General features: G+C 36.7%; 2 protein-coding genes across 5 annotated transcripts in view; one reads left to right on the top strand and one right to left on the bottom strand.

The window, feature by feature from the left end:
• The window catches only part of l(3)mbt (lethal (3) malignant brain tumor), a 195801-nt gene extending 159977 nt beyond the window's left edge, over window positions 1-35824 (top strand). Inside the window, exons 13-18 of the mRNA XM_090372140.1 lie at window positions 2990-3089; window positions 7779-7946; window positions 10435-10590; window positions 24466-24509; window positions 30923-31164; window positions 35471-35824. Coding sequence (XP_090228266.1) covers window positions 2990-3089; window positions 7779-7946; window positions 10435-10590; window positions 24466-24509; window positions 30923-31164; window positions 35471-35599 — 839 coding nt within the window. The 3' untranslated portion in view covers window positions 35600-35824. The remainder of the gene's footprint in view (window positions 1-2989; window positions 3090-7778; window positions 7947-10434; window positions 10591-24465; window positions 24510-30922; window positions 31165-35470) is intronic.
• Window positions 35825-60702: 24878 nt separating this feature from the next.
• Window positions 60703-288082, bottom strand: stmA (Protein EFR3 homolog stmA). Of its 4 annotated transcripts, none has more exons than XM_090371261.1 (19): window positions 287955-288082; window positions 212595-212671; window positions 212176-212303; window positions 203292-203442; window positions 191112-191233; window positions 190885-191022; window positions 173752-173886; window positions 161482-161560; window positions 151529-151700; window positions 140255-140383; window positions 131314-131453; window positions 114720-114892; window positions 109703-109937; window positions 101569-101697; window positions 97911-98109; window positions 83146-83166; window positions 82703-82791; window positions 77102-77260; window positions 60703-61072 (listed from the first exon to the last, which is right to left on the bottom strand). In XM_090371261.1, exons 1-19 carry the CDS (start codon window positions 287959-287961, stop codon window positions 60899-60901), a joined length of 2457 nt encoding a protein of 818 aa, XP_090227387.1. In that variant the 5' UTR covers window positions 287962-288082; the 3' UTR covers window positions 60703-60898. The 4 variants fall into 4 exon arrangements, with proteins under 4 accessions (XP_090227387.1, XP_090227386.1, XP_090227384.1 ...); XM_090371260.1 differs by having other exon boundaries at window positions 212595-212689; window positions 287955-288077; XM_090371258.1 differs by lacking the exon at window positions 287955-288082 and adding an exon at window positions 247547-248069.
• Window positions 288083-288358: the final 276 nt, after the last annotated feature.

The raw sequence follows: 288358 nt of genomic DNA, 5'->3' as shown, positions 1-288358 counted from the left end.
CCTTACATTTTCTTATCCAGAAAATTTTGCTATCCGGAAGAGGTCTGACTTTAATTATTCTGGATAACTGACACTCTTCTGTATTTACTTATATGTATCTAGATATGTTTCAAGTGATGTTGAGTAGGATGAGTTGGCCACCATGTAAACTCTGTGGAACACCTTTTAACATTAATCCATGAAGAGCAATAGATATTTATAATTACTCTGTCTCCTACTACTTCACCATTCCTTTAACCATAATATGAATTTACCTCTGATGTTATTTTCCTTCAGTTTATTATCAGTGGTGCAGTCCTACTTTCCATAAACTCTGTTTATGAGGAGCATGAATTCTAAACCATTGTCATGTTAAACTCCTCATACAGTATTACTTGTTGGAAGTCCTTCCCCTTCTATTTTTTTGCATTTTTTCTTATTAATTGTTTTTCTAGCTTTTTTTTTTTTTGACTACTACCAGTGTCTTTTCTATAAACTGTTCAATAGGGTGCATGAATTTCTTACTATTGTCACTCAGCTCTCTCTATAAAATGCTCTTGTTGGAAGTCTTTCTTCCCTTTCCTCTCTTTTTGTTACGTTGATTTGTGTTTCACTCACAGTAATTTTTTTTCCTACTTACTTTTGTTTTGTACTTAACAATGATTTATTTTGCTTTAATTTTTATTTTTTTTTTGTTTTTATTATAGTATTTTTTGTTTGGACCCATTAATAGTAATTATCTTGTGTTGAAAATTATTTATTATTTATTTTACTTTTTTGAGCTTCCCACACATTTACTCACCCCCTGCTCCCCCAACTTCCTACCATAATATGAGATGATTAAATACAGGGCATTTCAAAAGTGATGGTCAATAATTTAAAGGTGAACTTAAAGGTGTAATTTAAAGGTGAACTACAATATGCAAAAAAAGCCTAGTAAACATAGGCCCTTAAGTGAATCGTTTTCGAGATATTGCACATTTCTAGTTGGGATCCACCACTGACAAGGTGAACTGTACAGAGTTGGGATCCACTACTGCTATGTTTGTTTAGGTTAGGTTAGGATATGCTCATTCTGTCCCTTTCCCCCTCTCTCAATGCTCTGAGAGCATACTAATACTTGTCAAAGGATAGTCAACATGGAAAGAGGTTACAGCAACGAAGAGTATGCGGACATGCATTTCATGTATGGTAAAGCCAACGGCAGTGTACTCAAGGCTGCATGTTTGTACCAAGAAGCATTTCCCCGCCGAAGGCAGCCCAACAGGTGCACATTTATCAAGGTACATCAACGCCTTAGAGAACATGGGCACTTTGCACATGGAGTATGAGCAGGTAGGCTCAGAAGCATAGCACCTGATGTTGAGGAAAGGGTATTAGAAAGAATAGAACAAAATCCAGGAATTTTGACAAGGAGGGTTGCTCTGCAAGAGCGTGTACTGAGTCATAGCAGTGTGTGGCGAATTTTACATCGCCAATTACCATACCCCTACTATATCCAGCGTGTACAAGGTCTCAGCAATACAGATTATCCTCCCAGAGTGCTCCCATAGTCAGTGGCGGATCTTAACAGAAAATGTGCATTATCTCCAAAACGGTTCATTTGCTGCCCAATGTTCACTGGGACTTTTTTGTTTATTTTAGTTTGTACTTTTCACCTTTAAATTATTGATCATCATTAAAAAAATCATATTAGCATTGATAATATATATATATATATATAAGATTTCTAGCAATATTTTAGATTTTAGAGATATTTCAAATACAGTAGTCAAATCAAGTGAAATTTGCGTACTTTACCATAATTCATTTGCAGTCATGGAGAAATTTTCAACTCTCACTGAAGAACTGAGGATGAGTATTCACCACCGATGATATGTGATTAAACAGTTCAACTCAGAGACAAATACTATTGATGACAGTATTTGTCTCTAAGTGGAGCTATAAGGTTAAGTACTTGGCCCTCACTGTTCATTGAGAGCGGAGAGTCTCTCCATTATCAAAATCAAAGGCTGGTAAAGCATATGAATTTTATTTTTAAAATTCATATGCTTTGCCTGGTAAAATTATTAATAATTTTTATATTGTACTTGCCAACCTTTGTAAATTTTTCTTAAGATTTACAAAAACAAGTCTGTCTTACAGTTTTACAAGATGTTCAGCTTTTTTTTCTTTTCTTTTTTTTTTTAATAAATTAGAGTATAAACTGATTGAGTGGGTAGCAGAAGCTACTGCCACAGTCATTACCAAAATATGAGTGGCAATAGGTTCTGTTGCTAAAACTCAGTTGATTTGGTGATAAAAATATATTGTGCTATAGAAAAAAACAAAAAACAAAAAAAAAACTACTGTTGGCTTCTTGAAAAGACAGGATGTGCATTTCTTCATATTTTCTTAATATTTATTAATTATATTTTTAAATTACTTAACCCATTTCTTTACAGCACTAAAAAAAAAAAAAAAGTCACAAAGGCAATACAGTATAATTGACTTAACAGAATGAAAAAAATAGTTAAGTACTTTTAAAACATATACACGAAGAAGAATTTAAAACGTGTTTAATGAATTTCATAATATATAACATGTAATTTTCTGCATTTGTGGCATGCATTAATTAAATGTATTATTATTAATTTGGAAGAAATATTCTACGATACTGTTTTGTTAATATTCTGGCCAAAGAGTGGATCTGAATAAAAGTTTTTGAAATTCCAATTTCTAAGACTTTTATTTAGAAATTACAATTTCTAAGAGTTGGCAGGTGTGTTTGACTATAAACATAATTTAAGCAGTGCAGTGGAGGTGAGTTTACTACTTCATTGTTTTCAGCCACCAATAGCAGCACTCAATTAACAGTAGACTGTACATTAATTGATATTGGTCAAAATCTCATCACATGCACCTGTGACCATAATTTTGACATAAACAGATGTGTAACCTCTGTAAAGTGAATTTAATTGTAGTTTTAGAAAACTTGTGTTTAATTTAAAACTAGTCTACTTATTTTTAGATTTGTCAAGTTTGGCAACTTTGTCACAAGGAGGATGCCCAACTCCAGGATGTAAGGGTATTGGACATATCAAAGGCCCCAAGTACACAACCCACCACAGGTAGTAGATTTATTTTTTTTATAAAGTGAATTAATATTTTGATCATTCGACTACTTTCCTATTTTTTACAAGAAAGAATATGAAAGCAGTTTAATGTAGTGAATGTGTAACCAAATGATTCGAATGGTATGGGAAAGCCATATTATTTGTAGCTTTGCCATACGTTGATTGCTTATTTTCCAGTTAAGTTACTGCAAGAGACTGTTTGCCAGATTCTGGGAAAATTTTGGTTATATGTGGTTTACACTTAAGTTATATTTCATGGGTCAATTGTTAACTGAATTCATCCTTGCTTGGAAATTGTTGGATGTGCACCCAGGGGCACATTGCCTACCTTTGTAGGCCTGGAAGTGATTGTCCTTCAGTCAGTTTCTTTGGTAGTTTCTTTTGCCAGGTAAGCTCACTTGTCAATTAAAATGTCTGAATAATGTTAAAATGTGTGATATTAGATTTGATATGTAGGAAGAATGCTGTCAATGAATATCACTGATGGAAAAGATGTAAATTACTGAAGCAAATTAATTATTATCTGCCATAGAATTCTTTATCATTTTGTGTAAAATTAAAATCTGTAAATGGCCATTCCAATAGGAAAATGCAGAATCACAGTGATGACAAATTATGAACATCCAAGGAGCCATCCAGTAAACATAATGAAAAGGCATTTCGATTTCTTTACATATTTAACTTTTATTCCTGTATGCAGTGCCGTTGGTCAAAATTTGAAACACGGTATCTAGCAAATAAGCAGAGTGTCTAAGCACACAGTGTTAAGAGAGCACCTTTCATTACAAATGGAGTTTTTGAGTGTGTTAATTTATACTGCAAACTCTGCAATTAGACATCTTGATTTCTTGGCATGGGCTTAAACTTGGCAGAATCAATGAGCAGTCGATGTGTATGAAATATATTATTTTATATAAAATATGTTGTAGTACTGACACAGCACTAAAATATATTTGCGAGAACTGGATCCTCTTTTCCAATATTTCCATAATCTCACCATCATAGATATATTTGAGATGTAATCCCTGCAAGTGGAGAGGTCCTGTTATATTTTTTTCCGCAGGTAACCTCTCCATTTGAACTCCAATCTTTATTTAATTTATGTTTACCTTTGGGTTGCAGAGTTTTAGTCATTACTATTGATGTCCAGCTGTGTATAGCCATTACATACATATTATATGTAGAAACATATTTTCACATCTAATGATGCTGTGACACAGGCAGCGAACTTAGAGAATTTAAGAGTGATGTGTTCCAAGGAATCTACACACACACACTCTCTCTCTCTCTCTCTCTCTCTCTCTCTCTCGCATGCACGCACGCACATGCAGGCGCACACATGCACCTTTATGATTATATTTACAAAGAAGAAATAAAAAAAAAAAAAAAAAAATTTAAAAAAAATTACATCCCGAGTGCTTCACTCCTGAAGATATGCTGTGTTATTAGGGTTTTGGTATGGGTTGTATTTCCTGCCTGACATGGTTGAATCATCATAAAGTACAAAGTTATAGGACTTTTTCTTTTGTGCATATCTTGTGCACTACAAGCAGCATTGCAAACTGTCATGGCCAGAAGTTCACTGATCCCATCCTTCAACCTAGTTGCAGGTCTTTCTCTGCTCCCCTTCACCTTAATTTTTCCTTCCATTATATTCTTCAACAGAAAGTTTTCTCTCCTTGCTATGTGTCCAAAAAATTTGAGTTTTCTTCTGTTGATGCTTGAAGAAGAATTTTAGGCACTGCCAGTTTTATTCAGTGCCCACTCATTTGTTCTTCAATCAAGTTAAGAAACACACAATATTCTCCCATAACACCACATTTCAAATGCCTCAATTTTCTTCCTGTCAACTCTTTTCAGATTCCATCCCTAACATCCATAAGTGGCAACCAGAAAAATTAATGAATCAATGATTCACAATTTTGAATTGTGAATTAATGAATCAATGATCCATAATTTTGTCTTCAGGGACAGATCTTGATATCTCCATAATTTCGTCAGTTCAGTCAGCAATGTTTTAGCAATTGTTTCTTGTCTTTTTATATCATTTAATGGTATTATATGGAGATTAATAATTAAATTTCAAAAGGATAAAAAAACGCAGACCCTATGTATATATGCAAATTAAATGGTTTATTAATTGTTAACCAGAATTTAATAGAAGTGTAAAAGAGGAGTTCCTAAAAACAGGCACATTCAGTTAAATAAATAAATTGCAGTCAACATCAATGTTTTGGATCCATTTTGAGATTTCATTTTTAAGACTGGTTTACCCCCCCTTCTCCCCTTTTATTGCTGAAATGTCTTACAGAAAATGAGGGCTCATTGTCATTTCCAAATTATCGGAACAGAAGGATATCCTCCATCTCTATTGGTCATCCTAACCATACTTCTATCCAATTATCCATTTAGTAAGTGATAACTGTGTGGATTTTATTCACTTTCTATAAACACATGGCAACTATTTATTATGACATATTTGAGAGGTAGAAGTAAGAGGCACCACTCAATTTAGCGTTGACGTATTGTGTGCACAGGCACTCAAAGCCAAATTTCTCAGAACAATTCATTAGTAGCAGATCTTTTCGTTGCTTATGATTGTATTAAAAAAGGTTATATTTTTCATCCCTATCAGTTGACCCTATATATTTGTCTTTTGCTTTCCAGAAGCATTTAATCTTCAATGAATCTATTTTGATGATTATCTTGTAAAATTTTTAAATAGGGGAGACTGGAGTAATTTGTGAAAAGGGCAGTTGTAACATTTCTAATTTCTCCCCTACTTTACTTGCTGTAATAGCAATTGAAATAGAGGAGAAATAAAGATCTATTATGAAGATAAAGGATTTTAATATAATGGTAACCGTTATGTTGCCCTTATATTAAAAAATGTGTTGAATTTGTTCTTCTTTTAAAATTTGTTCCAGCATAGCCAAGCGATCAGAGACAAGGAATCTGAACCAGGGAGTGGACCATGGTTCAAGCCTGCTAAATATTGGTATTCCTTTTCAAAACAATTAATGTAAATACTTCTGGCTCTTATAAACAAGAACATGTTTTTTTTAATTTGGTAGTTTAAATTGGCTTTATTTTGTTGCTTTAACATGACTAAGTATTTTGTGAGCATTGTTGTGTAACATTGCAAAGAGGTACATTAACAACACATTACAATTGGCTGGCTCCAGCTATGTCTGTATTATATAGGCTGATGCCATTATAGAATTTTATCATGTTTTGAGAGAAAACTTTGAAAGATTCAGAAACACGTTCTTGATCAGAGAGAGAGAGAGAGAGAAGCAAAAGAAAATTGAAGAGTTTTGTGCTATCAGAGGAAGAATTAATAACTTTGTGAAGTTGTAGAGCTTGTACAAAGAGTTGTCACTCAATATTGATAGATGGAAGCACAGACATAAAATTGTTTAGATGTAATATAAATAGACAAGGGCTTACCTTGTGGGATGCCTGTGATATAGTAAATAGAATCTAATCCTCACTTTCAGTGATCTAAGTGGATGTTTAGAAAGAATCAATAAATGAAAACTTATATCATTGAAAGCTTAATGAATGGAATCAAATGCATGAGATATAGTGAAGAATAAAGAATCTACTTTTACTTTTATCAAAATTGGTATGTTTAAAGTGGACAAATTTGGAGAGAGTGGGTTCTAAGAAAATATGGAAAGAATATTAAAATTTAAGAAAAAAATTAATTTGGTTTGTAGAGGAATCACATGGATTATTAATTATAAATATAATGCAATTAAATACGACACTTTTCTGCATGACAGAATTATAATTTATTAGAAAAGTAAAGTGCGAAAAAATTTGTTTGCAAAATTCCTAACTGAAATAAACTAGTATGGTGATGATTCCAAATTTGTCTATGGGATTGTGTCTTTAGGCTAGGAAAGGATTCTTCATTGATTGTTAATATCTTATCAGGACATCTGTTGGCATTTGGCTGGATAACAGTCAATGACTGAAAAACTAGACTCTTTCAGAGTTCAAGTGCTGATGCTCCTTGAAAATGTGGTGCTTGTAAGTTTCCTGTCTTAAATTTTTCTTTTTCTAGGCAAGTGGCTCTCATGCTTTGATGGTTATGGGAAGAGGGTGCATCTCCTTGGGTGGGGAGTCATGCACTTGCACTAATTTGCTTTTTCTTCTTCCATTTTCTTTTGAATTGGGAATTTTAGTATACATGTAGTGTATTAAACCTTTAGTATACAAGTAGTGTATTACACCCAACAGGGTGAAATAAAAAACATTACCTATTGTATTTTATTTCACTTATTTTGTGGGGAAGAAGAAGAGCCTTAAATTTTGCTGTGTCATATAATAGCAGTGGAAACTGATTAAAGCTTATTGGAGTCTGATGAACTCTTGAGTTTCCTTGCTGGCGGGTCATTTGACTCCTTACTGATGTCTGACATTTGGCAGGCTGATAGAAGGTGACAGTGAGGAAAGTCCTGGCTCTCTGCTTTTTTGTGAAACTATTTTAACTGATAGAAAATACCATTGCACTGAGGCAGTTACATCACTAGGTCCCATATGGACAAAACGTCTGGTTCAGTGGATACTCCATTATTTCTGAAGTTCATTAAATTGAGGTCTGTTAAAGTTAATTTGGCGCTCCATGAATGCAAAGTAAGCAACTTTTCCATTTTCCCCCCTCCTCTCTCTTAGTGCATTTGGTTGTCCTTATTCAGAAGTCAATATGAACAAAGAAACAACCTTACAAGACAGATTAGGACTCTCCCGGAGTGGCAATGGTAATTCAAGTGGAACGGGAAGCGAGTCTTCAGACATTGGCAGAAGGTATGCTGAACCTGGCGGGACAGTTGAAGGTCTCAGGTATGTGCAAGATTTTGCTATTTAACATAGTATTCTATTGAATTAATTACAGTAATTTTTAGTTTTACTGCTTGTTGAGCAAGTCAGCTTATTTCCTTTTTTTTTTTTGTTTTTTTTTTTAACTTTTTTGATTCTTAAAGTTTATAGAGAAATCAATCAGTCATGCATAATTGCAAGTGATAAAAACAATTATCTCAAAATCTATTGTTACTTGACAGTGTATTTGTATTCAGAAAGTTTTAATTCTTTACTCATAGGAGGTGGAGCCATATCAGAGCAGATCCACAGCTTCTTTTAATTGTTGGCATGCCAGGTTAAATTAAGTATTCAGACGATTGAATCACACACATTTTTGTAATGAAGAGCACGAAGCCTGGTTGGTTACTTCCTGTTACAGCTTTCTGAATATCCTTAATTCGTGCCACATTTTTTGCACCCACTTCAGTTAATGCATGCATGTTTGTTGCTTGGTGTGATTCAAGATTTGTATGCAGCATCCTTAACTCAGCATCCTCAACTCTTAACTGAGTAGTAGCAGTTTAATTCTTCTGACCACCTTTAAGGAGTTCTGCTTCTTTCTGTAACTTTTGTAGGTCAAATATACTATGCAGAATGCACACTAGGATTCAGCTGGGTTTTATCCAGTGTACTTTTTGTCTCAAGGAAGTTCTTGATAATGGTATCAACAAACAAGCATGAATTGTTTAAGTAGACCTACCAGTAATCAGGCTGGTTGGTTACTTCCTGTTACAGCTTTCTGAATATCCTTAATTCGTGCCACATTTTGTGCACTCACTTCAGTTAATGCATGCATGTTTGTTGCTTGGTGTGATTCAAGATTTGTATGCAGCATCCTGGCCACAATAACCCAAGCTATTGAGCTCTCTATAAACTGTTCTCATACTTCCATTCAACTCTTAACTGAGTAATAGCAGTTTAATTCTTTTAGTTCTTTCTGTAACTTTTGTAGGTCAGTTATACCACGCACAACATAAGTCTGAGGAATGCACACTAGGATTCAGCTGGGTTTTATCCAGTGTACATTTTGTCTCAAGGAAGTTCTTGATAATGGTATCAACAAACAAGCATGAATTGTTTAAGTAGACCTACCAGTAATCAGGAGGCCATAATAAGGCATCCGTAGCCGAGTGGGCAGTAGCACACGCTCTTTGAGTAGACCGGGGTTCAAGCCCTTGACTGCTGAATACGGTCAATCTGCCAATCCGCACTGGACCAGCGTGGCAGATTATGGTCCATTTCCCTCAACACGAATTGTTGAGGAGGCTTCCATCCTGCAGTGGGTTGATAATGGCTGCACTTTACTTTTTTTTTTTTCTTTCTTTTTTTTTTTTTTTTTACCAGTAATCAAGCTAGGGAAATCATATTTAATGTTTACACCATCTGGGGAAAAAGAAACCATTAATGAACAAAGAATTGCTTATTCTTTTTGAGAATTCAAAATTATCAAAGAATGAGAATTTATTGTTGATCAAAGAATTGCTGTAGGCATGTCATTTATGATGATTAATACTATGATGCCTATTAAGAAAAACAATAGTAATTTTACCATAGATAGCACATTCATTATACCAGGAAAGAAATGTTGACATGAAGCTGTTCTAACTAATCTAGATTTTGATTTGTCTGTAAGACAAATCAAAATCATAATCTCATGGAGACATTCGGTATTTAACAGTCACAGAAATACTGAAGAGATTAAATTATACAATTCAGTTTAGTGGTAATGCATTGTATCTTTGTCATGTTTTACAGATCAACTGAACCATCATTATATAACAATTGATAATTATAAGTTTTTTTTTTTTCTGAAAGACTGGAAGTGCTGCTTTTTATTATTGCCATTTATGTGATTTTAAAGACCAATCAAGGAATTTTGTACATGTTGATGAGACTTGGTTCAAAGAAAAACATGGAAAATTTAAACAGTTGGATGATGATTTAGTGTAAGTCTATGCAGTAGAAAATACTGATAAAGATAGGCCATCATCTGATTTTGCTACATGCAGGAAGTGAAGGATTTATACCAAATCCAAATGCAGAAAAGGAAAAAAAAAAAGATGAGAAGAATGCACCTTTTAAACTTACTGATGTAAAATGGATCCACTGTGTCCATTAATTGTTGATATTATTGAACTGTTTTGTACTGGGAACTGATGTCTTTGTCAAAAAATGAGTTGAACCACTTATAAAAATTACATTTATATAAGTGGTTCAACTTATATAAATGTAATTTTTCCATTTACATTTCATTACAGCCCCAAGGAATAGAGGAATTTCTAATTTTGGCTAGTGCAGCATAAGCCGCAGGCTTCCTTGTACCTTATGGCTAATAATAATAATAATAATAAGTTTATTGTAACCCCTTTATGTAGCCAGTATACCAGCCAGTTAACAACGGGAAATATATTTAAATGAAAAAGACATGATTTATATGTCTTTTTGTGATTTAGGCTATTGTTTTCCATAGGAGATGTCCTACTCTTGGTTGTGATGGATCCGGCCATGTTAAAGGAAAGTATTCCGTCCATCACAGAGTTTCTGGGTGTCCTCTAGCTCAAGGAGCTGCAGATTCCAGCAATGGAGATGAAAGTCCTTCTAGCAAAACATCTTTAAAACGAAAAAAGTAAGCCATTGTGTTATAACTTGTTAGCATTGAAATACTTTTCTTAACATATTTCTGTTTGCACATTATTTAACTGTGCTTGTTGCAGTAATTTTCCTATAGTTATTAATATGTGCAATGCACATTGTGAAAAGCAAAGTAACCGATATTATAATAATTATACAGAATGGCCCTGGTTATGTGAAGTAGCATATTATTCATGGGATAAGCTCAGGCATTGCAAATGCAAAAAAATGTGGAGCAGAAAAAATACTGTTTCATTATCAATTGTTTACTAATTTTTCATAATATTTACCAATTTTTCATGTTCTTACTGTTTGAAGTACAGGTGACCCTCATTTAACGCTGATAATTCGTTCTGGAAAAACAGAGTGCTAAGTGAATCCGCGCTAAGCGAGCGCCGCATTCCCATAAGGTAACACATGTATTTGTGAGTTGCGGTCGGTGCCATAGGATATTTACTAATCAATAATAAATGGTAGTGAAAAGATGCACAAATGTTGGTCAAAATATTTAATATTCAAATATTTGCACATAAAATATTCTGCATTACATACGTATATGTGGTAACTACTTACATATCAAAATTAAACTTAAAATTCCAATTAAAATCATGAATTTAATTGATAAATTTAATCGTGAAAAATGTGTCGATTTTGGGTTGAACTTTGTTCAACCCAAGTTGCGTTACCACCCAACAATAAAGTCAACTGATCCTTCGCCGCTTTGAAACCTGGCATGTTTTTTTCTTCTTTCAATATGAAACTTCTTTTAGGCATTCGTTTCCACAAAAGTCCTGCTTCATCTATGTTAAAAACTTGTTGAGAAGTATAACACATAATATCCCTCTTCAATAATTTTAACAAGTTCTTTTTTGAACTTGTTAAATCGGCTCCTTGATCTGCACTTGCGGCTTCTCCCTGGATTTTAAATCCATTCAACCAGCTCTTACTAGTTTTAAATGGTTCCACATTTTTTTTTTTTTTTAGGTGAGTTTTCTTCAAATCATTATATTGGCTAATCTCTCTCTCTCTCTCTCTCTCTCTCTTTTATAATATTTAACTTAACTAAATTCTGCACTGGATATTATTTTTAATAAAATTAGTTAGTCTTTCCATTTCAATCCTAATAGCCGGCCTAGCCCTAGTTGCTTGCAATGGATATTGCAAGCAACTAGGGCTAGGCCGGCTATCTTTCCCACTGCTAAAATTAATTCTTTATTTTGTTTTATAATTGTTCTTACAGTTAAACTTGCAAGTCCTAAATTATGGCACACATCTGCTTGTCTTTGACCGGAATCAATTCGCTTCAAAATGTCTAATTTAATTTTCAAATTCAGTCTTTTTCTTACATTTATAGTCTCCGTACTGCGTCCAGACGCTGTTGCTTTTACATTCTTATCGGCCATTATTTATTAACTCTTCGAAAATGTAACTGTGTTGGTTGCATTAATTATGATACAATGTTCAGGTAAACTGTTCGTTACGCACGATGGCTAATACTGTACTGAGTTATGACTATACTTCGGATAAATGCATATAACACAAATATTACAAGCAATATACTTGATAATTTTTTAAAATGTTGATCTTGGAACTACGTAACAAGTCACTGTACTGCAATTAAATTAGTGTGCGAGAAAATTTCACTGAGCGTGGGAAAATTTCTCAAGTTGGCGTGGGAAACATTTGTTTTGCTATTCATTTTCAAGCTATCGACTCCATCAAATGAAACGATTTCGTTAAATATGCCAAAAATCTGTAAATGAGTGTTATAGTGATCTGTGACAGCGTTATAGTCAGATACGGGTTATAATATATGAACAGCGTTATAGCGAATCAGTGTAAAGCAAACCGCGTTATAACGGGGGCCTCCTGTACAAACTTTATTCACTTCAATAGGAACCCAAACTAAAAAGAGTATACCCTTTATTCAGCTGTATTTAGCTGTCCACTCTCAATTTATAAAATTGAATTCTGCCATCTTGTGACAGTCACTATACATTCAGGGTATAGTTTTATGCAATTTAAATAATCAAAGCGATCTACAATCACGTTATCTATCCAGTTGTGGCCCCTATACTTAGAAAAATAATAAATCACCCTCACTATCTAAGCAGGGGCAGAAATGGAGAGGAAATCAAAAATTTATAGAATATATGTGTATATGGTAGGTACAAAATTGGATATATAATTACTAGGCACTGCAAAATTAAGCATCTAAATTAAAATGAACATCTAATTCATAATACTGGATAAGGAGAACAGAAATATATATGCATCATATACATTTTGTTCAGTTAATCATCATATGATTGAATGCACTTGTTACACCATTCTAAAAGTTTCTGAAAAGAGCCAGTGAAAGAATCCAAAGAGAAGATGTTCAGTTTGGCAGTTGCATTTTTCTTTATATTGTCAACATCCTGAAATCTGTTTCCTTTGAGGGCACCTTGGAAAAGAGGAAGTCTGCTGGTGCTAGATCAGGAGAGTAGGGTGGATGTTTGTTTCATCAGAATTGTCTTCAAAACAAGTGTGGAATGGGTGGGGGCATTGTCATGAAACCAGAACCAGCTCCTTTTCTTGAAATTGCAGCCTCAACCCAGGAAATGCAGCACATAGACCTTACCATTGACTCCCCCCCCCCGGTACAAATTCCTTGTAAATAATGTTTGTCGAAAAATGTGATCAGTATTGTCTTGATATCCTGAACTTCTGTAAACGAATAAGGAGACAATTTGTCAAATTCTGCATGAAGATGTAGGGAAAAGGAAGATGATGGACCTTGGTGATGATCAAGTGTATTGTTGCTAGAGATGAGTGTTGCATGTCCTGATGCACTTTGTCTCTGCATTGTACTGAAACACCCAACACTCATCTCTAGCAATAATACATTTGAGGAAATTAGGATTGTCTTGACAAGTCTGGTTAAACTCTTTGTATGATGATACTTTTCATGCAAAGACTTCAACCTTCTGCTTGTCTGTGAGGTTGTGCAGCACAAATTTTGCACAGACTTTCCTTTTCCTTAAATATTCTTCAGAATTTGATGACTTGCCGTCTTATTCATATCTGACTCATCAGCCGTCATTCTGTGAGTTAAACAATGATCTTTTGCCACAGTTTTTCAAACATTTGCAATTCTAATTGATGGATGCCGACTTCTCGGAGCATTGCAAGCATCCTCACATCTGTTTTTGAACCACATATACCAATAAACACATTGGTATGACATAATGTTTCATCGCCATAAATAGTTTTTAACATTTCATATGTTTCTGTTGCAGAATTTCCCAGTTGAAAGCAAAATTTGATATTTGTTTGTTGCTCCATTGCAAAATCATGACACAGAACATTAATGCTACTAATGAAACTGGTTGTTACTTGCAACCTGTCAGCCTACTACATAATCTCTATACTACCATCTGTTGGAGGAAGTTTGAACTATAAAATACCACTTCCATTAGTTTCAAACTCATTGAACATGGCTAACAGCAAAATGACAATTATACACTTATGCAAATTGGATGATCTTGTAAAGCCCTTCACAGCCATCAGGTGAGGGGATGTTTATATAACCTAATTAGTTTTGGAATATTTTCAGAGGCTTAGAGAGAATGGGCTATGTCTATTTATTTGATGTTTATGTTTATATTTCAGCTCTTCATCTAGCAGTTTTTATTTTAATTAGTTTTTCACCCTGGTTTTCATTTGATGGCATTATTTTTTAATATATATATTCTATAAATTTTATAATTCCCTTTTAGAATTTTTGCTTCTGTTTAAAAAGTGAGTGAATGAGTGATTTATTATTTATTTTATTCTTCCTCTTCCAGTTCCAGATGTTGACAGAGCATAGAGGTTGCAGATGTCTGAAGTATTCATTTCACTTCATTAAAATGCTATTGGATTCAGTAGTCACCAGTGATCCAGCAGTTTTACTCCTGAGGAGATAAGATGCTGCCAGTTGTCTTTTTCTATTTTTCTTTCTTTGCTTTCAACAGTGACTTAATCAGATTCTGTATGAGAGCATTTGGAACCTCTTAGATTTGTAGAAAGCCATGAATTATATCTTTCTATTTTTCATATATTTTTATACAGTTGACCCTTGAACAACACTGGTTTGAACTGTACGGGTTCACTTATACATGAGGCGCCTCCGTAGCCAGGTGGGAAGGAGCAGTAGTGCGTAGCACACGCTTCTTGATTAGACTGGGGTTCGAGCCCGTCACCACCAAATACGGAGGGTGCGGAAAGATCAGGGAATGACCACCGCATATCCCGGAGCAATATGGCCTTAGTTGCTAATGCTCCTAAAAACCAAATAACAACAACAACATCACTTATACATGGATTTTTTTCAATAAATATATCGGAAATTTTTTGGAGATTTATGACAATTTGAAAAAACTTGCAGATGAACCATGTAGCCTATATATATATATATATATATATATATATATATACATATACATATATATATCTTTGTATATAATAGCTTAATTTTTGATGTTTGCACATGAGGCGATGTATGCATAAACTGAAGAGAAGAAAAAAGCAAAAAAGTATAAAAAATCATATTAAGTAAATAGTACGAGATGAATTAACAACCTAATAATTGTATCCTGTTTTAAAAATGAGTAGCCTACAGCTAGTATATTATAAAAAGTTAAAATTTATCAAAACTTATACAAACACTTGCAGACCGACCATACATGGCACCATTCACAGTCGAAACAAACGTAAAGATGCAGTATTAAATCATAACATTTACTGTAGTACATACTGTACTACTGTAATAATTTCATAGCCACCTTCTATTGCTATTGCGGTGAGCTCAAGTGTTGCGAGCATCTGCCAGGGGCAAAGGTTGATGACGTTGTAGAGCGAATATCATCTTTTAAGGGCACAAAAGGTGATATAGTTGTACACGTTGGCACTAATAATATTAAGAGTAGGAGACAGGCAGAATTACTTAACAAGTACAGGTCACTGTTGAACAAAAGCCGAGAATTAGGGTTGAATTTGAAAGTGTCTGCAATTCTGCCCAGACACGATAGGAGGGAGTATATGATGAGAGCCTTGTCGATCAATTCAGCCCTGGAAAGATTGTGCAAGGCTCAAGGGGTAGAATTTTTTTCAGCCTGGTCTGTACTTGTTAACAGGAGAGATTGCTTCTACAGGGATGGGATACACTTAAATAGAAAGGGTGTAAGAATATTTGCTGATGCTATCGAGGCAGTGTTAGGTGGGTCGGAAAACTGCTAGCTTGGGGGGAGAAAAAGACCAATAGATTGACAGTAGCCACTGGCAGAGGTGAAAGAGATTCTGCACTGCTTCTATTAGAATGAGCAGAAGTCTGAAAAACAAGATGCATGGTATTTCAGAGACTGCTGGGAGCCATTGCGGTACAAGTAAACACATGGGTTGTGTTAGTAGCTAAGAATAGAAACAGGTGCAGGTATACTTGCGTGTACACCAATGCTAGGAGTTTAGTAAATAAATTTGATGAATTTGAGGTATTGCTCAAAACATCGAAGGCAGATATTGTTGGGATATCAGAGACGTGGTGTCACACAGATATAAGGGATGCGGAACTGCAATTTGGGGAGTACAATGTCTACAGAAAGGATAGACAGGATAGGAAGGGGGGAGGTGTTATGCTATTAGTTAAGAAACACATAAAAACCAAGGAAGTGAAGCCAGTCGACATCGCTGGACAGTGCAGTGTGGAGTCAGTTTGGTGTGACATAAACATTGGGAGATCAAAATTGAGAGTAGGAGTGTGCTATAGGCCTAATGACTGATGAGTATAATAAGGAACTGTACAGGGAAATAGAGTGGGCCAGTAAATCAGGGTGTCTTATAATGGGAGTTTTTAATTTCCCAGATATTGACTGGAATTTGGGGGCTGGTTACTCACACACTAGCAGGGTTTTTGTGGACTTATTGGATGATTGTTTTCTACATCAGCATGTTCGGGAGGCAACTAGAGGGAGTAATACTCTTGATTTGATTATCAGCAGTGATTCTTCATGCATTAAGAATCTGCAGATAAATGAACCACTAGGTGGCAGTGATCACAGTGTGCTGAAGTGGGATTTACTCAAAGAGGTAACTACCATTAGGGGTAAAGGGAAGGGTTATTGCTTCCGTAAAGGCGACTACGATGGACTGAGACAGTATTTAAATTCTATACAGTGGGACCAACTGATGATGTTACCAACAGCAAATTCAAAATGGGAAGCATTCAAAGAACTTATCTTGGAAGCTACTAGGCTTTACATACCAACTAAGAAATATTGTTCAAGGTTTAGGCCAAAATGGATGTCAGATGAACTAATGAGGCATATGGCAGAGAAGAAAAATGCATGGGATACATACAAATTAACACATGACACAGAAGCCTATGATAGATACAAGTTGATATGCAACCAAGTTACAAAGGAGGTTAGGCGGGCGAAGGCAGATTACGAGAAATCCTTGGCAAGGGATGCAAAGAAAAACAGCAAAGAGTTCTTTACTTATGTAAACTGTAGAAGGAAGGGGATGAATCAGATTGGTCCACTTGATATTGATGGGTCAAGTGTTGATGATCCTGCTCAGGTAGCTAACAAACTAAATGAATATTTTGCATCGACATTCACACATGAGGAGTTATTCAGCGAGGGGAATGCCAGAGGTGTATTCAACTCTAGCAGTAAGCTACAGAATCTTGAAATAACTGGGAGTAAAGTGGAGGAGAAACTGTTGAAGATAAACACAAGAAAGGCACCCGGGGTGGATGGGATCTATCCAGTTATATTAAAGGAGGCAGCAAAGGAAGTAAGCAAACCCTTAGCCATAATTATGAGAGCTTCCTTGGACTCAGGGGAGGTACCCATAGACTGGAAATGTGCAAATATGACCCCAATTCACAAAGGAGGATCAAAGGCTGACACAAGTAATTATAGACCTGTGAGCTTAACTTCTGTTCCAGGAAAATTAATGGAGGCACTGGTTAAAGAAGCACTGCAGGATCATTTAGACAAGACTTCAGTTATAGCTCAGACACAGCATGGTTTTGTTAACGGGAAGTCTTGCCTGACCAACTTGATTGGATACTATGATGCAGTCACAAAAGAACTGGATGCAGGGAATAACTTTGATATTATATACTTGGATCTTAGAAAGGCTTTTGATACTGTTGCACATGGAAGACTGCTACACAAATAGGAGCAGTGTGACATTGGAGGCAAATTGCTGCTATGGATAAAGGGGTGGTTGAGGGGGAGAAGACAGAGAGTGGTAATCAATGGACACTGCTCATCGTGGACTGATGTTATTAGTGGAGTCCCTCAGGGCTCAGTGTTGGGTCCATTATTGTTTTCTGTATTTATAAATGATATTGATGATGGCATATCGGGCTTAATGTCCAAGTTTGCAGACGATACAAAGGTTGGCAGGGTTGTCAAGGACACTACTGACACTATGCTGCTGCAACAGGATCTGGAAAGGTTGAGCAGATGGGCTGAGAGGTGGCAAATGAAGTTTAACATTGACAAATGTAAAGTACTACACATGGGAAACAGCAACCCCAGAGCAACGTATCAACTCTGTGGTACAATACTGACAGTGGTAGAGAATGAAAGGGACTTGGGGGTGGTTGTGCAGGCAGATATGAAGTTCTCTGAGCAGTGCAGATGGGCTGCAAGAGTAGCTCATGGAGTATTGTCAATGATATACAGGAATTTTTCCAGCAGGGATAAGGAGGTGATTATTCCATTGTATAAGGCAATGGTCAGGCCACACCTAGAGTACTGTATACAGGTCTGGAGGCCTCATTTCAAGAAGGATGTAGAGCTGCTGGAATGAGTACAGACAAGGGAAACAAGATTAGTGAATGGAACAAAGGGGTGCTCTTACGAAGAAAGGCTTAAGTTTTGCAAATTACAGTGTCTGGAGACTAGGCACCAGCGAGGTGATCTGATAGAGGTGTATAAAGCCTTGAATGGTTTAAGCATGCTCAATGCTGATGGGATTCTTCCTCTAGCTCAGAAAAATCACCTGAGAGGGCATAAATTCAAATTGAGGAAAGACAGATGTAGGATAGACGTGCGGAAATTTGCCTTTAGCCAGCGGGTGGTTGGTTGGTGGAACAGACTTCCATCCCTTGTGGTGGAGGTTGATAGCCTAAATAAGTTTAAGGCTCAGCTGGACAGGTATTTTGAACGAACAGAGGGGTGAAGTGGAAGTGGTTTTTTTTTTTTTTTTTTTTTGCTGATGCTGCATAAGCTTGCTTTCTTGCATCAAATGCCTCTACTAATGCTAATGCTAATCTGCTTAAAACACCGTGTGATGCTAATCATCTTTGCATGAGCAGTTCATCTCTCCAGTAAATTGCGTATTGCAGTAAAAAGTGATCTCTTGTGGTTCTCACGTATTTTTCATCGTGTTTACTGGAATACCGTAAACCTTGAATAACACCATGGGACCCATGTGAAGTGCCACTAGTGATGCTGGAAGTGCTCTCAAGAAGCAGAGAAAAGTCATGACATTACAAGGAAAAGTTGAATTGCTTGATATGTACCGTAGATTGAGGTCTGTAGCTGAGGTTGCCCGCCATTTCAAGATAAATGAATCCAGCGTAAGGACCATTGTAAAAAAAGAAAAGGAAATTCATGACACTGTCGCTGCAGCTACACCAGCAGGCGCAAAAACCCTGCACTTTTATGAAATACCTTTTTTTATCTCCTATTGAAAATCCAGCTTTTATGTGGGTGCAGGTTTGCTATAAGAAAGGCATACCTATAGACTCTAATATGATTCGAGAAAAAGTGAAGTCATTATATGACAACTTAAAGCAAAAGGAAGGTAAAGGATCTAAAGCTGGAGAATTTAATGCCAGCAAAGGATGGTTTGATAATTTTAGAAAGAAGTTTGGCTAAAAAAATGTCAAGATAACAGGAGAAGCAGCTTCTGCTGACTAAAAAGGCAGCAGACGAGTTCCCAGACACTTTTTTTTTTTTTTTTTTGTTAGTTGTTGGCGCATCGGCTTCTATGGCCGTAATGCACCTCCCAAAGTTTTTCAATTTACTCTGATCCAAGCCCGAGGCGGGATTCGAACCCACGACCTTTGGGTTGCCAGGCAGGCACTTTACCCACCCGGCTAGCCCGGTCGGCCCAGACGCCATTAAGAAAATCATTGAGGAGAAAGGATATCTGCCTGAATAGGTTTTTAATGCAGCCAAAAGTGTCCTATTCTGGAAAAAAATGCCACAAAGGACATTTATTAGTAAGGAAGAGAAGCAAGCACCAGGATTTAAGGCAGGAAGAGATAGACTAACTCTACTGGTTTGGTAAAATGCAGTCTGGTTTATGATCAGGACTGCCCTTATCTATAAAGCTATAACTCCCAAGCCTTGAAGGGAAAAGATAAACACAAGCTGCCAGTCTTTTGGTTGAACAACAAGAAAGCCTGGTCAACGAGAACCCTTTTTCTGGATTGGTTCCATTGATGCTTTGTCTCTAAAGTCAGGAAGTACTTTGCCAGTAAGGGACTGCCTTTTAAAGTTATTTTTATATTGGACAATGCCCCTGGCCACCCAGAACCCCACGAGTTCAACACTGAAAGTTCTGAAGTGGTCTATTTGCTCCCAAACACAACATCTCTAATTCAGCCTCTAGATCAGGGGATCATAAGGACCTCTAAGGTGCATTACACATGGTACTCTATGGAAAGGATTGTCAACGCCATGGAAGAGAACCCCGATAGAGAGAACATCATGAAAGTCTGGAAGGATTACACTATTGAAGATGTCATCGTTGTTATAGAAAAGGCCACGAAAGCCGTCAAGCCTGAAACAATAAATTCCTGCTGTAGAAAACTGTCCGGATGTTGTGCATGACTTACGACAGAGCCATTCAAGGAAATCATGAAAGAGATTGTGGATATGGCAAAAAAAAGGTGGGGGGGGTGAAGGGTTTCAAGATATGGATTTTGGAGAAATTCAAGAGCTAATAGACACCATACCAAGGGAATTAACATAAGACGACTTGATGGTGATGAGTGCTTCCGAACCAGTGCCAGAAAACAAATTGTTAGACAGTCTGGCAGAAGGGTTGTGATTATTGAAGACTACTTTTGACTTTTACGACATGGACCCTTCTATGATATAGGCACTGAAACTAAAACAAATTGTGGAAGAACGATTGATACCGTATAGAAACATTTTTGGAGAAATGAAAAAACAAAAGACAGACAGACGGAAATTACAATGTATTTCCGCAAAGCTACACCGAGTGTGCCTACCTCTCCTGCCTCCCCTTCCACCTCCTCTGTCTCTGCCACCCCTGAGACAGCAAGACCAACCCTTCCTCAGTCTACCCAACATGAAGATGAGGAGGATAAAGACCTTTAAGATCTTTATGATGATCCACTTCCACTTAATGAATAGTAAATAATCATCATGCCATAGAGTTAATAAACTTATCTGTTGTATATGTCTTCGTATGAAAATCTAATAACTGTACGGCAAGAACTGTGAGAGACGTTTTTGTGTCATCATCGCCTAAGTATTCATCGTGTAGAACATCGTGTGCAAGACTTGTATGGAAGTGGATAGCCTATCCTTACATAGGCATAAGGCGAATGATATTTAATATAAAATTAATAATGTGTTAGTTTTCTTACTGTTTTATAACTTTGCTTTCAAAGAATTACATTACCTTACTGTATGCCTCTTTCTCTCGTAATTGGAGAAACTGCATATCAGCCTATCATCACAGTTAAGTGGTTTTTTTAAAAATGTAACAATGTTTCCGATACTGTATTATGAATATGACTGTAATACTGTATAGCAGGGGTGGCCAGCAAGTCGATTGCGGATTTAATTTTGGTCGATTACAAAAAATTTTAAATATACAGTCATCCCTCGATTTGTGCACCTTGTGCAATGAAATTTTTGAGATGGTAGATCGCAGCACCTTTTGAAGGAAAAAAGTATATCGCATCACAAATTAAGTTGGCCACTCCTGGTGTATAGGCTAGGCTACTGTGAAGCAATTGTATCGATTACACTAGGCTACCATAAAGCAATCATATTGCTGCTTCTTCATTATCAATGCACGAATTGTTATACCTGTAAATAAATATGAATTTCTTTTTCACATTATCTTTTCATTTTTGATGTCTAGTTTTAGTAATGTGTATAACATCTACAGTGTTTTGTATTATATAAGACAATATTGATGTAGGTACTGACAAACAGACTATTCATCTTGTAAACAGATGACGTAAACTTACAGTAGAGTACTGTAAATGTGTTTTCTCTTCTTTATGATTTTCTTAATAACATTTTCTTTTCTCTAGCTTACTTTATTGTACGAATACAGTATATAATACATATAACATACAAAATATGTGTTAAACGACTGTTTATGTTATCGATAAGGCTTCCGGTCAACAGTAGGCTATTAGTAGTTAAGTTTTAGCATTAGTAGAAGCATATGGTGCAAGAAAGCAAGCTTATGCAGCATCAGCCAAAAAAAAAAAAAAAAAAAATCCTCCCATTTCATCCTTCCATTTGTTCCAAATGCCCGTCCAGCTCAGCCTTAAATTTATTTAGGCTATCAACTTCCACAACAAAAGATGGAAGTCTTCCACCAATCAACTACTTGCTGGCTAAAGGCAAATTTCCGCACATCTATTCTACAACTGTCTTTCCTCAATTTGAATCTGTGCCCCCTCAGGTTCTTAATCTGAGCAAGAGGAAGAATCCCATCAGCATTCAGCTTGCTCAACCCATTCAAGGCCTTATACACCTCAATCAGATCACTTCGCAGGTGCCTACTCTCGAGGTGCTGCAATTTGCAGAACTTAAGCCTTTCTTTGGTAAGAGCACCTCTTTGTTCCCCTCACCAATCTTGTTGCCCTTCTTTGTACTCGTTCTAGCAACTCTACATTCTTCCTAAAATGAGGCCTACAGACCTGTACACAGTATTCTAGGTGTGGCCTGACCATTGCCTTGTATAATGGGATAATCACCTCCCTGTCCCTGCTAGCAAAATTCCTATATATCATTGACAAGACTGTGTGACCTGCCCTGGCAGCCCATCTGCACTGCTCAGCGACCTTCATATTTGACTGCACAATTACCCCCCCCCAGGTATTTTTCTCTTTCCACTTCCCTGAGTGTAGTACCACACAGTTGGTACGTTTCTCTTCAGTTATTGCTACCCATATGCAGTACTTTGCATTTGTCAATGTTAAACTTCAGTTGCCACTTCTTGCCCATTTGCCCAACTTATCTAGATCCAGTTGGAGTAGCATACTGTCTTTACTGTCGCTAACAACCCTGCTAACCTTTGTATCATCTGCAAACTTAGACATTAAACCTGATATACCTTCATCAATATTATTGATAAATATACAAAACAACAATTGGCCCAACACCAAACCCTGGGAAACTCCACTAATAACATTTGTCCATGAAGTGGACAAATGTTATTAGTGGAGTTTTTGGGGAGTCAAAATATATATATGGATTTTTGACTGTGCAGGGATCGGCACCTCTAAACCCTGCATTGTTTAAGGGTCAACTCTATATTTATATTTTATTTTTATTATAATAGTGGTTTTTATGTTCCCATCTTAATTGTTCATTTATTTTTTTTATATGTTTCCGAACTATACACTGTGTAATAGATTCTTAAAGAAAATGACCTTATGCGCAGTAACCTTGAATTTATAAAAATATTCATACAAATATTTTGACTTCATGTAGAGCAAAAAATATAATAATATAAATTTTTTATCTATTACATAACATAATATTAATTTGTTTCTGATTTTTTTTTTTTTTTTTTTTTTTAATGGTGCAAACATCAACTAATGCTTAACTAAAATTATTGCAACATATGTAGGCTGTTTGAAAAGTAAGGTAACGATTTTTTGGGAGAAACCATGTCATTTTCATTAGTGAAAATGTTGCATGAATAAAGGCACATTTGCAATGTTTCTATTTTCTTGTTACAGGGTGCTGTACACTTTTGTTGACATTAGGTGACTAAACCAAAATAAGGACAAATAAAAAAGTGCATGCAATTATTAGGGAAGTCAAACTAACATGGACCCCCAGTGCAAAGTGTATGTGGTTCCCCCCCTTGTTTTTTATATGTTTTGAGTGTGCTTACATGTAAATATGAAGGTTAAAAAGCAGCAATTCAATTCCAGCATATACCAATTCTATAAGATAAAAAATTAATAAAATAAAACATTTGTTTAGTGTGTAAAGTTTTTGCCAATTCCTAAAGATGAAGTTAATTACTTAAAAATTGTAATATTAAGGTCTCAGCCTGGTCCCCCTTGAAGAATTGAAGGAACTAAAATGAGACATGCACAGTCCTATTTTAGCCTTTCTTCTAGGGATAGGGGTGTCCAGCCAAGATCTTAATATTATATTTTAAGTAATTAAATTTTAAAAGCATTTTATGACAGAAGTATGACTCTGTACATGAATCTGACAGGTGACTGTGTCAAAAAAGTAACGCACTAATCTGTCTTCATATTAGAAGGTTCTTTGATTAAATGTCTTTTCACAAAAAGATCTGTTACTTTAGTTTCCTTACTTTCCAAACAGCCTTTGAACTAATCAAAGCAAATATTTTTCATTTATTTGCTATCCTTTTACATCTCCATCAAACCTTCTTTCAAAGAATTCAGTGCATATTGCCTTATTGCATTATCTAATATTCTCATCATGTTACAGAATAATATTTATATTTTTATGATCCCTATATGTTTTTTTTTTTTTTAGATATTTAATACGCTCTTTATATTTCTTTTTTCTAATGTAAATTGTTATTGCAATTAAATACATTTTTTTTTTCTCTCTAGAACCAGGGTTCCTACTGATTATGGAAAGCTTGCTAGAATGGAAGGTAAGATAGTATATGTATATCAAAGAGGAATTAATTCATGTTGCTTTTGCTGAATAAGATAATGTTAGATAAAATTACAGGCTGACCTCGATTAATGCAATTAATTTGTCCAGCGAGCACATCTGCAAAACAGAAACTCCTTAATCAAATATAATAATCAATAGGAAAAATTATAATTGGTCCTTGACTTTCAGGAATGTCCATAAAGAATTTTAAAAATACCTTTTAAATAACTTTTTAACTGTAACTGTATACCATATAAAAGATAATGAAAATAATTATAGAATTAAATTTATATTAAATTATGTATTATTAAAAAATATATATTAAATAAAAATATATCAAAACTACATTTAAAAATTAGGATTTTTAAATGCAGTCTGTAAGTGACTTTATTAGCGGGAGACAAACAAGTAACATGTCTTCTTCCGATGGCTGATAGAACACACTGAGGCGGGCATTGGGCAAACGCTTATTTATTGCCCGTCTGATGCACGGTAAGCTTAGTGATTCAGATTCAGGTCTGAATATGATTCAGATCTTTTACAACTATCACATAAAAAATATCACGTTAACTGGAAATTTGCATTGTGTAAAGTGAAAAGTGGTATAATTTTTTCAAATAGTGGTAACTAAAAAACACGAAATTCATATATATATATATATATATATATAGTAGAAGTAAATTGCAATACCTGCATTATATTGCAGTACCTGAAAACTACTGAAAAAAAAAAAAAGACAAATTAAAAATGTCAGGACGAATTAATGCCATCATGTTAGATTAAACATTACATACTCCTGCTAATATAAGTACCACGTTTCTATATTTATATTTTAACTATATAGCATAATATTAGTACGTGACCATGGCCTAAAAAGGAAACCAAATATCCACCATAACTAGCGAAGCCATACTTAATCCAAAATTAATAACACATCAAGTGTATCATGATGCCGTTACTGCACAAGGCTTACATTGAAAGGCACGTCAACTTGGGCTAGCGCCTCTGAACAGAAATAGATGGCATATATTGAGAGGCCCAAGTTGACGTGCCTTTCAGTGTAAGCCTTGTGCAGTAACGGCATCATCATACTCTTGATTTGTTATTATTTTAATTTTGGATTAAGTGTGGAGAATCATGGTACTTATATATATAGGAAAATAAAACCTGGTTAATTTGAAGTTCAAGAGACTAAAATACATTTATTTAAATTTAAACAGGTTCAAAGTATCTGTGCAAGATAAAAATAATGTTAATATTGATCAACATTAATTTTTTAAGTCAGATACTATAACAGAATTACCTGTCTTTAACAATAGTACAGAATTTTTGCAGTTTTTTTACAACATTAAAGTTTTGGAAACATTTCCTTACTTTTAAACATGATAAGGTTTAAAAGTAAGGAAAGCACATGGATCTGATAGTACCTTGTTATACTGAAAGAAGCACTATATTATAACAGATAACGGTCTGAAGCACCAAACCCATATCTCTAATAATGAGGAGATTTTTAACTCTAAAACTCAAATGAAGCTCTCTAAAGATTGGGAATTTCCAAATATCTATTTCATGCACAAAGGGATTGACCTGAAAGTCTGATTTCTGCGGCAGGAAAAATTATGGAATCTGTGTTTAAGGATCCAGTCCAGGGCCATCTTGATGTTATAAGAAGGGAAGATTTGTTCAAGAAAGATCTTGTCTTATCAATTTGACCAGTGCCAGTAAATGCCACATTCTGCATCTGAGTCACATTAATTCCAAAAAAAAAAAAAAAAAAAAAAATCAACTTGAAAGAAAAGGGTACTTAATTGTTCTTGTAGTAGGGTAATATGACATCAGTGACTAATGTCATATTACTCTGTGTATACTGTCTGTAAATTGAATGTGTTCTGTGATTGACTTTCTGTTTGCTCTATGGTAGGGCGGATTTTCGATTTGTACAGAGTGAACAGCTGTTTGGAAGAAAAGTAATGCTGAGAGCGAAAGAGAAAACCAAGTTTTTTAGATGCAGAGGAAGCAATATTTGTAATTTGCTTGTGCCAAGGGAGATTAGAAGTCAGGGTAATCCCCAAAAGAGAGATATCATCTTGCCTAGAAATCGGAGTGCCACCAAAGATAAGCATAGAAGCAGAAGAATCCTTTTTGCGAGATATAAGATAAGACTGAGTTTTAGAAGGATTGAATTCAACTAAGTTGTCATTGCCCCACTGGGGAATTACCTGGAGATCAGCATCTAAGGAATTGGTAGCAGATATTCGAGAAGTTGAAGCTGATTGAGCTGAGCAAGGTTTCTCAAAATGTAAAGTGGAATGCAATGTGCTATCATCGGCACAACTATGGATAGGATTTCCAGTCAATGGAAGAAGGTCATTATATACAAGAGAAAAAGAGTGGGGGAAGAACTGAACCTTTGGGGACACCAGCATTAGTGGAGAAGTTAGAAGACAGAGAGCCATCTATCATCACCCTAAGTGAGTGATCAGAGAAAGAGAGAAAACAGGATAACCCATTACAAAAAAAAATGTGGCAAACCATAAGATGGAAGCTTGTTTAGAAGACCTTTGTGCCAAACACGATTGAAAGCCTTTGACACATCAACAGAGCAACTTGCTTGTGTTTCACCTAACTTTTCCATTGAATTTGTCCATAAATGGGTAACAAAAGCCAGAATTTCACCAGTGGATCGACACTGACGGAATCCATACTGGCGATCGTTGATCAGATGGAAGGTTTCTAGGTAGTTTAAGAGGTGGCAGTTAATTGATTTCTCCATTATTTTGAAAGAGTAGAAGTAATTGCAATGGAACGATAATTGGGTGGGAGGTATTTGTCACCTTTTTTAGGAACTGGCTGGATATGAGCATATTTCCAAGAGAATGAAAAACACCTTTGGAATAAGAAAGTGAAAAAAGGCGGCAAAGAACAGGAGTAAGTTCAGGAGCTTAGGATTAGAGAACAAGTGGAGCAATACCATCAGGACCTGGAGCTTTCTGAGCATCAAGATTCATAAAAATCCTTCTGACATCCTTTTTACGGAAGACTACAGGAGGCATTGAATAGAGCATGTTGGGAATGGAGGGAGGTGTTTTACCAAGATCATTAATACATGAGTTGGAAGAAAAATGGGATGCTAGCAGGTCAGCTTTATCCTCTGTCAAAACAAAATGGACCATCTGGTTTTGACAAGAGGTGGGAGCAGAGATGCTGCAGCCAATTGCTTTGGCAAGGGATGCTCTACCATTAGGGCGAGAAGCAAGTTTTCTACTCTTAGCCTGTTCAAAATCTAGTTTGGACTGATTAATAACTGCTTTACAATTGTTGTGAGCTTTGGCGTAGGAAGAAAATGAAACTGAAGATTGGAAACAAACCAATTACGATATGCAACGTTCTTTTCTTGAAAAGCCTTAGCACATTTATTGAAAAATCAAAGTTGAGATATAGGGCGAGATTTTGAAGTGGGGTGTGGAATAAAGGATTCCATTCCTACAAGAATAATTTCACTGACATGATCTGAGCAAACGTTGATATCAGAAGTATTGAAACAGTAATCTGACCAAGAAAAATAAGAAAAGAAATCTCGCAGGTCATCCCATTTTGCATCCTTGTAATGCCAAACAACATGAGGTTGGGAATAGCCATGAGATAAAGGCTCCATTGGAGAGGAGACAATCATCAAGTTGTGATCTGAAGGGTTGTTTGTGAGAAAAATCAAGCATGTTGGCTGTATGGTTAGGATTATCCGGTATTCTGGTAGGTAAATGAACAATCTGTGCGAGGTCATTAGAAATTGCAAAATCCTCAGCATCTCGACCAGCTTGGTCAGTGTGACTAGAAAACGGAAGCCAGTTGGAGTTGTGAACGTTAAAAATCACCAAGGAAAATTAATTCACTGTTAGGAAGTTGGACTGGAGAAAGTCCACTTGCAAAGAGAGGAAGTCAAAGAGCGCCAAGTGATTAGTGGAGTTGGGAGAAAGGTAGAGACAACAAATGAATTTGACAGAATGAGGTAGAGAGATTTTAAGCCAGAGAAGATCAAAAAGAGGAGATTCCAAATTACCAAGTCTCTGACAGGGAATATCAGAATGGACATATGTACAAGTACCACCTTTGAGGTGAAAAGAATCATACAGCGAATAATTTGGGCAACTGAGATGAGCAGTAGTTGAATCAACCGATAACTGAGATTTTTATCAGAAAAAGTACATGGGGTTTGGCAGACTGCAAGTGGAAACGGACATCATTGAGATTAGAACTGAGACCACGTATATTTGTGAAATGAACTAGGAAATGTTTGGGAGGTTTAGATCTTTTCGCAGATAAGCTTACTCTATTAGTTTGACAATTCATGGTGTATTCAATAGTAAGAAAAAGTGTGTGTGGGGGGGGGGGACATGCTATATGATGTAATGAAATTTTTGGATATGGCATACACATGGTAAGAATATACCCAGATCCTTGACATAATGTGGCCTCAACAATGCTTCCCTCCCGCATACACACTACTCGGACTCACTATCTGGCAGAGTAGAAGTTGCAAGATTATACACTAGCTGATCTGGAAGCCTCCTAGAGAGTTACCAATATGTTCGATGCAGTGTACTAACTAGTGGCCGGCCTGCGAACACCGTTTTAGTGCTCTACCCTCGAAATGTAAGGAAGATTGGATCTTGCCATGGTGTCCATCATAACCTTAAAAGTCATCAGTTATACTGCATGATGGAAGATGGAAAAGATTGGACGGGTTGACCAGAACTTAGCTCTGGAGACTAAACATGAATTCCACCACTTCAAGCCTCCAATAAGCAAAATGGTGATATTACACCAGTTGATGAGAGTCATCTGCCACCTAGTGTTGCCTGGTAATACGGGTGGCATTTCTCCATGTGGTGTGGGCACCACACCTTGATCCCTGGTCACGTTATTTCACACCTGGATGGTCACCCACAGTGTGCATGGGAGTTATACCCAGGATTGCTAACATTCCCACCATTGTGAAGGTGCAAGCAGAGGATTTGGCTGTCACAGACTATTCGGACTTCACCGAAATTGGGTCCACTTGACTTGAGTGTCACCCGAATATCAGTTCCATCAGGGTTTTAAACTCCCAGGTAGCAAGTACAGCTTCTCTGGCATATCTGAGAGAATGTCCGCAACAACCTTAACAACACTAAAATAAATCTAACAAATATTTTTATTATAATAGAATTCAGTGTTGGTGATGCAACATTTTTTAAATGAGTGCTGCGCTATTCTTTCTGGGATTAGCTTTCAATCTGTTGATACCCATTCTGCCAATTTTGATGCTGGCCCTTGCTTAATTTTTCTGGAAGGTGTCAGCCGAAGGTTATCAGTCAACAGCCAGGATTCATATTCCTTTCTCAAGTAATCCTTAAAAATTATTTTCTCTATTCCCGTGGGGCTTGACAATTTCTCCGGGTTTCAATTACATGCCTTGTCGAGTGATGGGTAATCCTTTTGTGTGTATCTCCATTACAGTATGTATCACAGCTTCATCGACTTGTGGAAATCTTCCTTTCTTAGGTCCTGTAAAGCACTTGGTTGTTGCTTTGCACTAATATATGGAATTGCGATCATTTCTTCAACGACGAACATTTACTTCACTAATGTAAAAATTTGACCTGCAGCTCTATTTCCATGTTCTTTTGCATACGCAATAACTTTTTGTTTCAATGCAGCTTCGTAGTGCAGTCTTTTTGACAACATTTTAATGTGCAATAAGGGATCAAAATTAATCATTTCTTGATTAGACTGGGGTTCGAGCCGTGCCCACCAAATACAGAGGATGCGGAAAGGTCAGGGAATGACCACAGTATATCCCCGGAGCAATATGGCCGTAGTTGCTAATGCTCCTAAAACCCAAACAACAACATCAAAATTAATGAAGTACAGTAACTCCATTTCTTATGTACTTTCGAAGATACAAACAAAACTTCCATTTTTTCACTGAGTAAACTCCACTATAATGAAATAATGGTGGCTTCACATTTCGAAAGCACGTGAAATCACCCATGCCACTTTATTCTCTAGTGGAATTGGAGAATGCGATAACGGTCAAACTTGGAGGCGGGGTTTCCACATAAAAACAAAACGTGGTGCCGTGTGCAAAGCACGGGAAAATTAAAAAAAAAAAAAAAACTGCGATTGTAAGTTGCCATTGATTCTAAGATGCACCCTGTTTTTAGAGAGGTTTATAAGGGGTTAAAAAGTGCATCTTAGAATAGAAGAAATACGGTAATATAATTTTCTGATATTTCATAATTTCAAACCACAAAAATTATTAACAGTTGAGATATTTAGTTTTTACTTTCAACATATCAGTTTTATACTTGAATTGGGATATTAACATTGCTATGAAATTTATGATTTAATATACTTTGCAACTTTCAGATAAAGATGATAAGTCTTTCATTAGTCTTCAAGAAAGTGTACATAAGTCAGTATTTGAAGTGCCTCCTATTCTTAATCCTTCACGTGAAATGCCTCTCTGTTGGGAATATCATTCTAAACTTCTTCCTGGAGTTGCTCAAATTACAGGTACCATGGTCAGCAAGTGGTCTGTTGATGAGGTAGCAGATTTCATATGCACACTGCCAGGTTGCTATGATCATGCAAAAGTGTTTAGAGAAGAGGTGAGTTTTAAAAGAGAAATTAACATTTCACATTTAATATGTTGAATTTTCTTTTTACTATGATATTTGAAATTTTATTTTAACATTGTAACTCAGCACAAGCAATTTCCTCCACCCTATGTTTGTACTTTGTCACTTTTTTCAGACTTTGGAAGCATAAGTTCATGTAGCACTGAAAATCTAGTAAACCTTTACCTCAAAACTCTGTTAAGTTCTGAGGTTAACTGCCATTATTACTTTACCTGTAGTTCAGGAGGATTTATTCCCAGTTCACAAAGTGGGATCAAAGGGTGACAAGTAATTACAGACCAGTTAGTTTAACTTCTGTTCCAGGTAAAATAATGGAGTCACTGGTTAAATATGCATTGCAGGATCATCTAGACAAGACTGCAGCAATAATTCAGACACAGCATGGGTTTGTTAAGGGAAAGTCTTGTCTGACAAATTTGATTGGATATTATGATGTGGTTACAAAGGAACTAGATGCAAAAAATAATTTTGATATCATATATTTGGATTTCAGGAAAGCTTTTGACACTGTTGTGCATGGAAGACTACTGTACAAATTGGAGCAGAATGGTATTAAAGGTAAGTTGCTACAATGGATAAAAGGATGGTTGAGTGGGAGAAGACAGAGGGTGGTAATCAGTGGGTGCTGCTCTTCGTGGACTAATGTTATTAGTGGAGTCCCACAGGGTTCAGTGTTGGATCCACTGTTGTTTTGTATATTTATCAATGATATCGATGAAGGTATATCAGACTTATTGTCAAAGTTTGCAGATGTTACAAAGGTTGGCAGGGTCGTTAATGACAGTGTGCTCCTGCAACAGGATCTAGAAAATTTGGGAAGATGGGCTGAGAAGTGGCAACTGAAGTTTAACCTTGACAAATGCAAAGTACTGCATATGAGTAGAAGTAACCCCAGAGGAACGTATCAACTATGTGGTACTACACTTAGGGCGGTAGAAAATGAAAAAGACCTGGGAGCAATTGTGCAGTCAGATGTGAAGTTTTCTGAGCAATGCAGACAGGCTGCAAGAGCAGGTCATGGGGTTTTGTCAATGATATACAGGAATTTTGCTAGCAGGGGAAAAGGAAGTGATTGTCCCTCTGTATAAGTCAGTGGTCAGGCCATGCCTTAAGTACTGGAGGCCTCATTTTAGGAAGGATGTAGGGTTGCTTGAGCGTGTACAGAGAAGGGCAACAACATTGGTGAGGGGAATGAAGGGATCCTCTTACCAAGAGAGGCTTAAGTTCTGGAAATTGCAGGGGCTGGAGACTAGGCACCTGCGAGGTGATCTGATTGAGGTGTATAAGGCCTTGAATGGGTTGAGCATGCTGAATTCTGATGGGATTCTTCCACTTGTTCAGATTACGAACCTAAGGGAAATAAATTCAAATTGAGGAGAGAGCTGTAGAATAGATGTGCGGAAATTTGCCTTTAGCCAGCGGGTGGTTAATTGCTGGAACAAACTTCCATCTATTGCAGAAGTTGATAGGTTAAATAAATTTAAGGAGGAACTGGGCAAACATTTAGAGGGAATGGTTGTGTGGATTTTTTTTTTTTTTTTTTGGCTGATGCTACATAAGCTCATAACACTTGCTTTCTTGCATCACATTCCACTATTACTATTACTTTTCATGAAACTTTGCTCCTGCTGCATACCTGTTAGCTTAATCAAGAGAAGATTAGGTGTTGAAACCTTAGCAACATTCTGCTCTTTTGCATTGTGTACAAAAGGCCTGGGTTTGAATCTTATCAAGATGAAAGGAATTTTTATGAGCCCTTTTCACACTATTATCAAGTTAGGACAAAGGTTGCATAGTTTTATGAATGAACTCCATGTTTCATTTTCATTTCCTGTGAATACAATTGCACAGACATAATACAAAATAAAATTATCACAGAAAGCAGCGTGCCAGTTGAAATTTTAGGTGGTTTAAATCCTGCTGGATTTAAACTGCCTAGTAAATGCAATGGTCTTAATGCTCACAGCAAGACAGCTTCAGTAATAAAGGTGTATTTGTGAGGCTGTATTTCACTTCCTGCATTGAAATAATTTGAAAACAGTTCTATATTCACAGCTTTGGAGATATTTTAGCCCCTCTGGTGGTGTTGGCCAAAATTTGGCTGTCAAAACTTGGGTTTATGCTCGTCTTAGAGGACACTGTTATCTATCAGCCTGAGTTAATAGTTTCTTTTTGAACAAATGGCCTCACCAGTTAAAGTGATTCTACCATTTTCTTATTAAGGCTATGTCATGACATCTAATTTCAAGACTGCTAGTCTGTTATCATTTGACTTGTTCTTACTGGAAAATTGTATACAACTCTGTGGTTTTCAAATATGGAAATTGAAGAACTTCACTTTTCCATAAATTTCCTTAGTATTTCACTACTTTTAAAAATGATGGTTAATTATTTAAAATGGTTAATCATTTATTTAAAAGGTGAGACACTGCTGAGATAGCTTGTTTTTGGACTTATTGTATCATCAGATTGCAGGATGTCTTGTGACAATTTCTTGGCAGAACAGTAGTGAATTTATAAATGGGCAGAGCTTATTTTCTTAAAATTTGGTATGATATACTTTAAAGACACTGATGTTATACTTTAAATCAGTGGTGGCCAACCTTTTACATACCATGCGCCAATTTTTTCACATACAAGTTCAGATGCGCCATACAACTCAAGCACCTTTTCTACCTTTCTTACGTTCATGGTTGGAGTTGGAAAATAGGGATAGGGGTAGGATCTGCTTCACTTAGGGGAGGAAAAAGAATAACTCAAACACTCAACTAAATTAAATAATGTACGCCAGTTCAAAAGACACATGTTTATTGGAGCACCAATCTACAATAGTGAGAGATGATCTCTTGGACGAGAGGGCGACCGCTGTCTTGGAACCTGCCGATGGTGCTACAGCTGCTGGAGAGTCTCGTTTGGTGAAGATAGCTCTGTACCACAGTTGCTGGATGTGATGAGAGAGAGAGAGAGAGAGAGAGAGAGATGAGGTTGGAACTTCGGAGTCATCTCTTCTCTCCGCTCGCTAGAAGGGGTCCAGGCATATCCTTAATAACCTTTTTAATAAAAGTATGTTTATGACATAATTAACATTTTTAAATGATTTTAATTATTGTATGTAAAGCAATTTCTATTACATTACTTACTATTAATGAGACTTGAGTCTGTTTGGATTTTGCTAGTCTTTCAATGTTTGGTGTTAAATTTGTAGTAGGTGGGGAAAGCTCCCCCCCACACACACACTATTTCTTGAGTTGGCAAAACGCGATTTGGAAATGCGATTGATGGAAATTTCTCGTAGATGAAAATACCTCAAATTTATCATTTCATTGTTTAATTTTAACTTGAAAGACTTCTGACAAAGGATCTATTTGTATATTCTCAGTCCCCTGAAAAAGTCACGTATTGCATTTATTTTCCCACTTGTGCATAGAGCCGGAGGCAACAGCCATACAAAAGTATGGACGACTAGGTGCTCGATATATTTTCATAGCCATAGATCACTTACGGTTAAAATTCATTTTTTTGGAGACTATTTAATTTATTTCTTTTGCTAAATTGAGGGAATTGACATGTTTATGTGCGTGTAAGTGAAAGAAGGTGGTGAGTGTCTTAAGCCATATGCGGAAGGACCTGAAATGAAAGGAAATAGAACCAAAGAATCGGCAATATGGGCTTTGGATACTTGAGAAATTTTATGATGAAATGCACCACGTTCGGCACATGTGCCATAGGTTGGCCACCTCTGCTTTAAATCAACATTAGTGACATTCTGTTTTGATTGGCTTTTCAAGCTATTTCCTGTTTGATCTGCTACTGCAAGAATATCACAAAGAGTGAAGTTGTTTGTTGTGAGCTCCCATGTAGAATGGTTCAAAGTTAGAACCTTGTATAAAATAGCTAATCTTGTTTTACAATTTTGCTTACATTTTCCATTATAAAAACTTATAAAAAAATTTATAAAGTTACCTGTTAGGCTGAAAATCTCTGTAAATTTTTTATTAATTGAGAATGATGTAGGAAAGTTGAACAATCAGTGGACATTTTTCAGAAATGTGTGCCTGTTGTCAGCTATCCATAAATGTATTATTTTTTCCAAGTATTTTTTTTTTTTTTTTTAGAAAAAGCGCTTAATAAAAGCATTCTTTTTCACTATTTCTTTCTTTTACAATTCTGATTTCATATTTTCCAAATAATAATATTAATAAAAAAAATATATATTATTTAACCAAATTTTAATATTTGAAAAGAAATTATATTTTTTCTTTATTTCTTTTTTCAGCAAATAGATGGAGAAGCATTCCTGTTAATGAACCAAACTGATATAGTTAGAATTCTTAATGTGAAATTAGGACCAGCCCTGAAAATATACAATAGTATCCTAATGTTTCGAAGGACTCTGGATAGTTAACGTACAATACCGGAGTTATATCAGCTAGTCTTGTCTCATCTCATCTCTCATCCACACTTATACAAAGAATACACACACTCGTGCATACATATTGGAGTGTTCAGGGGGTGTTTGCTCATCATACTGTGATTCCTTACCATGTTGAATTTCATCGTTGCATATCTCTTTATGAAGTGTTTATGAAAGAAGTAGTTTAATCTTGTGTCTGTTGATGAAACCAGTGTGAACCTTCATTTTGTGACTGCGTCGCAAAATGTTAAGCTTGTGTGACTTTTTGGCATTAATGAAAGAGTATTGGGATGTGAAGATGATAATTCTAAGATTAGCCTTGTTGAAGGATTGATTCCAGTTTTGTTAATATTATTATTATTATGGACATGTACAGAAATGCCATATATGCAGAACATTGGCATTTATGTAAAGACTGGAATTTTTGTCAAAATACTTCACTCTAATCTTACTAAATTATTTTACTTTTCTTTTCTTTGCTTAGAGATGATATTATTGTAAATAAGTAGTTATACATTTCAGCCTTTTTTTTAACATTCTGATATCAGATATGCAAATTTCAATTCAGATGAACAGAAATTTGTGGTAAAATAAATTGGTATAGCGTAAACATTTGAGTTTGACACATCTCAAAGTAAAACTTTGCACCTAAATATAGTGTGGTAAAAATGGACAGAAATTCCTCTGTAATAAGAATGTACAGTAAAACCTGTACAGCAAGTTCTCCTATAAATTCTGACACTGTTGTCTTAGAATTTTAATGTAAAGATATTTTCTGAGAGATATTATACCATTTTTTGTAATGAGCCTAGTTGTTGCATATTGTTATATGAAATTAATGGTGTTTATGATGGAGACACTTCTAATGTATAGCTTATTTAGACTAGTATGAATTTTTTTCTTCTTAGATCCGAAATAGTTTGGTTTAAACCAAAATTGTGGTTTTTATAAATATTATTTTAGATTCCAAAAATTTTAGAACTACTGTTAGATCCCGGGCTCTCTTTAAATCCAATAATTACTTTTTAGTTAATTCTAGTTCAGACTGTCGTGCCTTCAGTGTGTTTCTGTGAGTCAGTGGAGAAAAAGGAACGTGCTTTGCTTCACCCAACATATATTGACACTTTTCAAAGTCATTTTTATTTGCAGGGTAACAGATTAAAAATTATTCATGACATAGATTAACAGTCCATTGCCTTTAAACTCTCTGGCAACTATGTGCGTGTGTGTCTGGAAACTAGAGAATTCCAAGTGGAGTTTTCTAGTGCACCACTGTGTGGTAGTTAATAGCTACCTCCTGTTGTTAAACTCTCATGTGCCATTTTTCTCAAGCTTGTGGCATGAAAGAAGTGTCATCAGCCTTCATTTTGTAAGTAATTGTTTCAGTAAATTTGTTTTATTAAAACTGGTAATCTTATTTGTGATGGTTTCCAAACACGCACAGGTTTTTTTAATGAAATGTTTTTATACATAGCTGAATGCTATCTGGAATACAGGCAGTTCCTGCTTTACAAGTTTTTGCTTTATGAGTTCCCAGGTTTAAGAGTTCTTTTTTTTTTTCAAGTATCAACAAAATCGAAAATATGAACATTAATTGCAATAAATAAAAACTAAACATTCATAAATACGACATTTCAAACCATTTTATATAGCGTGTAGCTATATAATACAGTACTAGTGTGTGTGTGTGTGTGTGTGTGCGCGCATTTGTTTGTTCTGGCAGAGATAAGGAGGGAGGTCCAAGAATTTTGGAAAGAATTTCATATTTTAGATGCAATCAAATAACAAAACAAGCATGGGGCAAAATTATAGAAAAGAACATGAAGCATGTTTGGAATAAACTCTGTCATCAGTTTGGGGCAAAATTGGGGCAAAACAAGCATGGGGCAAAATTATAGAAAAGAACATGAAGCATGTTTGGAATAAACTCTGTCATCAGTTTATTGATAACATTGAAGGATTTCAAGAACCAGCAGAGGTTGTACAAAATGAAACAGAAGCAGTTGTAAATGTTGCTAACCGATTGCAGCTTGAGATTTCTACAAGTGATGTCACTGATCTGCTTCAAGTACACAATGGAGAGCACACAAATGAAGACCCCCACTGAAATCACAAAATGGGAAGAAGCTGAGGAAGAAGGTTTAACAGCTGAAACTCCTGTATGTTCCTTCACTCTCAAGGGGCTTGGCAAAGCATTCCAACACAGAAAAAGAAATTGAGATTTTGAATTGCAAAATTCAAATTTCGAGCACACTAGAAAAGTAACTACAGATTTATCGTGAAATTTATAAACAAAAGGAAAGACTGTCTTGGAAATAAACAACTATTGAAGCATTTCCGAAGGAGACTCCTTGTGCTAACAACAACCTAACAGTTCTGAGCCAACGAGCGATGAATCATGAACAAGTGATGAACCATCAACAAGCATGCGTTTAGTCGATGATGATGAAGATTAAACATTCTTTAACATTTGTATGACATAAATAATTACTTTATTATTATTCACAACTTACACACTAAATAAATCATTGTTGAGAATGTAACCCGTTTTTGCACATTGTCTATGGCAAATAAATTCCCGCTTTACAAGCACACACTAGGAATGAATTAACTTGTAAAGTTGGGAACTACCTGTATATCAAGCATATTTGAAATCAATTACAAATATAATATTTAAAGAGGAATGTATATATTAGGAGAAAAAAAAAGTTTGTGCCAGAGTATAATCAGTTTTTTTTTTTTTTTTTTTTGTGTGTGTTTGTGTTTATAGATTTCTCCTCACCTAATTCTTTTTCATTAAATAAATATCTAATGTGTGAGTAAAAGAACATAGCCCAAAGTCAACGTGGAGCACAGTAGCACATGGTTTTGAGTTGTCCATAGTTCGAACCCATGTGGCTGCTAAATACAATTAATGATTGTATTCTTGTCACAATGATTAGCTGTTATGTAGTTGTGGCAGAGAATGGATTTTTTTTTTTTTTTTATGTGAAAACATCTATAGCAGCACCTAACAATGGAATGTAACGAAAATGCGAGACGAAAAAAGAAATCATTGACACATATTTGTATTGTTGCAATTTTACTTCCTGCAGCAGTAACTGCAGGAAGTATGATTGTGATGCCATAATATTCAACAAATGGCTACAATCATACTTCCTATCGGCTTGGATTTCATTAACCTCTTCCAAGCCAAGGATGTGATGTCATTTGTTTTTATAGATTATCTAGCATTAGTGATATACAATTTTTGATGTGAAAACATCTTTGGCGGCACCTACTAAATTTTTTTGTACAGAAGTAAAATCAATTGGTAACAAAAATGCAAGACAGAAATGGTGCAAATGATGTCACACCCTAAACTCAGTCACTAATGTTGATTTGGTAAAGTAGTGGTTGTGAGCATAAAATGTTACATTGTTTATACTAAATATTTCTGACTGAAAAAAATGCAAGACAGAAATGACGCAAATGATGTCACACCCTAAACTCAGTCACTAATGTTGATTTGGTAAAGTAGTGGTTGTGAGCATAAAATGTTATATCGTTTATAAATATTTCTGACTGAAGTAAAACCGATTGGTAATGAAAATGTGGGATGGAAATGACATCACTTCCTAATTGATGCTAACTCAGTCACTAATGTTGATTCAATAGAGTAAGCAGAGAGAGTGAACATAAAACATTACATCATTCATAATTTTGGTTCTGGCTGTTTGATTTTAAAAATCTACAGTTTTGATTTTCGTCAAAGATGTTTTCACATAAAATAAAACATCTTTCATGCATACAGAGTACACGTGCAGTTTTTTTTGTTATGTGGAGTATTAATAACTTATGTAAAAAATCGAAAGGAGACAAGACTATTTTTCCATGTGAAAAAAGTTTAGTTGATTTTGTGTAAAACTATAAAGAATGCAATACCCCATGTCTAGTACAATAATTTGCTAAACATATTGTTATAGGCTGTATTTCTGAACCATCAGACCTGAAATTGGAGATTACCAGATCAACTATTTATGACTTCACACTACCAGGTTAGAAATTAATTAATGATGATAGAAATTAATTAACAATCAGGGGATTTTCTGGAGCTTTGATGAGAGTATCATACACTGACTGGGGACTTTCAAGGAAAACTTTGCAACTCTATTATAATGCAGTCTTTCTCTTTATGGTAACTTATGCTCTGATGCATGGGTAGGAATTATTCAGATACAAAAAAAACTTGCCTCGCTTCAGAGAACTATGTTATTATCTATGTTAAGAATGTGTTATGAGGATTTGCTTCTTTTGAGAATGTGCAGAACTTTCTATGGTGGTCTGCAGGTTATATCTGGCCAAATGCCTCTAGATCTTTGTGGCTTACAGGGGTCTTTGTTACTGCATCAAAATGAGAATACCTACTGACTTTTTTGGGCATAATGTTGAATTTACAGATGGACGTTAAAAAGAATGATCTCGTTGCTGGAATGAATGTGTGAACATTTGGCAGACCCATTGGGATACTACTACTACTACCAGGTTGGTGACTATTAATATGAAGCAAAATTGTTGGTTTTCTCTTGACATGTACTTGTCTAACATCATAATGGGGCATCCTTTAACCAGAAACTTTTTCAGTTCAGACTTTCAAGAACTGACATAGCTGTGGAGAAAGCAAGTGCTGTAAGCACTTATTGTATCATTGTCCTTTATGTGATGACTTTAGGGAGGAATTAAGATCCTCAATAAACAGATTTTCACTGAAGACAATGAATATTTACTTATTCAGGATGCCAATATCGGTCTTTGCAGACCTTTGCCAGGAACATTTTCCAGTGTAGACATGCTTTTCTGACCAACACAAATGACACTGGTATAAGTAATGAGGTGTAATAAAGTTACTTTGTATCTTAAGCTTTAATTGGATTTTATCCCTTGTAAATAACTGTATATTTCATGATTTTATCTTACCATTTGTACCCGTGCACTTAATTCGGCTGCTGGGTTAGGTATATAATGTAGGTGTTATGGTTGTGGAATTGATGGCTGGGTTCACATTTTGTATTTAGGGTTGGATACACTGTTTAAATCAAATTTAACTTTGATTGCAGCACTCATTTTGTTAGTGGATTTTGAGTAGTCATATATCTATTTGTATCTGCTTGTAAATAACAATGTGAATAATGTTAAATTTAAAGAAGTTGTTGTTAAAACCATTTTAAGGTTTAAAAAGTTAACTTTAAATTGAACAGTTAATAGTACATTGTAATTTTGTCCTCTGTTTTGGGGGATTAAGTATCGGCTGCTGATAACTGTCATTGTTACTGCTAAATGTGGAGATTTCTTTGTTAAATAATTTCATTTATTTATTTATTTGTGAAACAAGGCGGAGTTAAACTAACATTCTAGATGCTTCCCCATCCTAAAACATACTTGCCAAGTTAGAAAACTGAAAGGGTTTTCAACTAACAGACAAAAAGGGATTATCTCTGGAAATATTATGTCCTACTAATGAGAACTGTGAATACATGCTACATCAATGCAAGCAACCTTCACTCATAGAACTGTTGCAGCAGTTCTCTAATGAGACACCGTCTTGAGTTATACCAACTTTGCTGCAGCAACTATAGTTAACAACTAAAAAAAAAATTTTAACTTACAAAATATTACAGCGTGTTACACTAAAATGTGATATTATAAACCACTATAATAAAAAAATATGTACTTGATAAAGCAATTATTAATATTGTTTTGTTGAGTATCATGGAGTTTTATTGAATCCAATTTTAAATATAGAAGTATAACACAGAATGGGAATCGATATTCACAGTATACCGATTATCATAACTTTTGGACTGCAATAATTTACTGTTCCGAGCTACAATACACAACTGCAAAATATACTCCAATATATTTTTGTAGTAAAATATAACACTGTTTATGGCAAGTTTATATTTCTTATAATTCTGGAAAATGCTTGCTTACACCAGCAGAGATTGGTCCAAGCTCACACAAGAATTTCAATTTTGCCCTATCTCTTGAAATAAACCTCCCAATATCTATGAGCAACCTGTTCAATAAATCATTGACAGGCAACTGCCTTGCTGTCTCTTTGCACTGCATGGAGAACTTCACGTCTGTCTGCACCATAACTTCCAAATCCTCTTCCTTCTATGTTGTTTTTAATACAATCCCTCAGTGTTATTTTGGGGTTGCTAATTCACAAATGCAAAACCTTTCATCTTCCAGTATTAAAACATACAAGGGTTTGAAAAATAATGGAAACTTCTAATATGAAAGTAGTAGTTTTTTTTTTTTTGATGGCTGTTTGATGTATTTATGAACATGCAGCGACAATTTTATTTTTGTTTCTTGCACATAATACTGTGACGGAAAGAGATGATAAAAGCTGTTATTTAGAGGTGATACAAAAAGGTACATGAAAGACCTGCCTACAGCGCTTGGAAGTGGGGAAAAAAGGTATTGAAATGTAGCAAGCCATATACAGTCGACTTTCCTATTACGAATTCGATAAATCCGGCGAAAAATTTCGTTATAGAGAAATTTTGTTATACAGAGAATATCTTTTTTATTAGAAATTGTTATCTAATTAGAAAATGAATCTACATTTATTTTTAATGTATTTTATTTCAAAAACATACTTATTTAAATTACGTTTACACAATTTTTGCCAGTAAATATGACAAATTTAAAAAATCTTTAATTTTTGTTTGCACAGTACAATTAAAAAAATTCTGATTCTCAAAGAAAACCTCACATTTGTTGAGAGCATTAAAAACATTATCAGGAACATTTTCACAAAACTGTAGACCCATATGAACCGTTTTAAAAGCGTTAATCATTTCTTCACGAGTTGGCCTTTCTACGGGTTATTCTGATGCGTCTCTTCAGCGTCATCGTTAATTTCTTTGTGATCATGGTCGCATCTAACACTGTTCAGCAGTATTTCATCTTCATCTGGATGTTCTGCTGTGATCTACATAAACATAACTATCCATTGTTATTTCATTTTCGATGTTTCCGGACGACTCTAATAAGGTCCAAAAGTTTTTCAGTTGCGAAAGGGGCAGTTCATCTTGTTTGTCCAGTCGTTGTTTGACTTCTGTATTCAATGTGAATCCCGCTTTCGAAAAACAATTTTGAATAGTGTATTCAGTGACATCGTTTGTCCAAACTTTTGCCAGTTCAGAGAAACAATCTCTAAGGTTAATTGTAACCTCCAAGTTTTTTTCTGATAACGCATTGACAATCTTCGTCATTATTCTCTTTTGATAATGAAATTTAAAATTTTTAATAATGCCTTGGTCCGCTGGCTAGAGTTTTGACGTTACGTTTGGTGGTAAAAACAACTTTGCACTTTTAAGTTTGGCAGAAATATTGGCAGGATGTGCCGGACAGTTGTCAGTTTTTAAACCTGGATGTTCCAAATGTCATTACACAGGCATACGCTGATGATCTGATTATGATGCTTCAAGCAGACAGCAGGGCTCCACTGGAGGCCATAGGCAATCATGCCACACAGATGCTACAGGATTGGGCCAAGAGGAATCTTCTAACAATCTCAACCGAAAAAACAAACTCAATACTCCTCAGGGGTGCCCTTGACCCTGGTAGACCTCCACTAATCAAAATAAATGGAGCGACCATCAAACTCAAACAGGAACTAAAATACTTAGGAATAACACTAGACCGAAACTTGAACTTCACATCTCATCTCTGTTATCGCAGAACGAAAACAAGAAGGCTCTCGGCCCTGATAACCAAAATCACCAGGAGGGACTGGGGACTAAAGAGGGCCCTCTCTCTTCTATACAAAGCCCTCTTCATCCCTATCGTGCAGGTGCCTGGTATCAGAAAGCAAACACAGCAGTCAACACGAAAAAGCTGGAGTCGATCCACCGATCCATACTTTTGACAACTAGAGCCTGCTGCACGGTGAGCACCCATGCGCTCCAGGTTCTGGCAGGCTTCATTCCCTTGGACCTGGAGATTGTGGGCTGCTACACCAACATTCGAAAGGAAGAACCACAACTTATCTAGGTTACACAACAGATCCACAAAAAAGCAAATCCTCAGAAAATAAGAGGTTAACGGAACACCCACAATCTATCTGGCAAAATAGATGGAATCTTACCACAAAAGGGCAAGTCACCAAAAAATTTATACCCGATGTCAGCAGGGTATATCCTATTTCCCCGTCCTGGTTTTCCCCTGGCTTGCACACCACCGTCCTTCTTACGGGACATGGCTCCTTCAGAGAAAAACGCCACGAGCTGGGAATCTCTGACAACCCGAGCTGTAACTGCGGTCAGGAGGAAACATGGGAACATCTTATCCATGACTGTGACAACTACGAGGACCTCAGATGTCAGCTATATACACGCATCAACTCCTTGCTAAAAAACCGATGAAATAATATTGCAAGAAGATAATTACCGGGCTTTCACTGTCTTTGCCCGCGAACTCTTTGAAAGACAAAGATCCCTGCCACATATCACTAACCTATGAAAGACTGCGAAACTCTGAACTAGTGACCTCCTGAGGTAGATACAACACATGAGCGTGACGAACTGGACCTGGTTAGTTAGTTAGTTATTTGGTTTTTAGGAGCATTAGCAACTAAGGCCATATTGCTCCGGGATATGCGGTGGTCATTCCCTGACCTTTCCACATCCTCTGTATTTGGTGGTGACAGGCTCGAACCCCGGTCTAATCAAGAAGCATGTGCTATGCACTGCTGCTCCTTCCCACCTGGCTACGGAGGCGCCAAACTGGACCTGACTTCTGGACTTGGACCACCACTGAACCAATGCAAAGACGAAGATTGCAACTTGGACTCGGACCTTGAAGATTACATCTTATGATGCCATACAGTGCCCTGGCTCTGTCTAGCCTGCTTTTTACTCCTCTTTCCCTAGCAAGGGGGGAGGGGACGGCCTGCTGTCTCCTCCCCCTCCTGCCACCCTTCTTTGTCCTCTGGTGGGGCATGAGCATGCCCCACTATTTCAACAGGGGTCATCTTCCCTATAGACCCCTTACTTCCAATTTCCAACCCCCCAGTCTTCCACCTCCCCTCCCATCTCTTTACAACAGCGCTTGCCCCACATTTACGAATTTAAAACACCAAAATTCATGCCCGACCCATTAGGAAATATTATTACCTCCAGCGCTTATCCCGTATAGCCCCTCTAAGTTGCGTATTATGTACCATCTGTGCCCAAAAGAAAAGAAGAATTATTATTTTAATGATTTTTTTATTTAATTATTATTATTATTTTTTTTTAGGTCCTAGCCACTGAAATCTCAGGACAATAGGTGGTAGGACCTGCCAGAGCAAACTATAAGGGAACACCTGGCTGGCCTCCATGTGGCGGAGTATGAGTATGTAAACGACAGGTCCCATCTGGGGCCTGGCGGCTAACAAGCCAGAGGAACAAGGGGCACAACATATTACACAATATATGATCCACACACTTTTAAACCTCTGGCCTTGACAGCGTACTGTCCTCGATACAAAGAACATATGCGGAGATGGGGTAAATCCCTGGTGCCGTTAGACCCAAAAAAAATATACTCTGTCAGTTACCAACACGATTTTCTTTTGTTATATGCTTGTCTAGTTTTGATATCCATTCTTCAAAAATAGCACTTGTCATCCATGCTTTTTTATTAAAAGGTGTAGTCAACTTCCAAAGATTTTGTGCCTCTAAAACATCTTGGATTTTTTGATATTCCGAAGACTAAAAGTCTTAATTTTTCACTTTCTGTCATATTTGCTCCAACTAGTAGAGTGATTCTTTCTTTGCTTTCCGCCAAAACATTTATCATCCTTAAAAGCAAGTGTTCTATTCAGTAAACATTTAATGTTCCTCCAACCGTTACAATCTTCTTCACTTACATTAACATTTTTTCCACAAATAACCTTTTCCAGAATTCTGAGGCTCTTCTTAAATTTATCTAGCCACCCAGTGCTCGCATTAAATTCCGTATGTCCAAGGGACTGTGCAAATTTCAGAGCTTGTTGCTTAATTATTAGGCCCAATATTGGGATATTCTTTTCACGTATCATTTGCACTCATTTTAGAACAGCTTTATCAACATCTTCGTATATACACAACTTAATTTGCTTCTTGTCTGCTCCTCCTTCAATTTCATTTAAAATTGATTCTCGATTTTTTTAAAATCGTAGATAAACTTGCTTGCAGATATGCCATATTTCTCCGCAACATCTTTTTTCATAAAACCCTGGTCAATATCGAAACAATCTTTGCTTTATCATTAAATACTTAAACACTTTCTCTTCGACATTGTTTTCGCAATTTTAAAAATTACTGGACTGCAGCTCTTGCCAATACATACATCGCAAACTTTGCTGCGCTGGCCATATAGTGAATTGTTAGTACAGGTACTGCGTACCAGGGCTCCCACTCACAAATTTTAAAAAAACTTAGATTGCAACTTAAATAAACCCAAAAAAAAACCTAGTTTTCATCATATAGTATAGCAACACAAATAAGATAAAACTTACCATGCAAAAATATCTTTTATTTAATTGTAATCAGAATTTTCATCCCATTCAGTTCCCTCCACATTTATTTTTTGAAGTTCTTTCATTTTTTTCAAACATTCTTCGTATCTTTTATGACAAGTTCCTTGTATGACTTCTTTTACCAATTCTGATTTAGGTTTCCATGTATAGCAATTTTGATTACATCTATTTATCACCTGTTTTGCCATTAGTCGATTTTTCACAGTTTCTGGTTTAAGGGAGTTTGTGGCTTTTGTTTTTATATGGTTTACTTGGGAGAAGATTCTACTCTTGCCGAAGAGTGAGGTAAAATAGCCAGACTGGTCATAAAGTAAGATAAAATCTCATATTTAGAATTATTAAAGCCGTCTTTTACATTATGTATCAGATACCATAACTCAGGGATGGTTTTGTAAGAGAAATCTAAATCTTGATTTAAACGAAATGATCTCCATTCATCATCTAGAAGATCTAGTTTGTCTTCAGAAACAAGGTGAGGGAACTGCATTGCTAAATGGAAAATGGAGGATGGCGAATTGGCACGATCATGTATCACTGCTGGGTCAAGAACATTGAGACTGGCGATAATTCCATCATCATTTAGAGGAAATCTTTTTCTGATTTCCATACAAAGTTCAACAAGAAATTTTAAGCAATCATTTTTAAACCTGCTTTCACTGTCACCAAGTGGTGTTGAATTTAATAAGGCCATACAACAGCCTCCCAAATATATTTTATTCAGAGGCTTATTATTTATTGTATTGCTTGGATCAATTTCAACCAGCTTGCACGAAGTAATGACTTCTTCTTTTATGAAAAAACTAAGAATATTTTTATACTCAATTGAAACCATTGAATGAAGTAAGTGCAATCTGAAATGCTCAGATTGAAATTCAATATTCAGGCAGTTTATTTTCTCCAGTACATATCCTAAAAACAACAACATATGCTTAGTTCCTTTGGTGATCATAGTATTGTAAATATTTCCTGCACCATCGATTTTGTCAATTTTTGATTGAGACTGAAAATAAAGAACTAACGCATCCCACTGCTCAATAATAATTTTTATTACATTGCCATGGGATAACCAACGTGTTTGTGCTAATTTGGGAATTTTATGCTTAGCAGTATCTACAACATCTTGAATCATTTTGAACTCGTTTAATCTTTTACTACTACGGGAAAAATAACAAGAGATATCTTTTATAAATATTTCTAGATATGATGGCAGTACCTTGACTGAATGACTAGCACATAATGCAAAAGAATGGCAAACACATGCCATTATAAATACTGATGGTACATACTTTTTTAGCAATGACTGGAACCCACTCTTAGTACCCATCATAGTGGCACAATTATCACTTCCAGAGCCAACGAGATTACTTATTTGAATGTTTTTTTCTATGAAAAGATCTTTTACAGCTTGATAAAGCCCTTCTGAAGTACCATTTTCGACACAGTGTCAAGTAACACATCTACAACATCAAGTTTTTGAATATCAAAATATCTAACAAACAACAGCTAGAACTTGTGATAAAGATAAATCTGTATTTTCATCTATTATCATTGAAAACTTGTTGTTTCTGCATATGTTAGAAATGTATATATTTTCATGATAGGCTATGCCATCTTGTATAAGATAAGAGACTTTAGTCGCCTTCATCTGAACTTGTTTTGAAATATTGCTATCATGAAATGCTTTCTTACATGCTTCTATAAGGTGATCACATTGCGCAAATGGAATATTATGCTCTGAAATGAGTGCAGCAATTGTTAACTCTGCCTTTGCTACTTCTTCATTCTCCGTAGGTTTACGTTTTGTGAAGAACGTGTCTAACATTGAACTTGTCTTAGCAATATCTGCACTTTTTTTTTTTTTTTAACTGTATTTTTATGCACTAGTAACATTGATTTATTGGCATTCTTTAATTTCATTTCACAACAAATACAGTAAGACGCACCTTTTTCATTACTGTCTTCTTTCAACCAATCTTTAATTCCGGATCTTCTAACCATTCATTTCTAAAATTTTGAGTATACCACCGTTTACTCATCTTTCTCTGTGGGGAACAAGTTTCAGACATTGTGGGCAATTTGTGGGTATGGCTAATTAGCAATTATCTTATTTAAAATGTTCTATAAAATAAAAAATAAATCACTAATCCATTAACATAAAATAGAAATAGTCACTACAATTTAAATTTATTATATCACTGTATGTAGTACACGCATAAATGTAAAAATCACACCAAATAATGCAATAATACCACAAACGATCACGAAAGACTGTGCAGTAAAGACCGCCTTCCGCCTGCTCAATAGGCTGTGCATACATGTTAGTAACACGATCATGTATGAACATGTAAGCGTAATTTCATAGTGTAGAACCCTGCGAAAACTTTGAAATCCTTTTACATTTGTAGTATTTTGTACAAGCACTTGAGATATTACAAATTATGATCAGTATTGTTAGAATATAAAATTAAGAAAATTGTAAACTGTTATTAAATGTATTAAATTTTATTGTATTTACAAGAAATAAAAATAAATTTTGACTTAAAATTAAAAATTACCGAAAAAAACCCAGATAATGAGATATTTTTGTGAAAAAAAACTATCAACCCAGATGACAATCAAAAAACCCAGATCTGGGTGGAAAAACCCAGGAGTGGGAGCCCTGCTGCGTACTCAATGACGTTCCCTTGCCAATTCAACAGTATCACTCCCTTTGAAGAAATATATGACTTTGTGAATTTCTTTTATTCCGCTTTCATTCATATATACACGAAAGAAAATTTGATTAATGTAAAAAAAAAAAAAATTACAATAGCATATAGCCTATGTGATTGATGACGAAGGGGAAAAAAAAAAAAAAAAAATCACGAAAACCATCCACTGGGGGTCCAGTTAGACGAGAATGGACATATCAAATAATGATTGACATGAAGGTCACGTGGTACAGTTGAGGTGAGAAGTGAATGTCAGTAGGCGTTACTAAAACCAGACTATGGTAGCATGCTAAAGGTTTACCGCAGCGAATTTCGCTTTCCCCTGAGCCAACATCTACCCAATTTATTGTAAAGTTTACGACCACTTTTAAGAAATCCCATTTGGTTTAATAACTGTAACAAAAATGATTAATGTAACTACGTGCATCAACGGCCACAAGTGTTCACTCAAAGGATGATTATTTAATTCCAGATGCTAATGCGAAATTTCGGAGGGAAGGAGGCAGTATATTTGAGCGGCTCTTCATCAGTAAATGCTTGAAAATCTTCAAAAATGCTTTTACTAATTTTTTTAAAAATTTGTTATAGAGAGACTAACACTTCGTTATATGGGGTTAATTTTACACGTAATTTCATTTCAAGGTGCAATGTTTCGCAAAAAAATTCGTAATATAGAGAAATTCGTTAAATATAAGTTCGTAATAGAGAGTTCCACAGTATATATGTGGCTGTTATTCTGCCAGTATGCTGCTAAATTTTAATACAATTCTTGATTATTTGGACCTAGCTATACTTACAGATGACAAACAGAAAGATAGTTTTTGTTAATTATTGATTGGATATATTGAATGGTGCTGGTCCTCATCAATGGTTGGCAGGGTTGTCAAGGACACTACTGACACTATGCTGCTGCAACAGGATCTGGAAAGGTTGAGCAGATGGGCTGAGAGGTGGCAAATGAAGTTTAACATTCACAAATGTAAAGTACTACACATGGGAAACAGCAACCCCAGAGCAACGTATCAACTCTGTGGTACTACACTGACAGTGGTAGAGAATGAAAGGGACTTGGGAGTGGTTGTGCAGGCAGATATGAAGTTCTCTGAGCAGTGCAGACGGCCTGCAAGAGTAGCTCATGGAGTATTGTCAATGATATACAGAAATTTTTCCAGCAGGGATAAGGAGGTGATTATTCCATTGTATAAGGCAATGGTCAGGCCACACCTAGAGTACTGTATACAGGTCTGGAAGCCTCATTTCAAGAAGGATGTAGAGCTGCTGGAACGAGTACAGAGAAGGGCAACAAGATTAGTGAATGGAACAAAGGGGTGCTATTACAAAGAAAGGCTTAAGTTTTGCAAATTACAGTGTCTGGAGACTAGGCACCAGCGAGGTGATCTGATAGAGGTGTATAAAGCCTTGAATGGTTTAAGCATGCTCAATGCTGATAGGATTCTTCCTCTAGCTCAGAAAAATCACCTGAGAGGGCATAAATTCAAATTGAGGAAAGACAGATGTAGGATAGATGTGCGGAAATTTGCCTTTAGCCAGCGGGTGGTTGGTTGGTGGAACAGACTTCCATCCCTTGTGGTGGAGGTTGATAGCCTAAATAAGTTTAAGGCTCAGCTGGACAGGTATTTTGAACGAACAGAGGGGTGAAGTGGAAGTGGGTTTTTTTTTTTTTTTTTTTTTTGGCTGATGCTGCATAAGCTTGCTTTCTTGCATCAAATGCCTCTACTAATGCTAAATGCTAATGCCATTTAATGTATCCTATTATCAATAATTGGCATCGTCATTATTATTTTACTTTATTAATATATTATTAATCATTTATTTATTTATAGGGTATAATGCATAACACCTGCTCTGGCTATCTTAGCCTTTATTTCTTTTGGCCTCATGGCTCACTTTAATACTTTTATTATAAATCCTTGACTTACATCTATTCTTTTGGCTTAATGACTCATACTGAAGGCTTTCAATCCTTTGGCCTAATGCAGTGGTTTTCGACCTTTTTTTTAAAAACGGCATCCCTAAGTATTTTATTTTGTAGCACCCCTACTCAATTTTCTGACTGTTAGATCTGATTCTCTGCGTGTGTGTGTGATATTAAAACACTATGTTATATGATAGTTATTACAATAATATAACTACGAACAAAATTACAATTAAAAATACAAATTATATATATAATAATTTTGTTCTTTATATAGAGGTACTAAATGAACATATAGATCACCACAAAATTAAAAAGATACCGTACACATTTTTATAATGAAATAAATATATAAATAAAAAAAAAAGTTTAAGTAACTTAAACCCCAAATTACGTGGCCCCCCTAGAATGTTGTTGCTGCACCCCAGTTGAAAACCACTGGCCTAATGGCTCACCACGAATACTTTTAATTTACTATATTGTACTTTATACACTTTTTTCAACATCCTTATCTTACATACTGATGTAATTATTTATATATACACTTCCATATGATACTCTCCAGAAATTAAAACGAAAAACTTACATTAGAGTAACAAATAATTAAAAATCAATTAAACACAATAAAACTCAATTTAACACAATTAAAAATAGGAAAATTAATTAAAAGAATTTAACGAAAAAATTGCAAAACGATTTTCCTTTCTGAAGCTGACAACAAATTCCAGTCAATCTCTGGGAAATTAAAATCCCCAATTTTAAGACACTGATTTACTGGCCCACTATTTCTTTGCACAATGTATTGAGCAGTACAGCTGTGGTTCATACTATCTAATTAATTTTTTAAACTCTTATTGACTATTTCATTAACTTCATTTCTCTCCAGATATAACCTATTGATACACACAATTATGGGGGATTTTTTGAACAGCTTGGTGCAAAATTACATTAAATTAACACTAAGATACTCAGTCCAAAGTTGCCATATTTTGTTTCTAAAATGTTGCCTTCAAAACAACATCGTTCCAAAGTTTGCTAGGGTCAATTTAAATCAAAAAAATTTGGGCATAAAACAACTAGCACTTGCCACATTGCATAATATCGTTAAACTTGCCCTAAAATCTCGATATACTAATAAACAAAAAACTTCCTAACCTTTCCCAGGTTAGGAAGCTTCGCGATAAATTAAAAAATTATCTACATCCTAACGATTGGTCTGTATTGAAGACCTCCATAGATTTGCAATGGGAAGCACAGGCCACAGATATAAAAAAAACACACGTTAACAAATTAAAATTACAAACATTATCAGGAGGGTTAAGACACGTTCATATGAATTCTAACACATTGTCACGGGCTTGCAACCAAGTGCATACAAGTTGGGTGACAACCCCCCCCCCCACATACATACGTGCTACCACAGAATACGTCAGCTAGTTCGCGAATACCCCCTCGCCCAGCATTCAATGAACCGACATACCAACAGGTTACAAATCTTCACTCTTATAAGCTATCACAGAACCAGATTTCACTTTTGGCTTATATTGAGGTAAACTATTATTTTACAAATATTGATATCAACGTAGAACATATTGAGCAGTACAGCTCTGGTTCATACTATCTAAGGCCTTAGCTATGCAAATTTGCATTGCTGTTATTAAAATAGAACTAAAAGTAAAAAAAAAAAAAAAAAAAAAAACATTTATGATTCATTATGAATATTATCCACAAGATAGTTTATACACTCAATAGTTTATAAATATTATCAATGCTGTGGGAAAACCTGTTAATAGGAGCTTAACAGTTATTGCTGGCTGCAGCCCAGTGAACTTTTTCTAGTCATGATTTAACAGTCATCAGGATCAAAACTATTCACTGGTGGTCATTCATTGAGATAAACATCAGCCTAGGTGCAGTTTTCAAATGCATTGAATTTTGTGTAGAAGAGATAATATTCATCTTGCTAAATGCTTACCCACATTCTGCTGTTGATAGTATTAAAGTGTTTATTGCAGCTTTCAGTGGCTTCAGATCATTTGGTATGTTATTAAATAATACAAGTTCTTAGAACCCAGAGGCTGAATTACTTTCACAGACTTTGAATACCTTGGAAAGCTCTTGAACTTGCTTGTCTCCAAAACAGGGATTGCACTCTTTGTTGGGCCATTTAGAATTATCAAAAATTTACAAACTTGATTAGTTCATTGTATTTAGCTGTTTTCTCATTTATCCATTTCATTTGAAGATGAAATGGGTGAAGCTTCTGTTGTAAACATTCGATTATTTTTATCACTCAATTTCAGAAAACATTGCTGTTAATTAATTTCAGGTACTTTCCCATGCTCTAACTTAACTCCACAGAATTCCAGTTTTCTATGTGCATCTTGTGCTGCTTCATAAAATTCACCTGAAATATTCACCTGGAACTTTAAGTCAATAAGATGATGAGCTTCTGGTAATGTCTATCTTGTGAATTTTTTGAAAGATGTTCAATCCTTAATGCCACGTTAAGAACAAATTTTGTATTGTTTAATTTTTTCTAAGTCCTGTGTATTAAGATCAATCTGTTTTTTATACACTCCATGTTTTGTGAAAGTTTGTTCAGAGCTTTACAATTATTTTAAATGGCTTTTATAGACCTTGCACTTGAAGATACCATCAAGAATGTCCTGTTGAGCTTAGAGTAACACCTAATTCTTGTGCAACAGGTTGAAGTTCAACTTTGTTTTCTGGAGGTGCCCTGAATAACCCCAGAGGTTCACATTTGTTAACTATCAATCTATGGGCTTGGCACACCCAGGGTCCTGAGCTGGATATCACCATTCTACTTCTCTCTCTCAGGACAACTCAGAATTTTTTTTTTTTGGCTGGTGTAGCATAAGCTTCAGGCTTCCTTGCACCATATGGCTAATAATAATAATATGACAAAGTTCGTCAAAAAATGTTTTCATATGACAAACTGCTGAAATTTCATGCACATCAGCAGATAATTCCAATCGATGATTGCTGCAATGCCAAAGTATGTCAGGAAACTGGTCTGAAATTTTTTTTTTTTTAGCTATCTATCCCAGCATGTTTACCAAGCATATTTGAAGCTCCACTGCAGGTAAATGATGAGAAATTTCTCATCAAAAAATATTTTCAAATCCATGTGTATGAAGAATATTCAGAAATGTTTACAATAGTGTCAGGATCCATTTTCTAAATACTATGACAGAAAAGAATTACTTGCACCTGGATTGAGGCAATGTTTTACTTGCAGGCATACAACTAATGCAATTCTTTTGCTAACAGTGGTAGATTCATCAATTAAAAAAAAAAAGTCTGGTCTGCTTTTATATCATTGTCCAGAATATATTTCACCAGTTCCTTGCACATTTCACTTGCAATGTGACGTATATCTGTATAGGAATGACAAGATTGTAAATGATTGATTAAACATGGAGGAGGATTAATAATGGTTTGGTTCTTTGTATTCTTTAGGCCCTATCATCACCCAGAATGGGTGAATTACTGCCGCTAATTACTTTAGTATTCTAACCATTAGCAACCTGAAGATCAATTAATGCTGATAAATAAAAACAAGTTTCTTATTAATGTGATAGGGTGTTCTTAAAACTTTGCATGTTGTTTCATTTTGTTTTGACTCCAATGTAGGATCAAATTTTCTGTAGATTTTTTTTTTTTTGCTAAGGTGTTTTGCAAGCTTTTAAATGAGCAGTTGATAGTTTATGGCTTGAAAGTTTTTTCCTCTTTGATTGTTGTAAAATTCTTCTTTGTCTTGCCATACTCCTTAATTGTACCGATAACACTCTCTCTCTCGATGTTAAGTCTTGTGGTGTCATTGGTCCTAGTTTTTGTACAGATTTGCATACAGTACATCCTAGGCCATTTTTAGTAATTTTCAATCAAATATACACTTTTAATTTTTCATACCATTGACACCTCAGAGGTGACTTGATTGAAGTTTATAAGGCTCTGATAGGGATTAGTAAAGTGGAGGTGGAATTCCAGAACTAGAGGTCATGAATTTAAATTACAACGCTTTAGGTTTAGATTAGATTGTAGGAAGTTTTCTTTTAGCCAGTGAGTTGTTGATAGCTGGCATAAGTTGCTCTTGCAGGTAATTGAGGCTAACAGTTTGAATAAATTCAAAGTTCAGTTGGACACTTACTTGTGTGAGGAGGGAAGCATATTGTGTTTTCTTATCTACTTGGCTGTGGTTTTTTTTTTTTTTTTTAAGTGCAGCAAAAGCCTGTGGCTTCCTTGCACTACATGATTACAACGCAAGAGGGAACATGAATCCAAATCGAGGAAGGATGGTTGCAGGATAGATGGGGAGAAGTTTGATTTCAGCCATTGGGTGGTTGATTGCTGGCACAAACTTCCATCTATTGTTGTGAAAGTGGGTATTTTAATAAATTCAAGAAAAAAACTAGACATTATTGGAGGGGATGGATAGGTGATAACAGAATTTTTATTTTTTCGCTGATGCTTTATTTTTTATTATTATTATTTTTTTTATTTGGCTTGCATCATTTGCCACTATTAATACTAACTAGAACTGACACCTGTTTGGCCCCCACATCCTTTTGAGAATGGCCATTAATTACACTTTGCCACCTTTTCTTCTGTAGTTTCTCATAATCCATTCTGTGAAGAATATGCATATGACTGAAGAGTTATGGATTCTTTCAATCTGGTGGAAAGGTTTAAATATTAGTATTAATATTCAAACTAGGGGTAGTTTGAAGGAGTAGGGTATTTCACGTGGCACAAGCAATGCTGCACAATCCAAAAATAATAAAGCACTTATGGAGGAAGCCCCTCAATAAAATCAAGGTTTCTGTAATGTGTGACTTGAGAACAATACTGGAATGTTGTAGTAGGCCAACACAAAATCCAACTGAAAAATGGAACACAGAAACCAATAAAAATGTGATTACACAGGTTGTTTTTAAATTACACTGAAAAATTAAAAAAGTGGCTCAATACACCAAAAAAAAGTAAAATATTTCTTGTAAACACTGTGTATGGAGGTGTGGGTTTGAATCCTGTCAGAAACTGGATTCTTAAAGGTCTATAACTGGGGCTGTAGTTATCCAATCTCAGGTGGAAGGAGTAGAGTATTTCACATGTTATTCTTGATTTTTAACCTTCACAAGATGAAAATCGGTTGGTTAAACACACACTTGAACATAATAAGTGACAAGTGGTATCAACTGAAATACCATGAATCGGAGAGGCAATGTGAAATTGGCCACGGAGACTGGCTTTACAAGTTGCATGAAGAATGCAAAATGTTTTATAGTTCTTTTTACTTATAGAACTACCCCTATAATTTTGTCAGTATAGTTTAGAACTGCCTCATATATTAATTTATATATTCATTTTTGGACAATGTTTATCGCATTGCAATACTATGACCCTTCATGGCCAATAATCAGGGGTTTTTGGGTATGTGGTCTCCTATAAGGGGCTCACATCTGGTGAGTATGGGCTTGGCACACCCAGGGTCCTGAGCTGGATATCATTATTCTTCTCTTTATTGGTGATTCCCTTCTACTCTCTCTCTCTCTCTCTCTCTCTCTCTCTCTCTCTCTCTCTCTCTCAGGGTAACTCAGGAATTTTTTTTGGCTGGTGCAGCATAAGCCTCAGGCTTCCTTGTACCATGTGACTAAGTAGCAGTAGTAATATGGTAATTATGGAGTATAAACAGGGAAAAAATGTACTTAAATCCACCAATATGATTACCATAATCATCACAACAAAAAAATGTCAAACTGCTATATCTAATTTTATCCTTGAGAATTTTTGGTGCTTCACCTTGAATGGGCTAAGCACACCTAAGTACTCAAATAGTTCACATGGGTTTGTCATGTATTATGTCTGGAGAGGAATCAGTTTGGTGCTCTTGTGCAACATGGCCTGCAGTACTGCATTTCCACTCCTTTGATGCACTAGTGGCCAAGGGCAAGTAACCACCCTCAAGCCTAGACTTCTTGTAGGGAGCCCAAAAAGGACCTGCATGTAAAAGTGGCATTGGTAAAGCTGTTTCCCTAGGGTAAGTACTGGCTCTTGATTCCCTTACTAGTGCTTCAATTTTAATAAAAGTACAGTCATCATTCTTTCACCAGGAAGGAACTAAGAAATTTAAGATACACTATTCTAAAAACATAACTGAAACACAGAGATGAAATTCTTAGTTCACTTTAAAGTCAACTTAATGTTTCAAAGCCCGCCAACTAATTTTACCTGGCAATGAAAATTAAATGAAAAGAATTATAAAATCATGCTTCTATAATTGGATATTTACTGTAACCTGTTTCAAGATATAATTGAATAATACTAAATCTCAGCCAGGCAAATTTCATCTGCTGATTAGTCTGTGCAGCTCTGAAAATGGTTAACTGCTGCACCGATTGAATATGTTGTCAATTGATGTATTCCTTACATAATCTTGAAAGCTTTTGTTCTTCTGCACAGCAAAGGAATAATGCCACACAATTAAGATAACTGAATTTTTAATTCAGAAAAGCAAATTACAGTGCATGTTATTTATGTAGTGCATTAGTATCTAAAACCATATTATGTGTGCACAAGCTGATTTGCATGTAGTGCATACTGAAACCCAGAATAACTTGGAGAAAATTCATATTGAGCAGATAATAATAAAAAAAAAAAAATAAAAAAAAAAAAAAGAGTATGAGAGATGAATTTTTTGTGTTTCATAGATAAAACAAGAGCTTTTGAGAGAGTAAAAATAAAAGATGTAATAGAAATCTTAATGGAGGGTTGAGCAAAAACAGTTACCTGTTTTAAAAATGGCAGTATTTCATAGTGGCAACAATTGTGTGTGTGTGTCTGTGGTGGGGGCTATGGTTTATATCCTGGAACACTTTTTTTTGTTAGTTGTTGGCGCATCGGCTTCTGTGGCCATAATGCACCTGCACCTCCCGAAGTTTTTGCATTTTACTCTGATCCAAGCCCGAGGCGGGATTCAAACCCGCGACCTTCGGGTTGCCAGGCAAGCACTTTACCCACCTGGGTAGTCAGTAAAAATGAAGCAGTGGTTGAATAAATGCTGCATATTTACCATTGAAACATTTTAAAAAATCAGGTGACTGTTGTGAGTAATTAATGTGAACTTAGAGACCACTTCATCAGAAGAAATGGGTAGTGTTTCGAGTCGTAAGTTTGGATTTACAAATTTAGAACATCACCTGTAACAGATATGAAAACTTCTGGGTCAAAGCATACAGCACGTATTCCAGAAAACATTGAAAGAATCAAAGCTATGAAATTAAATGGTATGTAAATAAACAGAATTTTAGATATTGGACAGTCAAATATCCACTTAAACTTCATGAACAACCACTTCACAGCCAAAAAAAGTTACCATTTTGTAAGGTGTTTTCAGTATTGTAGGTTCATACTTTTATGAAAATACTAATGGTTCTGCTGGCACGCAGCCCTACACATAAGCGTGCCCCAAGAATTTTTAAAGAGGATCTTCACCAAAAAGGAGTCAATTTATGAAACGTCTGGTTTCAACAGGACAGTGCTACGGCACATACTGCAAGAATTTCAATGGACACTTGAAAGGAAATGTTTCCAAATCACATTATATCTCATTTTGTTAACATAAATTGGCCCCCACTATCACCAGATTTATCTGTTTGCAATTTCTTTTTATGCAGTTTCTTAATGTCTACAGTCCATGTAAACCAGGAGTCCCCCAGTTTGGTTTTGGGCCCACCATTGTTTTGTATATTTATCAATGATATTGATTTTCCATCCAGATATGATTCAGGATGGAAAATCATTTTTCAAAATTAATGTTAATTTTTTAAATTAATTTGTTGAATTTTTAATTCATTTTTTACTGTAATCATTTGTTTTAATTCTACATATATTGGGGTAAATTTCTCTTATTCTTCTACAAATAAAATTATAGTATGCTTTAATTTATGAAGTTTTGTATAGAACATGCCATATTGTGACAGTTTGTTTCTGAAGATTTTCTTCCTTTCTTCAGTGGAAAGTAATAAAACCACAGTCACAGCTTTTTTTTTTTTCTTCTCTGTGGTGACTCCAAACACAAAAGATTATGGAATATGTTCTTATACTTTAAATGGGTTCAGAAATTAAAAGGAACTTTTTGATACTGTACTTTAATTTTTCGAACTTACCAGACACTTGACTTAACCAAAACTTTTTTTATCGTCATTTCCAATGAAATGAACTGGTTAAATATTTTGTGTGCATGTATGTACCTTTTACTACAATTACATCCATTTTATTCAAGCAAGGCAGTCATATGTTCTCCAACACTGATGACTAATTTTTCTCAACTATTTTCAGGCCTGAATTGCAATCTCATCTTCAAAAAATTAATGATCCAAGGAATGTGCACTGCCATGCTGCTGATCAAAATGTCTTACTTCCACCATATTTATGTTAATATTATATATAATCGCTGTATTATATATAATATTAGCGCAATAATGATTATTTATTACCAACATATAAATAATCATTATTGCGCTTGGAAAATTTTCTAAAGTTGTATTTAGCAAATTTGGAAAGTTAGAGATTTGTTAATATATGAATATTAATGAATCTGTAACTAGGAATAATATAACTAACATATTAATAACACTTCTGTTGTGACATTTTACCCATTATCATATTTCATAAAATAAAATTAGTTCCTCACAATGGTAGGTGTTAGTAACAAAGAATGAATTACAACAGTTTATTTATTTATTTATTATTATTCTTCTGGCCCTTATTGATTGCTGTGCATACACCACTCACACAGTAATGTGTATATGACAAGAGCTGAACCCATAATCGTACATTTTTCAAAACTGTCACTTGTTCTTTATTCATTATCAGCACATGACACTTCAAAATCACAGTCTCAACAGTTTTACTGTTTTCATTACATAATTAACATAGAAGATTGTCATGTTTTATAAATTTAAAAGCACAAGTTATAATTTATTCTTTTAACACATATTTATAAGCCTCTCATAAAAAAAATCCATAAACTGTACATTTTTGTATGTAAAATAAAGATTTTATATTTGATTGCACATCAGAACACAATGGAACTGGACCCTATACCAATATTTCTCCTTCTGTGAACCACAGCAATGATATATTTACACACCCAACAAACTCTGCTACTGACACTTAGCCAGTTCGGAATAACCAACCTAGAAATATCAAATTCATATTTTCTAACTGACAAAATACTATGCTATGTCAAGAAAAATACCAACTCAGTAACATAACAATAAAATACTTACATCAAATACTGACTACGATATGTGACCTTCTAAGACATTTCAGGTACTTACAACACTTTGCAGTTATTGCAGTAAGGTAAAAGGGCACTTTCTTTTTGCTTAATACTCTTTAGAAGCTAGAATTCCAACTCTGAGGGAAAAACACACACACAGAGCTACTGTTGCACAATGAAGATTGTGAATAAAGATTCAAGTAACCGACTCATAAACAGCACGGCCCTAATTACTGATGTTAAGGGGAAACTAACTCCATCTTAACCTTTCCTTGTCTTAGCAATATAATTAGCCATTTCTCTGCTCCTTTGATTCCCAAGTTCAAATTAGGAGAGGAACCAAACAGCCAACAAATAAAGCGAAACTCTATAAATATACAGCTGCTAGAGAAAATAAGTTAATAAATAGACTTTTAAACTTAATTATCTATGCATTATTCACAGCATGTGGCCAGCAAGGTATTTACATATATATGCTGGCAGTGGTTAGGTGATAAGATTTTGTTTTTCATAGCGGTAAATATACCAAGTACTGCATTTAAAAAAAAAAAAAAAAAAAAAAAAAATCAAAGAGTTGGAGTAGAAAACAATGCAATATTATTCTCCTAGAACAATTTCAGTACCAGCTAAAGCAGACAAATGAAACAGTACCTTCTTGCTTGCCTTTAGCTACACACAGTGAAAATATTTCATTAGGTAAAATCACATCTATTCTAAAGTGCAAGACTTATCAAATTGCCATCACTGACACAGAAAATAGAGCTAAATTCTCCAGTGATTAAAAGACAAAGAGATCAGGAAACTGAATAGCATATACAGGAGGTGCAGGAGTGGCCTGTCGGTGACATTCTTCTCGGGCTGCTGGATGAGGTGAATTTGGGCGGCTTGAAATGTCTACTGCTGATGGAAGTTTTCCAAATATTTCATTTAACTTGTTCTGAAGATCTACAGTCTGCATAAAAAGAGATTACAGAAATCAAATAAATAATATCATTGTGCAGTTAAGTACAATTTTCTTTTTTTAAATTAAGGATCACTTCCCCCTCCCCACCAAAGAAAGATTTGAAAGAATGACAAAACATACTTATTGAAAAAATATCTTAAGTCACGTCTTAAGTCCCTAAATGCAAAATTTTACTTACACTTTTCATCTGGAAATCTTTCTTGGTTGTGGAGTTGTTTTGAATAACTCAGCTAAGCCCAAGAAGTAACATCACATCATGATTAACAAAAAACAAAAACACACCCTTCTTTGATCTCAGGAAACAATACACCTGGTCGTCGACTTACGACCTATATGACTTACGACCGGCCGCACTTACGACCACAAAAAAAAAAAATAATAATAAATTAATTAATCGATGACGGGAGGCCTGAAGACAGCACCAGGCACATACACCCAGTCACTCTCTCTCACATACACCCAGTCGCTTTCAAGTATCTGTTGCGTGTGGTGTATTAATTAAAATTCTACTGAAATACGCATAAAATGTTTAGTAAAAGGAAAATGACTTCATCTACATATACGCCAGCTAAAAAGTCAAGGAAAACTATTGATTTAGAGTGTAAAATGAAAATTATCCAGCAGTATGAAGGCGGAAAGAAAGTGAATACGATAGCATGTGACTTGAAGTTATCACATTCCACGGTATTGACGATACTTAAGGACAAAGAAAGAATTCGGGAAGCTGTGAAAGGTTCTGCACTTATTAAGTCTACAATTTTAACCAAACAACGACAGGAACCCATCCATGAAATGGAGAAATTGTTGTTTATGTGGATGGAAGATTTAATACAAAAAAAATACACCCATGAGCCTTCACACAGTGCAAGCAAAGGCTAGAAGTTTGTTTCAGTTTAAAATCACGCGCCGGAGACGATTACACAGAAGATTTTCAGGCTAGTACTGGGTGGTTTAAGCGTTTTTAAAAAAAGATTTTCTTTGCATAATGTCTCTATAAATAAACATTTCCTACCTCAACCCAAGAACATGGCCCTGACGATGCACAACCCAGCACAAGCAAAGATTGAAAATTGATTTTGTAAATTTCATTTGTATTAATTTTTACATTAATTTTAGATTGTATTTTTGTGTTTACAGTACATTATGTACAATATAATTATAGATTGTAGTTTTGTTTTTTTATAAACAGTATGAATAATAAACCAATTAAAATGTAGAGAACGTTTGAATTTAACCTCATAGAGAGAGAGAGAGATAGCCTAGGCGTAGAAACGAAGGTATATTCAGTATCGCTAAGTAAAAGATAAAAACATTACTGTATTTAAAATGAAAAATAAAAGATTATAAAAATAAATCATAAAGATGATAAAAAGATTAGAAAGGTTAAAAAATACTGTTAATAAATATATGGCCGACATACGACCAGATCGACTTATGACCTGTCAGTCAGAACGGAAGTCGGTCGTAAGTCGACGACCAACTGTAGTATTATTTTTTAAACATGGACAACAACACTGCAATCTGAAAAATCTGTTTCTCAGGAAACAATGTTGAAAACCATTGAAGGGTAGTGTCAGGCAAAATATTAAGAGTGTACAGGTAGTTCCCAACTTTGAATTAATTCGTTCCTAGCACACGCTCGTAAAGCAAAAACTCAAAGTGGGAATTTATTTCCCATAGATGTAATTGTTCAAAACTGGGGTTACGTTCACAACAATAAAATCTGACCATAGTAATATTAAATAAAGGTCAACAAAACAATAGTTTATGCATAAACAATGAGTTATTTATTCAAAGAAATGAAAACACAGCCTTTAAAATCAAGCAAATTATAATAATAAAGAAATTATTTATGTCATACAAATGTTAAAGAATCTTTATTCTTCATCATTATCAACTAAATGCACACTCATTGCTGGTTTGGCACTCAGTTTGTTGGAAGCACAAGGAGTCGTCATCTTCAGAAATGCTTCAAGTCGTTTTGTTCTCAAGACAGTCTTCTCATTTTTTTTTTTAAATTTCATGATAGCATGCATAAGCATTTTTTAAATCTGTAGCAACTTTTCTAGTGCTCTTGAAATTTGAATCTTGTGACTCAAAAATCTCAATTGCTTTTTCTGTGTTGAAAAACTTCATCAAGCCCCTTGAGAGTGAAGGAATGAACAGGAGTTTCAGCTGTTAAATCATCTTCCTCAGCTCCTTCACATTTTTCCATTTCAAGGAGGTCTTTTATTTGTGAGCCCTCCATTGTATGCTTGAAGCAGACCAGTGATGTCAGTTGTAGAAACCTTAATCTGCAATCGGTTAGCAATATTAACAACCACTTCTGTTTAATTTTGTATGATCTCTGCTGGTTCTTGAAATCCTTAAAATTATCAACAAACTGAGGAAGAGTTTATTCACAACACCCTTCAAATTTATTCCCCTTAATAAGTCAGATAAATTTGAAATAAGACAAGACAGCAAAATAAAGAGCAACACAACCACTGTAATGTCAGCAAGGTAATTGCTTTATGTTATGTGAGCCAATGAGACTCTCTCATTGGCTCACATAACATAAAGCTACACGTATGGTTTGAAATGCCGTATTTATGAATGTTTAGCATTTATTTATTGCAATTAATGTTCACATTTGATTTTGTTGGTACTTGATACTTAAAAAAAAAAAAAAAAAAAAAAAAAAAAAAACTCGGGGAAATCGTAAAGTGGGAACTGCCCACAGAGAACGTCAAATTCTGTTGCCGATGACATTAACAAAAGTTTGAAAAGGCAGTCAAATTACAAGCGATAACATGAATATTTATTTTTTAAAAATATATACTGATAGTTATTTTTAAATTTATATTTTTGTTATATTGGCAAAAAACAAAAAAAAAACAAAACAGACTGTGATATGTCATGGAGAGAAGCAAGGTGCATAATACATTATGGCATTTGTTGTGAGGAGACCTTGAACCTTTCTCAGTAGTGTCAACTTATGTTGAAACAGAGTATTAATACCTTGCAAATCACAGAACTACTCTGATTATATAGCGATATATTAGACAATGTCACAGGATTAGCTACGTCATGTAGCTGTCATTTTATAATTAAGGTATTACAATTATAATTAATGTATTATACCAAGTCATAGTAGGAACATCACTATCAGGTACGATGGTAATGCTACCCATAAGACAGGACATAATATGCTAATGGCGATGAATGTACTTTTCCAGTGATCATAAGTTGTCCCCATCCCTGTAAATATTGCACATCACTGCAACAAAACTTAAAATGTAGGGCAGTCACAGATCCCCCCCCCCCGACTCTTCTCTCACATTTCATATTTGTATGAAATGTTAGGGAGTAGTGCTGTGCTGTGAACATGAAGAGCCTCATCCAACAGTATTCTCTCTCTCCCTAACGGAATTGATGATATGTAAGCAGCCCCAAGATCAGCACAATGACCCTTCTTCCAAATGTGTCCAAAAAAGTCCACCTTTGAATGTCTTAACTTTTTTTTTTTTTAACCTTTTCTTGATGTCAATGTAGCTTGCTAAACAGTCTGAATGTTGTATTTCCATAGAACCATGGAATAAAATAATATGCAAGCTATGCTGACATTGGAAAAAAAGTGTCCTATGCACCCCTACCCCATAGCTTCTTCAAATATTAATTCGGGAAATCACATGCATTAAAACAATTGTGTTGAAAATTATTTCAAGACAATTGCTATAATGAACTTAATGAAAGAAAATTATTTATATAAGCGAGGAGGTCATTTTCATGACCTTGGGGATCATTTGAATACATCATTACAAAAATCTCTTCTGAGTACCAATTAAATATGGTGGACTGGGGATATACTGTGGATTCTTCAAACTCTTCCATAATCAAAAATGCCATGTCTACATTAATGTTATATGCAGTGGTTGTACAGATTAATATGACAATGAAAATCAATCTTTCTGGATTATCAAGCTATCAAATGCCTCCATGCCATTGTATTTTCAGTTGCCTCTTTAGCCATAGTTAAAGAATTAAAAAAGGAGGGACTTGCTCTTTTCCCATTATCAAAAACAGAAAAACCATTCTCCAATTTTCTATAACACTTGCTAAACACCACTGATCTGCCTCCCTCTTGGTCTATTCCTGTACATATTCCACTGTGCCATCGCCTTCCAGGAGGTTGACTGCCAAGGATCTTCACTCTTCTTGGCCAATCTTTGTAGTTGAACCTGGTCCATTCTTTCAAGTTCCCCATCCATAATAGTCTCAGGCATCCACTATTGCCTTCTTTTCCATAATTCTCTTTAATGTGTTTATCCGTGTATATTTTGCCATTTACATCTTTGTTACTTAATTTCGTCAATATTTTTAGCATTAATTTCTCCATCCATAAAGTCTCAGGCATCTACTATTTCCTTCTTTTCCATTAGGTGTCCCATTTGTTTTTTTTTTTTTTTTTGTTAGTTGTTGGCGCATCAGCTTCTATGGCCATATTGCACCTCCCAAAGTTTTTGCATTTTACTGTGATCCAAGCCCGAGGCGGGAATCGAACCTGCGACCTTTGGGTTGCCAGGCAGGCACTTTACCTACCTGGCTAGCCCGGTCGGCCTAGGTCTCCCATGTACATTATTTTCTTTCTCTTTAATGTGGTTATCTGTGTATATTTTGCCATTTACATCTTTGTTACTTAATTTTGCCGATATTTTCAGCATTAATTTTATTTTTGTGCATTTCTGCTCCATATGACAACACAAACCAAGCATTTATTAATCCTAAGCCTGCTTTTTTATATCAAGGTCTTGGAATGTTAACAAAATTTTTTCACTTTGTTAAATGCATGTTTTGCCATAGCAATTCTTTTTATTTCTGCTTGACTTCTTCCATCGCTGGTTACTGCAATTTTAATCGTTAGTGGATTATGGGCTGAATTAATGTCTGTTCCTGGTAGTGTCTTTGCCTGTATGTAGTGATGGGCAAAATCAAAATAACCAATTATGAAATAGAAGAGGAAAAAAAAAAAAAAAAAAAAAACAGTAGAGGGATTTGAACTAATGTTACCAAAATTTTTTCACATTATTAAATGCATGTTTTGCCATAGCAATTCTTTTTATTTCTGCTTCACTTCTTCCATCGCTGGTTACTGCAATTTTAATCGTTAGTGGATTATGTTCTGAATTAATGTCTGCTCCTGGTAGTGTCTTTGCCTGTATGTAATGATGGGCAAAATCAAAATAACCAATTATAAAATAGAAGAGGGGAAAAAAAAAAAAAAAAAAAAACCAGTAGAGGGATTTGAACTAATGTTATCAAAACTAAAGTTGAAGTCCTGCATTGTCCTATGCTAATCTCTCTCTCTATCTAGTAATCAGCTAATTTTTCTTTTGCTTCAACTGAATTTGTTGAACTGACATTCTACACCTCCTGCTTTACTAATTTTTATTGTTTAGCCCCAAGTATATAGTCTTCCATCTTCATAAAGACTGTTCCTTGATACACAAAATTAATAACTTCTTCCAATTTCTTGTCTTTCCCAACTTTCAATTTTTATTTAACTTTTTATATCTATTTCACTAAACTCTGTCAGCAAGTTTCATTCTTTTATTAAATTGTCCACGAGAATTACAGTAATCTCTTTAAAATCTAGTACCCATGGGAATTGAGAGGTGTCAGATTTTTCAATTTTCCAGATTTTAGAGAGGTACAAGTGGTTAAACGGTTTTGGAAAAGAACATTTCAACGAATATGAAGCACTAACAAATGAACTTATTTACATCTGTAAACATTTATAATGACTTAAAGGTAGAGCTAATGAGTAAAACTGTATAATAGTTTAATTTGTTAAATGTAAACAAATGACAATAAACACAGTCACAGCAAATTGTCACAAATTGCACTGTTAATTTTAAATGCATGCCTTAATGCAGTATCAGAAAATATCAATGAATGTATTTCAGAGGGAAAAAATACTTTCACACTGGAGGATAACAAATTAACTTCTTCTTAAGGAAGTATTATAACTAGGTATATGCATTCTTTATCAATTTACATGACATTTTAATTTTAATAATGTACTATAGAGAAATTTCAATCAATGGAAAAATTCAATCAGTTTCTCACACATAATAATAAAGATGGCAAAGTTTTGGTTTTGCTGCCAATATAACTGACAAGTTATATTTACAAATATAACAGGTAGCTGACAAGGTGTATGACTAGTTAATAATGGCAGTAAAAGAAAACCTTGGTTGTATGGAATTAAGTCTTATTTTCATGCATGTGTGTGTCAGTAAGTCACTTTATCGAGGAGATTATTCACATATTTTAAGCAAACATTTTTTTAGCTGTGTACACAGGCATTTTTTATCTCTGTGCTCTCAGCTATTCTGAAGTGAACAGCTGCCCACTGGCTCATACAAGCAATGTACAACAGCAATTAAGTTGCAGTTTATAGATTAAGCACTGAAATGAAAGATAGCTGTAAAAGAAATCACTTTTTTTTTTTTTTTTTTTTTTGCATGGATTATTAAAGAAAAACACAATCATTAATATGATTTTCAGATTGTGTTCTTAATATTTCCGAATTGTGACACCCCCCCCCCCCCGCTGCCTTGGTAAAATATGCTAGATTTTAAAGAATTCCATACTTTAGTTTCATGTGTATGGTTCCCATGAATTATATGAAAAAATTGTTACTGAAGGATTTGAGGAAGAGACCCTTCGCAAGCTAAGCCTGCGGGGAACCAACAAATGGATGATCCAATACCCAGCCCCCTCTTCTTGTGATGTAATCTGTTAGCAGGGAACCAAAAATGTGCTCATTTATTCTACTCAATGAATAGGGGAGGTGCTGGAGCAAACAATGTGCAAATTCATTCTACTCAACGAATGGGGAGGTGCTGGAGGACTGTGGTTCAGGCCCATGGCTACACTGTAATGTTTTATATTCTCTCTCTCTCTCTCTCTGCCTGCCCCCCCCTCCAAGAATGCATCCACCGCAGCAGTGACATTGTTGTTATTGGGAAGTTGAAATTGGATTGCTAGCCTGTAATTTTTCAAATAAGGAAGTAAGTGAAAGTCCATTCGTGCTAAATCTGGTGAATATGGGGAATGGGCCAAGATTTCAAAGCCACACTCATGCCATGCAGCTATGGCAATGATAGATTTATAAGCAAGTGAATTGTCCTGATGGAACAGGAAGGAGGAATCAATTTAGTTTTTCTTGCAGGGGTAGAAGAGCAATGTTTCCATTGTTTGGACTGCTCCTTTGTCTCTGGCTGAAAGTGATGGACCCATGCCTCAAACATGGTCACAAACCTTGCAAGGAAATTTGCTGGATCTGCATGAAAACAACACAAATGTTCACTTGACTTGACAATGCTTGTGCATTTTTGATCTGCTGTCAACAATTTTGGGACCCACTGTGCTAACACCTTTTCATAGCAAGAACGTCTATTATTATTATTATGTGGTACACACATTCAAATGATATGTCCAAGACACTGGCAATGTACCAAACTGTCAATCATCACCAGATCATGCACACTGCCAACAACTTCTGGAGTGATGAATGTTGCTTGGTCTTCCACAGTGTGGGTCATCTTTCAGGCTCTCCCTCCCTTGTTTAAATTTTGCTGCCCCACTTCTTTATCATGGAATAGGAAGGGGCATTCTCTTGAATGTTGTAACCATATTCTCATGAATTGGCTTTGACATTAGTCCCTATTTCCCAAATATTGGATGACTGCACAATGACTGATTTTGTCCATCTTTCCTCATTCACACAACTTTGACTTCAGGATCTGTAATTAAAAAAAGATATTACTGACACTGCATGAAACTTGGTGGGTTACTATTAGACTGCTGTACAAATTGGAGTAGTATGGCATTAAGGACAAGTTTCTGAAATGGACAAAGGGATGGTTGAGTGGGAGACAGCAGAGAGTGGTAATAAATGGACACTACTCTATGTGGACTAATAAAATTAGTCCACATAGAGTAGTGCCCAATAGTAGTAGAGTCCCCCAGGGTTCGGTGCTGGGCCTATTGTTGTTTTGTGTATTTATCAATGATATCGATGAAGGTATATCAAGCTTAATGTCCAAGTTTGCGGATGATACAAAGGTTGGCAGGGTTGTTAATGACAGTAAAGACAGTATGCTACTGCAACAGGATCTAGAAAAGTTAGGCAGATGGGCTGAGAAGTGGCAACTGAAGTTGAACATTGACAAATGCAAAGTACTGTATATGGGGAGCAGTAACCAAAGAGAAACATACCAATTGTGTGGTACTCAGCAAGGTGGAGAATGAAAAAGACCTGGGTGTGTGCAGTCAAATATGAAGTTCTCTGAGCAGTGCAGATGGGCTGCCAGAACAGGTCATGGAGTTTTGTCAATGATATATATAGGAATTTTGCTAGCAGAGACAAGGAGGTGATTATCCCTTTGTATTAGGCAATGGTTGGGCCACACCTTGAATACTGCATACAGGTCTGGAGGCCTGATTTTAGGAAGGATGTAGAGTTGCTAGAACAAGTATAGAGAAGGGCAACAAGATTGGTGAGAGGAACAAAAGGGTCCTCTCACCAAGAGAGGCTTAAGTTCTGCAAATTGCAGTGGCTGGAGACTAGGCACCTGCGAGGTGATCTGATTGAGGTGTATAAGGCCTTGAATGGTTTGAGCAGGCTCAATGCTGATGGGATACTTCTGCTTGCTGAGATTAAGAACCTGAGGGGGCAAAGATTCAAATTCAGGAAAGACAGTTGTAGATAAGATGTGCAGAAGTTTGCCTTTAGCCAGCGGGTAGTTGATTGCTGGAACAGACTTCCACCTGTTGTTGTGGAGGTCAACAACTTCAATAAGGTTAAGGCAGAACTAGACAAACATTTGGAACAAATTGATAGGTGAAATGGGAAGGGTTTTTTTTTTTTTTTTGCTGACGCTTTAAGCTTGCTTTCTTGCATCATATGCCTCAACTAATGCTAATGCTAAGTGTTATATATTATGTACAGAAATTTTCAACACCTTACACTATCCTTTCATACTCAGGCATGAACTTTTCAAACTGCTCCTTGTACAATGCTGTTATATTAAAAGAAATCCTGCCATACTTCTACATACACACAGAGTGTTTCAAAAGATATTCAAAAAAATCTGGTATATATTCCTGATTCCAATTCAGAACAGTTACAGAGCTATGGGTGTTTTAATTTTTGAATATGGCTATGCAGTTTTGAAGAGTAAAAAATAATAAGCAGACACGTATATTAAGAAATATTTTACTAGCATGTCTTCGTATTCTTATTTTTTAATTATTTTTTTACCATTAAACTCTAAAGCCACTTTTTAAATTTTACCTGGCCATAGTTCCATAAATATTCAGAATCAGATATGAGAGAGAGAGACCATTTATTTTTCAAGAAACTAAATAGCATTAGTAGAGGCATATGATGCAAGAAAGCAAGCTTATTCAGCATCAGCCAAAAAAAAAAAAAAAAAAACAACCACTACTCCCATTTCACCCCTCAATTCGTTCGAAATACCTGTCCAGCTGAGCCTTAAATTTGTTTAGGCTATCAACTTCAACAACAAGCGATGGAAGTCTATTCCACAAACCAACTGCCCGCTGGCTAAAGGCGAATTTCCGCACATCTATCCGACATCCGTCCTTCCTCAATTTGAATTTATGCCCTCTCAGGTGATTATTCTGAGCAAGAGGAAGAATCCCATCGGCATTGAGCATGCTCAAGCCATTCAAAGCCTTGTACACCTCTATCAGATCACCTCGGCGATGCCTAGTCTCCAGGCTTCTCCAAATACAAAATGTAAAAGGCAATTACAACCCTGGAGAGTATACTAGTGATAATCACAAAAAAAAATATACTGTATACTGTACAACATTGCATATATTTATTGTAAATATCTGTTCCTTTTTAATTTTATTTTATATATTAGCATTAGCAAATGCACATGATGCAAGAAAGCAAGCTTATATAGCATCAGCCAAAAAAAAAAAAAAAAAAAAAAAAACACACAACCCCTATTTCACCCATCCACTAGCTCCAAACGTTTGTCAAGTTCTGCCTTGAATCTATTTAAGCTATCAACTTCTACAATGACAAATGGAAGTTTGTTCCACCAATCAATGACCCGCTGGCTAAAGACAAACACACATCTATCGTACAACCGTCTTTCCTCAATTTAAATTTATGCCCTCTCAGGCGATTATTCTGAGCAAGAGGAAGAATCCCATCCACATTGAGCATGCTCAAACTATTCAAGGCTTTATACACCTCAATCAGATCACCTCGCAGGTGCCTAGTCTCCGGATACTGTAGGTTGCAAAACTTAAGCCTTTATTCGTAAGAGCAACCCTTTGTTCCACTCACTAATCTTGTTGCCCTTCTCCATACTCGTTCCAACAGCTCTACATCCTTCTTAAAATGAGGCCCCCAGACCTGTATACAGTACTCAAGGTGTGGTCTGACCATTGCCTTATACAAGGGAATAATCACCTCCTTATTCCTGCTAACAAAATTCCTGTATATCATTGACAAGACACCATGAGCTACTCTTGCAGACCGTCTGCATTGCTCAGAAAACTTCATATCTGGCTGCACAATTATCCCCAGGTCCTTTTCATTCCCTACCACTGTCAATGTGGTACCACAGAGTTGATATGTTACTCTGGGATTACTGCTTCCCATATGTAGTACTTTACATTTGTCAATGTTAAACTTCATTTGCCACCTCTCAGCCCATGTGCTCAACTTTTCTAGATCATGTTGCAGCAGTGTACTGTCATTAGTGTCATTAACAACCCTGCCAACCTTCGTATCGTCTGCAAACCTGGACATTAAATCTGATATACCATCATCAATATCATTTATAAATACAGAAAAGAACAATGGACCCAACACTAAGTGGACGAAGTGGACATTAATAACATTAGTCCACGAAGAGTAGTGTCCATTGATTACCACTCTGTCTTCTCCCATTCAACCATCCCTTTATCCATAGCAGCAGTCTTCCATGTGCAACAGTATCAAAGGCTTTTCTAAGATCCAAATATATGATATCAAAGTTATTCTTTGCATCCAGTTCCATTGTGATTACATCATAGTATCCAATCAAATTAGTCAGACAAGACTTCCCCTTATCTTGAAACAGGCCTATGGGGCTGGGAATTTCCATACTATAATAATTAATGATAGACACCAGCCAGGAATTAAACTAAAAATTTACTATACAATGAAATATGATGCAAATAAAATAAAACACTGATTAAATTATAGTTAAAATATAGTTAAAAACAATAGAATTAATTAAAATAAACTAGGTTAAAAGCGATAAAACAATACAATCTGGAGCTTTCGGACTTTCGGAGCTTTCTGGAGCTTACCACTCTGTCTTCTCCCATTCAACCATCCCTTTATCCATAGCAGCAGTCTTCCATGTGCAACAGTATCAAAGGCTTTTCTAAGATCCAAATTATGTGGGGGAAACGGGCCGACGTTTAAAGGACCGTCTGGGGGAACACACGACCGCTATCAAGACTGCTAACTATGCGAGGTCTGCTGTGGCAGAGCATTTCTGGGAAAAGCAGCATCGGATCTCCCCTGAAGACGCGGTCATTACCGACCGCGCCCATGGATTTTGGGAACGCAAGTGGCTCGAGAGCTTGCGAATCGGTTCATCCAGTCACAATACTATTAATAGGGACAGGGGGATCCGTTTACACCCCCTGTTTGAGGCAGTTGTCCTCAGAAGGGATGACCGTTTCTGTTTGACACGCTCCCGAGCCACTTCCATTTCCGATACGCGCATGGAGAATGTAGATCATGTGTCTGATGATCACGTGCATGAGTGCCATGGACCGGCTACTTAAGGATGTGTTTTAGCACTGGTAGTATGCTGTTGAAGAAGGAGACGGCAGTTCTCCGAAAGCTCCAGATTGTATTGTTTTATCGCTTTTAACCTAGTTTATTTTAATTAATTTTATTGTTTTTAACTATATTTTAACTATAATTTAATCAGTGTTTTATTTTATTTGCATCATATTTCATTGTATAGTAAATTTTTAGTTTAATTCCTGGCTGGTGTCTATCATTAATTATTATAGTAAGACTTCCCCTTAACAAACCCATGCTGTGTCCGAGCTATAACTGAAGCCTTGTCTAGATGATCCTGCAATGCTTCTTTAACCAGTGCCTCCATTAATTTCCCTGGAGCAGAAGTTAAAACTAATAGGCCTGTAATTACCTGTGTCTCCCTTTGATCCTCCTTTGTGGATTAGGATCACATTTGCACATCTCCAGTCCATGGGTACCTCCCCTGAGTCCAGGGAAGCTTTCATAATTATGACTAAGGGTTTGCTTACTTCCTTTGCCGCCGCCTTTAATATAACTGGATAGATTCTATCCACCCCAGGTGCCTTTCTTGTGTTTATTTTCAACAATTTCTCCTCTACTGTACTCTCAGTTATTACAAGATTATCTAGCTTACTGCCAGAGTTGAATACACCTCTGGATATATATATATATATATATATATCTTGATGATTATATATAATCATCAAGAATAATGCAATAGAGAAGTTATATGCTATAGGGGGGGGGGGAAGAAAAATTAAGAATTACATTAGATAAGATTAGATAAGACTGAATTACAATAAAATGAATTATGGATCAGGGTCACTGCTAACGCAAAAGTACCCTACAGCCATAATGTATATATAAAATATTATTAGTATAAAATACAGTAAGTAGATGTTTATGCATAGAAATAAACTAATGAAAATACTGTGTACCCTGGGAGCGATATACGTTGTGAACGAAGGGGGGAAGAAAGGAACCCGGGAAAAAAATAATTTTTATTTTTTCCGGTTCCTTTCTTCCCCCCTTCGTTCACAACGTATATCGCTCCCAGGGTACACCGTATTTTCATTAGTTTATTTCTATGCATAAACATCTACTTACTGTATTTTATACTAATAATATTTTATATATATAAAATATTGAAAAAAAAATAGGATTTTATCATATTACTGAACGACTAAGCAAGCAAGAAAAGTATTAGATTATTAAACTGGCTTATGGATCTGGGGCACTATTAGTTATCGTAGAAATACCCAGCAACCATAATGAAATATAGACAAATGTTTATTTTCAGTGTATTGGGTAGGGGTGCTGATCTGTCAATTGTAATTACCATGGAAAAATTGAGAAAGCCAGCAAAGTAAAAGCAGATAACCTGAAATTAAAATTAGATTAGCATAAAAATAATAATGATAATAACAATGGTACCTAAAGTAGAGGGTCCTAGGGTTTTAACTACTACTTCAAAAGTTCAGCAGCCAAAACCGTAGAAGCCACCGCAATAAGCAGGGTCTCTGTTTCTGTTATGATGTATACGTTTCGCACATATACATCATAAGCCGAATCGACAAAGACCAAAAGGAAGGAATAAAATTCAAACATAAATAAAAATAAATATATAAGTATAAAATAGAGCTAAAAAGCTAAAATAATGTCAATTAAATGTAGTTAAAGGAAAAATGAAAGAAAGTTTGAATTCAAAAAGAATGTAAAATAGTACGAAATTTAAACAACATAACTTTAGATAACGGGATAAAGTCTGGTTAATGCCAACTTACTGTTTGCTTAGACCAGAATTGAAGTTAGCTATGTGTGGTGATTACATAGGAACATCGCAGACCCAAAGAAGAAAGCTGATAGTTCTCTCTACAGTATATTTATATCATTTGAAGTTACCCCGAATGAGGGGGGGGAGAAGAAGGTGTGAAATCGTCAAAGTGTGCCGACCCCCGTGTGGCGGGGAAATAAGCAATTAAACAAATGAGGCAAAGTGTCAGCATAGGGAGAATCAACGACTAACAAGTTAGCGTAGAAAAGACACTAACTTTAAGAAAAAAGGAGAGTCAGCAGGGAAATAGCATCTTGATATTGCTTTCGGCCAGCCTAATCACGCATGAGAAACAAGTTGTTATTAAGGAGAGTAGAAAGCAATTGGAAGAAGGGGAAATATAGTTGTTCGGGGTTGCTAAACCTGTTTCATAGTTGGTCACTGGATGGAAGACTGGACAAATGCCTCATGTGTTTAAGTCAATATTGGTATTGTTATTGAAGAAATGTAAAAAGAAGAAAAAACTGAAATACAAATAACGATGTCAACAAAATTTGTTAAAATTTCATACTATATTTTGCCTTCTTTTTGAATTCAAACCTTCATTAATTTTTCCTTTAACTAGATTTAATTGGCATTATTTTAGCTTTTTAGCTATATTTTATACTTATATATTTATTTTTTATTTATGTTTGAATTTTATTCCTTCTTTTTGGTCTCTGTCGGGTTGGCTATGATGTATATGCTTCGCACATATACATTATAACAGAGACCCTGCTTATTGCAATGGCTTCTACGGTTTTGGCTGCAGACCCTTTGAAGTAGTTAAAAGCCCTAGGTATGGTATTGTTGTTTAAGGGCACAAGGGCAGCTGAGGCCAAAATGTGCCAAAAAGCTTTAGGACCCACTAGGCCTCCGTAGCCAAGTGGGCAGGAGCGGGAGTGCAGTAGCACACGCTCTTTGAATAGACCGGGTTCAAGCCCCTGACTGCTGAATACGGTCGATCTGCCAACCCGCACTGGACCAGCGTGGCAGATTATGGTCCATTTCCCTCAGCATGAATTGTTGAGGAGGCTTCCACCCTGCAGTGGGTTGATAATGGCTGCACTTTACTTTACTTTAGATACCATCATTGTTATTATTATTATTATTTTTATGTTAATCTAATTTAATCTCAGGTTATCTGCTTTTACCTTGCTGACTTTCTCAATTTTTCAATGGTAATTACAATTGACAGGGCAGTACCGCTACCCAATACACTGAAAATAAACCGATATATATATTTTCATACACTATCCTACCAAAAATCTTGGGGATACATAGTTATTTAAAGAAATTAATAGTATATTGGCTCATCACTGGTCATGACTGCTTCAATGTTTTGTGGAAGACTTTCTACTAATTTCCGGTTGAAATCTTGTGGTACTATACTCCACTCTTCCTTTTAAAACCTTTCTGAGGCACCAATAAAGAGGACCACCTTCAAATTTTGCAAATTCTTCATTCCAATTCATTTCAAAGATATGAAACTGGGAGAGGCTCTGTGCTGTGCAGCATTTTGATGTTATTCTCTTCAAATCATGCATTCAGTTTTTGCTTTATGACATGACTGCTCTACCGGAAGGTGAAGGGCAGTTTATATAAAAATGCCAAAATGCAGAGTTCATGCATTGAGACTACCAGAACCACAAGAAATATTATGGACAATGATGCCTACTTTTCCTTGACCATATAGCTGGGACAACACACATGTAGTATATGTAGAGCATGTAGAGCAACTCTCTTCTCCACAGGACAATTTCCATTTGTCTGCAGTCTGTGTTTAGTGCTCACTGTACCATGCCAACTGACTGAGCATCTGTCTCTGATATTAACTTATGAGTGAGCTGCATCTCTCCCTTAAAAATCCATGGAATGCAACAGTCTGCATATCATGGAAACATTTACCTAGAATCTGATGAATTAAGGTAATCCACTGCCTCAAAGCTTTGTGTATACTCATTGTTAAAGGTTCAGTATGTTTAAAATGATTTTTTTTTTTTTTTTTTGATTTGGTAGTTGTTGGCGCATCGGCTTCTGTGGCCATATTGCACCTCCCAAGGTTTTTGCAGTACTTTGATCCAAGCCCGAGGCGGGAATCGAACCCGCGACCTTTGGGTTGCCGGGCAGGTACTTTACCCACTCGGCTAGCCCGGTCGGCATGTTTAAAATGACCACATAATTTACTGTTTTTATCAGAGAGGTATCCCATGATTTTCAGTAGGATAGTGCAAGTTCCTCCCAAAAGAAAATTTATGAAATCAAAAATTACCAACTAACATAATTTTATATTTATCTTTTAGTAGTAGTTAATATTGAAAAAAAAAAAAAAAGAAAAAGATATTACCTGTTGTTCTGATTTAGCCACTAGATCTTCAAATGCTGCTGTTCTAAATCGCTCTACTATTTGAAGCCGTCGTTCTTCTTCTGCTTCTCTTTGGGCACCAGGTGGTTCTGCCATCATTTTCCGCAGTGACTCAACAGTAATTTCTTCTTCAGGATGCCTCTATGGATAAAGTTAAACAGTGAGCATTCCACGGTAGTTATTTTTTATTTTGTTAATGCAAATTACCTGTTGTGTATGCTATGGATTAATCTGTGGTGTCACGTATTGGTTAACATATCTTTCTGTTTCGGATTATAATAGTAGAATGTAGTGGATATGTGAAAAAATAGTCAGGTAAGAATAGAAAATTAGGCAGTTCAATGGGTAATTATTATAGTTTTAGATTATGGGTCTGATTTTTTTCAGACAACCTATAGCATCATGAATCGTCATTGTTCTGCTATTCCATGGGTCGACATATGAAGCCTCACCACCATACCCTGTCCATGTACTCCTCTCCATTGTTGATTTCATTCCAGTTTCCTCCTCTCTTAATGACATCAGTCTTTATCATGTCCTGCCACCTCATTCTTGGTCTCCCCCTTGGTCTTTTGTCCCTTAATTGTAAATCAAACATTCTTCTTGGCAAATGCCTCTCATTCATCCTCTGACATGTCAAAATCATTTCAAACGGGACCTTTCAATCCTATTCGGGAGTTTTTCAACCTGAATTCTCTCCCTAATTATATCATTTCTGATTTTGTTGTCTTGTCTTTCTGGCTATGCTCCTCACAAATCTCATTTCTGCCCCCTGCATTCTGCTTTCATCCTTTTTCCTCATAGTCCAAGTTTTAGAAGCATATGTCACAACTGGTACGTAACAGGCCTGATATATCACCTTCTTACACTTCAGTGGTATGTTCCTGTTCCAGATCAGATCTCTTGTCAGCCTATAGAAATTCCCGCCCACTTGTATCCTTCTACTTATTTCTTCATTTATCGCACCAGTCTTTGTAATGGTGCTTCCTAGATACTTGAAGTTGTTAACCATTTTTAGCTCTTTCTCTACCATTGTAATGTATCCTTCAGGCTTGCCACTCCTCTTTAGAACCATCACTTCACTCTTCTCCTGACTGAAAACCAGTCCAAATTCATTGGACTGGTTTTCAGTCAGGAAATTCCATACTAGCCCACATATCAACTTGACGCTGCACTTGTTCCCTGCTCTCTCCCCATATGCAGAGGTCGTCTGCGAAGAGCATGACTTTCATCTGGTCTTGTCCAAGTTGTTCCGCCACTCTACATTGCACATCATTCATGACAGCTATAAATAGTAGTGGTGACAGGATGCCTCCTTGCCTCAAACCAGATGTTATTTCGAAACTCTCTATCAACCCCATCACTGTTCTTGCTTTGGTGTACATATTCTCAATTTTCTCCACAAGATGTTCCTCTATCCCAAAGTTTCTTTAAATCTCCCACACTTTCTCTCTCTTCACGGCATCAAATGCTTTATGTCCAAAAATGCCATCCATAATTCTTTGTATTCATAAGACTTTTCCATCAGTTGCTTGATGCAGAAAAGCCAGGCCTAAAGCCATACCTACTTTAGCCTTAGCCATCCTACTTTCAAATGTTCCTCTTATCTTCCACTCTAATTCTCTCGTACAGCTTACTCACATGTGATTATTATTAGCTATATGGTGCAAGAAAGCCTGAGGCTTATGCTGCACCAGCCAAAAAAATTTCCTGAGTTACCCTGAGAGAGAGAGAGAGAGAGAGAGAGAGAGAGAGAGAGAGAGAGAGAGAGAGAGAGAGAGAGAGAGAGAGAGAGAGAAGTAGAAAGGAATTAGCATTAGTAGAGGCATACAATGCAAGAAAGCAAGCTTATACAGCATCAGCCAAAAAAAAAAAAAAAAAACTCCCATTTCACCCTCCATTCATTCCAAATGCCTATCCAGCTCAGCCTTAAATTTATTTAGGCTATTTAGCTTCCACAACAAAAGATGGAAGCCTGTACCACCAATCAACTACTTGCTGGCTAAAGGCAAATTTCTGCTCATCTATTCTACAACTATCTTTCCTCAATTTGAAACTGTGCCCCCTCAGTCTGAGTAAGAGGAAGAATCCCATCAGCATCAATCAAAAGAATCACCAAGAAAGAGTAGAATGATGATATCCAGTTCAGGACCCTGGGTGTGCCAAGCCCATACTCACCAGATATGAGCCCCCGATGTCATTGTGATGCCTCTATAATTGGAACACTTCTTCCTGCTTCCCTTCTTGAACAACGGGATGGTCAAACCTTCTTTCCAGTCCTTCGGCACCTGTCTCCCATCCCAGATCTTGCAGAACAGTCTATGTCCACACTCCCTGCCTTGCCTGTAGCCTTCAGCATCTTTCCATTTAAGCCATCTATACCAGCAGATTTACCTGCCTTGATGTATTTCCATGCCTGCACTAGTTGTCAGACAACCTATATACACTGTAAAATTATTAGATCTGAAAATTTTGTGCATCACATTTAATTTTCATCTTTTTGTAAGAAGTAGATTCATAGGATCTTTTCTACAAGATCCTTTGGTAGCACACACACAGTCACACTATAAAGCGTAAGCACCTACTGTCTTCACCCATATCCATCTATCTGCATGCAAAAACTTTATTCCCAGCAGACAGATTTATTGAGCCATTTCAAATTTCATTAAAATTAGTCATATAGAAATCCAGCAATTATTACTTTTTTTCATACAATTTGTATGTAGAATAGAAATTCACAGATTAAAAATGTTTTAATACAGTACTGTCAGCTTTAGACAGTCTGTGCTTCACATGTACTTTTATGTAAGATTCGTGAATGTAGTGTCACTTGATTTATCGGGCTAATTTTGCATTAGCCAGAAAAATAAAATAAAATTTGCCACCCTAAATGCTGAATACTGATAAGCATTAACCAATTATAAAACAATATCGAAAAATATTTTGGCGCCCTCTTGAACTGCAGCCCACAAGCAACGTTTACCTCACCTATCCCACTCGCAGTGGCCGTGTGTCAGAACGTAGTTAGTTCACGATTATCGCTTGTGGCGGGAGGTTACTGCTTGTGCATTCCACTTGATTTTCTAAATTTATTTATATAATGAATAGTGAAGAGTATTTTTCTGTTCCTTTCTTTTAGATCAAGCGCTAATTTATCAAAAAAAAAAAAAAATGCTTTTTGGCATACACAAGATAACTCGGGATAGCCCAAATGGGTTAATTACTCCCATGTATTTTCTACTAAAAAATTTATAAAAAAACAAAAAACTATACAACGAGTATTCGCATGATGCATACTTTTAATCTGTAAAATAAAAAAAGTCGATCCGTTATGACACATTTTCAGGAAAAAAAAAAAATGTTCCGGGAAGGGGTTAAAGAGCTTATTAAGCTCTTTCTCTCGCTTAATTATTATAACTTTGCTGATCTCACCAGTAATTTTTCTTCTTGAAAGAGTCTCTGGACTTTTCAAGAAGAACAATGTCTTTCTTTAGGTACAATCTCCATACCTGAACACAGTATTCCAGGATCTGGAAAGGTTAAGCAGATGGGCTGAGAGATGGCAAATGAAGTTTAACATTGACAAATGTAAAGTACTACATATGGGAAACAGCAACCCCAGAGCAACATATCAACTCTGTGGTACTACACTGACAGTGGTAGAGAATGAAAGGGACCTGGGGGTGATTGTGCAGGCAGATATGAAATTCTCTGAGCAGTGCAGACGGGCTGCAAGAGTAGCTCATGGTGTATTGTCAATGATATATAGGAATTTTTCTAGCAGGGATAAGGAGGTGATTATTCCCTTGTATAAGGCAATGGTCAGGCTACACCTAGAGTACTGTATACAGGTCTGGAGGCCTCATTTCAAGAAGGATGTAGAGCTGCTGGAACGAGTACAGATAAGGGCAACAAGATTAGTGAATGGAACAAAGGGGTGCTCTTACGAAGAAAGGCTTAAGTTTTGCAAATTACAGTGTCTGGAGACTAGGCACCAGCGAGGTGATCTGATAGAGGTGTATAAAGCCTTGAATGGTTTGAGCATGCTCAATGCTGATGGGATTCTTCCTCTCGCTCAGAATAATCACCTGAGAGGGCATAAATTCAAATTGAGGAAAGACAGATGTAGGACAGACGTGCGGAAATTTGCCTTTAGCCAGCGGGTGGTTGGTTGGTGGAACAGACTTCCATCCCTTGTCGTTGAAGTTGATAGCCTAAATAAGTTTAAGGCTCAGCTGGACAGGTATTTTGAACGAACAGAGTTGTGAAGTGGAAGTGGTTTTTTTTTTTTTTTTTTTTTTTTTATTTGGCTGATGCTGCATAAGCTTGATTTCTTGCATCAAATGCCTCTACTAATGCTAATGCGTGGTCTAACAATAGACTTATACAATGGGATTATGATGTCCGTATCTCTACTAGCAATTGTTCGATCATTGATAGGACACCAAGGGCCTTTCCTTGCAACCTGTCTACAATGCTCAGAGAACTTAAAGTCTGACCGTATTGTAACACCCAAGTCCCTTTCCTCTATTATTGGCATAGTCCAATTCTGCAAGTGTATAAGCTAATTCTAAGTGGGTGGTGCCTATAATTTGTGTGTCAGCTATCTTATTTCAAGATGGCAGATCAAAATAAAAACCCCATCCTTTCAGGGTGCCAGAGCCCTACCCTTCACATGTTCTATGAATGTGATAGCAAAAAGAAACTAGCAGCAAACTCTTCTTTAACAACAAGTCATAAATCCTCACTGGGGCATTACTTCTCTGCATGGATGTTATCTTTTTAACCTTGACTTCTCTGACTCAGTCCTGTGTACACTTGACCACACAAAAAATATTTCACCGTTATCAAATGAAGCACTATAATGTACTTGAGAAGTAGACATGCTCATGTAATCAGACATTTCTTGTGCATGGGGGGGGGGGAAAGACTGAAGCTAACAACTTTGGGGAATACAAAGGTCAGCTGGATAGATACCCATGTGAGGAGGGAGTCAAATAATTATTTTTATTTATTTTTTGGCCAGTGCAGCAAAAGTCCAAGGCATCCGTGCACCATATAGCTAATACTAATACTGAAATAATGCAGTCAAGGAAAAACACTAATTAAATCAGATCTAATTAAGTTTGAGTACACTTTATCATATTAAGCAGAAAATTACAGATTTCATGCGAATTCACAACAATTTTTGTGAAAAGTTGTTTTCACAATTTTATCTCTCAATCATATTGATGATAAGATTCAACACAAACCCCGAAACAACACCTCTTTATAAGCAGATTATGGTCAGTAAAGTTTACTTACATGAAATCATTAACTTTAACATAATAGTCAACTCAAACTTAATTTCCCCATGTCTACACAATTTCTTAATAAACAACAATGTAATACCTTTTTTGCAATTCTTCAAATAAGTATTTCTTTTTTTATTTGATTCTTCAAGGTCAAAAGTTACTGTGCATCATAATCTTTACACTTGAATGAAAGAGTAGAATTGACCATTAAGGTTCATTCTACTTCTTCAGTTGAGTGTGCAAACAGTCTAGACCAAAAATAATAACTTCTCTAAAACATAATGCTCACCCTAGTAACACCAGGTGATGAAGATACACTATCAACTTCCATGCTAATTGAGTTCAAGTCACTAATACTTCTATTTACAGTAACTTCTCCTAATTGGGGAAAAAGAAAAAAAAAACTGATTAGAATGCAAAGCTCGTCAATAGGTAACAGAGATTTTGAAGTAAAAATGTGTAATATCTTCATGCTGAAGGATAGATAAACACAGTATTAACAGCAGAACATGCATCCTCTTGCTATAGGGAAAAGTTTGCATTATAAAATTAGATATTTAAAATAAATTGCAAGATATTGAATATAATTCTGTTAATTGTAATTCAGTTCCTGTTTATGTATATGTGAAACGTAAATTATAATAAAAATGGATGAAAAACCTGTTAAAACACTATTGAAAAGGAAGGAAAATTGTCTGAACCTGACAAGAATAATTTTTTGAAAGTACTAACCTTCTTTCCAGTGATGATGTACTGAAAATAGATTTAAAAAAATAAATAAATAAAATAAATAAATATGATACAGATGTTTGGAATGTATGTATACACAGACACACCACAATACAACATTCATATTGATGAATAACTTGCATATTTTACAACTTAACATCTAAGAATTCGCAAGTTCAAAATAGCCAACTGGCCTTGACCAATTCTGCCTATCACTGACTTCTTATAGTCAACATTTTCTGCTAGTAGTTCCTAAGTAAGTGAAACTGTGTACTTGTTCTATTGTTTGTCATAGATTTGATGGATATTTTCCTGGTTTCAAAAATTTTCACAATCTTGGCTTTGTTGAAGTTCATGCATATGTCTTATTTTATGTATGTTGACTTAGGATATTTAGGGCTTTTTACAATTTAGTCAAGTTTTCTGCCAAAACTTGTTGAAGTTCATGCATATGTCTTATTTTATGTATGTTGACTTAGGATATTTAGGGCTTTTTACAATTTAGTCAAGTTTTCTGCCAAAACTATCACGTCATGTGCATATTTAGGTTGGTCCAATTGGTTGTTATTCCAGGCAGACCTCTATTCCTTTTTTTACAATATTTAGTAGGAAGATGTTGAAAAGTAAGGGAAAGAGAGGGCAGCCCTGCACTACAGCTTTCATGATAGGGATTTTATCATATTTGATATTCCTTGGCTTTACTGCTGCATTAATTCTATAGAATTCAGTTAGAAAGTCTAGCATGGCGGTGTTAATACCATTATCTGCTAAGGTCTTTATTAAATTATTTCCATTTTCAGATAATCAACGGCTATCATCACTGTCTATGAAGCAGCAATACATGTATTTGTTTCTATCCAAAACTAGGTCTTCCAACTTTAGGAGCATGAGGACTGCATTAGTTGCACCTTGCTATTCTGAAGTCCCTTCCCCCATTACTGCATCATATCATTTCTTTAACCTGTTTTGTAGAATTATAGCTATTCTGTAAGCACAGCTGAGGTAGACAGATTTGGAGTCTGAGCACAGTTGTCGATCTGCTTTCTTACAGATGGGGATAAGGATTTTCTCCATTCATCTGGTATCTCATTTTTCTAGGATGAGGTTGAAAAGCTGGACGAGAAAGTTGATTATCTGACACCATCCTGTTTCCAGAGTTCTATAGGTATTGCATATATGCCAAAGGGGTCTTATTGTTCATCTAGTATACTGCTATGAGAGTTTCATCTCTGTAGATTTTGAGTAGTTCTGTCCCAATCATGTCTTGTCCCAGTGGGGGACAGACAGTAGTCTATGAACAGTTGAAGGTAAAGTGTGCTGTCCAAGATGGTTATTGCATGGAGAGTAAAGGTTCAAGAGGTTTCTTTTTTTTTTTTTTTGTATGAAACCCCCAAAACATGATATAGTATTTAGTGCTGTGCATGGGTTGAAAGTTCAGAAGATAAAAGATGATATTTGTTGACATTAGACTTGAACTTCTATTGACTGAAATTTTCAGGAAATATGTATGAAGGATGATGGTTCCAGAAAATGGAAGTTGAAGGAATAAATGAGGAAGAAGAAAGTTTGTTCTTTGAGTTTGAAGTTGGACAGTAAATGGATGTTGGCTGGTGGCGGCACGTGTTCGGACAGTTTTGAAAGAGAGAGCGGGAATTATAGAAGCCAATTCAGAAGAACAATGCTCATGGAAGTATCTATAGAAAAGGCATGCAGCAGAAACAGAACATCTATGAGACAGAGTGGAGACACTCTGTTAGAGATGAGTCACTAATTAATCTAACTGCTCTCTTTTGAATAAAACTAGAAGTCTGAGAGAGGTTTTGGCAGTGCCACCCCAGATGTGGGAACAAATTCTATGGTAGGGTGGATTTGCAATTTGTACAGAGTGAACAACTATTTGGAAGAAAAATAATGCTCAGACTGAAAGAGAAAACCAGTTTTTTAGATGCTGAGGAGGCAATATTTGTAATGTTCTTATGCCCAGAGAGATTAGAAGTCAGAGTAATCCCAAACAGAAATATATGATCTTGCCTATAAATCAGTGTCATCGAGGATAAACATAGACCTGGGGTTGGCAACCATTTTTGATCTAATTAAAAAAAAAAAAAAAGAAAAAAAAAAAGAGAATCCAAAGAACCGCACCTCAGTTGAAGCTGGGAGGAGGGAGAAGAGGGGTGGGGGTTTAAGAAATGGAATAGAGTGGGAAGGTGTTTTATTAAAAAAATATTTTGAAATATTATTTATTAATACTGAAAAAATGTAACAAACATCTAATTAGGTACGAATTAATGTGACTTTTGCTGCTCAACTTCTTGAGTGAGTCTCTCAACATCAGGCGAGTATGCTGTAATTTTCATCTTTAAACATACTGAGATACTCGCATTGTTCAGACGGTTTCTTGATTTATTTTTAATATTCATGTTTGAAAATTGAAAATACTTGCCTGCAGAAATTCATTGAACCAAAAACTGAGAGAAGTCCAAATGCAAATATTGTAAAATTTTATATACGTGTCCAGCTACTCCATGCATCGAACACAGTCTGGTCTTGCTTTTTCAACTCATCTATCGTTGTCCATTTGTGCAGAATTGCAAGGGCACCTTTTACCTCTCCAAATCCTTATATTTCAGTTTTAAGGCATTTTAGTTTTGCATCTACATGTCCTCGATTTTTTTCCATTTCAAATTGTGCTTTGTGTTGGTTAAAAGTTAAAGAGTCACAGTTACATGCTCAAAGAGCCACACACGCCTCACGAGTCACAGGTTGCTGACCCCTGGCATAGACCTTGATATTTTTTGCAAGATAAAAGATAGGTTTGAGTTTTAGAAGGATTTAAGTCAAATAAATTATCTTTGCCCCACTGGAGAATTACCTGGAAATCAACAATTAAGAAATTCATAGAGGATATTCGAGAAGTTGAAGCTGTCTGTGCAGGGCAAAGTTTTTCAAATGGGAAGGTGGAATGCAATGTGCTATCATCAGCAAAACTATGGACAGGATTTAATGTCGATGGAAGGTCATTAACATACAAGAGGAAAACAGGAAAAGAGTGGGGGGGACAGAGAGAGAGAGAGAGAGAGAGAGAGAGAGAGAGCTGAACACCAGCATTAGTGGAGAAGTTAGAAGAGTGCCATCTACCATCACCACAGTGATCAGTCAGAAAGAAAACTGGATACCCAATTATAAATAACAGTTAGCAAACCATAAGATGGAAGCTTTAGAAGGTCTTTATGCACACATGATCAAATGAAGCCTTTGAAATGTCAATAGCAACTGCTACAATTTCACCTTTTCCACTGAATTTGTCCATAGATGGGTAACATAAGCCAATATCACCAGTGGATCAACACTGACAGAATCCATACTGGCGATTGTTGATCAGATTGCAGGTTTCTAGATAGTTTAAGAGAATAACAAAGTGAAAAAAAAAAAAATCTGACACAGAACAAAGTGTTTCAGCACAGGTTTTGAAAAAAAATGGAGAAATATCATCAGGATTTGGAGCTTTTCTAGCATCAAGATTGATCAAAATCCTTCTATCTTTTTGATGGAAGACCACGGGAGGCATTAAATGGAGTGTACTGGGAATGGTGGGAGGTGGTTTACCAAGATCATCAATACACGAGTTGGAAGAAAAACAAGATGTTAGCAGGTCAGCTCTAACTTTGGCTGAAATTGCAATAGAACCATCTGGTTTTGACAGAGATGGGAACAGAGATGAGCAAAAGAAGCAGCCAATGGCCTTGGCAAGAGACCAGAATGGTCAGCTATCATTTGGACAAGAAGCAAGTTTACTACTCTTAGCCTGTTCAAAATCTAGTTAGGACTGATTAATAACTGCTTTACAACTTTTGAGAGCTTTGGTGTAGGCAGAACTTGAACCCGGAGATTTCGAAACAAGCCAATTACGATGTACAACATTCTTCTCTCTCTCTTTTTTTTTTTTTTTTAGGAGCATTAGCAACTAAGGCCATGTTGCTCCGGTGCGGTGGTCATTCCCTGACCTTTCCGCATGCTCCATATTTGGTGGTGACGGGCTCGAACCCCCGATCTAATCAAGAAGCTTGTGCTACGCACTGCTGCTCCTTCCCACCTGGCTACGGAGGCGCCTACATTCTTCTCTTGAAGAGCCTTTGCACATTCATTGGAATACCAACATTTAGATAAAGGACAAGATTTTAAAGAGTGGGGAATAAGGATTCCATCCTTACAATAATAATTCCATTGACACGATCTCAGCAAACGTTGACATCAGAAGATTTGAAAAAGTAATCCGACATAGGAAAAGAAATCATGCAGATCATCCCATTTTGCATTCTTGTAATGCCAAACAACACAAGGATGAGAATTGCCACAAGAGAAACGCTCCAGTGGAGAAGAGACAATCACCAAGTTGTGATCTGAAGTGCCCCACTCAGCGCAACCATGTAGTGAAGGATTGTTGTAAGAAAAAGATCAAGCGTGTTGGCTGCATAGTTAGTATTATCTGGTATTCTGGTAGGTAAATGAACAATCTGTGCAAAGTCTTTAGTAAATGCAAAAACCTCAGCATCTCGATTAGCTGGGTATGTGTGACTAGAAAATGGAAGCCAGCTGGAGTTGTGAACATTAAAATCATCAAGAGAAAATCACTGCACTGTTAGGAGAGTTGGACTGAAGAATGTCAAGCTTAAAGAGAGGAAGTCAGAATTCCAAATGTTTGGTGGAGTTGGGAGAACAACAGAGGCAACAAATGAATTTGGCAGAATGTGGTAGAGAGATTTTAAGTGAGAGAAGATCAAGGAGATTCCAAATTACTAAACTTCTGACAGAGAATATCAGAATGGGCATATGCACAAGTACCACTTTTGATGCAAAAACAATCATACAGTGAATAATTCAGTCAACTGAGATGAGCAGTGGTTGAATCAACCAATAACTGGGATTCTCCCAGAAAAAGTACATAGGGTTTGGCAGAGTGTACGTGGAAATGGACATCACTGAGATTAGAACTGAAACCACATATCTAAAATGTTGAAGTGTTTGGGAGGTTTAGATCTTTTTGCAGATAAGTTTCTTCTATTATTTTGACAATTCATTAATGTATTTAGAAGTGAGAAAAGGTGGCGAGGACATGCTGTATGAAGTAATGAAATTTTTGAATACAGTGTAAACATGGTAAGAATATACCAGCTCATTGACATAAGGTACCCTCAACAATGCCCTCCATATACACACTACTCAGACCCTCTCCATTCACTATATGGCAGAGTAGAGGCAGCGAGATTATACACTAGTCGATCTGGAAGCCTCCTAGAAAGTTACCAATAGGTTTGGTTCAGTGGAGTATCTAATGTCCACCTGCAAACACCGTTCTAGAGCTGTACCCTCAAAATGTAAAGAAGATTGGATCTTGCCATGATGTCTGCCATAACCTCAAAAGACATCAATCATATCGCATGATGGAAGAGATGGGGGGGGGGGTGCTGAAGCTTTGCTCTGGAGACTAAATATAGGTTCTACCACTTCAAGCCTCCAATAAGCAAAGTGGTGGCATTTTACTGGTTGATGAGCACCATCTACCACCCAGTATTTGACTGGTAACAGAGAGGGGTATGGTGTGGACATCACAACTTGACCCCTGTTTACATTGGTTCACACCTGGGTGGTCACCACCAAGTATACTAGGTGCCATATTTCAGGACTTTGCATTTGGGAGTTACACCCAGGGTTATTAATGGTCTCACCACCATGAAGGTGCAAGCAGAGGATTTTGACTGTCACTGACTGACCAGACTTTGCCAAAATTAAGTCTGCTTGACTCTAGTGTCACCTGAATATCATTTCCATTGGCTTTTTAGACTCAAGTAGCAAGCACAGTTTGGCATATGTGAGAGAATGCCTGCGACAGCCTCGAGGATGAAGGTTGTAGCAGTGGTCAGCCTCATTCCATTTGTCTATCTTTTTATCCAGCCAGGTTTTGAACTGTTTATATCCTTTCCTGTTTACTGCTGAGCTCACTTGCTAGATATTCTTGGCTTTTTCTTTTCCTCCCATATTTCCATGCATCATATTTCCATTCATTGTTTATCCTTTCTTTAAACCCTAATAAATATATTTTTTGGCTCTTTCCTCTAATGCTCCTCCCCCACCCATCAGACCAGAGTGCTCACTGAATGTATCAAGGAGAGGTTAAATCTTTTTTCGATTTCCTCCACCTATCTCTTTTTTGCAGATCACCATTCTGAGATATCTGCATCAATTAGCTTTCCTCTCTCTCTTTGTCCTCCTAAGGCTCTTGAACTTGAATTTGATCTTAGAGGGGGAGTAATTCAGTCTTGGTCCACTTTTGTTTAGGATTTTTGTCATTGAGACTGGAGGTGCCCAGATGTATTTGTATTTGCGTTGAGGCTCATGGTAGAAAAGTGTGTCTGTTGTTTCTGTAGAAGTTGATAAAGTCAAAGAGAAGAGAAGTTGAAGAGAAGTTGATAAAGTCTTCTCCTTTCCCCTTTCATTCCTTCTTCCTTTTCTGAATTTATAAATCATGTCTTCTGAATCTGTGAAGAACCTTCCTATTTTCATACTGAAGTTCCCCACGATTATTAGAAAGTCTGTTGTTTGATGCATTTAGTTCTTAGAGTTGACTCAAGCGTTTAGGGCATAAGCCTCAAGCTATGAAGGAGTCTAGACTATGTATAAATATAGTGCAAATGCATCAGGAATACATAGCTATATCTGAATAAATCAGATTATTAATAAAACGGCATCGTTTTAATTTATATCTCATATTGTGAATACCTTCACAACGAGTTGCCATGATATTGCACTACTTCGAATAAGTAACGCTTCACCTAAGGAGAAGACTAATGTTACTTATTCTCAGATGGATACCACCACCCAGACGGCACCGTTTCAGGGCTATTTGGCCCTTCTTCGGTGGGTGGGTAGGTACCCGAGTGATGCAATGATGGCAAAACAGTTATGAAGTATAACTCCACAGTATGAGAGATGCCTGATGGTGTATCATATATTTAGACTCAAGCGTTTAGGGCATAAGCCTCAAGCTATGAAGGAGTCTAGACTATGTATAAATATAGTGCAAATGCATCAGGAATACATAGCTATATCTGAATAAATCAGATTATTAATAAAACGGCATCGTTTTAATTTATATCTCATATTGTGAATACCTTCACAACGAGTTGCCATGATATTGCACTACTTCGAATAAGTAACGCTTCACCTAAGGAGAAGACTAATGTTACTTATTCTCAGATGGATACCACCACCCAGACGGCACCGTTTCAGGGCTATTTGGCCCTTCTTCGGTGGGTGGGTAGGTACCCGAGTGATGCAATGATGGCAAAACAGTTATGAAGTATAACTCCACAGTATGAGAGATGCCTGATGGTGTATCATATATTTAGACTCAAGCGTTTAGGGCATAAGCCTCAAGCTATGAAGGAGTCTAGACTATGTATAAATATAGTGCAAATGCATCAGGAATACATAGCTATATCTGAATAAATCAGATTATTAATAAAACGGCATCGTTTTAATTTATATCTCATATTGTGAATACCTTCACAACGAGTTGCCATGATATTGCACTACTTCGAATAAGTAACGCTTCACCTAAGGAGAAGACTAATGTTACTTATTCTCAGATGGATACCACCACCCAGACGGCACCGTTTCAGGGCTATTTGGCCCTTAGGTGAAGCGTTACTTATTCGAAGTAGTGCAATATCATGGCAACTCGTTGTGAAGGTATTCACAATATGAGATATAAATTAAAACGATGCCGTTTTATTAATAATCTGATTTATTCAGATATAGCTATGTATTCCTGATGCATTTGCACTATATTTATACATTCTTAGAGTTGTTTATAGAAGAGGTTATTTTCCTCATCTTAGTGGCATTGGTCTGGTGCATAGATCTGAATTATCTTTATCATTGGTTTCTGTTCTTGGGTTTGCAGTCTTATAGACATTATCGTTGGGGAGACTAGCTTACTAGGTTGGCAGGGTTGCTAATGACAGTAATGGCAGTGTGCTACTGCAACAGGATCTAGATAATTTGGGCAGATGGGCTAAGAAGTGGCAACTGAAGTTTAACCTTGACAAATGCAAATACTGCATATGGGTAGAAGTAACCCCAGAGAAACGTACCAACTGTGTGGTACTACATATAAGGTGGTAGAAAATGAAAAAGACCTGGGAGTAATTGTGCAGTCAGATATGAAGTTTTTCTGAGCAATGAAGAAAGGCTGCCAGGGCAGGTCATGGGGTTTTGTCAATGATATATAGGAATTTTGCTAGCAGGGAAAAGGAGGTGATTATCCCTCTGTATAAGGCAATGGTCGGGCCACGCCTTGAGTACTGCGTACAGGTCTGGAGGCCTCATTTTAGGAAGGATGTAGATTTACTTGAGCGTGTACAGAGAAGGGCAACAAGATTGGTGAGGGGAATGAAGGGATCCTCTTACCAAGAGAGGCTTAAGTTCTGCAAATTGCAGTGGCTGGAGACTAAGCACCTGCGCGGTGATCTGATTGAGGTGTATAAGGCCTTGAATGGGTTGAGCACGCTGAATTCTGATGGGATCCTTCCACTTGTTCAGATTACGAACCTAAGGGGGCATAAATTCAAATTAAGAAAAGACAGATGTAGATTAGATGTGCGGAAATTTGCCTTTAGCCAGCGGGTGGTTAATTGCTGGAACAAACTTCCATCTGTCATTGTGGAAGTTGATAGGTTGAATAAATTTAAGGAGGAACTGGACAGGCATTTGGAGGGAATGGTGTGATTTTTTTTTTTTTTTTTTTTTGGCTGATGCTGCATAAGCTCATACACTTGCTTTCTTGCATCAAATGCCACTGCTATTACTACTTCAGTTATGACATCAACCCAGTTCTTTTTTTATGACTAGTGCTGGTCCTTCTCTGTATTAGGTGTTTTTTCTACTGGAAAAGTAGTTGCTCCTTTGATGTCTAGTAACTCTTATTGATCCATTGTATTTTGGCCAATCCCACTATATTCCAATCAAAGGTGTTAAGCTCTTTTCCAAGAGCTTTACTTTATCCATTTTTAAAGGGTTCCGATGTTAATGATGGAAACGTTGATGTTTTTGGTTTTTTTTGTCTTAAGTCAAATCCAACCACTTTACAATGGTTCAACCTGATTCATCTCTTCCCCCATGCTGCTAATGTGGCATCAATAGCAAAGATCTTTGCAAAATATCCACTCAACTCTACCTCTATTTAGCTGAATTTGTAATTTATTTATTTATTTTGAATGCACTGAGTACAAAGGTGCATGCACAAAGTTTACAAAAATGAAATAACATTTATAGGTTGTAATTAATCAAAGTAAGTAACTGTAATTAGTCAATAATTAATGATCTCCAAGATAAATAGTAAATATGGATGACTAAATAATAAGAATTAACAGATACTAATACAAAAAATAAGAATTGAACTAGTCCAAGGCATCTAATGCCTCATTGGTACAATTATGCAGAGCAGTGATTCCTCCAGGGAGGCCCTGCCAGGAAGTGCAGCCAGATAATATATGTGAAGCATCTTCTACAGTTCCACAAGCACAGAGGGGAGAATCCCTAAAGCCTCATCTATGTTCTGATTTGGCACAAGTAACACAATCTCTTCTGAAGTGGTTTATTTTCTTCCATAAATCTTTGAGAAGGTCAAATTCTGCTACAGTTTTTGTCCACTCTGTCAATAAGATGGGAGTTGGGGATCTGATTAGAATTAAGATCCCATTCTTGCTGCCAAGCAAGATGGGTTGGGGTATCCAGTTCAAATAGTGAAGGATCATTCCAGATCAGGTGCCTGCTGTTCAGTCGTTGTGGAGGTGCATTCCAAATGTCATCATGCAGAGCTACCTCTGCATGATGACATCTGGATGATTATACACAGGTGATATAATTTGCAATTATACCACCTCTCTTACTCATGTGGCCTAGCAAATATTCTCTGTTTTTATGCATTCATATTTTATTCACTCTGTTTTTATGCATTTTTTTTTCTGTTCTTAGTTCTCTTTTCCGGAGATTATTCATACTTAGCTTTTGCAAGTCTTATATTATATACCTTTTATAGTTATCATGCAGAGCAGTGTTATGGCATTAGCCTCTTGTGATTCAATTTAGCATATTTCTTTTGTTCACATTGGCATCTTTTTCCAGTTCTTTTTAACTGAAACAAATATGTTTGTGGCATTCAGGATAAATCCCCAGAACACTAACTATTAATACATTAGTCCCAAATGGCGCATACTTATAGTAATAGCTCAGTTTAACAAAGCTCAAGAAATACACAAGTCCACTGTAATCCCCTTGATGCAATTAAAGAACTGGCCTTTTCTTATGACCACCACAAAATTTTTTTTTGCTCCTATCTATTTTATGAAACTCTCCACCATTTGCTTTTGAAATGTCATATTTTTGATACTACGTGGATTCTTGAAGAGAATTAGGTCAATGATATTTTTTCTCTTGTGCTTTCTCTAACATGCTGAAATAAATAACAGTCACCTCGATTATTTAAGTAACTTTTGATGATTCTCATATTCATCTAGATAACGGTTAAGTAACTTTAATTAAAAACAATACATTTTTTTGCTTATTTTTCTGCATGAAAATAACTGTGTTTCAAAGCAAAATGATTGAATCATCTCTGTATTAAAACAAATTAAAACAAGTAAAAATATAATTATACAGTTATATTGAAAAGTTATAGCTGTAACCAAATCTGTACGAATCTTGTTACAACCAAATTGAATTTTTTATAATTACTGTTATGCAGTTGTAAAATAACTGTTTTTTAGAGTTTATGCATACTCTCAACCATGCACTTCTTTTTGCTTATTAAAAATAAAAATTTGTGCTGTTTGACTAATGCACTTTTGATTAAAGCAACAAACTTGACTATATTCCAATGCAAGTAAATTTAGCATGGATTGAAAAGAATTACTAACTTTTCATGAAAAGGGAATAATTTATCAAAAACAAGCATGTGATGAACTGCCTGAGGATTTACTAAGCTTATTTCTACATTTTTGAAGAAAATCATTAGTTTTACCCTTGCCTACGGCAAAACACAATACTTCTCATATAATCAGGAATATACAGGATATTTATTTTAAAAGTAAACCTAAAAATGGTCAAAGGTAGATACAATTTATTATCAGAATAATTAACAAATAAACAATGTCGGCAATGTCTTCCATCGTTAGCAATACATAAATTCAATTCCATTCATTCTTATAGCAAAATGAGCTGAACCAAGTGATATATCTTTTGAATGCTGATTTTCCACAGTGAGTTATTTGGAGACTGCAAAACTATTTCTCTAATGTTTGTCTAAAGTGTCATCTTTAAGAACATTCCTTTAATGTTCCTATTTCTTACTGATCCACAACTCATGAAATTTCTTTATTATCTTGAAAAGTTCAGCTTTGTATGGATGGTTGTTGTTGTTTTTTGGTGCAAGGGCTACTTAGGCCATATTGCACCTATCACCGTTATGAATGTTACATATGCATGGTGATTATGATGGCACTACTCAAAAACGATCATATAATTCTATCTTTTTCGTAAAATGAAAGAACTCCAGAAATTAGCATCATTACCTATGATGTGATATGTGGCAGAGTGTCAAAGGTTCTTTAAGGCTTGGCAGAGAGTTAAAAGAGACTTGGCGGGCAGTGGTGTATAAAGTACACTCAATAAGAATATGCTTCATTGTGAGTGGACAGTTGCACTGTGTGCACTGTGGAGGATCGTTACCTGTGAGGAGATAAAGGTGGGTAAGATGACTGTGGCCAATTCGCGCTCTGGTTAAGATTACTTCCTCCCTCCTGTTTATATGGAAGCTGGAGGTCCATGGTTGCTGTTCAGGTTTTATTTGGCGGAGTTTATTGTGCGTTTGGGCTTGCCATTGAATTCTCCATTGTTCTTTACACATTCTTCGAATGTTACTTTTGTAGTCAAGATATGGAACGTAATACTGTGATAATTCTCTGTTGGATGGATGTTTAGCAGCATAGTCCGCACATTCATTTCCTGGTATCCCAGCATGGCCTGGGATCCAGCAGAAAATGGCCACTCGTTGGAGTTCTTGAAGATGCATCAGTTTGGATTTTATGAGCTTTATTAAAAGATGTGTTTGAGAAGAATTGTTCTGTAAAGCTATAATCGCACTCTGGGAGTCCGTATATATCATGCTTTTATGGATGGACAGATGGAGGATATTTTCTACTGCAAGTTTGATGGCATATAATTCAGCTGTATAGCTGATGCATTCATTGGGAAGTGATACGGAGAAGGTTTTATGAGGGAAAACGGCCGATGCACCCACTCCACTCTCAGATTTTGATCCATCAGTGTATATTTTTGAAAAATGCAGATAATTTTGTGTGTGGGCAATATGGAGTTGTTGTATATTAACATTTGCAAGGGAGTGTTTTCCCCAGTTTAAAAAATAACTGTCACAGAGTGGTTTAATAGACGTCCATGGGGGATCCGTACTACTTAAATCTTGAAAAACTTTATCAGGATGTATATTCCAAGTTTCCGATAGTGTTTGAGCTCTGAGAGCAAAAGGCTGAATTGCCCTAGGTTTATTTCTATACAATTTTGTGAACTTTGGATCATTAAGTATCGGCCTAATGGGATGAGTAGGTAGACTTTGGATTTTAGTTGTATAGTTAAGAAGTAACATCTTTCTCCTAAGGCTTAGAGGAAGTTCATGAGTATCAATATAAAGACTTTGAATTGGTGAAGTTCTATAAGCACCTATAGAAATCCTCAGGGCAGAGTGTTGAATTGGTGCAAGTCGTGCTAACACGCTCTCCCTAGCAGAATCATACACTGGGGCACCGTAGTCAAGGCGAGATCTGATTAGGGCTCTATACAAATGAAGTAACGTGTACCGATCTGCACCCCCATGATGTAGAAGAAATGACCCTGAGTATGTTCATTTTTTTCTGGCAAGACGTCTTTAGATGTTTAACGTGCTCTATGAAGTTCAACTTACTATCGAAAGTCAGACCAAGCAGACGAATGCTGTTCACAACTGAGATAGGCTGGTTTGTTAAGTGTATCTCTGGATCTGGATGCATCTTCCGTTTGTTACAGAAGTGAACTACTTTAGATTTTGAACAAGACAGTTGATGTCCATTCTGTCATCCATAACTGAATATTATTAATTGAAATTTGGAGCTGCCGCTCAATGAAGGTCATGTTTAGAGAACTGCAAGAAAAAGTGAGATCATTGGCATAGAGGTATGAATTCACAGTGCTGGGCATATTTTTAGTCATGTGATTTATTCTTATTGCGAATGAGGTGGCACTGAGCACAGAGCCTTGTGGGACCCCTTCTTCTTGTATATATGTTTGGGAGAGAACTTGTCGGTATCGGACTTGAAAGGATCTGTGCTGAAGGAAATTCAATATGAAATATTGTAAGTGGCCTCTCAGATCAAGGGAATGCAGATCTCTCAGGATACCAAAACGCCATGTGGTGTCGAAGGCTTTTTCTACATCAAATGAACTTCGAATGAATGCATTCCTGATGTTTGTTTCCGCTTTGACCACGAGATCCAGGGCTGATCGATTTTTCCTGAAACCAAGTAAGTCGACGGTGAATTATTTTTTCCAGGGTTTTACTTAACAGCTGGTGAGAGAAATAGGTCTATAGTTTTCAGGAATGGAATGATCTTTTCCTGGTTTGGGAATTGCTATTATATAGGAGTGATGCGACTGAAAAACGTGAGCAGTGAAGAGACTGATTCTTTATCTAAGTGTTGGAGCATTATGTAGTATATTCCGTCAGGGCCTGCAGCACTGTGTTTTGAAGTAGATATGGCTTCTTGAAGTTCAAGCATTGTAAGCGGCTGATTATAGGGTAAAGAACATTTACTCGTAGGTCTGAAGTTCAGTTTGGACTTTTCAGCTAATACTTTGATCTTCTGGAATGATAGATCATATGCTGTTGAGGCAGATAACTGTGAGAAAACAGTCCCTAGGGCATTCACTATATCTGTAGGAGAAGAGAGATCCTGCCCATTCCAGTTGAGAAGTGGGGAGGATAATGGGGGAACTTTGCCATTTAGTTGTTTTATTTTACGTCATATTATTCTTGAATCAGTATTTTTATTAATCGAGCTCGCAAATCGAATCCAAGATTCTCTTTTAGCTTTCTTCCTAATGTGACGGGCCTTGGCTCTGAGTCTCTTGTAGTTTATAAGATTGGCAGTGGTGGGGTGTATGGACGGTTAGTGCTAGGGACTTTTTCAACAAATTTTTATTGACGATCACTGTTAAGACTGTTTCCAAGTAAGATTCCATTGAAAAAACAGAACAAATGCAGTTCGATAGTATACAGCATGAGCCAGTAATGACAAGTGACTTCAAACATGAATTGTGACAAATTCAACACTTGAAATGCAAAACTGTCACTTACTCCAATTACATAACATCCTCCACTAGTGCCTTCAATACAATTACATCAAAGATCACTACTTTTTAGAACTTAATGTGTATCTGTCCTCTGCATAACAAACAACTTATTAATGAAGTCAAGCATATATATATAAAAACCCATAAAAATAATAATTTTAATGATTTACTTTACTGATTTCTTTATAATTTTTTATGTATCAATAATGATACTGATATGGCATGAATATATGTTTTTGTGTGTATTTGTCCCATGAGTTGTGACAGATTAAATTTTTTTAAAAAAAATTAAGACTATAAATTCTAACCTGTTGTTCCTAAATGCCGAGGTATATATGGTGTAAGCAAACGAGAAGTATCTTGCCCACTACTACGCAATGCTTCAGCCACAACTCCCTTATCAAACAGCAAGTCTTCAGTTATGTCAGAAGGAGAAGTAACAGCACCTGATTTTAGCTGCCCTTCAGGTAAAAGGTAGGGTGTTTTACCTCTTCGTGCTTTAATAACCTATATATAGGAAGGAAAAATAATTGTTACAAAAAAATATATATATTCTGATTCATAAAAATTAATATCACAGCAAGAACTGAAAAGTAAGACAATAATTAATTTATAATTAAACTTCTTGCTTGGACCAGTATCCTGAAGAAATTTTTATACCCACTACTATTTTTTGTCTGTTTTCAGACAAAAAATAGATTCCATATAAAAAAAATAATTTTTACATGGAAAAATGAAGTTTCTTATCTCGATTAAAATGTGACTTTCTAATATCTGTTTATAATTTTTTCACCAAATAAAAGGGAGAAAACTTGAGGTTGTTCATTAAGTTTTATGAGATCACACTACCACCATACAGGTTCATCATGTAGATCAGTATGTGTTTTGTGTATACATTGTTTTCAGAAAAAATTTAAATCAGTGCACATGTTTCTAGCGACTCTTCTGCATTAAGCATATTGTAAAGGGCTATGTAAGTACAGTGTAAAGTTGTTCTGCAAATCATATTAGAATTCACATATCACAAAATTTGTAGTCCAATGTTAACATGTCCAGTAGTATCATATCAACTTGTAAATTCTCTGAATTCTCTCAATTGAAATTGAATAGGAAATTTTGTCTATATTCTCCTATGTCGTGGATATAAATAGGAGGGAAAAAAATACATATCCCAATTCTAAATACCTTATGATATTCAAGCTGTAGGTTTTTTCATTCCAAATAATTCTTACAATAGCCACCAATGTTGTCATGTCATAATGAGGAAATAAATTTGTTTTTTGGGCAGGGAATCTTTAATATTTAATGAATTTCAGTCATACTTTCTTCATAGGGACAATATTAAATTATTGCTGTAGATCCAAGTTTCAGACATATCATTTTTTTACTATTTTATACCCACTGTACTTTTTCTTCAAGAATCCCTAAATCTGGTTAAACATTATAACAATGACTGATTAATTTATACAATGATCTTTTCATTTGCCAAAATTTTTTAATCAAATTATTATTTTAGTTTTATTCATCATTCTGAAATTGATAAGTGCCTAAATATAACATTAAGGACAGGGGACAAATTAGACACTTTTACTAAAAAGTGATACCTCGGCTACAGCCAATGACAATAAAGGAGCCTGAATCTAACTGTAGGGCAAGCCTGTTTTTCGTTTGGGGAAAGGGAGGCTCCAGATCTAAACCCAAAAAAGGGAAGTTAGTATGGATAATCTCTTTTCCCATTACTTGCATAAGTGTTCATGTCCTAGTTAGAACACCCAGCCATTCTCCATCCTCAAATTTGTGGGTCAGTATGCCAATGATTTTGTCATATGTGGCCACTGGGTGAGGGAGGCCTGAATGAAAACTTCTTACAAACAAAACAACATGGACGATAATGTTAAATTGATCACTGGGAACACACACACACACACACACACACACACACACACACACAAGTTAACAACTTAACAACCATTTTCAAGAAATCTATTAATATGCTATCAGTGTTGAATTAAATCCTTCCATTAAATAAGGGGTTTAATGACATGGGTCTCTGAGACCCGAGAGCAAGTATCCTAACAATTTAAGAAAACAGAAACTCGACCTTGTAAAAACCATTCTCATTCATAATCAACATCCTATGTAATTTGTTGGTAAAATAACAGTATGCATCACTGATAACTTTAGCAATGGCAGTTTCCTCAGATGAGCCCAATTTTATTTTCCCTCCCCACTACTTGGTAATAGATAACACTGTTACGCGTCCCTGGGTGGTGGAGATATACAAAAAGACAATACCAATGTTTACTTCAGGCAACCAAAATCAAACACCTTCTGAAGTCTTAGGGTCCTCCCTCCTCCCCAATGACAGATGTTTACGAACTGGATTGTAGCTGGAAAACATTATGTAGGACAAACGCATCACAAGTTAAAAAAAAAAAGACAGAGAAGCATATAAACCATGCTAGAACAATGAAACCTCCAAAACATATGGCTTTAATATATTCAATCCCAAAAGACTTGGATTTCAATCCATTTATATGTGATTACATCACATACAAATGGATTTCAATAAAACAGTTGACAAGAAAATAGGCGGTTTAAAATCACTCAGCAATGTTCACTATTCCTTCTAGTACCAGCTGGGAGCTCCAGTGCACATTAACACCCCACACAATGCAATGCAAATAGAGGACATTGTCATCCTCTCCCTTCTCTTCTAGATGCTTTGCATAATTTATCAGATTATCAAAATGATTCATGTTAGATTGGCACAAAATTCTGTCCCTCCTCTAAAACCATTAAAAAAATCATCTTAAAAAGTTTGTTTTTCCAATAGATAATTTTTTTTTAATGTATAAGGGGTCCTCATCATTATCTGAGGATAACTGATTCAGAAAATTCCACTTAAAATAGCGACCAAATTTTTGTAATGTGTATTATGCACTTGTACATAGTAAAAAAAATGGATTGAAGGAACTGAAAAATGAGGCCATTATTTTATTTGACTTTTTTTATTATAATATGTTGAACAATGTAAAGTTAAGTAAAGTTTATTGAGGCTACACTATTTTTAAGTTTTACAATGTTGATTACTTGTTCTCCACTTCTTTTACGATGTATAACTTCTAATTTAACATCTAAACCATAACTTTTGGTTTAGATGTTAAACCTCTAAACCAAATCTTTTGGGTAGTCTTTTTTTTCGTGATGTTTTTATCATTAACACTTTGCTTTGAATGCATGGTTAATAAAAATAAGAAAACTATGAATTCACTTAATGTAAAAATTATCAAAAATATCAGAAATCATCTACTATAAGCAACAGTAAACGAGAAACTGACTGTAGATAGGGGAATTGAGTCAACAGGACACTCGCAGGAAGAGTGGGACAAAAATAGTCAAGCGTGTAGTGTGGTACTTCAATGTTAATCAAAATAAAGTAAATAGATACTATTATATTTTTTATGTTTTCGTAATAATGTACATATTATTTGCAATTCTGTAACTGTGGGAACTCTGATAATAAATACTCTGTTACTGGGGACCCCTCCCCCCAGGTAAACAAAAAGAAAAAAAATTTCATTGTCTTTATTCCCTGCTGTTCTATTTATATATTACAGCCATCTAACATAACTCTACTGTAATTTTAATTACAAATTGATTCTCTCACTGTATTTATATATCTGTCATTATTAATCTTTTTAATTAGTAGTTTCTTATTTTAATTGGTTTTTACAGTGCTCAGTTTTATTTTTTCTCTTTAATAACATGAAAAAAAAATCAGTTTAAATTTCCACAATGGACCCACCACACACTATCTTCATTTTTAAATAATGAAGTAAGTCCATTTTTTTAAATCACACAAGATATTCTTTTCCTACATAATTAAGAGGTAATAAGTATAAGAGTTAATACAATTGGCCTATCTATAATATAAGAATTATATTTAAGAATGACCAATCTTACCTGATCAATATGTGCACAAAAAGCAGGAATAGCTGTGAGGTGACCAACAAGATGGATAAATCCTGCAACTAGTGAATGCACAGATGCACGATGTTCACTAGAACATATTCCTTGGGTACCAGGAAGCTCCTGCAAAATATCAAATGAAAAATTAGAGGTACGAACTTATAAATGGATAATGGATCTAATAAAAGTACAGAATTATAAAAGTAATAAAGAGAAGTGAAAAGAACTTAAACAAAACTTAAAAGTAATAAATAGTAATTTAAAAGCTTTTAAATTACTAGTAAAATATCAAATGAAAAATTAGATTGCCAAACTGCATGAAATATCACTATATTATGGAAAAACCTACCACAGCGACATAACCATTAATGTGAAGCAAAACAAACTAAATATTGAGCTTCCAATATTAAGTCTGTAATATGGAAAGGCTCCAATGGTCATGGATTCACTGCATTTCGAATGTTAAACAAATCAAATTAAACAAACAGTCCTTGAGGCTGTCACAGACATCCTCTCAGGGATGTCAAACTGGACTTACCAACTGGGAGTCTAAAATGCTGATGGATTCTGATACTCATGTCTATTTGACCAAAGTTCAGCAAAATCCAGTCAGTCTCGACAGCCGAATCCTCTACTTGTACCTTCACGATGGTGCTTGTTTGTTTGTTATTTGGTTTTTAGGGGCACTAGCAACTAAGGCCATATTACTCCGGGATATGCAGTGGTCATTCCCTGACCTTTCCGTATCCTCCGTATTTGGTGGTGACGGGCCCGAACCCCGGTCTAATCAAGAAGCGTGTGCTACGCACTGCTGCTCCTTCCCACCTGGCTACGGAGGCGCCCACGATGGTGCGACTGTCACTAACCATGGGTATATAACCACCATGTGCAAGTCCTGAAATACAGCACCTAGTATACTGGAGCTGGCCGCCCAGGTACGAACCAAAGTAGCAGGGAATGAGGGGTGGTGCTGACACCACACAGAGGAATGCCACCCCTCTGCTTATTGGAGGCTTGAAGTGGTGGAACCAGTGTTTAGTCTCCAGTTCTAAAACAGTGTTCACACACCAGCTGCTAGATAGTCCATTGGACCAAACCTATTGGTAACTCTCTAGGAGGCTTCCAGATCAGCTAGTGTATAATCTTTCTGTCTTTACTCTTCCAGATAGTGACTGGAAGGAGTCCAAGTAGTGTGTATGCAGGGGGCATACACACTACTTGGAACTCTTTGACATTGTCCAGACCACATCATGTCAAGGAGCTGGATATATTCTTGCTGTGTGTGTGTGTCATATCCAAAAATTTCATTACTTCGCAATGCATGTCCTCTCCACCTTTCATAAAAGATGTCCATTTCCATGTGCAGTCTACCAAACCTTACATACCTTTTCTGACAGACTCCCAATTATTGGTTGATTTAAACACTGCTTATTTCAGTTGTTCTAATTATTCGCTATGATTCATTCGCTTTGTATTTGTGCATATATCTGCTCTGATATTCCCTCTTAGAGGTGTCTCCTCTTTTTGATCTTCTCTGGCTTAAAATCTTTCTACCACATTCTGTCAATTTCGTTTGTTGCCTCTATCATTCTCCAAGTCCAATAATCACTTGGAACCCTGACTTCCTCTCTTTGAAACTTGAATAATTTTCCTTAGTGATTTTAGAGTTCACAACTCCAGCTGGTTTCTGTTTTCTAGTCACAGGAACCAGCTGGTCAAGATGACCTTGTGCAGACTGTTCATTTCCCTACCAGAATACCAGATTAAGTATTTGGTACTAACTACATAGCCAACATGCTTGATCTTTTTCTTACAACAACCCTTCACTACACAGTTGAGCTGAGTGGTCCTCTAGGAACTTCAGATCACAACTTTGTGGTTGTGGAGCTTTTCTCTTGTGGCAGTTCTCAACTTTGTGTTATTTGGCATTAAAAGAATGCAAAATGAGATGATCTGCGTGATTTCTTTCCCTTGGTCAAATTACTGTTTTTGCTGAGATTTAGTCAATGAAATTATTTTGGTAGGGATGGAATCCTTTATTCCACACCCCTCCTTAAAATCTTGTCCTTTATCTAAACGTTGGTTTTCCAATGAATGCACAGAGGCTCTTCAAGAGAAGAATGTTGCATATCGTAATTGGCTTGTTTCAAAATCTCCGGGTTTGTGTTCTGCCCACACCAAAACTCTCAACAATTGTAAAGCAGTTATTAATCAGTCCTAATTAGATTTTAAACAGGCTAAGAGTAGTATACTTGCTTCTTGTCCAAATGATAGCTGACCATTCAGGTCTCTTGCCAAGACCATTGGCTGCTTCTTTTGCTCATCTCTGTTCCCATCTCTGTCAAAATCAGATGGTTCTATTGCAATTTCAGCCAAAGTTAGAGCTGACCTGCTAACATCTTGTTTTTTTTTCCAACTCGTGTATTGATGATATTGGTAGACCACCTCCCACCATTCCAAGTACACTCCAATCAATGCCTCCTGTGGTCTTCCATCTAAAAAGATGTCAGAAGGATTTTGATCAATCTTGATGCTACAAAAGATCCAAGTCCTGATGGTATTTCTCCACTTGTTCTCAAAACCTGTGCTCCTGAAACTTACTCCTGTTCTTTGCCGCCTTTTTTTCACTTCCTTATTCCAAAGGTGTTTTTACTTCTGCTTGGAAATTTGCTCATATCCAGCCAGTTCCTAAAAAGGGTGACAAATGCCTCTCATCCAATTATTGTCCCATTGCACTTCTACTCTTTCTAAAGCAATGGAGAAATTCATTAACTGCCAACTCACATTGCCTAGAAACCTTCAAAATTAGTTGATCAATGATAATCAGTATGGATTCAATCAGTGTCAATTTACTGGTGATATACTGGCTTATGTTACTCATCTATGGACAAATTCAATGAAAAAGTTTGGTGAAACTCAAGAAGTCATTCTTGACATTTCAAACGCTTTTGATCATGTTTGGTGTAAAGGTCTTCTAAATAAGCTTCCATCTTATGGTTTGCTAGCTGTTTTTTGTAATTGGGTATTCAGTTTTCTCTCTGAATGCACACTGCAGGTGATGGGAGATGGCTTTCTGTCTTCTAACTTCTCCAATGCAGAAATTTCCTAAGATTCAGTTCTTTATTCCACTCTTTTTCTCTTGTATATTAATGACCTTTTCCATTGACTAGAAATCCTATGCCACTGTAGTAGTAGTAGTGGCATGTGATGCAAGAAAGCAAGTGTATGAGCTTATGCAGCATCAGCCAAAAAAAAAAAAAAAAAACACACCATTCCCTCCAAATGTCTGTCCAGTTCCTCCTTAAATTTATTCAACCTATCAACTTCCACAATGACAGATGGAAGTTTGTTCCAGCAATTAACCACCCACTGGCTAAAGGCAAATTTCCGCACATCTAATCTACATCTGTCTTTTCTTAATTTGAATTTATGCCCCCTTAGGTTCGTAATCTGAACAAGTGGAAGGATCCCATCAGAATTCAGCGTGCTCAACCCATTCAAGGCCTTATACACCTCAATCAGATCACCGCGCAGGTGCTTAGTCTCCAGCCACTGCAATTTGCAGAACTTAAGCCTCTCTTGGTAAGAGGATCCCTTCATTCCCCTCACCAATCTTGTTGCCCTTCTCTGTACACGCTCAAGTAAATCTACATCCTTCCTAAAATGAGGCCTCCAGACCTGTACGCAATACTCAAGGCATGGCCTGACCATTGCCTTATACAGAGGGATAATCTGTATAGGCAAAATTCCTATATATCATTGACAAAACCCCATGTTCTGCCCTGGCACCTGTCTGCATTGCTCAGAAAACTTCATATCTGCATGCACAATTACTCCCAGGTCTTTTTCATTTTCTACCACCATATATTAAACGTACCACACAGTTGGTACGTTTCTCTGGGGTTACTTCTACCCATATGCAGTACTTTGCATTTGTCAAGGTTAAACTTCAGTTGCCACTTCTTAGCCCATCTGCCCAAATTATCTAGGTCCTGTTGCAGTAGCACACTGCCATTACTGTAATTAACAACCCTGCCAACCTTTGTATCATCTGCAAACTTCGACATTAAGCCTGATATACCTTCATCAATATCATTGATAAATATACAAAACAACAGTGGACCTAACACCGAACCCTGTGGGACTCCACTAATAACATTAGTCCACGAAGAGCAGCACCCATTGATTACCACCCTCTGTCTTCTCCCACTTAACCATCCTTTTATCCATTGTAGCAACTTACCCTTAATACCATTTTGCTCCAATTTGTACAGTAGTCTTCCATGCGCAACAGTGTCAAAAGCTTTCCTGAAATCCAAATATATGATATCAAAATTATTTTTTGCAACCAGTTCCTTTGTAACCACATCATAATATCCTATCAAATTTGTAAGACAAGACTTTCCCTTAACAAACCCACGCTGTGTCTGAATTATTGCTGCAGTCTTGTCTAGATGATCCTGCAATGCATCTTTAACCAGTGACTCCATTATTTTACCCGGAACAGAAGTTAAACTAACTGGTCTGTAATTACTCGTGTCACCCTTCGATCCCTGTTGCAGTAGTACTCTGTTGACCTGTACTAATAGTAGTAGTAGTAGTGGCATGTGATGCAAGAAAGCATGTGTATGAGCTTATGCAGCATCAGCCAAAAAAAAAAAAAAAAAAAACACATCATTCCCTCCAAATGCCTGTCCAGTTCCTCCTTAAATTTATTCAACCTATCAACTTCCACAATGACAGATGGAAGTTTGTTCCAGCAATTTACCACCCACTGGCTAAAGGCAAATTTCCGCACATCTATTCATTGATAGATGTGCGGAAATCTATTCATTGATAGATGTGAATTGGGGATACATTTGCACATCTCCAGTCCGTGGGAACCTTCCCTGAATCCAAGGATGCTCTCATAATTATGGCTAAGGGTTTGCTTAGTTGCTTTGCCGCCTCCTTTAATATAACTGAATAGATCCCATCCACCCCAGGTGCTTTTCTGTTTAACTTCAACTTCAACAATTTCTCCTCCACTTTGCTCTCAGTTATTACAAAATCATTAAGTATCCTGCTACAATTTGATAACCTTCTGCCATTTTCAAACCTTAATAATTCCTCATGTGTGAATGTAGATGCAAAATACTCATTCAGTTTGTTTGCTCTCTGAGCAGGATCATCAACAGTCAAACCACTGATGTCAAGTGGACCAATCAGATTCATTCCCTTCCTTTTAGAGTTTATATAAGTAAAGAAATCCTTGCTGTTCTTCTTAGCATCTTTTGCCAAGGATTTCTCGTAACCTGCCTTCGTCTGCCTAACCTCCTTTGTGACCTGATTACAGACTAGCTTATATCTGCCATAGGCTTCTGAGTCGCTTGATAATTTATATGCATCCCATGCATTTTTCTTCTCTGTTACGAGTCTCATTAGTTCATTAGATAATCATTTTGGCCTAAACTTTGAACAATATTTCTTAATAAGTATGAAACTTTTAGTAGCATCCACAATTAATTCCTTGAATGCTTCCCACTCAGAATTTACTGTTGGTAACATCGTCAGTTTATTCCACTGTACAGAATTTAAAAACTTTCTGAGACCACTGTACTCACCTTTACGGAAGCAAAAACCCTTTCCTTTACAACTGATGGTAATTATATCGTTAAGTAAATCCCACATCAGTACACTGTGATCACTGCCACCTAGTGGTTCCTTTATCTGCAAATTCTTAATACACGAATGATCACTGTTTTGCTGATAATAGTAGTACATTGCATTCCACCTTCCAGTTTGAGAAACCTTGCCCCTACACAAACTGCTTCAACTTCTTAAATATCCACTCTCAATTCTTTAAATACTGATCTCCAGTGGGGAAAAGATAACTTAGATTTCAATCCTTCTAAAACTCAGTCCTGTCTTATATCTCACAAAAGGGATTCTTTTTGCTCGTATGCTCATCTCAACAATACTTAGATTTCTAGACAAGATCACATAATGCGATTAGGGATTACCTTAACTTCTAATCTCTCTCGACACAAGCACATTGAAAATATTGCTTCCTCTGCATCTGATAAACTGGGTTTTATCTTTCAAGCTTGGCTTTACTTATCTTTCAAATAGTTGTTCACTCTGTACAAATCGTATATGCACCCTATGGAATATTGTTCACACATCTTGGGCAGTGCCCCCAAAATTGCTCTCAGGCTTCTAGATTCCATTCAAAAGAGAGTAGTTATGTTAAGTAATGACATCTCCAACAGATGTCTCTCTCCTCTCTGTCTCAGACATTCTATAGAAAAGGCATGTAACAGAAATAGAATCCATGGACACTGTCCTTATAATTCCTGCTCTTTTCCAAACCAGTCCAAACATGTGGCACAACCAGTCAGCATCCTTTTACTGTCCAACTTCAATCTCATAGAACCAACTCTTCTTCTTCTTCTTCTTCTTCCTCCTCATTTGATTGGATTGATTGGAATTTGTGGGTTGATCACTCACACACTAACAAGGCTTTTGTGGATTTATTGGATGATTGTTTTCTACATCAGCTTGTTCAGGAGGCAACTAGAGGGAGTAATATACTTGATTTGATTATCAGTAGTGATTCTTCATGCATTAAGAATCTGCAGGTAAAGGAACCACTAGGTGGCAGTTATCACAATGTATTGAAGTGGGATTTACTCAAAGAGTAAATAACCATCAGGGGTAAAGGGAAGGGTTATTGTTTTCGTAAAGGTGACTACGATGGTCTGAGACAGTATTTAAATTCTATACAGTGGGACCAACTGATGACGTTACCAACAGCAAATTCAAAATGGGAAGCATTCAAAGAACTTATCTTGGAAGCTACTAGGCTTTACATATCAACTAAGAAATATTGTTCAAGGTTTAGGCCTAAATGGATGTCAGATGAACTAATGAGACACATGGCAGAGAAAAAAAAGCATGGGATACATAAAAATTAATGGACCCACACTGAATGGAACAAAGGGTTGCTCTTACGAAGAAAGGCTTAAGTTTTGCAAATTACAGTGTCTGGAGACCAGGCACTGGCGAGGTGATCTGATAGAGGTGTATAAAGCCTTGAATGGTTTGAGCATGCTCAATGCTGAAGGGATTCTTCCTCTTGCTCAGAATAATCACCTGAGAGGGCATAAATTCAAATTGAGGAAAGACAGATGTAGGATAGATGTGCGGAAATTTGCCTTTAGCCAGTGGGTATTTGGTTAGTGGAACAGACTTCCATCCCTTGTTGTGGAGGTTGATAGCCTAAATAAATTTAAAGCTCAGCTGGACAGGTTTTTCGAACGAACAGAGGGGTGAAGTGGAAGTTTTTTTTTTTTTTTTTTGGCTGATGCTGCATAAGCTTGCTTTCTTGCATCATATGCCTCTACTAATGCTAATGCTAATTTATTCCTTCAATTTCCATTCCCTGGAACAACTTCCCGTTACATGTATTTCCTGAAAATTGCAATCTACAGAAATTCAAGTCTAATGTCGATAAGTATCTTCTTTCAACTTTCAATCCAAGCACAGTACCCAGTACTATAGGTTCTAATACTTCTCATGCTTAGGGTTTCATAAAAAAAAAAAAAAAATCAACATCTTGACAATTAGATCAGTGAGCCAAAACAACAGTTTTCATAACAGTGGCCCTTGTGCAGTCAGAAATTAACATATAGCAAATGAAAGTACTCACAATGCAAAACCATATATACCTCAATACTCTGAATGGCTGCTTTCTTACTCTAAAATCACAGTGAATGTTATTGGATCAATGTTACCATTTCAACTGTTTAAAAGATGGAATTTATTATCTCTCTAATTTGAGACTTTTAAGGAGCGAATAGATTAGGCTTCATAATCAAAACATAAAAAAGTGTAAAAACTGTCTGTTATGGACTTTGGTTGAGTATAAGGTTCACCCACTCCAACACCAATATTTAAAATAACTGAAAACATGAGCACAGAGGTTTATTGATCTGGCATTATCCTAGCTTACAATTATGATGTAGCAGTATCAAATTAATTTTCTGATTTTTCCAATGCTGGTATGAGTGAATCAGACAAATTACAAACTTAACTATTATGTAAACACTATTATAATAAATAGAAAATTCAGTTTAAAAGGGCAAACCTGTATAGCAAAAATGATGCGCAACAAATCAATCATTGCTTCATTGTCACTTCCCAACTCTACACATAAAAGTGCTAGAGTAGTATAGAGAGCTTCAAAATTTTCTTGAGTATTATTAGGTAGTTGGACATTATCATAAATATGTAGTAACATCTCTGGTCCATTCTTCTTAAAGAACATCGTATCTTGGCGAGAACATTTCTCAACATTTAGCTGTGGTAATGGAGCATCAATGCTAAAAGAAACAAATAAGTAATTTGTTGGCTAGTGTTGTACGACTGGTAAGAATATAATAATATACACAGTAGTTGACCATAGTTGACAGTTAAATTTATGTGAAAACTTTTATACATAACTCCCAGGTAAATAACAAAACTGAAATTAAGTTAGAGATTAAAATTAAAAGGTAGTTCGAAACCAAACAGTCTGATTTTTTTTTTTTTAACATCCTTATTTGGTTCCTTCTGTTAATGATGTTGAGCTTCACTTGTGTCTGGCCGTTATTATCATATCTTTATGTCCGATATCAAAGGTCAGACATGAGTGGATCATCACCACAATCAGAAGGAATGACAGAAGGATGCAGCAAAAATTAATTTTTTGACTCCCCTTTTATCACTTTTGTTAGCAACGAGCTGAAAGAAAGCTCACAATATAAGACATCTCCTCCGACGTTAAATCCTTAGCCATCACATGGTGCCATTTTCTATATTACAGTAAAACTATGTTAATCTGAAGTTCAATGAGCAAATGTGCCTATTTTGATTTAAACAGGTTCAAAATATTTGTTCAAGTACAAATAGGTTGGCATTAATTAATCAGGAGAAATTGTCAGATACCCTATTAATTAACACTGTGCAGAATTTTTGTAATTCTAATTTAAAATACTAATAATCTTTAGTTTCATTGATTTAGTCGATATGAAAAACATAACAAATGTGCCGTAGAGAAACTTAATAAATTTCATGCACGTGATTAACAAGACTGCTAAAGTTTCATTTGTGTTGCCATTACTAGTAACACATTTCAATATGTATAGTAGAGTAGAGAGAGGGAAACACAGAGAGAAAAAGTGAGTGAGAGTATCCATGTCTCAGGATATTATTTGCTGTTTAATACTTATAATCCATGAGAGAGAGAGAGAGAGAGAGAGAGAGAGAGAGAGAGAGAGAGAGAGAGAGAGAAATAACATTACCGTTATCACTTTCTGTTAGCTTTGTAACTAAGCATGAACTGCTCTTGCTAAGTACATTATGCAAGCTGGTGACCAGCTTGACATGACATCATGTCAACAGCAGAGAATGTTAAGACTGAATAAACATGGCAGCCAAACAAATAAGTCTGATCACAATTGCAAACTTTCACCTTCACTGTGTGGAATTAAATCTGATTTTTTTTTTGTGTTCACAATAAGTCACTATATAAAATATTATTCATAGAAGTTGCTTAAAAGGAAAATATGAGGGTGATCATTCAATTTGGGACTGGTGCAAGATTTTTTTTGTTTACTGTCTGAACTGTCCATACAAAGGTTGGCAGGGTTGTTAAGGACAATACTGATGCTATGCTGCTGTAACACGATCTGGAAAGGTTGAGCAGATGGACTGAGAGGTGGCAAATGAAGTTTAACATTGACAAATGTAAAGTACTACATATGGGAAACAGTAACCCCAGATCAACGTATCAACTCTGTGGTACTACGCTGACAGTGGTAGAGAATGAAAAGGACCTGGGGGTAATTGTGCAGGCAGATATGAAGTTCTCTGAGCAGTGCAGACGAGCTGCAAGAGTAGCTCATGGTGTCTTGTCAATGATATACAGGAATTTTTCTAGCAGGGATAGGGATGTGATTATTCCCTTGTATAAGGCATTGGTCAGGCCACACCTTGAGTACTGTATACAGGTCTGGAGGCCTCATTTCAAGAAGGATATAGAGCTGCTGGAAGAGTACAGAGAAGGGCAACAAGATTAGTGAATGGAACAAAGGGTTGCTCTTACGAAGAAAGGCTTAAGTTTTGCAAATTACAGAGTCTGGAGACTAGTCACCGGCGAGGTGATCTGATAGAGGTGTATAAGGCTTTGAATGGCTTGAGCATGCTCAATGCTGATGGGATTCTTCCTCTTGCTCGAATAATCACCTGAGAGGGCATAAATTCAAATTGAGGAAGGACGGATGTCGGATAGATGTGCGGAAATTTGCCTTTAGCCAGCGGGCAGTTGGTTTGTGGAATCGACTTCCATTACTTGTTGTTGAAGTTGATAGCCTAAACAAATTTAAGGCTCAGCCGGACAGGTATTTCGAACGAACGGAGGGGTGAAATGGGAGTAGTGGTTGTGCTTTTTTTTTTTTTTTTTTTTTTTTTTGGCTGATGCTGAATAAGCTTGCTTTCTTGCATCATATGCCTCTACTAATGCTAACTTTCCATAACTGCCCCTAGAGGTGCTCTCCTGATCACTACTGAGCAGACTCTGTGTGCACATGCCAATACTTGTCAAGCTGATGTTCTGTGAAGAGTTTTTTAGTCACGTGTCACTGACGATCATTTTGAAGTAGTATGGTGAACTTAGACTGAAGAGCAATATGTGATTCACTATTGTGTCAGACAGGGTTTAAATGCAGTGGAAACAGTTAAAGATATGAATGACGTATATGGTATTGAGTGTCTTTGTAGAATGGCCATATTTAAATGGCACAAGTGATACAATGAAGGCTGTGAGTCTGTTGCATGATGACCCAAGAGCTGGTCAGCCCAACAACTCCTGAGCAAATCGCAAAAGCCCAAGAAATGTTGGATGAAGATAGGCGAATTACCCTTTGTGAATTAGCTGCTAGAATGTCCATTTTATACATTAGTGCTCACAATATTGTGAAAAAAACCTTAAAATGTTGCGAATCTGTTAATTGTAATCATTTTGCTGCTGATGAGTGCAATGAGCTGTAAAAATCTGCAGAGAAACATGGCAGGAAAAATGCACATCTCACTTTTGCATGTAAAATATTTCCAATTGAAAATAAAGTTAACACTCAAAAGTATTTTCACAATGCCACAAAACAATTTTATTTTAGGAAATATTTTAATAATGGCCCCCAACAAACAGGATCAAAATTTAAAATGTAGGTATCTCTTATACTACTGGTAAAATGACACATCAACTTGCTGTTTCTGATGTGGCTGCAAAAACGAATACAGCAAGGAAGGGACAACTGCAGGAATTTGCATAAGAGATAGAAGTATAGCATAGCAGATGTGGCAGAAGCTTTGATAGCAGATAGAATTCAGTTATATTTAGTAATTTAGACATTTACTGAACATAGTGACACCTTCAGTAAATAAAAAGAAATGTCATTATTAAATTAGCACACCAATCTATAAAATTACATGAAAAAAAAAAAAAAAAAATTGCTAGCCAACTTTAATTTGAGAGACAAAAACGTAGGGATGCTAGTAACTCTCCCTAATGAACATATAACGGGAAACTAATTTGCTATTATGTTTAGCACATTACATATTAGTATTACTTTTGTTCGTTATTATAATAATAATAATAAACATCGCCAAGGAGCCTGGAGTGTCCGATGACACATATCGATGATGCCACCTGGCCTCAGAAACAATCTAATACATCACCACGGGATGAAAGGTTATCACCCAGACTGAGTACACTCATAGGCATGACCAGGTAGCCAAGATAATACATCAGAAGCTAGCAAGGAAATACCAGGCTCTCTCTCTCTCTCACTAGTTTAAATTCTGCTGCCGAATTCTTTAACCATGGAACATGAGGGCATCCTCTTCATAAATACCCTCATGAATTGCCTTTGGCATCAGTTAGTTTTTTCTCAAATGTTGGATCACTGCACGGTGATTGATTTTGTTTATCTTTCCTTATTCACATAACTTTGTTGACTTTAGGACCTGTAATTAAAAAACAGATGTTATTGAAACTGCATGAAACTTGATGAGTTACTATTTGAAGTGTTATATGTTAAGTAGAAATTCTGAACACTGTTCAAAATTTCTGCTTGAAATTTTGAACACCTTTCAAACTCAGGCCACAAACTTTCACTGAAAACACTGTTTTCTTATATTGCAAATCCAATGTTGAATTCAGCTTGATCTGGAAGGCATCAATATACTAAAACTCACAAAGTTACCGAAAAAAATCTGGGAACTGTTCAAAGAAACAGAACTTGTTTGCATGTGTCGTTGGCATCAATCATTGTACAGTTTATATCATTTTCATGTAAACAATTAAAAAAAGGAAACTGGGAAATTTTATTACATCCTGTCAAGAGTATGGAACTCAGTCCTTCAAATTTTGATTTGTTTCCAAAATTGAAGTGGAGGGTTTGGCACAAAGAGGTGACAGTCTGAGGAACAAAGTCTGAATAATGGGTGTAATCTATTATAGAAAAAATTCATTTTCTTGAAAAGTGTTATTATTCATCTCAAATGTCATCTTTTCTACTAAAGATATTTTCTACTAAGTAGTAGAAATAAGTTTACAGTGCATTTCTGTGGGTGTGCTATATTTTGCATGCAAAAACTGGATGACACTGTATTTTCTAGTCTATATCTGTAATGATATCACATACAATAAACAGATGTGGAATACACTACCAGCTGTTAAGGAACATACTATTACTTGCTTATCATATGAGGAAATTGATATTTTCTGCTGCATACCACCCGCTTCCCATTAAGTCTGTTAGTATCTTATATCTGGATTTTCATTGTACAATTAAGTACAATCAATTTTTCAATTAAGTACAATTTATAATTAATATTTGCATTCACAGGAAAACATTCATTTTGATTAATAAAATATTTTCCAAGAAAATCTTTAATACTGTGTGTGGGTTGTTGGCATCAAATGTTTACCCCTATCATAATTTGAAATGCAAAGCATAAAACACTAATGTAATGAGAATATTCACAATACAATCAAAGGATCAATTTATATTAATTGAACGTGAAAATTATCATTAAAAAAGGATCATTATAATGAAAATTACCATGGTTTCATGAGCTTATTCAGATTGTTGTGGCGATCCAGCAGAGTATGAAGGATTTGCTGAACAAATAAACGTACAGAAGGATCTGGAGCAAGTGACATCTGCAGCAAGGGATGAAGAAAAGCTGAAGGAAATGCCTGTGCTAGTTGAACAGTACGGTATTTGGTGCCTACCTGCAAAGTCGCAAAATATTTTCATAAAATTTAAAGAACAAATGCAAGGAAAACAAAATTAGCATATTATACCTAAAAGCATGGAAGTGAAAGGATTTTTATTAAAAAAGAAAATTACATTCAAAACTGGACCAATAAACGTCAGGAAAACAAAAATCTTTTAGTCTGAAAAACCATTCACATAACAATAGTAATAGCCATATAGTGCAAAGAAGCCACAGGATTATGTGCCACTGACAAAAAAAAAAAAAAAAAAAAAAAGGGGGGGGGGAAGTAGATAAGAAATATAAATCATTTGCTTTCCTCTTTACATAGGGGGGCTATCCAGTTGACCTTTGAATTTATTAAAACTGTCAGCCTCAACTACCTGCGAAGGCAACCTATTCCAGCAATCAACAACTTGCTCGCCAAAAGAAAACTTCCGACAATTTAGCCCAAACTTTCTCACCTATAATTTGAATTTATTACCATTAGTAGTGGCATATCATGCAAGAAACCAAGCTTATACAGTATCAACGAGAGAAAAAAAAAATAATAATTCCAGTTTCACCTATCCATTCTTTCCAATATTTTTAGTTCTTCCTTGAATTTATTTCAGCTATCAACTTCAACAACAAATGGAAGTTTATTCCATTTGTTACTGAAGTTGAAATTGCTTGCTGCCTTTAGCCAGCAAGCAATCAACTACTTGCTGGCTAAAGGCAAACTTCCACACATCTCTTCTGCAACAATCCTTCCTAAACTTGAATTTATAGACCCTCATGTGCATAACCTGTGCAAGAGGAAGAATCTTATCGGCACTGAGCTTGCTAAAATCATTCAAAGCCTTAAAACACCTCAATCAGATCACCCTGCAAGTGCCTAGTCTCCAGACACTGCAATTTGCACAACCAAAATTTGTTCCCATCATCAATCTCGTTGCCCTTCTCTGTATTTGTTCCAGCAACTTTACATCCTTCATAAAATGAGGCCTCCAGACCTGTATGCAGCACTCAAGATCTGGCTTGACAATTTCCTCGTACAATGGTATAATCAATTCCTTATCCCTGCTAGCAAATTTCCTGTATATCATTGACAAAACTCCATCAGCTCTCCTGGCAGTCTGTCTGCACTGTAAAGAGAACTTCATATCTGACTGCACAATTAACACCAGCTCTTTTTCATTTTCCACTATACTGAATGTAGTACCACATAGTTGGTACATTACTCAAGGGTTACTTATACCAATATGCAGCACTTTGCATTTGTTGATGTTAAACTTCAGTTGCCATTCCTCAGCCCATCTGCCTAACTTTCTAAATCTTGCTATAGTAGCATACCGTCTTTACTGTCATTAACAACCTTACCAACCTTTGTATCATCTGCAAACTTGGACATTAAGCCTGAAATGCCTTCATCAATATCATTAATATACAAAACAACAATAGGCCCAACACTGAACCATGGGGGACTTCACTAATATCATTAATCCTGAAGAGTAGTGTTCACTGATTACTGCTCTCTGTTTTCTCCCACTCAATCCCTTTATCCACAGCAACAATTTGCCTTTAATGCCACACTGCTCCAATTTTGTACAGCAGTCTTATGTGCAACTGTATCAAAAGCTTATCTAATCACAGTATATGATATCAAAATTATTTTTTGCATCCAGTTCCTTTGTGACCACATGGTGGTATCCAATCAAACTGGCCAGGAAAGATTTCCCATTAACAAACCCATGCTGTGTCTGAAGTACAACTGCAGTCTTGTCTAGATGATCTTGCATTACTTCTTTAACAGGTTACTCCATTATTTTCCTGGAACAGAAATTAAATAGGTTTGCAATTCCTTGTGTCACTCTTTGATCGGCTTTACTGAATTATGGATACATTCGCATATCTCCAGTCTGCGGGGATTTCCCCTGAATCCAAGGTTGCTCTCATAATTCTGGCTAAGGGTTTGCTTACTTCCTTCACTGCCTACTGTAATTTAATTGGATACATCCCATCCACCCTATGTGCCTTTATGTTTAACTGCAACAAATTTTCTTCCACTTTCCTCTCACTTATTACAGAATCATTTATCTTTCTGTTAGAGCTTGATAAACTTCTGTCTTCCACTTCCCCAAAAAATTTTTCATTGGCATTAGTAGAGGCATATGATGCAAGAAAGCAAGCATCAAAAAAAAAAAAAAAAAAAAAAACCTCCCATTTCACCCCTCCGTTCTTTCAAAATACTTGTCCAGCTGAGCCTTAAATTTATTTAGGCTAACAACTTCCACAACAAGGGACGGAGATCTGTTCCACCAACCAACTACCTGCTGGCTAAAGGCAAATTTCCGCACATCTATCCTACATCTGTCTTTCCTCAATCTGAATTTATGCCCTCTCAGGTGATTATTCTGAGCAAGAGGAAGAATTCCATCGGCATTGAGCATGCTCAAACCATTCAATGCTTTATACACGTCTATCAGATCACCTCGCCGGTGACTAGTCTCCAGACACTGTAATTTGCAAAACTGAAGCCTTTCTTCGTAAGAGCAACCCTTTGTTCCATTCACTAATCTTGTTGCCCTTCTCTGTACTCTTCCAGCAGCTCTACATCCTTCTCGAAATGAGGCCTCCAGTCCTGTATACAGTATTCAAGGTGTGGCCTGACCATTGTCCTATACAAAGGAATAATCACCTCCTTATCCCTGCAAAAAAAATTCCTGTATATCATTGACAAGACACCATGAGCTACTCTTGCATCCTGCCTGCACTGCTCAGAAAACTTCATATCTGCCTGCCCAATTACCCCCAGGTCCTTTTCATTCTCTACCACTGTCAGTGTAGTCCCACAGATTTGATACATTGCTCTGGGATAACTGCTTTCCATATGTAGTACTTTCATTTGCCAATGTTAAACTTCATTTCCCACCACTCAGACCATCTGTTCAACCTTTCCGGATCCTGTTGCAGCAGCATAGCATCAGTAATATCCTTAAGAACCCTGCCAACTTTTGTATCGTCTGCAAACTTGGACATTAATATTGATATACCATCATCAATATCATTTATAAATACAGAAAACAACAATGGACCCAAACTGAACACTGAGAGAATCCACTAATAACATTAGTCCACGATGAGCAGTGTCCATTGATTACCACTCTCTGTCTTCTCCCCCTCAACAATCCCTTTATCCATAGCAGCAATTGGCTCCAATGCCACACTGCTCCAATTTGTGTAGCAGTCATCCATGTGCAACAGTATCAAAAACCTTTCTAAGATCCAAATATATAATATCAAAGTTAGTACCTGCATCCAGTTCTTTTGTGACTGCATCATAGTATCCAATCAAATTGGTCAGGCAAGACTTTCCCTTAACAAAACCATGCTGTGTCCGAGCTATAACTGAAGTTTTGTCTAGATGATCCTGCAGCTTCTTTAACCAGTGCCTCCATTAATTTTCCTGGAACAGAAGTTAAACTCACAGGTCTATAATTACTTGTGTCAGCCTTCGATCCTCCTTTGTGAATTGGGGTCACATTTCCACATCTCCAGTCTATGGGTATTTTACCTGAGTCCAAAGAAGTTCTCATAGTTATGGCTAAGGGTTTGCTTACTTCCTTTGCTGCCTCCTTTAATATAACTGGATAGATCCCCTCCACCCCGGGTGCCTTTTTTATGTTTATCCTCAACAATTTCTCCTCCACTTTCCTCTCAGTTATTACAAAATCATATAGCTTCCTGCCAGAGTTTACTATCACCGCTGGCATTCCCTTTCCTGAATAACTCCTCATGTGTGAATGTAGATGCAAAATCCACCTGAGCAGGATCCTCAACTGTTGAACCATCAATATCCAGTGGACCAATCTGATTTATCCCTTTCCTTCTAGAGTTTACATAAGTAAAGAACTCTTTAATGTTTTTCTTTGCACCTTTGCCAAGGATTTCTCATGATCTGCCTTTGCCTTTGCCTGCCTAATCTCCTTTGTGACTTCGTTACAGACCAGCTTATATCTATCATAGGTTTCCATGTCACCCATTAATTTATATGTATCCCATACATTTTTCTTCTCTGCTATATGTCTCATTAGTTCATCTGACACCCATTTAGGCCTAAACCTTGAACAATATTTCTTAGTTGGTATATAAAGCCTAGTAGCTTCCAAGATAAGTTCTTTGAATGCTTCCCATTTTGAATTTGCTGTTGGTAACATCATCAGTTAGTCCAACTGTATAGAATTTAAATACTGTCTCAGACCATTGTAGTCGCCTTTATGAAAGCAAAAACCCTTCCCTTTACCCCTGATGGTAGTTACCTCTTTGAGTAAATCCCACTTCAGCACACTGTGATCACTGCCACCTAATGGTTCCTTTATCTGCAGATTCTTAATCATTGAAGAATCACTACTGATAATCAGATCAAGAGTATTACTGCCTCTAGTTGCTTCCCGAACATGCTGATATAGAAAACAATCATCCAATAAATCCACAAAAGCCTTGCTTGTGTGTGAGTGACCAAACCACAAATTCCAGACAATATCTGGGAAATTAAAATCCCCCATAAGACTCTCTGATGTACTGGCCCACTATTTCTCTGCACAATTGCTCATTATACTCATCAGAGTCATTAGGCCTATAGCACACTCCTACTCTCAATTTTGATCTCCCAATGCTTATGTCACACCAAACTGACGACACTGCACTGCCCAGCAATGTCGACTGGCTTCACTTCCTTGGATTTTATGTGTTTCTTAACTAACAGCATAACCCCTCCTCCCTTCCTATCCTGTCTATCCTTTCTGTGCACATTGTAATCCCCAAATTCCAATTCTGCATTCCTTATATCTGTGTGACACCACGTATCTGATATCCCAACAATATCTGCCTTTGATGTTTTGAGCAATACCTCAAATTCATCAAATTCATTTACCAAACTCCTAGCATTGGTGTACACGCCAGTATACATGCATCTGTTCCTAGCCACCCTAACACAACCCATATGTTTACTTGTACCGCAATGACTCATAGCAATCTCTGAAATACCCTGCATCTTGCTTTTCAGGCTACTGCTGATTCCAATAGAAGCAGTACAAGAATCACTTTCACCTCTGCAGTGGCTACAGTTAATCTATTAGTCCTTGTATCCCCCCCCCAAGCTAGCAGGTTTCCGATCCACCTAACACTGCCTCGATAACATCAGCAAATATTCTTGCACCCTTTCTATTTAAGTGTATTCCATCCCTGTAGAAGCAGTCTCTCCTGTTAACAAGTAAAGACCAGGCTAAAAAAAATTCTACCCCTTGAGCCTTGCACAAACTTTCCAGGGCTGAATTGATCGACAAGGCTCTAATCATATACTCCCTCCTATTGTGTCTGGGCAGATATGCAGACACTTTCAAATTCAATCCTAATCCATGGTTTTTTTTTCAACAGTGACCTGTACTTGTTAAGTAATTCTGCCGGTCTCCTACTCTTAATATCATTAGTGCCAACGTGTACAACTATATCACCTTTTGTGCCCTTAAAAGATGATATCCGCTCTACGTCATCAACCTTTGCCCCTGGCAGACATACCCTGGTCCTGTTCCACCTATACTTTTTACATACCATGTTCCCTGTTTCCCTGACAATAGAGTCACCAACAACTACTAGTTCCTGTGGGACCAATGCATCCTGCCTTGGGGTTGCCGCTGTGTTGCGTGATGACCAAGTGCAAGATCTGCCTTTGATGTGGGCAGCTGAAAGCTTGACGGGCCCCTCAATTTAGATTCTTCGAGGGCATCCACCTTGTCCTTCAAGCTCTCAATATAGGCCCATAACAACGCTGAGTTGTTGCCTGATTTCCTTACACTCCTTACATCGCGCGCGCGCACACAAAGACAGTGATTCAGAGGGCAACTGCCCCCCTCAGTTCTCCCCCTGAGCCACAGCACTCCCATTAGCTTGAGCCTTTTGCTTTGCTCCTCTGGTCTGAGAAATGATCTCAATTTAATTTCAATAAAATTTTAATTTCAGTACAAAATTATAACCCTAAACTTGTATCCAACACAGTTATAAAGCTATATATATTTTTCAGTATCGAGTATTATCTACGAGTTCCGTTTATATAACTTCCGTATCAAGTTATGTGTTAATTAATTATGTTACGTTTGTAAAATCTAAGTCGTTATATGTATTTAGCTAAAAAGCACAATTTAACTGACAATGAAGTTTAACAAGATTAATAGATTTTACTGATTAATTGACAATATTATATTATATTACATACTATACTAAGCTAATGCTATCTAGTTCGGGATATAACGTTGTATCGTATAACAATGGCGGCAAGTTACAAATGGTAAATCTACGGACACTTAAGTATTAATTAACTTCCAAATCTCGCTGTCTCAATTCAGAATAACCTAAAGATCCTGAATAGGTCTATAAGCTACTTTTAGAAAATAATTTAATATAACAATTGGTCAATAAAGCGGTTAAATATGGCTAAAAAAAAAACTTCTCGTTCAGCAGAGCTGCAACTTGTAACACGTGGATTTGATACCCTTACTGATACTAAGTAATACCTACAAAATCTCTATCTAAGTTAAACTTTAAACTAAGTATCGTAACTAGGAATAAAAGATACTCTAGAGAATAAGTTAATATGCCAATTTAAGCTAATAAAACAGAAAAAAACTTCTCTATTCCAGGAGCAGTAAAAACTTCGCCTGCACAAGGCTACTCTCATTCTCAACTTGTGTGAATGTATGAATGTAGATGCAAAATACTCATTCAGTTTGACAGCAACCTTAGCAGGATCATCAACAGCTAAACCATCGATAGAGTAGACCAATTTGATGCATCCCCTTCCTTCTGGTGTTTACGTAAATAAAGAAGTCCTTGCTGTTTGTCTTTGCATCCACTGGCAAAGATTTCTTGTAATCTGACTTTGCTTGCCTAACCTCTTTTGTGACTTGATTACAGACTAACTTATGCCTGATAATTTATTTGCATCCCATATATGCCCTCAAGTTCTGGAACTCTTCATAACAGTGAAAATTCTGCCTTCATGGATTTTACTAACCCCTTCTCAGAACCTTAAAAATCTCAATCAGGTCATGTCTGAGGTGTCTAGTTACAAGCTCTGTAGCTCACATAATTGGAGTCTTTCCTCATATGGTGACCCTCTTGCTGACCTTGCCATGCAGATGTTGCCATCTTTGGATCCTTTCAAGAAGCTTAATGCCGTTTTCAGATGAGGTCTCCATATTTGAACACAATATTCCAAATGTGGTCTTTGATAGGCCCCTATGGGCCTATCTATGATTTATACTGGATCTTTCCTGGCTGCCTGTTCAGAAAACTTCATATCTGCCTGTATCTTAACTTCCAGATCCCTATCTTCTGTTACTAATTTTATTTCAATACCACCAAGTGCATAATTTATCTATTCCTCAAGTACTACACTAGTGTCAAAAAAAAAAAAAAAAAAGGAAAGAAAGAAAGAAGTTAAGTTATAAACAGAAAATCTGGCCTCCGTATTTGAGTGGTCAGGAGCGGGACTGCAGCAGCACATGCTCTGAGTAGACCAGGGTTCAAGCCCCTGTCTGAATTGTTGAGGCTTCCATCCTGCAGTGGATTGATAATGGCTGCAGCTTACCTTTCTTTTTCTTTATTATCATTTCAGTTATATTGGGTTTTTTTTATGCCTGGCATCATGTGTAAAACATTGGACCAATGCTATAAATGACACAGAAGTGTTTAGTCATGCCATACAGTAAAAACTGGCAAGTAACTGTAGGAAACTTTGCTGTAGCTTCCCAAAGCAGTGTGTTTGTCAATGTCAACAGAACTCATGGCATGAATCACACAAATTGTAGTGTGGTTCAAGGGTTCACGCCTTTCAAAACAAAAATTAAAAAAGATTTAAGTTTCTTTATGTGATTAGCTTTTATTCCTATATACAGGATATTCCTTGGACATTGGTTAAAATTTGGAAATGAAAAGCCTCTGAACTGAGTAACACACACACACACACACACACACACACACACACACACACACACACACACACAAGGAAAGTAAGGGTTACTGGCATCATGTTCTAATCCTTAACCTATTAAAAATTAGAATGAAACCTGTTATCCAGTGAAATCTGTTAAAGATTAGAATGAAACCTGTTATTCTAAACAAAAAACAAAAAAAAAAAAACAACTAGAACTACATCAGTGTGAATTTTAGTATTCCTCCTAGAGTATGGTATTCACTTCCACTCTGCATCATTAATTATTTTTTAATTGGTAAAAGTACATGTTTCCATAAAAATTTTTTATGGAACCATACAAAACCTTAGGGTAGCAAAGTGAGGAGGGGGGGGGGAACAAAAACTCTGGAAAAGTACTTCTTTCACAAGGTGAAAACCGCACTCTTTGAGGGCAGTTTTTACCTTGAGAAAGAAGAAGAGGTCACTGGTGCTAGATAGGGAACATAGGGTAGATGATTGATACGATAATGCCATATTTTGCCAGAAATATCTTCACAAGTACAGAATGGGCAAGGCATTGTTGAGCAATAAGAACCAGCTGCCACTCTCAAAAAATTGTGGCCTCATGTGGAAAACACACTTCATATTCAATAGCACTACCCAACATGATTTTTACCTCCAGCAAATCAATGGTTGTTTATGGTCAAGTTTTATGTATAGAATTAAAAATAAATCATAAAAATTTCCTATCACATCTCAGTTTTAAGATATAGATAGATAACTGGATTCTTTTAGCATTAGCATTAGTAGTTTGATGCATTTGATTAGAGGCATTTGATGCAAGAAAGCAAGCTTATGCAGCATCAGCCAAAAAAAAAAAAAAAACCACTTCCACTTCACCCCTCTGTTCGTTCAAAATACCTGTCCAGCTGAGCCTTAAACTTATTTAGGCTATCAACCTCCACAACAAGGGATGGAAGTCTGTTCCACCAACCAACCACCCGCTGGCTAAAGGCAAATTTCCGCACGTCTATCCTACATCCGTCTTTCCTCAATTTGAATTTATGCCCTCTCAGGTGATTTTTCTGAGCTAGAGGAAGAATCCCATCAGCATTGAGCATGCTTAAACCATTCAAGGCTTTATACACCTCTATCAGATCACCTCGCTGGTGCCTAGTCTCCAGACACTGTAATTTGCAAAACTTAAGCCTTTCTTCGTAAGAGCACCCCTTTGTTCCATTCACTAATCTTGTTGCCCTTCTCTGTACTCGTTCCAGCAGCTCTACATCCTTCTTGAAATGAGGCCTCCAGACCTGTATACAGTACTCTAGGTGTGGCCTGACTATCGCCTTATACAATGGAATAATCACCTCCTTATCACTGCTGGAAAAATTCCTGTATATCATTGACAATACTCCATGAGCTACTCTTGCAGCCCGTCTGCACTGCTCAGAGAACTTCATATCTGCCTGCACAACCACCCCCCAAGTCCCTTTCATTCTCTACCACTGTCAGTGTTGTACCACAGAGTTGATACATTGCTCTGGGGTTGCTGTTTCCCATGTGTAGTACTTTACATTTGTCAATGTTAAACTTCATTTGCCACCTCTCAGCCCATCTGCTCAACCTTTCCAGATCCTGTTGCAGCAGCATAGTGTCAGTAGTGTCCTTGACAACCCTGCCAACTTTTGTATCGTCTGCAAACTTGGACATTAAGCCCGATATACCATCATCAATATCATTTATAAATACAGAAAACAATAATGGACCCAACACTGAGCCCTGAGGGACTCCACTAATAACATCAGTCCACGATGAGCAGTGTCCATTGATTACCACTCTCTGTCTTCTCCCCCTCAACCACCCCTTCATCCATAGCAGCAATTTGCCTCCAATGTCACACTGCTCCAATTTGTGTAGCAGTCTTCCATGTGCAACAGTATCAAAAGCCTTTCTAAGATCCAAGTATATAACATAAAAGTTATTCCCTGCATCCAGTTCTTTTGTGACTGCATCATAGTATCCAATCAAGTTGGTCAGGCAAGACTTCCCCTTAACAAAACCATGCTGTGTCTGAGCTATAACTGAAGTCTTGTCTAAATGATCCTGCAGTGCTTCTTTAACCAGTGCCTCCATTAATTTTCCTGGAACAGAAGTTAAACTCACAGGTCTATAATTACTTGTGTCAGCCTTTGATCCTCCTTTGTGAATTGGGGTCACATTTGCACATTTCCAGTCTATGGGTACCTCCCCTGAGTCCAAGGAAGCTCTCATAATTATGGCTAAGGGTTTGCTTACTTCCTTTGCTGCCTCCTTTAATATAACTGGATAGATCCCATCCACCCCGGGTGCCTTTCTTGTGCCTTTCTTCAACAGTTTCTCCTCCACTTTACTCCCAGTTATTACAAGATTCTGAAGCTTACTGCTAGAGTTGAATACACCTCTGGCATTCCCCTCGCTGAATAACTCCTCATGTGTGAATGTCGAAGCAAAATATTCATTTAGTTTGTTAGCTACCTGAGCAGGATCATCAACACTTGACCCATCAATATCAAGTGGACCAATCTGATTCATCCCCTTCCTTCTAGAGTTTACATAAGTAAAGAACTCTTTGCTGTTTTTCTTTGCATCCCTTGCCAAGGATTTCTCGTAATCTGCCTTCGCCTGCCTAACCTCCTTTGTAACTTGGTTGCATATCGACTTGTATCTATCATAGGCTTCTGTGTCATGTGTTAATTTGTATGTATCCCATGCATTTTTCTTCTCTGCCATATGCCTCATTAGTTCATCTGACATCCATTTTGGCCTAAACCTTGAACAATATTTCTTAGTTGGTATGTAAAGCCTAGTAGCTTCCAAGATAAGTTCTTTGAATGCTTCCCATTTTGAATTTGCTGTTGGTAACATCATCAGTTGGTCCCACTGTATAGAATTTAAATACTGTCTCAGTCCATCGTAGTCGCCTTTACGGAAGCAATAACCCTTCCCTTACCCCTAATGGTAGTTACCTCTTTGAGTAAATCCCACTTCAGCACACTGTGATCACTGCCACCTAGTGGTTCATTTATCTGCAGATTCTTAATGCATGAAGAATCACTGCTGATAATCAAATCAAGAGTATTACTCCCTCTAGTTGCCTCCCAAACATGCTGATGTAGAAAACAATCATCCAATAAATCCATAAAAGCCCTGCTAGTGTGTGAGTAACCAGCCCCCAAAATCCAGTCAATATCTGGGAAATTAAAATCTCCCATTATAAGACACTCTGATTTACTGGCCCACTCTATTTCCCTGTACAGTTCCTTATTATACTCATCAGAGTCATTAGGCCTATAGCACACTCCTACTCTCAATTTTGATCTCCCAATGTTTATGTCACACCAAACTGACTCCACACTGCACTGTCCAGCGATGTCGACTGGCTTCACTTCCTTGGTTTTTATGTGTTTCTTAACTAATAGCATAACACCTCCCCCCTTCCTATCCTGTCTATCCTTTCTGTAGACGTTGTACTCCCCAAATTGCAGTTCTGCATCCCTTATATCTGTGTGACACCAAGTCTCTGATATCCCAACAATATCTGCCTTCGATGTTTTGAGCAATACCTCAAATTCATCAAATTTATTTACTAAACTCCTAGCATTGGTGTACACGCAAGTATACCTGCACCTGTTTCTATTCTTAGCTACCCTAACACAACCCATGTGTTTACTTGTACCGCAATGGCTCCCAGCCGTCTCTGAAATACCATGCATCTTGTTTTTCAGGCTTCTGCTCATTCTAATAGAAGCAGTGCAAGAATCTCTTTCACCTCTGTCAGTGGCTACTGTCAATCTATTGGTCTTTGTCTCCCCCCCAAGCTAGCAGTTTTCCGACCCACCTAACACTGCCTCGATAGCATCAGCAAATATTCTTGCACCCTTTCTATTTAAGTGTATCCCATCCCTGTAGAAGCAATCTCTCCTGTTAACAAGTACAGTCCAGGCTGAAAAAAATTCTACCCCTTGAGCCTTGCACAATCTTTCCAGGGCCGAATTGATCGACAAGGCTCTCGTCATATACTCCCTCCTATCGTGTCTGGGCAGAATTGCAGACACTTTCAAATTCAACCCTAATTCTCGGCTTTTGTTCAACAGTGACCTGTACTTGTTAAGTAATTCTGCCGGTCTCCTACTCTTAATATTATTAGTGCCAACGTGTACAACTATATCACCTTTTGTGCCCTTAAAAGATGATATTCGCTCTACAACGTCATCAACCTTTGCCCCTGGCAGACATACCCTGGTCCTGTTCCACCTATCTTTTTTACAAAGCATGTTCCCCGTTTCCCTGACAATAGAGTCACCAACAACTACTAGTTCCTTCGGGACCAGCGCATTCTGCCTTGGGGGTTGTCTCTGTGTCACGCGATGCCCAAGTGCAAGCTCTGGCGTTGATAAGGGCAGCTGAGAGCTTGATGGGCCCCTCAATTTAGTTTCTTCGAGGGCACCCACCCTGTCCTTCAAGCTGTCATATAGGCCCATAAGAACGCCGAGTTGTTGCCTGATATCGATACACTCCTTGCATCGCGCACACACAAAGACATCCCCCTTGGCAGTATCATGTCCCGTACCCGATTGCTCTGCGAACATCAAGCAAACAGTGCATTTTATAAGGCTGTGAGTCAGAGGACAACTGCCCCCCTCAGTTCTGCTCTGAGCCACAGCACTTCCATTTGCTTGAGCCTTTTGCTTTGCTGCTCTGGTCTGAGTCATGATTCTATTAATTTATTAATTAATTATGTTATTAATTATATTACGTTTGTAATCTAAGTCGTTATATGTATTTATTTAAACGTACAATTTAACTGCTAACGAAGTTCAACTAACGCTATCTAGTACGGTATATAACCTACGGTATATCTAGTATGGTATCACAATGGCGGGAAAGTTACTAACGGTAGCGGTAGTTACGAACACGTGGAAACCCTTACCGATACTTTTACAAGGCCGAGTAAAGAATAAATACACCAAATTAATCAAAAAAATCACAAAATAATGTTATACTACTAAATTTAAATCAAAAGTTTTAGAAAAACAATAATTTCAAATCAATAAATAAGAAAAATCCACTTAGCGGCTTGGAACACGACCGTCACTAGTAGCCTTGTCAGCAGACTTCTGTACAAAGATATCATTACTGTTTGAAATACAATTTTTAAACTTATTAACTTTTGGTTGGTTTTGTTTATTGGGCTAAAATTTAAGCAAGTACATCATTACTTTTCTTGCAATATAGTATATTTTGATTTTGATGCACATTTCCAAACAAGTCAGTATTTTTATTAATTTTATTACACCATTCAACTGTTCAATATATAGTGTATGATAAACTACGCTAAAAGAATTTACCTTCTGTTCAAATTTACCAATTGCTTTTACTTTTTAGGTTAATGCATTGTTAAAATGAAGAAGACAAAGCACAGAACTTGCATCAATCACCCAGACAGTTTCTGCTATGTTTGTGGACACTTAACCCCAAAAACTCAGAGGAAGAAAATATACGTCACAAAAGTTGCATATTCATTGTACTATGGATGCAAGATCGGTGACCAAGAAAAAAATTGGGCTCCACATATCTATTGTATTACTTGTACAATGAACTTAAGGCTGTGGTTATATGGCAAGCTGAGAGCATTACCTTTTGCCGTCCCTATGGTGTGGCATGAGCCCAAGAATCATTTCGATGACTGCTATTTCTGCACGACAAAAATAAAAGGTATTTCCAAAAAGAGCAAGCGCTGCATCAAATATCCCACCAGCAATTAGGCCAGTGCCACATGGTAAAGACCTGCCAGTATCTGTGCGACTAAAATCTTGGGGTATTGGAAGTAGTGATGAAGGTACAGAAGAAATCGTTTTACCAGATGTCATGGAACCATGTACTTCACATGATTTGGACTACAAGCCAGAAAAAGAAAAGACCCCAAACTACATTGAACAAGAAGAATTAAGTGACTTAATCAGAGACTTACAGCCTTACCCAAAGAGAAGGCTGAATTACTCGGATCCAGACTATAACAGTGGAACTTACTCGCCAAAGGCACAAACATTACAATATACCGCAAGCGAAATGGAAAACAACGTGTGTGTCTGCAAACACGTCGTTGGTCTTATGCACGAACTGAACATTGATCACAATACTCTGAATGGCGTTTGTTCATTGATGCGTCAGAGCTAAGTTTGAAAGCAGTATTGCTTCATAATCGAAATACTTTACCATCAATTCCTCTTGTTCATGCTGTTGGCCTGAAAGAAACTTACGATAGTATGTCCCAGATTCTTGCTGCTATACATCACAATGGCTATGGTTGGAATATCTGTGGTGATCTCAATGTGATTGGACTGCTTGTTGGGTTGCAAGGTGGTTTCACTAAATACTGTTGTTGCCTGTGTTTGTGAGATAGTTGTGCAACAGCCAAATACTACGTTGTACAACACTAGGACAAGAGAGATGAATATATTCCCGGCAAAAGCAATGTAAAGTATGCTCCATTGGTTAATCCACAAAAGGTTTTTCTTCCCCCTTTACACATCAAGCTTGGACTGATTAAGAATTTCACTAAGGCACTGGATAAAGACAGCAGAGGATTTGCATATTTACTAAAAATGTTTCCAAATTTATCTCATGAAAAGCTGAAGGAAGGAATTTTCATAGGTCCTCAACTAAGAAAGTTAGAAATATGAAGAATTTCAAAGAAACCTGAATGATGTTGAACTGGCTGCATAGAGATCTTTCAAGGCTACACTGATTTCTCAGAAAGAGAAAAGAAGAGAACTATGAGCAACTGGTGACAAACTTGCTGAAATGTTACAAGAACATGGGATGCCAAATATCATTTAAAATGCATTTCCTTCATTCCCATCTGGATTTCTTTCCTGAAAACTTAGCAGATGTCAGTGATGAACAAGGAGAGCACTTCCACCAGGACGTATCTGCAATGGAAAAATAATCCAAGGTCACTGGGACTCTGCCATGATGGGAGATTAGTGTTGGTTCCTTAAAAGGGAAAGCAATCTGGAGTATAAAAGGAAATCATTGTGTGGGAAACATGTCTAAGTAACATATATTGTGTGTAATAATTACAACCATGTATGCTGATATTGTATAAAAACAAGGAATTTAAAAAATGCATATATCTTTTGATGCAGACATGACAGAAGTAAAAGATTGATATTTTCATAATCAGGACATTAATTTTGTTCAGAGTAACCAACTTTCATTCAAGAGGTATGACAAAAAAAAAAAATTTGTCAGGTAGTGTAGTCTTTGAAGCACCTTTATGTAGAACATAGCACTTGACTTTCTTCCCTTCAGGTACAAATCCCTTGTGAATCATACAGTGTGTTGAGAAACATGATCAGCATCATCTTGAATCTGGACTTCTGTAAACAAAATTTTTTAAACTTTGGTGATTTGATGTCCACTGGATGCTTCATCTCTAGGTCGTACTGAAACATCCAACACTTATCTCCAATGACAATACAGTTGAGGAAATTAGGATCGTCTCTTGACAAGTGTGAATGAGTCTTTGCATGATGACACTCTTTGTTGCTTCTGCTTATCCATGAGGCTGTGCAGCACAAACATTGCACACACTTTCCTTTTCCTCTAAATCTTTATGCAGAATTTGATAAATCATCTCCTTATTAATATCCAACTCATCAGACATTCTGAGAGCCAAATAATGATCTCTTGCCACAATTTTCCACACTTTTGCAAATCTGTCCTCATTTCTGGAGGTTTATCAATCCTCACTTCTTGGGTCATTTGAACATCCTCATATCTGTCTTTGAACTGCTTATACCATTCAAACACGCTAGTATCACTTAAAATTTCACACCATAAACAGTTTTTAACATTTCATATCTGCAGGAAATCTTTCTGTAGAAAAATCTGCAACAAAACTGCGGAAAAAAAAAAAAGTGGGAAAATCTGTAAAACTGAGGAAACACTGAAAATCTGCAACAGAAACCTGTAACAGTGAAAAGATTTTCCCAGTTTAAAGCAAAATTTGACATTTGTTCATTGCTCCATTGCAAAATCATGATGCGGAATGTTAATGCTACAAAACAGGTTGTTACTTGCAACCCGTCAGCTTATTGGACAATCTTTGTACTACCATTTGCTGGAGAAAGTTGGAACTATAACATACCACTTCGGTTTATTTTCAAGCTCATTGAACATGACTGCAACAGCATCAGTCCAGGAACTTTATTGCCACACCTTGTATGTTTGATTTGAAAATAAAACCATTTTCTGATCCTCCTCCTTGGAGATCAATGGTTCAATAATTTGATTCTTTTAAACCAGCAAAAGATTAGGCAAGATTTCTTCTGTTCATGTTCAAGAGAATATCTAGTATTTTACCAAGGGGAAAAAAAAAAAAAAAAAGAGAGCAAAGAATCTTCTGTTCTTGTGCAAGCCGTAATTAATAAAAATTTTACCTTCAATAAACTCTTTAGCAAGATCTTTTGCAATAAAACATCAGCTTCATGAGATTCATCCATTGGAAGTGGTACCTTGCCCATGATAAACATCATGATTTCTATTTTTTGATAATCTGGCAAGTTATTGGCAAATTCACCTAAAATGGGAAAGAAAAAAAATAAACATTTGTAAAAAAAATGTTATGATATTTTTGATGCCTACGTTTAAATTTTAAAATAAAATATAAATTTCTATTTGGTATGAGATAACCTTGTTTTAACTATAATTCAACTGAGTTATGGGTGAAATAGTAAAGGACAAATAAATTATTCCAAATTAACCCAGAATTATGAATCAGGAATACTAGCACAAAGAAATCTACAAGAAAAAAGTTAGTCCTAACTAGACTTTGAATTGGCTATACTCAGTGCTTTTTTTGTGATGGTACGCAACGGTACGGCGTACTGGCACCTTTATTAACAGTGACGTGTGACATTTGGATGCAGTGCACTTCGAAATTTGTAATATTCCGTAAAATTTTTTTACATGTTTATCTACTATTCAAATAAGCTTAAAATTATTTAACTAAATTTACATTTTTCACTGTCTATCGTTAAGATATTTTCTACATAAAACTGTATAACCATTTTTATAATTCTAATTTGCTCAGTAGGACCTTTGTTTAATTATTTTGAATTCCCCTTGGAAGTTACATTCAAAATAGTTTCTGTTGAGCAAGAAAAATTTTCATATAGCAAAGGGATTAGGAGAGAATTAACTCGGTACGCACTGTTCGCATTTCTGGCAATTTAGGCAATTAGTGCTGTTGAGCGAATTAAGAGAGCTAAAGGGATTACCATTCTATAATTTAGTGGTACCTGGTAAAACCTATCCAACCACCTGTCCTGCATACGGAGAAGTTGCACTGGTCAACAGTGAGCAGATCAAGTTGTATTCCCAATGGGCTCTGGCCCACCTTCTACTGCAGTGGTGTCCAACCTTTTCCCGTACAGGGGCCATATTCAAAAAATTAAGCTTTCTTTAGTGTGTTACATTTTCCATAGTACCTTGTTGCATGTAAAAGTAAACTGAAAATATTCAAAAATTTTATTGATAATTAACAAAATTTAAAATGCTGTTTTAGTTCACTTTCCTCGTGGACCGTAGGTTGGACACCTTCGTGAATCAACTGTAAGCGCCCCATTCAAGAATTAGGAGGGAGTAATTTCTTTTACCCCAACAAATAATCATCTGTTGTTTCGCGGAAGTGCGTTATCCACATTTTTCCGCAAATTTTCCCTATCTCTGTTTACATGGTCACAGTACCCGAATGACACTGACATTTTCAAAAAAAAAAAAAAAAAAAAAATTCAAATTTAAGAACTAGTGACAATACTGATGACGAGAGAAGGAAAATGAGGACAACGAAGGTATTAAACCTTCTAAGCATGAATTGTTGGCATTTGGTGAAAATGAAGTTAGAAAATTGTCAATTAGGTTACAGTTAAATGCAATTCGTGGATTTCGGGGGTACCTAATTGAAAAGATGGTTTCGGAAGAATTTGATGGACGCTCTGAGTATGATACCAATTTCATCGAGTGAATGTGAATGATGATTTTCACAAATGAATCTGATCGCCAGCCCAACCAGAGCTTCATTGATAACAAAAACAGTTTCTTCACTACTGTTTCTTAAAATTGTACGCCCACTGCTGACCCGCTTCGATCCAGCAAAATATGTCGATTCGTGGCTGCTTTGGAAAGGTCATTCAGCACACACAAAGAGGAAGAAAAGAAGTCAGCATAGGTTGTTGGATGAGAACTTAATAAAAATTTGGAATATTCTACAAAAACTATATTAAAATTATTTTTACTTATTATTTTTAGGGGCCATAGTTTAACGAAGAACCCTTAAAATGTCACTCGGTTGTCTGCCTGTCTGTCACAGCATTGTATCTCTGGAACCACTCAACCTATTGACTAGAAATTTTGCATGGGTTTGCACATCAAGTGGGCCAACATAGCGCCATATTGATCATTGTTGACAAAAATCTGTCTGAGAAATGGAGGGGGGGGGTTAAAATGTGTGGGGATAAAAATGTTGTCGACAACCTACAGCTACACCGTTGGAAAGAGCTCAACGAGTATGTTTAAATTATAATTTTAAAATATTTTTAAAATTAAAAATGGTGGCATCAGACAGGAAAATGTAAGTAATTTTCGTGACCGCCTCTATTTCTGTCACTAACGGAGCTAAAAAGTTAAAAATCACATTAACTATGCGTTATTCGATGCTCATCAAGGGAAAACTATTACGATTGAAATCTATCATTTATTTTTTTTAAAATTAGTTAAAATTAGTTCAAAACCTTTTTGTTGCACTTCAATTTACTGAACTTCAATAGCGTGCTTCTTTTTACTAAGTAACTCTCCTTTTAGTGACAAAAAGGTTGCTAAATAGTTAGTTAATAATTCTATAAATGTCAGTTATAAATTTTGCAACAAGAAGTATTTTTTAACAATTTTCAAACCCGGGGTTGTTCTGGCAAGGAGGTACTCAGAGCCAGTGGTAGGGAGGCGCCTGCACGGAGTCTTGCAGGGCCCTCACCTGGCAGTCGCTTCTCCCCCAAGACTTTAATCGCTTCTGCAGGAAGAAGTCGGAGTCGCTTCTCCTACCCTTGGTATTCACAACAACCGGAACGACTCAAATAAACAACGTTTTCGTTATTTCCTAAGTTTTAGGCCAAGCCGGGGTACTAGAAACTTTTTTCAGTTACCATAAAGCTCTCTATTTGAGATACTACACTAACGACAATTTGTGTCATCCTGAGTGCCCGGCACTCAGTAGTCGACCGATTTATTTACTTATTTTATTCACATTTTACTTATTTTCTATATATACTCGAGTAATAAATTTATACTTAATAAACTGCGTTAATATACTAAATTTGTTGTTCTTATTCCAGAAACATTACTATGAAAGTAACTATCAAGAAAAAAAATTTTTTTGAGTAATTTTTCATATCCTTTTAATTTTCAATTTTTCCTGACAGCAAAGAATGAGTACCGGCACCTATATTTTTACAAAAAAAGCACTGGCTATACTTATGTGACAACGTCCCCACTTGTAACTTTCTTGCCAGATGGTTGATATACAAACATGCAACACTATTCATACCGTGGAACATATTACTACTGGCAAAATGAGGCAAGGAAGCAAGTTTATACACAAAAAAAAAAAATAAAATAAAAATAATAAAAAAAAATCTTTATCCACTTCATTTGCCCACTCCTATTATTTGAATTATTCACTTCCATAACACATGGAAACTGATTTTAACAATCAATTATTATCTGACTGAAGACAAATTTCCACACAGCTGTTTTGCAACCAAACTTTAGGTTTCCAAACCTGCATACAGTATTCAAAAATGTTGCCTAGCCTCTACTTCATCATCAATTTTTGGTCTCTGCTGCCAAAGGTCTGATATTTCATTGACAAGATCCGATGAGCTGTTCTAGCAGCCTGTTTGCACTGCATAGTGAACATGTCAGACTTCATAATTACCCTAGGGCAGGGGTCGGCAACCTTTTTTGAGCAAAGAGCCATTTTTGATCTAATTTAAAAGAGAATCCGAAGAGCCGCACTGCAGCTCAATCCAGGGGAGGGGGAGTTTTTTAATAAATGGAATAGAGTGGAAAAGTGTTTTATTAAAAAAATATATATTTTGAAATATTATTTATTAATACTGAAAAAATGTAACAAACATCCAATTAGGTACGAATTAATGTGACTTTTGCTGCTGAACTTCTTGAGCAAGTCTCTCAAGATCAGGCAAGTATGCCGTAATTTTCATCTTTAAAGATGCTGAGAGACTCTCATTGTTCAGACGGTTTCTTGGTTTATTTTTAATATAGTTCATGTTCAAAAATATTTTCCTGCAGAAAAACATTGAGAAGTCCAAATGCAAATATTTTCAAATTTATATACTTGTCCGGTAAGCTACTCCACGCATCAAACACAATTTGGTCTTGCTTTTTCAACTCATCTATTGCCGTCCATTTTGGTTAGAATTGCAAGGGCAGCCTTTTGCCTTACCAAATCCTCAATTTCAGTTTTAAGGCATTTTAGGCTTGCACTCCACGTCCTTGATTTTTAAGTCCTCTAACTCCATTTTAAATTGTGCTTCATGTGGGCTAAAAGTTAGAGTCACAGTTACATGTTCAAAGAGCCGCATGCAGCTCGCGAGCCACAAGTTGCCGATCCCTGCCCTAGGGTAATTGTATAGTCTTGTTCATTATCAACTGCCTTGAGTTTGGTGCTGCCTAAATGGTATGCTATTCTGGGATTAATAAATGCTACTCAAATGGGGGGAGGGGTACGTTGAGGATAAGTTATGCCAAGGAGCCAGGTATATCTTTACTTAAACTTTTTAACTGATGTACAAGTTAGTGCAAATTGCATCATTTCTGTACGTAGCCAACTACTTAAGTAGTTATAAATTGGCATCATTAATTATATCTCATATTGTGAATACCTTCACAAAGAGTTGCATGATATTGCACTACCTCAAATAGTCTTCTCCTATGGCTTCACCATAGGAGAAGACTATTGTTACTTATTCTCGGTGGATACCATCACACATACGGCACTGTTTCGGAGCTTATTGGCTCCTCATCATGTAATTTTATAATCTAAATTACTCCACACCATTAGGCATCTCTCATATTGTGGAGTTATGTTTCGCAACTGGGTTGCCATCATTGCAATACCAGGGTACATACCCACCCACTGATGAGGAGCCAATAAGCTCCGAAACGGTGCCGTGTGGGTGATGGTATCCACTGAGAATAAGTAACAATAGTCTCCTATGGTGAAGCATTACTTATTCGAGGTAGTGCAATATCATGGCAACTCATTGTGAAGGTATTCACAATATGAGATATACTTAATGATGCCAATTTATTACTACTTAAGTAGTTGGCTACACTACATACAGAAATGGGGCAATTGCATTAACTTGTATGTCAGTTAACTCCCTGCATAACCTGAGGCTTCAAGTCCTAAATTATTCTGTAACTAAAACAGCACCCAACAATCATCCAGCACACTTGTTCAAAGCTACACCAACCGAGGGGTTGTGTTTGATCCAAAACTTAATTTCAGTCGTTACGTAGACAGATTCCAGAATTAAGTGGCTGTGTAAATAGCACTTGCAGCATATAACTGACAGATCTATCATGGTTGGGTATATTCAAATCATTGTCTACCATGCATCATTGTATGCAGCAGAAAGATGGGCATTTTGGTAACCCTCTCCAATTTTAAACCAGTGTATGCCTCTGAGTACTGGCTCCTCAAATGGGCTTTCCACAGGCTCAAGTTACCACCCTGCTCTGGGCCACAGTCATGGCTAATGTTATCAATATTCCAAAGCTGCCGTGGATTACTGAAGAGAGAGAGAGATATGACTCCTAATAACAGTTAGACACATATGCAATAGAAGAGTAAAATCTGGATACAGATGCCAGCAATGAAATCTGCAGGTGGACCTCTCACATATTCTTCATCTCTAGGGTTTCACTAAACTTCTACCATGTGTTGGTAATGTTTCACATAGGAACAGTAGCTAACAGTCACTGCTGACTGTTAGCTACTATTCCTATGTGAATAGCTGAATACAAGTTTCACAGAAATTGCAATAGGCATTTTTTTTTAACTACACTGACAAAGGGCACAAGCAGCAATTCCTATTCAGAGTATTATGTAAATTTTTAACATTTATAACGTCTTTTTATTGCCTACAGTTTATTTTCAATAGTAAAATGCAAAATACAATAGTAAAATACAAACCCACATTTGTTTGTATCAGTGTCACTAGTAAAACAATTAGTGCAACACAAACAGCATTACCAAGAAAATGCATCTGGTTGAGATAGACAACTTTTGTTTTTACTATTCACTGGAGCAGAAGCTGAAAGGTAGAGCAATAAAGTATGATGTAATGAAATTTTTAGATACTGTATATATGAGGTGTGACAATAAAGTTCCCTGACTGATGCAATAAAAAGAACAAAGTGAAGGAGCTCAAAAATGGCTTTATTTTTATTCAAAGTAATCACTACCTGACAGAATGCATTTAATATATTATTCTAAAAGTTTCTGAAAAGTCACTGAAGTCTAAAGTGATAATGTTCAATTCGGCGGTTATGTTTTTTTTTTTGGTTGATCTGTACAATGCCATGTTTTGTCAGAAATGTCTTCACAAGTGTCGAATGGGCAAGGGCATTGTTGTGCCCTTGCCCATTCCGTGTGTACATAGAAAGCAGTACAGCAGGGCCCCGTTATAACGCGGTTCGCTTTACGCTGATTCGCTATAACGCTGTTCCTATATTATAATCCGTATCTGACTATAACGCTGTCACAGATCACTATAACTCTTTTACAGATTGCCTTTTTGCATATTTAACGAAATCGTTTCATTTGATGGAGTCAATAGCTTGAAAATGAATAGCAAAACAGCATTAAAATGTTTCCCACGCTCAGTGAAATTTTCTCTCACGTTAAATTAATTGCAGTACGGTGACTTGTTACGTAGTTCCGAGATCAACATTTTAAAAAATGATCAAGTATATTGCTTGTAATATTTGCGTTATATGCATTTATCCGAAGTCTAGTCATCACTCAGTACAGTATTAGACATTGCGTAACGGACAGTTTACTTGAACATTGTATCGTAATTAATGCAACCAACGCAATTACATTTACGAAGAGCTAATAATGGCCGATAATAAAGCAAACGCAACAACATCTGAGTGCAGTACGAAGATTATAATTGTAAGAAAAAGACCGAATTTGAAAATTAAATTAGACGTTTTGAAGCGAATCGATTCACCTCAACAACAAGCGGATTTGTGCCATAATTTAGGACCTGCAAGTTAAACTGTAAGAACAATTATAAAAAAATAAAGCATTAATTTTAGCAGCGGGAAAGACAGCTGTTCCACTGCAAGCAACTAGGGCTAGGCCAGCTATTAGGATTGAAATGGAAACACTAACTAATTTTATTGAAAATAATATCCAATGCAGAATTCAGTTAAGTTAAATATTATAAGAAAAAAAAAAAAAAAGAGAGAGAGAGAGAAAGAGATTGGCCAATATGATTATCTGAAGAAAACTCAACTAAAAATAAAAATATGGAACCATTTAAAACTGGTAAGGGCTGGTTGAATAGATTTAAAATCCAGGGAGAAGCCGCAAGTGCAGATCAAGGAGCCGAAACTTTAAAAAAAAAAACTTGTTAAAATTATTGAAGAGGGGTATTATGTATTATACTTCTCGACAAGTTTTTAAAAAATAGTTTCATATTGAAAGAAGGAAAAAACATGCCAGGTTTCAAAGCGACAAAGGATCGGTTGATTTTATTGTTGGGTGGTAACGCTGCGGGAGATTTAAAATTAATACTCCTTTTAGTTTATTTGGAAGAGGGCCAAAGTTCAACCCAAAATCAACATATTTTTTATGATTAAATTCATCAATTAAATTAATAATTTTAATTGGAATTTTAAGTTTAATTTTGATAAGTAAGTAGTTATCACATAATTATATACGAATGTAACGCAGAATATTTTGTATGTACAAATATTTGAATATTAAATATTTTGACTGACATTTGTGCATCTTTTCACTACTGTTTATTATTGATTATGAAATATCCTATGGCACCGACCACAACTCACAAATACATATGTTACCTTATGGGAATGCAGGGCTCGCTTAGCGTGGATTCATTTAGCGCTCTGTTTTTCCGGAACGAATTATCAGCATTAAGCGGGGGTCACCTGTATTGACTCTTACTGCTTCAGGTACAAATTCCTTGTGAATCACACTCTGTCAAAAAACATGATTGGCATTGGCTTGATCTTCTATAAACAAAATTTTTGGGCCTTGCTGATGATTTACGTCCTGTATGTTCTGACAATTTGTCTCTGGGTCATACTGCAACACCCAACAGTCATCTCAAGTGAAAATACACTTGAGATAATTAGGACTGTCTTGAGAAGTTTGGATGAGATCTTTGCATGATGACACCCTTCACTGCTTCTGCTCATCCAGCAGGCTGTGTGACACAAATTTTGCACAGACCTTCCTTTTTTCCTAAATCTTCATGCAGATTTGACGAATCTGCCTTCTTATTCATATTCAACTTGTCGGTCAGCCATCATTTTGAAGGTCAAAAGATGATTTCTTGCCACAATTTCTCAAACTTTTGTAACTCTATCCTCATTTCAAGAGGTTGACAGATACCCACTTCTTGGGTCGCTGCAAACATCCTCATGTCTGTCTTTGAACTGCTTATACCATTTGAACGCACTGGTACAACTTAACATTTCACCACCATAAACAGTTTTTATCATTTCATATATTTCTGTTGCAGATTTTTCTAGTTTAAAGCAAATTTTATTATTTGTTCATTGCTCCATTACAAAATTCTGACACGGAACATTAATGCTACTAACAAAACTGGTTGTTACTCGCAACCTGTCAGACAATCTCTGTACCACCATCTGTTGGACAAAGTTTGATCTGCAACAGAACCAGTCTAGGAACTTTATTTTCATACCTCATATGAATTATACAGTGCCATTGATAATGCAAATTAACACAAGAAGAATACACAGTGGAAAAAGTTACTTTTGGCAGGTATGGCTGTTTGTCTGCTGGAAATAACACGTCTGCTTCTATAAAATACGAAGGGCAACAAGATGCTTGTGTGTTACTCATATCATCTCATAGTATATTACTTTCAAAAGACCTGTTATGCAGTGATGAACATAATGAAAATTAGACAGAAAAAATTTAATTTTATTCTCAGAAGCACAAAAAATTATGTAACTTAAATTTGTTAAAAAATATAAGACAACATAAGAAATCACCTTAGACAAATTTTCTCTTACCAAGAGTATTAATTACTGCATCTTGGAAGTGCTTTTCATTTTGAAGGTCATCTTCATTAACTGGATGAATATCAATAGAGTGCCTCAGATGATTCAGAAGGGAATTAAATATTTCTAAAACAGAAGGACCTGAAAACCAGCAGGATAAACCATTAAAATATTATTTAAACACAATTTGATACAAATAGTCTTAATTCAAACACCATCTTTACAAAAACTGTTGCTGCTTTGGATGCATCAACTATTTTAGGCATAGTGTGCTGGTTCATGTAGTATGCTAATTTAACACATCTTTACCACACATTATAACTCGGGGAGAGCCATGCTGCCACAACCTGAGATCAGCTAACTGTAGTTAGCTGATCTCAGGTGATGGAAAGGGATACTCCTGAGTTACTTAAAATTTAAGAACTGTTCCAGGTCTCCAATGGGCTTTGAATCTAGACCTCTCCAAATGAGAAATAAGTGGTTGAAATCCACTATACTTTTACAGCAGTAGCGTAGCTAGGGTCATTGATGCCCAGGGCAACATTGTCTTCCTGGTACCCCTGAGTGTGATAATGTAATGTGAATGTGATAGTTAATTCCTTCAGTTTGTGCCCTGTAGCTTGCAGCTTGGAGGAAAATGTCCCCCCCCCCTTGCTACACATCTGTTTTACAGACAACTTTTTGCAAAAATAGCTAAAGCATTTCTTTAGCAAATAGTTTCATTAACATGACTCAAAGCACACTTCATATATTTCAAGGTTTGCAAATGAACTGAACAAATACATGGGAAATTACAATCTATTCACTTAACACACAGTTCTGTGGTGAAATAGAAAGAAATTAATTTTTGGAATCACGCAATGCTAATGAAATGATTCTGTCTCTTTTGTTGCACATGCTTCCACACTGCTTGATTTGTGAAAGAAAAAGATAACTGAAAAATACAATTAAAATACAAGTATATAACAAAATAAAGAAAAATTTCATCTACTGGCTCCATCTTGTGAGGAATCACAAGACAATGTAAAAAACTGCCTTGATGAATGCGCTTTTTGGCTTTAACTTATATGAAGTAAAAGTTACTGCCAAAAAAGCAGATTTGCTTCTTTTGGGGATGCTATTCAACTTAAATTGTTAATAATAATTTCAGGTTGACTTGTGGACAATGCCATTTCTAAAGCAAACATAGGCCCAAGCCTTTTTGCTGTCGCCAGAAGAATCAAGGTGTCACCAAGACAAAACAAAAAATTGAAGAGCAGTGAAGTGCACTATTGCCAAGGGCGATTTTGCCACAAAAAAAAACACACATCTCATATTGTGAAGCATTAATGATTAATTGACTCACTCCTCAAATAAATTGCATATGAAGAACAGTATATTTTTATTTATTTTCAGTGAGCACTGGTGCTCCGATGGACCATTTCAGGCTTGCTGTGGATGACTAGGCACATTCAGTATAGGAGCTAATAACCAGTATCAATTTCACTAATATGAAAGATGCCAAAAGGGATATAAATTAATTAAATTGGAAGTTTTCTACTGCTTTTCAACCACTTTAGAGTGCAGTTTGCAATACATTTATATTCACTTTATTTTATCTTTACTGGTTCCTTTCCCTTTTCCCACACTTCCAATGCTATATGTATACTATTTTATCGGTCTTATTTAACATTTCAATTATATTGATATTAAGCACTTCATCTTGTTATGTGTTCAGGTATATTATAAAGAGTATATTACATCTTATTATCTAATAATAAATTAGATAATAAGATAATCATAGTAAACAACTTTTAATCATATTAGATGCTAATCAAAGTCCTTATGAAGAATGGCTTAAAAGTGTGAATAGCAAAGTTTGGCAACTAGACATCTTACAGATCCTAATAAAAATATAAGGCCATGAAGGGAATCAGCAAAATGAAAGAGGAGGTATATTTTCGTAGGCAGAAGAGAGAAGAACCAGGGGACATAACTACAAAATTTTCGGGAGTAACAGAAGGCTAAATCTTATTAAGTTTACTTTAGGGAAGTGTGTTGTAGATTACTGGAATGAATTGCCCGCCGTTAAGAAATCAATAGCTTGGTAAAGTTCAAAGTAGAACTGGACAGGCCCTTTACGGTGAAGAGGAATCAGAAGTTTTTTTGGCTGATGCCGAAAAAGTCCACTTTCTTGCATCATTTATTCATAATATTAATATTAAATTAAAATCTGTTATCATTCACACAGCAATGGGATTATACTCATTGTCTATAGTAATAGTAACAGAGGCGTATGATGCAAGAAAGCAAGCATATGAGCTTATGTAGTATCAGGCAAAAAAAAAAAAAAAAAAAAAAACACAACCATTCTCTCTAAAAGTATGTCCAGTTCCTCCTTGAATTATTTATTTAAGCTATCAACTTCCACAACAGATGGAAGTTTGTTCCAGCAATTAACAAACTGCTGGCTAAAGGCAAATTTCTGCACATCTATTCTACAGCTGTCTTTCCTCAATTTGAATTTATGCCCCCTTAGGATTGTAATCTGAGCAAGCAGAAGAATCCCATCAGAATTCAGCATTCGTTCCACTCACCAATCTTGTTGCCCTTCTCTGTACATGCAAATCTACATCTCTCCTAAAATCAGGTCTCCAGACCTGTACGCAGTACTCAAGGCGTGGCCTGACCATTGCTTTATACAAAGGGATAATCACCTCCTTTTCCCTGCTAGCAAAATTCCTGTATATCATTGACAAAACCTCATGACCTGCTCTGGCAGCCTGTCTGCATTGCTCAGAAAACATCTTATCTGACTGCACAATTACTCCCAGGTCTTATTTTTACCACCCTAAGTGTAATACCACACAGTTGGTATGTTCCTCTGGAGTTACTTCTATATGCAGTACTTTGCATTTGTCAATGTTAAATGTCAGTTACACTTCTCAGCCTACCTGCCCAAATTTTCTAGATCCTGTTGCAGTAGCATACTGTCATTAACCACCCTGGCAACCTTTTTATCATCTGCAAACTTTGACACTAAGCCTGATATACCTTCATCAATTTCATTGATTAATATACAAAACAACAGTGGGCCCAACTCCGAACCCTGTGGAACTCCCCTAATAACATTAATCCACGAAGAGTAGTGACCATAAGAATCATGTGACTGTTTATGATTTTCCTCAGTATTAAGTTACTATGAATAAAAAACACTGCTCTGATGGAGAATTATATTACTATTTATTTAAATACTATATGCTACTACCAGACAACAGTTTTAATTTTGGAAAGAAGAAACATTCTGAATTAAAAAAAAAAAAAAGCCTTTGACAGACAGTAGATGAAAACAAACAAGTCTGAAATGCCATGTTTTCACAGATGTGAAAACAAGCCTAAAACAGAAGAGTGAATTCTATCAATTTTACTTTGTTTTGAGAGTGATAGGTCCATAGCACAATTATGACCTTTTGTGGGCAGGGAGGCACTGTGAATACGAACAGCCCAATGGGTTGTTCAAGCCTTCACAATGCCTACATACCCACTGAGGACTCAAACAGGATTGGAACCACAGTCTGAGTAGTGGGTGCAAGAGTACATGTGAACAGGCGAAGTTTTTACGGCTCCAGCAAATAGAGAAGTTTTTGCTTTTTTATTGACTTAAATTAGCATATTAATTTATTTTTTAGAGTTGCTTTATATCCCTAGTAACAATACTTTAGTTTAAATTGAATTTAGATAGAGATTTTGTAGGTTATTACTTAGTATCAGTAAGGGTATCAAATCCAAGTGTGGATAGGTTTTGCAGCTCCCACGAACGAAAAGTTTTTAATTATACTTAGCCACTTTATTGACTTAATTGTTAGATTAAAATATTTTCTATAAGTAGCTTATAGACCTAGTCAAGCGCAGTGGTTTATTTTGAATATAGATAGTGCGATTTGGAAAGTAAATAATACCTCGTGTCCGTAGATTAACTTGCCGCGTGTCTGTAGATTAACTTGCCGCGTGTCTGTAGATTAACTTGCCGCCATTGTTATACGATATGTGTGCTAGTATAAGGTTTAACGGAAAACTAGATAGCGAGTATAGTAGTATCAATTAATCAGTAAAATTTATTAATCTTATTAAATTTTGTAGTCAATTGAATTGTACCTTTTTAACTAAATAAATAAAGCGACTCAGTTATTACAAATGTAACATCATAAATTAATATATATAAGTTGACAGAGGATAAGAAAGTCATATAACTTAACTCGGAGATGATATTCGATACCGAAATCCATATATATAGTGTTATAACTGCATTGGGATATTGGTTTAGGGTTATATTTTGTATTGGAATTTTATGGAACTTGAATACAAATCATGACTCAGACCAGAGCAGCAAAGCAAAAGGCTCAAACTAGTGGAAGTGCTGTGGCTCAGGGGAGAACTGAGGGGGGGGGGGCGTTGTCCTCTGAATCACAGTCTATTGAAATGCACTGCTTGTTTGATGTTTGTGGAGCAATCAGGAACGGGACATATTGCCAAGGGGAATGTCTTTGTGTGTGCGTGATGTAAGGAGTGCAAGGAAATCAGGTGCCAACTCGGCATTGTCATGGGCTTATATAAGAGCTTGAAAGACAGGATGGATGCCCTCGAAGGATTTAAATTGTGGGGCCCATCAAGCTCTCAGCTGCCCACATCAATGCCAGAGCTTGCACTTGAACATCGCACAACACAGCGGCAACCCCCAAGGCAGAATGTGCTGGTCCCAAAGGAACTAGTTGTTGTAGGTGACTATTGTCAGGGAAACGGGGAACATATTGTGCAAAAAGAATAGATGGAAAAGGACCAGGGTATGTCTGCCAGGGGCAATGGATGATAATGTCATAGGCAGATATCATCCAAAGGGTGATATTGTTGTACACGTTGGAACAAATGATATTAAGAGTAGGAGACCAGCAGAATTACTTAAAAAGTACAAGACAATGCTGAAAAAAAGCTGTGAGTTAGGGTTGAATTTGAAAGTGTCTGCAATTCTGCCCAGACACGATAGGAGGGAGTATATGATGAGAGCCTTGTTGATCAATTCGGCCCTGGAGAGATTGTGCAAGGCTCAAGCGGTAGAATTTTTCTCAGCCTGGTCTGTGCTTGTTAACAGGAGAGACTGCTTCTAAAAGGATGAGATACACTTAAATAGAAAGGGTGCAAGAATATTTACTGATGCTATCGAGGCTGAGTTAGGTGGGTCAGAAAACTGCTAGCTTGGGAGGATAAATGAACTAATAGATTAACAGTAGTGCAAGACTAATAGATTAACAATAGAAGTAACAGACTAATAGATTAACAATAGAAGTAGTGCAAGAATCACTCAATTGCAAGAAATGCAATTGAGCAGCAGCCTGGAAAGCAAGGCAATGGGAATTTCCAGGACTGCTGGGAGTCTTAGTGGAACAAGTAAATACATGGGCTGTGTGAGGGTAACTAAGAGTACAAACAGGTGCATGTATACTTGCATGTAGACCAATGCTAGGAGTATAGTTAATAAATTCAATGAGCTTGAAGTGTTAGTCAAGACATCAAAGGCAGATATTGTTGGGATATCAGAGACATGGTGTCACACAGACATAAGCAGTGGAGAACTAGAATTTGGGGAGTACAATGAGTGCAGAAAGGATAGACAGGACACGAAGGGAGGAGGGGTTATGCTGTTAGTTAAAAACACATAAAATCTAAGAAAGTGTATCTAATTGATGTTGGTGGCCAATGCAATGTTGAGTCTGTTTGGTGTGGAAAGGAAAAATGAGAGTAGATGTGTGTTATAAGCCTAATGAATCTGATGAGTATAATGAGCAATTGTGCAGAGAAATAGAGTGGGCCAGTAAATTAGAGTGTCTTATAATGGGAGATTTTAATTTCCCGGATATTGACTGGAATTTGTGGGTCGGTCACTCACACACTAGCAAGGCTTTTGTGGATTTATTGCATGATTGTTTTCTACAGCAACATGTTTGGGAGGCAACTACAGGGAGTAATACTCATGATCTGATTATCAGTAGTGATTCTTCATGCATCAAGAATCTGCAGATAAAGGAACCACTAGGTGGCAGAGATCACAGTGTGCTGAAGTGGGATTTACTCAAAGAGGTAACTATCATCAAGGGTAAAGGGAAGGGTTTTTGCTTTCGTAAAGGTGACTACGGTGGTCTGAGACTATTTAAATTCTATATGGCGGAACTAATTGATGATGTTACCAAAAGAAAATTCCAAATGGGAAGCATTCAAAGAATTAATCTTGGAAGCTACTAGGCTTTTCATACCAACAAAGAAAGCGGAGATGGGGGGAACCCCTGGTGCCGTTTGACCCCAAACACACTTTACACACACTTTACACCAACAAAGAAATATTGTTCAATATTTAGGCCAAATTGATCAACTAATTAGACATGTGATATATAAGTAAAATGAATGGGATACATATAAATTAACATGTGACACAGAAGCCTATGATAGACATAAGCTGGTCTGTAACCAAGTTACAAAGGAGGTTAGGCAAGCGAAGGCAGATTACGAGAAATCCTTGGCATGCTCATCAGCACTGAGCATGCTCAATGCTGATGGGATTCTTCCTCTTGCTCAGAATAATCACCTGACAGGGCATAAATTCAAATTGAGGAAAGACAGATGTAGGATAGACGTGAGGAAATTTGCCTTTAGCCAGCGGGTGGTTGGTTGGTTGGTTGGTTGGTGGAACAGACTTCCATCCCTTGTCGTGGAAGTTGATAGCCTAAATAAGTTTAAGGCTCAGCTGGACAGGTATTTCGAATGAACAGAGGGGTGAAGTGGAAGTGGTTTTTTTTGGCTGATGCTGCATAAGCTTGCTTTCTTGCATCTAATGCTCTACTAATGCTAATGCTAAAAGAAATATTGTTCAAGATTTAGGCCTAAATGAATGTCAGATGAACTAATTAGACATGTGATAAATAAGTAAAATGAATGAGATACATATAAATTAACATGTGACACAGAAGCCTATGATAGACATAAGCTGGTCTGTAACCAAGTTACAAAGGAGGTTAGGCAAGCGAAGGCAGATTAGGAGAAATCTTTGCAAAGGATGCAAAGAAAAACAGCAAAGAGTTCTTTACTTATGTAAACTCTAGAAGGGATGAATCAGATTGATCCACTTGATATCGATGGTTCAACTGTTGATGATCCTGCTCGGGTAGCTAACAAACTGAATGAATATTTTGCATCGATATTCACACATGAGGAGTTATTTAAGGAGGGGAATGCCAGAGGTGTATTCAACTCTGGCAGTAAACTAGATAATCTTGTAATAACTGAGAGTAAAGTGGAAGAGAAATTGTTGAAGATAAACACAAGAAAGGCATCCAGGTGGATGGAATCTATCCAGTTATATTAAAGGAGGCGGCAAAAGAAGTAAGCAAACCCTTAGCCATAATTATGAGAGCTTCCCTGGACTCAAGGGAGGTACCCATGGACTGGAGACGTGCAAATGTGACTCCAATCCACAAAGGAGGATCAAAGGGAGACAGGTAATTACAGACCTGTTAGTTTAATTTCTGTTTCACAGAAATTAATGCAGGCACTGGTTAAAGAAGCATTGCAGGATCATTTAGACAAGATTTCAGTTATAGCCCAGATAGGGGAAGTCTTGTCTGACTAATTTGATTGGATACTATGATGTAGTCACAAAGGAACTGGATGCAAAGAATAACTTTGATATCATATATTTGGATCTTAGAAAAGCCTTTGATACTGTTGCACATGGAAGACTGCTGCACAAATTGGAGTAATATGGCATTGGAGGCAAATTGCTGCTATGGATAAAGGGATGGTTGAGTGGGAGAAGACAGAGAGTGGTAATCAATGGACACTGCTCTTCGTAGACTAATGTTATTAGTGGAGTCCCTCAGGGTTCAGTGTTGGGTCCATTGTTGTTTTCTGTATTTATAAATGATATTGATGATGGTATATCATTCTTAATGCCCAAGTTTTCAGACGATATGAAGGTTGGCAGGGTTGGTAATGACACTAATGACAGTACACTGCTGCAATAGGATCTAGAAAATTTGAGCAGATATTGTTCAAGATTTAGGCCTAAATGAATGTCAGATGAACTAATTAGACATGTGATAGATAAGTAAAATGAATGGGATACATATAAATTAACATGTGATACAGAAGCCTATGTAAAGTACTACATATGGGAAGCAGTAATCCCAGAGTAACGTATCAACTCTGTGGTACCACACTGACAGTGGTAGAGAATGAAAAGGAACTGGGGGTAACTGTGCAGGCGGATATGAAGTTCTGAGCAGTGTAGACGGTCTGCAAGAGTAGCTCATGGTGCCTTGTGAATGATATACAGGAATTTTTCTAGCAGGGATAAGGAGGTGATTATCCCCTTGGTCAGGCCACACCCTGAGTACTGTATACAGGTCTGGAGGCCTCATTTTAAGAAGGATGTAGAGATGTTGGAACAAGTACAGAGAAGGGCAACAAGATTAGTGAATGGATCAAAGGGTTGCTCTTACAAAGAAAGGCTTAAGTTTTGCAAATTATAGTGTCTAGAGACTAGGCACCTGCGAGGTGACCAGATTGAGGTGTATAAAGCCTTGAATGGTTTGGGCATGCTCATGCTAATGGGATTCTTCCTATTGCTCAGAATAATCACCTGAGAGGGCATAAATTCGATTTGAGGAAAGATGGTTGTAGGATAGATGTGCGGAAGTTTGCCTTTAGCCAGCGGGTGGTTGATTGCTGGAACAAACTTCCATCTGTCATTGTAAAAGTTGATGGCTTAAACAGATTCAAGGCAGAACTTGACAAACATTTGGAGCGAATGGATGAGTGAAATAAGGGGGGGGGGGTTTGGCTGATGCTATAAAAGCTTGCTTTCTTGCATCATGTGCCTTTACTAATGCTAAAGACATCAATGCTAAATGCTAATATACAGCAACATAATTCTCTATTGGAGCAGTGTTTTTTACTAGTATTTAGAATAGAGCAACCAAGAAAGCTTGTAGAAAGTGATTTCACAATATGAAACCCAAGCATTAAAAAGTAGCATACCTAGTGCTCAATGCTATCTACAGAATGAAGCCAAACCATATTTATACAATTATGTTTTAGGTACACATTTTAATCATTGAAATACAGTATGTATTGAAAATAATTTAAACAATCTTAAAACATCAGGTTCCTCTGAAATTTTCCAACAGTTCATCAACTGAGGAAGCTGTTCTTGAGTCGTGCAAACAATAGTAAAAACACTCAAAGCTTACATGTGTAAGGGTCTTTTTGAATAAAGTCAGATACAAATTAAGTTGTTAATAACTAGTTTCCTTAATACCATAAAATTTCAAGATGAACTTCAAGTACTGTTTTATGCATTATGAAAATTGTAATAAATAAAATAAAATTGCCATACCAAATTTATATATCGTCATTTGTATGATATTATTATATCACCCAAAGTACCACCTAGTGATATGCTATTATGATATCACTAGGTGGCACAATTGACATTTTACTTACCTGAAGAATTTTAGCATTATTAACTGTGAAAAATACATCCAAATGAAATGACAAAGTAATCTTTGAGATTAATAAATTAAGCAGCATTAACTATGTAAGTAAGACTTTAGCTAACATCAAAAGTGCTACTCACTTCCCAAAAACCTAATCCTCCTTTTCTGAAAATGATGTGACTGTTCAGAAAACCTTATTTTGATTTCACTGCTCTTATTGAATCACATATTTTGATGAAGATAAGTTAAGTTATGCACAGAATTAATACCATATGCATACAAATAGATAGAATGGTGAAATTACAAAAATTACCATCGTTACTTATTTGTACTAGTGTCCTTTATGGTGGTTGAGTCTTATTTTTCAGCTTTTGATAAACCATGTTGGAACTAATAGTTAGTAGCAACTGAGAGTATTTCCATTTGCAAACAGGAAATAGGAACATCTATATTATGTATTCTAAGTTAGATGTTGTTGACAAATGATGTTTTGGAAGATTAGTGGAAAGGCCTGACATTGTAATGGGCAATTGCATAACTAATGACTCCTTTACATCTCTAATATCTGGAACCAGTTTAAATCCTGGGATTTCCTACATCACTCAACTATCTAGGCATATGGATCCTGATTAGCTTTTCCCCCACATCCCTTGTATGTCAGTGAATTCTGATTTATAGTTGAGAAGAAAATTATTTGGAATAACAAAGCCATTTAAATTCAGACTGGTGAAATATCAGTGTGTACTGATTGACTCAAAGGTTTCATTGATTTGTTACATGATGCAAATTCCTTTTTAAGTTTCACTGGCTTTAATATGCCTTCACAATCGGAAATACAATATCACTTTAATGGTAAGTTTTGCTTTTTTCATTTCTGTAATTAATGTTGCTTTCCACTGGAAGGAGGGAAAAAAACATCCACAAAAAACAAGTGCATTGAAGTATTGCTTTTTAGGATCTTTTGATAAGAAACAGACTGACTATTGTAATAATGGAGTTTAATTTTAAAATGTAACCGTTCACAATTATTCTAATTCTGGAATATCTACAATATTTTAGCAAATGAAGATATGCCTGTATAAACAGTACACCCATTTATTGGTATATTTAAGAATGAGAATATACACTTATTTTTTATTTGCTTTTACCATTCTTTTTTATTGTGTTTTATTGTCTATTTTAGCGAGTATAGACTGTCAGTAACATGCATGGGAGACATTACTACCCTCTAACCCAGTGGTTTTGATTTTTTTTTTAATAATGGCACCCTTAAGTAATTTATTTTATTTTGTGGCACTCCTACTCAATTTTCTGCCTGTTAGATCCAATTGTCTCTCTCTCTCTGTATAGATAATATATCTAATATTAAAAATAAATGTTATATGATAGTTAATATAATAATATAATAAGGATGTACCTTTTAATAATGAAATAAATACTTAAAAATAAATGAAATAAATGGGTTTAAGTAACTTAAACCCAAATTACGTGGCACCCTGGTTGAAAACCACTGCTCTAACCAATCAACAACAACCTTTCTAGTAGCTTAAAATTGCACTTTATAAACACACATCATTATTTTGAAATAGAAGCCCTTCTGAAGCCTCCTTGGATTCAGAAGGGCTTCTATTAGTCTGTCATGATGCATACCATCGGGTGTGTATTAGGAGTTAAGATAGTCCCTGAAGTATGGGCAGTGGAAAATATGAAAAAAGTCTGTCTAAGATTTGAATTAATACAGTATATACTTGAGCAGACAACATACCAATGCTTTCCCCAGCTGCTATTGCAACAATGTTTGAGAGCACATTAACTATTCCAGTTCGTGTCTTAGCATCAGATCTAGGTCGGCTCCCACCTTTGCCCAAATCTTCTGCTTTAGTTTTTTCATCTAGGCGGCCCATAAGTATTTGGATTACTGCATAAGAATACTGGGCCTACAAGAGATACATACACAGTAAAAGATTACACCATCAAAAAAGGTCCTTTTTAATTTTATTTTTTGGTAAAGTAAGACCTTTTTTATTAACGTACTTTCTTCCTGATTACATAAATTATTTCAAAATATTCAAAATATACAGATTTTTAAAAAATCTCATTATTTTATAATAAAAGTGAAGTACTTATCTGGCAGCAGGAAATAAATTAAAACTGCCATAAAAAATTTTGCTTTCCTGTTGGCCTAAATCACTGAGTTATTAATGTCTCTTGGTGACACCCAATTACTGTGATATGTTCTAACCAGTTAGGCAACATTATAATATAAAGTGTTAAGCCACAGAGCTGTAACAGGACTAACATTACATTTTACATGCAAAATTAAAGATTTATATTCATTATACAACATGAATTGTTTTATGTGTTTCTATAATTCTATAATATTTATAAAGAAATATTTATTGTGTGAGAACTGAAATCTATGCTAGGGTATTGAACAACCTAATAGTTTCTGTTATGTCTACAATGAGTACATAACCAAATGATTATGTGCTCATTGTAAACTTTCTTCTACAATCAAGAAAGCTTATAATCTATAGGCATTGGCACAGGTTTATCTTGATCTGTTTTACTATACTTTGGTAGTAAAACAGATCAAGATAAACCTAAGGTCCCATATCTGTTGAGCACATTGCAGTGATATTCTATAAATGATTGAATGGAAAAATTAAATGTCTGCCACTTGCAAGTGTCAATGATATGATAGGAACAAAAAGATCATTTTGAGAATTACTATTTTTGCTTAAGTCAGGACCTGGCTTTTCTTCTAATAATAAAAAGAAGATTCAGTATCTCAACTGATTTCACTCAGTTGAGATACTGAATCTTCAATGCAGCCAATAGCTTATTCTGATGTGCCAATGCCTAAATCTCCTCAAACATGAAAACGCAGATATATCACCTTGTGAAGATGAACAAACAGAAGTTACAACAAGGAAGGACAAATAATATATCAATATGTAATATATAATATAGTCAATCTCAATTGATTATTCAAGTGGAACTAAATGACCTAATTCAATAGTTATGTCTATATAAAAAACAAGTTGAATGCTTTGGTCCCAGATTATAGGGATTCAACTTGCACAACCATTCCTGGATATCTCAGCTAGCAAAGAGATTTAATAGTTTTTTCTCTATGATAGGATATCCCACTTTCTAATTGCTTAATGGATGTTCTAGGTCACAAGCATAACACTGAGGGGATGCAGCCTTTTTACTCATCAATATGTAGTTTAAAAATTGTGCTATTGCATAATATAAATACTCATCTATACATATCAATTAGATGGATAAATATTTCATAAAAATTTTCAAGAAATCACAAATAAAAATCTTCAAAAGGAAACCTATACTGATCATTTAAGAATGATTGCATGATGCTTGTGTCATCACACTGAACACGTTAAAATAATTTTTTTAGTTTCATTATGGCAAACATTCATGAATAGATGATTAACGCATTAATTAAGTCAATATGGAAAAGACATTGTTCTGTGGAGATATTCAAAAAATTTCTCATATGATGTGATTACTAAGTTTTATATTTGCTGTTATTATTAGTCAAACAGTTTAATGCATACAAGCTGTACAATAATGTTAAAATAAGGCACTGTGATATTATTTGTTGTTTAATACTTGTAATCCACAAAAAAAAAAAAAAAAAAAAAAAAAAAGGGGGGTTCACCTCTCTCTTTTTTATTGCACTATTGCTTTCAGTTAACTCTGTAATTCAGCACGAACCACTCTTACTAATTAAACTATGTGAGCCAGCGACCACACTCACATTTTAGAAGAGCTGAAAGCGGTATACAAAAAATGCCCACAGCCCGAGTACAGCTGAATATGTTTGATTTCAGTTTCAAAATTTTACCTATTGGTTGTGATTTTTTTTTTTTTTTTTTTTAATACAGATAGACAGCAACTTATGTGGGCACATAAGTTGCTGTCTATCAATTAAACACAGACGTTGCTTGGAATGAAAATATTACATGTAACTGTATACTGTATACTTGGTCCTTGAGGTTGTCACAGACATTCTTTCAGATATGACAGACAAGCTGTACTTGCTAGCTGGGAGTCTAAAACGCTGATGGAACTTATATTCAAGTGACACTCAAGTCAAGTGGACCCAATTTCGGCAAAGTCCGGATGGTCTGTGACAGCCAAATCCTCTGCTTCAACCTTCACAATGGTGGGACTGTTAGTAATCCTGGGTATAACCCCCATGGCGCAAGCACACTGTGGATGTCCACCCAGGTGTGAACCAACGTAAGTGGAAGTCGAGATGTGGTGCCTGCACCACATGGAGGAATGCCACCCCTCTATGTTACCAGGCAATACTAGATGGTAAATGACTCTCATCAACCGGTGCAATACCACCACTTTGCGCTTGAAGTGGTGGAACCCATGTTTAGTCAACCCATCTGGTTCTGGTCAACCCTTCCCCATCTCTTCCATCATACAGTACAACTGATGACTTTTGAGGTTATGATGAACATCACGGCGAGATCCAATCTTCCTTACATTTCAAAGGTACAGCTTTAAAACAGTGGTAGCAGGCTGGCCGTTAGTTAGTACAGAGCAAACCTATTAGTAACTCTCTAGGAGGATTCCGGATCACCTAGTGTATAATCTTGCTACCTCTACTCTGCCAGAGAGTGACTGGAGGGGAGTCCGAGTAGTGTGTATGCAGGAGGCATTGTCGAGGTCACATTACGTCAAGGATCTGGCTATATTCTTACCACGTGTACGGCATATCAGCATATCTAAAAATTTCATTACTTCATACAGCATGCTCCCAACACACTTTTTCTTACTATTGAATACACCATGAATTGTCAAACTAATAGAGTAAGTTTATCTGCAAAAAGATCTAAACCTCCCAAAAACCTCCTAGTTCATTTCACAAATATACGTGGTCTCAGTTCTAATCTCAATGATGTCCATGCAGCATCAGCCAAAAAAAAAAAACCACTCCCATTTTCCCCTCCATTCGTTCAAAATACCTGTCCCAACTTTTGCCCATCTCTGCTCCCACCTCTATCCAAACCAGGATGGTTCTGTTGTCACTTCAGCCAAGGATAAAGCTGACCTGTTGGCATCCCATTTTTCTTCCAGCTCATGCATTAATGATCTTGGTAAAACACCTCCCACCATTCCCAACACGCTCCATTCAATGCCTCCTGTGGTCTTCCTTCAAAAGGATATCAGAAGGATTTTGATGAATCTTGATGCTAAGAAAGCTCCAGGTCCCGATGGTATTTCTCCACTTGTTCTCAAAACCTGTGCTCCTGAACTTACTCCTATTCTTTGCCACCTTTTTTGACTTTCTTATTTCAAAGGTGCTTTTCCTCCTACTTGGAAATTTGCTTACATCCAGCCAGTTCCTAAAAAGGGTGACAAATCCCTCCCATCCAATTATCGTCCCATTGCAATTACTTCTACTCTTTCTAAAGTAATGGAGAAATCAATTAACCGCCAACTCTTAAACTACCTGGAAACCTTCCGTCTGATCAACGATCGCCAGTATGAATTCCGTCAGTGTCGATCCACTGGTGATATTCTGGCTTATGTTACCCATTTATGGACTAATTCAATGGAAAGGTTCGGTGAAACACAAGTAGTTGCTCTTGACATCTCAAAGGCTTTTGATCGTGTTTGGCATAAAGGTCTTCTAAACAAGCTTCTATCTTATGGCTTGCCAACTGTTTTTAGTAATTGGTTATCCAGTTTTCTCTCTAATCGCTCACTGAGGGTGATGGTAGATGGCTCTCTGTCTTCTAACTTCTCCACTAATGGGGGTGTCCCCCAAGGTTCAGCTCTTTCCCCAACTCTTTTCCTCTTGTATATTAATGACCTTCTTCCATTGACTGGAAATCCTATCCATAGTTTTGCCAATGATAGCCCATTGCATTCCACTTTCCATTTTGAGAAACCTTGTCCTGCTCAATCAGCTTCAACTTCTCGAAAATCTGCTACCAATTCCTTAAATGCTGATCTCCAAGTAATTCTCCAGTGGGGCAAAGACAACTTAGTTGATTTCAGTCCTTCTAAAACTTAGTCTTGTCTTATATCTTGCAAAAAGGATTCTTCTGCTCTTATGCTTATCTTTGGTGACACTCTGATTTCTAGGTAAGATGACGTATCTCTTTTGGGTATTACCCTGACTTCTAATGCTAATCTCTCTTGGCATAAGCACATTACAAATATCGCTTCCTCTGCATCTAAGAAACTTGGTTTTCTCTTTCACTCTCGGTGTTACTTTTCTTCCAAACAGCTGCTCACTCTGTATAAATCGCAAATCCGCCCTGCCATGGAATATTGTTCTGACATCTGGGGTGGTGCCCCCAAAATGTCTCTCAAGCTTCTTGATTCCATTCAGAAGAGGGCAGTTAGGTTAATTAATGATTCATCTCTAACAGTCTCTCCCCACTCGCTTTCTCATAGACGCACTGTTTCTGCTGCATGCCTCTTCTACAGATACTTCCATGGGCACTGTTCTTCTGAATTGGCTTCTATAATTCCCGCTCTCTCTTTCAAAACAGTTCGAACACGTGCCGCCACCAGCCAACATCCATTTACTGTCCAACTTCAAACCCACAGAACCAACTTTTCATCTTCCTTATTTATTCATTCAACTGCCGTTTTCTGGAACAACCTTCCTTCATACATATTTCTTGAAAATTACAATCTACAGAAGTTCAAGTCCAATGTCAACAAATATCTTCTTTCGTCTTCTCAACCTCCAACCCAAGCACAGTAATAAGTACTATAGGTTCTAATACCTCTCGTGTTTGGGGTTCACATAAAAAAAAACAAACAACAATCTCTCCTCCACTTTCCTCTCAGTTATTACAAAATCATCTAGCTCACTGCCAGAATTTACTTCACCTCTGGCATTCCTCTTCCTGATTATCTCCTCATGTGTGAATGTAGATGCAAAATACTTGTTTAGTTTGTTAGCCACCTGAGCAGGATCATCAACAGTTGAACCATCAATATCCAGTGGACCAATCTTGATTCATCCCTTTCCTTCTAGAGTTTACATAGGAAAACTCTTTTCTGTTTTTCTTTGCATGCTTTGTTAAGGATTTCTCATAATCTGCCTTTGCCTGCCTAATCTCCTTTGTGACTTGGTTACAGACCAGCTTATATCTATCATAGGCTTCCATGTCACCCATTAATCTATATGTATCCCATGCATTTTTCTTTTCTGCTGTATGTCTCATTAGTTCATCTGACATCCATTTAGGCCTAAACCTTGAACAATATTTTTTAGTTAGTATGTAAAGCCTAGTAGCTTCAAAGATAAATTCTTTGAATGTTTCCCATTTTGAATTTGCCTGATGATGTTGGTAACATCATCAGTTGGTCCCACTGTATAGAATTTAAATACTGTTTCAGACCATTGTAGTCGCCTTTACGAAAGCAAAAACCCTTCCCTTTAACCCCTGATGGTAGTTACCCGTTTGAGTAAATCCCACTTCAGCACACTGTGCTGGAAAAAAAAGGGTGACAAATCCCTCCCATCCAATTAACCGTCAGCTCTTAAACTACCTAGAAACCTTCTGTCTGATCAATGGTCGCCAGTATGGATTCCGTCAATGTCGATCCACTGGTGATATTCTGCCTTATGTTACCCATTTACGGACAAATTCAATGGAAAAGTTTGGTGAAACACAAGCAGTTGCTCTTGACATCTCAAAGGCTTTCGATCGTGTTTGGCATAAAGGTCTTCTAAACAAGCTTTCATCTTACGGTTTGCCAACTGTTTTTCGTAATTGGTTATCCAGTTTTCTCTCTGATCGCTCACTGAGGGTGATGGTAGCTGATTCTCTGTCTTCTAACTCCTCCACTAATGCCGGTGTCCCCCAAGGTTCAGTTCTTTCCCCCATTCTTTTCCTCTTGTACAGTAATGACCTTCTTCCATTGACTGGAAATCCTATCCATAGTTTTGCCGATGATAGCACATTGCATTCCACATTCCAGTTTGAGAAACCTTGCCCTGCCCAATCAGCTTCTCGAATATCTACCACCAATTCCTTAAATGCCGATCTCCAGGTAATTCTCCAGTGGGGAAAAGACAACTTAGTTGATTTCAATCCTTTTAAAACTCAGTCTTGCAAAAAGGATTCTTCTGCTCCTATGCTTATCTTTGGTGGCACTCCGATTTCTAGGCAAGTTGATATATCTCTTTTGGGGATTACCCTGACTTCTAATCTCTCTTGACACAAGCACATTAGAAATATTGCTTCCTCTGCATCTAAAAAAACTGGGTTTTCTCTTTCGCTCTCGGCATTACTTTACTTCCAAACAGCTGTTCACTCTGTCAAATCACAAATCCGCCTTACCATGGAATATCGTTCCCACATCTGGTGTGGTGCCCACAAAACCTCTCTCAGACTTCTAGATTCCATTCAGAAGAGGGCAGTTTGGTTAATTAATGACTCCCCTGTAACAGTCTCTCCACTCGCTGTCTCATAGATGTACTGTTTCTGCTGCATGTCTTTTCTACAGATACTTCCATGGGGACTGTTCTTCTGAATTGGCTTCTATAATTCCCACTCTCTCTTTCAAAACAGTTCGAACACGTGCCGCCACCAGCCAACATCCATTTACTGTCCAACTTCAAACCCACAGAACCAACTTTTCATCTTCCTTGTTTATTCATTCAAATGTCGTTTCCCTGAACAACCTTCCTTCGTATGTATTTCTTGAAAATTATAGTCTTCAGAAGTTCAAGTCTAATGTCAACAAATATCTTCTTTGTCTTCTCAACCTCCAACCCAAGCATGGTACCATAGGTTCCAATACCTTATGTGTTTGGGGTTTTCATAAAAAAAAAAATAAATAAATAAAAATAAAATAAAATAAATAAAGCATAAAAAAATTATTTTCAGAACATTAGAATTGTTGAAGTCAAACATGGAAATATGTGATAAAATTTTTATACCTTTTGTTTTTAAACTTGGTTCAAAATAGTTAAAAAAATGAGAGAAAGGCTCTTGAAGCAATATCCATGTTTAATCTTATCTGTAAAAATGACAATTTACAAACAAAAAATAGATTTAATTCTACACAACCAAGGTTAAATCTCACAATTTTAATTGCACATACATTATTCTAGAAAAATGCATGTTTGGTTATATACATAAAACCATGCAACAGGCAGTGTGTCTCTCTCTCTCTCTCTCTCTCTCTCTCTCTCTCTCTCTCTCTCTCTCTCTCTCTCTCTCTCTCTCTCTCTCTCTCTCTCGCTCTAAAGTTAACATCAAAATGGTCACTGGTTCAAGCAAATTTCTAAAATTTCCAAAAAAAGATGTATTCTTTTTCAGAAACATTTGTGGAGAAATATTAATGTGAGATCTGTAACAAGTTGGCAAACATTTATCTGATATTCTAAAAGAATAGTCCCAATGATGTATTTAATGCAGATGAAATGATTTTACCAGTTTTTTTCCAGATAAAACAATGACTTCAAAAGGTAATTTTTGTCATAGTGGTAAGCACAGAAAAGAGCATATAGTGGTAAGCACAGAAAAGAGCATTTAACTCCCTTTTTTTTTTGGATCATAACGTGAATAGGAAAGAAAAATGACCATTTCTGGTGATTAGAAAATCTTTGGAATTATAATGTTTTCCATGCATAAAAAGAACTGTCCAGATATTGCAAATCATAATTCTTGGAAGGCTGCCAATTTGTTTTTCTTCTAAGTGGTTATTGAAGTCAGGTCACATCACGATTGAGAGAAGGAAAAAAAAAAAATTTTAGTTTTTCGGCTCTCTTACATAGCTTGCAATGTTATTCCAACATTAATTGCTTTTTAAGCTAAATTATTGTCATTAAACACCACATCAGGGTTTCAGCTAGGAAGGAATTATTCAACATTTAAGAAAAAAATATCATCAACATCTCATACAGAAGTCTATCCAGGACAAAGGATCAGAGTGTTCTTGGAATCAATTAACTATACACTATGAGAATAGCAAAAAAGGGTGGCATGCTTTTATAGAAAACAATTTCAAACTGTTTTGGGTTAACTGAATTTCCAATAATAAGTTCTGTGTAGAAGGTAAGGAAGATATAAATATTACAGGTGATAAGCTGAAATGCTGTCATTTTAGCTTTGAGAATAAATTATGATTTCATAAAATGCTGACTGTGATATCGAAGCTGGAAATTGAAACCAATACAGAGATACATTTGTATCTGTGAAACCAATCACAGATACAAATACAGGAAAAACAAGAGGATGAAATGGAAGATGATCATATAGAAAACAGAATTAACATGCCTACCTGTCAGGAAGCTTGGATGGCAGTAGATGTACTGCATAGATTTACCAGAGGTCTTCCAAGTACAACAGAAAAAAAAATTTCTCTGCAATAAAGTATACTGAGGACATTGTGGAAGAGAATGCACCACACCTTTCTTGCTAAATATTTTAAATAAAGTAAGTGTATAAGTTTCTGTTCACGTTTTTAATACTGCATAATGTAGCTTTAGTTATAATACCAATTAAGTTAAAATTTTTGATTGATAAAATAATGTATCAATAAGGCCTGTATTTCTGCAGTTTCATTTATACAGTAACTTATTTTTTAATAGAAGATCAGCAAAATTCAATAAGTCAATTTTTTTCAGCTTCCTCCTTCAAGTTATCAAAGAACAACTGTATTTGTGTATATTGGTGTTCCATCAAGCATTGCCCAAGTGTTATATGAAATTTTACATAAAAAATTAGCATTCATCATTAATATAAAAGATGCAGTAGTAAAAATAAAAAGTAAAAATTACAATATACTCAATATACAAAACGAATTAATATGATTTTTTTTCCCTAGTTATGTAAACACTTTTTTCTTTTTCTTTTCTTTAATACTGAAAGTGAATGAACGAAATAAAGTTTATAAAAATTTGGTGTTCCACTATTCTCTTACATATTCAAAAGTATTGTAATACTCACAAAAGATTGAAAAACTGATTAATATTTTAAAATACACAAAATAAATAACATTTTTTACAATAAATATAAAATAAATGATGGAAATCCTGGTTTCCAGCATTTATTTTACTTCAGCATGTAATTTAACCTCATTTTTTTTGTTAAATTATATGCTGAAAGCAGCACCGGCCACAAGCATATTCAACCAGTTCTGTCGAACAGGGTCCCATGATCAAATAGTCTAAATGATAATATCATCTGCATTTCTATCAATGAGCCCACCGCCATCTTAATGTCTAGTTACCCACATTATCGTCACTCCAAGAGTTGAAAAATTTTAAATATTGTAAAATTCGAAAAAATAGAAAATTAAAAAAATCACTAATACAAAAGCACCTCGTATAAGTTTTGCATGGGACCCCAAGGCCCTGCAAGTAATTCTTGAACAGAGCCCTACAAATTTTGGGCCCGGCTGAAAGTTAATATACCATTAATTATTAATTATGAAACTACCTCGCGGGAGACCCGAGGTGGTTTCATAATTGAATATGTTTTTAATGCAGAGAAGCATTTCTTAATTCTCAAGATCTTGTAACATCCTGCCATTAATTCTTAAACATACAATTTTTCTCTGGATACTTTGTGAAATGTAGTCAAGAATGTGGATGAGATATGCTTTTATTTATTTATTTTTTAAGAAATTAATCTTATCTGCTACTCCCTAAGATATTTTCTTAGTCAATTACTTGTAGTTAACTGATTTGCTACTTACCTGTATAGAATACATGATTATTTTGAACGTATGTACAGCAAAATCATTTGGTACCCATAATCCATGATTGTCCAAATGCCTAAAAAAAAGAAAAAAAAAAAAAATAGAAAATTTCATATGATAAATATAATAACAAAAAAGTGAAGCAGAATGAATTCACAATTACATATCAAAATGAATTTCAGAGAGAAAAGATCAAACTACTGAGATGTAAGCTCTGAAGGATATGGTTGCACAAACACAATCAATAAATATTCTGTTCTGTTTTAAATTTCTGACAGCTTACTTCTAACACTAATAAACAATTACATTAAATTTCTAATACTATAATCTTTTAAGCTGCTCATCAACATACAATCCAATAATGAATAAGTCCCAGCAAAATGGATGTGATGAGCTTTTTTTTTTTTCTTTTTTTTTTTTTTTTTTTCCCCAATTTTCATTTGCAATGTGTTGTTGAACCTAATCCTAGTAATAACTAACACTCAAGTTAGTTAGTTTTCATCTATTCTAAAAAGTGAATAAGTTAACTTATCCATTTTATTACCAATACAGTAATATTGGTATGATCACACATATTAAGCAACACCATATTATTTTAATATATGCTCAACTTGTCAACTGTGTGAATTTTTAAAAAGAAAAGCATAAAAATCAGAGTTCTATTTACAGTTGCATAACTGATTTATTTCACTCTTAAAAAAATTAATTTAAATTATAAACTGTGGGTATTATTAAATAATGAACTGCAACTGGTATTTAGGAGTGATCATGACATAACAGAACTGATATCAGTGTTCTCCACAGAAAATTTTCTGTTATTTATAAATGTGACTTAAGCGATCCAGAGCAAAAATTAATTACATAATTTAACATTATATGCTCCTGTCACAATGATTTCAATTGCATAGTATGTTTGAATTAATATTTATCGAGATCAGTGAGCAAAACCATAAAGTACTGCGAGAATCATTTAAATTTTACCTGGTGCACCCATTCGATAGGTCCTGGGGAGAACACTGGATATGAAAGAGCATTAATTAATAATCTGTTTCCACAAACATATTCTAGGAGGCATTAAGTCATCATTACTTTCAAAACAGCAAATCACAATACTATTACGGAGCTATTAAGAAAATAAACATTTATGCAAGAAATGAACATGAATTAAAAATCTGATTATCACAGACCTCAAATAATGAATAATAATAGAAATACAAAGAAAATGGTATAACCTATTTATGCACTTGCCTTCAAACCACAATATTCATGAAAGATAACTGAAAGGAAATGTTGAAGAAAAGATGAAGCAAATAAATCAGAATAAAAGAAAAATCTCTACTGCAGAATGTAAAACGTTACAACATAAAGGAGAATAATGGTAACAATAACCAAGAGTTTCATATGCTCTGTCTTTTTCCAACACAAGAAATAAAAGCAGTTAATGCTAACTTCATGTGAAGAAGGACGTGTGAACCTGTATAACCAAAGTTTACACAAGCAAAGTTAGACTGACTGAGATGCTACATACTTGAAAATCTACCAGAGCACGAGAACATTTATGTAACTTGATATTTTTGCATTGGAATTTTAATAGCAGGGATTTCGTACATCAAGTTTTTTAATAAGAATGGGGAGGGGGCAGTCAAGTAGTTAACTCCATTTGTGAATAGCACTTCTAGTGGCAACAACAAAATTAGAAAGTAAAGCAAGCTTATACCAAACTTCAACAAAAAATAAAACAAATGAATATTCTCCTTTGATCATCCAGTTGTTCCACAGATTTCTCACTGCATCCTTAAAAGGTTTGTTTACGCCGATATCAAGTGGTTGCATAATGCTGATTAGACCTCAACCTCTAGGAATCACTGCTATACCCGTGTTCTAACTTGAGCAGCAATGCTATCCATCAGATGGCATTTATAGGTATCCCAGACAAACAGATTTTTTTGCTCCCCTCAGTGCCCCTGGTTGGAACACTATTTTGAGAATTTCTATTTTGGTAATGTCTTTCTCTTAAAAATTATCATTGGTCTCGGCTTCATGCCATCAGCCATATGTTAATACAACAGTAAATCTAATTTTTCTGTGATCAGTCATTCTCACTAGTACTGATTTCCCCCTATTTTGTTCACTGTTTTGCACACTGGCATGTCAAAATTCATTGGAGTTCCACTCATGTTTCCAATACACATCAATCAATACTTGTTCTTCTATGTTTGATTATAAATTTCTAAAATGAAATTATTTTATCATCCAATTCAGTGGGAAGGTGCTGTGAAATCTTGGTCTTCTGTCGCAGGACAAGATCATATCTTTTCATAAATCTGGTACACCAATCAGCACTGGCTTTGAAATTAGCATTGTTCATTTTCTTTGCCTGTTTGAGGGCAAAGATCCAAATTTTTCCACAAGAAATACTGCTTTCATTCAGCTGAGCTTCAGTGAAAAATTTATTTACTTCATCTTCATTTCTTTACTTCATCTCAATTGGGGCTACCTATTAGTCTTGCCTTGTTTTCACATTTGTTCTTAGGTTAGGCTCAGCTTACGCAAATTTCACATTTGACTAAGCCGAGTAGACGGCATCCTCCAATTCCTAATATTATGCTCAACGCATAACGTTAGGAATTGGAGGAATTAAAATGTCTTGCGGTTACACATTTATCTTTTCTGCATACTCAATCACTTTAAGCTTGAATTTAGCAGGATATTTGTTCCTTCTTGAATACATTTTAATAGAAAATATGGGTTTTCAGAAAAAGAATAAAGGAAATGCATATGAATGATATAAAATTATAAAAAACAAAAACAAAAGCCATTATAAAAGCAATAAGTGAACTATCTAAATGCTAAACAGTACTGATGGTTTAGATGTTGGAACTAATAATCTTCATTTGATTTTTCAAGTATTTGTGAATTTAAAGTACTTACATTTAATACATATAAGTTAAAAAAAAAAAAATTATACTTTCCAGACCATAAGATGCACTTTTATTCCTGGATAACTTTGCTTGTTATCCAGAAATAAAAGATGTCTGAACAAAAAATGGTCTGAAGAATAGGTGAACGCAGTGATGTCTTTATCTTTAGCTATGACTATAGAAAGCATGGTCAATATGTTCAGGTGGCCTTCCCATCAGTAATGATGTGAAGGCCACCTGAACATATTGATCATGCTGCTTTGTGACAGTAGCAATAACAAAAGTAAATGCTTGATTTTACAACCTTTTGTTTAGTAGGCACTTGCAACTTTAAACGTTGTAAATAAAATGATGAAATAAGTGTACTACAAAAGTAAAAATATTTCGTTCTGAGCATGTAATTTTGAAAGTCCATTTTATTTTTATAAGAAATTCAGACATAAGATGCAACCCATTATTATTTTTCAATATATGTATTAATATTGTACATTTTGTTTTTTAAATGTTTAAATTTTTTCCCCTTTAAAATAAAAATTCAACTTTAGTGAAATCAAAAATACATGAATACTGCAACGGTACATGTACAGTAATTCCTAGTTATTCATGGGGGTTACGTTCCCAAGAAATGCCAAGTACAGTCAGTCCTTGTATAGCACGACAGTTGTGTTCCTAGAAACCCTTCTGCAATGCAAAATCATGTAATATAAATAACAGGCCCTATGGGAAAAATAGGTTTATGTGCCGACCACTATTACGTAATAAAATATTGCTAATGCTTTTGCTTCTATCGTAAGCAAACTTGTTCTTTGTTTGACTTTCTATCCAAACAGATGACAGCCGTTCCATCTCTTCCAATTCTTTGTCTTGATCTAATGGATTTTATTACATTTTGAGTTGTTCCTGCTATGAAAGTTGTTTTTATTTTCTCTGCATTCTTTCCAATTCTCGGCATTGCCTCATTTAGGCCTGTAACACACGCAATATCACATGCTCTTTCATTTTGCTCAAAGTGTTTCAGAATTTCATATTTTTTTCTCTATCGACAGAGGCAGATTGGCCATAGGCCTTACCGGGGAAACCCTGGTGGGCCTGAGGCCAGTGTGATTTTGGCCATAAACGCTAGTATGACGCCGCTACAAATTTTCCCCAGTAAGAATTTTTGACCCAGTCCACCTCTGTCTACCCATATTGCTTTTCTTTTTCTCTCTGAATATGTAGTGTCTTCACCATGATGCTTCCTTTTCACACCTTTTAAGTATTTTACTCATTTTTAGGGAATAAAGCACAATTACAAAATGAAGAGGCATGCTTGATACACATAAACAAAGCTGGCATGTGTAGCAACTGAATACACAACACCATAAAGGCAGAGAGACACTATTAACACCTCACTAGCTCACATTTTACTAAAGCACATTTCTGGAGATCATTACCAGAAAACAATAAAAAAAATTTCCAGTTGCATTTCTGCTGGTGGAATGCCAGAAGGTTATCAAATTGTAGCAGGGTTCTTAATGATTTTGTAATAACTGAGAGCAAAGTGGAGGAGGAATTGTTGAAGTTAAACATAAGAAAGGCACCTGGGGTAGATGGGATCTATCCAGTTATATTAAAGGAGGCAGCAAAGGAAGTAAGCAAACCCGTAGCCATAATTATGAGAGCATTCTTGGACTCAGGGGAGATCCCCATAGACTGGAGATGTGCAAATGTATCCCCAATTCATAAAGGGGGCTTGAAGGATGACACCAGTAATTACAGACCAGCTAGTTTAACTTCTATTCCGGGTAAAATAATGGAGTCACTGATTAAAGATGCATTGCAGGATCATCTAGACAAGACTGCAGCAATAATTCAGACACAGCATGGGTTTGTTAAGGGAAAGTCTTGTCCAACAAATTTGATTGGATATTATCATGTGGTTACATAGGAACTGGATGCAAAAATAATTTTGATATCATATAGTTGGATTTCAGGAAAGCTTTTGACACTGTTGCGCATAGAAGACTACTGTACAAATTGGAACAGAATGGTATTAAGGGTAAGTTGCTACAATGGATAAAAGGATGGTTGAGTGGGAGAAGACAGAGGGTGGTAATCAATGGGTGCTGCTCTTCGTGGACTAATGTTATTAGTGGAGTCCCACAGGGTTCGGTGTTGGGTCCACTGTTGTTTTGTATATTTATCAATTATATTGATGAAGGTATATCAGGCTTATTGTCCAAGTTTACAGATGATACAAAGGTTGTAATGACAGTAATGGCAGTGTGCTACTGCAACAAGATCTAGAAAATTTGGGAAGATGGGCTGAAGGGAAGAAGATGGGAAGAAGTGACAACTGAAGTTTAACATTGAAAAATGAAAAGTACCATACCAAATGTATGGTACTACACTGACAGTGGTAAAAAATGAAGACCTGGGAGTAATTGTGCAGTCAGATATGAAGTTTTCTGAGCAATGCAGACAGGCTGCCAGAGGTCATGGGGTTTTGTCCATGATATACAGGAATTTTTCTAGCAGGGAAAAGGAGGTGATTGTCCCTCTGTATAAGGCAATGGTCAGGCCATGCCTTGAGTATTGTATACAGATCTGGAGGCCTCATTTTAGGAAGGATGTAGATTTGCTTGAGCGTGTACAGAGAAGGGAAACAAGATTGGTGAGGGGAATGAAGGGATCCTCTTACCTAGAGAGGTTTAAGTTCTACAAATTGCAGTGCATGCAGACTGGGCACCTGCGAGGTAATCTGATTGAGGTGTATAAGGCCTTGAATGGGTTGAGCACGCTGAATTCTGATGGGATTCTTCCACTTGTTCAGATTACGAACCTATGAGGGCATAAATTCAAATTGAGGAAAGACAGCTGTAGAATAGATGTGCAGAAATTTGCCTTTTGCCAGCGGGTGGTTAATTGCTGGAACAAACTTCCATCTGTCGAGGAAGTTTGTAGGTTAAATAAATTTAAGGAGGAACTGGACAAACATTTAGAGGGAATGGTTGTGTGAATTTTTTTTTTGGCTGATGCTATATAAGCTCATATGCTTGCTTTCTTGCATCACATGCCACGGTTACTATTACCTCCGTTATTTTGTGGCAATGTACGGAACTGCCACTTGTCAATCACTCATCACCAGGTCATGCACACTGTTAACTTCTTCACTGTTGCAGTTCTTCCACAGTGTGGGCCATCTTCCAGCCTCTCCCTCCCTCATTTAAATTCTGCTGCCCACTTCTTAACCATAGAACAGAAGGGGCATCTTCCCCAATGTTATAACCATATCCTGATGAACTGCCTTTGGTGTTAGTTAACTTTTCCCAAATATTGAATGACTGCAAGGTGGCGAATTTTGTTCGTCTTTCCTCATTCACACAACTCTAGGACCTGTAATTAAACAAAGACATTATTAAAACTGCATTATACTTGGTGGATTACTATTTGAAGTGTCATACACTACGTACAGAATTTTTAATTCGGTACCACTACTCTTTCATACTCAGGCAATGAACCTTAACCGCCACCACACCCCACACACACACACACACACACACACACACACACACACACACACACACACACACACACAAAGTGTAAAATAATTAACTGAGCATTCCACTGGTTGCTAGTGCTTGGTATTTGAAGAGATGAAATAGCTTTTTAAAATTCTTTGTGAATTTCATTATAAGGTGCAAAGAAGGGATAAAGTTCACTTCTAAACATGATGTTCCTATCCATATTTGGATCCAACTCAAACACTTTACCAGAGAGTTGTCTGGATAATGTGAAAATTTTATGTAAAGCATTTAAATATTTCCTGTTGAATTCTTGCCTAACAACATGATAAACATAAGAAATGTACCTGGGTGGATGGGATCTATCCAGTTATATTAAAGAAGGCAACACAGAAAGTAAGCAAACTCTTAGCCATAATTATGAGAGCCTTCCCTGGACTCAGGGGAGGTACCCATGGAATGGAGAAGTGCAAATGTGACCCAAATCCACAAAGGAGGATCAAAGGGGGAGAAACGTAATTACGTGTCCTGTTAGGGAAAATTAATAGAGGCACTGGTTAAAGAAGCATTGCAGAATCATTTAGACAACACTTCAGTTATAGCTCGGACACCGCACAGGTTTGTTAAGGGGAAGTCTTGTCTGGCCAATTTGATTGGATACTATGATGTGGTCACAAAGGAACTGGATGCAAAGAATAATTTTGATATCATATAATTGGATCTTAGAAAGGCTTTTTATACTGTTCCACATGGAACACTGCTGCACAAATTGGAGCAGTGTGGCATTTGAGGCAAATTGCTGCTAGGGATAAAGGGATGGTTAATTGGAGAAGACAGAGAGTGGTAATCAATGGACACTGCTCTTCTTGGACTAATGTTATTAGTGGAGTTCCCCCAGGGTTCAGTGTTGGGTTCATTGTTGTTTTCTGTATTTATTAAAGATATTGATGATGGTATATTAGGATTCATTTCCAAATTTGCGGATGATGCGAAGATTGGAAGGGTTTTAATGACACTAATGGCTCAACTTTTCTATATCCTGTTGCAGCTGCTGCTGCTGCAACAGGATATAGAAAAGTTGAGCAGGTGGGCTGAGAGGTGGCAACTAAAATTTAACACTGACAAATGTGAAGTACTGCATATGGGAAGCAATAACCCAAGAGTAATGTATCAACTGTGTGGTACTACACTGACAGTGGTAGAGAGCGAAAAGGACCTGGGGGTAATTGTGCAGGCAGATATGAAGTTTTCTAAGCAATGCAGATGGTCTGCAAGTGTAGCTTATGGTGTCTTGTCAATGATATATAGGAATTTTTCTAGCAGGGATAAGGAGGTGATTATCCCCCTTGTATAAGGCAATGGTCAGGCCACACCTTAGTACTGTATACAGACCTGGAGGCCTCATTTTAAGAAGGATGTAGAGCTCTTGGAACGAGTATAGAGAAGGGCGACAAGATTAGTGAATAGAACAAAGGGTTGCTCTTACGAAGAAAGGCTTAAGTTTTGAAAATTACAGTGTCTGGAGGCAAGGCACCTGTGAGGTGATCTGATTGAGGTGTATAACGCCTTGAATGGTTTGAGCATGCTCAATGCTGATATAATCGCCAAAGAGGGCATAAATTCAAATTTATGATAGTTGTAGGATAGATGTACGGAAGTTTGCCTTTAGCCAGCGGGTGGTTGATTTCTGGAACAAACTTCCATCTGTTGTTGAAGAAGTAGTAGTAGTAGTGGCATGTGATGCAAGAAAGCAAGGGTATGAGCTTATGTAGCTTAAGCCAAAAAAAAAAAAAAAAAAAAAAAAAAAAATCACACCATTCCCTCCAAATGCCTGTTCAGTGCTTCCTTGAATTTATTTAACCTATCAACTTCCACAACGACAGATGGAATTTGTTCCAGCAATTAACCACCCGCTGGCTAAAGGCAAATTTCCGCACATCTATTCTACATTTGTGCCCCCTTAGGTTCGTAATCAGAACAAATGGAAGGATCCCATCAGAATTCAGCGTGCTCAACCCATTCAAGGCCTTATACACCTCAATCAGATCACCGCGCACGTGCCTAGTCTCTAGCGACTGCAATTTGCAGAACTTAAGCCTCTCTTGGTAAGAGGATCCCTTCATTCCCCTCCCAATCTTGTTGCCCTTCTCTGTACATGCTCAAGCAAATCTACATCCTTCCTAAAATGAGGCCTCCAGACCTGTACGCAGTACTCAAGGCGTGGCCTGACCATTGCTTTATACAAAGGGACAATCACCTCCTTTTCCCTGCTAGCAAAATTCCTATATATCATCGACAAAACCCGATTACCTGCCCTGGTAGCCTGTCTGCATTGCTCAGAAAACTTCATATCTGACTGCACAATTACTCCCAGGTCTTTTTCATTTTCTACCACCCTAAGTGAAGTACCACACAGTTGGTACGTTTCTCTGGGGTTACTTCTACCCATATGCAGTACTTTGCATTTGTCAAGGTTCAACTTCAGTTTCCGCTTCTTAGCCCATCTGCCCAAATTATCTAGATCCTGTTGCAGTAGCACACTGCCATTACTGTCATTTACAACTCTGGCAACCTTTGTATCATCTGCAAACTTCGACACTAAGCCTGATATACCTTCATCAATATTATTGATAAATATACAAAACAGAGGACCCAACACTGAACCCTGTGGGACTCCACTAATAACATTAGTCCACGAAGAGCAGCACCCATTAATTACCACCTCCTGTCTTTACCCACTCAACCATCCTTTTATCCAACTTACCCTTAATACCATTCTACTACAATTTGTACAATAGTCTTCCATGTGCAACAGTGTCAAAAGCTTTCCTGAAATTCAAATATATGATATCAAAATTATTTTTTGCATCCAGTTCCTTTGTAACCACATCATAATATCCTATCAAATTTGTCAGACAAGACTTCCCCTTACCAAACCCATGCTGTGTCTGAATTATTGCTGCAGTCTTGTCTAGATGATCTTGCAATGCATCTTTAACCAGTGACTCCATTATTTTACCAGAACAGAAGTTAAACTAACTGGTCTGTAATTACTCATGTGACCCTTCGATCCCCCTTTGTGAATTGGGAATACATTTGCACATCTCCAGTCCGTGTGAACCTCCCCTGAGTCCAAGGATGTTCTCATAATTATGGCTAAGGGTTTGCTTAGTTGCTTTGCCACCTCCTTTAATATAACTGGATAGATCCCATCCACCCCAGGTGCTTTTCTTATGTTTAACTTCAACAATTTCTCTTACACTTTTCTCTCAGTTATTAAAAAATCATTAAGTATCCTGCTACAATTTGATAACCTTCTGTCATTTTCAAACCTTAATAATTCCTCATGTGTGAATGTATATGCAAAATACTCATTCAGTTTGTTTGCTCTCTGAGCAGGATCATCAACAGTCAAACCATCGATATCAAGTGGACCAATCAGATTCATCCCCTTCCTTTTAGAGTTTATATAAGTAAAGAAATCCTTGCTGTTTTTCTTAACATCTTTTTCCAAAGATTTCTCATAATCTGCCTTCACCTGCCTAACCTCCTTTGTGACTTGATTACAGACTAGTTTATATCTGCCATGGCGCCTCCGTAACCAGGTGGGAAGGAGCAACAGCGCGTAGCACACGCTTCTTGATTAGACCGGGGTTCGAGCCCATCACCACCAAATACGGAGGATGCGGAAAGGTCAGGGAATGACCACCGCACATCCCCGGAGCAATATGGCCTTAGTTGCTAATGCTCCTAAAAACCAAATAACAACAACAACAATATCTGCCATAGGCTTCTGAGTCGCTTGATAATTTATATGCATTTTTCTTCTCTGTCACGAGTCTCATTAGTTCATTTGATAACCATTTAGGCCTAAACCTTGAAAAATATTTCTTAATAGGTATGAAACTTTTAGTAGCATCCACGATTAATTCCTTGAATGCATCCCACTTAGAATTTACTGTTGGTAACATCGTCAGTTGATCCCACTGTACAGAATTTAAAAACTGTCTGAGACCACTGTACTCACGTTTATGGAAGCAAAAACCCTTTCCTTTACCCCTGATGGTAATTATATCTTTAAGTAAATCCCACATCAGTACACTGTGATCACTGCCACCAATGGATCCTTTATCTGCAAATTCTTAATACACGAATGATCACTGCTGATAACCAGATCAAGAGTATTACCCTCTCTAGTTGCCTCTCGAACATGGTTCTGCAGAAACCAATCGTCCAATAAATCCACAAAAGTCTTACTGGTGTGTGAGTGACCAACCCACAATTTCCAGTCAATATCTGGGAAGTTAAAATCCACCATTATAAGACATTCTGATTTACTAGCCCACTCTATTTCTCTGTACAATTGTTCATTGTACTCATTCGAGTCATTAGGCCTATAACATTGTATGGGCCTAATTCCAGTTCTGCATTCCTTATATCTGTGTGACACCACGTCCCTGCTATCCCAACAATATCTACCTTTGATGTCTTGACCAACACTTCAAATTCATCAAATTTATTTATTTTACTTCTAGCATTGGTATACATTCAAGTTTACATGTGCCTATCCTTATTATTAGTTACCCTAACACATCCCATATACCCACCTGTTTCACGATGACTGCCATCGGTCCCTGAAACCCCCAGCACCCCTCGCTCCAGGTCGCTACTTATTTTAATAGAAGTTGTGCAAGAATCACCTTCACCTCTGCCTGCAGGTACTTTTAACGTTTTAGTCTGTGAATCCCCACAAGCTAGCAGTTTTCCGATCCACCTAACACTGCCTCGATAACATCAGCAAATATTCTTGCACCCTTTTTATTTAAGTGTATTCCATCCCTGTAGAAGCAGTCTCTCCTGTTAAAAGTTGATAGCTTAAGATTCAAGTCGATAGCTTAAGATACAAACATTTGGAGTGAGTGGATGGGTGAAATGAGAAGGGTGTGCATTTTTTTTTGGCTGATGCTATATAAGCTTGCTTTCTTGCATCATGTGACTTTGCTAATATTTTCATAGGGTTGATTATCTAAATTTTAAACTTCTTAATGGTGAATGTACAGTCACAAAAAGTGCACAACACATACTGAGCTAGAGTCAGCTCTGCAGCTTCTTGCCTGATTCTTACCCTGTGCCTGATCTTTTGTCAAGTCCATCCCAACATTAGCTGCACCCATGCTTTTATTTGTGAGAATCAATCATGGTACATTAAAATTGTAATTTTCTGCTTTAAAAATGTGACTGGAAATATATATATAAACAAAATCACCTAGAAAGATGAAAATCAGAGTAAAGGCTGTATAATGAATTCTTTGTCACATCTTTTAAAACTAAACTTTCACTTTTGGTTTCAAGTGAATGCTCCTACAGCCACATTTACAATACTGGCTCACAGTACCATTCGTAATTTTCCAAAAAAGTATTTCTTTCTTTGTAAACCTATATATTTTAGATAGATAAATTCTGAAAATGATTCCGTGCACTGAATTTTTTTGTTTTTTATCAAAAGTATTTCATTCAAATAAGGCCTTAACAAAGAATTAATAATAAGAGGGGTCAGCCAGGATTTAGAAATATTTTTGTTTTAGTGAAATTTTTGTTAAAACAATATTCGTTATAACTGAATTTTATTGTACCTAAAAGAAAGCTTGTTAATTTAAAAAATGAGATCAATTACATCAGAATAAAGATTATGAGATATTTTTGTAAAATAACAAGTTAGACTGTAAAATGGATCACAGTCCACAACTTCATTAGACTAGTATAGGCAGGACACATTTATTCAGCTTTGTTAAACATCAACAAAATATCATAGAAAGCTGTTAAAATTTTATTTATCATCTTACTTTAGCACTGGACGGATCACAGATCGCACATGACCAAAAGTAGCTCTACCCATCAGTTCTCTTAAACAGTTTTCAGCAAGTGACCATGGATTACTTTCTTCTTGTGGGGAGTCTGGAGTTTCTGTTAAACTGCCACTAAAAAACATGCACAATGGCAATTAGCAACTACAGTGCATAACATATAAATAAGACATTTGAATCATGATCTTTATTTAAAATAATTTAAGACACAGATCATAGAAATAGGGAGTGTAGAGACTCTTAATATAACTGTCTGAAATATTTACTTGAAAATATGAATGAAAAAAAAGTGGAAAATTTCAACCTCTGTATTGTTTAAACAATGCAGAGGTTGAAATTTTCCACTATTTGAAATCATACATTTAATAACATGTTGTTTGTTGTTTGGTTTTTAGGAGAATTAGCAACTAAGACCATATTGCTCCGGGATATGCGGTGGTCATTCCCTGACCTTTCCGCATCCTCCGTTTTTGGTGGTGAAGGGCTCGAACCCCAGTCTAATGCACTGCTGCTCCTTCCCACCTGGCTATGGAGGTGCCTTTAATAACATGTTCTAAATTTTAATAGCACTACCAGTCTGGAAGCCCAACAAAAATATGCTTTATATACTTTGATGAACAAAGCTGTATTTACTGTTTTAATGCCCATGGTGCCTTAGTCATCAACTCCTCTGGTCTCTCTCCTATCTCTCTCTCTCACGCACACATGTGCACACACATGCACAGACAGAGCCCTATTTGTAAAACGTCAATACAGCTAAAACTTATGCAGCTAGAATTCTCTGATTTGTTAGCATTATAACATTATTTAGGAGGTAGTAGTCCCGAACATCTGCCAGAACATAAGCAAAGATAGTCGACAGATAGTAATACTAGTATAACCCCAACTAAAAGTAATCAAAGGATCGCAAGCAATCTACCAGGTCGATGTAACAAAAAGCATCAATATAACCCTTCCATACTGAGATTTCAGATTGTTTATTTAAAACAGACAATGAAGACAAATGGACAATGTTAATGTGTAGGAATTATGAAACTGATCTGAGAGTCCATAAAACTATTATAATAGAAATTTGAAGAACCATTATATGCAGCTTTTTAATCAGTTGTGTTTACACTACATTAGCCATTCATATCATGGCTTTTTGAAAAAAGCTTAAAAAGGCTGTTTACAAGAAACCGAGGCCATTAGCTGTCATCCAAAGTAATACAATAAAATAAAAAAATTAAATTAAAGAGAAAAGCAAGGTGCAAAAAGTTAACATAACAATGAAACCATAGAAATTCTAGGATCAATTATGTTATATCATTCAAGGAGGAGAGGGCCAGATGTTTATCAAACTCTAACAGGGAGTTAAATGATTTTGTAATAACTGAGAGCAAAGTAGAAGATAAATTGTTGAAGTTAAACATAAGAAAGACACCAGAGTAGATGGGATCTATCCAGTTATATTAAAGGAGGTGGCAAAGGAAGTAAGCAAACCCTTAGTCATAATTATGAGAGCATCCTTGGACTCAGGGGGAAGTCCCTACAGACTGGAGATGTGCAAATGTATCTCCAATTCACAAAGGGGATCAAAGGGTGACAAGTAATTACAGACCTAATAGTCTGACTTCTGTTCCAGGGAAAATAATGGAGTCACTGGTTCAGACATAGCATGGGTTTATTAAGGGGAAGTCTTGTCTACCACTTTGATTGGATACTATGACGTGGTCACAAAGGAACTGGATGCAAAAAACAATTTTTGATATCATATACTTGGATTTCAGGAAAACTTTTGATACTGTTGCACATGGAAGACTGCTGTACAAATTGGAGCAGTATGGCATTAAGGGCAAGTTGCTGCAATGGATAAAGGGATGGTTGAGTGGGAGACGGCAGAAAGTGATAATAAATAGACACCGCTGTACAGGGACTAATGTTTTTAGCGGAGTCCGCCAGGGTTCAGTGCTGGGCCCATTTGTTTTGTGTATTTATCAATGAAGCTATATCAGACTTAATGTCAAATTTTGCAGATGATATAAAGGTTGGCAGGGTTGTTAATGACGCTAAAGACAGTATGCTACTGCAAGAGGATCTAGAAACATTGGGCATATGGGCTGAGAAGTGGCAACTAAAGTTTAACATTGACAAATGCAAAATATTACATATGGATAACAGTAACCCCAGAGTAACATACCAACTGGGTGGTGTTACACTCAGTGTAGTGGAGAATGAAAGAGACCTGGGGATAATTGTGCAGTAAGATATGAAGTTTTCTGAGCAGTGCAAGGCTGCCAGATTAGGTCATGGGGTTTTGTCAATGATATACAGGGATTTTGTGAGCAGGGATAAGAGATGATTATTACCGCAATGGTCAAGCTACACCTTGAGTACTGCTTACGGATCTGGAGGCCTGATTTTAGGAAGGATGTAGAGTTGCTAGAATGAGTACAGAGAAGGGCAACAAAACAGGAGAGGGGGAACTGGAGAAGGTGCTCTTAAGAAGAAAGGCTTAAGTTCTGCAAATTGCAGTGTCTGGAGTCTAGGCACCTGCAAAGCAATATGATTGAGGTGTATAAGGTCTTGAATGGATCGAGCAGGCTCAATGCTGATAGGATTCTTCCTCTTGCTCAGATTACAAACCTCAGGCGGCATTAACTGAGGAAAGACAGTTGTAGAATAAAATAGATGTGTGGAGATTTGTCTTTAGCCAGCAGGTAGTTGATTGCTGGAACAAAACTTCCATCTGTCATTGTGGAAGTTGATAGCTTAAATAAATTCAAGGCAGAACAACTAGACAGACATTTGGAATGAATGGATGGGTGTGTGAAATGGAAAGGTTTTTTTTTTTTTTTTTTGCTGATAAGCTTGTTTTTTGCATCGTATGCCTGTACTAATGCTAAAACTTAAAAGTTATTATGCTTTTACAATGCAGAGTGATGTGTTCTTCTGCAGAATTATTTGTTACTGCATTTTACATGTCCTTCAACTCCATTATATTGAATGTGTATTCAATATAAGGGAATATATAAATAAATATATATATTATATATAATATATAAAGTTTCTAAATTCAGAGATCCATCAAAGTGGGCACAGAAAGATGCTTCATTTCATTAGCAGTCAAGTGCAAAAGACTGTAGGGATAATCAAAAAACAGTAAGCCTTCCTAAGTTGTACGTTTATGTGTAATGCAAATTTTAATTTCCTTAAAAGAAGCATTCAGTATGATTGGTTACAAAGACCAAAGGAAGGCAATAAACAAATATAATCTGAACTTGTCTCATAGAGCAATTCTTCATTTTGACAACACAATACCACAACATATCATAACCACCCAAACAAGTGATAGTTGGAGAAGGAAAGGTCTGGACTACATGGCAAGTGGCTGAGAATTTCACACCATATGGTCCAGACCTCACCTTTCCTGACTACAAACCACCTGGTCAAAGATTTCGGTTAAATGATGAGGTGGACTAAGTAGTGTGCTTATGCCCAATCAATAAGGGCTTGATTTTTACAGAAATATAAATTCATGTCATCATCTTCTTAGTTATCTATTTCCAAAAATGTTCACTCTAATACCATCCTCTCCCAATATATCAGGACAGCCCCTATTTGCAATGCTAACAATATTGCTATTTCTAACATTAGAAAATTCTACCTCAAACTCATTGGAAACTCTTTTCCCTTATCTTATTTATCACTTTCATAAAGCTCTTAATATTATTAATTATAAAAATTTTCCCCCAGAACATATTAAATTACAGCAGATCTACTAAAAAAAAAAAATTTTTTTTTTTTTTTTTTTTTAATTCTTCAGAACATATTGAAGTGTTTCCTAGTATATCAGCGTGAGATAAGTAAACATGCAAGATTTTGTAAAGAAAGAGACGAAATTAAATGAGTTTTTCTAGAAAAAATCACCCCTATGCTTTACTATGGGGATCTACAGCAGATTTCCTTCTAAATTTTTTGTCCAACTTCAGCTCAATTTCAGCATGGATTTCAGGTTAATTTAATGCTAAATATTGCATATAGCATACAGTGATATATAGGGGCTTAGGGGGGAACAGGTATTCTGTGTGTTATCAGACACTCAGTCTAAAACACTGATGGATCCAATATCTTTCTATTACAGAAGATTTAGGAGAAGTCCAGTTGGCCTGCCTCCTTAAAATCCACTCATGCACACCTTCTCAATGGTAAGCCCTGTTACATCACTCAGGTGGCAACGAACATGTAGAGTGGTTCTCTTCAAGATGCCTGGTCAGTGTGAAGAGGAAAAGACTAAACTCTCCAGCATATCACAGCACAATGAAACAAATAGCCCTCAGTCTCCAGTGGCTTTCACTCCCCCCCCCCCCCTTTACGGCAGCGAGAGGATCAGAGTGGAAGCAGAGGGTACTAAGAATCTCTGGGTACGACCAGGCTGCCATGCATGGAAACTGAACTTGGCCTGTTACAACGTAAGATCGCTCAATCGGTGAAGACAGGATATTAGAGCTGGAAAAGGAACTAGAAAATGTGAAATGGAATATCATCAGTTTGGCTGAAACAACAAGAAGAAATCAATCACTTATAAGTTTGTCACGTGGAAATCTGCTGTACACCAATGGAAACAGTGAAAGGAGCAAAGGTGGAGTTGGGTTTCTGGTCCATAAAGATATAAAAAACAACATATTGGAATTCAAAAGTAATCACCAAGGGCGTCAAGACTAATACTCAAGATTTCTAATAGGTACAAGCTAAAGGTTATAATGATTTATGTACCAACATTGAGCCATGATGATGAAGAGGTTGAAGAAATGATTTTTGGTTGATTGAAATTGAGTCTTCTAGATGAGCAGAAAACCCACTACACTATTATTATGGGGGAATTCAATGCTAAGGTTGGAAAAAGACAAAACAGCACAGAAAGGGGAACTATAGGAAATTTTGGAATTGGTGAAAGAAATGAAAGAGGTGAAAGACTTGTGGAATTTGCAAAATCTCAAGGATTGTCAGTAATGAATACTTTTTTTCAAGAAAAGGGTGAACAGAAAGTGGACATGGAAGAGTCCAAATGGATTAACAACTAATGAAATCAACTTCATACTCACTAACAGAAGATATATCGTGAATGATGTTACCATCCTGAATAAGGTAAATGTTGGAAGTGATCACAGAATGGTAAGATGCACACTTGATATGGATGTACGAAAGGAAAGGAAAAAACCGACTCAAGTAAATAATATGAAGGTCTTTGAGATAACAGAAGAGGAGGAAAAAGCAGTATGTATTGGAACTTAAGAACAAGTTTGAGCTTCTGCAGACTGCTCAGGACCAAGATATCGATGAGGAAATTACAACTTTCTGAAAGTGATAAAGCCCAAGAAACCTATAGGGAAAAAGAAATCCAAAGAAGAAAAAATTAGTCAAGAAACACTTGTTACAATGAACCGAAGGCAACAAATGAAGAGCAAGATAAACACTAACAAGGAGAAAATTGAGTATACTGAGTTATGCAAAGCCATTAGAAAGAGGCTCAGAGAGGACATAAGAAGATTTAACACAAGAAAAGTAGAACAAGTAAGGGAAAACAAAGGACTTAAATCAGCAGCCATGAGCAGTAATACAGAAAGACAAATGATACTTAAACTGAAGAATAGCGATGGTGTACTTATAAATAGCAGAAGACTACTATAGAGAATTATACAAGGAGCGAGGGATTGGATTTGGATTTTATTGGCACATTAGCAACTTAGGCTATAATGCGCCAGGAGTGAGGGAATGATGCCAGAAGTGGGGAAGATGGATCACAAATTAGCAACACATACAACATACCAGATATTCTTCCTGATGAAGTAGAATATGCATTGAAGAAAATGAAGAATCAGAAAGTTCTGGGGAAAGATGAAGTTACTGCAGAGTTGTTAAAATTGGGAGGAAGAGACATAACACAAAAACTGGCAAGGCTCTTCACAAAATGCATTAGAAAAGGTGTGGCGCCTAAGGAGTGTAATAATGCAATCACAGTTTTGCTGCATAAGAAAGGAGATAAATCAGAAACTGGAAATTACAGACCAATTAGCTTGTTATCCCACATCTACAAGTTGTTCACAAGGGTCATTACTAACAGATTAGAAAGAATACTTGATGAGAATCAACCGAAAGAGCAAGCTGGCTTTAGGACAGGATTCTCAACTATGGATCACCTTCACGTAATATCACAGCTAATGGAGAAAGCAAATGAATATAAAACACCATTATGCCTGGCATTTGTGGATTATGAAAAGGAATTTGACTCCATACAGCATAAGGCAATGTTTCGGGCACTGGAAAGACAAGGCATAGATACCCCATATATTGCGATTTTGAAGAAAATATATGAGAACATTACCTCCTTTATTAGACTAGACAAAGACAGTAGCAAATTTAAAATCAAGAAAGGAGTTCGACAAGGAGACACAATATCTTCGAAGCCGGTTTTTTTTTTTTTTTTTTTTTTTTTGGTAGTTGTTGACGCATCGGCTTCTGCAGCCATAATGCACCTCCCAAGGTTTTTGCAGTACTTTGATCCAAGCCCGAGGCTGGATTCGAACCCGCGACCTTTGGGTTGCCAGGCAGGCACTTTACCCACCCGGCTAGCCTGGTCAGCCTATGAAGCTGTTTACTGCTGCCCTTGAGGAAGTTTTCAGAAGATTAGACTGGTCGCAGAAAGGAATCAATGTGAATGGAGAGTACCTAAACCATCTACGATTTGCAGATGACCATAAGCCGCAATCCCAAAGAATTAGAGGAAAATCTTAATCAGTTATGCATAGTTAGTAAGGATTTTAGACTAAAGATGAATATGGCTAAAACAAAAGTAATGATGAACAAATATGCCACAGAAAGGGAAATAATGATTGAAGGAGCAGTAATTTAAAAGGTGGAGTCATATACTTATCTGGGACAAGTTATTAGCTGTAATAATGATAAATGGCTGGAAGTCAAGAGAAGAATAAATTTTGGATGGATAGCATTCAGGAAATATAGTCACATACTGAAGAGCAATATCCCAGTTTGTCTGAAATGTAAAATAATGAACCAATGTATACTCACCGCCATGACTTATAGAAGTGAAACTTGGGCACTAACCAAAAGAATGGAAGAGAAGCTGAGAACTACACAGCGAAGACTGGAACGAATTATATTGGGAATCAGACTGTTAGATAAGAAGAGAAACACATGGATTAGGCAGCAAACTCAAGTAAAGGACATTCTTATCAAAACTAAAATGGTCTTGGGCAGGACACATAGCTCGAAGACATGATGACAGATGGACTAAGAAAATAACAGAATGGTACCCAAGAGGAGCTAGAAGAAAACCTGGAAGACAAAGGCGGAGATGGATAGATGAAATCCATGAGTTTTTGGGTAGTAAATGGATGGCCAGTGCTCAAAACAGAAGGAACTGGAAAGTTGCTGGAGAGGCCTTCATCCTGCAGTGGATTGAAAATGGCTGATGATGATGATGATGATATATAGTGTATGACTATATATGATGCTTTACTATACAACATATACATTTTTTAACACTTATTTTACTCACTAATTTTTTATCTTATCACTAAACATATATAATTCTTGAAGAGAAAAAAGAATTATGATTAAAATTAAATTTTGTAATGTTACAAATATTACAAAAAATAATATCAATAGAAAATCCAGAAATGTGTAAATTTTAGTTATAAATTTTGTTTTAGTCAAAAGCACCAAGGTTGTCTTCAATCCCAGATAGATGATACAAAGCATAATGTGGCAATGGTTTATCTAAAAAATGTTTTGGCATGATGAGCATAATGTGAAATGTTATGCCTATGTCTGATTGAATTGTATCCAAAAGAAAAATGTTTTTAAAAAGTATTGCTTTTCGGTCTGAACTTCTGCAACTAACCCATGAAAAATTTCAAGTTTCATCACTTTGTTCAGACATTTCATTCTATGCTTGAAAATACTATATGGTGCAAATTTATCATGTATCATTTTTATCACAAGTACTTGCATATGTTTCCATATGTTTTTCTGTAGTGCATAAGCTAGTCTTCCTGTATGGTAAGAGAAAAATGTGCATCCAGATGTCTGATTGTACAATATGACTAAATATAGGCCTAACCTTCAACTTTAGTAGCAACTTGGTTTTGAAGATGGCATATTTTTCAGTCTAGTTGGCAATGACACCAAAGATTCTCATATAAGGAGTGTTGGCAGAGTGATCCTTCAATGTGTAGTAGTTCTACAAGAAGCAGTGTTCCAGATCCTGAGTGTGACTCTCCTTGGGAATCCAGTTCATGTAGTCAGACAGATCGGTGCGTATGGGCCTAGGCCCTGGAGGCATGTATGGGATGAAGTTGTCAATATACAGGCATACCTCGATTAACGAATAGGATGCGTTCCACGAAATTACTTCGTTAAGCGAAACTTCGTTTTCAGAGGTAAAAATACTATGGCCAGAATAGGGATACGTTCCTACGTAAAGAAAATGAAAAGCGTTTTTTCCAACAAAGAAAAGTTTTATTAAATAAACAGTCAACTTACACACAAAGTGAAATCACATTTTAAAATATGAGGTTAACGTTGATTGTTTATGCTTTTTTTCTCTTTCATTTAACAATTGCCTATACGGAGTTATTGCATTTAACACTAATCGCTTAACTATAACACTTCTTCCTAAATCAGGATCATTTTCATTAAAAAAATTTAAAACGTTTTCAATGTCATTTAAGCACCTTTTTAAATCTTTGGTTGTTAACACTTTTTCGGCAGGAACTTCTTTAACTTCGCCTTCATTATCTTTGTCTTCGTTGCTAACAAGGTTTTCTAAATCTTCCACTGAAAAACAATCATCTTCTGCATTCAATAAATTTCTAACATCCTCTTCATCAACATTTTCGAAACCTATTGATTGAGCCATCTGGATAACTTCATTTCTAATTTCTTGGATGTTATTTTCTTCTTCTAGTACAACTTCTGGCCATATTTTGCGCCAAACTCCATTTAAGCATTTCTTAGTGACTTCTTTCCAAGAACTATCAATGTTTTCAATTGCGTTTTTAATGGTGTAGTTTTTCCAAAAAGTTTTAACTGTCATTTCCTCTTTATCCTCTAGTTCAGTTAAATTGCTTAAAGTTCGACGCAGATAATAAGCTTTAAATGATGCTATTACTCCCTGATCCAATGGTTGAATCAGGGAAGTTGTGTTTGCTGGAAGAAACACAACTTTGACAGGAATGCATGTGTCCAACGTGTTAAGATCAGTAGGATGTCCCGGAGCATTGTCTAACAACAAAAGAGCTTTTTCTTCAAAGTTGTTTTTTTGACAATACCGTTTTACTCCAGGACAAAAGTGGTTAACAAACCAATCAGTAAATAACTCCTTGGTAACCCACGCTTTTCTATTTGCTTTCCATATTACAGGTAAATTCATTTTAATGTTACCTTTTAACGCCCTTGGATTTTCTGAATGGTAAACTAATAATTTTAATTTATAATCGCCAGAGGCATTTGATCCAAAGAGTAACGTTAAACGGTCTTTGGCTGCTTTGAACCCAGCAGCTGATTTTTCTTCAATAGAAATGAAGCTTTTTGTTGGTAGCCGTTTCCAGAACAAACCGCTTTCGTCAACATTGAACACCAAATTTGGTGGAAAATTTTCACGTTCAATTATTTCCTTTAGTTTTTCTGGAAACTTATTTGCAGCTTCAACATCTGCACTTGCAGCTTCTCCTGTTAATTTTACACTATGAATCCTGGCCCGTTTTTTAAATTTCTCGAACCAACCACGAGAAGCCCCAAAGGTTTCCGTAATTTCTTCAGTTTGTTTAGATTTCAGGTGATTAAACAAAAATAATGCTTTTTCTTGAATCACCATTTGACTTAAAGGCATATGACGTTGTGACATATCATCTATCCACAAACTTAACATTTTCTCCATTTTTTCTAAAATTGGATTCCTTAAGCGAGTTAATTTTGCCGCTGTAACATCTGTACAATTCTGAGCAGACTGTTTTATTTTTTCTGATTGACTTAGTATGGTTGTTAAAGTTGATTGCGCTAATCCTTTCGCCGCTTTCAACACGTCGTACGATATTTAGTTTAGTTTAGTTTCCAAAGAAATTGCTTTTCTTTTCTTTGATTCTGACATTTTAATTAACTAAAACAAAAATATTTCCAATAAAATTTGCAAAATCTACGTTATGTAATGCTACAAAGAACCTACGTCAATTATTGCAATGCGCCACACTGAAACAACGTCAATCATGTAAACAACAACTAAATTAAGCTATTGACGTGCAAAACTGTTATAACAGACACGCCCGCAGCTCGGGAGCACTCGGGAATACGTAACGAATCGCCGTCAGTCACCAATCGGATGATTGTCAGGCGTTGGCGTTAAATTGGAATATTTTTTTATGTTAAATGGGGCTTGAAATTGTGGACTTCGTTATATCGAGGCTTCGTTATCAGAGGTAACGTTAACCGAGGTATGCCTGTATATAGCCAGACGGATCATAATTCAAATGAATCCAGTGCATCTAGGCTTGCCATTGAAGACCTGTTTGTCTGAGAGACTCTGTCCCACTATAGTCTATAATGGGAGACTAGCGTGGATCTTACCTTCTGGAAGGTTTCTTTTCTAGTATGTAGATTGCAAGTATATAGTCATCTACAGAGATCACAATCCAGTTCTATATGGTTCAATTACTATCTTAAAAGCTATTGCTGGAGTCTTGTAGAAGCTTCTTCTACACCTTCTCTGGAGCTTTACCAGTATCATCCTTGAATGCCTAAAGTTCTATGCTTATCTACTTGTTGTTTGAAGTAGAATTCTTTTGCATTGAAGGGACTTAGTCCAGGAGTTTTGCTGATCTAGTAGGAATAATATTAGTATAAGGATTTTGTATTAGTTCCTCTCCCACCCAATGAAACATTATGCACAATTTTATTATTTCTTTCGTATTTAGTTTTGGTTTTTGAGTGCCAGAGTCTACAGTAATGTTTCTGTTGAAGTTCTTTTTCTTTTTTTTACTTGCCTACTTTGTCAAAGATTGTTCTTCTGTCACCTAAGATGTATTTGCATATCACAGTTTCTTTCTTCATCAATAAATATCTTGATCAGTACGTGTCAAGCTTAGTGTGTTATAAGAGAGAGCTTATCTGTTATTGCAGAATTCCAATCTTATCAACTATGAAAGAAAATATTGTATAATAAAGCTATCTTTATTTTGCAGTAGGCTTCAGCGGCAGATAGAATCAGACAATATTAGTAACACAGACATGGTAGCACAGTCAACTAGCTCCGTGTGAGATTTCTCCTGGAAGGAATGTGCAATAGTAGAATGCTCTAGGCTGGAAAAAACAATTTTATGTTGTTCAAAAAAACTAAGAAGCCAAACACTGCATCAGCTGCTTGTGAAACAAGCCACTTTTGTAGAACAAATACTAGGCTGACCAGTTACTCATGTCTACTGAAAACAAAGAAACACATACTAGTAATGTGGTGCAGGCTCCACCCTCAACAATGCACTAGCTCTTCACTTCATATGGTTACAAGGCCACAAGCCAGCCTGGGAAATATTTATTTTGAAATAAAATTCTGGTAATTTTATATTCATAAATCGAAAGTTGCTTTTCTTGAAGAAGAAAAGACAAAAAAAAAAAAAAAAAAAAAAGAAAAAAGAAAAAAAGGATTTTCTCTCAAACTGAATTTGTGGATGAAGATCTCAATTTTTTAAAATGCACACATAAATACAAAGTCCCTGGGATGAAATTTTTGCAATTTCTAAAATGAAACATTTAAAATTAATGTACATTTTAAAATTGACAATGACTATTATACACAGAAAAGTACAGAAAAAAATAGCTAACCGAGGTTATTTAATAAGAGCTTTTGAATTATACAGAAGTGTCGGGTTTAATCTTTAAAAACTTTGATGAATGACATGTTTTAAATATTGGACTTAAAGCAACAAGGTTGTATTAGCTCCTTTACTTGTATTAACAGCAGAAGCAGCAGTTGAATCACATTGATGGTTTAACAGTTAGCAATCCTGCTCAGGTTGCTGGCAAACTGAATAGGGACTCCACTAATAACATTAGTCCATGAAGAGCAGTATCCATTAACAACCACTCTTTCTCTCACTCAACCATCTTAATGTCTAAGTTTGAAGATGATAAAAAGGTTGGCATGGTCATTAATAGTAGTATCAGGGTATGTTACTGCAACAAGGTCAAAAAAAATTAGGCAGATAAGTTGAGAAATCGCAGTTGAAGTTTCGCATTGACAAATGCAAGGTACTGTATGGGTAGCAGTAATCCCAGATAAAAGTACCAAGTATGTGGCACTACAATCAAGGTAGTGGAAAATGAAAAAGACTGGGAGGAGGGTAATTATGCAATCAGATTATGAAGTTCTCCGAGCAATGTAGACAGGCTGCCAGTACAACTCATGGAATTTTGTCAATGATAAACAGGATCTTCGATTTGATTTGATTATTCCATTGTACCAATGGTTAGGCCACATCGTGAGTACTGCACACAGGTCTGGAGGCCTCATTTTAGGATGGACGTACATCTGCTCGAAGAGGTACAGAGAAGGGCCATGAGATTGGTGAATGGAACAAAAGGATGGTCTTACCAAGAAAGGCTTCTGTTCTGAGAAATGCAGCATCTAGAGACTATGCACCTGTGAGGTGATCTGATTGAAGTGTTTAAGGCTTTGAATGGACTGGACTGATCAAGCTCAATGTTGATGACATTCTTCTTCTTGCTACACATAAGGGGACAAATTCAAACTGAGGAAGGATGGTTGCATCATAGATGTGGGGGAATTTGCCTTCGGTCAGTGAGTAATTGCCTGTTGGAACAAATTTTTGTCTGTCATTGTGGAAGTGGGCAGTTGGAATAAATTCAAGGAGAATTTATTCCGACTCTAGACAAATTAGAGTTTTTTTTTTTTTTTTTTGGCTAATGCTTTATAAGCTTGCATCTTATGCTGCTGCTACTACTACTACTACTAATAATAAAATAGTCAAATCACTCTCGACTACTCTTATTTTAAATTTTTTTGGATTCATCTCTTAATGCAATGGAAAAAAATGAGCTAAAATGTTACTTTTTGCTCAACTATAACACAGTGCAAAAAATACAGAAAACATACTCCAATTTGCAACAGTTACATTCATGGAAACCAAGTAATATGCTTAAAGGATATAATGCTAATAAGATATGCCTGGTTGAAACAATTTAAAAAATAATTTTTTTCCCCTAGAAGAGAAATGCATAGTAAATATGCATGGGAGATAACATTAACAGGTAATATGAAAATGTAGGTAACATTAACAGATAATATTAAAATAAAAAAAAATAATAAAAAATACATGACATCCAATAAGCTAAGGAACTAATAAGAAGGCCCACTGTAGCCAAGTGGTCATAAGTACACATTCCTTCAGTGATCATAGTTCAAGTCCACATGACTACTAAATATGGTGCTGCTTCTTGTATTCTCTGTGCCCTCCTCTGACCCTGTGGTCATCCCAGAGTATAAACAAAAAATTTATTTATTTATTTTTAAGTACAGGTGAAACCTGTTATAACACGATGCTCAGGCTCCAAAGAATCACATCATGATACAAGCGGGATCATGTTAGAAAATTATAGCCATTTTTCGGCATTCAAACTTCATACTATCAATTTTGATAGTTTCTTTTTTTGTGCGATAATCATGCAAAGAATAATAATAATGGAAATAATATGCAGTTGTGTTGTTTCAATCTTTTATTGATGCAGTGTAGAATCAAGTATTTTAAAAAACAAATATTCATGTTGTTAAATATACACAAACATGATAAACACACACTTTTGTCATAAAAACAAATCAATACTCACAAAAACTGCCTTGCCACATGGTTGTATTGACTGTTACATTTGTGTTTTGAATTTAATAAACGGTTGAAAATTTGTGAGAAAAAGGAAAACATAATGCAGTCCATGTTCTTTCAACTAACTAGACATTAGCGAACAAACTTTTGCACATTTTAGTCATTACTTTCAAGTCTTTCATTTAAAAAAAAAAAAAAAAACAATCAAGGGTTGACTGTTTAATTACAACTCTGTTTCTTTTTAACAATTTCAATAAGGCATTTTAACTGTAAAATTCAAAGGGAATCTACCTTTTCTATTTCAAGAAATTTGTAAGTCCAGTTTGCAAACCAGTGAGTGCCTCTGCAATTTTAGGTGGTGGTTCTGGCTCTTGTCTTCATCTTCTTTGGTTGCATCTGGATCACGACTTTTGCCAGTAATGTTTTCGATTATTTTCGAGTCAGTCATATGCTCATATGTAGGACATCTACCCAACATTCTATGTAGCCCCTCTTTCTCTATCGACGAACTGTGCCAGTACTCGCTCGGCAATGGCCATGTCATCTTCTCTCAGGCCTTCATTAGTGTACGTTTCCAAGAACTGGCCAGCAGCAGCGACATCTTCCTCTAAAAAGCCTTCAAAGTCATTCTCCGCATCACTGTCACTGGCTACTTGGGAGTGAATTCTCCGGGATCAGACTTGCACCCAATATGTTTCTCCAACATTTTGATATACACCTTTCCGTCAGTTTCCCACACTTCGCCACCAATGTAAAAAATTTTAAGTTCAGCTTCTTTAAGTTCACTTTAAGTTCAGCTTCTTTAAAAACGATGTAACAGAATCCTCACTAGTGATTATTTGCTGTATCAGAGTCTTGCGGAAGTTCATTTTAAACATTGATATAATCCCTTGATCTAGAGGCTGTATCTTTGATGTGGTGTTTTTCAATAAGTAGCTCACTCGGATTTTACCATCTCTGCTTATTAGGTTATTGGCAGGAAGATGGATAGGGCAGTTATCCAGCAGCAAGAGAGCTTTTGTATCTAGCCCTTGTTGCCATAAGTGTTTACGTACATCAGGTAAAAATTGCTTACGAAACCAGTTTTCAAAAATACTGGAAGTCATTCATGCATTTTTGCTAAAGTCATAGGCAAATGGCACAGAGGCCATGTTCACATGATGGAAGCACCGTGGTGATTTAAACTTTCCTATGCAAGTGGCTTCAGTTTGTGATTTCCTGTTTGGTTTACACAGAAAAGTACGGTCACTTTGTCTTTCATTTTCTTAAAGCCTTGTGCTCTTTGAGCATCGTTCCTACAAGCCAAAGTGGAATTGGGTAACATTTTATAACAAATGTCCGGTCTCATCACAGTTACATATCTGTTCTGTGGTATAGTCACCATCTTCAATTATTTTCTGAAGCTGGGCAGGATAACAGCATGCAGCTTCATCATGAGCTAAACTTATCTCACCTGATAAAGCTGTTTTGGTTATTCCATGTTGCTTTTTAAAACGTGTTAGCCATCCATTACTGGCAGTGAATGCTGTGGACTCATTTCCATTGAAATCACTGGAATTTTTTAGCTTGGGTTTACAGATGGGGGTCCAGATAGAGGTGTGCCTTCAGATCATTCTTGAACAAACCACTGAAACACAGCTTTATCCAATTGTTTGCCTTGAGGTTGCTGCAGGTGTTTTTGTTGCAGTTCATCACTTGTTTCCATAGATTTGGCTGCATCACAAAGTTTCTTCTCTTCTTCCATCCACGCACTGCAGATTCATTCACTCCAAGGTCTCTAGCCACTTGAGTTTGTTGGACCCCGGACTTGGTTCTGTCAAGAGAAGCAATTTTTTCTTCTATAGTAAACTTCTTCCATTTTTTTGAAGTTTCAGACATTTCTTTAAATTTATACTGTATTTTATAAATAGAACTTACAATTTGAGAAACAAGAAAATTGACAGTTAGCAATTGAACTTGTGGGAGGGGTGTTTTACCACACAGAAACCCAACTTATTTCCCTCTTAATTGCATATCTTCAATTAACTAATTTGTACAGATCGAATCACTATGTTATTTCTTAAACTTATTCTTTTCATACAAGTTACTAACACCATGGAACCTTTTCATCTCCTACTGTTAGACCCCTACTGACTGTGCTACTTTTGAACTACGTCAAGCCACCTTTCCCAAAAACGACTAAATGACTCATCTTAAGTGAAAGTATGATAGAGGGATTAAATTGGTGCTGACTACCTCTCTGAGCAACCTTTAAATCCAAGGTATTTCTAATTTACTACTTTTCTTTGTCTATTGTTCCAACAGGTCCACTCCCACTAACTGGAATATTGCTGAAATGTATTCTTTGTTCGTAAAATTGTTTTATTTTCACATACTATTCTTGTCCAGAGAAATAGGTATTTGCAAGACTTTGTGTATTACAAAATTTTTAAAATATACTGTATGTTCACTTTGCAGTAAAATTACAAGTTGTTTATTATTGTTCTTACAGAAATCAAAGGATAATGCATATCATGGATTCGCATTAAACTGAAAATATTGCCATGTGTTCATAAGGAATCCAAAATGTTGATCTTCAGTGACTAAAAACGCATTTCAATTGACGAAAAATGGGAGTCATCGAGTTATAAGCAAAATCGCATTCTAATGAATTGTGATTTAACGGGTTTCAGCTGTATTACTAAAGACAAGAATGGTTTTACATTAATCTTCTTTTCTAGTGAGATTCCTAAATAAAAGAATGTGCAAATACTTAGTGGGGGGGAAAGGCAATGAAAGAGAAAGAAATCCTTTACATCTAGTTGCACGTTTAAGAATATTTTAAAGAAAGACAACTTACTATTCTGTTTGCCATAAACAAATCAGCTTATGCTTTTTAAAGAAAGATGACATGTTTATTTTATTTGCTATGAATATATCACATTTCACCACTCCATATTTAAAGAGGGATATATACTGAAATACCAAGATGAAAACTGATAAGTGAAAATACACAACTGTTAATTCTAGATTAATTTACCTTGTATAAAAGTAATATACTGAAAACAGACAAACATCCAGTGTGGAAAGCATGGATAACATATAAAAAAAAATTAACGGTAGGGCTTAGTATCTTGTTAAAAATGTACTGAACTTCAAATTAATCAGATATATACAGATCCACTATGGCAAAGATGGAAATTGGGTGAGAACAAATTTTGCCTTTTCTCAATTAAGAACTTACCAATGATCTTGCATATTAAACAAAAGAGATGGTATAATCTTTTCCATGTGGGTCTCATCCCATATATTGACCTGCAAGTCATCACTTACAGTTTTTCTAACCACACCTTGAATTCCTTTCAGTCCAGCCACTCGTAACCTAGAGTATGAAAAACATTTGTTACTTAGATTCAAGTAACAACATAAGCCATTTTTATTATTTTAATAAGGTTCACTAAATGGTATTACCTGTCTCTAGTGTCCGAATCATTGTGATTGTTGTGACACAGAGAAGAAAACTTAGACACAAAAAAGTCATATCGTCGATGGTATGAGGGTGTATCTTCTTCAATGTTGGCAAATTTAACAAACTAGTTGAGAAATAACAACAATTACTAGAAAACCTAAAAATACTCACAATGTATTATTATTTTTTTATTTAAAGGAAAAAATAATAATTTTGGATTTAACATTAAGTCAATAAAATTTTTACAGGTTCTCAGAATGAGGAAGAGCAAGAAAGACAAGATTTATATATATAGTATATAATGAAAAAATGTACCATGTTACAAAAAGACGTAAACACATTTTAGAAAATAAAATTAATTACAAACCTCAGAAATTATTATTATTATTATTATTAATAGCTGTGTACATAAGCAATAGTTTGTGGCATATGGTAAACTAATGCAGAGGTTCAAATCTATAGAACATTACTTTGTAAAATAATTAGAAGAGTTTACCTCAATATAGTATGTAGAACACTTCCGCATGATACTCTTCAGAAATTAAAACGAAAAACTTACATTAGAGTAACAAATAATTAAAAACCAATTTAACACAATTAAAATCAACTTAACACAATTAAAAATCAATTTAACGCAATTAAAAATTTTAAAAAGAATCTAATGAAAATATTCAAAATGATTTTCCTTCCTGAAGCTGACAACGCTTTTCGACCATTTGTCATGATCACAGGAATGAAAATTACAGAATAGGGTTGAACATGAACCTTAAATAGTGATTATTTGTCCTCGCGCATGCGCGTAAAGGTCCACGCATCGGAGATCAAATATGGCCGATGAACATTAAGAGAATTCTCGTGTAATTTAATTTCTACGGTTTCTGCAATTAATAGTTGCGTATAATTACGTTGGACATTAAGTATTTTGGCCTCGTTAAATAAAAAAGTATGTTTTTCGTTAATGGCATGAAAGGCTAATTCTGAGGCTGCTGAACGAGAAGCAAGAACTGAGGCTTCATGTAGATTTAAACGAATATTCAGAGAAAAACACTTCGAACCTTGGTAAGACGAGTCGTAATTACCGCAAGAAATGTTGTATACCAGGTCATTAATTTGTGTTGCGAACGTGGAAAGAACCGAGGGATTGTTCAGTATAGTGTGTAATTTCCGTATTGACCTGGCCACAATTTTAAATTCGGTATCTTTAAAGAATCTGTTAAGCTGTTTGTGCCATCAACATATGGGACAGAAATAAAGTATTTTTTGATATTACTATTGTTGGTTGGTGTAGTATTTTGTATCCTATCTTTAGCCTATACCCTAATTCGGTTTATTGCAGCAAGGGGATAACTCCTGTTTAAGAACCTGCTAGTTAATATTTGTATTTCTGAGTCCAAAGCAGATTCCATTGGTGAATATTTATAGGCATTTAGAAATTTATTAAAGATAATCAATCTTTTGTAGGTGAACGGCTGATAGCTATTATAACGTAGAAGCATACCGGTGTTTGTAGGTTTTCGATAGATGCTAAATTGGATTTTATTCGAGTCCCGAGTAAGTGTGAAATTTAGAAAGTTTAATGACTTTTTATCCGCATCCTCCCTTTCCAATGTAAATTTGAGTCTAGAATGAATATTATTAAACGAATGTAAAATGTTTTGGATAGTACTACTATCTGTAATAACTAGAACATCCATCTAAATACCTCCCATAGTATGTGATATGGGGTCGAAAAGGTGTCAAATGCATATGCTCAATCGTTGAGAGATAGATCTCTGACATTAAGCCACTCAGGCTCAAACCCATTGGCAATCAAAAAATTTGTTTCTACACCTTGTCTCGAAAGGTGATATAGTTGGCCTCAACTAACAGTTTAATTAAGTGAAAAATTTCCTTAATAGGTAGCTTCGTATAATTAATCGGTATCGAGTTATTATTTAACATATACCAAATAATATCTAATGTGTATTCAAAGTTTACATTCGTATATAACGAGGCAACATCTAGTGAGAATAAATTGTCATTGTTGCCAAGTCTACAGTCTTTAAGATTATATAAAGATGTATCATAGTTCTTAATCCCAAATTGTATTACCTGTCTAAAGGGCTTTATAATGCTATATACACGTGTGGCTAAGGATGAAAATGCTGAGTTCCTGTAGGAAACAATAGGTCGAATGAGAAATAGTCTTGTGTAATTTTACCTGACCGAAAAGTGCAGGAATATTGTATGTTCCGGCCTTCAATTCCTTTAACTGAGCCATAGTAATGTATTCGTTTTTTCGATATGTGGTTAACGTTTTATTGTATTGATTGACCAAATTGGTAAACAGTGCAGGGTCTACTTCAAAATAAGTGGAGGTATCTGAAACAACTGAATCTAACTTATTAATTTAATCAGGTTTATCTAGTATTACCACTGTATCTCCTTTATCTGCCCTCTGTATAATAAGGTCCTTATTTTCCCAAAGTTCTCGTAAAGCTGAACTGTCGTGTATTCAATTTAGGAAGTTGCATTTCTTTAATGTTATTCACTACTTGATCAACTTGTTGAATAAATAAATCTTTGTGTGGAACATTACGAAGTCCAAATTCAATATCAATTACGCATTGATTTTTAGGTAGTTTTCGAGGTGGTAAATTATAATTTATCCTTTGGATAAAAGTAAAATCTGGTCCTGCGATAGCATACACGAGGAAAGATTTGTAACCTGTTGATATGTCGGTTTGTTGAATACTGGATGAGGGGGTGTTCGTGAACTAGCTTAACATATTCTGTGGTAGTACGTTGTGTGTCTGTAGGGGGGGTGTCGTATGTGCTTGGTCGCAAGCCCGCGACAATGTGTTAGAATTCGATGGAACGTATCTTGACCTTTCCGATAATGTTTGCAATTTATTAATATGTCTGTTTTTTTATTTCTGAGGCCTGTGCTTCCCGTCGCAAATCTATGGAGGTCTTCAATACAGACTAATCGTTCAGATGTAGACAATTTTTTAATTTATCGCGAAGCTTCCTAACCTTTCCCAGGTTAGGAAGCTTCGTTTTTGTTTATTCGAATATCGAGATTTTAAGGCAAGCTTAACGATATTACGCGATGCGGCCAATGTTAGTTGTTTTATGCCCAAAATTTTTTGATTTAAATTAACCCTGGCAAACTTCGGAACGGTGTTGTTTTGAAGACAATATTTTAGAAAAGAAATATGGTAACTTTGGGCCGAGTATCTTAGTGTTGATTTAATGTAATTTTGCACCAAGCGGTTCAAAAAATCCCCCATAATTGTGTGTATCGATAGGTTACACCTGGAGAGGCAGGAAGTGAATGAAATAGTCAATAAGAATTTAAAAAATGAATTAGATAGTATGAATCAGAGCTGTAATGCTCAATACATTCTATGTATTGAGTTTATGCATTTGACACCTTTTCGACCCCGTATCACATACTATGGGAGGTATTTAGACGATGTTCTAGTTATTACTGATAGTGGTACTATACAAGACATTTTACATTCGTTTAATAATATTCATTCTAGACTCAAATTTACTTTGGAAAGGTAGGATGTGGATACAGTCATTAAACTTTCTAAATTTCACGCTTACTCGGGACTCAAATAAAATCCAATTTAGCATCTATCGAAAACCTACAAACACTGGTATGTTGTTGTTGTTTTTTGGTTTTTAGGAGCATTAGCAACTAAGGCCATATTGCTCCGGGATATGCGGTGGTCATTCCCTGACCTTTCCGCATCCTCCGTATTTGGTGGTGACGGGCTCGAACCCCAGTCTAATCAAGAAGCGTGTGCTACGCACTGCTGCTCCTTCCCACCTGGCAACGGAAGCCCCTAACACTGGTATGCTTCTACATTATAACAGCTATCACCCGTTCACCTACAAAAGATAGATTATCTTTAATCAATTTCTAAATGCCTATAAATATTCAATGATGGAATCTGCTTTGGGCTCAAAAATACAAATATTAACTAGCAGGTTCTTGAACAGGGGTTATCCCCTTGCTACAATAAACCGAATTAGGGTACAGGCTAAGGATAGGATACAAAATACTACACCAACCAACAATAGTAATATCAAAAAATACTTTATTTCTATCCCATATGTTGAACAGTGGCACAAACAGCTTAACAGATTCTTTATAGATACCAAATTTAAAATTGTGGCCAGGCCAATAGGGAAATTACACACTATACTGAACAATCGCTCAGTCCTTTCTGCATTCGCAACACAAATTAATGATTTGGTATACAACATTTCTTGCGGTGATTGCGATTTGTCTTACCAAGGTTCGAAGTGTTTTTCTCTGATTATTCGTTTAAATCAACATGAAGCCTCGGTTCATGCTTCTCGTTTAGCAGTGTCAGAATTATCCTTTCATGCCATTAACGAAAAACACTTTTTTATTTAACGAGACAGAGAGGCCAAAATACTCAACATCCAACGTAATTATATGCAACTATTAATTGCAGAAACCGTAGAAATTAAATTACACGAGAATTCTCTTAATGTTCATCGGCCATATTTGATCTCTGATGCGTGGACCTTTACGTGCATGCGCGAAGACAAATAATCACTATTTAAGGTTCACATTCAACCCTATTGAGTAATTTTCATTCCTGTGATCACGACAAATGGTCGAAAAGCGTTGTCAGCTTCAGGAAGGAAAATCATTTTGAATATTTTCGTTAGATTCTTTTTAAAATTTTTAATTGCGTTAAATTGATTTTTAGTTGTGTTTAATCGTGTTAAGTTGATTTTAGTTGTGTTAAATCGGTTTTTAATTATTTGTTACTCTAATGTAAGTTTTTCATTTTAATTTCTGGAGAGTATCATACAGAAGTGTTCTACGTACTATATTGAGTACTACGTACTATACTGCCAATAAAGGTGGTTCTAAGAGTGAATTGGGTAACTCCAGTTGATAGTCTGATTTGGGTGGTAGAGGAAATCATGGAGGTATGATCGAAAGTGCAATAGAGAATCAATTAGACAGAAATGGAATTCTGAAGAATAACACTACATAGTTTTGTAAAAGGAAAATCATATTTAACCAACCTGGTTTACCATGTTGACAGAGTTGCTTATGAGCTGGATGTGGAAATAATTTCAACATTGTTTATTTGAATTTTAGCAAAGTGTTTGACTTAGTCCCTCTAGAGAGGTTATTATGTAAGCTGGAACATGCTGACATCATGGGTAAGATACTAAGATGGATAACTGTATGGCTGCAGGGCAAGAGGCAGAAGATTGTGATTAATGGTTGTTCTTCAGATTAGAAGTGGTACCTTCCAAGGAGCAGTTCTAGGACAACCTTTATTTTTGATTTTTATAAATGAAATTGATGGAAGGATAGAGGGCATGACTAACATTTGCAGATGATGTGAAGATTGGGAAATTGGTTAATGATCAGTGCCAAGTGGCAATCATTTAGGATGAATGTGATTGTTGGAATAAATTTCTACCAAAGTAATACTGAAGAAGTGAGTAATCTGAATAAATTTAAATAAGAACTGGATAAATTATTACAAGGAATGAAATAAGTTTCAGCTCATTAATGACGGTTTCACTGTTAATGATCTTGCCCAGGTTGCCAACAAACTGATTGTGCATTTTGTATCTATATTCACACATGAGGAATTCTTTAGGAAGATGCTGGAAGTTTATCAAACTCTAACAGGTAGCTAATGATTTCATAATAACTGAGAGGAAAGTGGAAGAAAAATTGCTGAAGTTAAACATAAAAAAGGTACCTGGAGTGGAAGGAATCTATCCAATTATATTAAGGGAGACAGCAAAGGAAATAAGCATACCCTTAGCCATAATTATGAGAACATCCTTGGATTCAGGAAAGGTCCCAAAGGACTGGAGATGTGCAAGTCACTCCCCAATTCACAAAGGGGGAATAAAAGGGTGACACAAGTAATTATAGTTTAATTTTTGTTCCAGGGAAAACAGTGGAGTCACTGGTGAAAGAAGTAATGCAGGATCATCTAGACAAGGCGACAATTATACTTCAAACATAGCATGGGTTTAAGGAGAAAGCTTGTTTGACTGATTTGATTGGATACTATGATATGGTCACAATGGAACTGGATGCAAAAAATAATTTTGATATCATATTTGGATTTTTGAAAAGATTTTGATACGGTTGCACATAAAAGACTGCTGTACAAATTAAAGCAGTGTGGCATTAAGGGCAAGTTGCTGCTATGGATAAAGGGATGGTTAAGTGGGAGAAGACAGAGTGGTAATCTACAGACACTGCTCTTCATGGACTAATGTTATTAGTGAAGTCTCCCATTTTGTCTTTTCCTAACCTTATGTGGTGTATATGTAAACCACTTGGGAAGGAGATATCATTAGCAGTGCTGGAGCTTACAGAGTGGGATTAGGTATAAATTTCTGGAGTTGGATGTAGTTTGAATCTGTTCTGTTGTGGTTCTGCAAAACTCTCATAATTATCTGCTCCTTGAAGATATTAATCCATTCAGATTTTATGCTGGTGTCCTTGATTTCTACTGACTGTTAAATTGGGAGAGAGACTGTATAAAAAACAATTCCTCAAATTCTCTGCAGTTGTTATATCTGTCCACAAGAATGTATGGGATTCTTCCAGTTTAAAGTGGTTATCTGTGTCAAGGAATGGTTGGCCATTTTGGAACTTTAAAGATACGAATTGAGTGATCTTTTGATATTTTTCCTTTCTTTTCTTCCATGTCTTCAGTATGTCTGGCTGAGAATGAAAAGCTGTTTCAGGTTCCCCTGTTCTGTAAAATAAGTGCCAATATTATATTTCTTGGTGGGTCTTGATAACAACAAATAACTTATATGTAGTATGACTGACATATTGGTGTACTTGGTTTGGTTCTGGTTTGTGTGGGAGAATAGAAGAAAAATGTCTTTTCATATTGGTGATGGTTGGATGCAATCTATGAAATGGATTTCATGGATGTAATATATGAAATGGATATAAAAATCATGCTGTAGAAAAGGGGTTCTTGATTGTGGCAAATTCTTGTTTTAAGTTTGGTCCATGAGAAATTCTGCTTTTGTGCTATGTGAATGATCGGATTTAAAAGTCAATAAGCTATCCACAAATATTAATTTCAAGTTTTAATTTAATATTTTGGTGCTGCTGCTTATACTGGTAAACGGGGCTTCCAAGCCACGGCTCTATATCAATAAAATATCTACAAATCTGAGCCACAGTTTCTGAAGGGTTGGAAAAAAACCGTCTAAAGCAGAAGTCTCAAAAATAGATATAAGATCCCAATGGGGGCAAAGGGTTCCTCCCTATGCTAAGGCCTTTCTTATATAAAATTCATTTAGGAAGGTAAAAGAAGCTTTACCAATGAATAGGTCTATTAAATCTAAAATATCTTGTTTGGTAAGTGGGATAGGATGTCTAATATATATTTTGTCCCCTATTAAGTTGGAATGATAGGTTTATGTTTCTTGGAGTGAAACATTAGTAAACAAGACATCCATATCAAAACCAGGTCTGTTAAAATGTTGGATGTTGAAGAGTCTGGAGAAAAGGGCTTCAGAGTTTCAAGTTTCTGGGGAGCTATAGTGAATATGAGAGAGAGAGAGAGAGAGAGAGAGAGAGAGAGAGAGAGAGAGAGAGAGAGCAACCAAAATGAGCACAAACGATTACATTACACAAGGAAGACATGCCCTGTTCAATTAAATGCCTTTTGCTCAAATATATTTCTTCTAAAACAAAGTTACATTAGCATTAGTAGAGGCATATGATGCAAGAAAGCAAGCTTATGCAGCATCAGCCAAAAAAAAAAAAAAAAAAAAACCCCCTTCCCATATCACCCATCCATTCACTCCAAATGTTTGTCTAGTTCTGCCTTGAATTTATTTAACTTTTACAACAGATGGAAGTTTGTTCCAGCAATCAACCACCTGCTGGCTAAAGGCAAATTTCCGCACATTCACTTTACAACTGTCTCCAATAACTCTTGTACCCTAATGTTACCTACCATTCCTTGTTTGAATCAATTTCAAATTATAAATATACACATGAAATAAAATGTCACCTGCAAAAATGTTGAAATATACTTCATATTGAAGTAGTTGATTCAATTCCCCCATTTTCACTAGTAACAATCCTCTGTACAAGTCTTTGAAGCAAAATGTTAGTAGGATATGCTTCTGTTCAAGAGAAGAAGCATGCCAATCTTGAACTGTAGCCCAGAACCACCTATAACCAGTGGTGAGCTATAGTGGGCTCGCGAGAGCCCATTGTTATTTTTTTTTTAAATTTGTGAGCCCATTGTTGAGACGATCATTTATTTTACAAATGAAATCCTGAATGCAATTATTGAATATCCAGAGCCGAAACTACGGTGGAGCGAGGGGGGCCCATTCCCAGCATTTTAAAATTGCTTCATTTTTGATTTAATTAGTCGGACCTCTGTTTAACGAACTTCTTTATAGCGAATTTTTTTTATTCCCCTTGCTAATTACATTTAAAATAGTTTCTGTTGAACGAAGAAAATTTCCATGTAACGAACACAATAGGAGAGCCAACTTTGTATACATTGTTCTCACCTCTGGCCTTTAGGCAATTTAGTTAATTAGAAAGTACGAATTAAGGGTGAAAAACACAATAGGAGAGCCAACTTTGTATGCATTGTTCTCACCTCTGGCCTTTAGGCAATTTAGTTAATTAGAAAGTGCAAATTAAGGGTGAAAGAGATTACCATTTCCCAATTTTTTTTTTTTTTTTTATGAAAACCCCAAACACGAAAGGTATCAAAACCTATAGTACTTAGTACCGTGCATGGGTTGAAGGAGAAGTATAGGGGAGGGGGTGCCGGAAACTTTGCTCTAGAGACTAAACATGGGTTTCACCACTTCAAGCCTCCAATAAGCAAAGTGGTGGTATTTCACCGGTTGATGAAAGTCATCTACCACCTTAAATTTTAGTGGTGTCCGTAAAACCTATGCAGTCACATACTGAGAAGTCGCGCTAGTCAATATGCTTTCCATAGTCAGTCAGAGGATTAAGAAGATTCCGACATGGATAATAGTCCCTGGTCAACCTATGTTGTGGTTCTCCTTTACTCGGACAAATGGGCATATGTTTTTCGGAGAAGTGAGTGATCCACACCTTCCAGTTAATTTCTCCCGTCTAAGTTTACATGGTCACAATAACTGAATATGCGTGTGATTCCGACATTTTGCGCTGTATTCAAAGAATTAGTGATAGTAGCAATGTATGGGAGGGGGGGGGATTGAGGCAACTGAGATATATAAACTTTACGAAGATGAATTGTTGGCAGATTTTGAAACTTTGTCGAGACTTTCACTGTGTAGAAAATGTTCTAAAATATAATGGCATACAGGCAATAATTAAAAAAAAAAAAAAAAACTATCACCAATCTCCAAAAGACTAGTGCAAATTAAGGATGATTGCTAAAGAACTTGATATGGAAACTATAAAGATCGGTTGTGTGTTCGGGCCACGATGAGCAGCTTTTAGCTTGCGGACGGCAATTGTGGGTTGGAGGAATTCCCGCTTTGTGCAAACATTTTGAATCAGAAGTTAAATGTGATTGCTTGTTTTTTAGGAGCATTAGCAACTAAGGCCATATTGCTTGTGGGATATGCGGTGGTCATTCCTAACTTTTCCGCATCCTCCGTATTTGGCGGTCACAGGCTCGAACCCCCGTCTAATCAAGAAGCGTATGCTACGCACTGCTGCTCCTGCCCGCCTGGCTACGGAGGCGCCACAGAAGTTAAATATTCCGGATTATTAAATTGACCTTTAAATTTGTAATTTCTTAACAATTTAGCAGTAATGATCGACATCCTGCAGGAGCTCTCTTACCTTTCAGAAGCTCACAGAATCACAATGGTAAAAGCATATAAATTAATTATTCGAACTATCTGCTATTGCTAATTTGAAAAATTCTGAAGCTAAAATTGAGAGCATGTTGAAGTGGAAAGAATTTGAAGGAATCAAAATCGAAAGTAAAAAAATTACCTTGTGATAAGTTATATCTTTGAAACCATTGCAATTAGCAGTGCTGAAGCTGAGTGAGCTTTCAGCGTAATGAATAATATAGTGAGCTTTCAGCGTAATGAATAATAATTAAACACATTGCAGATTATGATGACGATACATCTAAATGGAAAACCATCGCTTCAATTTGATTTGGATCATTACGCCAATTCATTCCTATGTAATCATCGCTCAGCTATTGAGCAAATCAGAAGATCGACAACAAATATTAATAAATAAGTAAATTGGCAATTTTTAGAATAAATTTTTCTTGAATATTTGTGAAATATTTTTTTTTTCATGTAATCTGTAATTTTTGTGTCCTTTTTCTAGTGTTTGTTTTTATATTGTGGAATGTTTTGTGATAGTTTTTATGTTATTTGTGATATGGGAAATATTTCATGTTATTTTTTATTCTCAATATTAAAATTTTATCATGAAAAAAATGTATCCATCAGTGGTGTAGGCAGGCAAGGCAATTGCCTCCGGACCCGGCGTCTTTGGCTGTCTCCTGTTTTTGCAATTTTCATTAATTAAGTAGGGGCCTGAACATGCTCTTTGCCTCTGGGCATGAAAAAGGGTAGCTACACTAATGGTATCCATTATATTTCCCTAGTTGTTAAAAAAAAAAGACGAATAAAAAAGTTGCACATGTGTCGAGCACACGCAGTAGATGGTTTATGCGAAACATCCTTCGCGTTTCTTTTAGGTATTTTGATTTGTAAATATCGATTACGAAATAAAAGAGCTTTCTTATTGTAAATATTTTATTGATCATTCACAGATTTTCATAATTTCTGGAAGACAAGATACAATGGATTTATGATAACTAAAGTAAGAGATGTATACTTGCGAGTGCAACGTATCTAAATAGTTCTGTAAAATAGCACCAATTGATGTACCGATCTTGTAGTTGAAGTGACATACACAGCTGTTAGTGGCACCTAACAATGGAATGTAACGAAAATGCGATATGAAAAAAGAAATTGTTGACAACTATTTTTATTGTTGCAATCATACTTACTGCAGTAGTAACTTCAGGAAGCATGATTGCAACGTTATAGTATTCAATAATTCTAAAAAGAATTCCAGACACTGTCATATCCAGTTATCATCATAAGGCGAAGCACGACGACCAGGTTTTTAAGTTTTTTTGTTTTTTTTTATATATAGACCTAGGAACATTTTACACATTCACTTATACACATGGTTAAGGGAGTAGTAAGTCGCATCTGTCCATCCCCCTAAATCCGCCATTGAATCAAGATATCATACCAGTCAAGAAAAATGTGTCATGCGCTCTAATCACACTATTAGTAGTGCGAGCATGCAAAGCGCCTCTAGTGGAAGCCACGGATGACGTCATTTCCATGACCGATCAAATTTACTTGGTCAAAAGTCAGAAAAACTGCGAGCCCATTGTTAAAATATTCACAGCTCACCACTGCCTATAACCCAGTACAAACTCATGATCCTTAATCCATCTCATTTTTAAAACTACTACCAATTACTTTTCAGAGAAGTTATTTCAGCAAGCCATCCATGTGCTATTCTATTAAATTGTTTTTAAAATACAATACCATTAACTATATCTTTCAAAAATGGTGATTCTTCAAAGTCAAAGTATAAAACACTATCCATTTGGGGTTTGGGGGACTGCAATTATTATAAAACCTTGACAGAAATTTATCAGTATGGCAACTTTACTCTGTGTATATTGTAAAATAAAAAATAAAAAAAACTACAATTTATAACATTTGTAGAAGGAAAGGCGATTTCTACAATATTATAAAAAAAGCCTTACTTATCTCAGGGGCATATTTGTTGCCTGAGCAAGCAATAAGATGTGTACAAGCTGTCAATAATAATAATCTTATTTTTTTCAAATTTAACTTCAACAAATGAGCAGAATTTATAACAAACAGACTGCAAATTCATTTGATTTCATTTCAGATTTTTCTTTAAGTTGTATATTTACAAATTTAGTTAGCTACTTACCCCACACTCATATCCCACCCCAACCATTTCACCTGCATTGTGCAGTTATCTATGAATCTGGAATACCTTTAAATTTTTGAACTTTTTTTTTTTAAACATGAAAACTTTTTTCATTAAAGTGTGGGGGGGGGGGAGAAAGAAAGAAAGAAAGAGATCTTACTGATTGTGAGGCTAAAAGCTGCATATCTGATTCGTGGCATTCCAAAAGACGTTGCACCATTTTCAAAAAACTCTCGACAAATAAATTAAGACTTTGGGCATGGCAAGCAATAAGCAGCTGATCCATAGCATCCATGGCAATCACTACATACCTAAAATGATAATTTAATTATTATTGATTAGTGTGTGTTCTTCGATACAAATCACAAATGAAGAGTGTAACATAAACTAACAGTATGCAGGTTCAAATTAAAAATATCTAATAAATTTAAAAGAGAGCCCTTTAATACAACATGTAAATTGTTCTATTTGTCAAGATTAAATAACATGTTAAATATAGTGGTCTCTACCAGTTTTAAGTTCTAAACAGTGGGACCAACTGATGATGTTACCAACAGCAAATTCTCAATATCCACTCAAGGAATTAATCTTGGAGGTTACACGATTTTAAGACATCTCATTGCAAACATGAACGATGTAACATGTGCCAGTGACCTTGCAAAGAAACTCAGCATCCTAGATGCGATTCAATGGATTTCCTCTTCAGTAAACGCAATTAGAAAACTGTCGTGAACTGTTTTGTAAAGTCTGGCTTCTCAAAAGCAAAAATTGAAGTTGTGAACAGCAATGTGGAGCACCAAGAAGAACAAGAACTTCAACATCTATTGATAATGTACGATACTTCCGCTACAAGTGACCCTGGCTACAAAGATATAGACTCGAACCTCACTACAGAAGATGGTGCTCTAGATATCAACGACATTATCGTCGATATTTTTCAAGAAGTTCCTCATGAGGATGAAGAAATGGAAGGAGGTCATTCTGTCAAAGAACATATTAACAACGAACCACCGATGAAAATAGAAGCGTTCATACAAATCAATCGTTTAAAAATGTTTTTCGCCACTGAAGAAGATATTGAAGGACTTTTAATGGTTTCTTCACTCCAAACAAATGTTGAAAACAAAATTATCAGCCGGAATAAGGTGCAGACGAAATAAGTGATTACTGTATGTATTTTTCTTAAGATAAAGTCATAATATGCATAGCACAATTGTATGTATATTATTTACAAAAATATTGTGCAAAATCTGTATATAACTTAATTTAATTTTACATTAGACGTTTAACGATTTTTCTTTATCTCTTGTGTATGTAATTGTATATTATATAAAAAATATTGTTCAAAATCTGTATATATTTTAATTTAATTTTACATTAAACGTTCAACGATTTTTCTTTCTTTCTTTTTTTTTTTTCTCCCTCAGACTTCTTGTTAGCGGACACTTCTCTCTAACGGACATATTCTCGTTCCCCATGGCTGTCCGTTAAAAGGAAGTTTCACTGTACTTCTACTCTTTCTAAAATAATGGAGAAATCAATTAACCGCCACCTCTTAAACTACCTAGAAACCTTCCATCTGATCAATGATTGCAGGTATGGATTCCGTCAGTGTCAATTCACTGGTGATATTTTGGCTTTTGTTGCCCATTTATGGACAAATTCAATGGAAACGTTTAGTGAAACACAAGCAGTTGCTCTTGACATCTCAAAGGCTTTCAATCGTTTTTGGCACAAAGGTCTTCTAAACAACCTTCCATCTTATGGTTTGCCACCTGTTTTTTGTAATTGGTTATCCAGTTTTCTCTCTGATCGCTCAGTGAGGGTGATGGCAGATGGCTCTCTACCTTCTAACTTCTCCACTAGTGCTGGAGTCCCCCAAGCTTCAGTTCTTTCTCCCACTCTTTTCCGCTTGTATATTAATGACCTTCTTCCATTGACTGGAAATCCTATCCATAGTTTTGCCAATGATAGCACATTGCAATCCACTTTCCATTTTGAGAAACCTTGCCCTGCTCAAACAGCTTCAACTTCTTGAATATCTGCCACCAATTCCTTAAATGCCAATCTCCAGGTAATTCTCCAGTGGGGCAAAGACAACTTAGTTGATTTCAATCATTTTAAAACTCAGTCTTGTCTTATATCACACAAAAAGGATTCTTCTGCTCCTATGCTTATCTTTGGTGGCACTCTGATTTCTAGGCAAGTTGATATATCTCTTTTTGGGATTACCCTGACTTCTAATCTCTCTTGACACAAGCACATGACAAATATTGCTTCCTCTGCATCTAAAAAAACTGGGTTTTCTCTTTCGCACTTGGCGTTACTTTTCTTCCAAACAGCTGTTCACTCTGTACAAATTGCAAATCCGCCCTTATCATAGAATATTGTTCCACATCTGGGGTGGTGCCCCCAAAAACCTCTCTCAGGCTTCTAGATTCCATTCAGAAGAGGGCAGTTAGGTTAATTAAAGTGGAGTCTCTCCACTCATTGTCTCATAGACGTACTGTTTCTGCTGAATGCCTTTTCTACAGATACTTCCATGGGCACTGTTCTTCTGAATTGGCTTCTATAATTCCTGCTCTCTCTTTCAAAACAGCCGAACACATGCCGCCGCCAGTCAACATCCATTTACTGTCTAACTTCAAACTCACAGAACCAACTTTTCATCTTCCTCGTTTATTCATTCAACTGCTGTTTTCTGGAACAACCTTCCTTCATAAGTATTTCCTGAAAATTACAATTTTTTTTTTTTATGTGACCCCCAAACACGAGAGGTATTAGAACCTATAGTACTTAGTACCGTGCTTGGGTTAATTTACAGAAGTTCAAGTCTAATGTCAACAAATATCTTCTTTCGTCTTCTCAACCTCCAACCCAAGCACTTTACTAAGTACTATAGGTTCTAATACTTCTCATGTTTGGGATTTTCACAAAAAAAAAAAAAAATAAAATAAAAAAAAAAAAACGTTTGCTGACAGTACAAAGGTTGGTAGGGTTGTTAATGACAGTAAGCTACTGCAACGTGATCTAGAAAAGATGAGCAGATGGGCTGAGAGGTGGCAACTGAAGTTTAACATTGATAAATTCAAAATGCTGCATAAGGGTAGCAGTAACCCCAGAGTAAATACCAACTGTGGGGTACTACACTCAGGGTAGTGGAGAATAAAAAAGACCGGGTAACTGTGCAGCCAGAGATAAAGTTTTCTGAGCAGTGCAAACAGACTGCAAGAGTAGCTGATGGGTCTTGTCAATAATATATAGGAATTTTGCTAGTAGTGATAATGAGGTGATTATCCACTTGTATAAGGTAATGGTCAAGCCACACCTTGAGCACGGCATACAGGTCTGGAGGCCTCATTTTAGGAAAGATGTAGAGCTGTTGAAATGAGTACAGAGAAGGGCAACGAGATTAGTGAGTGGAACAAAGGGTTGCTGTTGCCAAGAAAGGCTTACGTTCTGCAAACTGTAGAGTCTGGAGACTAGACGCCTGAAAGGTTATTTGATTGAGGTATTTAAATGGTTTTGAATGGTTTGAGCAAGCTGAATGCTGATGGGATTCTTCCTCTTGCTCAGATTCCACACCTAGGGGAGCATAAATTCAAATTGAGGAAAGACAGTTGCAAAACAGATGTACAGAAATTTGCCTTTAGCCATCGGGTGGTTGTCAACTTCCAAAACGACAGATGGAAGAAACTTCCATCTGTGATTTTGGAAGTTCACAGCTTAAATAAATTCAAAGCTGAACTAGACAAAATTTTGGAGTGAATGGATTTGTGAAACGGGAAGGGTTTTTTTTTTTTTTTTTTCACTGATGCTATATAAGCTTGCTTTCTTACATCATATGCCTCTACTTTTTTTTTTTTTTTTTTTTTTTGAATTTTAGGAGCATTAGCAACTAAGACCATATTGCTCCGGTGTGGTGGTCATTCCCTGACCTTTCCGCATGCTCCATATTTGGAGGTGACGGGCTTGAACCCCCGGTCTAATCAAGAAGCTTATGCTACGCACTGCTGCTCCTTCCCACCTGGCTACGGAGGCGCCATATGCTTCTACTAATGCTAATATGCAATTGCATATAATTAGCATCTATCCATTTTGGAAAGCATTATACCCACTGTGTAAATTTAAAAAGTTGTTTGCAAATGACTTAAATTGTGATTGGGAAATCAATTTATATATCAAACTAGTATAAGGGATATTAGAATTAGTAGAGGCATATGATGCAAAAAAGCAAGCTTGCACAGCATGAGCCAAAAAAAAAAAAAAAAAAAAAAACACTTCTCATTTTACTCACCCATTCGTGCCAAAAGTTTATCCATTTGCTCCTTGAATTTATTTAAGCTATCAACTTCCATAATGACAGATGGAAGTTTGTTCCAACAATCAACTACCCACTGGCTAAAGGCAAATTTATGGACATCTAATCAACAACTGTCTTTTCCTTAATTTCAATTTATGGCCCCTCAGGTTTGTAATCTGAGCAAGAGGAAGAATCCTATCAGCATTGAACCTGATCAAGCCATTCAATATTAGCTCTACAGGTGGCCAATTCAAAGTATAAATAAGCTAAATTATTCTTATATTCATGCTGTCAGCTTAATAAAATGAAATGACTAAGTAAATGTAACACTGTAACGATAGTCGAGCACCCTCTAATTGGCAAAGTGAAAATATAAATAGGGTGATTCAGGAGGAATAGTAAATATTTTGGGAGGTTATAGTATCGATTATTCTGAGTAAAAATGTTCATATAAACATGTATCCAATTCTTAATAGATATGGAGATACATCTGTTTGAAACTATTGTGCATAAAGCCATTATGAGAAGTATTAAAGCAGGATAAATGACATTGTTTGTATTTATGGACTTTTTGAATGATACAAAACACAAATAATTGACAAATTTTTTACAGTTCACAATAAATGTTCCAAAAATCCCACCACCAACCTCAACGAACTTTGCAACTCTTGTGGTAATGTGACGTGTTGTTCTTCTGAGGTCGTCTTGGCATTCCTTTATGAGGGCAACAGTATCCAAAATGCGAGCGAGCAATTTGTCTCTTGTATTCACCTTTTCTTTGTATACTGTGCTTTTCATCCATCCCCAAAAACAAAAATCTAACAGAGGACTGGAGACCTTGGTGGCCAATGAACGGGACCACTGCAGCCGATTCATTGTTCAGGGAAGGTTCGATTTAGATATTGTATTACCAGACAAGTATAATGTGCAGGAGCTCTGTCATGCTGAAAGTACATACCAATCCTTGTAGCCAAGGGAACATCCTCCAATAGTAGTGAAAGTTCATTTTGCAGAAATTCTAGGTAAATGATTTTGTAACAGAACAGGTCCAATCAACTGACTGTCAATGATATCGCACCGCAAGTTTACAGAGAAACGATGTTGTAGAAAATTTGTTTCTACAGTGACATGTGGATTTTTGTCTGACCACCTATGAGAGTTACAAGTGTTGCTGATACCGTCACGGGTTTGTTTGTTTTTTGGTTTTTAGGAGCATTATCAACTAAGGCCATATTGCTCCGGGATATGCGGTGGTCATTCCCTGACCTTTCCGCATCCTCCGTATTTGGTGGTGACAGGCTTGAACCCTGGTCTAATCAAGAAGCGTGTGCAACACACTGCTGCTCTTTCCCACCTGGCTACGGAGGCGCCGCCGTCACGGGTAAAAGTAGCTTCATCTCTGAGCATTTTCTCCTAGTTGAAGGTGTTGCACCCGCTGTATGTGAAATGGATACAAGCCGTGCTCACGTAATGTTCTCCACACTCGTCTGTGGAACACCGATCTACTCAGAATTCTTCGCGTGCTGATAGTAGGGCTATGTTCTACCGACTGAAGAATGTGTTCTATTTCATCCACATTTTGTTCATTTGCACATTCAGAAGAAATATGAGCGCTGGGAACTGTACCAGTCTCATGCAGTTTGGTGTAAACACTAGTAAATGCTCTTGAGTCCAGTATTCTGCAGTTAGGAAACAGTCAACGGTATTCTCTACAAGCAGCAGTAGCACTTCCACTACAAAAACCGTAGACAAACACCATATCAGCATATTCAGCATGTGTGAAGATGTGCAACATTCTTAACAGCACTTGTAACACCAAACAGCATCAGGTGGTAGTAGTAGTAGTAGTGGCATGTGATGCAAGAAAGCAAGTGTATGAGCATCAGCCAAAAAAAAAAAAAAAAAGAAAAAGGTTATAACTGCTTCTTGGTCACATCTAATTCAGAGAACTGTGTATGCCAATCTCAAACAGTTGTATCTCTGTATCCATTGAGAATTGGACACATGTTTATATGAGCTTTTTTACTCAGAATAATCGATAATATAACCTCCAAAAATATTTACTATTCCTCCTGAATCACTCTGTATAGTAAAGCCAACCTTAAATTTTGTAAATGTCTGACTAACATATGCAGATGGAATTATATAGCAGTGGATGAAAACCTAGTATAATCCATGCAGCAGCTGCCAATACTATATAAGTTATATCTAAAAAAAAAAAAAAAACAGGAAAAAAAAAAAAAAAAAATACAAACTAAATAACTTCATCCTTATTTGATATACTATTGAATTTAAAGCACAGAGTAAAATTATACTAGTGATTGGACCACATTTGTTCACTTAAGCTATAGGACTATCATTATGACAATTATTGATGGCAATATTAATGGCATAATGTGGAATCTAATGAACCTAGTAGGAAATTTGTTTTTTGTTCAAAAAAAAAAAAAAAAAATTCAGCCAAAAATTCATTTTTTCAATGTTAGGCAACCAGTACAATTGCAATACAAATTATTCTAAAGTTGAGACATAGTAATATTATTATGTATAATTTTTTGAAATGTTAAAATGCTAACGTGTGAGAGACTGTCTCAAAATTAATCACTTTTATCACACACCTTAATGTTTAAGGCACCTTGATCCCATTTGGTATAGAAGTTCAGATAGCCAGCTGAAAGACTGTCTAGATTATTACACAATTTCTAAATCTGAAGAGTAAATAGTTTTGCCACTTGCTTGAATTGAGCTGGATCAAATACAGTTCTGTTTATACTATTTATACTCTCGGACGACCACAATCAGAGGAGTTCAAAAGACAGAGAATACATGAACTAGCATTATATTTAGCAGCCACGGGCTTGAATCCTGGTCACTCAAAGCAAATGCATTAATGCACCCTTCTGCCTGACAACTCAGCTACGGCAGCCATTGGATTAAACACAGTAACACAATCAATAAAACAATACAACTCAATTATTTATCCAATTTATTTTCATAATAGTGCAGAGAAAGATGATTAAACTGCTGGCTCCCATGACAATTCCTTGGTATCACAAAAAAAACAGACAGACCAGTGTAGACGTGGTTATTGAACAGACAGCATTAGAATACATCGTATGTATTTTTTGTTATTACAATCCAATTCTTCGTGAAATGGCACTACTAGCTAAAAACATATTTTAAGTTATTGTGAAATATGCCAGTAAAGATTTTTGAAATCATATGTATTAAAATGGGTTAAGTTACAATCATCTTTTATGAATTCTAAAACAGTGTGACACTGAATAACAATATCTATTAGAATTTTCAGGAGGGATTCTAAACATTGTTAGGTGATTTCATATTACTGTTCCTGCCCCCTGTGATAAACTAACACCCAACTAGATTTTTATGGAATTTTGAAATCCAAAATTACCATTGATCCTGGGATGAGTGTGTTAACCAAGTAACTGTAAATTATGAATAATCATATATTAATGTACCCACTGCTATATAACAAGAGTAATCGAAAAAGACTGAGATAAATTTAAAATATAAAACTTGTTTTATTGGAGTGATTTCTTTCTTCTAGTTCTCAGCCCTCAGGCAGGTTCAGGGCTCCATTGATGCCATGATTCTCTCTCTTGCACTTTCCTTTTAATTTCCTCTTCCCATCCAATCCATCATTCCAATTCTCCTTCTCCCAACAGATCTCTCCCCACACATCGTCCCCTCAACATGCTTTCTCGTCTCAATACATGTCATCCTATAAAGTTCTTTTGTCTTTTTCTTAGTTCTTTTACTAATGTTCTCTCTTCACCTACTTTCCTCAAAACTTCCTCCTTACTCACCTTGTCCACCCATTTCACCCTTTCCATTCTCCTCCACACCCACATCTCAAATGCTTCTAGCCATCTAATTTAGGCACCTCCATAGCCAGGTGGGAAGGAGCAGCAGTGCATAGCACACGCTTCTTGGCAGTGGCGGATTTAGCACTTGAGAGGCCCCAGGCGCAATTCAATTTTGAGGCCCCAGGCACAACTCAATTTTGAGGTCCCCCTCTAAATATTTTCAGTACCACTACAGTTTGCATTCTACGCGCACGTGTTTACTATAGCACACGATCTAGATTTGGTGTTGCGGTTTTAATCATTTTGGTTGCACAGTTCTTTCATACATAAATTAACTAATGTTTAAATGAAAAAAATGGCACAACTAAGCATTAATGATAATATGTATTCTACTTCAGATTCACTTAGTTCACATAGATATTTCATATAATATGTACGGATATTCGCATAAGAGTTTACTAACTTCTCATATTAAATTATAGTTTTATTCAGTAACGGTAATAATGATGAGTGTAAAAATTAAAAATGAAACAATTTTATTTTTTTTCAGACCTGAGATTTGAGGCCCCCTCTATTTAAGAGACCGCAGGCACGCGCCTTGTGCGCCTGTGAAGAAATCTGCCACTGCTTCTTGATTAGACCGGGGTTCGAGCCCACCAAATATGGAGGATGCGGAAAGGTCAAAGGATTGACCACCGCATATTCTGGAGCAATATGGCCTTAGTTGCTAATGCTCCTAAAAACCAAATAACAAACCATCTAATCTCCTCTTTTCCTAGAGTCCATGTCTCTAAGCCAAACAGTATAACATAGTAACCATTAAAGTTAAATTCTTTAAAAAATATCAAAAAAAAAAAAAAACACTTCAATTTTTTAATAGAAAATACTGAGAAATATTAGTGGATACACACCCATTTCTATGACGTGAAATATCTCTCGAAACTTTCCATGCTAAGTATTCTCCAATGCGATCCAATTTCTCAGGTGATGACAAGGCGTAAAAGGTGAGCTTTTCCATGTTGTTTCGCACTAGTCCATCCTATACAAATTAATATAAAGTATGAATTCTGTTTGAAATTTTTGAAACAGCAGGAAATTATGAAAATTGAAAGATAAATGCTGGGCACCAGTTCCATTTTTAAATGAATTAGGTGGAAACCAGAGCTTTATTATGCCTCCAAAGACTGCATATATGTTTAGACGTTAGAATATTTAAAATGTCCTTTCATAGTATTAACTAGTCCTTAAATTTTATTTTGATTTTCTGATCTGCTTAAAGCAAAAGTTGCAGGCTGTTGATTTAGTATAAAGATCTTGAATTTCAACATACCTGAGGATTAGCTGGGAAAATGTTATCAACCAGACGCCTATATCTTGGTCTAAGAGCAGAGCAACAACCGCAACAACCTGAAATTGAATGCAAACCTCAAAAAAAAAAAAAAACTTTGAGAGATATATATTATAAAAACAATGAAAACAATGAAAAAAATGCATTAACAAGAAAGAACTGTTAAAATTTAATATAAAAACTTTGGCCATTAATAATGCTACAGTCTAACAACTGCCAGGGAGTTAATAACTTAGATCAGAGGCATTAAGCTTCTTTCTGATAGGCCAATCAACCAACAGTAGACCCTGATTATCTAGGGCAGAGTTAGTTAATCCATAACCTGATTAATTCTTGTATATCTCTGAGGCTTGTGGAAGTCTAAAGCTTATAACAGAAAGAAATATGTGGAATCCATTACAAGTATTGTTCCTGTAGAAAAGACCCTTGAATTTCTGAGAGACTTATTTTCTGCCTAATGGCTCACTCTAGTGATATATTTCAGTAAGCCTTTAGATTATTTCAGTAAGGCTTTTCATTTTCAAGGAGGATACAATATTACACTGAAAGGACAGAATTCATGGGGAACACAACACTGTCGCAACTCTCACTTAGCAGGTATATAGGTACATTGCATTCACATAGATGGTAATTGGATATCAGTATGGATAAATGTCACGAGTTAGCATTAGTAGAGGCATATGATGTTAGCATTAGTAGAGGCATATGATGCAAGAAAGCAAGCTTATACAGCATCAGCCAAAAAAAAAAAAAAAAAAAACCCCTTCCCATTTCACCCATCCATTCGTTCCAAAAGTTTGTCCACTTCTTCCTTGAATTTTTTTAAGCTATCAACTTCCATAAAGACAGATGAAAGTTTCTTCCAGCAATCAACAACCTGCTAGCTAAAGGCAAATTTCGGCACATCTATTCGACAACTGTCTTTCCTCAATTTCAGTTTATGCCCCCTCAGGTTTGTAATCTGAGCATGACGAAGAATCTCATCAGCATTAAGCCTGCTCAATCCAGTCAAGGCTTTATACACCTCAATCAGGTGTATAAAGGTGTACACTGCAACTTACAGATCTTAAGCCTTTCTTCGTAAGACATCTTTGTTCCCCTCACCAGTCACATTATCCTTCTCTGTACTTGTTCTAGCAACTCTACATCCCTTCTAAAATGAGGTTTCCAGACCTGTATGCAGTACTCAAATTGTGGCCTGACCACTGCCTTATACAAGGGGATAATCACCTTATCCATGCTACCAAAATTCCTGTATATCATTGACAAGACCCTATGACCTACTCTGGCAGCCTGTCTGCACTGCTCAGAAAACTTCATATGTTATGTTATGTTATGTTATTTGGCTTTTAGGAGCATTAGCAACTAAGGCCATATTGTTCCGGGATATGCGGTGGTCATTTCCTGACCTTTCAGCGTCCTCCGTATTTGGTGGTGACGGGCTCGAACCCCAGTCTAATCAAGAAGCGTGTGCTATGCACTGCCGCTCCTTCCCACCTGGCTACGGAGGCGCCCAAAACTTCATATCTGACTACACAATTACTGCCAGGTCTCTTTCATTCCGAAATACCCTGAGCATAATACCACTCAGTTGGTACATTTCTCTGGGGTTACTGCTACCCATATGCAGTACTCTGCATTAGTCAATGTTAAACTTCAGTTGCCACTTCTCAGCCCACTGCCCAACTTTTCCAGATCCTGGTGTAGCAGCATACTGTCATTAACAACCCTGCCATCTGCAAACTTTGACATTAAGCTTGATATACTTCATCAGTATCATTGATAAATATACAAAACAACAATGGGCCCAACACTGAACCCTGGGGGCCACTGCTAACAACATTAGTCCACGAAGAGTAGTGTCCAGTAATTACCGCTCTGTCTTCTCCCACTCAACCATCCTTTTATCCATTGTAGCAATTTGTCCTTAATGCCATATTGCTCCAATTTGTACAGTAGTCTTCCATGTGCAACAGTATCAAAAGCTTTCCCGAAATTCAAGTATATGATATCAAAATTATTTTTTGCATCCAGTTCCTCTGTGACCACATCATAGTATCCAATCAAATTGGTCAGACAAGACCTCCCCTTAACAAACCCATGATGTGTCTGAATTATTATTGCAGTCTTGTGTAGAACAATTTTTCCATTATTTTCCGTGGAACAGAAGTCAAACTAACAGGTCTGTAATTACTCGTGTCACCCTCTGACCCCCCCCTTTGTGAATTGGAGATACATTTGCATATCTTCAGTCCATGGGGACTTACCCTGAGTCCAAGGATGCTCTCATAATTAGGGCTAAGGGTTTCTCACTTCCTTTGCCACCTCCTTTAATATAAGTGGATAGATCCCATCCACCCCAGGTGCCTTTCTTATGTTTAACTTCAACAATTTCTCACCACTTTGCTTTCAGTTATTACAAAATCATTTAACACCCCGTTAGGGTTTGATAAACATCAGCCTTCTCCTTGAATAACTCCTCCTGTGTGAATATAGATGCAAAATACGCCGTTAGTTTGGCAGCTATCTGAGAATGATCATCTGCAGTCAAACAACTGATATCAAGTGGACCAATCTGATTCATCCCCTTCCTTTTAGAGTTTATGTAAGAAAAGAAGTCTTTGCTGTTTTTCTTAACATCCTTTGCCAAAGATTTCTCACGATCTGCCTTTGCTTGCCTAACCTCCTTTGTGACTTGATTACATACTAGCTTATATCTACCACAGGCTTCTGTGTCACCTGATAATTTATATGCATCCCATGCATTTTTTTCTCTCTACCACAAGTCTTATTAGTTCATCTGACATCCATTTGGGCCTAAACCTAGAACAGTATTTCTTAGTGGGAACAAAAAGCCTAGTAGCTTCCAAGATTACTTTGTTGAATGCTACCCATTTAGAATTTGCTGTTGGTAACAGTTGGTCCCACTGTACAGAATTTGAAAAATCTCTAAGACCCCTGTAGTCACCTTTTTGAAAGCGAAAACCCATCTTTTTACCACTGATGGCAGTTACATCTTTAAGTCAATCTCACATCAGTACACTGTGATCACTGCCACTTAGTGGCTTCTTTATCTGTAAATTCCTAAAGCATGAATAATCACTGCTTATAATCAGATCAATAGTGTAACTCCCTCTGTTGCCTCTCTAATGTGCTGGTGTAGAAAACAATCATCCAATAAATCCATAAAAGCCTTGCTAGTGTGCGAGTGACCAACACACACGTTCCAGTCAATATCTGGGAAGTTAAAATTTCCCATTATAAGACACTGATTTACTGGCCCACTATTTCTCTGTATAATTGCTCATTATACTCATCAGAGTCATTAGGCCTATAACAAACTCCTACTCACATTTTGAGGGTAGGAGTTAACTGATTTTGAAAGAGGGATGATAGTGGGTGCCTGATACATGTGTCACTCTATTGTGGAGGTGATATAGAAATTGCACTGTCCCCATTCGATAGTATTAAGTGTCTATACACCATTTCCAGAATGACATTTTGGACGGCGCTGTGGGAGGAGAAAGGTGGATGAACGTGGTCGCCGATGTCTGTCTTGCATTGTTTCAGCCAACCGGAAAGTTACAGTGGCACAAATCACTGCCAACTTCAATGAGGACGTGCCAGAAACTTCTTCAACAAGACTATCAGGCAATCATTAGCCGCCATAGGTTATGGGAGCCACTGACCTACCAGAGTCCCATTGCTAACACCACAACACAGGACTCTAGTACAACTTAATTGGGTGGAAGAACATCGACACTGGACCTTGGATGATTGGAGATGGGTCTCCTGGTTCGATGAGTTCCATTTACAGTTATTTCAAATGGATGGTAGGGGGTGCGTATCTGGCAGAAACCGCACAAAGCTATGCACCTTTCATGTCAACAAGGAACTGTTCAGGCAGGTGGACGGTTGGTAATGATCTGGGGCATATTCAACTGGCACATGTTGAGACCTCTGGTACGTGTAGACCAGGAGTCCCCAAACTTTTAGAGAAGCGGGCCATATATGAATTTTTAGAATGTTTGGCAGGTCGGAGAAAATTTCTAATTATTGAAAACTATATTCGATCATATTCATGCAGAGAAACAAATTTTATACCTACCTCTATCTACAGATTCAAAAATAAATCAATGGATATGCAATATAAAATATACCAGTTTATTTATACGAAATTTTTATTATTACTTATTTGTTGTACTAATCACAAATATATAGTTAGCAATACAACAAAATTATAATGATGAATGTGGTGAATATTGTGTTTTAAATATAAAGTGGTAATATTGCGTTTTAAAGTATTAGTTCCAATTCTTTATAAATGTGGTCAGTTAGACGTGATCGTATTTTTCATTTTACATTTTTCATTTTTAAAAAGGTCTGCTCACATAACATATGTACTTCCGAGAATTTATGTAACCTTTCTTGCAAAATTTTTAATTTTTGGAAAATCTGACTCAGATTTTCATTTTTAAATACTGTCTTCAGTGCATCATTAGATTGAAGATCTACCAACTCTAATTGTAAATTCTCATCAACATCATTGACTGGTACATTAAAAGGAATTTGAAAAATTTCAAACCTTTGAACTATTTTTAAAATCAAAAAAATCTTTCCGCAAAATGTTCCTGCAACAAACTAATGTTTTGAACAAAATTTTCAGTAGAAAAATTACAACTGTGCATATTTTTAGACAAATTATCACAATTGAAAATGTGAAAAATTATTCCGAAGTATTTCACTTTTAAATAACTCCAGTTTTGTTTCTAATGGTTCGGACATTATAATACAATTCACTGACAAGTTTGTATCTGGTTTGTATCTTCCTGGTAGTTTCATATTAAAAAAATCCATGTGCATTCATTGATATCTCTGTTGAAAAGTCAAGGTTCCACAACCAATTGAGATCTGACAGTTCCGGATCAGGTTTCAATTTTTCTTTCATAAATAGATCTATTTCGATCCTAAGTTCAAAAAATCGCTTCAACAAGTTACCGTGACTTAACCATCTTACTTCAGTGTAGTAGTAGCATAGGCATGCGATGCAAGAAAGCAAGTGTATGAACTTATGCAGCATCAGCCAAAAAAAAACAAAAAAAACACACCATTCCCTCCAAATGCCTGTCCAGTTCCTCCTTAAATTTATTCATACTATCAACTTCCACAACGACAGATGGAAGTTTTTGTTCCAGCAATTAACCACCCGCTCGCTAAAGGCAAATTTCCGCACAGCTAATCTACATCTGTCCTTTCTTAATTTGAATTTATGCCCCCATAGGTTCGTAATCTGAACAAGTGGAAGGATCCCATCAGAATTCAGCGTGCTCAACCCATTCAAGGCCTTATATACCTCAATCAGATCACCGTACAGGTGCCTAGTCTCCAGCCATTGCAATTTGCAGAACTTAAGCCTCTCTTGGTAAGAGGATCCCTTAATTCCCCTCACCAATCTTGTTGCCCTTCTCTGTACACACTCAAGTAAATCTACATCCTTCCTAAAATGAGGCCTCCATACCTGTACGTAGTACTCAAGGTGTGGCCTGACCATTGCCTTATACAGAGGGATAATCACCTCCTTTTCCCTGCTAGCGAAATTCCTATATATCATTGACAAAACCCCATGACCAACCCTGGCAGCCTGTCTGCATTGTTCAGAAAACTTCATATCTGACTGCACAATTACTCCCAGGTCTTTTTCATTTTCTACCACCTTAAGTGTAGTACCACACAGTTGGTACGTTTCTCTGGGGTTACTTCTACCCATATGCAGTACTTTGCATTTGTCAAGGTTAAACTTCAGTTGCCACTTTTTAGCCCATCTGCCCAAATTATCTAGATCCTGTTCCAGTAGCACACTGCCATTACTGTCATTAACAACCCTGCCAACCTTTGTATCATCTGCAAACTTCGACATTAAGCCTGATATACCTTCATCAATATCATTGATAAATATACAAAACAACAGTGGACCTAACACCGAACCCTGTGGGATCCCACTAATAACATTAGTCCAAGAAGAGGAGCACCCATTGATTACCACCCTCTGTCTTCTCCCACTTAACCATTCTTTTATCCATTGTAGCAACTTACCCTTAATACCATTCTGCTCCAATTTGTACAATAGTCTTCCATGTGCAACAGGTTCAAAAGCTTTCCTGAAATCCAAATACATAATAATCAAAATTATTTTTTGCATCCAGTACCTTTGTAACCACATCATAATATCCTATCAAATTTGTCAGACAAGACTTTCCCTTAACAAACCCATGCTGTGTCTGAATTATTGCTGCAGTCTTGTCTAGATGATCCTGCAATGCATCTTTAACCAGTGACTCCATTATTTTACCCGGAACAGAAGTGAAACTAACTGGTCTGTAATTACTCGTGTCACTCTTCGATCCCCCTTTGTGAATTGGGGATACATTTGCACATCTCCAGTCCGTGGGAACCTCCCCTGAGTCCATGGACGCTCTCATAATTATGGCTAAGGATTTGCTTAGTTGCTTTGTCGCCTCCTTTAATATAACTGGATAGATCCCATCCACCCCAGGTGCTTTTCTTATGTTTAACTTCAACAATTTCTCATCCACTTTGCTTTCAGTTATTCCAAAATCATTAAGTATCCTGCTACAATTTGATAACCTTCTGTCATTTTCAAACCTTAATAATTCCTCATATGTGAATGTAGATGCAAAATACTCATTCAGTTTGTTTGCTATCTGAGCAGGATCATCAACAGTCGAACCATCGATGTCAAGTGGACCAATCAGATTCATCCCCTTCCTTTTAGAGTTTATATAAGTAAAGAAATCCTTGCTGTTTTTCTTAGCATCTTTTGCCAAGGATTTCTCGTAATCTGCCTTCGCCTGCCTAACCTCCTTTGTCAACCGATTACAGACTAGCTTATATCTGCCATAGGCTTCTGAGTCGCTTGATAATTTATGTGCATCCCATGCATTTTTCTTCTCTATTACAAGTCTCATTAGTTCATTAGATAACCATTTAGGCCTAAACCTTGAACAATATTTCTTAATAGGTATGAAACTTTTAGTAGCTTCCACGATTAATTCCTTGAATGCTTTCCACTTAGAATTTACTGTTGGTAACATCGTCAGTTTATCCCACTGTACAGAATTTAAAAACTGTCGGAGACCACTGTACTCACCTTTAAGGAAGCAAAAAACCCTTTCCTTTACCCCTGATGGTAATTAAATCTTTAAGTAAATCCCACATCAGTACACTGTGATCACTGCCACCTAGTGGTTCCTTTATCTGCAAATTCTTAATACACGAATGATCACTGCTGATAACCAGATCAAGAGTATTACTTTTTCTGGTTGCCTCTCAAACATGCTGCTGCAAAAAACAATCATCCAATAAATCCACAAAATCTGACTAGTGTGTGAGTGACCAACCCACAAGTTCCAGTCAATATCTGGGAAGTTAAAATCCCCCATTATAAGACATTCCGATTTACTAGCCCACTATTTCTCTGTACAATTGTTCATTGTACTCATTCGAGTTATTAGGCCTATAACACACTCCTACTCTTATTTTTGCTTTCGCAGTGCTTATGTCACACCAAACTGACTCAACAGCACACTGTTCATCTATATCAACTGGATGCACTTCTTTTGATTTTATGTTTTTCTTAATAAACAGCATACACCTCCTCCCTTTCTATTCTGTCTATCCTTTCTGTACACATTGTACTCCTCAAATTCCAGTTCAGCATTCCTTATATCTGTGTGACACCACGTCTCTGAAATCCCAACAATATCTGCCTTTGATGTTTTGAGCAATACCTCAAATTCATCAAATTTATTTACTAAACTTGTAGCATTGGTGTACACGCAAGTATATATGCACCTGCTCTTTTTCTTAGCTACCCTAACACAACCCATGTGTTTACTTGTACCCCAATGATTCCCAGCAGTCTCTGAAATATCCTGCATCTTATTTTCCAGGCTGCTGCTCATTCCAATAGAAGCAGTGCAAGAATCACTTTCACCTCTGCCAGTGGCTACTGTTAATCTATTAGTCCTTGTATCCCCCTTCCCAATCTAACAGTTTTCCGACCCACCTAACACTGTCTGGATAGCGTCAGCAAATATTCTTGCACCCTTTCTATTCAAGTGTATCCCATCCCTGTAGAAGCAGTCTCTCCTGTTAACAAGTACAGACCAGGCTGAAAAAAATTCTACCCCTTGAGCCTTGCACAATCTTTCCAGGGCTGGATTGATCGACAGGGCTCTCATGATATACTCCCTCCTATCGTGTCTGGGCAGAATTGCAGACACTTTCAATTCAACCCTAATTCACGGCTTTTTTTCAACAGTGACCTGTACTTGTTAAGTAATTCCGCCGGTCTCCTACTCTTAATATCATTAGTGGCAATGTGTACAACTATATCACCTTTTGAGCCCTTAAAAGATGATATCCGCTCTACAACTTCATCAACCTTTGCCCCTGGCAGACATACCCTGGTCCTGTTCCACCATCCTTTTTACAAAGTATGTTTCCCGTTTCCCTGACAATAGAGTCACCAACAACTACTAGTTCCTGTGGGAACAGCACATCTGCCTTGGGGGTTGCCGCTGTGTTGCGTGATGACCAAGTGCAAGCTCTGGCGTGATGTGGGCAGCTGAGAGCCTGATGGGCCCCTCAATTTAGATCTTTCGAGGGCATCCACCCTGTCCTTCAAACTCTCATATAGGCCCATAGCAACGCTGAGTTGTCGCCTGATTTCCTTACACTCCTTACATCGCGCACACACAAAGACATCCCCCATGGCAATGTCATGTTCTGTTCCAGAGAGTTCGGCAAACATTTCACAAGTTGCACATTTTTTTAGGCTGTGATGTGTTGGAGAATCGCCCCCCTCAGTTCTCCCCCGAGTCACAGCTCTCCTGCCACTTTGTGCCCGTTGCTTTGCTGCTCTAGTTTGGGGCATGATACTTTAAATTAATAAAATCAATAAGTTAAATTAATTAAATGTCAATACTACGCTATCTAATAGAAACAGTGAAGTGTAATACTCTATAAATTATACATTAGAGCTACCTAACTACCTTAATTAAAAATTTGAATTCCCTACCACTATATACAAAAATAATGGCTGCAAGATTCAAACGAAATAATGGATTAAGTATTACATATATCTACAAAAACTGTTTATCTAAATTAAAATAAAAATAAAGAGCGTAACTATAACTATAAGACTATGTATTAAGTACAATATAAAATAACAATTATGTAAATAAAAAGGCAAACACTTATCGTTTTTTTCGGAGCCTGCAACTGACAGCTGTGTTGTACAGCAAATCACCATATTCAGCCTCAATTGTTTCAAGAAAATTTTTGAATTGCTGAAGGTCCTTGAAGTTGTCACAGACAAGCTGTACTTGCTACCTGGGAGTCTAAAACGCTGATGGTACTGATATTCGGGTAACACTCAAGTCAAGTAGACCCAATTTCGGCAAAGTCCGGATGGTCTGTGACAGACAAATCCTCTGCTCGCACCTTCACGATGGTGGGACTGTTAGTAATCTTGGGTATAACCTCCATGTGCAAGCACACTGTCGGTGACCACCCAGGTGTGAACCAACATAAGCAGGGATTGAGGTGTGGTGCCCATACCACATGGAGGAATGCTGGCCCTCTGGGTTACCAGAAAATACTAGGTGGTAAATGACTCTCATCAATCAGTGCAATACCACCACTTTGCTTACTGGAGGCTTGAGGTGGTGGAACGCATGTTTAGTCTCTTGAGTAAAGTTCCAGTCAACCCTTCCCCATCTCTTCATTATGCAGTAAGACTGATGACTTTTGAGGTTACGATGGACATCATGGTGAGATCCAATCTTCCTTACATTTCGACGGTACAGCTCAAAAACGGTGTTCACAGGCTGGCCACTATTTAGTACACCGGACTGAACCTATTATTAACTCTCTGTAGGAGACTTCCAGATCAGTTAGTGTATAATCTTGCTACCTCTACTATGCCAGATGGTAACTGGCGGGAGTCCGAGCAGTGTGTATGCGGGGCATCGTCGAGGCCACGTTATGTCAAGGATCTGGGTATATTCTTGCATATCCAAAAATTTCATTACTTCATACATCATGTCTCCCCCACTTTTTCTTACTATTGAATACACAATGAATTGTCAAACTAATAGAGTAAGCTTATCTGCGAAAAGATCTAAATCTCCCAAACACTTCGTAGTTCATTTCACAAATATACATGGTCTCAGTTCTAATCTCAACGATGTCCATTTCCACTTGCAGCCTGCCAAACCCCATGTACTTTTTTCTGACAGAATCTCAGTTATCGGTTGATTCAACTACTGCTCATATCAGTTGCCTGAATTATTCGCTGAATGATTCTTTTTTGCCACAAAGGTGGTACTTGTGCATATGTCCATTCTGATATTCTCTATCAGAGACTTGGTAATTTGGAATCTCCTCTTTTCAATCTTCTCTGACTTAAAATCTCTCTACCTCATTCTGTCAAATTCATCTGTTGTCTCTACCGTTCTCCTAACTCCACTAATCACTTAGAGCTCTTTGACTTCCTCTCTTTGGAACTCGACTTTCTCCAGTCCAACTTTCTTAACAGTGGGATAATGTTTATTGGTGATTTCAATGTTCACAACCCCAGCTGACTTCTGTTTTCTAGTCACACTGACCCAGCTGGTCGAGATGCTGAGGCTTTTGCAATTACTAATGACCTCGCACAGATTGTTCATTTACCTACCTGAATACAGGACAATCCTAACCATACAGCCAACACGCTTGATCTCTTTCTCACAAACAACCCTTCTAAGTACACGGTCGAAGTGAGGGATCCTTTAGGCACCTCTGATCACAACTTGGTTATTGTCTCTTCTCTTCTCCAATGGAGCCTTTATCTCATGGCTATTCCCAACCTCGCGTTGTTTGGCATTATAAGAATGCAAAATGGGATGACCTGCGAGATTTCTTTTCTTCTTTTCCTTGGTCGGATTACTGTTTCAAAACTTCTGATGTCAACGTTTGCTCAGATCGTGTCAGTGAAATTATTCTTGTAGGAATGGAATCCTTTATTCCACACTCAACTTTAAAATTTCGTCCTTTATCAAAACCTTGGTTTTCCAATAAATGTGCTAAGACTGTTCAAGAGAAGAATGTTGCATATCGTAATTGGCTTGTTTCCAATTCTTCAGTTTCATTTTCGCAACAATTGTAAACCAGTTATTAATCAGTCCAAACTAGATTTTGAACAGGTTAAGAGCAGAAAACTTGCTTCTTGCCCTAATGGCAGCTGAGCATTCTGGTCTCTTGCCAAAACTATTGGCCGCAACTTTTGCCCACCTCTGCTCCCACCTCTGTCAAAACCAAATGGTTCTCTTGTATAAATCATTGATAAGACACAATGAGCTACTCTTGCATGTGCAAGAGTAGCTCATTTTGTCTTATCAATGATATACAGGAATTTTTCTAGCAGGAATAAGGAGGTGATTATTCCCTTGTATAAGGCAATGGTGAGGCCACACCTTGAGTACTGTATACAGGTCTGGAGGCCTCATTTCAAGAAGAATGTAGAGCTGCTGGAACGAGTACAGAGAAGTGCAACAAGATTAGTGAATGGAATAAAGGCTTAAGTTTTGCAAATTACAGTGTCTGGAGACTAGGCACCGGCGAGGTGATCTGATAGAGGTGTATAAAGCCTTGAATGGTTTGAGCATGCTCAATGCTGATGGGATTCTACCTCTTGCTCAGAATAATCATCTGAGAGGGCATAAATTCAAATTGAGGAAAGACAGATGTAGGATAGATGTGCGGAAATTTGCCTTTAGCCAGCGGGTAGTTGGTTGGTGGAACAGACTTAAATCCCTCGTTGTGGAAGTTGATAGCCTAAATAAATTTAAGGCTCTGCTGGACAGGTATTTCGAACGAACGGAGGGGTGAAGTGGAAGGGGTTTTTTTTTTTTTTTTTGGCTGATGCTGCATAAGTTTGCTTTCTTGCATCACATGCCTCTACTAATGCCAGTAAAAATGCTATCATATCATTTTTATCCCTTTCGCTCGCTTTTAAGAAGCATTTATTCCTCAAAGTGCCCTATACTTTTTCTGTGGCCTGTATAACTAAAGTAGCGTCACTCCATTGGAATTAGCTGCGTTTCACTTTCGTTTTCGCACGTGTATCCAGCACCGCCCCAGGGATGCGATCGTTGAAACATTATACCTCCGTTAAGTGTCCAGTCAATTAGTGAGGTCAGGTCCTTCTCCTGATAATAGCAGGCAGGCAGCGAACACGTAAAAGCCCCAAGAACGACGGAGGGAGAACACGACTTTTGTCAGAGAAAGGTGAGTAAGCAGAACAAGAGACATGATTTCTTACGCAATCGAATCCGATAAACACATTGACTGTCATTTCGAAATTCCGTACGTAAAAGTGAATCAATTTATGTTTATTGACCGCGATTGTAAAACATGAGAAACTGCCCTACACAAATATGAGATTTCCCTTGTACATATAACATATCATTTTTAGTAGTGTTAAATCCCAAAAGTTGACAGTCCCCAAGTGTAATTCTTTGCTCCACATGATTAACCCGTGAAATCAGAACAGGTCGTAGTAGTAGTAGTAGTGGCATGTGATGCAAGAAAGCAAGTGTATGAGCTTATGCAGCATCAGCCAAAAAAATAAAAAAAAAATCACACCATTCCCTCCAAATGCCTGTCCAGTTCCTCCTTAAATTTATCTAACCTGTCAACTTTCACAACGACAGATGGAGGTCATGGGAAACTCAGGAAGGGGGATGCAGAGGTATATATATAAAAAGGGGATAGAAAACGAGGAGTCTTTGGGTAGTTTTTTGAAGGATTCGGAGTTGTAAGGGAGTCTTTGGCTAGATTTTGGAGCATTCAGAGTTGTGAGAAGAGATTTGGTAGTCACTGGATGAGATTCAAGAATTTTCTAGAGCCGAGTGTAGTCAACAGAGCCTTGAAGAACACCAGATAAAGAAAACCGAGGAAGATAGCAGATATTGTTGGCTGAACAGATACCCCCACCCCCCAAAGTTGTACTTATGGAGCGAAGAGTAGAATCCAGAAGTGCAGAAGAAGAACGGAAATTTGTTAGTAAGTTGACTAGCCTTTTTTAGAACAAACCAAACCCGACCACTCAAAGGTAATCCTACTCCCCTCCTTTAATTTTAACCTTATCCACAGACCTCTCTTCTCGTAGACACATTCAGACAACTGTTTATCTACTTTTAGTAATTAGAATTTAACAGAGAACGCGACCTATCAACCTAGTTGTTAAAAATACTAATTGTAATTGTTTAGTTGACATATTTCCCTATTCTAGCAGTAGAACAGTTGTGTGGTATGACCGACACCAGCCATTGTGAATACTCGTGAGAGTAATGGTGGAAGTGCAAACACGAAGAACACTGTAAAATTGTAATACTAGTAGCAGCAAGATTATACCTGCTATTCAATTAGTTTCCAAGCAATCATGTGCCAATTATGCTAAAACTTTGACCGGTTCTTTTGTAACTATTTGTATGATTTATATGTGTAATAAACCTTGTTTTGTTGATCATTTTGCTTCGTGACAATTCTCTGCTACACATAACTCTGAGTAGATCACTGATTTTGAACCATAGTTAAGTGGCGCTCAAAGATCCAATTACAAAGAAAGATTTTTGAGTGAAATCACAACGCAATCTTCGATGCTGCGAGCTTGCTCTCAGTGTCAATCTGAGTGAGTCTTGAGGGTGCAAGATTTTTGTCCTAACCTAAACTACTGGACTATCATATGAAACCCAGGTTTTCTAGATACACATATTAGCATGCGTTCATACCGGCAGTTGTATAATTCACAGAGAGGTTCGATTGACAGCAAGATAAAACCAGCAGCACATGGGTAAGCGCACACGTTATAACAGAAAGACCCTGCAGAACACTTGTCACTTTAGCCAAGGATAAATCTGACCTGCTAGCATCCCATTTTTCTTCCAAATCATTATTAATGATCTTGGTAAAACACCTCCCACCATTCCCAACACGCTCCATTCAATGCCTCCTGTGGACTTCTGTCAAAAGGATGTCAGAAGGATTTTGAGGAAACTTGATGCTCGGAAGGCACAGGGTCTTGATGGTGTTTCTCCACTTAATCTCAAGGCCTGTGCTCCTGAACTTGCTCCTTTTCTTTGCCGCCTTTTTTCACTTTCACTTTTTTCACAAAGGTGTTTTTCCTTCTGCTTGGAAATTTGGTCATATCCAGCAGTTCCTAAAAAGGGTGGCGTGTCCCTCCCATCCAATTATTGTCCCATTGCAATTACTTCTACTCTTTCTGAAGTGATGTAGAAATCAATTAACCACCAACTCTTAAACTACATGGAGATCTTCCGCCTGATCTACGATCACCAGTATGGATTCCGTCAGTGTCAATCCATTGGTGATGTTCGGGCATATGTTGATCATTTATGGACGGGTTCAATGGAAACATTTGGTGAAAAACAGGCAGTTGCTCTGGACATCTCAAAGGCTTTTGATCGTGTTTGGCATAAAGGTCTTCTAAACAAGCTTCCATCTTATGGTTTGCCAACTGTTTTTTGTAACTGGTTATCCAGTTTTCACTCTGATCGCTCACTGAGGATGATGGTAGATGGCCGTCTTCTAACTTCTCCACTAATGCCGGTGTCCTCCAGGGTTCCGTTCTTTTCCCCACTCTTTTCCTCTTGTATGTTGGTGACCTTCTTCCATTGACTGAAAATGCTATCCATGGTTTTGCCAATGATAACACCTTACATTCCACTTTACAGTTTGAGAGACCTTGCCCTTCTCAATCAGCTTCAACTTCTCAAATATCCGCTACCAATTCCTTACATGCTGATCTCCAGGTAATTCTCCAGTGGGGCAAAGACAACTTAGTGATTTCAATCATTTTAAAACTCAGTCTTGTCTTATATCACACAAAAAGGATTCTTCTGCTCCTATGCTTATCTTTGGTGACACTCCGATTTCTAGGCAAGTTGATATATCTCATTTTGGGATTACCCTGACTTCTAATCTCTCTTGGCACAAGCACATTAGAAATATTGCTTCCTCTGCATCTAAAAAAAACTGGGTTTTCTCTTTCGCTCTTGGCGTTACTTTTCTTCCAAACAGCTGTTCATTCTGTACAAATTTGTTATGGGCCTATATGAGAGCTTGAAGGATAGGGTGGATGCCCTCGAAGGATTACAAGTGAGGGGCCCATCAAGCTCTCAGCTGCCCACACCAATGCCAGAGCTTGCACTTGGTCATCGCGGAACACAGCGGCAACCCCCAAGGCAGAATGCGCTGGTCCCAAAGGAACTAGTAGTTGTTGGTGACTCTATTGTCAGGGAAACGGGAAACATGCTTTGTAAAAAGGATAGGTGGAATAGGACCAGGGTATGTCTGCCAGGGGCAAAAGTTGATGACGTTGTAGAGCGGATATCATCTTTTAAGGGCACAAAAGGTGATATAGTTGTACACGTTGGCACTAATGACATTAAGAGTAGGAGACCGGCGGAATTACTTGACAAGTACAGGTCACTGATGAAAAAAAGCCGTGAATTAGGGTTGAAATTGAAAGTGTCTGCAATTCTGCCCAGACACGATAGGAGGGAGTATATGATGAGAGCCCTGTCAATCAATTCGGCCCTGGAAAGATTGTGCAGGGCTCAAGGGGTAGAATTTTTTTCAGCCTGGTCTGTACTTGTTAACAGGAGAGACTGCTTCTACAGGGATGGGATACACTTAAATAGAAAGGGTGCAAGAATGTTTGCTGATGCTATCGAGGCAATGTTAGGTGGGTCGGAAAACTGCTAGATTGGGGGGATACAAGGACTAATAGATTAACAGTAGCCACTGGCAGAGGTGAAAGTGATTCTTGCATTGCTTCTATTGGAATGAGCCGCAGCCTGGAAAATAAGATGCAGGATATTTCAGAGACTGCTGGGAATCATTGGGGTACAAGTAAACACATGGGTTGTGTTAGGGTAGCTAAGAAAAAGAACAGGTGCATGTATACTTGTGTGTACACCAATGCTAGGAGTTTAGTAAATAAATTTGATGAATTTGAGGTATTGCTCAAAACATCAAAGGCAGATATTGTGGGGATTTCAGAGACGTGGTGTCACACAGATATAAGAAATGCAGAACTGGAATTTGGGGAGTACAATGTCTACAGAAAGGATAGACAGGATAGGAAGGGAGGAGGGGTTATGCTATTAGTTAAAAAACACATAAAATCCAAGGAAGTGAAGCCAGTCGACATCGCTGGACAGTGCAGTGTCGAGTCAGTTTGGTGTGACATAAGCATTGGGAGATCAAAATTGAGAGTAGGAGTGTGCTATAGGCCTAATGACTCTGATGAGTATAATAAGAAACTGTTCGGAGAAATAGAGTGGGCCAGTAAATCAGAGAGTCTTATAATGGGAGATTTTAATTTCCCAGATATTGACTGGAATTTGGGGGCTGGTCACTCACACAGTAGCAAGGCTTTTGTGGATTTATTGGATGATTGTTTTCTACATCAGCATGTTCGGGAGGCAACTAGAGGGAGTAATACTCTTGATTTGATTATCAGTAGTGATTCTTCATGCATTAAGAATCTGCAGATAAATGAACCACTTGGTGGCAGTGATCACAGTGTGCTGAAGTGGGAGTTACTCAAAGAGGTAACTACCATTAGGGGTAAAGGGAAGGGGTATTGCTTTCGTAAAGGCGACTACAATGGACTGAGACAGTATTTAAATTCTATACAGTGGGATCAACTGATGATATTGCCAACAGCAAATTCAAAATGGGAAGCATTCAAAGAACTTATCGTGGAAGCTACTAGGCTTTACATACCAACTAAGAAATATTGTTCAAGGTTTAGGCCTAAATGGTTGTCAGATGAACTAATGAGGCATATGGCAGAGAAGAAAAATGCATGGGATACATACAAATTAACACGTGACACGGACGCCTATGATAGATACAAGTTGATCTGTAACCAAGTTACAAAGGAGGTTAGGCAGGCGAAGGCAGATTACGAGAGATCCTTGGCAAGGGATGCGAAGAAAAACAGCAAAGAGTTCTTTACTTATGTAAACTCTAGAAGGAAGGGGATGAATCAGATTGGTCCACTTGAGATCGATGGGTCAACTGTTGATGACCCTGCTCGGGTAGCTAACAAACTAAATGAATATTTTGCATCGACATTCACACATGAGGAGTTATTCAGCGAGGGGAATGCCAGAGGTGTATTCAACTCTAGCAGTAAGCTAGAGAATCTTGTAATAACTGAGAGCAAAGTGGAGGAGAAATTGTTGAAGATAAACACAAGAAAGGCACCTGGGGTGGATGGGATCTATCCAGTTATATTAAAGGAGGCAGCAAAGGAGGTAAGCAAACCCTTAGCCATAATTATGAGAGCTTCCTTGGACTCAGGGGAGGTACCCATTGACTGGAGATGTGCAAATGTGACCCCAATTCACAAAGGGGGATCAAAGGCTGACACAAGTAATTATAGACCTGTGAGTTTAACTTCTGTTCCCGGAAAATTAATGGAGGCACTGGTGAAAGAAGCACTGCAGGATCATCTAGACAAGACTTCAGTTATAGCTAGGACACAGCATGGTTTTGTTAAGGGGAAGTCTTGCCTGACCAATTTGATTGGATACTATGATGCAGTCACAAAAGAACTGGATGCAGGGAATAACTTTGATATTATATACTTGGATCTTAGAAAGGCTTTTGATACTGTTGCACATGGAAGACTGCTGCACAAATTGGAGCAGTGTGGCATTGGAGGCAAGTTGCTGCTATGGATAAAGGGGTGGTTGAGGGGGAGAAGACAGAGAGTGGTAATCAATGGACACTGCTCATCGTGGACTAATGTTATTAGTGGAGTCCCTCAGGGTTCAGTATTGGGGCCTTTATTGTTTTCTGTATTTATAAATGATATTGATGATGGTATATCAGGCTTAATGTCCAAGTTTGCAGACGATACGAAGGTTGGCAGGGTTGTCAAGGACACTACTGACACTATGCTGCTGCAACAGGATTTGGAAAGGTTGAGCAGATGGGCTTCGAGGTGGCAAATGAAGTTTAACATTGACAAATGTAAAGTACTACATATGGGAAACAGCAACCCCAGAGCAACGTATCAACTCTGTGGTACTACACTGACAGTGGTAGAGAATGAAAGGGACCTGGGGGTGGTGGTGCAGGCAGATATGAAGTTCTCTGAGCAGTGCAGACGAGCTGCAAGAGTAGCTCATGGTGTATTGTCAATGATATATAGGAATTTTTCTAGCAGGGATAAGGAGGTGATTATTCCCTTGTATAAGGCAATGGTCAGGCCACACCTAGAGTACTGTATACAGGCCTGGAGGCCTCATTTCAGGAAGGATGTAGAGCTGCTGGAACGAGTACAGAGAAGGGCAACTAGATTGGTGAATGGGACAAAGGGGTTCTCTTACGAAGAAAGGCTTAAGTTTTGCAAATTACAGTGTCTGGAAACTAGGCACCAGCGGGGTGATCTGATAGAGGTGTACAAAGCCTTGAATGGTTTAAGCATGCTCAATGCTGATGGGATTCTTCCTCTAGCTCAGAAAAATCACCTGAGAGGGCATAAATTCAAATTGAGGAAAGACAGATGTAGGATAGATGTGCGGAAATTTGCCTTTAGCCAGCGGGTGGTTGGTGGGTGGAACAGACTTCCATCCCTTGTCGTGGAAGTTGATTGCCTAAATAAGTTTAAGGCTCAGCTGGGCAGGTATTTCGAACGAACAGAGGGGTGAAGTGGAAGTGGTTATTTTTATTTATTTATGTTACTTTTTTTTTTTTTTTTTTTGGCTGATGCTGCATAAGCTTGCTTTCTTGCATCAAATGCCTCTACTAATGCTAATGCTAATGCTAATTGCAAATCCGCCCTACCATAGAATATTGTTCCCACATCTGGGGTGGTGCCCAAAAAACCTCTCTCAGGCTTCTAGATTCCATTCAGAAGAGAGCAGTTAGGTTAATTAAAGTGGAGTCTCTCCACTCACTGTCTCATAGACGTACTGTTTCTGCTGAATGCCTTTTCTACAGACACTTCCATGGGCACTGTTCTTCTGAATTGGCTTCTATAATTCCCACTCTCTCTTTCAAAACAGTCCGAACACATGCCGCCACCAGCCAACATCCATTTACTGTCTAACTTAAAACTCACAGAATCAACTTTTCATCTTCCTTGTTTATTCATTCAACTGCCATTTTCTGGAACGACCTTCCTTCTTACGTACTTCCTGAAAATTACAGCCTTCAAAAGTTCAAATCTAATGTCAACAAATATCTTTTTTTGTCTTCTCAACCTGCAACCCAAGCACAATATTAAGTACTATAGGTTCTAATGCCTCTTGTGTTTGCAGTTTTTATAAAAAAAAAAAAAAAATAGACCAGCCTTGCAAACAAAATTTACTGTTGATATCAACAATTGCCATGACTGAATCAGCACCTGAAAATTTTCCTCACAAAGACTGCTGGTGAATTATACAATGAAATTGCATTGGTTTTTTAATATTTTTACTCTAAAGATGGACCCATGAACCCAATTTTAGTATCGACCCTATTTTTGAGTGTGCTTCTGACACACTCAAATATATTTTCTCCTGTTGTTGTAGTTTTCAATGCAACTAGCTCTTCAGTTCCTTCAAAACTTTGCTTTACACCTCATAAAAATTAGTAATTATAACTTCACTCTCATCAACTGCTATTGAAAAATGTATGAATTCAAGAACTTTTTCTATGAGTTGATTTCACACATCGCCTCCTAAATCTTCAAATATTCTCCTTACAGTTGATGAAGATAACTTACAGATGCAAAATTTTTTACATTCTCGGGACATACTTCTTCTGCAATTGCGAAACAAATTCGTTTTGCAGATTCTCTATCTGTAAAGGCCCTTCCTTCTTCGGCAATGATTTGGGAGTCTTGAAAACTAACTCTAATTGCAGATAAATTTTGATGAGTAAAAGTTCTAATCTTCTGTTGTTGACTCTGAAAAGTCTGGGTTTGTTCTTGGAGTTTTCTCTGCCTCAAGGCTCTTTGAAATTCATTGTAATTTGAGGCATAGTGATTTTGTGGTGTAGTGATGTTTCACATTATATTCCTTGAACACTGACAAGGCTTCATTGCAAATAAGACAAGTGCAAGTATCATTAATCAGTGCAAAAAATAATTAATTGGCCACTGCTCTTTGAAAACGCGACACAGCATCAACTTCTTTTTTCTATGTCAACTTCAACATTATTTTTATGGAGTCACTGGAATAAAAAATTTAAAAAAAAATGCTCGTAACATAAATTTATTTACAAATTTGAAATAAATTTTTAAGGTTTATTACAAAAAAAATTTAAACAGTTGATTTTTAGCAAATCGTTTCTGTAGCTTTTCGTACAACAGGGAATGTGATTTTAATTACAACCAAAAAGGTAACATCAGATAAAAACAGTACCTACTTATTTGACTACAAAACACGACACTAACTTGTTGTTTTCGCCCAGATTTTCATAAAGCTATTTGTTGAGGCTACCAAAGATGGCTGGACGTGCGAAGCATTCAATTGAAACAACACCTCTGTATTTTCTCTTAACAGTTTATTAAACGAAAATCATATACACAAGACTCTAACAAGGGTTTAACTTAAAACTTAAGAAGTGAACTTGGTACTAAAGAAAAATATTTACAACATAATGGGCAGAAAATTACCTCTACTATGAAAGGAGAAGGTCACTATGGAGGGGATGCAAGCATCACCCAAGCCAAGGGATTAGGAAATCCCTAATTGCTGTCTCTAATGGTTATTGCTATTTAATGACAGGGTCAAGATTAACGAATTATTTTAATGATGTTTCAAAGAATAAGCTTTGAGTGGAAATAAAAGAATTAATATCTAACAAGACTAAGCTGATGACACAGAGGTGTCAAACACTATTAATCAACTGACAAATGTTAAAATAATCTGTAAAATGTGTTTTTCATAAATTTTTGTGATCTAATTAATATAAACATTAATTTTTACAATCTAATTAAAATATACATGGGCCGGAATTGGCCCACAGGCTGTATTTTGGGGACCCCTGGTCTAGATACATCTCTGAACAGTCCGGGTTATGTCCACTCTTGCAGACCATCTGCATCCCTTCATGGTCATTGTGCACCCACAGAGCAATGGACTCTTCCAGCAGGACAATGTGCCTCCCCACAAAGCCATGGTGACTAGAACATGGTTCGAAGAGCAATTCGCAGATTTTACCACCATGGAATGGCTTCCCCATTCACTAGCCATGAAACCTGCGGAGCATCTTTGGGATGCTGTGGAAAGGTCCATTCAAGCTTCGGATACTCCATCCAGGAACGTGATGGAATTATGGACAGCAGTACAGCAAGCATGGTGGAAATACTTGTGGAACGCTTTTGTGAACTAGTAGACTCAATGCCTCGCAATGTAACTGCTCTTATCTGGGGGAAAGGTGGAACTACCCATTACCAGGTAGGTATCCCATGATTTCTGTCCACTCAGTGTATATCAAATAAGTTTCATGTATGTTGAGTATAAAAGTGTGGGTGCACACACACATTTTTATCCCCAACATGAATATTTTTTATTTCTCCAGGTGGGCTCTACAGAGCAAGTACACGTGTACATATGCATGCATGCGTGTGCACGCACAATTTTTTGAAGCCAATTTGAAACTGCTATGTTCTGCCTGTTTCCAAGTAATTGCACACTGTTTCCAACAGACAGCAACAGCTTTGAAATCAAAGAAGAAAATCACACTTGCCAGTCATTGTTGCAAACAGTAATCAATTTGGGATTATAGAAGTCATAAATAGATGTAAATAATATTACCATATCAGAAAGAAAAGTTGTTACTTGCTGTTACTTTTTAACAGCAAGTTTTTTTTTTTTTTATTAAAGATTTTAAATTTAAGAATTAGAATTTTGTTTCTAAATTGTGATTTGTTAATAATTTCAATCTAATTTAAATCGAAACAGAAACAAACTAGTATTTAAATGTATTTAAGTTAAATTTTCAAAATTTAACTTAATTCCCCAAATGTGTGTGTCCGACACACACATTTGGGGAACTCAATCCTGAAAGTCCACATATGGTTCATGAAATAACTCCTAAAACAGTTAACATACCAAAAAACAGTTAACATACCAAAAAACAGTTAACATACCAAAACCACAAAGATATAGGGTCATATGATAATCTTCACTTAATCCTTCCTGAGAGAAGTATATGGGTATCACTGAACAAAAATTAAAAGGATTACTGCAGACCAGTAATCACTTTAATTGTCATGTACATGGTAATTCCTTGGGTCCTTGAAGGTGTCTCAGACAAGGCCTGACGTAGCCCAGTGGTCAGGAGCGAGAGTGCATAGCATGCGTTCCTTGAATGGACCGGGGTTCAAGCCCGTGACTACTAAATACGATAAATATTTGTATTGACGATTTACTGTAAACTCTACTGACTTGGTTGTCGTGCCGGAGTATAAACAGAAAATTTATTTATTTATTTATTTATTTATTCTCTCAAATATGCCAATATGTGCTAGCTACCTGGGAGTCTAAACTGCTGATGAAACTGATATTCAGGTGACACTCAAGTGAAGTGGACCCAATTTCAGCGAAGTCTGGCCAGTCTGTGACTGCCAAATCCTATGCTTGTACCTTCGTGATGGTGGGACTAGTGGTAACCCCGAGTATAACCCCCCCGTGCAAGTTTTGAAATACAGCACCAAGCACACTGTGGGTTACCATCCAGGAGTGAACCAACTGTAGTCGAGATGTGGCATCCATACCACACAGAGGAATACCTCTCTCTTACAAGGCAATAATTAGTGGTAGATGGCTCTCGTGAACTGGTGCAATACCACCAGTAGGGGCTTGAATTGATGGACTTATGTTTAGTCTCTAGAGCATAGATCCAGTAAATTCTCTCCCATCTCTTCCACCATGCAATCAAGAGGTTAATGATGGACATCATTAACCTCTCCTTTGTAACCAAGTCACAAAGGAGATTAGGCAAGCAAAGGCAGATTATGAGAAATCCTTGGCAACGGATGCAAAGAAAAACAACAAAGAGTTCTTTACCTATGTAAACTCTAGAAGGAAAGGGATGAATCAGATTGGTCCACTGGATATTGATGGTTCAGCTGTTGACGATCCTGCTCAAGTGGCTAACAAACTAAATGAGTATTTTGCATCTACATTCACCCATGAGGAGTTATTCAGAGAGGGGAATGCCAGAGGTGAGTTAAACTCTGGCAGTGAGATGGATTATTCTGTAATAACTGAGAGGAAAGTGGACAAGAAATTGTTGAAGATAAACATAAAAAAAAGGCACCGGGGTGGACGGGATCTATCCAGTTATATTAAAGGAGGCAGCAAAGGAAGTAAGCAAACCCTTAGCCATAACTATGAGAACTTCTTTGGACTCAGGGGAGGTACCCATAGACGGGAGATGTGCAAATGTGACCCCAATTCACAAAGGAGGGTCGAAGGCTGACACAAGTAATTATAGACCTGTGAGTTTAACTTCTGTTCCAGGAAAATTAATGGAGGCACTGGTTAAAGAAGCACTGCAGGATCATCTAGACAAGACTTCAGTTATAGCTTGAACACAGCATGGTTTGGTTATGGGAAAGTCTTGCCTGACCTATTTGATTGGATACTATGATGTAGTTACAAAGGAACTGGATGCAGGGAACAACTTTGATATCATATATTTGGATCTTAGAAAGGCTTTTGATACTGTTGCACATGGAAGACTGCTGCACAAATTGGAGCAGTGTGGCATTTGAGGCAAATTGCTGCTATGGATAAAGGGATGGTTGAGTGGGAGAAGACAGAGAGTAGTAATCAATGGACACTGCTCATCGTGGACTAATGTTATTAGTGGAGTCCCTCAGGGTTCAGTACTGGGTCCATTGTTGTTTTCTGTATTTATAAATGACACTGATGACGGTATATCAGGCTTAATGTCCAAGTTTTCAGATTATACAGAGGTTGGCAGGGTTTTTAAGGACACTAATGACAGTATGCTGCTGCAACAGGATCTAGAAAAGTTGAGCAGATGGGCTGAGAGGTGGCAAATGAAGTTTAACATTGACAAATGTAAAGTACTACATATGGGAAACAGCAACCCCAGAGCAACATATCAACTCTGTGGTACTACACTGACAGTGGTAGAGAATGAAAAGGACCTGGGGGTAATTGTGCAGGCAGATATGAAGTTCTCTGAGCAGTGCAGACGGGCTGCAAGAGTAGCTCATGGCGTCTTGTCAATGATATACAGGAATTTTTCTAGCAGGGATAAGGAGGTGATTATTCCCTTGTATAAGGCAATGGTCAGGCCACACCTTGAATACTGTATACAGGTCTGGAGGCCTCATTTCAAGAAGGATGTAGAGCTGCTGGAACGAGTACAGAGAAGGGCAACAAGGTTAGCGAACGGAACGAAGGGTTGCTCTTACGAAGAAAGGCTTAAGTTTTGCAAATTACAGTGTCTGGAGACTAGGCACCGGCGAGGTGATCTGATAGAGGTGTATAAGGCCCTGAATGGTTTGAGCATGCTCAATGCTGATGGGATTCTTCCTCTTGCTCAGAATAATCACCTGAGAGGGCATAAATTCAAATTGAGGATAGACAGATGTAGGATAGATGTGCAGAAATTTGCCTTTAGCCAGCGGGTAGTTGGTTGGTTGGTGGAACAGACTTCCATCACTTGTTGTTGAAGTTGATAGCCTAAACAAATTTAAGGCTCAGCTGGACAGGTATTTCGATCGAATGGAGGGGTGAAATGGGAGTGGGGTGTTTTTTTTTTTTTTGGCTGATGCTGAATAAGCTTGCTTTTTTGCATGATATGCCTCTACTAATACTAATGCTCTGCCCTCGCTTGCTTAACCTCCTTTGTGACTTGATTACATACTAGCTTATATCTACCACAGGCTTCTATGTCGCCTGATAAATTATATGCATCCCATGCATTTTTCTTCTCTGCCACAAGCCTCATTACTTCATCTGACATCCATTTAGGCCTATTCTATTCTATACAATAGGATGTTACCAATGATGAATTCTAAATGGGAAGCCTTCGGGTACTTAATCTTGACGGCTACTAGGCTTTTCATACTAATTAAGAAATACTGTTCAAGCTTCAGGCCTAAATGGATGGCGGATGAATTAATGAGGCTCGTGGCAGAGAAGAAAAATGCATGGTATGCATATAAATTATCAGGCGACACATAAGCCTACAACAGATATAAACTTTTTTTTTTTTTTTTTTTTTTGATTTGGTAGTTTTTGGCGCATCGGCTTCTGTGGTCATATTGCACCTCCCAAGGTTTTTGCAGTACTTTGATCCAAGCCCGAGGCGGGAATCGAACCTGCGACCTTTGGATTGCCGGGCAGGTACTTTACCCACTCGGCTAGCCCGGTCGGCAGATTTAAACTAGTCTGTTATAAAGTCACAAAGGAGATTAGGCATGCAAAGGCAGATTACGAGAAATCTTAGGCAAAGGAAAAACAGCAAAGAGTTCTTTACTTATGTAAACTCTAGAAGGAAAGGAATGAATCAGATTGGACCACCTAACATAGATGGGTTGACTATTGATGATCATGCTCAGGTAGCTTATAAACTGAATGAGTATTTTGCATCTACATTCACACATGAGGATTTATTCAAGGAGGGGAAATGCCAGAAGTTTATCAAACTCTAACAGGGAGCTAAGCGATTCTGTAATAACTGAAAACAAAGTGGAGGAGAAATTGTTGAAGTTAAACATAAAGAAGGCACCTGGGGCAGATGTAATCTATCCAGTTATAATGGAGGCAGCAAGGGAAGTAAGCAAACCCCATTTGCACATATACAGTCCCCATGGACTGTATATGTGCAAATGTATCCCCAATTCACAAGGGGGGGGGTTCGAAGGGCAACACAAATAATTATAGACCTGTTAGTTTAACTTTTGTTCTGGGGAAAATAATGTAGTCACTGGTTAAAGATGTGATACCGAATCACCTAGACAACATAGCAGTAGCTGAGACACAGCATGGGTTTGTTAAGGGGAAGTATTATATGACCAATTTGATTGGATACTATGATGTGGTCACAAAGGAACTGGATGCAAAAAATAATTTTGATATCATATACTTGGATTTGAGGAGAGCTTTTGATACTGTTGCACATGGAAGACTTCTGTACAAATTGGAGCAGTATGGCATTAGGGGCAAGTTACTGCAATGAATAAAGGGATGGTTGAATGGGAGATGGTAGAGAGTGGTAATAAATGGACACTGCTGTACGTGGACTAATGTTATTAGTGGAGTTCCCCAGGTTTTGGTGCTGGGCCCATTGCTGTTTTGTGTATTTATCAATGATATCGATGAAGGCCTGATATATCAGGCTTAATGTCCAAATTTGCAGATGATACAAATGTTGGAAGTGTTGTTAATGACAGTATGCTACTGCAACAGGATCTAGAAAGTTAGGCAGATGAGCTGAGAAGAGGCAACTGAAGTTTAACATTGGCAAATGCAAAGTACTGCATATGGGTAGCAATAACCAAGGAGAAACATACCAACTATGTTGTACTACACTCAATGAGGTGGAGAATGAAAAAGACCTGGGTGGTAATTGTGCAGTCAGATATGTAGTTTTCTGAGCAGTGCAAGTGGGCTGCCAGAGCAGGTCATGGAGTTTTGTCATTGATATATAGGAATTTTGCTAGCAGAGACAAGGACGTGATTAACCCTTTGTATAAGGCAGTGGTCAGGCCACACCTTGAGTACTGTATACAGGTCTGGAGGCCTCATTTTAGGAAGGATGTAGAGTTGCTAGAACGAATACAGAGAAGGGCAACAAGATTGGGAGAGGAACAAAGGGCTGGGCTTAATGCTGACGGGATACTTCCGCTTGCTCAGACTAAGAACCTGAGTGGGTATAGATTCAAATTGAGGAATGGCAGTTGTAGAATAGATGTGTAGAAGTTTGCCTTTAGCCAACGGGTAGTTGATTGCTGGAACAGACTTCCATTTGTTAGCATTAGCATTAGTAGAGGCATTTGATGCAAGAAAGCAAGCTTATGCAGCATCAGCCAAAAAAAAAAAAAAAAAAACACACTTCCACTTCACCCCTCTGTTCGTTCAAAATACCTGTCCAGTTGAGCCTTAAACTTATTTAGGCTATCAACCTCCACCACAAGGGATGGAAGTCTGTTCCACCAACCAACCACCCGCTGGCTAAAGGCAAATTTCCGCACGTCTATCCTACATCTGTCTTTCCTCAATTTGAATTTATGCCCTCTCAGGTGATTTTTCTGAGCTAGAGGAAGAATCCCATCAGCATTGAGCATGCTTAAACCATTCAAGGCTTTATACACCTCTGTCAGATCACCTCGCAGGTGCCTAGTCTCCAGACACTGTAATTTGCAAAACTTAAGCCTTTCTTCGTAAGAGCACCCCTTTGTTCCATTCACTAATCTTGTTGCCCTTCTCTGTACTCGTTCCAGCAGCTCTACATCCTTCTTGAAATGAGGCCTCCAGACCTGTATACAGTACTCTAGGTGTGGCCTGACCATCGCCTTATACAATGGAATAATCACCTCCTTATCCCTGCTGGAAAAATTCCTGTATATCATTGACAATACTCCATGAGCTACTCTTGCAGCCTGTCTGCACTGCTCAGAGAACTTCATATCTGCCTGCACAACCACCCCCAAGTCCCTTTCATTCTCTACCACTGTCAGTGTAGTACCACAGAGTTGATACGTTGCTCTGGGGTTGCTGTTTCCCATGTGTAGTACTTTACATTTGTCAATGTTAAACTTCATTTGCCACCTCTCAGCCCATCTGCTCAACCTTTCCAGATCCTGTTGCAGCAGCATAGTGTCAGCAGTGTCCTTGACAACCCTGCCAACCTTTGTATCGTCCGCAAACTTGGACATTAAGCCCGATATACCATCTTCAATATCATTTATAAATACAGAAAACAATAATGGACCCAACACTGAGCCCTGAGGGACTCCACTAATAACATCAGTCCACGATGAGCAGTGTCCATTGATTACCACTCTCTGTCTTCTCCCCCTCAACCACCCCTTTATCCATAGCAGCAATTTGCCTCCAATGTCACACTGCTCCAATTTGTGTAGCAGTCTTCCATGTGCAACAGTATCAAAAGCCTTTCTAAGATCCAAGTATATAATATCAAAGTTATTCCCTGCATCCAGTTCTTTTGTGACTGCATCATAGTATCCAATCAAGTTGGTCAGGCAAGACCTCCCCTTAACAAAACCATGCTGTGTCTGAGCTATAACTGAAGTCTTGTCTAAATGATCCTGCAGTGCTTCTTTAACCAGTGCCTCCATTAATTTTCCTGGAACAGAAGTTAAGCTCACAGGTCTATAATTACTTGTGTCAGCCTTTGATCCTCCTTTGTGAAATGGGGTCACATTTGCACATTTCCAGTCTATGGGTACCTCCCCTGAGTCCAAGGAAGCTCTCATAATTATGGCTAAGGGCTTGCTTACTTCCTTTGCTGCCTCCTTTAATATAACTGGATAGATCCCATCCACCCCGGGTGCCTTTCTTGTGTTTATCTTCAACAGTTTCTCCTCCACTTTACTCCCAGTTATTTCAAGATTCTGTAGCTTACTGCTAGAGTTGAATACACCTCTGGCATTCCCCTCGCTGAATAACTCCTCATGTGTGAATGTCGATGCAAAATATTCATTTAGTTTGTTAGCAACCTGAGCAGGATCATCAACACTTGACCCATCAATATCAAGTGGACCAATCTGATTCATCCCCTTCCTTCTAGAGTTTACATAAGTAAAGAACTCTTTGCTGTTTTTCTTTGCATCCCTTGCCAAGGATTTCTCGTAATCTGCCTTCGCCTGCCTAACCTCCTTTGTAACTTGGTTGCATATCAACTTGTATCTATCATAGGCTTCTGTGTCATGTGTTAATTTGTATGTATCCCATGCATTTTTCTTCTCTGCCATATGCCTCATTAGTTCATCTGACATCCATTTTGGCCTAAACCTTGAACAATATTTCTTAGTTGGTATGTAAAGCCTAGTAGCTTCCAAGATAAGTTCTTTGAATGCTTCCCATTTTGAATTTGCTGTTGGTAACATCATCAGTTGGTCCCACTGTATAGAATTTAAATACTGTCTCAGTCCATCGTAGTCGCCTTTACGGAAGCAATAACCCTTCCCTTTACCCCTAATGGTAGTTACCTCTTTGAGTAAATCCCACTTCAGCACACTGTGATCACTGCCACCTAGTGGTTCATTTATCTGCAGATTCTTAATGCATGAAGAATCACTGCTGATAATCAAATCAAGAGTATTACTCCCTCTAGTTGCCTCCCGAACATGCTGATGTAGAAAACAATCATCTAATAAATCCACAAAAGTCCTGCTAGTGTGTGAGTAACCAGCCCCCAAATTCCAGTCAATATCTGGGAAATTAAAATCTCCCATTATAAGACACTCTGATTTACTGGCCCACTCTATTTCCCTGTACAGTTCCTTATTATACTCATCAGAGTCATTAGGCCTATAGCACACTCCTACTCTCAATTTTGATCTCCCAATGTTTATGTCACACCAAACTGACTCCACACTGCACTGTTCAGCGATGTCGACTGGCTTCACTTCCTTGGTTTTTATGTGTTTCTTAACTAATAGCATAACCCCTCCTCCCTTCCTATCCTGTCTATCCTTTCTGTAGACGTTGTACTCCCCAAATTGCAGTTCTGCATCCCTTATATCTGTGTGACACCAAGTCTCTGATATCCCAATAACATCTGCCTTCGAAAGTACTGCATATGGGTAGCAATAACCAAGGAGAAACATACCAACTATGTTGTACTACACTCAATGAGGTGGAGAATGAAAAAGACCTGGGTGGTAATTGTGCAGTCAGATATGTAGTTTTCTGAGCAGTGCAAGTGGGCTGCCAGAGCAGGTCATGGAGTTTTGTCATTGATATATAGGAATTTTGCTAGCAGAGACAAGGAAGTGATTAACCCTTTGTATAAGGCAGTGGTCAGGCCACACCTTGAGTACTGTATACAGGTCTGGAGGCCTCATTTTAGGAAGGATGTAGAGTTGCTAGAACGAATACAGAGAAGGGCAACAAGATTGGGAGAGGAACAAAGGGCTGGGCTTAATGCTGACGGGATACTTCCGCTTGCTCAGACTAAGAACCTGAGTGGGTATAGATTCAAATTGAGGAATGGCAGTTGTAGAATAGATGTGCAGAAGTTTGCCTTTAGCCAACGGGTAGTTGATTGCTGGAACAGACTTCCATTTGTTGTCGTGGAAGTTCTGCAAGTTTCAACATCTGGAAACTAGGCACCTGCGAAGTGATCTGATTGAGGTGTATAAGGTCTTGAATGGTTTGAGCAGGCTCAATGCTAATGGGCTACTTCCTCAGATTAAGAACCTGAGGGGGCATTGATTCAAATTGAGGAAAGAGAGTTGTAGAATAGATGTGCGGAAGTTTGACTTTAGCCAATGGGTAGCTGATTGCTGGAACAGACTTCCGTCTGTTGTTGTGGAAGTTGATCGCTTAAATAAATTTAAGGCTGAACTAGACAAACATTTGGATTGACCAAATGTGTGAAATGGGAAGGTTTTTTTTTTTTTTTTTTTGCTGATGCTGTATAAGCTTGCTTTCTTGCATTGTATTCTTCAACTAATGCTTCTTTTTTTTTCAAATAAATTTCTAACTTTCATTTATTTTTTTTATGTACATGAAAACAAAATACAGTCGGACCTCTGTTTAACGAACTTCCATACAGTGATTTTTTTCTATGTAGCGAACTTTTTTGATTTCCTGTTGGTCATTACATTGAAAATAGTTGCCATATAACAAAGAAAATTTCCATATAATGAACTAATTTCTAGAGATCTGGGTACGCATTGTTCATACCTCTGACCTTTAGGAAATAGAGCTGATGCTGTAGAAAGCACGAATTAAGAGAAAAAGACTAAGAATTAATCCCTTTAGGTGTTAAGAGCTAAGGGGATTAATTCCACGGATTAAGAGCAAAAACATTTTACAATTTAGTGGTGCCCGTAAAACCCTACAGGAGGAAACTGACCAAACATGGCACAGAACAGAAAAGGATGAAAGGTTTTGAGACAGGTCCAGCAGTGGGTCAGTGATGGCTAAAAAGAAGAATTAAAACCTATACATCCTATAGACTATTGTACTGAGAAGTCGCGCTGGTCAACTGCTATCTGTGTCCATAGCATTAGCATTAGTAGAGGCATATGATGCAAGAAAGCAAGCTTATTCAGCATCAGCCAAAAAAAAAAAAAAAAAAAAAAAACAACCACTACTCCCATTTCACCCCTCAGTTCGTTCGAAATACCTGTCCAGCTGAGCCTTAAATTTGTTTAGGCTATCAACTTCAACAACAAGCGATGGGAGTCTATTCCACAAACCAACTGCCCGCTGGCTAAAGGCAAATTTCCGCACATCTATCCGACATCCGTCCTTCCTCAATTTGAATTTATGCCCTCTCAGGTGATTATTCTGAGCAAGAGGAAGAATCCCATCGGCATTGAGCATGCTCAAGTCATTCAAAGCCTTATACACCTCTATCAGATCACCTCGCCGATGCCTAGTCTCCAGGCTCTGTAATTTGCAAAACTTAAGCCTTTCTTCGTAAGAGCAACCCCTTTGTTCCATTCACTAATCTTGTTGCCCTTCTCTGTACTCGTTCCAGCAGCTCTACATCCTTCTTGAAATGAGGCCTCCAGACCTGTATACAGTACTCAAGGTGTGGCCTGACCAATGCCTTATGCAACGGAATAATCACATCCCTGTCCCTGCTAGAAAAATTCCTGTATATCATTGACAAGACACCATGAGCTACTCTTGCAGCTCGTCTGCACTGCTCAGAGAACTTCATATCTGCCTGCACAATTACCCCCAGGTCCTTTTCATTCTCTACCACTGTCAGCGTAGTACCACAGAGTTGATACGTTAATCTGGGGTTACTGTTTCCCATATGTAGTACTTTACATTTGTCAATGTTAAACTTCATTTGCCACCTCTCAGCCCATCTGCTTAACCTTTCCAGATCCTGTTGCAGCAGCATAGTATCAGTAGTGTCCTTAACAACCCTGCCAACCTTGGTATCGTCTGCAAACTTGGACATTAAGCCTGATACACCATCATCAATATCATTTATAAATACAGAAAACAACAATGGACCCAACACTGAACCCTGAGGAACTCCACTAATAACATTAGTCCACGTTGAGCAGTGTCCATTGATTACCACTCTCTGTAATCAATAGCAATTGGCAAAGATTAAGGCATATTCCCAACAAGGATAACATGCCATGGTATACCTGTGTTCTACTATTACACCCTAATAGAGAATTAGGCGAGAGTGATTTTCCTTTATCCAGGAAATTCATCTGTTGTTTCGAAGAAATGAGTCATCCACACTTTCATTAAATTTCACCTGTCTCTGTTTACATGGTAGTTACAAGTGGTCCCTAATTTCAGTTTTGGTTTAGCTACTGCGCAAGTAACCTTAGAGTGTCTAAGAGGAATTCCTTGAATGTAGTGGAAAAAGTGGAAGTGCTTAATAGTGTACATTGGGGTGTTAAAAAAAATTTGCTTTAAAATTTGGTATTCCTGCCAATAAGTATGTTAACCGTTCTGAAAAACCGTGTTTCGATTTTCAAACTGTTTGAGGAAATGGGATCCAGTTAAAAGCGTGTGAAATTATGCCTCTGTGAAGATGTAGATGAAGAAGTTTTTAAGTGAATAAAGTTGATTCAAGAAAAAAACGTGCCGATGTCAGAGCCATTAATAAAAGAAAAAGCTATCGAGTACACATATTTTCTGGAGCATAAAACATTCCAACCCAGTTCTGGTTGGCAGGACAAATTTAAAAAGTGCCGTGGCTTACTCAAAAAAGTTATTTCTAATGAAAGTGGAGATACAATCGAAGAAGACTGTACCCATTGGAAAGCATTAGTAAAGGCACATGATGGAAGGAAGCAAGCTTATATAGCATCAGCCAAAAAAAAAAAAAACAAAAAGAAACACACGCCCTACTCATTTCACCCATCCACTCGCTCCAAATGTTTGTCTAGTTCTGCCTTGAATTTATTTAAGCTATCAACTTCTACAACAACAGATGTAAGTTTATTCCAGCAACCAACCACCCTCTGGCTAAAGGCTAACTTCCGCACATCTATCCTACAATTGCCTTTCCTCAATTTGAATTTATGACCTCTCAGGCGATTATTCTGAGCAAGAGGAAGAATCCCATCAGCACTGAGCATGCTCAAACCATTCAGGGATTTATACACCTCAATCAGATCACCTCGCAGATGTCTAGTCTCCAGATACTGTAATTCGCAAAAAGAAACAGTTTGATAAAAAATTTTGAACAGTGGATTTTAAATTTCGATAGAAAGATGATGAAAGAAAACAGTAAAATCTCATTGATTGTCGACAACTGCCCTGCCCAACTTTCACTCGGTAATTTCGAAACTTACAAGTGTGAAGCTTGTTTTCTTCCGTCCGAATACCTCTTCTGAACTGCAACCAATGGACCAAGGCATTATCAAGAATTTGAAAATGTACTACTGAAGGTGCATACTGAAAAAAATTATGCTGAGAATAGCAACCAACTAACCTATAGATTCTGTTATAGATTTGCGGAGGTGCATATCAGAGGTGGCAAAAGTGTGGAGTCAAGATGTGGTAGAAATAACGATTAAGAATTGTTTTTCTTAATAGTTAAAATGCCAATTAACAGTGATGACAGAGATGAACTACTACAAGACATTGAGCAAGGAAGAGTTCCAAGCGAGGTTTGATCAGTGGAGAAATTGTACTTGACAAATTTTTAGGAACTGATAATGATGTCATAGTAGCTGAATATCCCAGTGACTCCAAAATTTTGGAGTGTATTTAAAGAATTAAGTAACAATATTGAAGATGAGTTGAATGAAAATGAGAGCAATAGCAATATTAAACCTTCCAAACAAATGTTGGCAGTATTTGAAACTTTGCGTCGAAGCCTTCACTGTGAAGAAAATGTGCCAGAAAATAATTTGAGTGTATAAACAAATGCGAACATTTTTATGAACGGTGTACAGTAGAATCCAGTGTACAATAGAAAAAAAAAAATTTTACAACATAATTCTTAAAAGTGTACTACTACTGTGCACATCATGTAAGTAGTCATTTCTTGATATGTATGTATTAATAAATTAATTGTTTTAAAATGTTAGAAAATTTATTCATTCCCACTTATTTCTGATTTATTTCCCATCTTTTACTATATTTTGAATTTACAGTATTTTTCATTGCTGAAAAGGTCATATTTCTTTATAACAAAATTTCTGTTTAACGAATTTTTTCAATGGGACCATCGATTTCGTTATATAGAGGTCTGGCTGTATATCACATCACATAGTAGTAACAGTACATATGATTTTTTGCTAAGTACAGAATAAAAAAAGAACAAAAGCAAGCAATGTATAACTTATTCTATTTTCAAAATTAAACTGAATTATTCTGTTCTGTTGTCTCCATTAATGAAGTCCAAAATCTGTAGTGATTATTCATAATTAATTATTAAAATCTGTTATATACACATTTTAAAATTTTAAGACCAAATTTTACATTTGAATTTTGCCAGAAAAGGATACAATATAAATTCATAAGCAAGTATAATGAAACACAAGAATTACTACAGAAAATTAGACTTTAAAGCTCAATTCCCAAAAAAAGTTTAAAACATTAGATCTAACATTACAGAATATAATTATCATGGTTAATAAACACTTATAAATTATTAAAAGAACTTACAATCAGGTGGATCACACTGCTTCAGCAGTGAGCCCAACCACTTAGGCTGAACACAACACTGAAGGCCAGGAGGAAAAAGTGCCATACTAGTAACTGTTTAAATCAGAAGAGACTGTATATTGTGTGTGCAAGCATGAATACACAATCATATACTCGGTTTAATGCAACCATGGAAGACTAAAGGAAGACCACATTGTAAAAGCTTAATCTCACTCATTTTGAACAATTATGGATAATCTATTCTGCCCTAAAAACAAAAAATTTCAAGAAAGAAAACAACATAAGCAATTAGGAAAAAATTCTTAACTGAAATTCATATAATAGAATTATTGTCACATTGTCTCTATGGTTCAATGTAACAAATGGGCAAGATTCCACACGGCTCGCAATGAAGCAAAGAGCCAAAGAGTTGGCCTTTCTTTTACAATCCTTGAAGTTCCCTGTTTTATTTGTGATATATACACCCTCATCTGGATCATTTTTGAAGGGACTTTTCTCCTAACATAATTAAAACTGAAACTAATTAAAACTGAAACTAATTAAAAAGTGAACTTTTAACAAGTTTTCATTTCCAATATTATCTCATTACTGATAAAAATAAATCAGCCATATTAAAATGAGTTAGTTCAAGAAGCCAGTACTCTTATAACTAATATATATTCTAATTGAAAGATTCTTATCTCATCCCTAGCACTGTGAAGCCCGATGACTAGCAAGGACACAGGAAGGAGAGAAAGAAAGAGAGAGAGAGTGGAGAGCAGCAACTTGTACGTCACATCACAGACACACACACTGCCTGCAATGCTGACACTAGTATTGATTGAAACTGGAAGAGTCCAACTCAATGCAGGTAAGTAAATGGCAAATATGAAGCTCTGAAGGCTACTACTACTGTATCAGCAGCTGGAAGGAATTAGTAAGCATAACTTAAATCTAAAGTTGATTTTTCTAAAAATTACTATAATATGAGAGATATCTTTATCTGAAACAGTTTCATATTACAATTATGATAAATTTAATGAAGTAATATTAGTTAAATTAATGGTTTTAATTTATTTTTACTTAAATATCAACTTTTTGTGAAATATGAAAATTAATTTAAATGAAGAAAAACAAAAATCTACTAAATACTATACACACAAATAAAGATTATATATTAGTAAGTACATTATGCTGTCAAAATATTGAAACTTTGCTAAATATCAAATTTAGCAGTTATGAAAATCTGAATTTATTTAACCTACATATAGTTTTCTGAACAAAAAATATTTAAAGCATTTTTTATTATTTAAAAATAAAATAACTTTATGCTCCTCAGGAGGGGGGCTCACTTCTTGTCAAGCACAGACCTGGAAAATCTAGAAGTGCCTTAAGCAAACTGTCTTTTCTTTTTCTAGACTTAGTTCCTTTTCCTTGTTTTTTTTTTTTTTTTGTTCTTAATTTCTCTAACTGAAATTTATCTTTTCTAGGGCTTAGAAAGAAAATATGACGCCACAACCTGTTTATATTTCACCTGTATATAATGACAGAAAACTCAAAATTAGCAATATTGGTGATAGGACTCTGACAATGGCTGGAATGGCACGTCCAGCAGAGAAAAAGATAAGGGTTTTCAAAGTTGTCGATAAGCAAAATTGTCATGCAATGGGGAGAAACTTGCAAAATATAATCAGAATTGCAACATGAATGTGAAGACCATAGCTTTTACAATAGGAAAGCTGGAAAACTTAAGAAGGGAGACAGATTAGGTTAAACTGGATGTGGTAGGTTTGTATGAAATGAGGTTGGAAAAGGGGAGGGAACTTTAGAAGGTAAACATTTAAGTTTTATATTCTGGTGTCGAAGAGAGAAGAAATGTAGTAGTAGTAGTGTTGAATAAAGAAATAAGGAAATTCATGAAGAGGCTGAATAGTTACCAAGAGGATAATGATGCTAAGGATAAAAGCTGAACCTAGAGTTATGGTGGAGGCACAGGTATATGTGCCAATATTAGATTTAAAATATACTGCATGAAAGACATTATTAAATTTACACGAGTAGAAATGATATAGGAGAAAACACAAGACTGTATAGAGAAATGTGTGAGGATATTTATTCTGAACTAATGCTAATTTATATGAATTTATTTGGTATGTATTATAAATAAAAATTTCCTGTATTATAAATAAATAAATTTTATTTATAATACACGTATGTATTATAAATAAAAATGTAAATTAACCTTAGTTCAAAATAAAAATCTTCATGTTTTTCTATACAGTTTTCTATTTTATCTTATACAAGCATTAGATTACGATGGAGAAGTAGATGGAATGAATAAGAGCAGAAGAAATAATTGTTAATTGGTAGTAATAATGAATTGGAATGTGGTGAAAGACGAGATGGGAACTGTGTGGAAGATTATGGATCAGGAAGGAGGAATGACAGAGGGCAGAAGCTTTCAATTTGAGAAGATAAATAAATTGGTGGTGATTAATACCACATATACACACACACAAAAACATTATGACCACCTACTTAATGGTGCATTGGGCCACCTTTCAAACATTAAAACTGCATGCACCCAGAAGTTACCTCAACCTCCATGAGATTTGCAGGTGTCCTCAAGTATCCTGGACCAGCCAGACAGAAAGATGTTCTGGAGCTCAGCAAGGCACTAACATAGGCTGGTAAATGTTGCATTCCACATAGCCCACAAATATTCAATGGAATTGATGTCAGGGGAATTAAGCATCCAGAGGAGCACACAAAATGATTGAACATGATCCTTGAACCATTCATGCACAATGCAGGCATCCTGACACAGGGGCACTGTCTTGTTTAAAGAGTCCAAGGCCATTTGGATGTGCTCATCATGTAGGGCAAAACTTGGTCTGAAACAACACCAAGGCAGGAACTGATGGTGATGGTGAGGGTGTGCTCAATGGGAGATGAGGTGACCCAGCGATGTCCATGAAAACATCCCTCAAACCATGACACCTGCTGCAGACTGTTTTCAAACAACTGTGCAGTCACATTGCAGCTGTTTACCTGCTCACCATTGAAAATGAGAGCCCATCCATTGGTATAATGGATGCTGGAACCTTGATCCATCAGAAGATGGTGACTCATTGCCAGTCATTCAATGTCCAGGAACATTGCTCCTGTGGCCATTGCAGGCAGAGGTGTTGATGACAGTTGGTCAACACAGGCACATGAACAGACTGCCTACTCCACAGGCTTATCCAGAGCATCTGCTGGATGGTGTACTCAAAGGCATTATTCTGTGATCCTGGTCATAGTTTGCAATCAACTGAGGGATCATGAGCTGTCTATTGTCTTAGACAGCATGAACCAACTGCTGTTCACCTCTACTGTCAATTATGTGCTGGGATGATGATTTCCCCATCGCAGCACATTGGGTGGTTGTATGCCCTTCTTTACATCATTCCCACCACACCTTCACTATGGTTCCCTCAAAGAGCCGGCATGCTGAAATGCTAGCCCACCTTCCTAGCACTGCAAACCATTCCCTGTTCGAACTCCATCAGGCCCTTCTCTTTCTACATGCACGGGCTTTGCACTTAGAGGCACTATCTATGCAGTCACCATATATGTTATGCTGGTCAGTGACATCACTTCTAGGTGATATGAGATATATTCACTTGTAGAGACAGGGGTGATCAAATTGTTTTGGCTTAAGAGTGTACAGTAATACCCCGAAGTTACGCGATAGGTGGGTCTGACGAAAATCGCTTAAGTCGAATTCGCGTAAGTCGGGGTAAAACTTTGCATATAAATACATATAAATTTTGTTTAATTTATATGTATTTATATGCAAAAATACATATAAATTAAACACTAGTTTAGAAGAAAAATATTTAATAAAATTGCAGTTATTTATACATATTAATACAAATTATGTATTAAAAAAATAAATGAGTTACGTAAAAAAGTTATTTCGATGTCGATGGCTTCATAAATTCTAACAAATTCGTTTGACGACACAGTGCCTTCTTTTTTTCATGCAGAATTTCTTCCTAGCAAGCTAATAATTTTTTTATTCCTTGCTTTGTAGCTATAACGCGTTCTTCAATTGAGCTGAGACCTTCTGTCAAGCTTGCAATTGTCATGTGCTTTATGTGCTTTTCTGGTGGAACTGGGTCTGAAGTTTCGGATACTTCAGTGATGTTTTGCTCACGCATCTCTATGAGCTCATTCATTGTCAGCTCCTGACTAGGTGAATCCAACAGCTTGTTGACATCATCACCATTGACTTCCAAATATAATTGCCTGGCAAGATTAACAACTTCTTCTATCACATGAGCGACATGATCAGTTTCTGGCGTTGTTTTTGTCTCGGTTTTGAAAAAAAAAAATGGACAAAGTTACTTCCAGACACCATTCAATGTTTTTTTGTGAATTTCATCCCAAGATTCTTCAATGATTCTTACGGCATCTAAAAGATTGAATTAATGGTTTATTATTCTTACTATTTTGTATTCTATATTCTACTATTTTATATTCTTACTATCTTACTATTTTGTCTCATTAGCTTCATTCAGACGTGCAAACGAACGCCTCGTGTAGTAAGTCTTGAATGTTTTGATGACTCCCTGGTCCATCGGTTGAAGCAAGCTGGTTGTGTTTGGAGGCAAAAACACAACTTTCACACGTGGGTCGAAATTAATTAGGGTGGCAAGATTGTGACCGGGTGCATTGTCTATAAGAAACATCACTTTAAATGGAATCTGTTTAGACTTGCAATAACGTTCGACTTCGGGTATGAAATGGTGACCAAACCAGTCCTCAAAAACGGAAGCAGTAACAAAAGCTTTATGACTTGACTTCTAAATCACTGGTAAGCTGATTTTAGATTTTTTTTTTTTTTTTTTTTTTCTTATGAAAATCCCAAACACGAAAGGTATCAAAACCTATAGTACTTAGTACTGTGCATGGGTTGAAGGAGAAGTATGGGGGGGATGCCGGAAAACTTTGCTCTAGAGACTAAACATGAGTTACGTAAGTCACCACTTCAAGCCTCCAATAAGCAAAGTGGTGGTATTTCACCGGTTGATGAAAGTCATCTACCACCTGTAATATACACCAAACGAAAAAATCAAGAACCGCGTAACTCCGAGTTCGCGTAAGTCGAGCTTTACTGTATATAAAAAAATAATCTTTATTGCTACTTGAACATAAACAGCAAGCAGTAATACTACCCACCTCAGCTTAGAGACAAGAGATCTAACAGAAGAAATAATAATAATAAAATAAACAGTGATATTTAGTAAAATGAAGATCATTAGCATTAATGATATTAGCCTGTTCAAACCCTAGTTTAGACTGATTAATAACTGCTTTACAATTGTTAAGAGCTTCGGTGTAGGCAGAAAATGAAACTGAAGAATTAGAAACAAGCCAATTACAATATGCAACATTCTTCTCTTGAACAGCCTTAGCACATTTATTGGAAAACCAAGGTTTGGATAAAGTACGAGATTTTAAAGTGGAGTGTGGGATAAAGGATACCATTCCTGCAAGAATAATTTCACTGACACGATCTGAGCAAACATTGACATCAGAAGTTTTGAAACAGTAATCCGACCAAGGAAAAGAAGTCGCACAGGTCATCCCATTTTGCATTCCTGTAATGCCAAACAACACGAGGTTGGGAATAGCCACGAGATAAAGGTTCCATTGGAGAAGAGACAATCACCAAGTTGTGATCTGAAGTGCCTAAAGGACCTCTCACTTCGACCGTGTACTTAGAAGGGTTGTTTGTGAGAAAAAGATCAAGCGTATTGGCTGTATGATTAGGATTGTCCGGTATTCTTGTAGGTAAATGAACAATCTATGCTAGGTCATTAGTAATTGCAAAAGCCTCAGCATCTCAACCTGCTGAGTTGGTGTGACTAGAAAACGGAAGCCAGCTGGAGTTGTGAACATTAAAATCAACAAGGAAAATTACCTCACTGTTAGGAAAGTTAGACTGGAGAAAGTCAAGTTGCAAAGAGAGGAAGTCAAAGAGCTCCAAGTGATTAGTGAAGTTGGGAGAACAGTAGAGACAGCAGATGAATTTGACACAATGAGGTAGAGAGATTTTAAGCCAGAGAATATCAAAGAGAGGAGATTCCAAATTGCCAAGTCTCTGACAGGGAATATCAGAACGGACATATGCACAAGTTCCACCTTTGAGGCGAAAGGAATCATACAGCGAATAATTTGGGCATCTGAGATGAGCAGTAGTTGAATCAACCGATAACTGAGATTCTATCAGAAAAAGTACATGGGGTTTGGCAGACTGCAAGTGGAAATGGACATCGTTGAGACTAGAATTGAGACCACGTATATTTGTGAAATGAATTAGGAAGTGCTTGGGAGGTTTAGATCTTTTCGCAGATAAGCTCGCTCTATTAGTTTGAAAATTCATGATGTATTTAATAGTAAGAAAAAGTGGGTGGGACATGCTGTATGAAGTAATGAAATTTTTGGATATGGCGTACACGTGCTAAGAATATACCCAGATCCTTGACATAACGTGGCCTCGACAATGCTCCCCGCATACACACTACTCGGAGTCCCTCCAGTCACTATCTGGCAGAGTAGAGGTAGCAAGATTATACACTAGCTGATCCGGAAGCCTCCTAGAGAGTTACCAATAGGTTCGGTCCGGTGTACTAACTAGCGGCCGGCCTGCGAACACCGTTTTAGAGCTGTACCCTCGAAATGTAAGGAATATTGGATCTCACCACGACGTTCATCATAACCTCAAAAGTCATCAATCATACTGCATGATGGAAGAGATAGGGAAGGGTTGACCGGAACTTAGCTCTAGAGACTAAACATGTGTTCCACCACTACAAGCCTGCAATAAGCAAAGTGGTGGTATTTCACCGGTTGATGAGAGTCATCTACCACCTAGTACTGCCTGGTAACATAGATGGGCAACGTTCCTCCATGTGGTGTGGGCGCCACGCCTCGACCCCCTGCTTACGTTGGTTCACACCTGGGTGGTCACCCACCATGTACTTGTGCATGGAGGTTATACCCAGGATTACTAACAGTCCCACCATCGTGAAGGTGCAAGCAGAGGATTTGGCTGTCACAGACCATCCGGACTTCACCGAAATTGGGTCCACTTGACTTGAGTGTCACCCGAATATCAGTTCCATCAGCATTTAAAACTCCCAAGTAGCAAGTACAGCTTGTCTGGCATATCTGAGAGAATGTCTGTGACAACCTCAAGGACCACTATATAAATCTATAGGAACCTTCCATGAATCCAAGAGTGTTCTCATCCCTTAGAGCATCGTAGTGGGAAAAACTTGCATGAATAATATTTGTAAAAGAATAAGAGAAATTTACCTCAATATGATACGTAGAACACTTCCGTATGATACTCTCCAGAAATTAAAATGATGTATCAATAGGTTATACCTGGAGAGAAAGGAAGTGAATGAAATAATCAATAAGAGTTTAGAAATGAATTTGATAGTATGAACCAGATCTATAATGCTCAATATGTTCTACGGTGATATCAATATTTGTAAAAGAATAAGAAAAGTTTACGTCAATATGATATGTAGAACACTTCCGTATGATACTCTCCAGAAATTAAAACATCAATGAGGTCAGAAATGAATTTGATAGTATGAACCAGAGCTATAATACTCAATATGTTTTAATTTCTGGAGAGTATCATACTGAGGTAAACTTCTCTTATTCTTTTACAAATATTGATATCAACGTAGAACGTATTGAGCATTATAGCTCTGGTTCATACTATCAAATTCATTTCTAAACTCTTATTGATTATTTCATTCACTTCCTTTCTCTCCAGGTATAACCTATTGATACATCATTTTAATTTCTGGAGAGTATCATACAGAAGTGTTCCTACGTATCATATTGAGGTAAACTTCTCTTATTCTTTTACAAAGTAATTATGTATGGAAAAGTAAAATTTAAGAGAAAAGTTTGAGAACAGAGAGAAAAGAAAGTTAACAAACAGGATACAGAAAATATGAGGATTACAGAAAGAATAAAAGTTGAAAAGGAAGACAAGATAAATTGAAAGGGGAGGAGAAGGAAGGTCAAAAAAGAATGTTGATTCACTTCATGACATGACAGATTAATTATTAGCTGAGATTATCATAATTTGTTGGGGTTCCACAATCATTTATTCTGTAAGGAAAATAATAACTAGAGGAACAGAACTAGGCAAAATAATTAGCATTAGCATTAATAAAGGCACATGATGCAAGAAAGCAAGCTTATATAGCACATGATGCAAGAAAACAAACTTATATATCATCAGCCAAAAAAAAATCTAATTTTACCCATCCACTCGCTCCAAATGTTTGTCTAGTTCTGCCTGGATATTTAAGCTATCAACTTGTACAACAACAGATGGAAGTTTGTTCCAGCTACCAACCACCCGCTGGCTAAAGGCAAACTTCCACACATCTATCCTACAACTGTCTTTCTTCAATTTGAATTTATGCCCTCTTAGGTGATCATTCTGAGCAAGAGGAAGAATCCCATCAGCACTGAGGATGCTCAAACCATTCAAGGCTTTATACACCTCAATCAGATCACCTTACAGGTGCCTAGTCTCCAGACACTGTAATTTGCAAAACTTAAGCCTTTCTTCGTAAGAGCAACCCTTTGTTCCATTCACTAATCTTGTTGCATTTCTCTGTACTCGTTCCAGCAGCTCTACATCCTTCTTAAAATGAGTCCTCCAGACCTGTATACAGTACTCAAGATGTGGCCTGACCATTGCCTTATACAAGGGAATAATCACCTTATCCCTACTAGAAAAATTCCTGTATATCACTGAAGACACCATGAGTTACTCTTGCAGACCATCTGCACTGCTCAGAAAACTTCATATCTGCCTACACAATTTCTCCCAGGTACTTTTCATTCTCTACCACTGTCAGTGTAGTACCACACAGTTGACACAGGAAGCAGTAACCACACGTTACTCTGAGGTTACTGCTTCCCATATGCAGTACTTTACATTTGTCAATGTTAAAATTCAGTTGCCACCTCTCAGCCCATCTGCTCAACTTTTCTAGATCCTGTTGCAGCAGTGTACTGTCATTAGTGTCATTAACAACTCTGTCGACCTTCGTATAGCCTGCAAACTTGGACATTAAGCCTGATATACCATCATCAATACCATTAATAAATACAGAAAACAACAATCGGCCCAACACTACCAACACTGAACCCTGGGGTTTCAGTGTTGGGTCCATCGTAATAACCCACTAATAAAATTAGTCCATGAAGAGCAGTGTCCATTGATTATCACTCTGTTTTCTCCCACTCAACCATCACTTTATCCATAGTAGCAATTTGCCACACTGCCCCAATTTGTGCAGCAGTCTTTCTTGTGCAACAGTATCAAAAGCCTTTCTAAGATCCAAATACAATAAGACCCCCGTATCCATGGGGGATATGTTCCAAGACCTGTGGATGGCTGAAATCGTGGATATAATTTATTTATTACTCCAAAACAGCCGAAGCCTTACAGAGGAGGAATTTTTCAGTAGCAATACCGTAATCATTCTATTTACAATCTGTACACAATGTCAGGTATCAATATACAATTTCAAATATACAAAGTAATTAGCATTAGCATTAGTAGAGGCATTTGATGCAAGAAAGCAAGCTTATGCAGCATCAGCAAAAAAAAAAAAAAAAAAAACCCACTTCCACTTCACCCCTCTGTTCGTTCAAAATACCTGTCCAGCTGAGCCTTAAACTTATTTAGGCTATCAACCTCCACCACAAGGGATGGCAGTCTGTTCCACCAACCAACCACCCGCTGGCTAAAGGCAAATTTCCGCACATCTATCCTACATCTGTCTTTCCTCAATTTGAATTTATGCCCTCTCAGGTGATTTTTCTGAGCTAGAGGAAGAATCCCATCAGCATTGAGCATGCTTAAACCATTCAAGGCTTTATACACCTCTATCAGATCACCTCGCTGGTGCCTAGTCTCCAGACACTGTAATTTGCAAAACTTAAGCCTTTCTTCGTAAGAGCACCCCTTTGTTCCATTCACTAATCTTGTTGCCCTTCTCTGTACTCGTTCCAGCAGCTCTACATCCTTCTTGAAATGAGGCCTCCAGACCTGTATACAGTACTCTAGGTGTGGCCTGACCATTGTCTTATACAATGGAATAATCACCTCCTTATCCCTGCTGGAAAAATTCCTGTATATCATTGACAATACACCATGAGCTACTCGTGCAGCCCGTCTGCACTGCTCAGAGAACTTCATATCTGCCTGCACAATCACCCCCAAGTCCCTTTCATTCTCTACCACTGTCAGTGTAGTACCACAGAGTTGATACGTTGCTCTGGGGTTGCTTTTTCCCATGTGTAGTACTTTACATTTGTCAATGTTAAACTTCATTTGCCACCTCTCAGCCCATCTGCTCAACCTTTCCAGATCCTGTTGCAGCAGCATAGTGTCAGTAGTGTCCTTGACAACCCTGCCAACCTTTGTATCATCTGCAAACTTGGACATTAAGCTTGATATACCATCATCAATATCATTTATAAATACAGAAAACAATAATGGACCCAACACTGAGCCCTGAGGGACTCCACTAATAACATTAGTCCACGATGAGCAGTGTCCATTGATTACCACTCTCTGTCTTCTCCCCCTCAACCACCCCTTTATCCATAGCAGCAATTTGCCTCCAATGTCACACTGCTCCAATTTGTGTAGCAGTCTTCCATGTGCAACAGTATCAAAAGCCTTTCTAAGATCCAAGTATATAATATCAAAGTTATTCCCTGCATCCAGTTCTTTTGTGACTGCATCATAGTATCCAATCAAGTTGGTCAGGCAAGACTTCCCCTTAACAAAACCATGCTGTGTCTGAGCTATAACTGAAGTCTTGTCTAAATGATCCTGCAGTGCTTCTTTAACCAGTGCCTCCATTAATTTTCCTGGAACAGAAGTTAAGCTCACAGGTCTATAATTACTTGTGTCAGCCTTTGATCCTCCTTTGTGAATTGGGGTCACATTTGCACATTTCCAGTCTATGGGTACCTCCCCTGAGTCCAAGGAAGCTCTCATAATTATGGCTCATATCTCATAATCTCATTATCTCATAATTTACAACACATACAATGCATATGATATGTTACAAGCGATCTGCATTTGAGCAAAGCTGTGGTAACAGAGAAATTTGTTTTACTAAGCATCTGTTGTTTTCTTTTCTTGATAGTTTACTAAAAGTAGTTGCATTGATTAATTTGTGTTATTATAATCTTATGGTTATCCCTATTTTTTTTTTTTTTTTTTCCTAATTGTTATTTCTTATCTTTGTTTATTGAGAGAAAAAAAAACAAGTTTTTTTTTTTTTTCCCTACTCAAGCACTTTTTAAACTTAAAGCTAAGTAAACCTATCTTTAAAGTATTGTTATTGTTGTTATTATTAAATTAGTCATTTATTTTCATTCTTCATTAGTTTGATTGTAATACCTTTGTAGTTCTTTTTTGATATTAATGTGTTCATTTAGGATATCAATGTTGGATTCATTCAGAAATTTAGTAGTTCTGTTGAAGTAATGGAATCTGAGGTGATCAGTTCTGAATGGCTCTTGTGCCAGCATATTGTGTCTTCTCAAGACTCTTGGAGGACAGCTGAAGTTTATGAGGTAGAGCAGCTCGGGGGCATCCAACTTTCCAGCCACAAGATGCATTAAGAATATGCAGTCTGATGCAGCTCTTCTTTGGTATAGTGGTACAATCCCGAAGTGAGTGCACCATTCACCATAGGATTTTGTGTTCAATTCCAACCTAGCTTTGTACACCAGGAATCTGACTATGGATTTCTGAATACGTTCCAGTTGTTTTATAAGAGTTAGTTAGTTATTTGGTTTTTAGGAGCATTTGCAACTAAGGCCATATTGCTCCGGGATATGCGGTGGTCATTCCCTGACCTTTCCACATCCTCCGTATTTGGTGGCAACGGGCTCGAACCCCGGTCTAATCAAGAAGCCTGTGCTATGCACTGCTGCTCCTTTCCACCTGGCTACGGAGGCGCCTGTTTGTTTTATAAGAATTTTGGTGTGAGGATTCCAGATTTGTGAGGCATATTCTAGAATTGGGTTGATTATCATCATGCAGGCTGTTTTTATGAGCTGTACGTTGGTGAAATCGAAGCATATTCTTTTAACCAGTCCAAGGGATTTGGAGGCCTTAGCTGTAGTTTTATTTACATGTTTGTTGAAGTTTCCCTTCTCAGAAAACCATACTCCCAAATCTGAAACCTCATGTATTCTCAATAGCTCATGATTATTAGCTTTATAGGGATAATTAATCTTGTGTTTTTGTGATAGTCTGCGACAGACATGGTGCAGCATTTGTTTAAGTTTAGTGTTAGACCATTGTTTGTGATCCATCGGGTGATGGTGTCTAGTCCAATTTCCAGTGATTCACAGCCTTGTGTTGTTTTGTAAATTTTCAAGTCATCTGCATATGAGAGCACTTTGATGTCAACATGTTGCATACCATCTTGTATGTCATTAATATATACAGCAAAGAGTAGTGGCCCCAGAGGAGAACCCTGTGGGACTCCCCTTTGTATATGGAAAGTGGAGGAGTATTTTCCTTCATAATGAACTCTGCTTTTCCTATTTTCAAGGAAGTTAGACATAAGTGATAAGGCATTACTCGATAAACCTATGTGCTTTAATTTGAGGCAAAGCAACTTGTGTGGTACTGAATCAAAGGCTTCATGTAGGTCCAGGTATATAATGTCAATCTGATTGTTATTGTCAAGGCTAAGTTTTATGTCATGTTCTATGGAGAGTAGGTTAGTCACTGTTGATCTGCCCATTAGGAAGCCATGATGAATGTGGCTGAATTTATATTTCATGAAGGAGCAGAGTTGAGAGTAGAGGAGGTTCTCAATAATCTTGCTTAGGGGATTAGACTTGTGTATGGGTCGAAATGAGGAAGGTGTGTCTTTAGCCCCCTTTTTGAAAAGAGGGGTGATAGTGGTTTCCTTTAATATTACGGGGAGTGATCCCTTATTGAAGATGGCTTTGATCAGATGTATAAGATGTTGCAAGATAACAAAGCAGTGTTTCCAGAGTGCCATGGGGAAACTGCCGGCGTTTGTGTCATAACTTAATTTAAATTTGTTGAGGGTATTCAATAAAATCTCTGCATTGACTTCAAATTGTGTCAGGGTATCACTGAAATATATAAGTGAACACCTGCTAACCTCATATATAACGTGATTTTCTTGTAAAGAGGATAAAGTTTAATTGATAAATTAAACCCACAGTAAGACATTACCAACATTAAATACGGTAATAATAAAGTACAGCAGACTCTAGATTTACTGGGATTGGATTAACTGTTATACTTGAAGACTCCAAATAAAAAAAATAAAAAAAAACAACCAGAAATCATAAAATTCAAGTAATAACTAGAATAGTATAAACAAATATTTTGCAAGTCGTAAATAAGCGTCAAGAATCGCCGTTATAAGTTGTCATTGGGATATTAGTGTACCTATTACCATTGAAACCAACCCCCATTGGTTTCACACTGCAAAAAACAAAAAAAAAAAAAAAAGAGACCAAATGTTTAGTTTGATTTAGTGTGTTGCGTCAATTGTTGTGTTCCGTTGCACCAGAAAAGGACAAATTTTGTTTCATTATTTGTATCAGGGATGTCAATTTTTTTTTTTTTTTAATAGTAACTATTTTTTTTTTTAGAAATCGCAAAAATGATGGGCAAACGCAGGAGTTGTGCTTAAAGATTAAACAAAAAATTTAAATTATTCAAAAGTTTGAAAACAGTGCATCCATTAAATCTCTAATGAACCATTATAATGTTGGTGACCAAACCACATGCGACATCGTAAAAAAATAAAGGGAAGCATCGTATTGGACATGCGAGTATTACGTGTTAAGTTTTTTCGTTTTTTTTTCCGAGGTTAAACGCGGGTAACTGAATCAGCAGATATGGGGGCACAACTGTATATGACATCAGGTATCACTGAAAATAGGTATGCATTAATATGGAAATGGATAGTCACAGCTATCCTTAGCCTAGATTTCAGGAAATTAATTAATTAATGTCCCAGTAATTAATGGAAACATGATTTCTCATATTTCCATTAATTATGCATTTTACCCTTTAGGAAGATATTTATGGCAATCAGATATATCAGATGGAGTCTTTTTATTGGATTTCACTCACAGAGATATATATCCCATCTAACAAATGCATTTCGAATATTTCTGCAACCCATAATGCAGCGCAAAACACATTTGCAAAACTGTCCCTTTCTATGGCATTTCCTTCCTCTACCTCTCCTACTATCACCTTCCTACATCTTTATCTCTTTTCTAAGTCTAATAGGGATAGTATGAGGATGACCGAGAACTTTATGCCATACCATATTTCAAAACGGTGCCGTCTGGGTGGTGGTATCCATCTGAGAATAAGTAACATTAGTCTTCTCCTCAGGTGAAGCGTTACTTATTCGAAGTAGTGCAATATCATGGCAACTCGTTGTGAAGATATTCACAATATGAGATATAACTTAAAACGGTGCCGCTTTGCTAATATTCTGTTCATTCAGATTTGGCTATGTATTATTGATGCTTTCGCACTATACAGTAATACCCCGACTTACGCTACCCCGACTTACGCGAACTCGGAGTTACGCAGTTCTTGATTTTTTCGTTTGGCAACGCTGCCGCCCACTATCTTCAAGGTCGTTTTTCATATGTTATCGATATACGGTGCGACGGCGGAGAATGAGAGCGAAAGATGAACAAAATTCAGCTTTGCTGCTTTTATGTTTTTTTTTTCAGTGAAGGGGAAACACATTTCACCATAATAACGTAAAAACCAACACAATTCCAGCTATCGGTATAATTGCAAATGCAATTAGATCGAGTTTACTACCAGTTTATAACAGATTTCACTAGCAGAAACGCAACTGGATTTTTATTGTTTTATGGTAGTAACCCCTAGAAATGTGAGGTGTTAATAGTGTATCTCTGCCTTTATGGTGTTGTCTATTCAGTTGCTACATGCGCGCAGCTTTGTTTATGCGTATCAAGCGTGCCTCCTCGTTTTGTAATTGCGCTTTATTCCCTAAAAATGAGTAAAATACTTAATTAAAAGGTGTGAAAAGGAAGCGTCCTGGTGAAGACACTGCAGATTCAGAAAGAAAAAGAAAAGCAATTATCGATGAACAGAGGCGGACTGGGTCAAAAATTCTTACCCGGGAAAATTTATAGTGGCCTCATACTACGGTTTATGGCCAAAATCACACTGGCCCACCTGGGTTACACTGGCCCCGGTAAGGCTTATGGCCAGTCCGCCTCTGTCGATAGAGAAAAAATATGAAATTGTGAAACGCTTTGAGCGAAATGAAAGACCATGTGATATTGCACGTGCTACAGGCCTAAATGAAGCAACGGCAAAAAGCACATGACAATTGCAAACTTGACAGGTTGAAAATTGAAAAGGGCTCAATTGTAAAGGGCTTAAAAATTTTAGAAAACATAGACTCCAACGAAGAACGCGTTATAGCTACAAAGCAAGGAATAAAAAAATTATTAGCTTGCTACGAAGAAATTCTGCGTGAAAAAAAGAAGGCGCTGTGTCGTCAGACGAATTTGTTAGATTTTATGAAGCCATCGACATCGAAATAACTTTTTAACGTAAGTGATTTGTTTTTTTAATACATATTTTGTATTAATATGTATAAAGAACTGCAATTTTATTAATATTTTTCTTCTAAACTAGTGTTTTTGTTAGTCCTTGGTCCCAATTAAGCAAAATTTATATGTATTTATATGCAAAGTTGTACCCCGACTTACGCGAATTCGACTTACGCGATTTTCGTCGGACCCACCTATCGCGTAACTTCGGGGTATTACTGTACTTATAAGTAGTCTAGACTTTTCCATAGCTTGAGGCTTACGCCCTAAACGCTTTACAGTAGATAATACTATTAAGTTCACCTGTCATTTCAGTTTGTACACGTAAATGCAATAAAATGTATGTTTGGTTGTCATGATTGCTGTTTGCATGATTTCTCATATTTCCATTAATTATGCATTTTACCCTTTGGGAAGATATTTATGGCAATTAGGTATATCAGATGGAGTCTTTTTATTGGATTTCACTCACAGAGATATATATCCCATCTAACAAATGCATTTCGAATATTTCTGCAACCCATAATGCAGCGCAAAACACATTTGCAAAATTCACAAGTGATGCAGTTTTTTTGTATGCCACTGTAGTCAGAGTGAGATAATGGGAGTTCACAGGGTAATCCATGTAAGAGAACCCTGGCCCATTAATTCTCATGGCATGTCCCATGAAGACAAATTGGCAGTCAAAATCAATAGGATTAGGGCATGGGCTGCACATTGGCAATTCCAATAAAATTGTAGCCAATTCTATTGGAATTGCCAATGTGCAGCCCATGCCCTAATCCTATTGATTTTGAATTCAGTTCTCAAACTTGCTAACCTGTGAACTTGCTAGTGATGACTACAATAAAATTGTAGCCATCACTAGCAAGTAGTTCCAGAGTGCGGGAATCTCTTGTTCAATGCTTCTGCTATTTTGGAAAAGCCTCAGGCATTGGTATATGTGGGATCACAGATCTAGAAGGCCATTGTAGAGGAGAGATTACTAATAAGAGGAATTAACAGTGAACTTAAGTCAGAATTGGTATATATCTGAGAAGCCATCAAATCTGGAATTTTTTGTCTTTGCCTTGCGGCGACCAGTAACTTAGCTAATAGTTGATAATGCTTGCTGAAGATACTAGGCTCTCTGAAGTGCAACTAGCATAAGTTTCTCTTAACTCATTAACAACTCGTTGTAACAAACTGTGGTGGCAGAAAGGTAAGTAATAACAATTCGACAGCACCTTCCGCAAACAGAAAGTGAAGTAATTGTAGAGCTAGCAAAAAATGTAGCATACTGTAGAAGTGACAAAAACTATAACCATTCTAAGCAGAGCTTCATCATCCAATGAACAATTTGGCTTATTGTGGTGTGACTGTAGACATCTAAAATGCTGATTTCATACATTAAAATGTAAAAAGTAAAAAAATAGAAAACTATAACTGATTTGAAGGTCGTAAAAACCAGCAACTTTGCAAAAATAGAGAACCAGATTTTTATATTGCCAGCAAAAAGCCATGTGGGTGGGGGGGGAACTAATAGAGTTTACAACATATCACACTCTGGTACCTTGCCTAACGGCTCTTTCTCAATGGTTTCCTTTGAGAGATTTGCCAACAGATAAAAATAATATCAGAAGGATTTAAGCCCTACAAGATGTCTGGAATATTCTTCTTTCTATGGCTTCATTATCTTTCTTAAAGCCATAGAAGGGTTCAAATATATCCTTTCTATGATTCATTATTTTTCAATCTTCATTATCTTTCTTGAAGCCATAGAAGGCTGAAGAAGGATAATTAAACTATTTAAATCTACAGAATCAAATGGTTCTGTATATTTAATGGAATTTAAACTTTAACTTTCAATCCTATTCTTCACACTTAATGAACTTGATTTTATCATGACATATTCTCCAAGAATACTATACTATCCAATTTTAAAGATGTTTCTAAGTAAATAAAGTCTTTGCTAATTTAATATTATTATGGACATGACTGGTTTACAGAAGAGCTATAATAGGTGTTTTTTTTGACATTTTAATTTCCATTTTAATTTTGAAGAATAACCTGACATCTCTTTGAAACCAACCCCCTCCTGCATGATGGGGTGAAAAAAGTTCCTACAATGGGCAATAAAACTAGAACTTTGGGCCTCTTTTTCCAAATTCAAGATAGAAACAAATGCCAGACAATTCCAAACTACCTTAAGCACTGGGAAAGCAAAAATAAGAGTAGGAGTGTGTTATAGGCCTAATGACTCTGTGGTACTACACTGACAGTGGTAGAGAATGAAAAGGACCTGGGAATAATTGGGCAGGCAGATATGAAGTTCTCTGAGCAGTGCAGACGAGCTGCAAGAGTAGCTCATGGTGTCTTGTCAATGATATACAGGAATTTTTCTGGCAGGGATAGGGATGTGATTATTCCCTTGTATAAGGGCATTGGTCAGGCCACACCTTGAGTACTGTATACAGGTCTGGAGGCCTCATTTCAAGATGGATGTAGAGCTGCTGGAACGAGTACAGAGAAGGGCAACAAGATTAGTGAATGGAACAAAGGGTTGCTCTTACGAAGAAAGGCTTAAGTTTTGCAAATTACAGAGTCTGGAGACTAGGCATCGGTGAGGTGATCTGATAGAGGTGTATAAGGCTTTGAATGGTTTGAGCATGCTCAATGCCGATGGGATGCTCCTCTTGCTCAGAATAATAACCTGAGAGGGCATAAATTCAAATTGAGGAAGGACGGATGTCGGATAGATGTGCGGAAATTTGCCTTTAGCCAGCGGGCAGTTGGTTTGTGGAATAGACTTCCATCACTTGTTGTTGAAGTTGATAGCCTAAACAAATTTAAGGCTCAGCTGGACAGGTATTTCGAACGAACGGAGGGGTGAAATGGGAGTAGTGGTTGTGTGTGTGTTTTTTTTTTTTTTTTTTGGCTGATGCTGAATAAGCTTGCTTTCTTGCATCATATGCCTCTACTAATGCTAATGACTCTGATGAGTACAATGAATAACTGTATAGAGAAATAGAGTGGGCCAGTAAATCAGAATATTTTATAATGGGGGATTTTAATTTCCCAGATATTGACTGGAACCTGTGGGTTGGTCACTTCACACTAGCAAGACTTGTATGGATTTATTGGATGATTGTTTTCTATAGCAGCATCTTCAAGAGGCAACCAGAGGGAGTAATACTCTTGATCTGATTATCAGAAGTGATTATTCATGCATTAAGAATCTGTAGTTAAAAGAACCACTAGGTGGCAGTGATCAAGTGTACTGATGTTGGATTTACTCAAATATGTAAGTACCATTAGGGATAAAGGGAAGAGTTTTCATTTTCATAAAGGTGATTACAGTGGTCTCAGACAGTTTTTAAATTCTATACAGTGGGACCAACTGATGATGTTACCAACAGCAAATTCTAAATGGGAAGCATTCAAGGAATTAATCTTGGAAACCACTAAGCTTTACATACCAACTAAGAAATACTGTTCATTGTTAAGGCTTAAATGGATGTCAGATGAGCTAATGAAACTCATGAAAGAGAAGAAAAATGTGTGGGATGCATTTAATTATCAGGCGACATACAGCCTATAGCAGATATAAGCTAGTCTGTAATGAAGTCACAAAGAAGGTTAGGAAACGAATGCAGATTATGAGAAATCTTGGGCAAAGGATGCAAAGAAAAAGGGCATGGACTTCTTTACTTATATCAACTCTAGAAGGAAGGGGATTATTAATCAGATTGGCCCACTTGATATCAATGGTTCAACTGTTCGTGATTCTGCTCAGATAGCTATCAAACTGAATGAGTATTCTGAATCTACATTCACACATGAGAAATTCAGTAGGGCACTGGAGGACAGAAGCTTATTAAACTCCAATAGGGAGCTAAATGATTTTTTAATAACTGAAAGGAAAGTGGAAGAGAAATCGTTGAAATTAAACATAAGAAAGGCACGTGGGGTAGTTGGAATCTACCAATTATGTTAAGAAAGGCAGCAAAGGAAGTAAGCAAAGCCTTAGCCATATGACTCAAATGAGTACAATGAACAATTGTACAGAGAAATAGAGTGGGCTTGTAAACCAGAATGTCTTATAATGGGGGATTTTAACTTCCCAGATATTGACTGGAACTTGTGGGTGGGTCACTCACACGCTAGTCAGACTTTTCTGGATTTATTGGATGATTGTTTTTTGCGGCAGCATGTTTGAGAGGCAACCAGAGAGGGTAATACTCTTGATCTGGTTATCAGCAGTAATCATTCTTGTATTAAGAATTTGCAGATAAAGGAACCACTAGGTGGCAGTGATCACAGTGTACTGATGTGGGATTTACTTAAAGATATAATTACCATCAGGTAAAGGAAAGGGTATTTGCTTCCGTAAAGGTGAGTACAGTGGTCTCAGACAGTTTTTAAATTCTGTACAGTGGGATCAACTGACAATGTTACCAACAGTAAATTATAAGTGGGAAGCATTCAAGGAATTAATTGTGGATGCTACTAAACGTTTCATACCAATTAAGAAATATTGTTCAAGGTTTAGGCCAAAATGGTTATCAAATGAACTAATGAGGCTCGTGACAGAGAAGAAAACTGCATGGGAGGCATATAAATTATCAAGCGACTCAGAAGCCTATGGCAGATATAAGCTAGTCTGTAATCAGGTCACCAAGGAGGTTAGGCAGGCGAAGGCAGATTACGAGAAATCTTTGGTAAAGGATGCTAAGAAAAACAGCAAGGATTTCTTTACTTATATAAACTCTAAAAGGAAGGAGATGAATCTGATTGGTCCACTTGACATCAATGGTTCAACTGTTGATGATCCTGCTCAGATAGCAAACAAACTGAATGAGTATTTTGCATCTACATTCACACATGAGGGTTTATTATGGTTTGAAAATGGCAGAAGCTTATCAAATTGTAGCAGGGTGCTTAATGATTTTGTAATAACTGAGAGCAAAGTGGAAGAGAAATTGTTGAAGTTAAACATAACAAAGGCACCTGGGGTGGATGGGATCTATCCAGTTATATTAAAGGGGGTGGCAAAGCAACTAAGCAAACCCTTAGCCATAATTATGAGAGCATCCTTGGACTCAGGGGAGGTCCCCACGGACTGAAGATGTGCAAATGTATCCCCAATTCACAAAGGGGGATCGAAGAGTGACACGAGTAATTACAGACCAGTTAGTTTAACTTCTGTTCCGGGTAAAATAATGGAGTCACTGGTTAAAGATGCATTGCAGGATCATCTAGACAAGACTGCAGCAATAATTCAAACAGAGCACAGGTTTGTTAAGGGAAATTCTTGTCTGACAAATCTGATAGGATATTATGATGTGGTTACAAAGGAACTGGATGCAAAAAATAATTTTGATATCATATATTTGGATTTCAGGAAAGCTTTTGACACTGTTGTGCATGGAAGACTATTGTACAAATTGGAGCAGAATGGCATTAGCAGAGGCATATAATGCAAGAAAGCAAGCTTATGCAGCATCAGCCAAAAAAAAAAAAAAAAAAAAAAACCCTTCCACTTCAGCCCTCCGTTCGTTCGAAATACCTGTCCAGCTGAGCCTTAAATTTATTTAGGCTATCAACTTCCACAACAAGGGATGGAAGTCTGTTCCACCAACCAACTATCCGCTGCCTAAAGGCAAATTTCCGCACATCTATCCTACATCTGTCTTTCCTCAATTTGAATTTATGCCCTCTCAGGTGATTATTCTGAGCAAGAGGCAGTATCCCATCAGCATTGAGCATGCTCAAACCATTCAAGGATTTGTACACCTCTATCAGATCACCTCGCAGGTGCCTAGTATTAAGGGTAAGTTGCTACAATCGATAAAAGGATGGTTGAGTGGGAGAAGACAGAGGGTGGTAATTAATGGGTGCTGCTCTTCGTGGACTAATGTTATTAGTGGAGTCTCACAGGATTCGGTGTTGGGTCCTGTGTTGTTTTGTATATTTATCAATGATATTGATGAAGGTAAATCAGGCTTAGTGTTGAAGTTTGTAGATGATACAAAGGTTGGCAGGGTTGTTAATGACAGTAATGGCAGTGTGCTACATCAACAGGATCTAGATAATTTGGGCAGACGGGCTAAGAAGTGGAAACTGAAGCTTAACCTTGACAAATGCAAAGTACTGCATATGGGTAGAAGTAATCCCAAAGAAACGTACCAACTGTGCGGTACTACACTTAAGGTGGCAGAAAATGAAAAAGACCTGGGAGTGATTGTGCAGTCAGATATGAAGTTTTCTGAGCAATGCGGACAGGCTGCCAGGGCAGGTCATGGGGTTTTGTCAATGATATATAGGAATTTTGCTAGCAGGGAAAAGGAGGTCATTGTCCCTCTGTATAAGGCAATGGTCAGGCCACGCCTTGAATACTGCGTACAGGTCTGGAGGCCTCATTTTAGGAAGGATGTTGATTTGCTTGAGTGTGTACAGAGAAGGGCAATAAGATTGGTGAGGGAATGAAGGGATACTCTTACCAAGAGAGGCTTAAGTTCTGCAAATTGAAGTGGCTGGAAACTAGGCATCTGCACGGTGATCTCAATGAGGTGTATAAGGCCTTGAATGGGTTGAGGACGCTGAATTCTGATGGGATCCTTCCACTTGTTCAGATTACGAACCTAAGGGGGCATAAATTCAAATTAAGAAAAGACAGATGTAGAATAGATGTGCGGAAATTTGCCTTTAGCCAGCGGGTGGTTAATTGCTGGAACAAACTTCCATCTGTCGTTGTGGAAGTTGATAGATTAAATAAATTTAAGGAGGACCTGGACAGGCATTTGGAGGGAATGGTGTGATTTTTTTTTTTTTTTTTTTTTTTGGCTGATTTTGCAAAAGTTCATACACTTGCTTTCTTGCATCACATGCCACTACTATTTTGAGAGCATCTTGGATTCAGGGAAGATGCCCATGGACTGGAGATGCGAGAATGTATCCCCAATTCACAAAGGAGGGGGGGTGTAAAAAGGGTGACGTGAGTAATTACAGACCTGTTTAGTTTAACTTATGTTCCAGGGAAAATAGTGGAGTCATTGGTAAAAGAAGTAATACAGAATGATCTAGACTGTAATGTGGTCACAAAGGAACTGGATGCAAAAAATAACTCTGATATTACATACTTAGATTTTAGGAAAACTTTTGATACTGTTGCACATAAAAGACAGCTGTACAAACTGCAGCTTTGTGTGGCATTAAAGGCAAGTTGTTGCTATGGATAAAGGGATAGTTGAGTGGGGAAAGATAGAGAGGGTAATCAATGAACATCGCTCTTTGTGGCCTAATGTTATTAGCGGGATCCCCCAGGGTTCGGTGTTGGGTCCATTGTTGTTTTATATATTTATTAATGATACTGATGAAGGTGTATCAGGCTTAATGTCTAAGTTTTCAGATGATACAAAGGTTGACAAAGGCTGATTAATGAGAGTAATGACAGTATGCTACTGCAACAGGATCTAGAAAAGTTAGGCAGATGAGCTGAGAAATGACAATTGAAATTTAACATTGATATATTCAAAGTACTGCATATGGGTAGCAGCAACCCAGGAGTAATGTACTAACTATGTGGTATTACATTCAGGGCAGGTAGTGGAAAATGAAAAAGACCTGGAAGTAATTGTGCAGTCAGATATGAAGATTTCTTAGCAATGCCTCCAGGACAGCTCACAGGGTTTTGTCAATGATACACAGAAATTTTGCTAGCAGGGATAAAAGAGGGGATTATCCCATTGTATAACAATGGTCAGGCCACATCTTGAATACTGCATATAGGTGTGGAGGCTTCATTTTAGGAAGGATGTGGAGCTGCTGGAATGAGTACAAAGAAGGGCAACAAGCTCGGTGAGAGGAATAAAGGCTTCAGTTCTGCAAATTGCATTATTTGGAGACTAGGCACCTGCGAGGTGATCTGATTGAAGTTTTCAAGGATTTGAATGGATTGAGCAAGCTCAATGCTGATAGGATTCTTCCTAATGCTCAGACCACACACGAGGGGGCACAAATTCAAATTAGAAGGAGGAAGAATGGTTGCAGAATAGATGTGTGGAAGTTTGCTTTTAGCCAGCGGGTGGTTGATTGCTGGAACAAACTCACCTCTGTAGTAGAAGTTGATAGCTAAATAAATTCAAGGAAGAACTATACAAGCTATTGGAGAGAATTTAATAGGTGAATAGGAGGTGAATAGAGGTGAATACCATATTTTTTTTTTGGCTGATGCTGTATAAACTTGCTTTCTTGCATCATTTGCTAAATATTACAGTGGCCTATAGCATGCAGTTTGAGGTTAAAACTGCATAGTTCAAAAGTTAATATGAATTTCAAATATGTAGGTAGTTTTAAATTTTCAGTTCTGAGACTACGGAGATTTGAAAAATATACATAAATAAAATGGGTTGATAAATGCATTGGGCAGTGGTTTTCATCCAGGTGCCGCAACAACAACATTCTTGGGGTGCCGTGTAATTTGGGTTTAAGTTACTTAAAGTTATTATTACTATTATTTTTTTTTTTTTGAAATTTATATATTTATTTCATTATATTTATTTATTATATATATTTATTTCATTATGCCAAAACCAACAGATGTGTTCTGGTTAAGAAGTTAATCCAACTAGAGGAGAAGAGGATGTAAAGTGTGAATTGGGAACATTGAATGCCAACCCCATATAACGTGAGAAAAGGCGAAGACAAAGAAGATTTCATTATAAAAAGGGTACAATATAAAGTGTACGGTACAATACCCATTGTACCATATCTTTTTAATTTTGTGGTGATCTATAATTGATCTTTATTTAGTACCTCTATACAGGGTGTCTCAAAAATATTGGTACAAATGTTTAGGGGAGGTAGGTAACATCTAAAGGAATGTGAATCGCATAGGAACCCTTAACCGGAAACATCACCGTAAGTCGGTAGACGGCGCTGTTCACCAGTTAGCGAGAGGGAAAATTTCTGGTTTACTCATTCAAGCAGTAATTGCCGCACAAAGAGCATGCATCGATATACGAACTGTGAGCTGGCAGACATGCACCTAGTGTATGGATTAGCAGAGGGCAAAGGACGAGCCGCTCAACGAATGTATGGAGAACACTTCCCAGACAGACATGTACCGGATCACCGTTTGTTTGTATGTGTGTATCAAAATTTGTACGATTATGGGTCATTTAGGGGTAACAGGAGTAGTGTGGGCAGACCACGTTCGGCGCAAACTCCCGCCATGAAAGAAAGGGTGTTGAATGCCGTCCAGAATAATCCTACTACCAGCACACATGCTGTTGCCTCTGCATTAGGAGTGTCTCGTTGAAGTGTATAGCGTGTCTGGCACGACGATTCCTTACACCCCTTTCATCTACAAAGGATTCAGTTACTGCTCCCCCAAGATCACCCTGCACATGTGGCTTTTGCGCAGTGGTTTCTCCAAGAAAGTGTTAAAGACTTGAATTTTCCAGCCTATGTTTTTTTCATGGATGAGGCTTATTTCACTCGGGAAGGCTTATTCAATCAGCACAATGCTCATGCTTGGGCTCACGACAACCCAACGGTGTGTGCCCCCATGCAGCACAACATCGCTTCGCAATAAATGTGTGGGCAGGTATGGTCGGTGACTGCTTAGTCGGCCCATACCCGTTACCATCCCGCATGAACTCCGCTAAATATTGGATCTTTCTTGAACAAGTTCTACCAGGGTTACTTGACGAAGTTCCAGCAAATGTGAGACACAACATTTGGTTTCAACATGACGGGGCACCTGCCCATTATGGAAGGTGTGTTCGTGACCATTTGAACAGGCATTTTGGGCGTCGCTGGATTGGCCATGGTGGGCCCATTGCCTGGCCCCCACGCTCACCTGATTTATCGAGCTTTGATTTCTTTCTGTGGGGGCCCTCATATCTATCGTGTATGAATCGCCTGTGGAGACGGAAATGGATCTCGTGGTGAGACTCGTCTGCGCTGCTGCTACTGTCAAAGAAACTCCAGGTGTGTTCGACCGTGTCCGCCAATCCATGCTGCATCGGTGTCGCGCATGCATCGCGTCTCGTGGTGGAACCTTCAAGCATCCGTTGTAACATCATGAAATGCATCCATCTCGTACTCCATTGTTAATATTATGTCAGATAAATGTTTGCCCCTAATTACTGTCTTGTGTCATTTCTGCTTCTTGTGCCTCTGCTACTACTTTCCCGTGACGTTTCCGGTTACGGGTTTCTATGCGATTCGCATTCCTTTAGCTGTTATCTACCTTCCCTAAATGTTTGTACCAATATTTTTGAGACACCCTGTATAAAGAATAAAATTATTATATAGGTATATATTAAAAGGTTGAAAACCACTGTGTTAGGTATTTCTTTTGGCCTAGGGGTGCCGTGAAAAAATTACTGGGACAGTAAGGGTGCTGTGAACCGAGAAAGGTTGGGATCCTCTGGCATAGGGTATGATCAAAAAGGTTCAGGACAAAACTTGAGGCAAAACAGAGTTAATCAAATTTAAAAGTTCAATGTCTCTACCAGATGGAACACAAATCCAGAAGTGCTGCCATTTAGTATCTCTAATATACTGCTCTTTTGGGTAGAGTTTCAGTTGCCTAGTTACATTTTGGATGATGGTTGAAATAGCTTGAAATGTTTTCTTTAGGGCATTTTATAATAGTGTGGGATGAACAGAATAATAGCTTAATTGGTGTGGATGAACAGATGGTACACAGGCAAGTAATATACATAGCTTATAAACTTAATAATTAAACTCACATCCTATATGGATTGGTGTACTTTTAAACTTACCTTAAGGACTGTCACTCTTTCAATGATACTATCTTATATTTTATGCATAAACAAATGTTTGTTTATGCATAAAATATAAGAATGTGTATGCATGCATGTTTATGCATAAATTTTTTGGCCAATGGATATTGACCAAAAAATTTAAAAAATAATTTAAAAAAATATATATCTTGTTAAAAAGGCTCAGTTATGAACTAAACAGATCTTGTAAATTCACAGTATATTAAATATGTGAAATATCACTTACACAACTCACCAATCTGACAAACCAAACCAAAATAGAGAACCTGGAATATGTAGTTCAACAGATCCCACACAATAAAATATGAAAAAAAAAAAAAAAAAAAGCAGCAAATACATATACTGTATATATATATATATATAAAAACATGTAAGAATAGATAACTGATAAAGTTTGCATAAATGGAGGTGAAAATTGCACAAAGTGCCAAGGACTAGAAGGGTAAGGATAGTAGAAAAAAAGGAGTAATGTAGATTTGAAAAAAGCAAAAGAATGTTAATATCCCAAAAGTTATAATGAAAAGTGGTAAAGCTGTCATCAGATATGGGTGGGCAAATTTCGTTATAGGTCGAATACAGGAAGGCAAAAAATGCAAAGTCTGATGTCAGCAGAAGTAAATATTGATACATGGTTGGGTATTTCATCAGGGGGCCTACATCTAACCATGTATCAGGAAAATTTCATCAAAGTATGGCAACGTTTGCCATACTTTGATGAAATACCTAACCATGTATCAATATTTACTTCTGCTGACATCAGACTTTGCATTTTTGCCTTCCCTGTATTCGACCTATAACTAAATTTGTCCACCCATATGTGATGGCTTTACCATCTTTATTTAATTTTACTTTATTTTGTTTAATCATTTGATATTAATAATTTTACTTTACAGTTCCTTCACCTCCAAATTGGCTTTCCAATTCAGCCCATAACTTTCTTAATTCATCATATCGTTTAGAATACAGTATTAACATTCTTTTGCCTTTTTCAAATCTACATTACTTTTTTCTACTATCCTTACCCTTCTAGTCCTTGGCACTTTGTGCAATTTTCACCTCTAAGTATGCAAACTTTATCAGACTTATCTATTCTTACATGTTTATATACTTTTGCATCTTTTACTGCTGATTTGCACATTTTGGTGCATTTGCCACACTTTGCTTATTTATTTTTTGTTTTTTATTTTTATATCAACCGTAACTTTGACCTTAAATTCCATTTAATATATATATTAGCATTAGCATTAGTTGAGGCATATGATGCAAGAAAGCAAGCTTATAGAGCAACAGCCAAAAAAACAAAAACTTCCCATTTCACCCATCTGGTCCAAATGTTTGTCTAGTTCAGCATTAAATTTATTTAAGCTATCAACTTCCACAACAACAGATGGAAGTCTGTTCCAGCAATCAACTACCCGCTGACTAAAGGAAAAGTTCCACACATCTATTCTACAACTGTCTTTCCACAATTTGAATCTACGCCCCCTCAGGTTCTCAATTTCAGCAAGTGAAAGTATCCCATCAGCATTGAACCTGCTCAAACCATTCAAGACCTTGTACACCTCAATCAGCTAAGTTCGCAGGTGCCGAGTCTCCAGATGCTGCAATTGACAGAATTAAGCCTCTCCTGGTAAGAGAACCCCTTTGTTTCTCTCATCAATCTTGTTTCCCTTCTCTGTACTCATTCTAGCAACTCTACATCCTTCCTAAAATGAAACCTCCAGACCTGTATACAGTACTCAAGACGTGGCCTCATCATCACCTTATACAAAGGGATAATCATCTCCTTGTCTCTGCTAGCAAAATTCCTATATATCATTGAAAAACTCCACGACCTGCTCTGGCAGCCGGCTGTACTGTTCAGAGAACTTCATATCCAATTGCACAATTACCTCCCAAAGTCTTTTTCATTCTCCACCTCCCTGAGTGTAGTACTGCACAGTTGGTAGTTTCTCTTGGGTTACTGCTACCCATATCCAGTGCTTTGCATTTGTAAATATTAAACTTCAGTTGCCATTTCTTAGCCCATCTACCTAAATTTTATAGATCCTGTTGCAGTAGCATACCATCTTTACTATCATTAACAACCCTGCCAACCTTTGTATCATCTGCAAACTTGGACATTAAGCCTGATATACCTTCAATCGATATCATTAATAAAATACACAAAACAACAATGGGCCCAGCATCAAACCCTGAGGGACTCCACTAATAACATTAGTCCATGTATAGCAGTGTCCATTTATTACCACTCAACCACCCCCTTTATCCATTGCAGAAACTTGCCCGTAATGCCATACCACTCCAACTTGTATAGCAGTCTTCCATGTGCAAACAGTATCAAAAGCTCTCCTGAAATCCAAGTATATGATATCAAAATTATTTTTTGCATCCAGTTCCTTTGTGACCACATCATAGTATCCAAACAGATTCGACAGACAAGACTTCCCTTTAACAAAGGCATGCTGTGTCTGAACTATTACTGCAGTCTTGTATAGGTGATCGACATCACTTCTTTAACCAGTAACTCCATTATTTTCTGCAGAACAGAAGTTAAACTATCTATAATTATAGACTAACAGGTCTATAATTATTTGCATCACCCTTTGAACCCCCTTTGTGAATTGGGGATACATTTGCACATCTCCAGTTCATGGGGATCTCTCCACTGAATATAAGGTTGCTCTCATAATTATGGCTAATGGTTTGCTTACTTCCCTCGCTACCTCCTTCAATATAACTGGGTCAGATGGATAGATTCCATCTGCCCCAGGTGCAGAATGATAAAAAAAAAAAAAAAAAAAAAAAAAAACCACACCATTCCCTCCAAATGCCTGTCCAGTTCCTCCTTAAATTTATTCAACCTATCAACTTCCACAACGACAGATGGAAGTTTGTTCCAGCAATTAACCACCCGCTGGCTAAAGGCAAATTTCCGCACATCTATTCTACATCTGTCTTTTCTTAATTTGAATTTATGCCCCCTTAGGTTCGTAATCTGAACAAGTGGAAGGATCCCATCAGAATTCAGCGTGCTCAACCCATTCAAGGCCTTATACACCTCAATCAGATCACCGCGCAGGTGCCTAGTCTCCAGCCACTGCAATTTGCAGAACTTAAGCCTCTCTTGGTAAGAGGATCCCTTCATTCCCCTCACCAATCTTGTTGCCCTTCTCTGTAGTTATATCTTTAAGTAAATTCCACAGCAGTAAACTGTGATCACTGTCACCTAGTGGTTCCTTTATCTACAAATTCCTAATGCATGAGTCATCACTGCTGATAATCAGATCAAGAGCATTACCCCCTATGGTTGCCCCTCGAACATGTTACTGCAGAAAACAATCCTCCAAGAAATCCACAAAAGCCTTGCTAGTGTGTGAGTGACCAACCACAAGTTCCAGTCAATATCTGGAAAGTTAATATCCCCATTACAAGATATTCTGATTTACTAGCCCGCTCTATTTCTCTGCACGGGTAGTTGGTTGGTGGAACAGACTTCCATCCTTTGTTGTGGAAGTTGATAGCCTAAATAAATTTAAGGCTGTGCTGGACAGGTATTTGGAATGAACGGAGGGGTGAAATGGGGCGGTTTTTTTTTTTTTTTTGGCTGATGCTGCATAAGCTTGCTTTCTTGCATCATATTCCTCTACTAATGCTAATGCACAATCGTTTCTTGTACTCATCAGAGTCATTAAGCCTATAACACATTTACTCTCATTTTCCCTTTCCCAGTGTTTATGTCACACCAAACTGACTCAACATTGCACTGTCCACCCATGTTAACTTGATACACTTTGTTAGATTTTGTTTCTTAACTAACAACATAACCCCTTCTTCCTTACTATCCTGTCTAGTCTATCTTTTCTGTACACATTGTACTCCCCAAATTCCAATTCCGCACTGATTATATGTGTGACACCATGTCTCTCATATCCCAACAATATCTGCCTTTTATCAGCACTTCGCACACACACACACCAAGACAATTATTAGAGTCTCTGAATCTGTTAAATTTTTTCACTTAATTATTTTTATTAAATAAAGTTTTTGATAGCACCATCAATTAACATTTAAGACACACTCTCTCTATCTCACGTAGCCACTCAAATAGCTACAATCAAATGGGTATTACGCTATTGGCTTCGATTTCACTTAAATTTTCCAAGTCAGGGAAGCCATCCACTGCATGTGCCATTTTTTTTTTTTTTTTTTTTTTTTAACTTAAATCTTCTGTACTCCAGTTTCCCAACAGGACTAAATAATTACTGTAAACAAGCAAGAGAAACTTCTTTTTTTTTTTTTATTCATTTATGTCTATAACCCATTTTGGGATGAACTGAATTTGAATGTTGGCATAAATGAATTTCAAATGATTTTAGAAAAATATCCAGCTATGAACATGAAATTATATATTCACAATGATAACAATTAGGGAGATTCTTAAAAAAACAAAAAAATTAAGGTAAGATATTCATGTCCTACATTATAAATGGTTGGAAAGTTGTGTTTGTAAAAATTTGTTAAAATGAACTACTGTAATGAAATTGATTTTTTTTTATTTTTTTTTTGCTGATGCTATATAAGCTTGTTTTTCTTGTATCATTTGCCACTACTAATATTTTATGAATATTAATATTAGGTATTTCTTTCATAAATCTTATTTTTAGTTCTTGATTCTCATCGTTACACATGGTTTGCGGCTTGACTGCAAAATACCCTGATTGATTAACAGATTAGTATTGTGGTTCCCATTTGTCCACTGTGCCTCTGTCTGCCTTGTCTTTACCAACATATATGTGTCCACCACTTAATTTGTATGTTGTGAAGGCTGAAAAACTTTCAGAATGAGTTATGAGGAAAACTCTGATCTCTTAACCTGAAACTGTGTAACTCAGCCCTGACTGGAAGCATTCAGAAATTCCTCTATTCAATGGGACTTGAAAGCAGAACTCTGCAGATGAGTGGCGGGCAATGAGGTATTACACCAAGCTGCTACAGAGGACAAACTTATATTATTACTGATTGTCAAAACAAAATAATCACACTTCTAAAGTGTCATAATAAAACTGCAGTAAGGTTTGAAATTTTATGATTATTTTTAACAACCACTAACAATATTTTGTTTTTATAGTGAATTCACCAGAGGAAAAGATCTTTGAAAATTTTCAAAAATAATAAAAAATTAAAAATAAGAATAAGCAAACATGTATGTTTCTGCTTATTATTTATAACGTATTATTTATATTTTTATTTTTTACTACTGAAAACTCCACAGTCATTAAAAAAAACATGACTGTGGAGTTTTCAGAATTAGACAAATGTTTATATAAATATTTTATTGTTTTTAGGTTCTGAATGAAACACTATATATTCAGAAATGGCCATGTTCTAAGCATTTATAAAATTTGACAATTGTTACAGACCCTGAGCCTGTTAAATATTTTTATTGAAATGACTAGAAGAAGAAATGGAAGTGTATATGTATATAATGTTGAACAGAATAACAAGGCAACAAAAAAGAGTTAGTCTAGTGCAGTGAAAGGCAGCAAACGAACCTATGCAGAGCACGGAAAATAAAGTGAAAAAAAAAAAAAAAAAAGTGAGGAAGCCAGAGAGATAGAACGGGATAGAAGTTAACAAAAAAATGTACAAAACTGACAAAATATGGATGTTGCCGCACAACTTAAAAAAAACCAATCTCTCTTCAGGTGTCAGCAGCCAGGATTGCAAGCAAAATAGCAATGTGTCTTTATTTCTGATGTAAACCACTAGTGAAACGGTAAAAAGAATAAGCATAAATTATTATTATTATTAGCCATATGGTGCAAGGAAGCCTGAGGCTTATGTTGCACCAGCCAAAAAAAAATTTGAATACCCTGAGAGAGAGAGAGAGTCACCAAAAAAAGAGAAGAATGATGATATCCAGCTCAGGACCCTGGGTGTGCTAAGCCCATACTCACCAGATGTGAGCCCCTGGGATTAAAATGAGAATAAAATTTTATTGTTCCCTAAATATATAACTGGATTAGACTAAGTTTGATATGTTTCTTTTATAAGAAAACATAAGAAATTTTTTATAAGAAACGTACTATTGGATGATTGTTTTCTATAGCAACATGTTAGAGGGGCAACAAAAGGAAGTAACACTCTTGATCTGATTATCAGCATTGATTATTCATGCAGTAAGAATTTACAGATAAAGGAATCACTATATGGCAGTGATCACAGTGTACTGATATGGGATTTACTTAAAGATGTAACTACAGGGAAGGGTTTCTGCTTTCGTAAAGGTGACTAAGTGGTCTCAGAGATATTTTAAGTTCTATACAGTGGGACCAACTGTTAATATTACCATCAGCAAATTTTAATGGGAAGCATTCAAGGAAGTAATCTTGGAAGCTACTAGGCTTTTTGTTCAAACTAAGAAATACTGTTCAAGATTTAGGACTAAATGGATGCCAGATGAACTAATGAGGCTAGTGGCAGAGAAGAAAAATGCATGGAATGCATATAAATTAGCAGGTGACACAGAAGCTTACGGCAGACATAAGCTAGAATGTAATAATCAAATCACAAAGGAGATTAGGCAAGCGAAGGCTGATTATGAGAAATCCTTGGCAAAGGTTGCAAAGAAAAACAACAGACGTCTTTACTTATGTAAACTCTAGAAGGAAGGGGATGAATCAGATTGGTCCACTTGATGTGGTGGTTCAACTTTTGATGATCCTGCTCAGATAGCTGACAAATTGAATGAGTATTTTGCATCTACATTCACTCATGAGGAATTCTGTAAGGAAGGAGAGGGCAGAAGTTTACTAAACTCTAACATAGAGCTAAATGATTTTCTAATAACAGACACCTAAGTGGAGGAGAAATTGTTGAAATTAAACATAAAGAAGGTACCTGGGGCAGATGGAATCTATCCAGTTATATTGAAGGAGGCAGTGAGGGAAGTAAGAAAACCCTAGGCCAAAATTATGAGAGCATCGTAAGATTCAGGGGAGGTCCCCATGGACTGGAGATGTGCAAATGTATCCCCAATTCACAAAGGGGGTTCAAAGGGTGACATGAGTAATTACAGATCTCTTAGTTTGACTTCTGTTCCAAGGAAAATAATGGAGTCACTGGTTAGAGAAGTGATGCAGGATCACCTATACAAGGCTGCAGTAATAGTTCAGACACAGCATGGGTTTATTAAGGGGAAGTCTTGGCTGACCAATCTGATTGGATACTACGATGTGGTCGTAAAGGAACTGGATGCAAAAAATAATTCTGATATCACATACTTGGATTTCATGAAAATTTTTTACACTGTTGCGTATGGAAGACTGTTGTACAAATTGTAGCGGTATGGCATTAAGGGCAAGTTGCTGCAATGGATAAAGGGATGGTTGAGTGGGATATGGCAGAGAGTCATAATCAATGCACACACTGCTCTACGTGGACTAACGTTTTTAGTGGAATATCCCAGGGTTCGGTGTTGGGCCCATTGTTGTTTATCAATATTAATGATATCGATGAAGGTATATCAGGCTTAATGTCCAAGTCTGCAGATGATACACAGGTTGGCAGGGTTGTTAATGATAGTAAAGACAATATGCTACAGCAACAGGATCTAGAAAAGTTAGGTAGATGGGCTGAGAAGTGGCAACTGAAGTTTAATATTGATAAATGCAAATACTGTATATGGGTAGCAGTAACCCAAGAGAAATGTACCACTGTGTGGTACTACACTCAGGGAGGTGGAGAATGAAAAAGACTTTGGGGGGTAATTGTGCAGTCGGATATGAAGTTCTTTGAGCAGTGCAGCCGGGCTGCCAGAGCAGGTCATGGAGTTTCGTCAATGACATATAGGAATTTTGCTAGCAGAGACGAGGTGATTATACCTTTGCATAAGGCAATGGTCAGGCCACACCTTGAGTACTGCGTACATGTCTGGAGGCTTCATTTTAGGAAAGATGTAGAGTTGCTAGAATGAGCACAGAGAAGGGCAACAAGATTGGTGAGAGGAACAAAGGGGTTCTCTTACCAGTCAGTTGCAGCATCTGGAGACTAGGCACATGTGAAGTGATCTGATTGAGGTGTACAAGGCCTTGAATGGTTTGCACAGGCTCAATGATGATGGGATACTTCCACTTGTTGAGATTAAGAACCTGAAGGGGCATGGATTCAAATTGAGGAAACGCAGTTATAGAATAGATGTGCGGAAGTTTGTCTTTAGCCAGCGGGTAGTTAATTGCTGGAACAGACTTCCATCTGTTATTGTGGAAGGTGATAGCTTAATTTAAGGCTGAATTAGATAAACATTGAGTGACTGAATGGGTGAAATGTGAAGTTTTTTTTTTTTTTTTTTTTGACTGATGCTCTATAAGCTTGCTTTCTTGCATTGTATGCCTCAACTAATGCTAATGCAAGAAACATATTTATTCTTATATGTTTATAAGAAATATATTTATTCTTATATGTCTATAAGACACATTTCTAGAAATTTCTGTTGTTGATTCCAGTTTTTAATTTCTTGTCTTCATGGTGTCAACTGTAAAGTTCACAAGCTTTTCAAAATACAGTATTTCCCTTTCTAATCCTTGTAAAAAAAAATTTATTTTGATCACAAAAAAATTTTATTTTTTTGTGATCAAAAATAAAATTGATCAAAGATAAAATTGATTGAAACAAAAATAAAATTTTATTTTTGGTCACAAAAAAATAAAATTTTACCCTTTGACTTGGGGTTTACATGAGAAATGAAGACATGTGGGTTGTTATTGTGCTTGCAATCCTGGCCATTGATGCCTGACAAAAGGCCGGATTTGTAAGTTGTGTGCAAAATCCTTATTTTGTTAATTTTGTAATTATTTATCTGAGCTCTGGCTTGGCAATGTCTTATTATACTTTTTTTTTTCGTTGTTGTTACCTTCTATCACTGTCTAGCTCTCACTTTTTTTTTTCACTTTCTCTCTCTCTCTCTCTATAAATATATATATATATATAATATATATTTAACTTGTTTGTGAATTTTTGTTTTAAATTGTTGTACTACTTGAAAGCATCTGGTTTGTAGCGATCCCAACCAACTCGCTAGTTATATTTAAACCTGGTATGGATAGCCTTACATATAAAATACATATAAAAAACAACAAAAATTAATGAAATTTTAAAGAAAGATGGAGCATTTGGCAAAAGTTAGTGAAAATTAATGAAAATTAACATTCTTCCACATAGCCATATCTCTGCTACTCCTCAGGGACTTTGAGCAGACATATAGCCATAATAGAGGAATGTATTATACATACCCGTTTCTGTAATCTCTATACCAGTTTTGCTGGATTAATTACTTGGTGGATAATTTGGAATTATAAGAGTATTTTTATTGAATAAATGTACTTATTATTATATAAGTACTTAATTTTAAATAAACAGGGTGGTTTACGTATATTACAGCAAACTGTGGTAGGAGATTCAAAGCCCTACGGGTACGTAACAGATTGAAATATCATAGTATATTACCTCCATGTCCTGTGGCGATCAGTCTGAAAATATTCAATTTCCCACCAAAGTTTAGATTTTATGTGTGTGTGGTACTGTTTATTGCGCAGTCGTATCAGGTTTTGACTGTGCCTTGATAGTTAACCTTGCCGTAGGCAATGTCACATTCTTTGCATTCCTGAGCATGGGCAGGTGTTGACTGTAATTTAGAGCTTGTTGTATTATTGTGGGAAGCAGATACAATATGATATCTAACCATGCTAAAAAATGTTAGAAATAAATGGTAATAATTGACATGGTGTTTATTAAAATAAATAAAATGGGAAAAGATGGGGCGATATTTTTTAAATTAATAAAATTAAATGTGTTATCCGTGGGGTGTGTATATCATATATATATATATATAATATTTAATTATAGTCTAAGTACATAAGGTACGTGCTGTTTAATGGTATATTATGTTAGAATTTTATTATGTGGTGTCCGAAAATATAATAATGATACCATATAAATATAAAGAAATATGTATACCGGCTGGCTGCCCGTTAAAAAAAATATATATATATATATACCCGTATATCAAGGCACCAAAATTGGCATCGGATTAATGCCATCTATCTACAATAGATGGCATTAATCCAATCTGGACAATATTGCTTAAGATTTTTATTAATTGCTCATATTATATATATATATATATATATATATATGAAGACTATTGCCACTTATTCTCTGGGGGATACCATCACCCACACGGCACTGTTTCAAGGCTTGCTGGTCAATCGTCGGTGGGAGGGTAGGTCACAATATGAGATAATATTAAATCGATGCCACTTACACTACTTCTGTAGGTTTTTACTACTATGGAAAAATATTGGTAATATATCACTGATATTCTTATAGTGAATTACCAATCCGTAGCTTATTACATCGTGTGCATTTATTCTTTTTAGTATTATTACTATGCACAACAAATGACATCTCTCATATTGTGGAGTTATGTTATTTGGTTTTTAGGAGCATTAGCAACTAAGGCCATATTGCTCTGGGGATATGTGGTAGTCATTCCCTGACCTTTCCGCATCCTCTGTATTTGGTGGTCACAGGCTCGAACCCCAGTCTAATCAAGAAGCATGTGCTATGCACTGCTGCTCCTGCCCACCTGGCTATGGAGGTGCCTATTGTGGAGTTATACTTCACAACTGGGTTGGCATGACTACAACACCGGGGTACCTACCTACCTACCCACCCACCCACCCACTGATGATAGGCCAACAAGCTGGGTGAGTGGTGGTATCTCCCAAGAATAAGTAACAATAGTCTTCTCCTGGTGAAGCATTACTTATTTAAGGTAGTGCAATACATGGTAACTTGTTGCGAAAGTAGTCACAATATGAGATACAATTAAATCAATGTCATTTACACTACTTCTGTAGTTTTTTTTTTACTACAATGGAAAAATATGGTGATATATCACTGATATTCTTATAATACAATAATTATTATAGAAAACAATGTGAATACACAAGCAGATATGAGGACTATGCTATTACCTCTGTGGGGGCACACCAATACTGATAAGGCAAACTGCATTAGTGTGCACACCACACATATCAACGTAACATTAATAGAAATTTATTTTTAATACCAAATATTTTAGCATGCTGACTTATATAGAAACATGACTAACAACTCATGAAAATTTTCATAATTTATGAACTTTAATTATATAAAAAAACCTTTGTATAAGATTATTTGTGACCACAATAAAGAACACTGTTTGTTTGTTATTTGGTTTTTAGGAGCATTAGCAACTAAGACCATATTGCTCCGGGGATATGCAGTGGTCATTCCCTGACCTTTCCGCATCCTCCATATTTGGTGGTCACAGGCTCGAATCCTGGTCTAATCAAGAAACGTGTGCTATGCACTGCTGCTCCTGGCTACGGAGGCACCATAAAGAACACTATTTTGTTCACTAGCATATTGATGTTTGTGCTGGTTAAAGCTAATATCATAAGACAATCAATAACCTTATCAATCCTTTTAACAATGCTATCATTCATTTACCAGAAGAATTTTTATGTTGTATGAGTATTTTAATTAAAATATGATATGCAAAGAGGCAAAAGTTGCAAACATCATCAAACAGCATAATTAATAAATTATTTCTTACCACTGACATAGGCATTGAATTTAGTCAGCCAAGGAACTGCTGGAGTCCATACTGCAAGTGGATAGTAGCAATAAAGACTAAACATCACAAAATTCCAAATGTGATATCAATCTACAATAATCCTATAATCTTGAAATAGGCCTTTAAATTATGGAATAAGATATTCATTTGGATAGAATAAAATATGAATCACAACTTCATCTAAATAACTGTAGTTAAAAAATGTTTCCCTTGCAAATATAAGCTCAAAGCTAACGTCATCTTTATAAGCTTTTCTACCACAATCCCAACCCTGTTAGCAAGAGGTTATTTCCATTAGTCACTCGTATGAATCATACTCTTACTCATCATAAATTACCTATCCACTTGTATATACACCCAGCTTTGTAATCAATAATGGCTTTATTTTCTCAAAAGTATCTAATGTTGAGTTTTTATTAATCAGTTAACGAATGGGGATCAATATAATTGCCACTTTTTTTTTTTTTTTTTTTTTTTTGACTATTTTGTCTTTGTGCTCTAAGCTGATAAAATGCTCAGGTGAATAGGGTTCAATTGAGAAAGCTCTAAATACTTTCAAAGTATTGAGTCCTCTTTTCTCTATTAAAAATTTGCAAGATCTCCATCTCAATGAACAGGGTCAAAATTAGCCGAACATCATCAGAATTTTGTTGGAAATTGCACTGGTTTAATATAATAATAAAAGGAATTACTGTTTAAGAAACAAATGTGATATATGATTTGTTAAATTCATATATCAATTGTTATACTGAAGGTGTTTACTTATGCATGCATTAAAAAACACATATCATTTCTACTACCAAGGTATAGTTTTAATGCATCGTTTTAATTATATCTCATATTGTGAAAATCTTCATGAGTTGCCATGGTATTGCACTACCTTGATTAAGTAACACTTCACCTATGAAGTAGACTATTGTTATTTATTCTTGGTGGATACCACCACCACTACCCAGAGGGCACTGTTTCAAGGCTTTTTTGGTTTAATGTAAAAGGCATTTCTTGGCTAATGCCTTAAGAGTATGATGAAGTTTGCTTATGCATGGGTTAATGCACACACATCATTTCTACTTCCAAGGTAGTTTTAATGCATCATTTTAATTATATCAATATGAGATATAATTCTCATAATAATTCTCATAATTCTTCACAAGGTAGTTTTAATTATATCACATCTGATATAATTAAAACTACCTTGGCAGCAGAAATGATATATGTGCATTAACCCATGCATAAGCAAACTCCTTCATACTCTAAGGATTTAGCAAGAAATGTCTTTTAAATTGTTATATTATTTTTTGGTAGCTTTATTATATTCTGTTTTTATAGTGGTACAATTAATGCAAAAACATCACTGATGTACATTATCAGGAAAGCAAAGTCTGTTATAAAATAAATAAATCTCACATTGTACTTCCATATTACTAGGGGTTTCCTCAGACTACAAACAAACAGAACTTCTTCCAAAGGAGATGTATCTTTGCTATTTATTTGTAATGTGTATCATTATATGAAATAATGATGGTAATGTGAAAACCTGCAAATTCTATAAATTAAAAAAAAAGTTGATCTAAGAAACTTTAGGTAGTAATATTTAAAAAACATGGTTGTTGTTCTATCAGTGCAAGTGCATCATTGGTGCACATATTTGTCCAATTTCTCCTTTAGATGTGGGAAGTTTTTTTTTTTTTCTTGTTGTTGATACTTTATAAGCTTGCTTTCATACCTCACTTGCCAATACTAATCTCACCAACATGCAAACCTCCTAGCTTGTCTATATAGAATTATTGCACTACCTCTATTATTATCTATTATTATTATTATCAGCCATATGATGCAGGCTTTTACAAAAAAAATTCTGAGTGAGAGAAGGGAATCACCAAGAAAGAGAAGAATGATGATAGCCAGCTCAGGGGCCTGGATGGGCCAAGCCCATACTCACCAGATGTGAGCCCCTGGGGTTAATTTTTTTTTTATTGGCAATTAATATTTATTTATTACTTTCTTTCTAAGTCCTATTCACTTGCTTTCCTCACACTTAACATTATTCCGATACACACAGTTCTACTTTTTCTTATAGACATGGAAGAAAATAAACAAAAAAACATATAACCATTTTTCTAGAGTAATATCCGTATACTTCAGGGAGAGAGAGAGAGAGATAAGAAAAAATATATATATAATAAATAAATAAATAATCGTGTAGATCACGATAACTCACCGGACATCGGTCTTTAATCCAAAGCTTCGTCAACAATAAAATAAAAAAAATTCAGAATATGCAGGACATAAATCTGAATTAGGTAGTAGTTTCTTTAATAAATAAGAGCCGTGTAATTATATAACTGAAAGCTATCACAACACTCAATAACCAATAACATTTTATAACAACCGCTCAGAGAAGCTGACACTTTACAAGCTGTATAATTTTTCCACGAATGTCGCGATAGTCGACATAGGCGTTGTCCCCGCAGCAGTTTAAGAATGCATAAATGTATATGTATGAACAGGTAAGAAAAACTTTTTTTAAAAGTATTAATTCCTGAAGGAGTTGGTTTAGGCATGGTTACTCAAAAACTGAAACTATTATATTAAGGCAACCGATATTTTTTTTTCTTTTTTTTT

The sequence above is a fragment of the Mastigoproctus giganteus genome, chromosome 4 (genome assembly GCF_048544385.1).
Source record: "Mastigoproctus giganteus isolate SK-2022 chromosome 4, ASM4854438v1, whole genome shotgun sequence".
Classification (NCBI taxonomy): Eukaryota; Metazoa; Arthropoda; class Arachnida; order Uropygi; family Thelyphonidae; genus Mastigoproctus; species Mastigoproctus giganteus.
The sequence above is the reverse complement of the archived record's forward strand: the minus strand, read 5'-3'. Positions and strand labels throughout refer to the sequence as shown.

Excerpts from the sequence above, each read along its gene's own strand:
- stmA (XM_090371258.1), bottom strand. The coding sequence starts at position 247,631 with ATGGCACTTTTTCCTCCTGGCCTTCAGTGTTGTGTTCAGCCTAAGTGG. Across the intron at positions 212,304-212,594 it reads TTTTCCCAGCTAATCCTCAG|GATGGACTAGTGCGAAACAA; the intron begins GTATGTTGAAAT and ends TAATTTGTATAG. Across the intron at positions 98,110-101,568 it reads TTTGTGCACATATTGATCAG|GTTATTAAAGCACGAAGAGG; the intron begins GTAAGATTGGTC and ends TCCTATATATAG.